We start from the raw sequence: 242274 nt of genomic DNA on the forward strand, positions 1-242274 counted from the left end.
AAGAAGTGACTGCGACGATCGGATCACCGTACAGTATGTTTCAGTGCTGCACATGTAGCCACTGACCAAGTTTTAGTACAGTAAAATATATAGAAATATCCTGGTCGGCTTATTTGCTATCTGGGCATACTGAATCAATGGACGAGATTTACAGACCCAGTGGTTGAACCGACACTCAATAGATTGGAGGCGACTGTACAATTTTATCGATCGCCGTCGAGGACTTTTAAGTTGCTAATTCAACACTTGGAAACAAAATTGCCTGAAAATTGAACGCTATAGCTGAACAGTAAAACTTTCGGTGGGGTTAATGCATTTTAACTTGGTTTGTATTTCTAACATGCTGGCGGCAAATACCCAATGCATGTGCATAATTAAAATGAATTATTGATCGTTGCATGATATCACGTTTTCTAGCACAAAAAACTTAACAAGTAAAGCCAAGCATAAAAAACATTACGGTTATACAGCATTGTAGATCGCTACCTAATGCAATCCAAATCACCGCAATACGCATAAGTTATCCCAGAATTATTTTGTTACGTCACAATGAAAAGTTTTGCAAAATTTAAGGCGTGAACATCGCCAACAAAGTCTCGCCGCAAACACACCAAGACAATTTAGATCTGACTTGAAACCTAACATGAGTTACAACTAGTTTCCACAACTGCCGATGTTCGTTACGAGAAACGTCTTCTGTTGAATCAACACAACCTCCCGACTATCTGTCGAACGTTTAAATTCGAGACTTTTTACAATTTCACGCAACAATGCCCAAACAAATTGGATTTGTTTAAGAGTTTCTCAGTTTCACGCTTGGGAAATTTTCTTGGACCACGTTGACCCGTAAACTTTAGCATCGGAAAAGTTTTTTTCGATAATGAACCAAACTCATTACTAGCTGTAATTTATTTTCTTTGCCCTGAATTTACTATAATAGTCACAACATACAGTTCCTTGTATATACCATACGCAATTCTTAACTTATTAAAAAAATTAAATTATCACCATCTAAACCTAAATTTCCTAATTAGAAACCACAGTTACCATGGCAGCAAAACATTTGCGAAAAAAATATAAAACACCCTAAACCGGAACTTGCAAGATTATGATAACAGCTGCACAACTAAACGTCACTGATAATTCGCGCCAATATTTTCCTTTTGTTAATTACAGTGCACGACGATTTTTGAGCTATTCTGTGAGGCGACTTCACCAGAACTATTGAGTTTGAAGTAACCTTACAGTTTCACAACAGAAATGTCCTTCTAAAAACAGACGTGTCAGTAGTTCTGTAAGTTTTGATATATAGCCAGAGGGTTAAAAACTGGACAAAACTACTTTCCCGGACTTGAAGCGGAGAGCTCCCTCTTGCGGTTAACCGCAGAATTAAAGACAATGGGAAGAGTGCGCACTTGTGCACATTCTTGAGATTTCCTCTTTGCGAATGCATTCGGCAACATGGGCCGACGATTGGCATCGGTTAAGCGCCTGACTCATATAACCTGTAGATATCTCGGGTAAAACAACATATTCATATGAGCAGCTGTTCAACAGCAACGACGTGTTAAATCCTGGGCTTATTTTATTGGTTAAGTAATTTTTATTTTATTTGTGACAAACATCCGACTAAAAGCTTTCAACCAGACAACAAATTGATAGATTGGTTGACAAAGAGACAAGAAATTATACAACACAAAATGTCAACGACCGGGAATGTGAAGTTATTTAGGTGCTGATCTGGCAAAATGAACAAAAACTAAGGCCAGTCTCAGGCAACATTACAGTAACACAGCATCGGTAATCGCGACTTTAGGCAATCCAAGTTAATGCGATTCGTAGATGTTTTACCAGAATTCTATTTTACGTCACAATGAAAGATTTCGCAAAATCGCGTTTATTACCATATCCTGCCTCTAACAGGATTCTGTGTATTGCCACGCAACAATGCTCAATAAAATGAGATTTTTAATGTATATTTGTACAATTTCCCGCTCGGGGACATTTCTTTAGCGATGTTTTTTTATTTAATTACAGTGTATGACATATTCGGAAACTTTAAGTAGGCACGTTAATTTCGCGGAAACCAGAAACCATTCATATTAACCTAAACCAACTACAAACTTTCCACCAAATGGACGACGGGCCGAATTCCATTAAACACACGCCCACCTAACTTCTGCACCAGGAACTTGCAGCTGCATTTTTGCAGCATCTTGCTGCATTTCGCATGACTCGGCATTGTTTGCGTGACTCAGGGGCTTATGCAGTAAAGCAGAACTGGTAAGGTAAGCGGTTGCTTAAAAATTCCACATATTGAAAAACAAGTCAAGTTATGTCATTTTCTGCCAAACACGTTAAGTTGTTACGGTTTTGACGGTTTGTTTTTCTGCTAAGTCGTGTTAAACGTAACAAAAACAAATGATCGTAACAAAAACAAATGATCGTAAACCTTTTTTATTTTTGACACGCCGGGTATCCAGCGGGCGAGACTGGGGGCGTGTTTTAAAGGTTGTGTTTTTTCAATGCCAAACTGTTAACTGCAGAATAAAGTGGAACCGTGCTGGCCACTTTCCGTGAATTTAAGATTTTCTTAAATAAAGCAATAGTCGATCGACTCAATTTTAAGTTCCATTTCAACAAAGGGCTTCTGGATTTCGAACAGGAAGAAATTGCGCATGGTTTTGAAACGTTTTGCTCGATTTAGTTTTAATTGTCAAAAAGTGTTTGGTTGTATTTCGTAAGGATTGTAAACTTGGAACCTTTTCAAGAAAAGTCTGTGCAACTGCATTATGACCAACCATAGCAAGGTACATTTTAATCATTTCAAACACGTTTGGTCATGTTGATGGTTCTTAATAAGCTTACGTAAATGGACGCAATATTTACACACCGAATTTCGGACGCTTTGCATGTATTAAATGGTCAGAGAGTTCCTGGAAACCATCGAATAGCGTTCACGTGTGTCGCGATACTATTGCCTTGGGGGCAAGCGTTTGGCACAATCTTTTCCCAAGTGAACATTTTAGGTTTCTGAAACACCCCGTCAATTTGAGGCTTTAAATATAACACGAAAAAGTATGTTTGCGGCAGCAGGTGTAACAGTGAGAGGGCGTTTTCAAACAACGAGTTCATTGGAAACCTTTCGAAAGCGTACAATCATTGAATTGTGACGTAACATAAGGCAGCTTGTTCAGATTGATGCATTGAAGAAGCAAAATCATGTTTGAGAACGTGAAGTAGAACAGCGAAGTGACTGCGGTCACGTACAATTGCGTGCTTTCGCGTTTCTGGAATTCGACATAATTGCTACGTTTCATTTAATCGCCTGCGGTCAGTACGGAGATGTGCTGGGTCATGATAGCACTACATATGCTAAATGCTCCTTTGTTTGGTTGAACGCATATGGTCGAACTAAATTGTTGGGTTTTGATTGAGTTCAAGCCATAAATTGTGTAGTTGATTTGTTGGCATGAATTTTGCTGAATGGTGAGATGGCGTTGTTGTATAGTCTTTACTTTGTAGTATATACCTCACTATTTCTAGAACAGAATGATAGAGGTGTGTCAGGTTCTAGTAAACAATTGTCATGACTCTGCGGTGTAATTTCCTGTTCCTATGAGGTCAGTGCGTTCGTGTAACTTTCAACAGCAGTTACATTGCTTGCGGTTCCTATCAGCACCAAAGGTAATATATTTCAATAGCTTGCGGTTTGTTTGCAAGGATCGTGATGTAAAATAAAGTGTTTTTTTGTTGAAACTTGTGTTCTCGTAATTAAACTTGTCACGGTTGTTGGCAAGCATTTTTTCCGCCTTTTTATCTAGAAAATATTTACTTTACTTTTACTCCCATGCATGAATAACCTCACGTAGACACCGGGCCACTCCCCTCCTTATGATCAAGTCAAACTTGTAACAAACATGTTTACCGAAATCAGCATTGCGAATCATGGCGTAATTAGAACCACAACGTCATCTGGTCATTTCTCCGTTCCCCTGCAAGGCAGTCAACCGTTTAAGGCTAAACGCCTGTTTTTCGGGCAGCGTGGCTGACGTTCAGTTGAAACGCAGGTCTTTTGGCGGGACCTCATCAGAGAAAGGCACTTTTTCTGTGGGGAGAGATCCGGTCGCTTCGTAATGAAAGTCATAAATCTTTGGATATGTAGTTGCATCGTCAGCGGGCAGTTTTTAATTTGTCAGCGAGGTGTTGTTCCACTTATATTGGCTAAAATGAGGTTGGCTACATCAGATTTCATTGATTTGAAACAGGTGTGATTGTTTATAAAAGGGTTAATTGAAATCAGAAGGAATTGAGTTTTTTATTTTCTCTACCTTAATCTCTGATGTGAAATTTGTTCTAAAAGTCTTGTAAGTCGTTGTCAGTTTGGGTTTTTTCAAGTAAAACCATACTTCACAGGATCGTGTTTCTCAAAATTGAGAAAATTATTTTGTCAACGAAAGATCTGAAGTTTAACAGACGAAAATTTGAGATAGCGGAATTATTCGGTCAAAACTTGACCGGACAACATAAAAACAGTCGAGTTTTAACAAATAGCAAAAATTGGCCAAATTTTATTTTCGCAACAAGATATTAGTTCAGTTCGGATACTTGCTTCAGTGGTTTTCCTTTTAAGGGAAACGGCCTGGCGTTTGCACGTGGGGGGAACCAACAGACAGGAAACGTTAACAATCGCCCTTTGTCTAAACTCACGAAAAAACACCGTCGAAAAGGAAACTACCTGAAGGATTTTCGGAAGGATAAACCTTTTTTATTTTTCATTTTCAGGCAAATTTAAATATTTAAGCAAAAGATTTGTCAAAAAAATTACACCAAAATACGCAATGCGTTTCTCTTTTTTTCTGGTTCTCCTAATCCTAAACTGTACGGGAAAAAACGATGCTCTCTCGCTTCTCGAACGCATAGCGCATGGCGACTCCACCGCCACGGAAAGTTACGAGATATCGACCACCGACACCCAGTCAAGCGCGACTACTGCTGTTCTCTCAAGCGTGACCACTCTGGCGTTGAGCAACACCAGAGCGTCGACCATCGATCCGAGCGGCACGGAGACAAAGAAAACAGTAATAGTTGGCGGAGTGGCAATTGGATTGTTGCTTCTGATGGCGAGCGTGGCACATTTTTTCCGAAAGTTTTGCTGTGACTGCTGCTGTCCACCGCAGGTAGAAAATGAGAAGGAAGCGGCTGGCGAAGAGGAAACTGACAAAACGTGAGTTTTGTGAAATTTGTGTTGTTTTACGTTGGAAAGATGAATTCAAACCGGCGAATATTTCCCCATTAAAGCACAGACATGCGATTTGTTTGAGAAAAAACAAATTAGATACCTTCTTATTGGTTTAAAACTACGTTATTCAGATTTTCAACGAGGCATGTTTCCATTCCAATAATGTAAGCAATCTTAAAGAAACCGAAAACAGAATAAATAAGATTGAAATGTTGCCGAGGCCAGTTTGTATTTCATACCGGCGAGTGTTATTAAACCCACCAGTTTGTGTCAGATGTGTGTTAATACGCGATAAGTGCTTTGAAATCAACACAAGCAAAAACGTCAGTCAATTGGCATAAGTTTGTTGCTTTAGGACCAACTACAGAACCAATAGAGGCTTGAAACACGGCTGACATTTTTGGTACTTTCGCCGACATTCACTGTGGGCGGCGATAGCGTGACGGAAAGAGGTTGTTACCGTGAAAGGTTAAACAAGCGAGCGTTGGTTTTATGTGCGTTAAAGTGTCTTTAAGGGGAATTGTATACCCTCCTGTCTGGTTCGTAATTTCGCACTTGGCTTTTCCAGAATAGAAAGTGTTAGCTGCTATATTTGTGTACTGATGTAGTTAAAATGAAAGCTGTGTCCGAACTGTAAACTGCCTTGCCTGTATGCGAAAACGCATTTAAATGTTGCTTGTCGTCCTCGATTTGTGGCATTGGGGTCACACGCACCAAACGCCATCTGCGTAAATCCTTCTGTGAGAGCTTAAATCAATAAACCTGCATACTGCGGTCGGTAAAAGGAAACTATATGAAATCTAGTAATGGAGAATTACTTCTCGCAAAATATGTAGCTGTAATATAACGCAGCAATTTGGAGTTGTTGCCAATTTTGTTTTCCCGGTGTGCATGGCAACAATTGTCGTTAACTGAGCAACACCTGTCATTATTGGACTAACGCAAGGTCGCTCTTGAGCCCTATTGTATGGGCGTTTTCGAACGGGCATCGTCGTTACAGGTAAATACTCGCAATATTAAACGCCTTTCTACTAAGCCAGCAGTGTGATGCTTGGGTGATTAAATGTGACCAGGAATTGTCGTGCAGCTGCTTTGTAAAGCCAGTTCCCAGCATTGGCTTTATCAAGGGTCGTTTTCTGTCCTATCTTATCAATGCGTCTTTCAAATGTTGGTTATTATGACGTAGCACAATACCGCGTATGACGACATACGTAGCGATAACCGGTAACCGCTTCAGACGCGACAAGCGTGCTTGACTTTTCGATGAGTGAGCGTCGGAACTGCCTAACATGGTTTATTTTATTATCAAAGTGCCGAACAAGTCGCTGAATTAGTGGTACACCAACGTGAACACGACATATTAGGAAATAGCTTTACGTGCTGGAATTCAACAGATCAAGACTATTAAAACTTGGGACACGTCCTTTTAGCAAATACACAATTACCAAATATACTTGCGCACATTGTAAAGATAGGTACGCTTTCCATCGTCAGTAAATAAAATTGGTGATAAATAAAGCATATCCCCACATTTTTTGTGTATGTTTTCAGGCCTTTATGAAACAAACACATAAACCGGCAATTACAACTAACATCTTTTGAAGGAAATTTACGGAATAGAAAGTGAAACCTGGTAATTTCCTGTTTTGAGAAGCATTTTACTTGGTTCCTTATTTGTTGATCCACTGCGCTTGTGTTACCGTGCGAGGAGAAAACTGAAAACTCCCAACATTCCCCTCGATATAGTTTGGCATGAAGTTGGAAACCACAGAGTAGGTGTTTTTGCTCAACCTGACAACGTCAGACTCGGCGTGAGTGAAGTTGGCTGTTGCAAAACCGGTCAAGCGAATCGAGCTCGTTATATGCCTTACACGCTTCGTTGGGTTCCGCGAAATGCGATTCTTACGTTTCAAGCGGACGAGCCTCTATAATTCATTGAACAACCGCTTTCTGCACCAAAAATGGTGAAATGATTTTAGGAAGGCACACCTTACCGGTATGAAGCGGTTTGGGGTACATTAGGACAATGTATGAAAGGCGGATCTATAGCTTGATGAGGTTGGGCCGGGATTAAGTGGGTGGGACAAAGGACCGGGTTAGTTTGTGACACAAATAACCTCGATGATAGTTCGGTACTGCGTTGATTTTTTTTCCGGTCATGAACATTGTAGTAGAACAACCCGAAACGTCAAACAGGTGCGTTCAACAACATGCAAGGCATTGTAACCAATTTATCAGACTCTCAACTGTTTGTGGAACAAATGATCACAAGTACTCTGACGTTGGGTCTTCTGTTTCTTGAGTAGATTTAGAACAGCTCCGTTTTAAAACGTTTAACGTTTAACCAGAGACACCCAGGCAGACCCAGTCATTTCTTTCCAGTCAAATTATCCCAAAATAGCGGGAAAATAACCGTGGGTCACGCATGAACGATCAACTTAAGACCGCGAACCCTTCTTTGACGTCACAATCACGGTCTGGGGTCAGTCACCTGATTCAGGTGACCTTTGGTCTGGCTTTTAATTGACGTGTGTCGGATGGGAGGTGGAACGCCTCAAACTTTTTACCTTGGATTGATGTTAATCACTGCTTGTTCATATCTTATTTTCATTACACCACACTGATGTACACGACACCGCACAGCAAAACCCGTTTTTGGTTAAATGTTGCAAAATTGTTTCGTATACTCTAGGTGGAAATTAAGAGTTCTACAAGTGAATAAATTATTTTTTTTATAACTATTTGTGACACACAGCCGTTGAATTCGTTTATGTTCGTCAAGTACTTGACCACATTAACTCTGTTCTGTTTTCATTTCAGTCCCGAAGCATCGGATGAGATCTACGTCCATTACGATTTGTGGGAAAAAGAACCGGAAGTGAAAACGATTTCCGGAACCATAGCCCGTCTGACGGCGCAAGATGCAACACGTCATATCCGTCCAAAAGATCCAAGAACTGTGACGTCATACAGGCGTTCGTTCCGCCAGTTCGTTAAAGAAAGAGGAGGATCGACATCTAGCGACGGTGGCCTGCCTCGTTACTATGACATCACAAAGAACATGTCGGTCACGCGCGATTTGCCACCGTCTTACGGAGATTTGCCGAGTAGCTCTGGTCACGTGAACGAAACGTTCAGTGAAAACGAGTAAGTGTGGCGTCATACTTGCGTTTGTTACATCACACACCTCGAGCGTGCCTGGTTACTGATTTTTAACGTTTTTCTTGCGAAGTTTCTGGTGCGTTTTAATTGCGCTGGGCGTCCAGTGTGTTTGGAGGGAAAAAATGAGCAAGCTTACTTTGACAAGCGCCGCTCTTACACAAACTAATCGCAAGCACATTGCACCTGGCTCTAATTAACTTACCTATTATTACACCATAACCTTTCAAGTATTAACGAAAATGTTTTTGTATCAACGGAATTAGCGAATGGCAAAGAAACAATTGTTTTTAAGTGAATGCACACAGATGGCCACTGTTTCGACTTACTGGGTCTCTTCAGTGTAGCTTTGGCAACTTACGATCTTTCCCGCTATAGTCAAGCAAGACTTCCACTTTGTGGTTACTATGCAATCGCTATTAACCGTTAATTGGGTACAGATTCTGCAGGCTATTCAGCTGGCATAATCGTCGTACGTCGCCAAAGCTGTATTGATGAGAACTAGCACAGGTTAGAAAAAACCTTACCACATAAATGATTGGCTCTGTTGCGAAAACAAATATATCTCTACATTTTGTGTGTACTGCATTTAAAATTGCAACAAGCGTTAATTTTTGCCACAGCGCTGTGTTAAAAAACAGATTCACATTTTGCTAATATATGTTATGTGTATATTTATTGTTGCCTTTTTCACTGCCAACTTTTATTCAATTGCAGTTGTATCGTGTATTATTGTGCGTATACGATAAGTGGTATACAGATTTACCGCTCATTCCAGGCGTAACGTTGTTACTGACGCAGTTATATACCGTGGTATGCTTATTTGAGTAAACGGTTGAGACGACCTATTATTTAGCGTACAGACAGACAAATGGGTTTTATTCGTCCTATTAGTACTTCTGTCTGTCGCTTTAAATTCGTGATTACTGATTGTTTCGACGATTTTGTGCGACTGCGTTGTACGATTTCAATCACACTGTGACATCATGACAAATACACAAAATCGTCTTGTGGATGCAAATAGTTTTTTTAAAGGCGGCTTGAAACGGGTTGCTCTGCGATTGAAAAAGAACGCAAAACACAAACAGCGAAAATTACGTGAATTCATTCCAAATCAATTCAAGCTATGTACAAACTTTCTTTGAAATTGAATTAAATTAGTAGTTAAAAAATTCTAAATGCACTAACACAAAACAATGTAAGTAAACTTAATTTTCGATTTTTCATCAGGTTTGCTTTAAATTTGAAGAAATCGGGTTAAAATTTTTGATACACCGTGTGAGCTGCCAAAGACTCGCTCCCTATCCTATAAATAGACTTTGGAGGAGCGGTTGGGGCGCATACCGCGTTCTTCTGCCCCAGCGGGGTAAACACCAGTGTGACCAACAACAAGTAATGACGTCACGATACGGTTGCGCAACTGTTACGCAATTTGAGACAGGTGAGAGCTGAGTGGAATTTTGGCTAAACGCAAACATGCTGGAAAGAATCGCATTCTTTTGTTCTATTTCTTGCATTTACTTTGTTAAGAAGGTCGGCAGATCGGCCACATATTGCTTTTTTTCGTTTGGGCTTAACAGAATATGGCGAATCAAAAGTTGTCAGTTTGTAACCACTCTTTATGATACAGAGCAGAAGTTTCCAAATAGGTCGTCCCAGTCACATTGGCGCTTTGTTTGAATAATATTCGGCCATTTAGAGCCTAAAAAATATATTTTTAAAGGAGCTTTAAATATGGTATCCATTCATCATTTAATATTACGAAATTATCCTTTCAGCTTTTGCAGTTATCAAAAACGACGCATACCGCTCAAAGATTTCGTGTGGAAAATGCTTTGAGAAATTCTGAACTCAAATATTGCATCGTCATTGCGAATTGCGGTTTATGAATGGAATCCACCCAGAAAACCACAGGATTTTCTTAGCCCCACTCTTGCGAAACAAAATGTACTCGAACACGAAAGGTTCATCTTTCCACCTCGTGTGGTTTTGAACGGTGGTTCAAGTGTTATCTGACTGTGATCCCGATTTTTCAATTCTTATCTTACATTAGCAAAAGCATTCTGATGTCCTCTGAATCGCTTTATTCAGAATTTTTATTGAATTTTTATTTGAATATTTTTGATCAATTTTTTTGGTCCAGAGACAGACACAACTTACATTTTCCGAGTAAACATCCCGCTCAGGATATCTTGGCTTTTCAAGTAGTCATTAGATGGTTATGGCGTCAAGATAAAATCAAAACTCTGACTAATTTTCGTTTTGGAGAAACACCCTAACCTAATCACGTGTTGCCATGCCAACAGCGGCGTCGTTTTTCACCCACTGTTGTTATGTCTCAAAAGTTTATTATTTAGTATGATGTTTCAAGTCTACCAACCACAATTTCGAAGAGACATAATCACTCCGGCCCAGCACGTGCCATTTGTAGACGTTCTCATTTGATTTTTTTACAATAGTGTAAAATGCATGTTTTCATTACCTTTTGGTTGCATCGTTTAAACGTTCATCATTCTTTATTTATTGTGATTATTTCACATTTTATTTCACAAAGTGTAGTGTAAACACTGTTCGTCAACTCCATACCTTCGTGGCCCGATCGGCAAACTTTTTTATTTCACCATCACCCCTGATTTGCAAAATGTCACAATTTTGTCCCGAAAAGATAGTTTAAAGTTGAAATTCTGGTTTGTTAAAAGCTGTGCCGCAGTAAACAAAGTAACATTAAACTTAAATATAATTTTTTAGCTATTATTGCCAAGAATATTTTGACCACCAACTACAGTATAGAACACACTTTTCAACTGTATAGTGTAAAACTCCTGGTAATTTTTTTTAATTTTGGCCCATAGATCGGAAAAGAGGTCGCCGCCTGGCACAAAAGAATGTCGAGAATATTTTGGTCCCCCCCCCACAAAAAGCGCACAGTTCAAATTTTGGTTTGGTTTTTCCACAACAAACAAAGTAACGCTATAATATAAAATTTATGGCTAATCTTGCCAAGAGTAGCCTGCAATCCCTTCTACGTGCCATGTGCGAGACGATAACATCACCGAGCAAGATGTGCCGGTGATATGGCGCCCAAATATATACACAAGATGTAGATTAGACAGATGTGGGCACTCTGTTACATTTTACAGCATGGGACAAATATGTAGACTGGCCTTTGCACGAACTGGCGTGCCGATGAACCACATAGAGATCGTGTTACCTCGTATTTGGCTGTAAAACAAGGTGCAAGCTTGGATTTATTGAAGCTGAAACGCTATGACACCGGAATGCAAGCTAGCGTAAACTGTACAGAATGCATGAAACAATGAATATTGCACAAGTGCGATTTGCTAACTCAAAATGACTTAAAATATATGGGAGTAACAGTTGCTATACGTAATACACCAGCGTGTAATACTGTTCAGGGACATTTAATCTCATCACTTCCATCATCGCAATCTCTCAAGCCATCGCACCGTTTTGATTTGCTAATGCAACCACGCGGAAAAATACACGAGAGATCTTTGTAGCAGGAGCACTCGAACTTATCGGCCGGACATGTGCAGTTGCGCTCATCGGACCAGTCGCCACAATTGTTTATCCCGTCGCATTTTTGGAGTTTCCACATACAGCCACTTAATGACGTACAGTTTTGAGTTTGGTAGCAAGGGCACGGGAACTTGTAGGTTGGGCAGGTGCAATTCAGTTCATCACTCCAATCTCCGCAATGGTTGAATCCATCGCATCGATTTCTTAAACTAATGCAACCATTGCCAGTAGGACAGTCATTGCTTTTTCTACATGGACATTCGAACGTGTTAGCTGGGCATGTACAATTTAGCTCATCGCTCCAGTCTCCACAATCGTTACGCCCGTCGCATTGCTTTGATTTCCAGATGCAACCGTTCTTTATTGTGCAGCTCTGCGTTTTGTAACAAGCACACGCGAACTTACCGGCAGGGCATGTACAATTTGCTTCATCACTCCAATCGCCGCAATCATTGTGTCCATCACATTGCCACGACTTGCCGATGCAACCGTATCTTGTCTTACAGTTCTGAGTTCTGTAACACGGACACTCAAAGTTGTCAGCGGGGCATGTGCAGTCAACCTCATCACTCCAGTCATCGCAATCGTTGAGTCCGTCGCATTGCCACGCCTTGGTAATGCATCCACATCTTTCCTTGCACGTATTGGTTTTGAAACACGGACATTCAAACTGATATTCTGGGCAAGAAAGAGGCCTTCTCGGAGGGTTATTTCCTCCAACCCTGTTACAAGACACCAGCCCCATAAGCACGAGAGTCAGAAATAATTTCAGCATTTTTTACGTATGTTTCGGCTGCAAACAAAACAATTACTGTAACTAACGCTATCTCTAGCAATTCGTCTCCATTAATTTGCAAATGGCTGCGATGACGTCTGTCAATCTTATTCAGTTTGCGGTTCAACTTCAACGTAAGTTGCATTTTTGTCATTCTCAGGTTGTCAACCAAACCTTACCATGACATTACGTGACAATTGATTCCTTTGTCTGTCGGAAAAAAAGCAGGCAGCTTCGCCAAAGGAAGTTGCTGATGCAAGCGCTGCACTCAGACTGTTCTGCGTCAGCCAATCAGGAAATAGTTAAGCGGCAATTTAGCGCATTTGAGAACGTAGCACAATATCTTGCAGCATTGGTCAAGTTTAAGAATTCTCGAGAGTTAACATTTAGGTTGTCGGATAATTTCACTGAACCACAAGAAATCTGCTTGTTTTTCTAAACCATGCCCTCGCCGAATTAAGTTCTTGTAAAACTGCGGTCGGCCTTCGTTCCAGATAGTTCGCTGCACAACGCTGAGAATGGCGATTTGATTATTTGCAGGATTTACATGACAAATGGTAAACGTACAAAATGTTGAGAAATAAGAAACGACAAAAAAAATTTACTGCGTGGAAGATGGGATTTCAATACAAAACGTTTCAGTTAACCTTGAACTTGCGCCAGATCGCATTTCTACTTCTTGTAAGTCCTTGTTACTGTGGTTCGGTTGGATTAAAACTTTATGTTAAGATTGATGACGAAAGCAGGTGGCTTTGCGCCACCAAGCGGAAGACGTAATTTCGCAATAAAATTTAAATGCAGAAATATAATCGTATACAAGCAAACCGCCTCAAATAACGAACTCACTAAAACATATTTTGGTTTGGCGTAAATCTCGGAAAAGCATCGTCAGTGCTCGGCATACATGAAATAACACCAATAGTGATAAACATTAAAAATGTCCTACGACCAAGACGACATGTATCACAAGTGTGAAGCGACGTTATGTTCCAACACCGATCATGACATCATAGCGTGACAGCCAATCAAAACGCGCCGTTACCACGCGTTCACAAACTGCTGCGCAAGTTCGTAATCTAACAACTGCGACTTGGCTTTGGCACCGTTTCGGCTCTTGCCCGCTCTCATGTGGACGCGGCGCTTCAGGGTTTGCAGATCTACGTTGTAACCAACTGAAGAGAGGTCGTTCGACCTTTTATACTTGTCTGGAGATGTGGTTGGACTCTCTTCCGCTGTTAGTGTGTCGATCACACTGTGAGGACGCGCGCTCTGCCACTTGGGTGGGCGCGTGGGCGAGGTTCCACCGTTGCTTCCATAGTCACTCGTGCTGCTGGTGGAGCTGTAATAGTACAGAGAGGATAAAAAGTAATGTCGACGAGATAAATTTAGATGCAAACATGATCGGCGACTGGCAATGATTTTGTCAAATAAACAACACTCAAAAACATCAAAATTTTTTTTCCGATTGACATAAATTCTCTGGCGAAGGCAGTGTGCGTCCGTACTTACCCAGGGCCTGATTTCTTGTGATCATCTGTTCTTTTAAAGTTAAGTTCGGCTATCGGAGGTTCGGGAAGTTCTTCTAACGTTTCGTCAAAATCGCTGATCACCGTATCATCGTACAGCTGACGGCTCCGTGAAAGTACGCTTTGCGAGTGGGTCAACTTTCTTGGGTTTTTTTCGAGTTTACTCAGCTGCTTCTTAATCTCCCGTTTCGCTTTTGCCGTCCTCTGTCGCCGGTTGAAGCGATCGAAGAAGCTCAGATCGGTGCTGACAACATCGGAATTCTTCGGTTTTCCGAAGGTGAGGTCGGGTGTCGACATCGTCATTTTCTTCATGAAACTCATACTTCGCGATGGGCGGCGAACGTCGGATGAGCGGGACATCGTTGGTGGTTCGTAGCTGAGGAGGGGGGGTGAGATGTAAGGTCGGGTTGAAGCGGATGTGACGTTTGCAGCTGAAATGCACGGACATTTTGTTAATGTTGCGGTCACCAACTTTCAGGTTTTCAAGGATATCGTGTTTTAAGGATATCGTGGGAATTCAACCGCATAAAAACTGAGAACCAATAGAAATCATTCGCTTGGCGACGCAAAACGGAAGCGCTCACGTTTCACAGGAGCAAGCGGGACTGTCCCGAACTCGAGATGACCGTTGAGATGTTTAGCGGTTGGAGCAACTCCGTGACGCTGAAAGAAGTCGTCAGTATCCTCGTCCACCACCAGAAGATCCACGCTGCTCGATCCACGTATTTTCGCAATGATGAATGCATGACATTCCTAGAGCAAATGTCAAAAATGACTACAGGAATCAGCCTGAGCAGGTCTTAGATAAAACAGGACGAATAACATTGGGAATATAATACGCGTGACATTCCTTCACGAAAAAAATCCACTTTTACATTCGAATTAAATGGATTGATCACTATGTTGGGGAACTTACTTTTAGTTACTTCAATGTATAAAATGTAAGAGCAAGAGACAATTAAGCAAAAGATAACGCAGTCGTGTATCCTGGTGTCACGCGACAAGGTAGGATTACTAATTGTGGTGATTTCAGCTAACGTATATCGATCATTAGGTTCAGGTTCATTACTGCATGGCATCCAAGCAAAGGTTGAACAAAGCCACTTCTTCCGGCATTTCACCGGGAGATTAATCTTTGTCTGACGTTGCAGCGTTTTTTGTAATTAAATTAGAAAAAGCTACGGAACAAAAATAATATCAAGCCAAATAACGGAAATACTCTTTTTTGAATTCAAACTTTTGATGTAACCAATCGTTATACTGGAAGAGATATTTGGTAAAGTATACTAACCCGCTCAATATTAACGTCGTTTATTTCAATTAATCTGTGTCCGGTTCTCAATCCAGCAGCGTGAGCCACCCCACCTTTATCAACCGAACCGACGAAGTGACCTAATGAAAACAATACAAAATAATTGTTTAACTCAAGGCCAGACAAACTTTACAATTGCAAGTCGCGAGGTGGCGCTCGCAAGCCTGTTGCACTTGGTCAGTGTGTCGAGTTCACGTATCGCAACTTACCAACTGTACCGCGTAGTTGTTGTCTGTACCTTCCCGGTTCCGTACGCTTCGATTTTCCAACTGTTTGGAGAATGAAGTCGAAACCCTGAGGAAAGACATCGTGATTAACTGATGAAGGACAACCAGACTTTAATCAAGTTCTGTGCAAAACTTGCATTGGCCCTTACGCATTGTATAATATTGCAATGAAATAAATCGGTAATTCCCAAAAGATTTAAACAAAACACAAGCTTTAGTTTTGAAGCCGGATTTAGTTTTTTTGGGGGGAATTTGATGCATATAAATTTAGAATTTGGGGCTTTTACTTGTACAACATCGCAATAACTTAATTCTTTTTACCACTAAAATTCCGAAAGGAACATTTAAACACAAGATTTTTTTAACACAAGAATTTTTTTAACACCAGAAGAGAGAAATTTATTTCCGCGTTGGAAATTGTACACAAGCCAGTTTTTTGAAAAAGCGTATTTCTACCCCTGGGACTTCTGCTGTTTACAAATATGTTTTACGCGCGCACTTTTGTGTTCCGCGTAACTCACGTCGTTTTTCTTGTGTACGGTGATCAACTTCGGTCGCAGGGATTCGTCACAATTCTCAAGAGGTCGAACCGTCATTCCGTTGCCAGGCTTCCGGAAGTAGTCACTTGCCGCGTTGCTATGGACGACCATGAGCTTTACGCTTTGCAAACCTTTGAAACGAAACAGCCATGATAAAAATAATAAGGGACACAAACTAAATAATAATATGAAGAGAGCTGTAGACAGGACCACTGTTTTGGGCAATTAGGTTTCATCAGTGCAGCCTTGTGTCTTACAGCGATCCTGCCGGCAAACATATTTCTTTATGAAATTATGATTATTTGAACAAAATATCACTTATCGCGGATTTCCAAAAGCTTTGCTCACTTTTCGCATCGGAATAACTCATTGCAATACCTAATGTTTATCCATAAAACCACAGGCATTGTTAATAATTAGTTGTTGTACCTTGCAACCTTTCCACCACTTCCTTGTGTGATTCACGTTCCACATTTAAACCGTTCACCTTTGAATATAAAACAAGAGTTTATGAACGAATGAAACGAAAATAATTCTCCACTCACCAATCGCTAGAATTATTTGTAAATTTTAAATAAATAACCAAGATTAAGCAAAAGGCATATGTTTTTAACACGCTTTTATGGAACTTAAAGCTGCCTTTTGCTTAATCTTGGTTATTTGTTCAACCTAAATTCACGATTTTTGTCCAGCTTTAAGGTCCATTACAACGTGTCACATACAAATATATCGAAGAAAATTAATGAACTGAAATAAGTTAAAACCACTAGGACAAAAATCAGCACAGTCACGGCTTGCGTGGAACTGCGAGCCCACGAACGACGCCAGCAACAAAATTCTTGGAGTGTTTAGAACAAGTACCACACCCACGATATTTGGGTAATTACAGGCGTGGGGCGATAATAATGGCGCGTCGCGATAACGCCAGGCATTTCCGAACGTCGCTTTTGTGACGTAACCATGTATAGTTTGAGGAAGAACGAATGGTTCCTTGAATACGAATATCGGTTTGTTTTTTTCCTAATTACGTTGTTGGAATGCTCGTGATTCTGTGCGTGGCTGTGAAATCTACGTACGCTGTATTTCCATTTAAGGTTATAGAATAACGGTTCTAATTAGGTTATAAAAAGTCAGGAAAATAGTGGCCTTGGATTGAATTTGGATTATTGGTAAATTTGGCCTCCTGTACGCTCGCTAGATTCCTGCGGCACAAATACGGAAATGTCAATTCCAAGGGTGTTTTCACAATCCGTTTTGTATGGATTTTTGACAAACATAAAACGATTCTAATCAAATTTGGGGACACAAAACGTTGATTCAATTTAATGAATAGGAATTCACGCCTAACCTATTTTGCAATTATGCAATCACACGCAGTGCAGTTGCGTAAGGTCGAGTAAAATACCAGCAGGATCATGAACCACTCTACGTAACTGCGATGCTCTGGAATGTTGAAAGACTTCGAAGAAATTAATCCAAAAACGTATTTGCACGTTACGATGTTTTTAAGCGTTATTGGCGTGGAATATTTCGTAAGAGATTTAAAATACATGCTTTTTTTTCTTTTCGCAATAGCAGTTACAGTGGAATGTGACAGCAACCCAACCGATTTTTTTTGTAGATGCAAGACCGTTTTTTTTCTGAAGTCTCTGTTACAACAAAATCCACATCTAGTCTATAAACGTTCTAATGAAATATCTACAGCGGCGGTTTAAACCGGAGTAACCCTTAAATCACGTTGACCCGAGGTTGTTAGCACGCTCATGTAACGTTTGACCGTAAATAACCTCAAAGTCATTTCAATGACCCTTGACCCGGTTAGGAGACGCGTGCGTGGTGTTTTATGGGTGCAATTTAACACGGAGGGTTTTAAAAGGATTAGAGTTATAATGTTTTGCAAATGGAAGTTGTTGGATCATAAAATCATACTCCTGTCTATGCCTAAAGGTCGTGATATTTAGGTATTGGGCCACGTTTGATTGACAAGCAATCGCATTTAAAGCAATTAAACCCGAAAAATGCTGGGAGTAAACAGAGTTTAAAACTATTTGCACATCACATTGAAATGTCTAAACTCATCACAAGGTTTGCATGAATGTCAGTCGAAATACGAGTGGTTAAAAACTGTTCCCAAGAATTTGGACAAACGGGTTTTGCAGCTAGATTTTCCTGAATCTAGTTGGTGACCAAACACGGATTTTTTGTTAAATTCAACTCAACATTGCAGTAGGTGTCCACATTTTCCATTCGACAAACTTTTATTATCATTTATACAAAACATAAAAACGTGATGTTGTTTCGTTCTTCGAGGCTTAGAATGCTACCTCTTTGTCGAACCAATCCAAAACGCATTACCGTAGTTGAAGAGGTTAATGCGCAGTAAAGAAAAACCACACGAACCTCTATAATCTTGTCCCCGGGCTCCAGGTTAGCTTTGCTTGCTGGAGAGCCTTTCAACACATGCAGTACGTACGTGTCTGTGGTGTCTGTCTCGCAACAAAGAATGAACCCGAATCCATTCTCTCCTGCACACAATTCAACACCAAATAATGATCCGGATTATCCCAAGTATTTTGTTGAGATTACAGATCATTTCTACCAACAATTTGATCCTAATGAGGCAGAGATCCGAATTCCAAACTGGGTAAACTGCTTACCTTTCTGGATGTGACAAACCCGTCGTTTTCCCTCCATATTTCAGTGTGCGTAAGGACACGGAAACTATACAGTTTTTTTAAATGACAGTATTTTGAATAAATTCTCCCTAAAACATAAAAAATAAACTTTGATTAAAATGACATTTTAAATCTCATGTGTCCCAGCTGCACATCTATTGCAAAAATTGTTTGGACTTTGTTTTGAAAACAAAACATACCAGAAAGTAATATTGCATGATGGTCTTAGTATAATTTTGACAAATAGCTGTTTTTTATTGCAAAGCGCTGATAATGCACAGCTTAGTTTTGTAGATATAAGCTGATCCATAAACTATCTATGTTCTTCAAATTCTGAAAACAAGTTCACTAAATTTGTGTTTAATACAAACGACCTGTAATACTTGCACACAACATGTGAGTAATTTACAGCCTTTTTTGTTCAAATTCAATTAAATCCGACATTGTGGCTTCCTCAGAACCACGCACAAAAAAGCATCCAGCATCAGTACAACAAAAACCGCAAGTAAAATTTCCTCGAAACGTGATCATTTCCAGCTGGTGATGGATCGAGAAACGCCGTGACCGAATCTTTCGATCTCGTGCGACAAGTTGACTCCGCGGACGAAGTTTCATTCCAAGTTACCCAAAGTTTTACATGACTGGGCAGAACACAACAGGTTCTTTTTCCATACTGAAGGTTTATGGAATAAGTGGAACTTTTTCCGAACGTACACAGTGTTTTGTGTTATGAGATCCATAGCTGGTTGTTGTTACATTGCAACTGAACCCAATTGAAAACCAAGGCGACGAAAGAAATACACTTTACGAATTTAGGCGAAAAATTTGCGCCAATAAGTTTTTTGACAAACAGCAAGTGTGGCAAAAATATATGCGTGCATTTATCTCAATTAATGCAAATTTTCCATTCACAAAAACAGCGAGAGTTCCTGCATGGGATATTATTTTAACACCTTTGAATAAAAGTTCTGTCAGTCCGGACATAAAGAACACTTGGAAGTTTCGACATGACTCCTTACGCTAATGGTAACCCAGGTGCGTTTTCACAGAACGCGACATCACGGGGTGACGTACGTTCCGCTTGATTACATTTCTCTCTTCGCTTCGTTGCGCACCGCCTCCGCGCGTTTTTAAGAAAGATGTCACGACTATCTCCATTTAATCATCGCATATGGCGGAAACATTGACTTTCTTTTTGTATCTAATGATATGAAATGTTTGACACAAACACTCTAAAATCGCTTGCCAATGAGCAAATAATGAAGAGTTGCTATCCCACGCCAATGGCTCCCTGCTACATTTTATGATTCGTAAAAAGGCACCGATTCCACGAAAAGTACATATCTGCTAAATATAGGCTTTCAGGCAGCTCATCGTTGTAAATCTGTTAACTGGAAACACATATGTCGAAGTTACATATTCAAAACATTTGAAGACCTCCGGCTTTCTCCATATAAGTCAGCATGTTATGAGATACATGTAAGTATTAAACCTCTGCTTTACGAACCTAACCATGTTAAACTAACTAACTAACCGACACTTAAACCATGTTTACAACAACCTACTGGGTGCAGTGTAATTTCACTTCTGTCGACCAAAGCTCTAGTACAGCGGTGCACAACCTGCGGCCGCGGACGCTATTTTTTGCGGCCGTGCACATTTATATCAAAATATATGCATTGGCGGCCGTCGTTGCTTCTGAAACTTGTTTTTCTAAAAGAGTTAGGCTTTTAATTAGGACCATTTCCATTTCCGCGTTATACACATTCGTTCGATGTAGCGAGTAGTAACTGGTGCAGCCACCGAACTCGAGACAAAGCGCAACAATACGGATGGTGACGTCATAAAACATTGATTGCATATCGGTGAATTGTCATGAACGCATGTACAGTTGTCGAAAAGCTAAACAGCGGAATCGCTCAGTCATGTCGCTGAAACGCAAAAGGTTGTTAAAAAAAGAGAAAAGGGCGTTTAATCCCAAATGGGAAGTGGATTATTTTATGATGGAGACGTGAACCTAGCGTGCAAGAACAAGGCAGTCATTGAATAATTCGACATTTCATTACATTGTATACAATATATTATAATATACGTAATTTGGCAAATGTAAATAATAAATAGTGTACATTTTTCAGGTATGGAATCATTTCCATTCCTTTCTAATATTGCTCACGTCAACTTGTCGTAATTATCAGGAGTATATCGTTGAAAAAACAGTATATTCAGTGGCGGCCGTTAGCACACAGTGGTGTGTGTGTTGCGGCCGGCAATAGAAAAAAGGTTGTGCACCCCTGCTCTAGTATATGCTTACCAAGCAAATGCCTGAACGCCTGGGTGGTTCCAAAGCAGCCAGAACCACGGACAGTTACGCCGCACGCTTCGCTGTGCACGAAGGTCTCGGTCGAAAACAGAATATAAACGCAGCCTAACAAAAATCGCCTGTGGCCATAGCAGATTATTATTGCCGTTCAGAAATAGACAGAAATGCGGACGTTACATGTTTTTGTGGTGAGCGCAAGGCCTGGAAATAAATTATGTAGTCCGCGCGTTTTAAGACCAAACTCGAGAATGTTGGCGTCGTGTTGACACCACAAGCGCTCGCATTGGACGAATAAGTCGCTGACCTCACAAGATGATTCATCTGCTCACACAATTTGATGAAATTCGATGTAAAAATTGTCGTAATTTTCGTTATGATAGGTGGAAAGGCATTGTTTTTCTTGATAACCTATTATCTGTACGAGACAGTAATAGGGTAATTTACTTCGTACTAAAGAGAGTTTGATGCAAAAGAGTTGTGATCTACTATTGGTTAATACAGGCTTGAAGTTCAAAATAGCTGGCCCCGTGAACTTATTACTAATATTGTTATACGAACATATGCTGAAAAAACATACTGTTGGGCACACTAGGTATAACCAATCCATTTTAACACCAAAGTCCAAAGTCTTCGTTCCCAACAACTTCATAAGCCGTGATAGTTAACACGGTGAATCAAATGAAACTTTAGAGCTTATGGCAAGTGTTCGTTTGAAACCTGCCGCAGTTTCCCCTAGAGAGTACAAAAACTCTCCGAGCCCACTTGACAGAACTGTCGGCTCAAGTACTCCAAAGGAACCCAAGAATTAATTTAATCTTTAACTGTATATATCCTATTTCTATCCTTTCGAATGTAGGATTTGGTTTCGTTCCAAAACAGCAATTTCTTGTGGTTCGTTACAAGTTGCCAGCACGCGTCCAATAAATACAACCTATAGAATTCTAAGCAACGAGTTAAATCAGGCGGTGGCCAGTCTGTGGCACATCTGCACGGATACGTACTATATACCCCAAAAATAATAAAAGAAAAGTACTGCTTGCGAACGGATTGAAGCAACTCATTTCCAGAAAAAAATGGAATGTTAGGTCACTTAAAGCTAGAAGCATTTGCTGGGTTTGATTTTAATCCAAAACTAACATACCTCAACAAGAAAAAAAAACGTCGTAGTCCATCAGGGCACGGTACAGTTTTAAGCAACTAAAACACATAATGCAATAACAACTGTCACATGTACGCTGCCTGAAAGAACTAAAACGATTCTTTCGTCATGAGAAAACGACCACAATTCAGCTTCTGAACGAAAGCTTAAACTCCCAGAAATTTCCATGTAAATGACATTAAAACTGCCTATGGCACTGAACACAAATCCGAATATGGAAATGTACTGTGGGTAAAGCATTTTCCAGTTCCCACTGTTTACGTTGGAGCAATTATTTGTCGATTTTACCAAAACCACTTCTCCTAACCGCAGATTTACGTCACAATTTCCGTGAAAATGGCCTCGCGCGCTTATCTCATCTTATCGTCTTGTTTTCATGCAAGAATTCGGCACCAACAGTTCCGTTATGTCGAAGGCGCGATTTCGTCTGCATAGAACAAAAAACAATTCGCACGACCACCAGAAGCACAACAAGCTTTCTTATCTGCGCAGAGCTTGCGTTTCCAGAAAGTTACAATCGCCTCTGGCATTACCCACTGCGTTTAAAGCCACGTCTAAGCAAACATAAACAAACAGCTACAGACAGGGTTACATGTGTCTGATTATTTTACACAATTTCACTGTTTTCGACACGAGCAATGATACACAACTGCTTATTGCTGACAAACTTGTGTCACCAAACGAAATTACGAAACTGTATGTTTGGCTTCCAGCAGAATAGCCACAAAAACGTCATTTTTGAAAAAAAGGAATGTTGCTGTGGACCCTAACGGCCGCATTAACCCCAGTCGACAAACCCGAACTATATAAATTATGGCCGTTTAGTCAGCAAAGTCATCTGAAAGTCACACCAGCTGCACTGATGAGACCTTTTAGGTCGAAACAGTGGCCATCAGTCTGCAGCTTATACACAAAAAAATAAATTATTTTTATAGAATGACGAGACAAATAAATAAAGTTTGCGACGACGATATATAAATGACGATCGGTGTCGAAATCAACAAATTCCAACTACGAAAATGGAAAATGTACAAGCCGCGTCAAAAATACAACTTTCAGACTAAAACGTGACTGAGACACACAATAATTGGTGTCTTCCAATACCCACTGAACAGCCGACAATACAATCCTTATCTCTGTAACAAGGAGTTCATAGGATTTAACACTCTTACTTCTATTTTCTTATGAATTTCCAGCGAGATACACCTCACCTCACCACAGCACACAACCAAAACTTGACAAAGTACGTCACACTTGATTGCAGACCGTTGACGGTGCATTGTGACGAAACAACAGGTACTGTATTTGAATCACTCAGTTCTCTGGTTCTTGGTCCTATTTCTGCCACTGGCAATTTGGGCATTTTATGATAAAGTGGTCACTTCCAGCGCTGAGAGGAAGATTGCTCTATTTGACTCGCCCACTGACAATTTGCGGAAGAACGGAGCCGCTCACATACAAATGCCTAATTTGCTGAAGCAAAACACCCGATCCGTTGTCAATTTGTGCTCGCAGAAAACCGCCTTTATGTGCCTTAAATAGCTGGTATGCAGTGCTGAAATGGTGCAATTTGATGCTAAGCAACGGATGTCAAAAGTTACTTTTTCAAACTAAGGGCGGTTTGCGGCAAATTAATGTGCACCTCTGCGCAATTTTTACTACATATAACACGATTCTTGTAAAACAACAGCTGGTTTTACATATAGCATATCGTAGATGAAACAGATTTATGCTAATAAGTACAGTATAAAAAAGACTTTCATGCATTATTTAGAACCCTGCAGGAAAAATTTCTAGCGTGATTACAACAAGATTGTTTTTAAAAGTGGAAGTGATCTGGTAACGGTATAGTTTATGCACACTCAGACAAAACTGCTCTATTCCTTGGATTTCACTAACGTATCTAGCAATGAAACCGCACAAAACCTTGGCTGTTACGACACCACGTGTTATAACACAAATTTTTCTTTGTTTTCAGATGACTTCCCTCGTCACAATACACCGTCATCTCTACATACCTTCAAACCCAAAATTTCGATTCAACTTGTCCCAGTTTTAAGCGTAGCCTGACATCATTGTAATAGGCGGCTGCGCTTGCTTTGCCCACCACGACCAAATATAATTCAGTTTATATAATGACGTCATAATCGCTGTCTGCAATGCCCTGAGGGTCGCACAGGCCCAGTGGATATTTTTCATTATTTCCTGTTTGTGTAGCTCAGGTTTCAACGGAAGTAGTTTCACAGCCAATGTTTTGTATGAATAGCAACAACAACATAGTTGGCTGTGACATGTACCGTAGTTCAAATAGTGACCAGTTTTATCAGAGTTCTAATGTTGTGAAATTAAGACAGTTTGTCCAATGCGCTCAAAAACTTCCCTAAATATCCTTGCAAAGTGCTTCTAAACCAAAATTCAACAGCGCATTTAATCTTCACTGTGTAAAAATAAAATTAATTGTAACAAAACACTTTTGTAAATCAAAGCTGAGCCAAAAGGCAACATGACTTCGTTGTAAAACGTAAACCATATAGTTCGTAATATATCGAATACATAAACCTCTCTCTGAACCAATGCCCTGGAAAGGAACAACCAAAAACGAATTGTTTCCACGAAAGATTAGACTGATACACGGTAAAAGATTGTTTAAAACTTGACTTTTGAGCAGCCTTGAAACCATCAGCCAGCCACCGGGATTACATCAAAGATTAGGGGAGTCAGTAAACCAAGCTAAGCGCCAGACGGTCCGCGGTCTATGACGTCACACGCAGGCGGTCCCCCTAACCGCCGCCTCCCACTATTAATATTGCACCGAACAAATCGGACAGAACAGCTTCGATAGCGACGGCGATAATTAAATCCGCCTACCAATATCAATTCTGAAATGCGTTCGTCGTGACCTGGTATGGTGGCGTGTGCGCACAAACATCAAATCAAACGAAAGATGTTGCGTCACAAATACAATTTGTTATGAAAGCAAAAAGGAAATCTCGGATTTGAGTGTGATTTTAAAAGATGCGATCTGAATTGATTCCAAATTGCTTTTAACTGAAGGTTGCGTAACATGACCATCTGCGAACACTATGCACTCTGGATATTCAAAGTTCTCATGCGAATTTTGCGTAAAACTGAGGAAAACTATCACACATTTTCAACTGTTTTTGCAACCAACGACAAGCTTGTGGTAGAGGCACCGAAATCACAGAAATAATCGTTTCTATTTGGGTGAAAGACTCCGATTCAGCTTCTGTTGAGATTTTCCATCGTTTTGTTACGGTTTATTGATTTTCCAGTTCATTAAACCCAAAGTTATTACTTTCAGTAGAAACTGTCTGGAACGCTTTCGGAAATTGATTCGCGCTGGTTAAAAGTTTAAATTGAATGCTTACTATCTGACAATTTATCGTGGCGACTTACGCCTTTCCAACTGTTCTGCTCATATCCATTACCAATGAAAATATGAAAAAAACAAAATTAGAACACACTAATGTTCTAATTTGAATTTTCACAATACTTGAATTTAAAAAATATCTCGAATTTTTTAACGTGTCCGCATTTTTACCAAAATTATCAAACATTTACAGCATCGTATCTGATTCTTCAACACCAATGTTCGGCACATTCAAGAGCGCGCGTTTCTAACGCGAAATACAAATAAACAAATGAAAACTGTAACGCGGTTACGTGATGGTTTACCCCGAGGGCCACAACCACGCAGAAATGCCTGTCCGTTTCTCTCCGCATTTGAACACCCGAATGCGATGAATATCAACGTGCGCCGCCCAGCAATTTAACGACTTTATTGCTGTCATTTTGACAGCTGTAAATCACTTCCACGTTGCAAAGCAGACTTCCAAAATGTTAGATGCATGTCATTTTAGCTCTACCTGTTCAGGTATGATTATTATACCTACTTGTTACTCAAACCACCCAACACCGGGGAGACGCTCCGTTTAGGAGTGTATTTTCCATTTGTCATTTTTTTTCACTATTTTTGTCAAAACTATACCTAAGTTATTGTACTCATGTGAGACATGAGGAAGAATAAAGAAAGTAAACCATAAATGTGTTAGGTATTATGTCGATTTACACACTAGGTATATATACAATGCCAAAATTTCAAAATAAAATATGGATAAATTGATATAATGACAACATCGAGTTTTTAGGGACAAAAAGTCAATGATTTGGTGGGATAAAAGCTGCAGTATAAAAACAGCTGATTGATTCCTTACTAGTGCCGTCTAGCGGAAAGTTTTACAATGAAAATTTTATATATACAACAAAACCGAATCACTATCAATTAGAGTTTGACTGTTTTTATAATTATTAAAATACATACCGGTACTAAGTTTTGTACATCCTTTACTAACCGTAAAAACTATTCACTTATTTAAACGGAAAATTTGACTGGTTTGTGTGTTTTTTCAAAAAATATTTGGGAAGCAGATAATTCTGTTGACCATGAAAATCAAGTTTATTGCATCTACGAATTTGTAAACATGTTGCAGCTTATTTTGCGACAATTTAATCTATTTCGCCCTTTGCTTAGCTTGGATTTACGGAAACCATCAATAAATAAATGCTCCGATCATCCGAATATTTTTATAGTTTTGTCGGAAGAAAAGTTCGGCGGACTATCGTAAATGTTTCCGCTTTTTTGGGTTTGTCAAGTCAGCGGAGATGATGCGGGTTGTGCCATTTTAATTGTGCATTACCCAACAAGTTTTTGAAGTAAAGCTGTTGTTATGTGCTTTTTAACTCTTTTAGTTTTTGGCAAGCAAAACTTGCAAGTTTGTGCAAACTATTGTTTTTGTATCAATTGCATAAAAGTGAGGCAATACTGTAAACGGAAGCAGGAAACGTTATTGCCGAAATTTTGTATTTGCAATACTTTGCGTTGGTAGGAACTTCATAAAGTGCTCTCCTTTTAAATTTAATTTATATAACTGTATATATATATTTTTAAAGGTATATATATTTAGAGAGAGTTGCATTATCGCAATCAACAAGAAAGCAATTTCAGTGATATATTTCTTGAACCAAAACAATCATGACCGACAAGCCTCCTCCAGAAGTTGTGCGTGGTCAAGTTTTTGATGTCGGGCCGCGTTATACTGGACTGAGTTACATTGGAGAGGGAGCCTATGGAATGGTTGTGTAAGTTCTGTTCAAATATTCATGTGTATGTTTTTTTTTTTTTATCAAAAGAAAAGTACACAGAACTTTGAAAACAAAATCGGAGGTTATGCTGTGGTTTTTCATTGATTTGTATTATTGCAAATGTTATAGGGGTGTTAATCATACTAAACTTTTATCCAGCATTAAATACATTTGTTCTGTGAAAGCCCAAAATTGAAGCTAAAATAAACTAAATTAAATGTAGGTTTAGGCTAATTGAAAAGTCTGTAGACAAAATGAACAGATGCATCATGTTAACGTAAAGCGATGACTGGTTTGCACAGTACACTAACCAGAAAATCATCTACACATGTTTCAAACTATCTATACATATATATATGTAGTTTAGGCATGCTTATTTAAATCATGTTCATAATTTTTGCTCGAAATAGGTCAGCTACAGACACACGTGCTGACCACAAGGTGGCCATCAAAAAGATTAGCCCCTTCGAACACCAGACTTACTGCCAAAGAACTCTCCGTGAAATAAAGATTTTGATCAACTTTAACCATGAGAATATTATTTCAATAAAAGATATTCTGCGAGCTCCCAGTATGGATGCTATGAAAGATGTGTATCCTTTTGATATTTAAGTTTTGTTGTATCTTACAAAAACTTGTAGTTTTCTCAGTTAATTGTGCACATTAATTTAACTGCCGAATAGGATTTTTTTTATCTCAATGTGACAAAGGTAAAGTTTTACTTGGAGGTATGCTTACTAGCTTAGCAAATAAATGTTCCAATGCAACTGTGGTATATGCATATCAAGGTTGTTTCAATTTTATCCTATAGGTAATTTTCACTTAAAGGTTATAAATGTTGGAATTTTGTATCTTACTAATAGGAATCTTAGCATTACTGGCACACATACTCCTGTTGCAATTCCTTAATGCTTGCCTCACATAGATACATCGTCCAAGATTTGATGGAGACTGATTTATACAAGCTACTGAGGACACAACATCTGAGCAATGATCACATTTGTTACTTTCTATACCAGATATTGAGAGGCCTCAAGTACATTCATTCTGCCCATGTCATTCATAGAGATCTCAAGCCAAGCAACTTGCTTTTGAATACAACTTGTGATCTGAAGGTAGGACTGTTTTTTAGAATGCAAAATGGATTGTTCTATCAAGCAAACCAATAGTGAAATACAGTGCAAAGATATTTTAGGGGTGTAGGACATCATACATAAATTTCTCGGCCATCTTAGCATTTCATTTCAAATTGAATACTACTTGTGAATGTGAATATTAAGTTCAAAGTGTTGAGGATCCCTGCTGTAGAGTCATTGTGCTATATAAAGTAGCATTATGGTTTGTGTTCCAAGCAGGGTCATTGTAAACTGTTTTTACAATAAAACATGTACATACAAATCCTGCTAATCACTTACTGGTTAACTGTCATAATATGTTTTGAGAATAAAAAGACTGGCCCATACTGTTATTAACATTGTCATGTTTAAGACGTTTCGGCAATAACTTATGCCATCATCAGTTTGAATGATGCTGTTGGTGTAGCTCCATCATTATAAGGAGCTGACCTGACCGACTCCACAGATCCATGATTTGTGTCCATAATATGTTTTATTATGTAGTAATCGTAAATTCCAAACCGTAGCATGTTGTGTGTTAAGAAAATAGAATATAAACGGAATCGCACAATCCAATGTTTCTTTTGAAATATAGGTGTATATATTGAGTTAAAAGCTAGATGATAACTTTAAAGATATTTGCAGTGTAAGCTTATTTTAGTGTTTCATACCCAACACAGGGTTTCTTGTACTGTGTGATGTGGTATTAAGTTGTTTCAAGTGTGCCATTTGACAAAGTTTGACAATCCCAGTCCTAACAACAATGCTCTGACAATGATGTGAAAGTTGTTAACTTTGAGACTACAACCAGAACCATACATCTTTGTAGCTGTAGATAAGCGCCGTAATAATGTTATTTCAGCTGAAAAGTTTAAATTAGGACCTCATACTGATTCCGGATAGTCATGTAAAAAAAACTCAGAAAATTGGGTATGTGATTAATCTTATATGTCTGTATATGTTTTTTGCAATTACGTTCAGTCTGCAATTCATCTCCTAAAAATCAATATTCATTTTGGTCGATTCACGTTTACTGTGAAAATCTGTACATATACATGCAAAGTATATGTGTTTGTCTCATGTTGACAGTAAATGGCAATGGAATTTTGTATGTACATAATACATGAAGTAAAATGTGGCAATGGAATGCATTATTTTGTCATGTTTTGTGGATCTAATTTGCAAACCTTGAACGAAAGAAGCATTTTTGTGATGCTTGTCAACAAATACCTGCTTAGTGATTGACTCCAACTAAAATGCAGAGAAATTAGAGTGCAGTTGTTTAGTAATTGCCCAAATGTATGGCCTTTATGGTCTACAATTATGTTGTCTTTGACAGTCAAGTGATAGGGTCAGGTAAGTGCATGTGTTGGTTTATGCATACATGAGTAATGGCTGCAATCTGTCTGTGAGCCCACATACATGGTGATTTACAGCTATGGATGGAACTACGGAAATTGCTTTTTATAGACTTAACTGTGTGGGCAAAATACAACACTTTTTTAGTCTGTGAGTCACCCATGTGTCAATACAAATGTTGTTTGTTTTTGGTTTTCTGCAAGTGCTGGTTTTGGTCAATCATTTTTCAACCAATTAGTTGCACAGATAAATTCAACTGCAATTAAATTGTTTTGCTAAAATTGTAACCTAATGTTTGTTGTTGCTTTTGTTGCCAACTGAGTGACCAACAGATTTTTTGTTGCATATATTATACCCCTTTTTCATTTGTAGAATAAGAAATTTAGAAAGCACATACATTAGAGTACTTTTACATGTGTATTGTCGATATTGGCAGCTGAGAATATATTCTCACATATTTTAAAACAATCACTTCCCTTTAACCAATAGATCGCAACATGCAGTACGAACAGAATACATTTATAGTAGGGGAAGATGTCAGGGTTCTTACTTGTTTATATTGCCAGTGATAGACTTCCTCAATAAGTGTCACCATGTCGCTTACACTACACAAAAGCGCAGGCTCATGTCACTTATAATCGCATGTCAGAACACGTTTAAACAGGGTTTATGTTTGTGGTCGAGTCGGCTATGATTGTTGATCGATGGTTTTTGTCGGACTCACTTTCTTAACACTTTCATTATATCCCCAGAATATATAAAAGTGTTTTGATTTCAAGTGTATATTTATTGAAGGAAATTTTGCCTTGAAACCGATTCCATGTCATGTGTTATCTGTTACTTCTGCCCTCAGTGTAGCTTGACCAATAAATTCCACACCTGAAATCAATAATCCACTTTTCTTGGTTTTCCAAACGTGCTTTCTTATGCTGTATTATTTGCTTGGGAATGATACTACTAAATATCTTTTTACAAAGGAACCTTAGGTTGGCTATTGGCGTGTTTTCCACTTCATTGTCTCTCCACATTTATTTTACCACTAATAAGTCCTAATTTTTGAACAGAAACAAAATGCAGCATAGATGTTATGCATTTTTCTTATAGATGGATTTAACAAAATTGGATGTAAATGTTGGACAAACTATTGAAAATGTTTAGAACTTAGCATATATTATATATATATTAATAAAGTGTGCAAATTTGTAACTTTATTTTGTCAACTCGAGCATAAAAATATAATTATGATGTTTATGTTTGTAGATATGCGACTTTGGGCTTGCCCGAGTTGCAGACCCTGAACATGACCACACTGGATTCTTGACTGAGTATGTCGCCACCCGGTGGTACAGGGCTCCGGAGATTATGCTTAACTCAAAGGGTTACACAGAGTCCATTGACATTTGGTCTGTTGGATGTATCTTGGCAGAGATGATTAGCAACAGGCCAATCTTTCCTGGAAAGCACTACCTTGATCAACTGAATCTCATTTTGGGTATTTTTAATTGTTAACGAACACTGTTGTTTAAACATTGTCTTTATGATGTTGTTTTTTTTAACTTTTATTTCTACAAAAATATTATGTGCACTTTGCATTTATACCTTTTTGCTGCAGTAAATGTACTAATTGGTTATTGCAATGTTTTTACTTTGGTAACTTAATGTGCTGGAAAAACCTTAACCTATATATTCAGTTTGGTACCCTTTGAAATCTGCATTTAATTTTGGAAAATTTTTGTCCCAGTTTCAATATAATACAGACCATACAATGTTCTACTGCTAGAATGTTCTTACACAATTACAAAAAGCCTCGAGCAAATGAACGACTACTAAAATACTATCGTGTCACACAGGAACACTGGGATCACCATCAGACGCAGATCTTCGTTGCATCATCAATGAAAAGGCTCGGGCCTACCTGGTTTCCCTCCCCACCAAGCCAAGACTCGCTTGGACTCGTCTCTACCCGAAAGCCGACAGCAAAGGTAAAAAATCAACATAGTAAAACTATTGTTTACAATTAACCTCAGTGCATACTGTATCAACTACATCACCTTAAACAATATTTTTGCCACAAATGTAGAACAACAATTATTCTTGTTGTTGCAATTTACTGTATATATGTAGTCCATTGGATAAAAAACTGAAAGACCATTGTAATTTCACAATGAAAGCATTGCGTTTCTGTGACTATGCAAGTACAGAAGCTAAGCCAACATATAATTAAGCGGGTATAAACATCCAAAAAATAAAATATGCCTTTAGTTAAATTCATCTACAAAATGCCACCCAACATTGTAAAATTGACTTACAGCTCTGGACTTGCTGGACAAAATGCTGACGTTCAACCCTTCAAAACGAATTAAAGTAGAGGATGCGCTTGCCCACCCTTACCTGGAACAGTATTATGACCCAGCTGATGAACCTGTAGCCGAGAAACCCTTTTCTCTTGAAGAAGAGTTCGATGACTTACCCAAGGAGAAGCTTAAGGAGCTAATCTTCCAGGTGAGATATTTTTAAATTCTTTTGTGTTTGCAAGGTTTTGTTTCATAAATAGAGGTGCAGCCAATCTAATTTGAATTACAGTCCAACTAGATTAGAAAACATGGAGAATTTGGTAAAAATTTGATAGATTCTCTGTGGGAAAACTATGTTTATTTAGGTGATTAAAGCAATTGAACACAATCATGATTTGTGAAATGCTGTTTCCAACTACGTTGTATGTTTTTATTTGTTTAAGTTAAAACGGTCTTTCAGATAGTGGGAAAAAAATAACAGGCTACTTAGTGGGGTTTAATTGGTGAAAAATATAAAAACAGTTAAAACTTATTTTAATTTTTATAGTTTTATTTTTCTTTGGGTTAAAATATCAGAATTGTGATTTAAGTTTTTCAATTCGATGGCAGCATGATTAGGGCCCACTATTTATTTTTCATCTCACTTGGCCGTTATCATCTTACACTGAGTGACACAATCTGTTACAGGCATCAATGTCCAAATAAGTTGCCTGATTAGCACCGATCCCGTTGTTCCTCATTTTGACTCTGCAGCCATCCACTACATGTACATAGCAAGCTACTATGCTGCGAATCACGCAGCTCGACCCCAAGTGAATAAAAAGCACATCAAGTTTCATGTGGTGTATTTTGCGTTTTCTATTTCGCCCTAAAAGAGTACAGCAGTGTGTTTTGTTATTTTTTGTCTGGAGGGACTGCAATGGAAAAAGCATGTTAGGATTTTTGTGCCATTTTTGTTTGGACTTTAGATTTTTTGATTTTGAATTAGCGTAAAATCCCTCACTTTTCGATGCAAGATTATGATTGTCTTCACAAAGATTGAGAGTCCCTTGCCTTTATGTTCACTGAATGCACAAACGTTTAGAAATTGTTGCATTTTTCTGAAGGATTTTGTTTGTCACAGAAGGGTTTGCACAAAACCTAATCCCCTTCTTTGATGGACAACCAATCAGAATACAGAATTGTTATTTTATACGCTTATGTTCAAAATTAAAAAAAAAAATTGTTGATATTGTATATTTGGAATAACAAAAAAAATTTATCGAAATACCTTGGGTGTAAGGTTTGGAATTTAGTTTCTGCCTCAACCCTGTGTTCTTGGTACATACACTTATAAGTTACTATAGACATGTTTGTGTATTTGTGGTTTGAAAGGCACTTGGACATGTGTTCATCAGAATTTAAGTTTTCGGCAAAGAGAAGTGCTTTGTTTTGGCCGGCGTCAAAAACTTCTGTATTTGCCACATGTCCTTGCTCTCCTGTACATTTTTACATAGTGCTTTCGTCAATGCTTCGTTTGTTCTTTGGATAAGCAGCTTGTTTGAGGCTGTTTCAAATTATAATATCTTTAATTTTTGCCTTTTTTGCTTTTGTCGAGCAGTGTACCATAGTTTCCCACAAAAATCATTCTTTCAGCTTCCAGACCATGCTTTGTATAATTAATTTTTTAAAAACCAAATATATATGCGTGTGTATTGTCCAATTGATTAACCCCACTTAACCAACTTTGACCTACTTCCAATTTGTGTCTGTCATAAACCTTGCTCCAAACTGTAAATAATTAAGTGGACGAGCATTGTTGTGTTGCTATTATTTGTATTTCTAATAATTCAAACTTGACCAAGCTTTCAACATGGAAACATTGCTCTAATTTGTTTCTTTTCGCACAATTTTGCGTGTAATAAAATCTAGCAGGACTGCACCCAGTATGGAGTGTTTTAAAAAAACAACAAAATACAGTAAGAGGTAATAAATACAGGCTACAACTTCATCGCCATGTTCACTTGCATCTCAAAAACTTGATGTCAACAACAGTTTTAAGACAAGTGGTTTTTGAACTTTTCGAAACTGCAAATTTCTTCTCCATTTTGTAGCTCGGACAACATCATATTTAAATCACATACAAGCAATAGAGCCAACAATATTTATTTACGGTGAGCTGCAGACAGGGCAACTGTTTCTACCTAACAGGGAGCAACAAAGTGGAAGTCTTGCTTGGCTATTTAGCTGAAAAGATTGTTGAAAGTTACACCATGGCTGCACTAATAAGACCTATTGGGTGGAAACAGTGGCCCCGTCTGCTGTTCACCAAATAGTAATATTTAAAAGTTAACACTAAATGAATTATCATGTTCCAAGCACAATTCTCAACTAAAACTTTCCAAATTTGCAAAATCTTTAAGTAAAGATATTTATTGGAGGTTTGTACCCCGGTTAAACAACCTCAGTGCCAGTAAAAAAATTACTAAATTTAGCACCAATTGAAATAGCCATCAAAATTACTACTATTACAACTTGGTATCATGGCAAGAGCACATAAATTATCTTATTCTATAAACTTTTGTTCTTTACAATTTACACAGTAATAACTCGATGTTAAACAGAAATAAATACAACTGCTTGTTAGAATACAATCTATCACAAGTATAAGCTTTATAGGGAATGCAGGAGAAATATCACACAATAGGAATCGCTTATAAGAGGTCATAAAAATAGTCAAGACCTTGTCCTATTTCCCAAATGGCAATTCCAGTTCCCAGCTCTTGGGCCAATTCGACACGCATCTGAATCGACTGAAACATAAAATAAACGGTTGCCAATCCCCACTACCAAAACTAAAAAAACACAAAGAAAAATCTAAACTGGTTCATTAGTTTTGCCCGTGCAGGTGAAATCGATTTTTCAATGTTTATAATAAACCAACTGAATTAAATATTGAAAAAATACTGTTTTAAATGTAAGATTATCTATTGACAACTTGGAAAATAAAGCCCAGCCTTAGTGACATCAATTTGATGAAAGTTTTCAATACTTCTTGGAGAAAGCCGTGGATTGATGTCAGATTTAGAATAATATTATTTTAATTCTTTATGTGTTTACAATAATCAGTACATACAAACATGTTTATCATGTATACTGTTGACAATATGATTACGAACCTAATGCACACCTTAAGATCTTGCATAATGTTGAAACGGAGTCCTAACTAGTCTTACTTTAAGTGTTGGAAACATTATGAAAGTAGATGCTTCAGTCCCAACATTTTGTTGTACGACGTGCTCCTGACTTGAAGGTTCCCAGTGAAAGTCAGAACTATATCTCTGCAACACTTTTATATACCTTAAATGCAAAGAAGTAGACATTGTAAACATCAATTATCATAATATTCTGGAATAATGGAATTCTTATTAGTTCAAATGAGCATATTATTTTAGAAAAAATTAAATGAATTCTTTCCACTAATAATGTTTTCTTCAATGAAACACTTACTGTTCTCCTATAACAGGTGCACCACCTTGTGCCGAAAACAGGTAGCCATAGAAATTGAGTCCTAGCAGGATCTTTTTCCGATTCTCCTGCTCAGGATCAAGGTTTTCTACACAAGCTTTCATCCACGATAAGGGAGCGTTGGGTCCAAGTTTTCCAGAACCCACAGAGAAATCATATGTCATCAAACTGAACGCATCAACAAGTGGTGCCAACTGAGTGAAGTCGTCTCTTGTAAATGAAGTCGATTTACCCCTAAATAAAAACAAGACAAAATAGTCAGATCATGCCTGTTTTGTCACCTAATGATGGTTTAGGAGATTATCTCCATTAATAAAATACAAAATAAGGCCAATGGAAAGAACATGTTTCTATAAGTTCTATAAGTTTTGTTTAGCCATATACAAACCATATCGCATACTTTAAATCTATCTGACTCTAAGTAAATACAGTATTATGTTCATAAATATTAGATTTAGATTTTAAATTCAGTAGCAGCAAAAACAGTGTATATTGCAATCTTTGTGTCACTTACTCAACACTGATTGGAGGAGGAATGACAAATACCAGAGTCAGATCTTTGTCTCGGAAGATTTCACTCACATGCGTCATAACATGGATCACCTCCCTAAAAAAACACATTTTACTCCCTTAAAGTGATAAAAAAAGAGATTTTTGACATAATTTTGTGCTTATAAACCTTACCCAAACTATATTTAATGACACTATCATGTACATATAACCTAAGATTGCATCAATCACTGACTTGCTTTTTTTCGGTGGCATTTGGCTCCATAGTTCAAAAACTGCACCATCCATGTTATATTCAAACAGAGATTTTGTAATGGTATCTACCATGTCTTCAATTTCATCTTCGCTTGCAAAGAGAGATTTAAAATCATTGCCTGTCCATCCATCAAAAAGTATTCTGGGCACTGGCAAAAGCATATGGAACTGAGCATGTAGTTAATACTTCAATAAAAATACAATTTCAACCAATGATTCAGACATCGCCAATCATTTTAAACAACTCTATGACAGAGCTATTCTACTTAAACCAGCAAACTGTAACAAGTAGTATTTCCATTTTTATATCAAACCACCTTATATTTTTTGATTTAAAAATACATGCAATGAGACAAAACACACGATGCCACAAACAAACAATGTTTGTTCATGTTTTGAACATTGTCAAAGTGATTGGAACATTGTAAAGGAATGTAGCCAACTTACATATTTGTGTGTCTGAATTTGTGTTTCTCACGTCTTTCACCCAACCTGCAACATTAGAATTTTCATTAAGGAAAACATTCCATGGAATTCCAAACTAAAAATGCTAGTACAGGTTCTGGTTCAAATTCCTAATACTTAATTTTTGTATTCTATCTTAAATAAAAGAATTTTCAGTAATTTTATCCAACAAATGGCGATTGATTGTCAGTGAGGGATCAATGCTTTGTATAACTATTTATTTATCAACCAAACTTTCGTAACTCATACACAAAGTACCTTTATCAATGTCATGGGTTCCCGTCACATGGAATTTACCCCTCGGTTTGCGTTTAATTTGAAGCCATACAGGACTGATCATTGAAAACTTGCCAAACGTTTTTGCCACATCATAACCATGCGAGTTCCACTACAGAAGATTTTAAGATAAATTTTGTGATTGTTTTCTTATCAACTATTTTGATTATCTTTATTCTTATTGAAACTTACCCAACATAGTGTTAATATAAAAATTATTATTGCATACGACAGCTAAATTTGCCACATAAACAATAAGTGGACAGATAAGGAAGAAACCCAATAAAATGTAATTACAGGTGTCACATATCCAAGGACTTCGCCGGTTCTGAACCTCCTTATATTTTTTTCCTTCTCACAATATCTAGCATAGTTTTCCACAATGTCATCAGCATTCACATTTTCAACAACAAGCCCTCGATCAAGAACATTTGTTTTTGAAAACTTTACCTAAAACATGTTGATTTGTTAAACCCATGCAGTTGTATGCACCGCATGGTGCATATATGACGGAACTGCACCTTTTCAGTGAAAATTAACAAGAGCTAATACAGATGTTGAACGGTGAATGGCTTTCAAATTACTTATTTTCTGTAATTTACTTGTCAATTATAACATGGTTGTTTAAAAAAACTTGCAGATTGTGGTTGTTTTAATTATTAGCGACCGACATGCAGTTACAAGTATAACAACAAAATATTACTCTATCTTGTTGCTTCCCCACATGTTTTTTCTATACCTTTGATGCTTTTTCCTGTTTTGATTTCTTTTTGTTATTCTTGGACAAGGTTGAAGATGCATAGTACGCACAGGCCAATATCAAACCAACCACGATAACTTTATACAATGCACCCATATTTTTCTGCAACATGAAAGAGAGTTTTTATTTCCAAAATGTTGCCGCTGTACACTATATATTACATGGCAGTTTGGTGGACCAACAAAAAAAAATTAATGTACAAAAATCAAGTCTGTGGGATATGATATCACTTTGTCCATTGTTGCAGTATTGGACTGAGCATTTTGGGTAAACAAGCAATCACATACAAAACAAATAGTCAAAAAATAATACATAACCATACTTGTTTCATAATTACTATATACGATACAAACACAAGTTTGTGTCAATATATTTCAGAATGCTATTTTACGGAGTTCATTATATATTAAAAATAAATGAATGCCTCCAATTGTTTTTGATACCAAGAGCGTGGAACTGAGTTAATCTACGATTCATGAGGTTTATTCTTCATTGTCTTCATCTTCAATTTTCGGTGCCAGGAAGTATTTGATGTGGCCCATGTCTTCTACTTTGTATTCGACCACCAGCGGCACGTCATTGGACATGGACAAGCACACAGAGCCGGAGAGTGATGTTGCTTTTGTGAACATGTTCAGGTACTTAATAGCAAATGTAAGTTGCACAGGTTCCGTCATCTCGATGGTGACTTGTTCATCTTCTTTCTCAGCACCAAGGTTTTGCGATAATTTCACATTTCCACTTCCCATGTCGCCCTTGGCAGAGAACTGAACCCCATCCTTGGTGCAAGTGATTACAACACATTCACCGATTTGACTGAGATCTCTGCAAATTCGTGCGAACTCGTGGGATGGCATCTTTATCGTGCAGCTGTATTCTTGATCAGGAATACCCAGTTGTTCACAGTCCAAGTCCATTAACTTCATTTCATAGTTGGAGATCTTTTCTCCTTTCGGTGATTCAAACATTAACTCAAGACGATCACTTGTATCTTCAGCTTTCAATGTAATCACGTCATCATTTCCAGCGCATTTCAGGATTTTTGACATACTACCCATGTTAATGCCCATGGCAAGATTTCTGTCACAACGGTATTTTTCGAATCCATCCGCCCTCAAGGTTAGTTGGACAAGGGATACATGAGACCCATCCATTGCTTGGAGACTGATACCACAGGAAGTGCAGTCCCATGATGCTTCTTGGACGATATCTTTTAATGCCTCTTGCACCTTCTTAAGCAAACTTCCTTGTACAAGCCTGGCTTCGAACATTTTGCTTTGGCAGTAGTGTGTTTAAAACTAACTAATGTCAAGTGCCAATTTATGGAGTTGCTGTAATATACGCGTATACCAACATGAAGTAATGAAGAAAATAACAAAGTTTCATACATGTAGTGTTTTTCTGCATTGCAATTCTCAAAAACATCAAGTGCACCATTACATGTATCACTAAATTAGGTCACAACAAATCCTTATTTTGTAAATGTTAATGGCGCAGGTATTAGCCTATATCAGAAGCACTGAAGGATGGTCATATCAGATATCACCATATCAGCTTGACACAAGTCACCAATTTGCAGTGAAACGCATTGCAAAACCACGCTTAACACATCACAAAATCCATGACATTGAACCATATCTTTAAGCACCATCTTGTGGTCTAAGACCTTGATAATGAAGTTATACAAAGAGCAAAGCAACACGCGCTCACCGCACCAACTTCTTTTTGGTCTTTGTGGAGTGTTTCGCGGGTGTCTTTGGCGGGAAAATTTCTTCTCATGGCGCAATTTGACGTCACAGTTGTTCGTTTTGATTCTTGGTCTATGTTCACCCAAGCATGTCATTTACATGTTTTTTTATTTATTTATTCTATGTGGTAATGCGCTGTGGTCAAATATACATTAAGGATGTGCCGGACCGAATCCAAAAATTAACCCTGAATCGTACGTACTCAAATTTAAACAATGGTGCGGAAGTGTGGACTATCTGATTACGTTGGTATACAGAAATAGATTGTGATACCCGCTGTTACCTGCGAGTTCTCGTGTCTCCGCCGATAACTTTTGGTGCGTTTCTGATTTTTAGATTGGTGATCTCTGTACTAGACAGGGATGCTACCGATGTGAACCAAAATTTAGGACGAATAAAATTACGTTGATCTAATGTTGCTCAAATTACGTCAAAAAAAACTTCTTACGTTACATAAACCACCTTTTCCTGACAAGTCGAAATGAAAAATGAACCTTCCGGTGAGGTTTGAATTCGCGAGCCTGGGCTAACCAACCCCAGCACTCTTCCAACTAAGCTATATAGGTGCTCGGCGGTTTCACGAGTATTAATGTGGCCGGATGCGCAAGCGTACAACTTGCCAACCTTCACATATACGTAGGGGATCTCTGCCACTATAATTAGACAACGCTGTAATGTATCATACAATGGCATGATTGGCAGGATCGCCCCACTGTGCAGGTCCTTGCTTGGCGATCACAGCTATCGTATTGAGATTATTGGGTATACAGGCTTTGCAGCTTAGCTGGATCAGCCACTTATTTTTCCTGACAAATCAAAAATCAAGCTCTCGTTGAGTTTTGAACTCACGACCCTGGGCTAACCAGGACCAACGCTCTGCCGTCCCAGCTACAGGAAGTTATGCGGTTTCACGGGGTAAATTGTGGCCGGATACACTGGTTACAAGCGAAAAATAACCACAACGGTTGTCGATGCAAGCGCCTATAAAAGGGGATTTCCCAATGGTGTGGGTGCTAGCGACTGACCAGAGACTATAGCACTTAGTAGTCTCTGGACTGACCTTATCGTGGCCACCCAGTCGTGCTGGCTAAAGCAAAACCTAACTTTAACACAAAACACAAACTTCATCCGTGATCTTTATTGCACTGGTGCAAATCGTACGTATTCGAATCTTGTGTACAACAAGTTATCAACGAGTTGATGATTTCAAACTCCTTGTTAAAGCGCCACCCAACAATTAATAAGTGCAAGGTAAAATTTCAGGCAATGTTTGAATGGAGAAGCTCTTGGCTTTGAAATATTAGATAGCAACGTTTTCGCTTTAAAAACACAAATCAATTGCTACTTTTATAATAGTCCACATGACTTGTTGTCGAAAAAGGATGATTTTAAAAAATAATTAATTTTATCTGCTGTCCTACCATGGTCCCACTGGCGTTTTGCACCTGAACAGTGGACCTTAAATCCACATGTACAAAATGCTGCACTTCATGATGACCCCATAGAGGTAAAATTACAATCAACTGACACCGTTTTCAGTTAAACCGTATCAAGTCATTGAGACTGTGGATATTGTTGTTGACTTGTTGCTGCTGAACCTGATGTCTGGAATTGGAACTGTGGTTTCCGACCATATGTCTGTTTACCATGTTGGAAGAAGTAATTGCTGTGTTTCCTTGCGAGTGTTGGGTCATAGGGGCCGAGCCATTGTTGCCGGACATGTCTTGACGGAATGACCCCCCGGAACCGCCACGCATCTGGCGAGGGTAAAAAAATCTGGTTAACTGGAAAATTTACTAAATCTGAATGCGTCAATAAATCTTCATATCTGATTTTTTGCATTTGTTATTTGTTTATGTGAGTTTGTGTGCAAAAAGAATATATTTGATTTTTTACTCACAAACTCCTTTTTCCAACAAGTTACAACCAAAAAGGTGAAGATAGAATAATGTACACAACAAAATCCTAAATTTTCATTATTTTTAAACACTATAGACCAGTTTTACAAATTATAACATTGAGTGATATTAAGCTATAGTAATGTTTTGATGGAAAAAAAGGTTACAAATTTCACACCAAAAGTTGATATGTAGCAGTTAGGTATGCTGCAGCACATACACATAAAAACACTGCCATGCTTCAGGTTCTGGGTACATTTTCATGCAAACAACATAAATGTTTGGCCAGACATGGAAATCTTAGGGCAGTGTTTCCCAACCTTTTTTCTGGGTGCGTACCACTTGGAGGTAAAACTATTTTAACACGTACCACCTAGTGAGTAGTATAAGGTTACCTAGAGGATGAAGTAACAAACATTTTGAGATCACATCTATTTTTTTAAATTCGAACTATATTCGCTAATTACGAAAAGGTGCTCTCGTACCACCTGGAATGCCGCCGTGTACCACTAGTTGTACGCGTACCACCAGTTGGGAAACACTGCCTTAGGGGGAAAAGGTGTCCCACATAGTAAAGGGCCACATGTCGAAAACATATATGTATAACTATATGTCCTCATTAATGGTAGTAGTTTAAAGGATAAAATGAAGTTAAAAATTTTAATGTAATTTACAATTCCACAAAAAGACTAATTTGCAAGTGACCTGTCTGTTACCACACTTGGTCACATATCTGTGTGTGTTTGTAATGTTTGATGGAAAAACATCTGTGGAAAATATTATTAACATAGCCAAATATGCTTGAAGCAACAAATCCAACAGGGGTTGAGTGAAAAAAACACCCAAAATACCAAAATGCCACAATAGCATCTTAAATGTCAGTTAACACAAATGCTTGACATCTGAGGAATGAACATCGCTGTAAAAATGCGACTAGCATGAATTGAGAAGTCATGCCCCAACAAGTGCAACAATGTCACCGTAAGCTTTGTAAAAAAAAAACACAAACGAATAAGTAAACATTCAATCATAGGCGTAAAATCTCCAGGGATCAATTTAACTGATGTCTTGTGAAAATTTCCAGTTTTTATGATTTATCTTCAAAGTCACAATAAAAAAAGAGTATTTTTTTATGCTCAGTAAACATATTAACATAAAAATTTTGTGGAAAGATTATGGAAGAAGGTTAATAGATCAGCAGTTTATCAATTAAAATATCATCTTTAAAAGAGCAACAGGTAGAATACGAGTTACAACACCTGGCAATGATCATTACTGAAAACAATCTTGATTTCTAAAGTGTTTCGATTTTACGCCCAGAAACTCTTTGAACAAAACCAAACATAATTTGACACAGAGTGATGCAGTGCAACCTACCTTATTCTTCTTACCACAATTTACATTGAAGCCAAAACATCACTGCAAATATCATGTTAAGAACATGTTATTTATCCACACGACCCATACAAGGTACTTACAACAGAGCAGCCAGTAGAAATACAGATTTGACAATTAAACCTTTTCAAACCTGTTGTTGTTGTGATTGCTGTTGGGATTGGTGAATGTTCATTGGCTGGCCTTCTTTGCCCGAGCTGTACTTAAGTCTCTTTGGAGGTGGTTGTCCTGAATGGCTTTCACCCATCATCATACCTTTGTTGTCGCGACCCTGACCATGCTGTTTGTAAAAAATGGGGTTTACAATCTGTTGGACTCCAGGCTCATAATTCAGATGAAATGAGAAATTTGTATTGTTTGCAATACTGGCACACAAAAAACTAGTTTCAGGCTTACGTTGGCACAAATCAAGGGGCTTACAAAATTGAGTATTTATGGCCACCAACAACAGAATATAACTTGTAAGTACTCAAGTGTCAAGGTCACCTTCATTGGTTTTATCTTTTCCTTCTCCTCAGTATCGTCGTCATTTAAAAATTCCCTCTTTGGGTAAGGAATTGTTCCACCACCAAAAACACTTAAACATCACAACATATTGAATATCTGTGGTTCATGTATGCACTATCGCATCTCAAACGTGATCCACTTTTTCATACAAATAATTGCCAAGGATGTGTTATGAATCAAAACAGGAATAGGATCGCAGTTATTATTTTTTTTTCTTTATTAGGTTAAAATTTGTAGGGAGTTAACTCATTGGCAAATGCAGCATAAGTTGTTTTGTACACCACTCCAATTAAGCAAACTGCAGCAAATTTTACAGTTAATTCAGTGAAATTAACTTTTATGTCTCCGGTCTGTCAGCTTGTACTAAAACACTATTGTGGCCTGGGATGTTCATAAATTTCGGACACTCTGTTCCAACACTTACATTGTGTTAAACTCTCCTATGACAGGGAATAATGAGTTTAGCACCACACGGCCGACTTACTCTTTTTCACATTTCGGGTCTTCTGTGAAGTATGGGTCGCTCTTCGCTTGTTCCGAGGTGATACGCTTCAGTGGGTCCATGATTAAAAGCTTTGCCAGCTAATTTTCAAGTGCAAAATAAAAGTCATTTTAAATGCAAAAAAATCTTTTTGTAACTCCTCACCAATGCATATGATTTTTGGTCTTGTTTAATTTTGTGCTTGTCGAGATATTTAACAAGGGAACACCCCGCATAGTTTTGCTTCCGAAAATCTTTCTGAAATGTTGGAAATTCTGGCATTTTCCTGATATCCTCCCAGTCTTTTTCCATTGGAAAACCCATCACCTGAAATATTCTAGAAAATAACAAGTTGTTGTAAATTCTTGTGGCTTACTATTTAGGAGCAATAAAATGTTTTTAGCAAAGCAATAAATACAAGAACTGAAGATGCTTTAATAAAAAGCGAAACATGTTTTATAAAATCAGAAGCCTGGACACAAAGTTGTTCTAGTAACATTTAAAATTACTATTTAGGAAATAGAAAAAGCTTTTTACAAAAACAAACTAACAACAAATCAACAGTTTATAACTCAAAATACTTATAATTTTTATAGCATTATCAGAAGAATAAAAGACAATGCTTAAAACCTGTCAAGTTGATCGTGATGGTATGGATTAGAAGCTTTTACATCTTCTTGACGACAGTGGAAAATTGGCTCCGATGTTAGAAGCTCGGCGAAAATACAACCAATTGCCCAAATGTCTGTAAATAAATTGAGTAAATTAAACAAGAAAAAAAAACATTACCATCACAGCGATGTATCGAATACATACAAACACATCAAAAAAATGTAGAATGTGGTAATTATTATGAGTAACAAAGCCTTAGACAATGAAACTGGGGGTGGTTTACAATCGTGCATATATTAATGACTTCATTCTAGAGCTATTAAATTAGTCAAAAAAATAGTTGCTCTGAACAGCATTCAGACTTACCAATAGCTTTGGTATAATGTCGAGCTCCCAGTAATAATTCAGGTGCCCTGTACCAGAAGGTAACAACCACAGGATCGAGATCGGCAAGCGGTTTAAGAGGGGAATTGAACAAACGAGCGAATCCCATGTCAGCAATTTTTACCTGAATAATATTGATAGTTGACCGAAAGGTACCACAAAGTGGAGACTAGTGTGTCTGCTAGTGTGAAAGCTAGCACAGTGCCACTCAACAGCTGCACTGATGAGACCTTACAGGTCGAAACAGTGTGTGTACACACCCTGTCTGCAGCTTTGCAATATTGATAGTCTCTCACAACTAGTATCTAGACGACCAACCATCATAAGTGAGAGTGTTACAATCAACTTTGTAAATAACACAAATAACAAGCTTTGCAATTAAACTTTTCAAACTACAGTTCATTAATTAATTTTTTTAAAGTTCCAAGTTGTTTGCAATCACCTTTAGATATATTCATATACCTCAAGAAATAAAGTAATAATCACAAAAATATTTTATTTGCCTCTTGAAAATATGTCAAACAAATTTAATGGACATGGTCTTTATTTTACAACCAAAATTAAGAAACAAACAAGTGAAGGAAATTACAAAATGTACTGTGGACTCACCCTTCCTCGTTCAGGTCCTTCCCCCATTACGAGAATATTAGCAGGCTTCAGATCGCGATGTAGAACCCAATTGGAATGTAAGTAATGAATTCCATCAAGGATTTGGTAAAGAAGTGACTTGACAGTAACTGCTGGAATATTGCTGTGTTGTTTCTTGTTTGCTTTTGATGCTCGGTGAAATTTGATGATATGCTAAAAAAACCAAATACTTGTACAATGCTGATATGAATTTTTTTTTTATTTTGGTGGTGATCTTCAATTTGTCCTAAAGTGCCTAGGCCATATGTTCACACAGTAATCCATATTAACATTTGTTAGATGCAAGCATTACAGAAAACTAGTTTCAAAACACTGAAAAAATAATTTAAAAATCCCAATTTAATTTAAAATTTTGAACTTCAATCAATCTTTTGCATCATTCTACAAAATTTGCAACAGAACAAAACCAAAAACCACCAGTAAATGATCAAAATTGTTGCATAAGCTGTTTTTATACCTACCCACAGGTCATGTTCAGCAAAGTCTAACAGAAGGGAAACTTTTCTGTCAGAATGTGAAAGAAAAACCCCCTGCAGTGCAATCACGTTTGGATGTTCCAGTTCTCTTAGAAGCTGCAAATATTGAAAACATAAAATATGATCTATAGGCAAAGTTGACACATGTGTATCAATTTCATCAACTATTAAATGTAGAGGACACAATTGTTGATATGCTAATTGTTGTAAAATTGTTTAAACTTACATTCAAACACCATTCAGATTTATTGAATAGGTTTGTTTTGATACATTTATGTAGTAAACTGACCATAAACAATTGGCAAATTAAACTTTAAAAACTTTTTACTTTCTGTATTGTGTTCTAGGTTTCTTTCATTTTATGATGGCTTACGGCAATTTCTCGACATGCGGACATTGAAATTCCCGTTCCTTCAATTTGTTTTAAGGCGTATTCTTTCTTTTCATTGGGGTCCTTGCTGATTGCTTTATACACATGACCATATGTTCCCCGGCCAACCTTGCAGCCTTCATATTCATACAAATCCTCAACCTTTCTTCTCTTTGAGTTTAAATATTGTTTAAACTCAAAATCCATGTTTTTGGATCAGTTAAATTTTGTAAAACTATTGCATTAACATCTGCTGAGAATAAGCAAACCAAAAATGGTTTATGATGTAAATGAACAATATATACAACATGTATTGATGTATATATATATATTGCATAGCAGTCGACAAAGCAGTAAAAGTTTTTAATCACCAAGGTGCCCATAGATTAATCGATCAAAAGACAGTTTCATAATTGGAAATTAAAGGTTAAGGAGGATTTTTTGAAAAATTAACAGTTGTGTAAACACAACAAAAAGGGGGCAATGATGTTTTAATGAAACTGAAGCACTACACATTTATTTCAAATACAATAAAAGCTAATTAAGTGCAAGATCTTGATGTTAATAGATTTTTACACAAAATAACCAAACATGCATTGATGTAATTTTACCCCATAGCATCTTTACCGATAAAACTCGAAACAAAATAACGTTTTGAACCAAGGCTTTCTATTGTCATGCCAGATTGGAAAGTTTGTTTTTTGCGCGGAGGATTTCGTTTCGGCGATCGTTAATTGCGCGGACGATCGCAACGTTTTTTGTATGTTAATGCATTAGCTAATTAATATTGCGCGGATTATCGGCGAATTTTCGCAAAAGTGCGCGGAGGATATATCCTCCGCGCACGACATTTTTTCCAGTCTGGTTGTCATGAAGTATGTATACTACAATCTATAACACAATACTATAGTATATCCATTGTATATATTCTACAAACAAAAACAAATTTTTAACATATGTGTTGTATGTATGTGTGTTTTCGCTACGGCTAGCAGGCAATTTATTCAAAGAAATAAACTACAATAAGCTGCAAAAACTAGATTTGCGTGTTTGGAGATCCATGACCCATGTTGATTTTCAACGATTTGATGAAGCGTAACGCGCTCATGGGATGTACAGTTCGTCCAAGCGTGACATTCAATGATGCGTTGCAAAAAGACATCAGGATCAGCGAAAACATAAAGGAACATTTACTTGTGTTGATTGAGACATATCTTAATTTATATTTGGGTGAAAAGCAAAAATGCGGTTCCTCTTCCAAGCAGGTAAAGAAATGTTATTATGTTCATTGCTTCACTTGCTATAGCTACTAATTTACCATGAAAATTCGACATTGGTTATGTCGTCAATGTCAGGCCTAATTTCTCATTGGAAAATTGAATTACACTTCATAATGTGGATTATGTGGATTTGGCCACATTCGCAATTTAGATATGGGTACAGTTTGTTGCTAATGCATGATTTTGGACAGAAAATCTTGAAGTTGTTTAGCCCAAAGAAGATATTTATGAAGTATTTTTTTTCTTGTAAAATTTAGCAAGCAAATACCGATGTGGATTGCTAAACTCTTCATTAAAACAAGCAAAAATGCAGCGTAACTGCAAGGTATCTCTGGCTTTCTTTGAAAAGCATTGGGTATTAGTTATGGACTGAAAGTGATGGCATTTAAAATCATAATGCAAGTTTAAAGAAATGCAAAGGGAAAAAGTTTCATTTGATTTGTTTCTCTTTCAGGAAGAAGCCTGCTTTACAGACGAACATCAAGTCTAACACCAAAAAGGAATGTGGCATTGGATAAAGACAATTATTCAGTAAAACATCCAGAACTTTATGTCATAATCCCTGCTCTCCTGTTATGTGCATATAATGTATATCTGGTAAGTCAAAATTTTGATTGAGTTTGCTAGAAAAAAGCTTTTTCAAAAAAATAAACATGTGTTGTAATTATGATCAGTTCAAAAACAATGGCAAATATTTTGACCCTTGTGATTAAAGAATGAAAGAAAATGAATCAATTTAAAAACTAATGGCCCCTGGCAGGCTGTTGATCGCAACCATATTGATATGATAAATTGTTATCAATAAACATCCACCATCTGAGCTGTCCACAGATCGCTTTGTGGAATTTAACATATAATCATATTTTGACTCTTTTCCCCAAAACATAGCTCTAGTAAGTAAAAAGTTTTTGATGCAAATATGGGATGTATTACATATCTGGAAATACATGTTGGGCTGTGTGTAAAATAATATAACTTAATCAAAACATGTTTGTAATTGGCATATGCCGGGGTTGTCAGTAATTTTCCACGGTCATGTATAAACCATGGAGGCCAATTCATATTTTCAAATTTAAAGTCAGAAATTTTTCAGGCTGACGTTGTCAAAAGAAACGATGAAGAATTTGAAATCAACTCTATGTCCCTTGCAGAAAGACCAAGAGAACCAGATTTGAAATACTTGCGGTCACATGACATGAAAATGCGTCGATAACTTTTCTTATTATGCTCATGAACTTTGCATTGGAATACATTTAAAAGTTGTGTATTTTTATGTGTGGGGAAGAGTCATGTGAGGTACCTGTTGCTTCCAGCCCTCAACCAATCCAGGTATATTTGTGTGGACAAGTGTTAGCTGACCAGTTGAGATACTAAAGTTCTTTTAATTGGTATAAAAATATAGCAACTGTTGCCATGTATTGAATTCCAACTAACAGTAATATCCACTGATTAGAACCTTCTCGTCCACATTAGTACAGAGAACTTGTCTAGGGCGGGAAGTCAATGGAAAATACTAATTTCAGCATGTAGCCACAAAGCACTGAATTTATTGACAACAACAAATATATTCCTTCAATATGTGTATGGATTCTGAAAGCAGAACATTGGTAATATACAACAAGAAAAATTCGAGCTTATTTGAAAGAAGCACCAATTTCTATACTTGGTAACTGGGAAAATTAGAAAAATGAGGTATGAAACAATTTGGTTGCTCACCAATACAATTGTCATAAAATCAGTCTTTTCCTAAAAGCACAATTCGCGTATTAACTGTGGTGACTCGCAGCAACTTGAATAGATTTGCCAGGTGTGCAGGGAAATGCCAAAAACTGCCACAAGATCACTGACATAATTTTGCCCGGTATCGTGCGTGCACAGATGTAGCAACTTGAAACTAAAATGTCCCCAGAAGTAAAGAAATATTGCACAAATGAAAAGTAAACTACAATTATAAATTTTATCAAGCTGAGCATGAGATCTGTGCAAAACACGCATAGCACAAAATACGCTCCACCATGGGCACGCTATACGATCTAGAACCAATAATAACCACTTATTTGTCGTTAATGTTACCGGTACCATAATATTGTGTTACGATGATGGGCAATTGTCTTGTTGTGAGTTACTTTTGGTCGTTGGTGGAAAAAGGGATTTTGTTTAGGCGAAACATGAAAACATTTGAAGGATTAGAATGCAGTGCGTCCAGCGCCTAAAATAATCAATCAGAGAAAGGATTTTCGGAGAGGCACTGGGAAAGTTGACTTCGTACGCAGAAAATTTCGACACAAATAGATTTCTCGTGAAACAAAAATTCGTATAACAAAATTGTTGGGCACATATCTATTTGTTTGCAACACGCGTTTTGGAAGTTAACAAGACGGAAATGTGGAACACGTCCAGCACGCAACAACATATAAGCTCTTCTAGATATAATCTCGATGCGCAACCAAATTTTCCAAAATAAAACCATCTGGTACAAAAATAATGACTGTTTTGGCTTTAGTTTAACCGAATCCCGGCACGACAACATAGCAGTTAACATTTCTTTCTACGGGTAATTGTTACTTTTGCTCATATTGCGAACACTAAACGTTATTCGGGGTAATTAGTCTGAATTCGCCTACGGCAATTCGATTCGAAACCAGGTAGCCGGAACCGAATCCTCTAGTGACAGGGCTTTGGTTGGTAAGCCTGCATTTCGAACCACCGATCCGGAACGACTTGAAAATATCGGTCCATTGCCTCGCAGAATCGACTCCGGTAGAGTTCTGGGTGTACAACGGTGGGCATGGAACGGGCTCCGTGTCTGGCTGGAACGATTGATTTCCAATGCATCTCAAGCTTCTTGTCCCAAGTAAAAGTTCGCATGTAGTCTGCCGAGTATATAGACTTTATACATGGATGATTTTTTTTCCATTTATTCAAATGTATTTGAGTGATGATGACATAAGTTTTTGTCGAAACGTCTTATTTTAACATGACAGTGTTAATAACAATATTGGGCAGTCTATTTATACTCAGAATTATGAGAAAACTCGTGAGTTGTGCTCCTATATTTGAATTTCTTTTCAAGACAAACCTACTTTACGTGAAAAGATTGTCAGTGACGACAAAAAGAATAAATAACAAAATAACCAACAAAAAAGCCCCGAGTAACATCATGTCCTACGTACAACAAACCGGCAGGCAAATCGTATTTTAATTGTGTTTTGTTGGTTGAACAGCATTTCATTGTGTAATTCTTCGCTTGTGGAGATTTTTCAGGTGGGTACATATACGCCCTCATAATGCAAACACCAAAGCGCGATTCCAAGCAAAGGTAAATTTGAGTTAAACATTGTGTTTGGTTAAATTACTACTGATGCTGCCAGGCATATCTCTTACTATTATACGACTGTTCTGGTAATAACTTTATTATATCAACGTTTCGGCCACCATGCAGCAGCCTTTATCGGGATGTAAAAAATGTGAATAATACAACGTTGACAATGTTGTTGATAGTTGTTCATTTCTTATTTTTCGCCTCTAGCGTTTTTTCTTAGTTTGTGCGCCTCAACATTGTCCACGTTTATGTTGCTATGACTACAACCGGTACTGGTTAGTTTGAGGTGGTAAAAGCTTACCGATGATCCCCACGACAATTTCCTTCCTCTCATCGTCAATCCCGACCAGTAGGGAATAATCGATAATTTCGTGGCTGGATAGAAAATGGGCGTCATCTGTTATCGCTTTCTTGATCAGCAACTGTTAACAAAATATCATTCATTAACAACTCTGTGGCTCAGTAAAGAATGTTATTAGCTCTGTGAATAAAGAGATAAGGTTTTTCCTTGGTATATATTATTCACCTATGCTTGTAGGCATGATCTGTATCACTAAAACACAAACAACGCGATGCAAAACCAACATGATGTCTGCAAGCATAGTTGTAATATATATCAAGAAAAACCTTGTGAAAAAAACGACTCAGGATTCTAGTGAAGAATTGTTTAAAATATCTGCTACTAATTCTTTGTTGGTCGTAAAGCTTTCAAGAGATACTGGTAATGCAACTTCCGCCTTCACCTATGCCAAATACAAGGCATTTATATACTATACGATAAGTTACTAAATGGGTTCAATTATTTAGGAGCAGAACACTGATTTTCATGAGAAAAAAGTATGGACGCTTCAATAAATTTCATCTAACAAGAATCACCTTCGTGTGTTCGTGAATGTAGAGGGGGTGATCTCTCATAATGGTGAGAAGATTTTCATCCAGGAGGACTTGGTTGTTCCTGGATGCGGGAGTTGATCCCAGGAGGCCGATTGATGTTGGTTGGGCGGGAGAAGAAGGATTAGGAGAGGTGGAGAAGGAAGGAACGGATTCGGAATCGGTTTTCACATGACGGTTCCGAACAGATCCTTTCAGATCAAAAACCTGACAGAAAGTTTTCAAAGAAATGAATAAAAAACATTTAAAGATCAATGAATAAGGATAAAAATTAAAAAAATAACTTCATTGCTTGAAATTGGAGACGCCGACAATGCTTATTTTAACGAAATACATTAGCCTTGTATAGGAAAGATGGCCGATTATAGCCTGCGGAAATAAAGGCATTCATGCTACATGTACAAGAAAGCAGAATATATTATGGTGTTGCAAACACATATAAACAGGTGTTCTAATCCCACCCTAATGTTAACCAAACGTAGTGTCGTGTTGAAAAGGTCTGGCCACGACCAAAGTTAGTTTCCGGCCAAGTAAACTGTACTACATACATTAACGAGCAAATGAAAGTGAAATATTGTAAGAATACATTGAGGCAAAATCAATCCACGTTACATTGCACAGAGGGCTACACATGGGCAGCCACATGTTTTATTCACTGCATTGGATTTTATTACTTTTACATCAGTACAAAATAATATCTTACATTTTACAAACTATTTCGTTCCAGCCTGTCAGTGATTTCTTTTACAACAAAGAAAACTACGAAACCAAGATCATTTTCCGTCAACAATTAACATCAGACAAATATGCATACGATAAGCAATGTGGAGCCAATAATATAAATTGTGTATAAGCTGCAGACAGATGGCAACTGTTTCGACCTATAAGGTCTCATCAGTGCAGCTGGTGTGACTATCAGACGACTTTGCTGACCAAACGGCCAAGCAAAGACTTCCACTTTGTGGTGACTATACAATCACCGTCATCCGTTGGGCACCAAACTAGGTGCAACGGAGACAACAATGATGAGACCTTTTAGGTCGAAACACTGGCCATCTGTCTGCAGCTTATACACAAATATGCATACGATGCGCATTTCTTTGCGATCACATAACACAAACATAAGCATGGGGAAACACTTACTTGACTGATGTTGCGTTTGTAGAAGAGATTTTCCATCACCAAAATGTCTTGTTTAAATGATTGGTTGGTCGTTGTGTTGTTGAACGAAACGCGATAAACACCCAGGATTTTGGACAGTGCCGTGGGCGACTGAAGAAATCAACAACGTTCAGTCAGTTTTTAGTAAATTGCAAACGTTTGTTTAAATGCTCTTCACACTTAAGGCTTTCATTGCTCAGAATAAAGCTCTTGTTAAACATACACGTAAGTTTAAGTGCCCTGAAAGCATTGGGTATTGTATATGTTAATGTTTTTCCCCTAAATGAACTTGTCGTCTTTATGGAGTAAACAAATAAAAGAGTCCCATGCGGTTCCAAAACCGTGGTTGCCGAACTCACACACTATAAGAGGCTCTGCTTTGATTGCAATAAAATATGCCATGCAAATGCACCACCAATAATTTCTGGTTGTTTCCTAACCAATACCTGTTGCTTATTTCCCTTCATGTCATACTTAGATATGTTGAAGTACTGGCGTTTAAGTCAAAAAACAGTACTTTATAATAATTTAATGGTACTTTAACCGTGTAACTCAGGTCAAAATGATCTTCTACCTTAGACTTCAGGGCGTGGGTGATATACTCGAAAAAACTCGGTGCGAGTTCTAGAAACGAGTGGAGATCGAATCTGGACATCTGCTTTAAAACGAGTCGGTCATCGAGTGTTTTGTGGAAAGCTGACCCCGACTTCCCCCCTCTCGCAGCCCAACGGACGCAACGCGATAACGACGAGATGAAATCTTCTTCTGTGCAATCAAGAATCTACAAATAAGTGGTTGCATCGGATTGAAAGATATCTCAGAAAAAATGTTGGGTTTGATATGCGTACGAAAGCTGATGAACCATAAATAAATACCACTTTTGTAAGTTGACACAACAATATGAACAGAATAGCCAATACAGTGCTGGAAAACTTCATGTAAACGTTTCGATTGTCGAAATCGTAACGTTTACATGAAGTTTTCCAGCACTGTATTGGCTATTCTGTTCATATTAAAGATTTACAAAACCGTTAGTTATGTACTTAACACAACAAGTTATGTGCAGTGTGCCATGACACAGTGTATGTGCAGTGGGATACACGACAAAAAGTCGCTCAAAAGCATTTAAATCCTACAAAATATGACAGTTATATGTATACACTTATTGTCAAGGCAAATAACAGGCTTTGAAACGACTGTTTAGGTAGAATTACAAGAGCGCTTAAACTACCGCCTACTTACTGTGGTTGTGGTTTTAAGGTTTCCAACTGAAAACAAACAAACCGACGAATCTTCAAACGCCAGTTGAGTTTTTACAATAAACAGTTGTTACAAATAATTACAGGGCATTCAAAAGTTGCAGCTGCACCAAACACATCTAGAGAAAATTGTCCTGCGTTTAGCAGACAAAACCTTGACAAAATATACTTGCGCGATTTGTTGTATCAAGTAAACACAAATTACATTACTAATAACCCTGAAAATCGACCTCTGAAAAACTCTGGACGTTTTGCAAATTTGCCTTGAGTTAAACAAAGCAACAATTTTTTCTGGATAAAAACACCTCTTTCAACGATTGTTTATGTACAATCGTTGTTTATGTACAGTTTTCGGACACAGTTTAGCGAAGTAGCGAGCGAAAAATGCTGTAAGTTAAATAAATATTTGAGTTCCTGTACATGGGCAACATGGCTGGCAATACACTATAAAACTTCCAAATTTGATGCCGATCATTTGACTAACGGTTGCAGTATTTTATTGATCTCGGCATTATTTAAAATACTTCTTTCAAAAAAGTATAAAAATAGTGCGCAATTTACCTGAGCTCGCAAAGCTTTAAATCCAACGGCAAAATAAACCTTGCAGTAAAATTTTGTATTCGAATCTTCAAACTCAACTTCGGTGTGAGGTCCGGTGCTGTGTGACGTCACAGGGGACGCCGAGACCCCGAGTTTGTCTGAAATATTCCAATAATAAAATGATTGCCTATTACTTGACAATAACAATAAACCTACAACTGCTAAGAACTCACAGTTGGTGGTATTTGGCGAAGAAAAGAGTTCACGTTATTCTTTGCCGAACAAAATGTACCAACGGCTGCACGTCAGGTTTATTTATTTTATCTTGTAATTTTCCTTTTTCGCTTCTTATCACAAAGCAGGGATAAGGCGTGAAAGGCAACCAAACAAATTTCACAACAGAGCTTTTTCTGTTTATGGTTTTTGACCGAAAAAAAATGTTGAAAACCTTCCAAATTTACTGAAGCCAAAAAGGATGTTAGTTGTAAAGGCTGAATTATTGCAACATTTTAAACTTCCATGGCGACAAAGTGTTGTTTATTTAACATGTCTTGCTATAAACTCCTAGTACTACACTTCCCATAACACAGTGGTTCTCAAACTGTGGTACGCGTACCACTAGTGGTATGCGATAGCTTTTCAAGTGGTACGCGATTTAGTCTACTCTATACAATTTACCGCACTTTGCAGAAGCCAAAACCGCTGCAAATACATGATGTCGGTTTTCTTTATTGTGCATTTGTGACGCAATAGTTTCAACGTGAAATTGTTGCACTGTTGAAGTAATTCTGACATCGTGTGTACAACAATTTCATGTTGATACTATTGCGTCACTAATGCACAATAAAGAAAACCAAGCAACTGGTGATATTGGCTAAATTGTTATTCATTGGTGTTATGTCATAACAGTTATGATATAGTAATAGGGTGGTACCATAGACAACTTATGGTAGTACGCAGTGTATTAAAAAACAAATGAGCGGTACGTGATTGGAAAAAGTTTGAGAAACACTGCCCTAACATATGAAAACAGAGAGACAAGTTTCCCCGACCATTATAATACTTTACCTTCACTTTTCCAACCAGAAATTCCTTTAAATTCCACGTGCGGATCAATAATCATATCAGCATCCTCGCCATTACCATCAATTGTCCTCTCTGCGCCTCCAGTGGCCGAAACTTTGTCTTCTGTTTGGTCGCTAGGCGGCGGAATCTTGTTGTCAACTGGTCCCATTGTTTCAGTGAAGTCGGTTGTGACGTAACACCTGTATTCTGGGGTTCGCAGTGTGTATGCGATGATAGAGCTGGGCTCTGCGTCTCGAACCTAGTTATGAATTCAATAATGAGTGTTTTATCCGCATGGTTATTACTGTCTTCTTTATATATATATATATGTTTGTGTGTGTTGGTTTGGTTTAGTTTATACGTCGCTGTCAGATTTAAGACTGTATAATAAATATATATATATGAATTGCAGCTCACTTTAAAAACAATATTGGCTATATTGCTTATGTACGGAAATATTTGAAGTAAACTTGACGGAATCTGTTACATGGAAATTATGTACAAATAAGACGTATAGACAGTCAACATGTTTATAAGATAAAAACACAATCAGGTTATTATGTAAATCATTAGTGTTTTTTTTTTAAATTACATTTGGCGGGCCCACTAATAGAATCGCCACCCACAGATGGGAAAGTCCCGCCCTGTTATGTATACATAACACTACGCAGACATAAGATTTACTAATTTAATAGTCTGACCTTCTGACACAATAAAAACATGTGTCATTGTGTCAGAAGGTCGGACTATTAAATTACCATATGCCTGGCAGCAACAGAAACATTATATAAGATTTACTGCTCGATAAAATGACATGAAAGAATTTTTTATGTGAAAGCTGCAGATCTTCTAATTTTAAGTTTATTCTATGGGTCGTCATTGACTTACGACGACTTGTGAGGCGATGCAGTTTTGAAGGAGGTAATGTTCGGAAGCGGGAAATGGCGGGGAAACTTGGGAATGGCTGCTGCTGTTCAGGAGGTGACTGACGAAGTACATGCTCACTAAAATACAAGAAATAAACAGTAAGTTATTACTGAGTAAAACTGTGAAAACCTATTAGATAGACAGCTGTGAAAATGTTAGAAGAAAAATATATTTCGCTTAAAAAAAGCATCATCAGTTTCGAATTCACATAGAATCAACTTCAAATACGGTTATCGGTTGACAACCTGCCAGGGTGACTTGGTTCACTGATCCAGTATAGTTTGTATCATTTTTTTATTTACTGAAGTTATGTAAGAAAAACAAGTCTTTTGTTTCCCATAAGATTCTGATATTTATTGAAAGAGTTCTATCCGTTATTTAGGTTGAACATATTCAGCGTAAATTAAAAAACCTAACATTTGGCCACAAGTTCCCAGGACTACAGAAATATTTACGGTGCCAACATAACTACCTAATTATGTAAAAGATATTTCCGTGATACACTGCGGAATCAATGCGGAGTTACATTAGTTACTCTTCTGCAAATATCACGGTTTGCTTTGAGTAATGAAAGTTCTTGGGCAAGTGTAGCTGACCTGTAGAAGCAGTTCTAGATATTCTCTTCACGCTTGAATGCTTTACATCAGGTTTGTCTGCGCTGACCTTCTTGTTCGAAAGAGCTGGAATTAAAAGGAAAACACTAAAATCAGTTAAAAAATGTTGTGGAATTTTTCAGACAAAAACAAAAAAAACGTTTTTATCGAGTTTTAAAAATATTTTCCAAGCAACTGATCTTCTGGCACATTTTAAAAAAACGTACATTTTTGGCGCTTCGCCTGCTATACGTACGAGTCTAATATATCTGGCAGCAACAAAATATTTGTGGTTTCAAAATTGTTTTTTTAAGCCAAAGTATTTGGATTAGGACATTAAAAATTGAACATTTTAGCAGCGGGTTTCTGATAATTTGAGGATAAGGAAACAATATGGCGTAGCCAATATTGCATCCCAAACCTAAAAATCAATCACAAACAACTTACATTTGGCTGGAACAGATTCCGCGGAAGTCAAAGGCTGCGTAAAATTCCGACTATTAAATTCCATAGTTACAATGAATTTGTCCAACTATCAATTATTATCATTACTTCGTACAAAAAATTGTACAGAAAAAAAATACTTGGACGGCGTACGGTTATTGCGTCTTAGTGTGCGACTTAAATTCTACACAAAACGCTCTTGGAATACATACGTTGGAATTTTCGCCATTTTCAGGTTTCACCGAAGAATCCTCCGTTTCTACGTCATCGTTGCCTGCAGTAGGAAGTGACGTATCTACAAGAGAAACTAGAAGTTCGTGTCCGTCCAAAAACTCGATGCAGTAATTGTTAATTGAACGTATGTTGGACAATAAATTTCGCTTCGGCAAATATCATTCTACATTACACCACGCTGCGTTAGACAGTTCGAAATGTTAAGGAAGTTATTTGAAACAAAAATAATAACAGTAAAATATTGCAATTTATTTTAAACAAATATAAAAAATAACTAAAGATTTGAAAACATAAAAAAATACTGAAGTTTGAATATTTGATCAGTCAACTTACCTTCAGCCTCGTCTTCATTGACAGTTTTCAACGAGTTCGCTTTCCTCAGACCCCATTCTTTGTTCTTCTGACCCCCAACTTTTCTGTTACTAACGATAGGGTTGATGGTGTAGAGGTTTACTGCCCTGCTGCCACGTCGTGTCGCTCTATCCTATAAATTACATGAAAATATTCAGTTGACTCGAGGCAAATTCGAAAATTCCAATCCACAGATTTTGATTATTTAGTAATTAGTCTCTTGACCGCTCTTTTGGGGAATATTGGCATTTATTGAGACAGACTGTGAAGCCAATAATATGAATGTGTAAGCTGCATGCAAATGGCCACTGTTTCGACCTAAAAGGTCTCTTCAGTGCAGCTTTCCGCCCGCAAGGTTTCACCTGGTTTGGTGCCCAACGTATGACGCTGATTGTATAGTCACCACAAGGTGGAGGTCTTTGCTTGGCCGTTTGGTCAGCAAAGTCGTCTGATAGTCACACCAGCTGCACTGAAGAGACCTTATAGGTCGAAACAGTGGCTATCTGTTTGCAGCTCACACAATTCATATTATTGGCTTCACTTTGCTTATCAAATTCTTTGACTGTTATTTAACGTTAGACAGCATCCTATCGTTAACATTATTTTGCAAGACATCGTACTGTTGCATAACCTTATGGTGGTAACGTATTTTGATACCCACCATATCGGCTACAGCGCCAATCGTAGCATTCCAGTCATGAACAACTCGACATATTCGACAAGTGAGTTCGAGAAGTCCTCTCAACAATTCAACCCGATCACGTTCGTAGATTTCAACCTCGGTATGATCAGCTTCCTGAAATTCAAAAATAAACTGTGTGTTGGGAATAGTGTCCATAAGTTTCATTCATCGATATGTTCCAGAAATGATGGTTTGTTTGGTAAATATTTAAACAATTACATCTTTTTCGTGGCGTACAATCCCAGTCATTTAAACTTACATTGTTAGGTTCAGTTTCCATGGCAACAGTTTCCACCGCATCTTCCCTCGTCTGTTGCTGTTGCTCGAATTGGCTGCAATTTAAAAAAATGCGATTTTTCTGTGAATAAATCTGCAACAAACTATAGCAGATTGAGGCATAAACGGAAAAAGTAAAAAAAAAACAGCGTAAAATGTAAAATGAGGAACAAGAAAAAAGTAAAAAAAAGTATAGTGGGAAGTGTAAAATGAGGAATAACGGAAAAAGGAAAAATTAGGAGCAACGGGAAAAGTAAAATGAGGAACAACGGAAAAGTCAATTGAAGAATAGCGGGAAAAGTTAGGAAAATTACAAAAGTTTAAAAAAGTTTCGGATCTTACTCCAATCTAATCGACTGCAGTTTCAAATGTAGTTTGTCGACACAATCCCTCATATGATAACGTTCTTCCTGGTACCGCTCCAATAACTCGTCGAAATATTTCTCTCTGATCTGATTGAGTGACGTCACGTCGGCGCTGGCCTCTGATTGGTCGGATAAGGGTTGGTCGAGCGGATTGCTGGTGCGTGACGTTACGATCAGGTCATGGATGGAATCCATTGCTTCGTAGCCGACCTGGGATGTTTTTCATGTTACACTTTCAACCGTAACAGAGGTACTTTCCCTGACAGAGGAACTTTCCCCAAACAGAGGGACTTCTCCTTAGAAAACTTCACAGAGGGACTTTCCCTAATTGACTGAACAATATTATTGTGACGGTTTCTCAGTGCGGATTTTTTGTCCGGAATATTTGGAAGGGAGTTGACTGCTAACTTCAACAACGCAATTACAACCAATGCAATCGGAATTTTCTATTTTACTGTGCAAACCAATATGTCTGAAACGGGACTTCTCAATCGATTTTGGGGTCGCCAAAATTGGGAGGTTAGACTTATCTACGACTATACAATATTTCACGATGTTATAGTTCTTTACCACGGGTCCGCAGAAAATAATTTTTTTTAAATGGGATCGCAGAACAAAAAGTTCTCAGCTGTAAAGAGTGGCACACCCCTTATTTTTACACTCTCGTTTCTTTTTAAGATTTTCAGATTAGTTTATGAAGTGAGCTCCATTTTTAGTTTCTGTGAACTGAAAACATACCACTTAATATCGTCTGTAGCACTTTTTTGGGCAGTCTAACGACTTAAAATCTAAACTTCATGTAGCAAATCGATTTTGTGGGACCCGATGAAGAAAGAATCAGCTCGTGCTAATTCAGTTTTTCAGTGGTCAGTCTGTTAAAAAACTTGCACCAGTAACTACAGAAGTTCTAGATTTGTGACAGACACGGAGTATTGCAAAAAATACACATTATCTGTGAGTTACCTTTGAGAGAACTTTCATCTCATCTACAATCCTCTGAAACTCTGACCTCTCTTCATCCAGATCCAGATCCTGATTCTCCTTCTCCTTCTCCTCTCCTTCAATACTCTTCCTCCAATCCGTGTTCTTATCGAATTGGATCGATGGTGAGGGAAGGGCGATCTCGAATACGTTGATCTCGAAACACTTGAATGCAGCCACGATGTCCCTGTGGTGGAGACGTAAAAGGTTAATTTTGTGAGCGGTGGACAGGGTCACTGTTTCAGTGCAGCCTGGTATGACTAAGGATTTTTTGTTTTCCACGTTTTACGTGTTTAAGTTGAAGACAGGATAAAGATTTGTTACGAGATTGTGTTCTTTAAGATTTTTTTTATTTTGTTCGCTTCTTGACGGATTTTTGAAACGCAAACACTACTAATACTGTATACATGAAAAATGGCATTATATTGTTACAACCCGCCAAAAAAAAATTATTTTTTATAAACATTTAAGCGATCTGAACACAAAGTTAATCAACCAATTCAAATATATGTGGAATAATAAGTGTTTAGCACGTTTGCGTGCTTACGAGAATATTTTCCATCGAAACCCTTCTCCTAAAAAAGGGTACAATTTTTTTTTTCAGTTCCTGTAGATTCAAACTTGCTTTGAAGAAGTAACATCTTTGTACATTAGGACAAACACAACGATCAGATCACACTGTTTATTTTTCGCTGTTTACCTCAGAATGAAAAACTGGAATGATTTGAACGGAGGAACGACCGACGGTTCGGTGTCGTCGTCTACATGTTGATATTGTGAAGGGGAATTGAAACTCTGGAGTCGCAATTCCAGAAACTTCGCGAACGACATCGACCACGCGTCACGTGACAGAGGTTTTAAATCTGCAAAATATTTTGAGAAAACCTGGTTGTGATTTCTATCGATAAAGGATTTGCCGAAAAATCAACGCGTATTAAAACAATCGAAGCTGAATCACCAACAGAACATTGAAATTACAGTATTTACTTGGTTACACAGAAGGGGACAATAATGTTCGAATTAATATACATTGTGACGAAGTGGGATCAAGTTCGCGAAAGCTCGTGCTACAATAAAGTTATTTACCAGTCAGTCTCCTACAAAAGCAGTGCACCAGTAAGCATTATAGGCATAGACCAGAGACGGACACGGCTAATTGAAGAAATTGAATCATACATTTTATAAAGTTGATAAATTTGTTTGGGCGTTTTTATTTTTATTTTCCTTTAGCCGCAGAAATCAAATTGGACTGTTTAGTGGGATATATTTAAGCGCAACATGAATGGTCATGTTTGTGTTGATGCTTTTATGCATTGGTCAGCAACCTATTTTAGTGTAGTGTGACAGTTAACGAAATATACCAAATGTTCATAACTCAGCGGGCCAACATTTTTCCGGGTATTTTTTTTCAGCAACCACTGCTGCTTCGCGGTCTCAAATCGTGTGAATCACCAGGTATTTGCAAATTTTAGGAGTAAATTTAGCCTTCCAAGACGAACATTTATCGATTAACATATCTACCAGAAGTTTGTACAAAATTGCAATACGAACCCCTATGTTACAAGAACAACAAAAACCACGGATAGTTTCAAGCAAACATGATCGTTGGTTTTCGTGGTTAGATAAATAACGAAACGTACACTTTTACGCACCTGTTGTGACATGAGTAACTGGATCCCAGCTCCAGGATAAAATATCGGGCACGGTGATCGGCTTGGCGAGTTCCTTAAGCACGATATTCAAACATGTCGTACCGTGGACGAAGCTGTGTACAAAGGAGATGCATGGGTCATTTTGAGTAACATGTCAAAGGTTTTGTCACGGGTAAGGAGCTATTTACTCGGCTCTCATGCGTTTACTCTAATAGGGAATATGTCATACAGTTACAAACCAAACAAATAAGTTTGGCTGATGGGATATAAACTATTACTGACAACACAGTAGGTTACACTTTTACTTGATTGTCATAATAGAATAAAGCCATGTATAGACATATGAGCTATAACAATTGGTGAGCTGCAGGCGGTATAATACTGTTTCAACCTATTAGGTCCCATCAAGCAGTTTGTTTAGCCATACTGTGTTTCACAGTGTTTCGGCTTCGGTCGTTTGTAAATGGTTTGGTACCCAACGGATCGACGTTGACTGCATAGTACCACAAAGTGGAAAAGTGCTGGGCTAATTAGTCGGCAAAATCATGCTCGTCACAAGATGGAATTATGACTCGATGGAATTGGAAATACCCAGTACATATCATAATCCCAAGATTGATCACACAGACAAATGTCTTTTCCCGAACCATATGTTTATCACATTAACGCAGAAGTGGTGGTGGAGTTCCTCTACGCATGTGAAGGTCGCCTGACAAGTTGTGCGCTTACGCATCAGTGTACCTTGGCCACAATATATCCCGTGAAGCCACTGAGCTCCTGTAGCTCAGTTGGTAGAGCGTTGGGCCTGGTTAGCCCAGGGTCGTGAGTTCAAACCTCACCGGGAGCTTGATTCTTCAGATCTCGCTCTGACTTGTCGGGAAAAGTGGCTGATACAGCTAGGCTGTAATGCCTTGGCGAAGTCTGTGAATCTTTATCACATTATTATATCATTCACCTTCTCACGTGTTCAACCATCGGTCTCTTGCAGGTGGGGCTCGGACAATGGTAGCTGGGTCTGAAGCAATATCGCTCAAGGAACCCTCCCAACGTTATATCGTTGCCACGATAAAAATCAATATCGACAGCCCAAGGTATGACGCAAGAATTCGGGGCGTTTGGGGATCTTGTGCTGTAGCTGAAACGTAAATAATATCGGACGGTGAAAAAACCACCTTTTTTTTATTCAAACAAGTTCATACCGTGGAATGTACGCAAAATTTGATTCTTGTGAAACTTTCAGGCATGGTTTAATTTAACAAAGCAATATAAAAAATAGATTGATTTCGTAGTGTGTTACTCCGCGACAAACCTGCTGAATAGGACGAAGATATGTTGATGGTTTCTGGGGTCGAGACAATCGAGAGGTTGAATCGGAGAAGAGTCGAAATTTTCCTCCACAAGAATCTCCTCTTCCTCCACTTTGGATCCAACATCTTTATCTTTATCCTCCACCCGTTCCATCGTCACTGCCTCCAAAGCTGATCCGCAAGCTCTAAAAGATGTAGAAATTATTTCTAGTTTTCAGCGTTGCTCTGAGGACAGTTTTTCCTCCAATAACTTATGACAGTTTGTGATTGTTACGTCACATTCCATGATAATCCTATAAATTTTTTTCATACAAACTATTGGTAGCTTATGTTTGACAACAAGCCTGCGGAATTAAGGATGCTTAAAGCGTCAGAATTACTCCGGTAAAACAGGATTTTTTTGGTAGTTGACACATAAATGAAATGTTACATAACAGTATTAACCGCCAATATTCTCAACCTGTAGTCAGCTATCAAATCTCTCATTTCCTTCGAGTTAGCCGGCATGGTCAGTGGAGTGGAAATAAACACGTGATCAACTGCTTTCCACGTCATCGTGTTAATTCCAAACTGATTTCTATGTTTCGAATCTCCTGCGTGATGTTTCACGTTCTCTCCGACTGGACTGGACGACCTTGGCGAATGTTTGAAGGCAGATGTCCGGGGACGTTCCGGTCCGCTGGTCAGCACGTCACGCATGATTAGTTTCTCCCAGGCGGAGAGACGCGTGTCATCCCTGGATATGTTGCCTGGGAATATCAAAGGGATGATTCTAATGAGATTAATGGCTTTAGAACGACGTGTTGTGGAAGTTGCTTGAGCGATTGACAATATCTTTTTGGGCAAATTTCATGATTATTTTGTTTGTGACAAAAATACAATGACCATTCTGTCGCTCTTTTGAGTATTTACGGATTTCCGGCCAATTGACAATTTTTCTCGCATATTCCTCGTAAATTTCGCTTGGGTATGATTCAAACCAAATAATGAGGTGGTTCCCAACCACACGCACACCCTAAGGGGTTCCGCGAGTTTTTTTCTTAAAACTCACTCTGGTATTTTTTTACCATACAATTATGGAGGATATGTGGTGACAAAAAAAAATAAATTCCAAAGTTTAAAACAACGCAGCTGACGACATTTTTTGACTTTAAAGGCTGAAATATCTGTTACTGCTTTGCAAAAAAACGCAAAAAAATGCAACGCCAATTCATATTTTAAAGAATATCCGATTAGCATTTTTTTGCATATACAGCTTGTTTTCTCCGAACAAAGTTACTGGAATACAAAATGTAGTTTTTAAAAGAAACTTCAGAATTTGTCTCCCGCATTGTAAACTTTCAAAGTATTCGCAACATTCATTTCCACTTACTTCGAGTTAAAATCTGGCTGCTTTGTTTTGTCAGATATTTGGTGGCAGAAGAGGTACCGGAATCTGATTTGTCTTTGAAAGTTGAATTTCGAGGTTGTGGTCCCACGTTTTCCTGGTTTCGATAGAAAGGTTGGGAGAATTTATTAAACGTTTTAACAAGGATCGTCGTTATTAGATGCAAAGTTTAATTATTCCTGAAAAAGTCTATTAACATTATGATTCCCTTGTGACTCTCGTTTTATTGAAAGGATATAAATGGACTTAAATATCTAAATTACATCATAGTAGACCTATAGGGATATATAGAGATTCCATAGAGAGATCATTTTTTGTTTGATCCACAGCAGTTAAAATCAAAACGAGCAAATTTAAAGTAAGACTGGTTCCTTAATTGTGACAGAATCTAGCTCTCCATTAAGCAATACATCAATACCAGCGACATCATTTTCTTGAGATAGGAATTTAATTGTTTGAAACAAAATGATTCAGATTGAAGTCAGCTATACTTGTTGCAATAAACATTTAACTATCGCGTTCACGTACAAATTTTCCGCTATAATGTATTTACATGAATAAAATTAACCCTGGGGTCCAAATTCTTTCAAATTCCCACCTTGTCCATGAGGTGTTCGTCACTTTCCATAGCAGACAACATCTCTTCGTAGGCGTTCGAGAACTCGGATTCGATTGATTTCTGATGTTGAGGAGTCCGCCACATGTTCTGGGAAGTTGCAAAACTCTCAGATGTCCCAGATCTGAAATTTAATCGAGGTGATTTTCTTTCTTAAAGTTTGGGCGGATTTTAATATACACCCTTTTTGCAAATAGAATACAGCAAAATGGATCACATTGCGAATCACTCTGTCAGATACATCAATTAAAAAATACTACAGTACCTGGACATGAACAGTTTAAAATGCATGCTGTACATTACATTTTTTGTCAGGTAATATACAATGTTTAGCAAAGACAAACTTGTTAAGTTAAAGCTCATCAACAGTTTTGTTTAGTGTAAGCAACGAATTGTCCGAGGCGTTTATTCGAATCAAAGCGGTTTAGATTAGTAATTCTTTACCAGGGTTGTGAAATTTGTATAGTTAAACAATACATGGTATTGCATCTATATCAGAACAAGTGCGAATACTGGTTGGCGATGTTAAAGAAGTACCGACAAGGAAAAGATTAAGAATGGTTTAGATGGAGTGTCTGTAATATGTTGAAAGTTATTCCAAACCACTGACCGACTCCTGAATGACGAGCTGTCAACGTCCAAGTCGTCCAGACGGTCCGTGCTCTCAGTACGTTTCCGATTCTGCAAAAGATATTTGATATTTCACTGGCGGTTTTGCTATAGGAACATAAAAATTCCGACCAAGTGTTTTTTGTGTCTTTGTCATTTTACAGAACGGAACTAACATTGACTTTTTTGGACAAAATTGACAGTTATTTGTTTTTTTAACAAAAATACAATGACCACATCGACGCTGGTCGTCTGTCACTCTTTTCGAGTATTTACGAATTCCGGTCAATTGATATTTTTATCGTATGTCCCACGTACATTTCGCTTAGGGATGATTGGAGGTGGTTCCCAACCTTTTTGTGGTTGCGTACCACTTGGAGGTACAATAATTTCGTCGCGTACCACCTAGTTGCGTGTTATGAAGTAACCTAGGGGATGAACTATCGAACATTTTTAGACGATTTTTAAATTCGAACTAACTCCGCAAATTACAAAAAGATGCTCACGTACCACCTGGAATGCCGTCGCGAACTACTAGTGGTATACGTACCACCGGTTGGGAAAAACTGCTGTAAGAGTTGCCGCGAGCTTTAATCTTTACATTTACTCTGGTATTTTTTAACCATACGATTTACTGCTAACGTAATTTCGCCATTGTGTATCGCAATATATTTATAAATTCTGCAGGGGTGTCGCAAGCCAATAGAAAGGTTAGGAAGCACTGACATCAGTTATAAAACGGCAACCAACAAACCCGAGTGCTCCACATTTTTCCAGCGTGGTCAGGATGCTTGCAAAACATGTCGGACCAAAACAACGTGGGTGGTAGGTAGTTTCGCAATGGTGAATTTTCCCCTCCGCAAGTGAGAAGAAAGGGTTGGTTGGGTTGAATGAACGGAGAGATGCTGAAATATAAGAACAAACAAATTGGGATACAAGGGTATTTAGATAAGAAAAACACGATTTGATATATCCTAATTATTTAATCTACGTTACAATTATCGTGTTCGTCACATTGTTACATAGGGAATGTATTTTCTAATACAATAAATATTTTTGAATATATACAGATTCAATGAACGTATTCAGTGCGCGTTCTCATTTTGTACATAATGCGTTCAATACATTTACTCTGTATAAGACCATAGTCAATATATACACGGTGGAAGTGGGTTGCACACACTTGTGATCATGCAACTTGTAATATATATATAACACGGCAAATTGTTTGGGTCGCAAAGGTTCAATGTTACACAAAGTACAACTTTGTAGTCATACTATTTCATAAAGCACGTCCCTCCTGAGAGTTATTCGTTCGTTTCATTACGATTAACTGGTGCAACAAAATATCTGCGTATTACACGCAAACAATGTGACACATGTCTTTGCATGCGTGTCAATTTTACGTTTGAAGCTCGATTTTTTTAGTAAACATTAGATTTTACTGTTTAAAATAAATTGATTTCTGGCCGTGGCCCAATCATGTTTCAGTTTCACATTCACATTTTCTTCTATACGCGCAAGAATGGCGGGAAATTTTAACCTGTTACAACTTATCGCGAGCGAAAAAGACCCAGCATGAATAATAAACCGCAGTGGGTTTGTTTACCTGAGCAACACACTCTGCATGGACTCGTTGAACAAACTCGATTTCGCCGACAAAGCGCTCGCTACACTCGGACGATAATCCGACACAGCGCCACCTTGAGGCCTGCCAGTGACATGCAAGTAACTGTGTGTGAGTCGGGGGTGAGTGAGTGTGGCGTCTGTTCCACTGTCGCAATCCGAATGCTCAGGAGTTAAAGTTCGGACGTCTGACGCGATTGATGATATGGAATTGGATGCGGTGTTCAGTAACGGAGGGGTGGGCTGGTCTTCCATTGGACATTCTGCACGCAACAACATTATTAGGGCTGTATTTTTGCTGCCAGGCGTATTGTAATTTTAAAGAACTGTTCTTCTGGCATAAAGTTACGAGATTTTCATCACAACCGACGTTTCGTCAACCATCCAGTGAGACTTCTTCAGAGTTGTGTGGCAACAAGAAATCATGTACATTCTTACAAAAAATCTCGTGACCTCATGCTAGAAGAGCAGTTCCTTAAAACATTATTAGGTCTTGACTGGAAGGTTAAGTAACACAAATATCACTCTGACACTGATAGTCCGCCACTTTTTTTAAACAGTTTCGAAAAACAGCATAATCAGTTTCTATTCCTATCCAGTTTAATTTTAAATGTCATCATTGATACTCACAAGGTCATATTAAACTCATAAAGCGTGATAAAAGTCACACAACTCACCTGTGAACTCTCCGTCCACCGACATGGATTTGAAGAACACATTATCAGGTGGAATTTCGCCACTGATGAGATTTTTCAATCTTCTATCTTTCTTGCTTGGAACGGGAAAGGACTTTGCCATGTCCTGTTGATCCATGAGGTAAGATATCTGTAAAATTAAACAAGTTCCTTAGGAGCGAAAAACTTGAGAGTTATTTACACGGAATAGGAAAGCCAAAGTTAATATTATATTCATTGTAAGCAAATATTTCGAACATTGCTGTGCTCATCATCAGTGCTGTGAACTAACTGACTGAGTTGCGACCAAGCGCCCACAAAAGCGGATATCAGGCGAATGCAGAGATAAGCAAGTGTATGGGAGGCCCGCTAGGCAAAAAATAGGTGCTCAGCTTAAAAGAATCAAAGTGATTATACAAAATACCTAAATGTTCCATAGTAAATTTATAAATGAAACACTCCTTCCTCTACATCGAAAGCGCTCAACGAGTCATGCAAAACCCCAGAAATAATTAAGAAAAGTTGCAGACGATCAGTCTTTTATAATAAACTGACAAACTATTGGCGTAAAGTTTGTTTCAAAATTATCCTCGCCGAAATATAACAAACTTGACCCTCCTGTAAAAAAATTGCTCGTGTGGCGAAATACCTCGAGTTTCGCGTGGTACATGATCTTGATCAGGAATTGGAAAACTTCTTTGACCTGAGAAAGGCGCTTACGACACTGGGTGTCGCCCTCGCGCGCGTCTACGTAAGAGGGGGATTCCCGTAGGATGACGGTGCAGCCTTTGCTGGAGTTGCAACCTTCCACGTATACGAGAGATTTGAACGCGTCGGTTGTTCTTGAATTTCTGCGAAACAATTTGTTTCAAAGAGGCAAACGCACACAAGGCAAACCTATTTAAAAAAGTTTGCCCCGTTCTCAGGGTTAAAAGTAAAAAAAAATCTATACCCACCCCTTTGTCTTGGACAGAATCCCGTCACCACACGAGAAGTTCCGCTGTCCGTTATAGTGACGAGTTACTCTGAATCTGCTGCAGCTTCCAAGGGCCACCGTCTGCAGTTGGTCGATGGATCTTGCCACGTCAGCCCCTGTGCATCTCGACAACATTTCCATCACCGACTAAACACATTATTACCGTGAGTTATACAAGTCAATTGTCATGCCATTGCATGAAACTTTACTGCAATGTTTGAAAATAGTGGTAGGGAACCCCTACGTATATGTGAAGGTCGCCTGGCAAGTTGTGCGCTTGCGCATCAGTGTACCTTGACCACAATATACCGCGTGAAACCACTGATCTCCTATAGTGCGTTGGGCTTGGTTAGCCCAGGGTCGTAAGTTTGCAGCATAAAAGACAATACATAACCCAAAAGTTTAAAAACCTCCCTAAAATACCATGTACGCAGCGACCAAATAACACAATCAAAATCATCTATTTATTTCAGCATTTGATAAATTTATTTTTCTACTGATAGAAATTCCGTGAAACCGAAAAGGCTCGAAATCTCATTACCTGTTTGACGTTGATAACGAGGGAAATCCCCGCTTGTGAGAGCAGGTGACGTGCTTTGTGGGAAACCGAACATTGCGAAATTACGACGGAAGGACTTCGGCCGGCGATGCGAAGCGCGAGGTTCTTGAAAAACTCGTTTTCCTGCTGGACGATCTGAGAAAAGTGAAGAGCGAGCGTTCAGGGGCATTGTGACGTAACAAATTATAGAAAACAACAGAAAAAATATTTGGGCAATAAATTTTGAAAGTGTAATTAATTGAAATTAAATGCTAATTTGCGGAGACACAACGAGCATTATACAGAATATATCACACATACTTTGACATAATCAAACCCTTTTATTTACTATCCATTTTTGCGTGCAACAAAAAGATGACAACTAATAATAAGAAATCGTTTAACTCTATAACCTAGTCAGCAAAAAACAGTTTTCAAACAGTACTGCCTGATTTAATCAAATCTTTATTTCAACAAATTATCACCGGTTCGAGAGTTGACAACTTGTAATGTTTCCTCTGGTATTCCAGTGGGGTGGCGATCAACATTATCACAGGTTTGTCGATGAGCGTCCGCATTCCATTGTGAACAACGTTCTTAGTGAAGACAACTCCGTTTATTAGACGCGATTCGCCCGGGGAGCCATCCAATAACTATAAAATAACGGAGCTTGTAAAGTCCACTACGTCAGAAAAAGGTCCGACGCGATTTTAAAAGAAGACCCATTATTTATTTTTAATACTTCGTTGCTATAAAAAGGATTAATAGAGTTTAAGTTGATTTTGGGAAATATGGGATGATATTTTTTTCCCTCCAGATTTTACAAAAATGGTTTCAATTCCTAAAGCTTACTACTTCGGGCCGAATTAAATGTGATTTGAAGTTAATATTTTTATAAAAAAAAACATGTTTTAGTGATAATACCACCACGAATAGTACGGCACAAACGGTACAACACAACAAATCAACCTTGTCTGTACCTTCTTAACATGGACGTAATGACAAATATCCATCTTGACATCTGTGTCCGGGATCACGGAATCACAAACTCTTCTTGCAAGAGGAACAACGATGTCCGCCCAGGATCGATCCAATCCCTCCGAATCGAGAAGTTGCTGGAGGAAGAGCATCGAATGCCGGAAGTAGATCTTCTGCAACCTGATCAGGTACAAAAACTGAATTAATTCCGGATAAACCTCGCGGGATGTTTTGACACAAGACAACGTTGCGAAATGCACGTCCTCATTGTCAGCTTTGATTTTACTTTTCGTTCGAGGTCCCGTGATACAGTTTAAGAGGGAAACGTGTGCCGGTGCGAGACATTTTTACATAAGATTTGTAGGAACATAACTCACGGCATTTCACATTAAGAATGATTGTAATTACAATCGAAACGTCTGAAAATGAATTTCTAAACAATTACATTGGGCTTTACTGTTTATTTTGAAGATTTGTATTGAGAACTAAGCTTTTTCTGCAGAAATCTCTTAGAAACAAGAACATCGTTATATATATGTGCAAAAAGAGCCATAATATTCATTGAGAGCTGCAGACAGGGTGCACACTGCACTATCGGATACCAAGCAGTCGTTTTGACCATAGTGCACTCCACGATGGTTCGTCTCCGTTGTTTGGTATACCCAGTTGGGCAACCAACGGATCGACGTTGACCGAAAATTTGGAAATTTGTGTGCCTGCTAGTGTAAAATCAAGCGCAGTGCAAAAGTCAACAACTGCCCTCATGAGACGTCACAGGTTAAAACACTTAATCTGATAACTATATAGACTGCAAACAACATGAAACTATGCACAAGATTTCAAAAACTTGCGGTGATTCCAACATCAAAACACCAAAGTTCTGCATACCTTAGGAATGCTTGCTTGGCGCGACTTGGAACGTTGGAGTTGTGCAAGTTACTTTCTCTCCAAACCACGTGTTGTTCCATCCACGAGATGTTCTGGTACATTCCATTCCACGCCAAGTAACCTAAGGTTAAATAAAAATACACAGCACCTTGATCATAATTTTTCTGGGGAAATTTACGAATGCATTTTTTTATTTTTTTTGCCACGCCGGGATTCGAACCCAGGATGTCCTGGCCACGAATCCCGACCGTTTTCTTCTTGGCACAAATGAGTCGGGCGCTTGGTCGAAGTGTTGATTGCAAATAATAAGTCTCTTGCCCTCAGGTAAAGAAAACGTTTAGCGCCGTCGTTTTAATACAAGATATTGCATTTGTAAGATCATTAAAGTGTACATACAAACTAGTAGCGACAGATTTCTCAAAACAATTAGGCAGCCTGGTGCAGCATGATTCTGCCGATATGTGAAACAAAACAAGACAGCAGCTGATTTTCCGCAATAGTCTATGTTTAAATAAATTGCTAGTTGCTTAGTCAACTGTTAAAAACATACGGTTTCGTGTGTTATTCTCACTTACTTCTGAGGAAGTCGGCGTTAATTTCTGTGAGGCTGTCATCCACAAAGACGGGATGCATGAGGGAACTTGTGTGGTGGGGACTGTAGCCATCAACGCCAACTCTATCTCTGGGGAAAATACAGAAAAACGTTATACGAAAAAACCTCGACAGTTATGTTCCTAAAACATGACAAGAAATGAATTAAAACCAGCCTGTGCATAAGACAGAAACTGAGGATGTAAATAGGTGAAATTAATATTTCTAACCAACAATATGATTTTTGTGAGCTGCAAACAGATGACCACTGTTTCCACCAAATTTTTATGTTAAAAAATAAAGATTATATCGTCCGAAATATTAAAACAATGCGCTAAATATATTTATCGCAAAACTAAGAAGAGTAGGTTCATGCCGAACGACTTGGGAATTCACAATTAGACTGCAGATAATTCTCAGCCTCAACGGCACGTTTAACGCAAGCTTAAACACAAATATATTACCGACCTTGGGCGTTTATACTTGATCGTATTCTGGTCGATTTCAACGTAACTAGACACAGAGCGAATTGAACGTGAGGACGAACTGGAATCTTCGTCGGAGAGATGAATGTCGGTTTGGGATTGGAGAGGTTTGTACAAAGGAGAAACTGCAATGTGTAAAATTGTTATTGTGAGGCCAGCATATGCGTGAAGTTGTTATTTGCCCCCGAAACGTATGTGTGGTTTTTGGGCTTACATATATTTTTTATCTGGTGTCTTGAAATATAAATATTATGTTGCTGTTGCTGGCATTTTATATTTTAAAAATCTGTACTGAGGTAGCCTAGCTAACTAACAGGCGAAACGTCGGTAAATAAAAGTTACGTTTAATTAAGTCAGAGGGGCAGATTTTTTAAATTAAAGTATAAAATATATATTTCATCTTGTTTACATTACAAAAGTCAGTCTTTCACAAAAGAGTGCCAATCAGAGAAAGAATTTAACACATATAGACTGATACGGCACGTTTAATAGTCTCGATCAAGTGCTTTTGACCTTGAGGACAGTTGCCACTGTTTGGTGCTGTGAGAAGTTGTGGTGTTTTGTTTAAAATACATTTACCTAACTTTACACCATCATTTTTACTGGTAATGGCAGGAAATTTCAACCAAAACAGAATTTTGGTCAGGTTTTTAAATTCCACTAACTTAAAAGTTTTACAAACCATTTGTCCAGAAAGAAGAATCCTGGTCATCGCTAAAACTTCCATCGTCGTCGTTTTCGTTTGAAATCTCGCGCACCCAGGTAGGTTCACTGTCCACAGCAAAGTCAAGTTCCAAAGCCGCCAATGGAAGTCTGCTCGTTTTCTTCACATGTACCAAGTCGTCGCTACCCGTAACCGTCGTGAAATGGACACTGTTCTCGGCGAATGTGGTCGCTGTTTGCCCGCGTTGGTAAAGACAGTAGGCGTCGTGGAAAATCTGTGAAGCAAGTACTGTAAGTCAGGGGTCCACAACCACACAGACATTTGTCACGGGAACGCACAGAAGAAATAAGTTATCCGCGATAACTTGAGGATGCCGCACGCTTCAAGCTTGCAGCACTTCACCAAGGCACTAATAACTGTCAACATTGTCTTTAAAAGGCGCCCAATGATAACAGCGACGGTTCAAAAATACCGAAAATTTTACTGGTATTTCGGGCATTTGTCAGTAGTTTTTTATCGGAATAAAAAACTCCGTACAGAAATGTAACGTACGTGCACTTTTTTGTATAAATATATTCATGTCATATTTATCTACTATACACCTTAAAGGTCGCTCCGGTAATACAATATACCTGTATTGAACATTAGTACAAAAAGGGCGGGTGTCCCCTGATGTAGTGTAAGGTATTATGTGAATATGATTCTTTATAACTCAGTACAGTAATTTGGTCACCGTAAAAGATGGCTTGCAATTCATTTTATTGTGTTTGGAAATGCTGCCTTTAAATATACTAAGTGGAGTTTTGCTGACGACGACATCTTCGTGAGTTTAAAAACAAAAAGTAAGTGAATGACCTAACTGCTTTTTTAATTTATTTGTTTCTCTGACAGTTTAGAACAGACAAACTTTATTCGGAATTTGTAAAGATACGGGGCTAAAATAAAACCATTCTGTAGAACATTTGTCACTTTTTTTCTCAATCTTTTTAATTGATTTTTTATCCAAATTTAAAAAAAAATCATATACAACCTGTAAGATGTTACATTCATACTCAATCACAAGGTTAACATTGCTGATTCTCACAACAACCCCGTGTGTTACGTCATAAACCGTGTATGACGTCACAACAGCACTTACCCTGTCATCCACAACACTTTTTATCCAGTTTGAGTCGAGGAAAGCTTGGCCGACACTGCAAGCTTGTTCCCTGGTGGACGATTCCTGGTTGTTTATGAGCCAGTCCACCATTTCACTTCCAGTAATCGACATTGTGAATTTCCTCAGACTAACAAACATTTATTATTCGACACAGCTCTATTATACTGTTGCACTCATGACAAATAGGCGAACACGTAATGTCTTTGGTTCGTAATCAGCAAATATTTTAGACAAATCTAACATTTTGATAAATTTTAATATCCTAAAAACATTTAAAAAGCTAACAGGTTTTATCAGAGGCACCAAGCAAAGGGATTGGAATTTCATGTACCAAGTGGAACATCATGATGCTTCCAGGCATGTTTTATTGCTGCAATAGGGCTGTTCTGGCAATAACTTTATTATATCAGCGTTTCGGCCACCATGCAGCAGATTTATCGGGGTGCAATAAATGTGAATAATACAACGTGGACAATGTTGAGGTGGAAAAACTGAGAAAAAACGCTAGAGACGAAAAATAAGAAATGAAAAACTATCAATAACATTGTCAACGTTGTATTATTCACATTTTTACATCCTGATAAAGGCTGCTGCATGGTGGCCGAAACGTTTAAATAATAATGTTATTGCCTGGAAGCATCAGTAGTAATTTGTACCTTTTGGTTAAACTGCAAAATTATTGCCAGAAGAACCATATTGCAGCATTAAATATATACAAGAAACATTATTCTTACCGGTAGCGATGGTCTCTGAATTCAAGCCCATCACGGTCGTCGTCAATTTTCGCCCAAATTTCATGAAACCTCTCCGGGCTTAACCCCCCACTATTGTTTTCGAACATGTTGTCGTAATTACGAACGACGCCTGGTGTAGCATCGAAGATTTCGTAAGCGGATGCCTGTAATGGACACATAATATTACAGTTAGTTTTACCGGACCCGGTAGTCTGATTTGAAGTGTATCGTATGTATCAGTGGTTTTTAACCTTTTTTGCCTCATTTAACTCTTTCAGTTTATAATTGAACTATTGCATTTTTCCCCGTATTGCGTGATCAAATGCCAATAAGTATACGACACACAGTGATTACAGGATATAACATTTTTCTTGCAACTACTTACCCCCACCTACAACCTATAATTTCCCACAAGTGTGAATTTCCCATCAGTTAAGAACAACTGTCTATATTTAGGGGGCAAACCTTATACAATGATTTTAACTGCATAGTGATAGAAAAAAACTGGTGTAAGATACTGATGACCAAATAATACTTTGAAACCCAACATGAAAATGTTGTCTATGCCTGTGTTTAACTTCATGTCGAAGCCAGGTATCAAAAAACATGTTTACATTGTAAAGAGTTTCTAATTTTTTATTGTAAAAATTGTAAAAGTTTCTATTGTAAAAACTAATTAAACTCCACCCATTGAACATTGCTGCAAGAACTATTTACATAGACCAATTTATGGCGTCATAACAAAGCATGCGTTGGCAGAAGGTGAGGTGAAGGTTGTATGTTTTGTGGTGGAATCGAGGACATAGTTTCCATCACTTCCTGTGTTTGTGAATTGTAAACCCGCACAACACTTTAAACTGACTTGTCTTCACAAACTCTTTCACTCGGAGCAATTCATGAAAAATTAAATTTTTGGACCTAAGCTACCTTATGGCATGTGACAATAGAAAACGGGGCATAGTTAGAACTAATGTTAAAATAAAGTTGTACTTCAAACATTTGGTGCATGTACGTGACCCACAACCCATCAAAGGTAATATATGCTACAAAAGCAGTTACTTTTCAATTTCATACAATTTAAGTTCATTAAAGATTTCGAATCTGAATTTTCTGAAACATTACACACTACATGGTAACATTATATTGCATAAAATCACCTTCATGGAAATATCATGAGTGCTTGGTGATGTGATGTTCATATGAGTTGGCATATCATCAACTGGTGATCCGTGAATGGATATCAGTGACCTGGACCTCCCAGATCTGACATGCTTCAGGCTACTAAACATGAAGTACAGGTAAATTTACATACAAACCAAGCAAGTGATAATTTCCAAGCATTTGCCCTTTTCACAACAGGTTTTACAAATCTTTTTGTTGAAACCTGGATTGAAAAATCCCAGAATGAGCCAAAAAAAGAAAATCTAGAATAAACTTCTGTTTCACAAAGGAATTGAAAAGAAATCAAACGTGCTTGTTAAGTACCAGAACACTAATCAATTATTAAGAAGTTGATTTGACAACAAGTTTAGATAAATGTAGCATTTCCATTGGTAGCAATGTTCAACTGCGTGCGATTTGGGTGGTGGATGATCGATAACCTATTAACTCAGTTAATGAACAGATTTCATTGAAATAGTTTGGATGTACACATGCACAGATTCCTGTAAAACAAATCCAACCCAACAAAAACATTCAGAAAACACAACATCAGGAAGGGAAGCTTCGATTTCAAGCATTTCCTGAAGTCATGGTTTGTCCATATGCCACACTGTGCAGCCATGTATATATATAACAATGGAGCACATAGTGACCTTATACAGTAAATCTGCGTTGCACCACAAGCTTTGTTATTGTGATAATTTTAAGGGAAAGTCTGCTGATCACCATGTGACGTGACCATGGTTGCAATTGCATTTAAGGTAATAATACAGAATATGTAAGAACTTTTACTAGGTTGCCTAAGTGATAGCTCAACATTCAAGCAAATTGAAATGCTCCATGATACTCGCTGATAGAATTTAAATTCTTCAAATAAAGCTGCTCATTGTGACATTGATGAAGTAACTTTATGCTCAGCTTTTAACAGCAACAATTTTTGGTGGATATTCGTCATTGGAGGTAAATCATGGCATATAAATCTCTCTGAATCACTGCTACTTCGTACTCACAACAGCACTCATTTGTTCACCAACTAATAAACCATTTTTAACAAGGCCCAAAAACCCATTAAACAACATAAAATTCATTTGCACAGTACCGTGCAATTAAGCGCACATAATAGACTTGTAAGAAATGTCAACTGAGGGAATGCGTTTCAAAGGTATAGAACATGTTCCCAACGCAGGGCAGGCATGGAAAATTTGGCATGCTATTGGTTGGACAAAAACATAGGTTTCCGCTATGGTTAGCTTTTTTTATTCAGGCACAATATAATGACTGAAATACTAATCATATTTTGCACAGTAAAATCTCAATAAACACCGGGAATTACTTATAATAACAATCATAAGGCATGGCATGTAACCGGATAGCATAAACCATGGCTTCACAAATTGGGGATCACGACAAAGCAGGGTTGCCTGTTAAATTTTATGGATCACCAAGATTCAATTTTACACACAGCAATAGTTAGTTGTACATTTTCATTGACAATAACCTGCTTCAACAGTTGCAGAAAATGTTTACATCAGTCAAAGGGGGTTGTGGGCAAACGAATTTGGGAAGCTTTGGTATAATTATTATGGCATGTATCCCCTTGGTCTAGCATTAAAAAAATGCTGCCTGGTAAGGTGAAATAGCAGTAATGCACTTTATCGTCACAACAAACCATGCTTACCCCATGTTGGTCTGGTCATTAAGAAGGCTGCCACTTTTTCCAATTGTGTCTGGCATCTGGTATACCTGAAATACCATCCACAGTACAATGATAGGTCGTAGGGTTACAAACTTTTCTGTTGGCTAATTTACATTTTTGCATTGAGCAAACTTAATTATTGCAACCTTTGGATAGCCGAAGTTAAGTGTGATGCTTGGCTGCATCAAGTGCTAAATGTGCCCATAGTTTATGAAAATACAGAAAGCCAATTTTGTATAGTTATATGTGTCTTCTACTCAATTAAAACAAATACAGAAAATCAACACTTTTTACGAATATTGTATCAGCAATCCCATAATAAACATAGCTTATTTAATCATAAAGCTGATCACTGTTACGTAATCATGTGATAAGTAGATTCTGTTGGGCAGGAACAAACAAACTTACATCTGACATTCCATCATTCTCTGTCATGGACAAGGAATGTGAGTTTACTTTAGTTGATGTTGGATCATGCGTCATTAACAGTTTATAGCAGTAAGTACAAGATCTGAGCATGCCTGTGACAAAACAAATATGCAAGATTAGAAAATTACTGAATTTCTTATTTTAAAATTTTGATGCTAAAATTAGGTGAATTTAAATGTGCTATAAACGAAAATCTAATAATTACCATGGAAACCCATGACCTCTCCTGGTATAAGCAAATAACAACACCGTTTGCAGAAAATGTGTCCACATATACGACAGTGATGTCTTCGCCGAAAGGTGGTAAATCGATCTCCGCATTCATAGCACTCATGGCAATGCTCATCAGGCATCCAAAACTGTCTGAGATTTCCTTCACTGGAAGTTGCGGCTGACGAGAAACTTGATCTCGCTTGTTGCTGCATTATAAGTCTTAACATTTTAACATGTATGTAGGTTATATAATGCGGTCTAGTGACACTGAACTGTACCTTTCTAGTTCGGCAATGTTGGAAAAACTAATTAAAAAAAATTTTAAATGGAAAAGGTGATAAACCCTATAAAAGGTCTCCAAAGAAACAATTATATATAAAGTGTAGAGAGAAAAGCATTAAATAAATTGAGAAAACATCAGGTCAAGAAAAGAACATAAACATTAAAAACATTTCATGAGTTTGCAAACAATGCTAAAGCTATGCACAAGTTTTGATTGAATGGAAACAAAAAAGTGAATCAGCTGGTAGACACAAACCATTATGGGGGCATTATTTCCGCTGATCATCCGCGGAATGTCGCGGAACATGGTTGAAAAGTTTTTTAATCTCATTTCCACCTCACTTCCGTGAAGGTGTTCGCGTGTCTGCAAAATTTCCCAGAACTTTTAAAACCGAATAAAAATCACTTGCCTACTGTAACTATGAAAATTGTACAAACAATTTGTTTCAAATTGTGTGTGTGTAAACAAGACAATAACACAAGCCCAACTTCCCTGCCAAATATAAGGGAAGTTTGCAGGAAAGCAAAACATAAATGGTGTGACAGGGATACAGATAATTAACATGTTTGGCCTAATATTTAAAGTAACAGTATGTCAATAGGTCAACCTGTATTATTATTAAGTGCCAACAGCGATAATCCCTTGTTCAAATGTACACACCAGGCCCAATTAACCATATATCAAACTACAGCAGTACACATGTAGATATATACACTGTAAATTGCTCTGCTATAAATATATAAACTGCATCCTAACTTGAAACAAACCTTGTACACTGGAGTAATTTCCAATGAGCCTGGACGACTTTTCTTAGAATTCGTTTTCTTTGGGGATCTAAAATTTTCTGCACTTTGCTGTGGAGTCTCATGATTCGATTCTGCACAGTTTATATACATTATGTTGTGTTTCGTAAAAGATTGTTGCAATAGGAACATTCATACAAGAACCAAGTACTTGTAACAGCACTTATGTGTTCCAAACTGGCAGCATAAATGTAACATTTACAACAGTAAAAATTATTAAACATATTGCAAGACCTTGTATAGAGACTAATCCAATTTTGTTAAAGACCTTAGGAATGTACAATAAAACGAATGCCTACAAGCCCCGCTCATTCAGTTTTACATTTAGTTTTAAAATGCTTAGACAATCAACTACCAATGGCCACAAATGGCAGCTACAGGAAATGTTGCATAGTTCAAAATATTGTTATGACAACAATATTTCAGTACTTGACAGAACATAAATGTGAGAAACTCTTGACATATCCCATTTTACAAAGACACAACTTATAATTCATTACTGATGCTGCCAGGCAAGTTATAAATACAAGAAGGTTCTGCTTTAAATATTTTCTTCTGGAAAAAATATTGACAAAACTTGCATTCGTAGAAACAACATTATAGGGATTTCAGTAATATATATTATGCTTTTTATAATAACATACATTCTAGAACAAGGGTGAACAACTGAATCAGTTGTGCATGCCATATTTGCTGTATACTATTTATCATGCGGCAAACATTTGTATGACATTTTAGGGGTAATTGCCAAAAAAGCATTTCGCTTTTAAATTATTTGACATGTTTTTTTCTCACAAAATATTTTCTGACATTCTAAGCAAAAATCAGACCGCTTGCCATTTTCAAACAAATGCCAAATTTGGCATAGATTACATGTGTTGTGCATGCCTGTTAACACATACTCAATTTTATTTTGAGTGAAAAATTACAACCAAAATGACCAACAGATACAAGTAAAATTACATGAGATCAATAAAACCGTTTATGTAATCAAAAAAATTCCCTAATACTGTGACCTTGTTGTTACCTTTTCTTCGAGGAGTCGTTTTCTGTTCAGAAATTGTTGGTCTTTGGTTTTGAAAACTTTGTGATTTCTTAGCTTGTAAATCAGATTCCGCATTTACTTCTTTTGGTTCTACAAAACAAATGTCTAAGTTTTATCAGTTTCTTTAAAACATGATATGTTTTTGGACAGGGTGTAGACTAACTAAAGCTTCTATTGCATTAGTTTAATATTTCTGTGTAGCCAATTGTTTTGTTCACCAATCTCACCTTTTTTGAAACTAAATATACCAAGGACCGATTGAAGAATGGTCGATCTGGTTAACGAACTTTCTTCTTTCAATGGTTCGAAGAAAGTAAGTGAGTCTTTTTCCACATTTAACATGTTTGAATTCATGCATTACTCAGCTAAGTAAATAGCATGAATATGCAACTTATTAACAAAATACACACATTGCACAGTTATAAAAAAATAATTGTTTAAAGCAGATTTCTTAAAATTAACAAAAACTAAAGTTCACCCAAAAATATCACACACTTCTTGAGTTTCAAATAAGAAAGCGTTGATAAATAAATGACTATCTTTCAAAAAAGGCAGGTAAACAATGTACGCTTGCTCTCGCAAAAACACATATTAGCTTCAACCAGTAAGCAATACCGCACAACAAACTTCTTCGGCAAAAAGTTGAAGACTTTTATTTTCGGGGACTTCCCTGATGACCACAAACAGCTAGTGCGACACCCAGTGTCTGATGAAAGTAGTGTATTATTATTATTATTATTATTATAGCTTGCAATATAGGCGAAATAATCGCAATAAAAAGATGTTAAAAACAAAACAATCACTACTTTCAAATAGCGTAAAACTAGCAATTGGCAGTTACCAGTGGAAGTCGCTGTATTCGTTATCATTTGACGATAGACGGTGCTGATAATAAAGCAATTTTTTTGTCTTGAAGTAAAACCATGCTTTTGAAATGCAAAATTATTGCCTCTTGTCATGTAGTTTGCATGTGAACAGGAAACAACTTAATTGACAATCACAACGCTGCGATAATCATTACCAAACAAATTGATACAATCTGAAGAAATGTTTAGATGTTTGTCAAATACACACAATTTTCAGAATCCTGGTAGATCCTACATTTGGTGAATACTTTTTCAACGTGAATAACCTCAACAATAATTGAACACGTCATTAGGTATTCTCATTGCGAGAATTTAACAAAAATATTCCACGTATGCAAATGGTTGATGACATAAGAAAACTCGGCCATAAACAAGTTCACTATTGACTTTACCAGTTGATTAAAGTTATCTTAATTATGGGGTATTTACAACTATTTGCTGTGGCAAATATGACATTAATTGTCATTAAATTATCAGAAGGGATCGGATTGTATCATGTTTTACTATACTCCTGTCAATCGTGCACTGAAATGTTGCGCTTATTCAGCCGTTCATTAGATTTTGAACCGCTTGTGAAAGGTTTCACTATACAATTCACTTGTTAAACTCAAAATATGTTTTTCTGTAATGTTGACAAAGTTCCAGCGGGGGGTGGCGTATGACGTTAATGCGTGCCATGTAGTGGTTTTATATTTTATATTATCTAGTCCTGTGTAACACCGTATTTCAGTAGTATTATTTCACAGACGAAAAACGACAAACGCTTGCATTTTAAATGCAAAAGCTATAAGGTGACATTACAGCAAAAAGAATGTCAGTAAAAATGACATTTCTTAGTGTGAACGATGTGTTATGGTTGCAGTGTTTAGTGTGTTTTCTCTCATCCTACAATAAATCCTAAAGGCAGTAACTCGTAAACCTGGGACCCTATTTTGCTTTGACATCTTTCATTTTATTGTGAACAGAGAATTTTAACCACAGCTTGAAAAACACGTTACATATCGTTAGCACATAACAAACACTATATCTTTCGAACTTTTCGAAAGCACAAAACGACATCGGCAAATGAAGGTATTTTCTACCTCTATCACCGAACAGAAAAAATCAGTACAATCGTTAACGTAATGTGCCATAGACCATGACACTATACCAATGCGAGTAACCATGGGTAAATGCGACATGGATTAAGTCTGCAACTAGTGTTCGTATATTGCTTACACATAATAAATTAATTATAACTGGTCAAATTAAAACCAATGACTTTTTTTTTTTTGGCTTAATGTTTTGGCTGGTTGGACATTTTATTAGAACCATAGAATGCATGTTGGCAAAAATGTGTAACGCAACAAAATCATTGTAAACACTGATAGGTAAAAAGACGAGCGAATGCACAGACAAACCTTTAGGCAACTCCTTTATCAATGGCTTGGCCGATTGTAAAGTTGTGCAAAATATCTGTTTTCTAAGCAAGTATGTTTAACACTTATCCTTGCCGTTGGGATTGCCGTTTGAAGTAAAGTATCAGGATGGTTACGTTATTGACCCTAATATCCACGCTGTTTTAACGCGGGTATCTTGATCCAACGACCAGAGGAGCCTCTGCTCTTTCTACAATTCAAGCACTGGCCTTGATACTCACAGCGCTTTTGGCACGACTCGACCTGTTCCTGATCGACATTTTTTCACGGAAATTTTGTTCCGCGGTTCGTCGGTCTGGAGGACGAGCAAGACGCGACCAAAAGTCGATGTCGATTCGTTTTGGAAGAAGTTTCTCCTTGGGTGGTGTTTTGCTGGGCAAGCGGGTTTCTCCGTCACCCTTGCGCGCCAGGACCTCGTGGGCCATGCAGTTAGCCTGTCGTGATGTGGTAATATTCATTGATTTGGCGTTTGGTTTAGCCAGATATACAAATCGTTTAGATTAGCCAGATGCTTTATTTGAATAAAACGATATTGCACTAACAAGGTGATTAAAAAGCATAACGTGCGTTAATTCTAAAGTTGTGTTATATTTTTTTATGTAGTAATTTCGTAAATATAACTTAAATGATCTTCCAATTCAGGTAACCAGGTTTTGTAAAGAAAATCTTATGCCTTTAAACGTTTTCTCACCCAACAATAAAACGAGCTCGCGCCCTTGTTTATCTTTTGGATTTTTTCGTAGCTGACATCTTTCAGTACAAACAGAACTCGACGAGCTGTTGTCACAGAAACCGAAGAAGGGTCGCATAGCGCCACCCTACGGGTGACTGACAGACGTCCAAGCTTTCCCATGAGTGCGTGCAGAGCTGGCCAATCCTGAGACAATTACGTGATATATTTGAATCTGTTAGAATTGCTTTCTTGAAACAGGTCTGTTTGTGGCTATCCATGTACAAGTAAGAATGCGGTGCTGGTATGAAAACGAACACGCCTATCAGTGGGTTCATAGTCGATGAAGTTAAAAACAGTTAAAATGTGTTGAAGAAAAATGAAGTACAATTCTTCGACTCGATTTATTGTTGATTCTTGACTGCTTGAAAAGGCAACAAAAATTATGACAATTTACGAAACTGAACATATTGCCAATAGATCATGGCCGCAGTATGAGCGAATTTTGTCGTAGAATGCCTTGTCTGTATGTTAAGGTTCGTGTTTAATAAGAATGAACTTTAAATTCATTTTGAAGAATTGGTTCGAATTTTTGAAAAAATACTATCAGAATACTCTACAAATGTCTTCAACCACAACTCACATTAATTTTTCGTTCGTTCTCGCCGAGAATCATGAACGTGGCCAATACTGCCGCTTTAACGACATCTGGTGGTGACTGAAAGCTGTGTATTTCCGACACTACCTGTCGCGACATGTTGAGGATGGCTGCACGGTACTTGGATAGATCAGCCAGTTGTTTGACGAGCTCCCGAGCCCTCTTAACATCTCCCCAAAACAACTCCCTGTTAATGTCCGGAAGGTGATCTTCGGATTCGTTTTCGATCTAAATTATTTGCAACAAATTATATTTTGAACAAACTCTGCCAGGCTGAATTGCTGATAATTTTAAGGCGTTTTTACATTTTTATTGATTTCAGTGGCAGCAGACAGATGGCCACTGTTTCGACCTGCAAGGTCTTATCAGTGCAGCCTGGTGTGACTCTTCTAGACGACTTTGCCGACCATACGGTTGCGTTTGTGTTTACTTTAAAGGGAATTGACGATGCAAGGCAAAATACATCTTCATTAGTTATATACGAAAATGATACTAGAGAGGGCTATACGTGTACTATATGAAAGGACTATATGTGTACTATATTATTGCTGAAGGGGTGGTGGTAGCCAGGTCATCGTCTGTAGTAATGGTTAAGATCCACAACCACGAAACAAGAAGTTATCCACATTTTATCACGTATTTAAACTTGGGCTTGAAAAAAGTGAGATCAACGGGTTGAAAAAGCAGCACATTTTCATCACGTTTTTTTAATCTTTTAAAACGCTACAAATATATTGATCCCAACCTGATAAAGTAGATGTTCGAGTGTTTCAATATCCCGTTGTTTTAGGGCGTTTTTTAGACTCTCTGCATACTGAGATGCCGTTCTCTTCCTCAGCAAATCTTTTGCCGTGTTTAGAAGCAGTTTCTCCTCGTTGGTTAATTCGCCGTCGCCGAAATACCGTTCGAACTCACACAGAGCTTGCCACAAATCAGCCCTTTTAAATAAGTAATGGTAAAAAATATTTGTGCAAATTTAGCACGACCTCAAATTATCCAATAGTTAGCATAGTTATAGTTGCCTTTTTTTCTATAGCACACATTCTATTCCGGCAATAGATTACGAAGCTTGCTCAAAAGTGACAAAATTCCGTGTTAGTTATTTCACGGTAACCCCTTGGTGCAATGTAGAAGGTGTATAACTATCAATCGTGGTATTGTCAAACATTATTATGAGTATTATGTTGCTGTTGCTGACAGGCATATAATCTGTTACCCCGAGGAAGCCCAGCTGGAGAGCAGGGGAAAGGCTGGCCAATAAAAGTTACCTGTAATTAAGTCAGAAGGACAGATAATAAAAATAAAATGAACTACTTTTATCTGGTTAAAGTAGAAACCTTTGAAACCTTGTCTTAAAAACAATGAAAAAAAACACGTCCATACCTATCACCACTGTCTATCGACTCTTTAAGCTTTCCCATCAGACCTTCTTTCAGTTTGTCCCATAGCTCGTTGCTCTCCCGCACCAGTCTTTCTTTTGCCTCCATCATCTCCACTTTCTGCAGGTTCTTCTCCGCTTTTCGCAACAACGCGATATTTTTCGAATCCTGAGCGCCCCAGGCCTGTTTCTTCCTAGGCGCACTCTTCTTGGCTAAAAGATCAGTGGCACTGTGAGGTCGAGGATTATTGGTTTGCTGCCTTTTTTTCGCCCTCACTTCTCCATTTGGAGTTTCAAACCGCACAGTTTTGACGATTTTGTGATCTGAACCGTTAACCGCGCCAACGTTCTGCGATTTTAAGCTGTTTTGCATGGGCCTTGGTGTCCCCCAAGCTGCAACAGGTTTAAGAACGCGTTGGCTGTCAGGAGTATTGTTTTCTGTACGGGCTGTTTTTGGCCTCAAAGGCTGCCGGGGCTTAGTTGGAGGTCGTTCTGTTCTCGCAGTTTGAGAACGTCGAGATCCCTCCATTTGTCGTCTTTCTTTCCTCCCACTTTTCCGGGGATGATTAGATGTCCTGCCATCCGTAACCATTCCTTTTCTCGCCTTGTCTGGACTTCCGGAACGCTTTTTCGCCTCGTCAAGCAAGGATTTGTCTGTGTCGGGCAAGCAGACCATTCGAAACGCGTTTACAGCCTCGCGTAACGGCTGGGAGTTCGTTTCTTCGGTTAAAAGTGCTTTCTTAAGTTGGTGTCGAGCCGCAGCAATCTGCTTTAACTTTAAATCTTCATCTTCGTTCTTTCTTCTCTCCTGGAGAAGAGCAAATGCCTCTCGCGCATCCGCAACAGCCCGGAGGAGTTCATCATGATTGGAGGAATCAAGGTACTCCAGAACCTCCGCGGAGGACTCGGCTAGCGCAATCGAAGCTGCGAGTTCCTCGAAAGACCCGAGAGCAACTGCGGACACAAGTTTCTTCCTTATTTCCTTTGCAGTCGCGCGCTTTTGATCCACCTCTCTGAGAACTTGCTCCGCATCCTCAACCAACGGAGCTGACAATTCCTCTTCTCCTGAACTAAGGTGTAGGATCTTATTTATTATTTTGTGCGCCGTATCGATATCCCGAAATTCGGCGATGTTGGTGATTTCGGCCAGGAGGCATTCCGCCAAACTACTTGCACCGGATCTCTGTCGTTCCGACAAATTCATTGAAAGTTTCGATTCCGGCGACGGGAAAGTCCCTGTTGAATTTTTCCCTTGCTCGAAGCTTATAACGTTGGCCGCCATTTCGACATTGCGATGTCGCAACTTTGCCTCCTCTTCACACTTTTCTGTATGAGAGACAACAAACTCGCGCGCCCTATGGAGGAGAGAATCCGAAGCCAAAACCTGACACGAGTTAGAGCGCGCGATCGCTTCTCGGATAGCCTTTGCATTCTTGCTATCAAGTGCAAGCGCGAGGTCTTGCTTTGCGTTTTCGCGTCGAAAGTTCTGGAACTTTAAATCCCCAAGCTTTTGTTTCGCCTGAAGAACCACAGCGTGCACTGGCGACACGTACAACTTTTCCGACAAGGATAACCCGGCTTCAATGGCAAGTTCCCTATTCTCGGTGACCGCTTTGCGCAAATCATCAATGCAAGTTCTTTTCTTCTCTCGAATATTTTGTATGTGCGCTTGAGCTTCCTCTACTGCAGGATCATATCTCGGTAAACTGGTGACGTTCAGGGCCTTCGCTATCTCCGTCTCATTATCCGAAAGCATGGCACGGTGCAAAGCGTACCGAGCCGAATTTTCGATGCTATTCGATTCCAGACGGGATATTCGAATCTCTGCTAGTTTTACCCCAGCGACGCGTTTTAAATTTGTAAACAACTTCTCGGGAAAAATCGATGTCAGACATTTTAAAACCCGGTCGAGATTGTTGAATTTTTGGCTCGCGATTTCGGCCTTTGTGCTTCCATCGGTGGAACGGTTGTTACCAAGATTCGGGAAATTTTCCGCATTCGTGTTTGTGGATGAGACAAGGGCGCTCAAGGCGGCTTCCAAGTTCGCCGCCACCTTTTCCAAGTCGTTTTGCGATTGTTGCGAGGTTTGAATTCCAAGAAACAGACCCAGGGTCTTCTCCACACCCGCCAGAGCCGCGTGACGATTCAAAACCTCCAACATAGCGACGGCTTCCCGCAACACGGCGAATCCCCCTTCTTGATTCTCGCTGTGGACGGGGTTGTTTTGGGGTTTTCCCGTTCCGATGATTTCGGAGCGGCGTGCCGCTGTCAACGCCTTTAGTTTTTCACGGTTCTGATTTGCCGAGTTTTCGAGACTTTGCACAGACGCGCGCGCCACGCCCAGAACCTTTGAAATCTTTTCTGCGGAATCCGTCAAGAAAGCTTGTGTTTCGTTTAGCATCGTCGGTCGCTCGAGTGGAACTTCACAGTCTTCGCGAAAGCAACCAAAACTTTCGCGCGAATTGTTCACACCGACATTGTGACAGTCTTTATGTCGTTCCGCGAGTTCCAGTAGTTGCCTTGCAACCTCGCGCATGCGTACTTCGACGGCCCCGACTGCACTTGCGCATACACGATACGGTCTGATGACGTTTTGGGTCAAACGGGCCGCGGTTCTGTTCTGATCTTGAACCAAAGTTTGAATAGCTGCAATTTTCGAGGCCATTTCGTCCGACGACTTCATCCGTTTCTTGTGCGTGTTGGGACCATCCATTGTGTGTGCGGTCTCGTTCAGGGCGTTGACATTCTGTCCAAGATCCTCGTAGTGTTTGGCGCCCAGCGCCCGAATGACGTCATTGACGAGAGTGACGCTACGCTCCAGCGAGCGGACCACGTGATCTTCTATTGCAGAAACATGAGTTTGAGGAATTCCAGCGTCCTGCGATTGGAGGGTGTGAATGCATTTGCTTTTTAATGAAAGCAAAAATAAGTTTAAACTGCGGGTGATCAACATTCAAATCATTCGCAGTTTAAACTTGACTAAAAATGAAATTATGGTGGAGGTGAGTGTGGTTACTATAAACTTTTCTGTTTGTGGAAACCTGCAAAGATGTTTAAACTGATAAGTAATTACCCCTAAAACGTCAAGCTAAGCTAAAAGTTTTTTAACAATTTTTTTCTTGTTTGTTTGCCACTAAAAGGTCTAACATATAGTAGCTCATGGAACCTTTTATATTTTGTTTTTGCACCCACTCTGCAAATCGCTGGTTTGTGTTAAAATATCAATATGTATTCGAGAATGGTGTTACATGCATACTCCAAAAAACACGTTGTTACTACATTTGCCAAGTGTATTACTGTACACCATTTGTTAACGCTGCTCGTTATTCAATTAAACCCATGTAGAAGACAAAATGTAACCGTTACCCAGCAGACATTGAATAGGTCAATATTTACTGATTAAACCGTTTACGATATAAAGGTGGTTACAGACCACCTCAAAGTTAACATCAGCTACCTTTGCTTTTAGCAGAAGTTGATTTGACCATTCAACGTTTCGTTGGCGAACACTTTCTTCTAGGTTTGTCACCAATTTGCTCTGTTTAATTTCCAATAGCTCTTCCAAAACGCTGAAAACCAAAATCTAAACGTTTATATATTATCTTAATTGAAAGTCTGCAGTAGACTGCATATTATTTCTAGTATGTACACATATTCTTAAGCTTTCAGTGATATCATTTTCTTCACGCATTCAATAATACGCATTTCACGTTGGTAATATCATTACATCACCCACAAACCAAACACCTAGAACAACCACTGTCCATACAACGTGCTTCGGAAGGAACAACGCCCTGTTAATATTTGACAAATCGTAGTGGTTGTGAAACTGATTTCAAGTGCTGTTGACATGTTCAAGTGCAACAGCCTGCTGCTGCTACTGTTACCATATCCATGACCATTGACCAATAAGGTTTCAAAGTTTGTAGGGCAGTTAAAGTTTGGGCTAAACGAGCGACTTTAATCCTTATTCATACAAATCAATTCGAAAATGTTTGTTTAAAATGTGTAACTAATTTATTACTGAAACGATGTAATGAGACAACAAAAGTCAAATATAAAGCATTAATTTACTTTAAAAGAGAATATTAAAAATAAACCTCCTTCATGCTCAGCAGAAAATAAACATCGAAATCATATGTTTTATGCTTCGTGCTGTGCTACGTTAGGGTTCTTACTGTAACTACAACATAACACTGGTGGTTTACTCCAGAAATGAAATATGAAAACGCATTTTTAGGAGGATTTTTGGTTGTTGCAAAGCTAAGGATACTGAAGTGGACTTATTTTGCCACAACCTTTTAGCGTGGATATACAGCGGAGCTTTCCGATCCAGTTTTAATCTTTCCCATCTTTGCAGAGATTCGCGCAGTAATTTTACTTTGCCTCGGCTTATCGCCTTCTCCAACGTCTGCGAAAACAAATGCGACATTCAGACGTGACAAAAGTTAAATAAAATTGAAAAAAGTTGTTACAAACACAAGTGCCCATATTTCTACGTATGTTCGTCGCAAATTAATTGATACTTGATGAATGTTGATTTTACGAAGGCCTATTGTTGCGTTTTTTTCGTATGAATTCTAGCAAAACAATACGCGGACATAGTGCTATATACTGCCGATTATCTTGCCTTTTTTACTTAAGTTCGCCGCGCCATAAACGCCCGTGTAACGCTTTTATAAATATGGCTAAACCGATTTTTTGGAAGAACTTGCCACGTGACCCGGAAAAATTTACGAAACTTAGTAAGTTGAAAACAAATAAAATCCAACCAATGTTATGTATATAATTTTTAAGTGCTAAAAAATACATTGTTTGACGTCATTATAGTCTCTTATATATGTGGACCAGAAAATCACAAAATTGGCACTCACAAATCCGCGACAGTTGACTTTTGTTAGTTCAGATCACCCAACCGTTATATTACAAAATTCATCGCGCTTTAGCAGCGTAATGTATGACATAACCTCTGTAGGAAGGTTCGGGTTTTCGGCGAAAAGCTTTTGCTCGTCGATCAGGCGTTTAAGCAAAGTTCGCGCGGTTTCTACATCTTGTGACAAAACGACTGCTTCCTTTGTTTGTTGAATCATCTCCTCGCTGCCCTTGATCGCTGCTTCAAGGTCAGCTATGTTGCTTTGCGAAACACAGCGATCTAGCAGTTCTTTTTGCTGCAACGAAATATATGTGTATTATTATGTCGGGTCACAATCAACACAATGGAATATAGGCTACATTAAACCACACTAAAAACACTCCACTGATATTTTAGCCCAATAAAATTGAAGGCCAATGACAAAATAACTGAGATTATTTACATGGTGAAATCATAACAAAATATAGTGGTTGCAACGGCATCCTTGGTACCATTTCTGGCGAAAACAAGCCTACTATTGTGAAAACCAATATAAAAATTGGCAACATGTCTAAAAAAACAAGTGTTTTTTCGGAAGAAGGTGCTTACGTTGGCAATTCGTAACGCGACGGCTGCTGCCTCCAACAAGTTTTCAGAGTTCTGTAGGCCTAATTGTTTGTAGACAGTTACAGCTGACTGGAGAGCATCCACGTCTTGACCTCGGAGAAGAGACTGCAATGTCGACTGTGCTATTTTCCATTTGTGTAAACTATACGAACGAAAAGTATATCAGGTTGAATTTATTCACTCACGTTTTTTCATCCACCGACACACTCTATCTATAAAACAAGTGATATATCAAACCAGTATTGCTGTCACGCATCGTAGTAGCCTATGTAAAAAATATGTATCATTACCGAGGCTACAAGATTCAAAATTATCTTTTATATTATTGCATTTTTATTACATCATAATAAGCCAATCTTAAGTGATAATAGTAAGAAGAGTGCCATGAGTGTTTTGAATGGCTTTGTCATCAATCGCCATGAATGATTTAGGACTTATATTGCGTTACTTGCAAGTATTCTGCAAAATTATTAGTAATACGTTTTGAGCCAGGAACTTATTTCAACGCTCACCGTGCTTGTTCACGCAGAAGAACAGGAGAATGAAAGAGCAAGCCGCTTGAAGTTGCTTCGTTAACAGCTCGTTCCAATCTGTGCACATCTCTGCTTTCCGCACCTTTTGCAAGCACGGCTTCGAATGCCTTCACAACCTGATCAATTTTCATCTTATTTAAAGCATTTAATACCGTGGTTTAAGTTCTGTTGTTGTATTGTTGACATTGCAAATACGGAAATACTATATTTGCAAAAGTACTGGCAGCAAATAAACTGCAACCAATTAGTATGAATCTACAAGCCTGGCAACGGAAGAACATCATGACCAAAACAAACTGCAAGTACGCGCTTCCATTTTGCTAATAACTTGTTTCTCGCACAACCAGATAAGTTGTGCGGTTGAAAGTGCTCGACTATTATGTACGTCTCGCCTCTTTATGCGTAGAGGACAACTGATTATCAACAATGGGGAATCGGTTTACAATTGATTAAATTAGCCCAATGTGGTTATTGCCTTACCTTGGATTTTGAGGTGCCAGTAGCCACGTTTGTGACATCATGTGGATTGACCTTATATTGACTCTTCACTTTGGCTCCCCCAAAGCACCAAATTAGAAAAGAAGACATTGCAAAAACCTTATCTCTTTTTTTTATTGCAAGTGATCCAGCTTACACATCATACACCATCATAAACTGATTGTAAACGAATTGGCTTCAGTACAGCCTTAACCGTGATGAGACAGTTTCTTCTGAATAGTTATTTCTTGTAATTATGTGAATTGAAGCCTCTAAATGTATCAGGTTTCACAGATCTATTGTGCGTCTCCTTTCTTCCTCCCTCTCACAGTATTTCAACATAACAAACCTTTGTATATTTTCACAAAGCTTGATGACATTATTTAATCAAATAAAATGCCAAATATAGCAGAAGTAACACTAAATTAATATATCGATACATAACATTTTATTTATTACATACACATTTGCGCAATGGTTTCCAGAAACAAGATTGTTGCTTGCATGAATAAGAATATTGCGAAATGCGGGGACAATTGAAACAATTCCCATTTCATCTTTGAAGAAACAACCAAATTGAATAAAGATACAATCAGAAAACTATTTGGGAATTGCACACAACAACATGTAAAAAATGCATATAGTTCCGAAAATGTATGAAGCAATTGTTTTCAAAATATTTGTTAAGCTAGTGTTAAAAATAAACTTGAACAAATGAAGAAAAAGGGTTGTCAGTGTTTGCCTCATTTTACTGCAATGGAACATAATTTTTAGTTGATATTGAAGTGAAAAGCAGTCAAGATCTGATAAGCATACAATATAAAAAAGAATAAATCACAAGGAATAGAAAACACTGAATGCAACTGTTAAATCCTTTTAGTTTGCACGACAAGTGTAGCAAACCATTCCAATCCTATCAAGTAGAACATCAAACACTTCAGCATCAGTGGAACCATGCACTTCTTTCAGCATAGTGGTGATCTCCTCCGTGGTCATGGGTTCTTTTGTCAGCATATATAGAAAACCTCCTCCACCTGCTCCGCACAGTGCCTGTCCATAGACATAGGGGGCAAACTTCTCCATCATCCGTGTACACAACTCTGGCTCGCAACCCGAAGCCATCACCTTTTTCTGTTTCCAATATGCAGTAATGCATTCACCAATGGCTTTTAGGTCACCGTTTTGGAATGCCAATGCACAATCCTCAGCTGTTTTACGTAGGTTAAAGCAGTTTTCCATTATATCAGACCTCTTGGTATACCAGTTTCTAAGCACCGTTTGTAGCAGGTTTCTGGCAAGTCTGGTCTTACCAGTATACACCAACTTAAGGTGCTTGACAAACCTCTCGTGAAACTCATCAGATGTGTTGAGATTTTCAGTTGTGATATTTAGAGGCAGACACGCAGAAGACCTGCCAATTTTCACACCCCCCAACATACCTCCAACTTGATCTTGCCATCCGCCACCGGTTGTAAGCATTTGCTCCACAACCAACACAGAATGCAATAGTGAGTTTACGTCCACAGCCAGGCCTGATGCTCTGTACAAAGCAGCCAATGCAGCACCTGCCAAAATACTGCTGGTTCCCAAACCAGAACCTCTGGGGAGTTGGGACCAGGTTTCAAGTTGAAAACCTCCCCCAAATTTTGATAAAAGATGTTTGTGCAATGGCACAGCAGACTCGGGATCAACTATTCCTGATACAACGCAACAAGCTTTAAGCAATGCCGCTGGAGCCTGTGGTTGATAATAGTTCAACAAATGTTCGGTTGTGGAACATTCAACAGTTTGTGTTTCACTTTGGTTTTCACCTAAAAGAGTTAGAACAATTTTGGCAGCTTTTATTTTTCTGACCCTAGCACCGATTGGTCTTTTGCCATTTAGCAAAATAGCAACGTTTATCACAGATCCTCCATGTTCGTAACAAATTGGTGGTGTGTCTGTCCAACCCCCAGCAAGATCAATCCGAGCTGGGCATTCAGCACAAAACCATGTATTTAAAGGAAGTGGTGCACATTTTGTGGTTTTAATAAACTTTGAAGCACTCCTAACAGCATGCCTTATTAATATTTGTTCTGCGCCTTCATAATGCCTTGAAGCACGGATCAGCGTATCTGGATGGCTAAGCCAGTTTTCTCGGATTGCTGCCAGGCCAATAACACCTTGCTCGATACTAAAGTTTTCCAGCAAGTCTAGAGGAACTTTCCATTCCCTGTTAGCGGAAGGTCCACTTCTCAGGATGCCTTTACTGCCAGCCATCACACCTAATACATCAGCAATACATGCAAAGCACCTGGCAGATATGTCAGGTCTTCCTTGTTCGTGATCACCACTTTTTACTGCTTTAATTGCCACATGGTCCAAATAATTTAGTATTACTTTGTGCTGATTGGTGGCGACAAATATGTCAAGAAACGGTAGAAGGCTAATGCTAATATTGTTTAGCAGAATATTTCCAATCAAATGGCAGGACACTTGGTGAAACATTGACTGTTGGTAATCCAGTTCTAAAGCCATATCAACATGCTCAAGCATTTCGCAAAGCGAACATTTCCAACAATCCAACCAATCCTGGAACAGTTCATTGCTGTAATTTTCTTCAAGTAGCTGAACTGTTAGTGTTACATCAACAGAATGTTTCGGGTGAAAAATTGGAAAAAGCCTGGCCATGAACAAGGTATTCTTGCGACTGGCAAAGGATCTGTTGGGGATTAAATTCCTGTAGCTCATTGGCAGCTGAGGGCATTGGGCTGTTGATGCTGAAATTACATATGATCGTGGAACTATCACTTCTTTACTTTCATACAGATTTTCAGGAAGACTTTCAACTTTCCCACTTGCCCCACTGATAACTTGCATAAGAGCATCATCTGTACGTAGTGCAGCAAACAAACGATTGGGATTTATTTGGCTAAAGGTTGCACACATTCCTATAATCATACTATTAGATGGAACTGTTCTATCACCAAGGTCTAGGCAAGATTTTTTATCCAGTCCATAAATGTAGCAATTCTTACCAATTTTAATGTTTGCAGTAACATGACTGTGCACAATATAGGAATTGTCACCAACAGTGGCACCATTTTCAATAACAGAATTTATCAGTATTGTGCCTTCTCCAACTTTTGCATCTTTAGACACGTGGCTGTGTACTCTTAAGTGTACTTTGCAGTTTGAGAAGCTGGAAATGTTAATCAAGTTTTTGCGAAACTCCAATGGAGAGTCCACCATATCCATGTAGCAATGCTGCCCCTCTAGCAGAACACCTTTCAGTGAAATTTGACGCAAAGATTTCCATAGTACAGCCCTTGCATTTTGCATGAGGTAATTGCTTTTGCCTTGTAATTTTTGTTGGCCAAAGCGACCCGAGCGCTTGCCTCTTACAAACTCATCCTCAGTAACATTAATTGCCATTGGCAAAAGAATGTCAAAAAACAATGACAATCCCAATGGGTCCATGCCACTATCAATTCCCAGGTAAGTGCAAGCATCCAATGGAGGGGTAACATGTGTTGCAAGAAGTTTTTCTGTTGCAAAAGCAGAAAAAAAGAGAACACCTGTAACAATTGACACAGTGTCATTTTCCATGGCATGTTTTGAAAGCTCATCTTTGCTGCCTTGGAAAATTAGGTCTGTGACAATCTGGTTTTCGTTGATGCAATAAACACCGTGTTTTGTTGCATAGTCAATGCTAGCTGGCACAGATATGCACAAAACACCATCACCAACATTCAGTTTATCCCAATCAATGAATACATCATTATCAAGCTGCAGAAGCATGTCACTGCTGCACACCCACAAGCCAGGCGGTGAATTTTTTGCAAGTTTTGTTGACATTAAGTTAAAAAGTGAATCAAAATTGGTTACAAGGCTCTTCGCCCCATCATCATTTCGCACCAGTGGTAAACATGCAAATCCCCGACCACATGGATCGTAAGGAAAGTAACGCCCAAAGTGCATTATCAATACTTTTGCCCGGGACAAAACATCTGCTGTCACCACTGTGTGACCATGTTTGGCCGATAAATGCTCTGTTAGTATTAGCAAGGCATTTAAAGTAGCACCACCACTTCCTACCCCATCTTGAGGGTCTTCGATGCATATAGTATCCAATTCTTGCGGTAAAAATCCAAGTTGTTTCTTCAGAGTAAGCTGGTTTTGAATTGCATCAGCATGTTGTTTACTTTTGCATGTGATAAGTAAAGATGTCAAGTTACATGGTTGGTTACATCCCATGTTGCACAACAACACAAACTGTTTGGTTACGGTGTCTCCTGATAAATAAACAAAAACATTAACTCATATCAAACAATCAATACAACGACTAAACTTGCGAGATTTTCTGCGACAAAGCCAAAGCATGACACAACGCAACAACATGGCATACTAGAAATAAACAGCGAATTACGCAGATAGCATTTACAGCTGCCCAGTCAAACAAGCAAAAACTAAAAATGCCGAATGCAGCAACTTTCTTTGAAAGGCTTGTTATGTTCCGCTCCATTGCACACAGAACACGTGTAGCCTTTGGTGCAAACAAATTTCAATACTTTTCAGATAAGAATTGGGAAATACTTCGTTGCAATCAATTTACACACAATTAATACAATTTTTGCAATACTTTGATTAACCCTACAGACCCCGAAATGCTAGGTGGACCAATCAGTCTTATAGTCACACCAGCTGCACTGATGAGACCTTTTAGGTCGAAACAGTGACCATCTGTCTGCAGCTTATGCACGGACCAATCATCTACCGCCTGCACTGATGCGACCAACTAGTTGTTGGGATAAGTTCAAATGTTTCGTTGGGTTTTGCTTTGTCCGCAAGTTGAGAAAACAAACGCATATTTGCCAGCTATTAGAGCAACTTTAACTTGTGTTTCTAGCATTTTCCCCTGATTCATCAAAATTTCATACATGTCTGGTGTATTTTCCACAAATAGTGTTTATACGTTGCAATCCAATCACATGCACTTACACACTTGGAGCTATTAAAAACTGTATTGTTTTGTAAAAAAATACGCAAAATCGTATGTTAAATTGAACACATTTTTCAGGCAGGCCACAGTCTGTTGACCACATTTCTAAAACTTTTTGCACTGTGTTATGACAAGCATAATGAGTAAACTTATGTCTTCTTCACTGAACACATGGATCAGAGTAATTGTGTTCATTTATAATATCTTCATGATCTTCTGTTGGTAAAAAAAAATCGTGCGTCTTTTCAAATAGTTCTTCTCGAGTTAGATCTTTATTCAAATCTTGAAATACTTGAAACTGTTTGATGAACCTGTGAAGAAAATGTTTAAAAACAAAATGAAACGGGAACTTAGAAATCTCTTTCAGTTTCAAGACAACATTCATATTCATGAGGCAACATTTTGATATTCATTAACCAAAAGGAAAACAATGCACAATATTTTAGTCATTCATACATGTTTATGTTAATTTTACCATTGACCGACCTGTGGCTGAAACTTGCACTTGTAAAGTTGTCGTCAAATAATGACACTATGCGGTATTGTATATATCCTGGTGTCTCGTCAATCTTGTTTTTGCGAAACACGCTGCAAAACATGTTGTGATATTCTGACTTAGTTGCATTAGCTTCTTCAACCAGAATTTATTTGTATATTTAAAAATTTTCCCTTCATGTCAACTTTATACATGTAACCTTTTAAACACAGTCATCCAGTTCAGCAATTTTCAAATCATAATGACTTTGATGGCCAACGCTATTGTGTAAGTCAGGTTTATACATTAAATTGTGAAATATGAACTCAAAAATCACTTGGGTTGGCATGCAATACATTAATACCCTGAATTACACAACTGACAGATCAAAGGGTCAAGAACTAAGGCTTAATTATATAGCAAAAACTTTATATAAACAATGAGAATTCCATTATTATTAACATAAAATAGAGATAAATAATTCTATTTTATTTCACATTTGTAGAAGGAACTTGAACTTTATTAACAATAAAGAAGCAAAATAAAAATGGCATGGGAAGCGATCAAACCATACAGGTTATTGAGTCAGGCACCCATGTAAATGCTTTGAAATATATCAAATCAATCATTTATAAATGTTGTGTGGTTTGAAAAGTTCTAAAAACTACAAAATTGACTCACGCTCTGACCCAATCTTCTTTGTAGTATATTTTTCGTACGTCATCTTCGAATTTGGAAAGGCCATACTGATTGCTTTCTGGTTCAGGAACATACCTTGGTTCTTTGACTGGTGGAAAGGCTTCATATACATCATACCACAGCGGGCGCTTTTCATGCTTCACCATACCAGATAATATAAGGCTCTTTGTTCTGAAAAAAGCGGACTTAAACACTTAGGAAGTGCATGGTTTGTTTTGACGAATTTAAATTAAAGTATAATTCCATTTTAGAAAGCAATAATTGCATCTAATTGCCTGTGTATGTTGGTGCAGTTTTAAAACAATTTCAACCAAAATTGGAAAGATAATAACAGAAAAGAATAATCAACGCCAATCTTTATTGGTCACTTTTTGTTTGTTATTGGCCAGAAAGCTTAGTAAATAATACGTTCAAAAATAAACGTAAATTGGTTCAAAATTCGCAACAAGATACCTTCTGTAAATGTTCTGAAATCGATGCAACCGAATTCCAACACCTTGCGACATTTCTACGACGATTCTGTTACATCACAAACAGTTATTAACAATTAAAATTCGTTACGAACTACTCAAAGGTACTGTCAAGTTCACGACAAAAAGTTGCAAATTCGCGTTTTTCTTTTTTGCTTTACTCAAAGTCCATTGAAATCTGGCTTTACTATTTACTTACAGTGCAGCGTGGTAAATGACAAATTAACATGGAAGCTAGAGGTACGAGATACGAAAAATCGACGAAAAGTGAAAGCATATTATCATACAACTTAATAATTAGGATTTGTTTGAAAACTTTTTCGTAACCCTTTTTTATCACAAATCAAATCAAATCAAATCAAATCAATGTGATTAGTAAATCAAATCTGGATCAAAAAAACCAAAGGCCCCTGGCAGGCTGTCGATCGCACACCGTATCTATTTGAATAAGTTTTGGTAAATGGAGAAACTGATGATGCCGTTTTAGGCGAAATATATTTTTCTCTAAATAAATCGATCTGAGCTGTCTGAAGATCGCTGTGTTTGGATTTTAATACATCAAATCAAATCATGTTTATTTTGCGAGAAAAGCAACTACGCGACGAACAATATACAAGGAAATGAAATGGCATGGGCACCGATAAAACCATAAAGGTTATCGAGTCAGGCACCCATGTAAAGATGATTTCCTCACGGAGAATCACCGTCTGCCGTAGGATCGCAGCCAGTCGCACTGGGAGGTGATGGGTTGCGACAAGCTGCATGTGACGAAAAGGTGGCCACCCGCCCGTGCTGGCCAAAGCAAAACCCATCGAAACGCAAACGCCAACTCGGTTCTCAGAACGTTTCCTTTGATCCACATCGACAGACCTTAACGTCCCGAGGACAGTCCAAACGTGGTGGTTTTGGTTGGAGATGGTCGGGATCGTATGGAGGTTGCGCTTGTTGAATCATCGTAGGTCTTGCTGATGATGATGTTGGTGTGCAGCGCTCCTAGGTCTGAAACAACAACGGATCCTACGGCAGTAAATTGTTCATTTAGGCGTAGAGTGTACAGTGGAATATACATAAAAACACAAATAAAAACACCATAAAAAAAAAGACAGAAGAAACGCAATAAACGACAAGAGGACTACAAGAAAAAAGTGAAAAACGGACTGCTAACAGGGTGGATGAAAAAGGAAGTTAATACTGAGATGTGAAATATTGGCGGATTTTTTTTTTTAAATGATGGACGGGAGAGCGATCTAATGGAAGGGTTTATTTCCTCCCATATCTGTGGGCCCCTATGTTTTAGCATACGTAAGCCGAAGGTGGTGTTAACTCTTGGGTGAAATAAGTTCTTTTGCGATGCATTTCTTGTGAAATGATCGTGCACTGTGCCTACTAACGAAAATAAGGAGTTGTAGGAGGCCGGTAGATTGCCGGTATGGAAATCGTGCATTACTTTGGCCAGTTCGAGTTGGTAAATGTCTCTAATTTTTGTGAGATCTAATTTCTTGTATAATGGCGTGACATGGCTTTGAAAGGAACTAAAGGTTATGGAGCGGAGTATGTTATTATGAATGGTGTTGATTTTTTTCAGTGAGAGTGCCGATCCTCCACCCCAAGCACCGATAGCGTACTGAATATGGGAATATACAAATGAATAGTAAACGTTTCTCAACGTTTTAACGTCAAGATAATTTCGCAACTGAAAAAAAGTGCCGCATGCTTGTGACAATTTCTTTTCTAAATAGTGAATGTGAGTTGTCCAGGTTAGTTTGTCATCAATGTATACACCGAGGTACTTAATATTACCTGATCGCAAAAGTTTTTCATGACCAATGGTGACGGTGAAATTGCCAGTGCTTGAGGTGGAAGGGGAAAACAATAGGAACTTTGTTTTCCGTATGTTGAGAGAAAGTCGATTGTGCCGTAACCAGTTGTCAACATTTGCGAGTTGTTCGTTAACACGGGATTGTAAGTCAATAAGTGAAGGGGAGGTCATTGAAAGAACCGTGTCGTCAGCAAACAATTTGGTTGTAAAAGAGGATACTTGCGGAAGGTCATTGATGTACAATAAAAAAAGTAAAGGAGCTAATGGCGAACCCTGTGGGCAACCGCATGTTATGGGTTTAATATCCGACACAGAATTTCCTGTTCTAGTGCATTGACTTCTACCTACAAGGTAACTGTGGATTAAGTGCAGGGTATTTCCCCTAATTCCATACCGGCGCTCTAACTTTTCCAACAACTTCTCGTGATTTACGGTGTCGAATGCCTTAGACAGGTCTAGAAAAATGGCGCATGTAAACTGTTTATTGTCAAAAGATTCTAACAGCTTCTCGTAAATGTCGTAAATGGCGAGTGACGTGGAATGTTTGCTTCTAAATCCGTATTGATGCTGTGAAATTAACTTACTTTTTTCAAGGTAGTTATATAGGCGGCTGTGAATAATTTTTTCAAAAATTTTTGCAAAAGGGGACAATAATGATATTGGCCTGTAATTAGTGCACTCACTCACAGAACCATTTTTGTGTATGGGAATTACTTCTGCCGACTTAAGAACTACAGGATATATTGTCCATTACGAATACACCAGTTATACACCTCCGACAGAAAGGGTGAAATTATGTATTTAACTAGCTTAATGAACCTAATGGGGATATCATGAGATGGTACCGATTTTGTTGCATCTAAAAGGGATATATACATTTCTATCTCGTCTGGTGTTGTTTCATAGAAGAAAAAGGATGAAGACACATTGCCACTTAAAGCAACAGCTGGGATCCAGAACATACCGCAAAGATTTTTTTACTGTAATGCTAATCGAGTCAATCACTGCGATCACAACAATGTTCCTCGCGGAAACACTGTGCCCAATATGCCAATTAACCTGAATAGCGCATTAAGACTATACCAGACTTTATTCAAAATATTTGTGCTTCTCCACTACAGCGTCTATAGTGCATGACTAGGGCGTATCATGTACACAGTATATGACAAGACAGGTTAAAAAGAGCCAGACTACAGCAATCTTTGTCACAAATAAATTAATAAAGGTAATTTGTGTTTTTAAAACTCAGAATAAAGCTGAAATCTATCAAACAGCAAGCAACAAACATGAGATACTTCAAACCATCAGGCTTATTTCTCTGCTTGGTGACTGTGCTCTTGGAGACGATGGTATTCGTATTTTTGGCTGATTTGGGTTATTTGAATAACTACAAATCGCATAAACAACAAACGGAGATAACCAAGGCACCAGCAAAGGATACCAACCTCGCAGCAAGTGTTACTGTACCTAAGGTAACAACAATTGCCGAAATGAGATTAAACCAGGCAAGGATTATCATAAATAAATTTGTTTTGCAATGTTTTTTATTCCCATACGGCAGCGAAACAAATGGTTATATTATACAATTTCGAAAAACATCATTGTCTGGAAAAATGCTGGATATCAAAGACAGCAGCGTATTTTAACAGTGATGGTACATGTAATCAAACGGCATTTAACAGCAACTGTGTATGAATTGAACATTCAAGTCTACTGCAGCCTTAAGATTTAGGTACTCTGGATTTTAAAAGGTTATGCGTTTGAGTGACGGTGCGACGCAATAACGCTCATACCAGTCCAGCAGGACTATTAAAAATACAAAAGGGTGCCCACGAACAACCATTGTTTGCTTTGAAACCAGGTGTTTTCTATCATAAAGGCTTGGTTGCAAACTCTAATTTCGTGATCTTAGATGAAAAGACTCTCTCAAGAGGCTTGAAATGTCCACAGTCACAATCGACTTATTGAACCCAATATAAAGATTAAACAGCAACTTTAATACAATTACTATAAAAAGTGTTAACTAGTGTGTTTGAGGATTTCAAAATCGTCCAATAATTATGATATCGGCTTGAGATAAATTTTGATTTGGTATCGCACAGTGTTTTGTAACGCCACCCACGAAGCAGAAAGGTTTAGAACCGCACAGCTGGTAGCCTATAGCCTATTTCTACCGTTTTTAATATAAATTTTACCAGCGATACGCTGGTATTTTTATGACTGTATACAGACTAACCTTTCTATTTATAAAATTACGAATACTTGCTCTCAAATAGATTTCTGCTCGGGATTACTAATTTCAGGCCGTTATTTTGAACTACTTCTATGTTTTGTGAATAAGCGTTAGTTCACTGACCTAAAAATCGTGATTATTGCGGTTCGTTTTACACTTTCAGGTCGAACAGTCGGAAGCCTACTTTGAGAAACACTTCCGATTGTCGCCGGGTGAAGAATTGCGGAAAAGATCTGATGAATTACGTAACTTGACTCCTGCTCAATACTACGAAAAACTCAACCACAGTTTGGTTGAGGCGCAAAAGCGGAAGGTACATTATTAGCTTTGATTAAAAGTTTGCGAAACGTAAGTTATACGTTTCATGCTTGCATGCTCCAAATAGTTACTGCAGTGGTTTCGCCAGGCGTTCGCGACCCCGGGGGTTTACGTAGTATAGTTTAAGTGAAAATTCAGCCACCGTCTGGTATTTGGATCATATATAGTTTGTCCTAAAAGGAACAAGTAGTGTTGTTTGGAAAAGTCTCATCTGAACCCCCTCGAAAGGTTGCTGAGGAAACTTGGGGGTTCATGGGGCCGGAGCAAGCCAAAGTTTGACAACATGGAAGCCTTTAAAAACGTTTTGTTTTTGCACAATTTCAGATCATCATAATAGAGATCACGAAAATTGGTTTCAAAAACTCCGAACCGTCGACTCTTAATTTTCAATGTGGAGGATGTGAGGTGCAACGCAGTTTGGAAAAGGTAGAAAACTATTCTGACGTTTGTTGCGCCTCCTGTTTTTATTTCTTGGGTTTTGTTGTTTTATTTCAAGTTGCAACTTCCTGCTTCACAAAATATTTGTTCAAAAACTCTGTTAAATTTCCGTAATCCAAAATACAGTGATAAACGATCAGCTTTAGGGCGATCTTTTATTATTAAAAAAAACAACAGGAATATTAAATACGTCCAATCGGCATCGCCACAGTATCTGTTTTATTCAAAAAAGAAATGTGATTAAATTTGGATGTGTTTGTGAGTGAAACATGTAAGGCCAGTTGATTGCGTTTTTATGGCTGTAGATTCTCAAACCAAAATTAATTAGTTATTTTCGTTACTGTTGTGTATTCTATGTTTTGCGCAACACTCATAACAAAGGCTGCGCAGTAGCTCTGCGCGTGCCAGTGTTGCCAGTTGGGCGCTTTTTACGCACAATTGGGCGTATTGTCTTGGGTGTTTGCGTTTTTTTGTTGCACCGTGCGCTTTGGGCGTGTTTTGGAAATATTTAAAATTTGGTAATAAGCTCATTAATTCTGTGACAAAACGTTGTTTCAGCCGTATTTAAAATACTACAAACTGATGACACAACGAAATATGACGTCATAATCATATTGCAAAGACGACTGTGATCAAAGCGTCCTGCTCACGGTCTTAGTTTACGGTTTAAGTGTTCAACCATAGGCATAAAATGACCATTGGTGCACGTAACTGATATGTGTAAACTTCATTAACATTGGCGCAGTTCAGCATGTTGTTTTTGCAGAAATTGGCGCTTTAGGGCGTATTAAAACAAAAAAATTGGCGCTTTTGGTAAAAAAAATCTGGCAACAGTGGCGCGTACAGACCGCGTGGTTAGGTCGGCTTGTTCTTGCGTTGCCAGTTTTTTGTCATGTGCTTTAACAATAGCATTCTATTTGAATAAGGATTCTATTTGAATAAGGATTCTATTTGAATAAGGCGTGGGTAGTGTTTACGTCTGAAAACTGTGTGACATTTTGAAAGTTTTTCCAGCATCTGATTGATGCAACTTGTGAATGTGATTTCGCAACGGGCAGATTGTGCCTGCTGATAGATCGGTCGCAAAACAGTTTGGTGAGTGTACTAGGATGTCTGCAAACCGTATGTACAATCGTGTTTCTTTTTTGTTCACAGAAACCGTTCCTGTTCGGGCGCGTTGGTGTTGTGCCGGTCATTTCCGTTGTATTGAATACAAGTGTTTGTTGTGTTCTGCGGGTTTGGCCACTACTTAAGAGAATTTGGGACGCGTTTTTAACACATTTGGGCTAAAGGCCAAAACTGCTGTGTAGCATGCAACGCCGCCGATCCGTTAAAAACCCACGTTACAATGGCATTTTCTGCTAACAGTTCCATAACTTACTCAAATTTCGACTGAATTTCGAACTCCCGTTCACATGCGACGCATGTTGTTGTAGAGTCAAAGGCTGGAATAAGATCACTAGAATATTAATTTATGTTTATATATGACAGCTCTAAAACGGTGGCGAAATTCGCGACTGAGATTTCGAAAATGAGTTATCTTGTCCCGTTTCACTTTTACAGCAAATCCAACGCGAGTTTAAAGCAGAGAATAGGGTTTGTTAAAGGTATATTTTCTCTTATCCATTATTTGTCGAATAGTAGAGGACACATTCTGAGAATGTGAAACAAAGGGCTGTAAACGGAAAAATTTTTTTTAGCTGCATATTATCTAAAAAATCGGAAATGTTAACTTTTTGTTCCTTCAAGGTAAACGACGCAAGAACAAAAGCATTGATATATCATTTCCTCATGACAAAAGATGAATTCATTCCAAAAATTAGGTAAAATTATTTCATTGATAATTTCCTTCCTGGATATATTGATGCTTCTCGCAAAGTAATCGTAGCAAAACAAGCAAGAAAGCAGTCGTAGTATTGTGTTGATCGCGTATTTCGGTGAAAAGATCTATTTTTTTGTGGGATTAAGTTCGTTGGTAATATGGGGACCACTTTTCTATATTATCAGGAATTTGTTCTTCATACAATGGTATACTGCTAATAAACGGTTTCCAATTGTTTGACTGCAGACGTCCGGATCAATATTACGTCTGGAAATCCCGCGAAAGTTCAACACACATTCAGTTCTATCACCTAAACCTCACAAAGTTCAACAACTTCTTTAACATGACGATGACGATGAGGTAATGCTATTCAAAATTAAAAGCATATACACAAAGAGAAAATTTACATAAATTCTCTTGGAAAACTTTCTAAGGTCGTGGACTGTTTGGGAGCAAGTATGTGTTGTTGCTGATTGACAATATAGGTTTTAAAGCCCCCAAAAAACGGGTGTTACATCAAACAAAACATTTCTGAAAAAGTTAATGAATACTTAATATTAACCTCTACTATCATGCAAAATTTGAATCCAAACTTTTTAACGTTTTGTAGTTACAGGCACAAGTTCATCAGGTGGGGTTTACTACCTGCAGATATATATATCTTAAAATAAGCTTCGTTAATGATCAACAGGCGGTACGGGGACATATTCGATATACCCAGAAATAGCGCCAGACTCTATCAAAAACTTGAAAATTTGCCCATGGAAGATGAAAAACTTGACGAAATGATCAGCAAAAAAACTCGACTCGCTTTATGGCTCGTCTCAAACTGTGGGTCGGGGTTGAAGGGGGCGAGATTGAGAATGGCTTACGCTAAAAAGCTCATCGCCTTCGGACTGGATTTGGAACTGGGTGGGAAGTGCTTCCAAAACAGTCAAGAGAAAACAAGCATACAATGGAACAGGTGCGTTTAAACCGGCCGTTTACCATAACTTGTTGCTGTCAATAAATGCTGTAAGGATTTGGGTTATTTAGCATTCCAAAAATTGGGTAAAATGATATTGATGTTAATTTCCTTTCAGGAAATATTGATGCTTCTGACTAAGCAATCGTAGCAAAAAAACAAGAAAGCAATCGCTTTGACAACGTAGATTGTCTAAACAATGTTAAAAATGTCTGTTGATGAATGCCCGTAAAAACGTGAAAAAAGAGAAAACTCTGGAACGCAGTTCAAATCAGTACAATATGGCCTGCCACGGGTTGATATTAATTAGTGTCGCTGCATAATGACAACTGTTCATACAGAAATTTAATGTAGTTTTATTGCATGATTTTTGTGTCTTTCGGTTTCAACTGTTAAACGAATTGTGAATACGTCAGTTTGTAATTTGTCGTAAAAACACTGTTTAATCACTTTATACTTGCATTGACCTTTGCCAAATTTTTAATAACTTTTGGAAAAGTTCGTCCGTCCCTGGTATAAACTGTGCCTAACTGTGCTGAGCAATTGATGGACATTTTGACTTGTTAAGCGGTAAATTTGTAAAATTCAGGAGTTTATGAAATATGTTTATAAATACGGAAAGACGCCAACGTCAATATCACAGTTAAATTTCCAAACAGTTAAAGATAACAACTGTATCGCAGATTTAAATTCTACCTCGCTTTTGAGAATTCGTGGAATTGCAGTGATTACATCACAGAAAAATTTTGGCAAAATTCCCTTGAATACGGACCGGTTCCCGTTGTATTGGGAGCTGCAAAGAGCGACTACATCGAAACGGCGCCTCCAAACTCATTCATCTACGCCCAAGACTTCGAATCTCCCGAAAAACTCGCAGAATATCTTCTCCACCTCGACAAGAACAACACAGCCTACAAGGAGTATCACATGTGGAGAAAGCTTAAGGTTACAGACATGCCTTATTACCGCAGGGCGGACGGAATGTGCCAGTTATGCCGAGTCCTGAACGGAATAAATATCGACAATCTTTTTAACCCCAAATTCGAGACACGTTTCAAACACATACCTATGTTTGGACTTCCTTCTGTGCCGCGAATTATTCCCTCGCTTGAGGACTATTTGTACAAGGACGAGAACGAAGGTTGTATTGATTTACCACCGAAAACGAAACTGAAAACGAGGAAAGGATCGAAAAAAGAAGGCAGCAGGTCGCGCTAGGATGGAGTACAACACGTGGGCATCAAATCAGTTGGCACAAATTGATTTTTAACACAAATCAAATACTGTTTTTGGAAATGCGATATCAACTGTGTAGCAACTGTAACAAAAATTACAGCTCGCGCAGAAAAATTCTGCCAAAGAAACGCAACATATTTTTTGGCAAATTGCTAGTTGTGCCGCTTTTCAATGTATTACTTTACTCAATACAAGTTAAAAATTAAGTATTTTTTTCGCGTGCGGGTCAAATGACACATGTACAGGTAGTGCCAGGCTTATATATATGAGTGTACTGCTGGAGCTAACGATCACAGTCTGCCGTTTTCATGGCCCAGTGACGACAAACCACCACCGAACCAGCTTCTAGAAAGTGTATGTACCCTAAAATTTGTTACGAGAATGTAACAATTTAAAAAGTTTTTGAAACATTTTTACAAGATTTGATCTGAAACAGGTTCAATTTTAGAAACGAAATTCGTTTTGCCGAAACGAATTTGGAAACGTTTTTTTCCGTTCACAGCGTGGGAACCTATATTGAAACAGACGTCGATTTTAGCGTGCTGGGGTCATTCTCAAATCTTTCGTTCCACGCGGATCTGCGGGTGGAGATAATTTTATTTACGACACGTTTTTTTGTGTATGTGCAGAATTCACAGCATTGGCTCCACTTTGTTTATTGTGGCACGGGGCCTGACGGCACTATTGGATTAGCATTTGCTTGGTCATAGTGTTTTCCACCTTATGATATCTCCGTAACGTTGCACCTAGCTTAGTGCTCAACCGATGACGGTGATTGTATATGTAACCACAAAGTAGAAGTCTACCTGACTGTTTGGCGTGCAAGATCGCACCAAGATGCACTGAAGGGTCCTAACTTGTCGAAATAGTGGCCATCTGTCTACAGAAAACAGAATTCAATGATGTTTTTATTGCATAGCTGAGTAATTCGCCAGCAAGTTGTGCAGGTAAGTGCCAGCAAGTGTATGTACCCTAAAATTTGTTACGACAATGTAACATTTGTCCAAAAATTTGCTCAGAAATAGATTTAAATTTTAGAAACGAAATACGTTCTGCCGAAACGAATTTGGAAACGTTTTTGTTTCGTTCACAGCCAAAATTACCTATCTTACCGTACCCATATACGACAATCTGTGCGATCGCGATGAACCTATATTGAAACAGACATTCGTCGATTTCAGCATCCTGAAATCACTTTCAAATCTCTCGTTTCGTAGATCGTCCCCAAAAAAACACGGGTGGGGAAAAAAATTTATGATTCTTTTTTTGTGCATGTGCAGAATTTATATAAAGGGTCCATATTATTTAAATATATATATATATGATATTTTGTGGCACACGAGCCTGACAGCACAATTGGTTTAGTTATTGCAAAGGTATTGTGTTTCCACCTTGCTTTCTCCGTAAGGTTGCACCTAGTTTGGTGCCCAACGGATGACGGTGATTGTATAGTCACCACAAAGTAGAAGTCTTTGCTTGGCCGTTGGGCCGTCTAACAGGTGGAAACAGAGGCCGTTTGTCTACAGAAAACAGAATTCAATGATATTTTTATCGCATAGCTGTGCAATTCACCAGGAAGTTGTGCAGGTAACAAAAATTTCGGGGGCATTTTTCTAATCAACCGATTCACAACGAGAAAAATGGAAGAATATTTTTCAGTGGCAAGTTTTATGCAAAGAGAACAACAGGTAATCCATCTCCCTATAACTCGCTTAAGCTTGAGGAAACAAAAAAAAATGCACACACAGTTACGACAAGCAAAATCGGTGGAAAATTTGTCAACAGTGCATTCGCAAGTTTTTTCACTATTTATGAGTAAATATTTTTATTTATCTTTTTCCATATTTTTTTTTCACTATAGCTTAGCCCGACGACCGAACATTGCAACTGTTCATTCATCGACCTCAATAACCTCTCTATGGTGCCACCTTGTACGTCATACCGTTGAAGGGTCACCCGGGTTCATTTCGGAGGAAAGTCATTGCAACCTTCATTCTCGTCCTTGTACAAATAGTCCTCAAGCGAGGGAATAATTCGCGGCACAGAAGGAAGTCCAAACATAGGTATGTGTTTGAAACGTGTCTCGAATTTAGTGTTAAAAAGATTGTCGATATTTATTCCGTTCAGGACTCGGCATAACTGGCACATTCCGTCCGCCCTGCGGTAATAAGGCATGTCTGTAACCTTAAGCTTTCTCCACATGTGATACTCCTTGTAGGCTGTGTTGTTCTTGTCGAGGTGGAGAAGATATTCTGCGAGTTTTTCGGGGGATTCGAAGTCTTGGGCGTAGATGAATGAGTTTGGAGGCGCCGTTTCGATGTAGTCGCTCTTTGCAGCTCCCAATACAACGGGAACCGGTCCGTATTCAAACGAATTTCGCCAAAACTTTTCTGTGATGTAATCACTGCAATTCCACGAATTCTCAAAAGCGAGGTAGAATTTAAATCTGCGATACAGTTGGTAATGGTTAAAGGAGAATCATCTACGCAAAGCTGCAGACAGGGTGTGTACACGCACTGTTTCGACCTGTAAGGTCTCATCAGTGCAGCTGTTGAGTAGCACTGTGCTAGCTTTCACACTAGCAGGCACACTAGTCTCCACTTTGTGGTACCTTTCGGTCAACGTCGATCTGCAGGGTACCCTATACTAGGTACCGAACAACAGAGACGACGAACCACTGTGGAGCGCACTATGGCCAAACGGAACTGCTTGGTAACCGATAGTGCAAAAGGCAAAAAACACCAATGTAATATATGTGCAAAAAAAGCCATAATATTGCAGAATCATCTATTTATGCAGTTTTCAGAATTTTGCGATCTATTTCCATCGTTATCTGTGGAAGTTTTTCAATATAAATAACTCAGTGTCAAAGTTCATTAGTGGTCATGGATGCAGGATGCAGGATACAGGAGGGTGACTAAGCAGTTTCTGCTTCTGACATCCCTGGATAAAAGTGAATCTAAATAATCGCACATTATTATCTCGTTTCACTTTTGAAGTAGCAGAAACATCATCAAATGAAACTTAGAGCCCGAAAAACACGCCATGTTTATTCACCTTTTGTAGTCCATGTCTTTGTCTGTGCGTTTGTTTTGAAAGCATTTTCCTCCCAATTCCAAATCCAGCCCGAAGGCGATGAGCTTTTTAGCGTATGCCATTCTCAATTTCGCCCCCTTCAACCCTGTGTATGATCCACAGTTTGAGACGATCCATAAACCGAGTCGATCTTTCTTGCTGATCATTTCGTCAATTTGTTCATCTTTCATGGGCAAATTAGGAAGTATTTGGTGTAGCGCGGCGCCAGTGCCGTATGGATCGAATATATCCCCATACCTCCTGTACAACAGATAAGATTGAAAAAATTCAAAGCCCACATCGAAATCTGGTTTCCGTAAATATTCCTTAAAATTTTTTATCAACATATTACGTTCAAGTTTAAGGTTTTTTTCGTGAAACCGCTTGAATATAACGAAATACAGCAGGTTATTTCTGATTCTTAGAAGAAAAAAAATCTATTCGTGCAAGTATATTTTGTAGGCCGTGTAAGCTTGTAGTTGTCGCTGTAATGTTTTGCTGATATTTTCATTGTTTCCCATTAAAATATTTATAATACAAACTTTGCATTATCAAAATACAAATGCAAACCTATATTAAAAAAGGGGAAAAAATGGAAAATCTTTCATCAGCAAATACCTTGGCGTCATCGTCATATTGAAGAAATTGTTAAATCTTGTAAGGTTTATTTTGTAGAACTGGACGTGCGTGGAACTTTCGCGGGTTTGCCAGACGTAATATTGATCAGGACGTCTGTAACCAAGTAATTTATTTGTAATTTGCACAAAAAATACAAACAACGGTGTATAAATATACCGTAAATGTTAGTTTCCCATTTCGGACATAACAATTATTATTTTACCCGCTAGATGACGTTACTGATCAACGTTCTAATTTAGAAAATTTTAAACCAATTAAATATGTTGGCAAAGCGAAATACGAATTGAAATGCTAAACGCAGAATTGCAGGTAATCATATCAAGTAGGAGTGCCGGATAATACGAAGGGTTATTTTTTTACCTTGTTGATGGCAAAAACTTGTCGTTGGTCATTTGAAAGTGATACACCAGTGCTTTGGTTCTTGAGTCGTTCGACTGTAAAATAACAAGCATAGGCGTCGATTTTTTAACGTTTTGTAAAATATTAAGGGTGACATTTCCAGGTTGGACAAACACGCAAAAAAATTTCGTCAGTCGTATCACCCTAAACATCGGTAAAGGACGCAAATTCCGTTTCGTGTCACTTTGTTGCGTAACAATCCACGAGACACTTGAGTTTGTCCTGGTTGTGACGGTGACAGTAAAGGTCGTTTGTGGATCGCAATCCCGTTTTAGACAGCAAAGTGTAATTTTTGGAATGTGGGTGCAACTAATCAGATTCGCAGGGGCGACTCTGTATTTTACGCCGGCAATTGTTTGCGAAACAGCATTGGGTTTGGACAGAAATTTATTTTTTATGGGAAACAGGACACAAACGTTTGAAAGGTCCTGGAGTTAACGACGTCTTTTTGGTTACCGTAGTTACAAATATTGCATTCTAGAACACAATAGCTGCTGTACACGATTGCTCTGTGCTGTGTAATTTAGCTTGTTGCTGCATTTGGAGGCAGGGTTAATTATATTGATCACACATTTGTCAAAAACTTTGCCCTCTGGAGTACATTTGACGTGTGCAATACGGTTGGCTTAAAGGAGTTTGTAACGTAGCCATGAAATGACGTGGTTCAATCACGTGGAGATGAAGAATTCTTGTACAGTGACTATTACGTTTGCTTACCTTGTCCAAGGTGTGTTCGATTTGACACAGACCACACTGGAAGTCGAGGAAAGAAGGTTTTCTTCTGCCGTAGGTCGGCTTCCATACTTCTATAATGATGAGCTGAACAATGTTTATCATTAAAGATTGTGCACTCCAAACAACACAACAGGAGCGAATTTATACTTTACTTTTATAAAACTGTATAAACTTTTATTTTGGATGTGCATCGTATATGAAAACTAAAACCATCAACGGCCATGGCATTGATTAAGTATCGCTATCGTTGTCTTCAAGCAACAGGATACATAAAAATGATTTTCCTTTTGTCTGATGTGTCATAACAGGCAACCGTTGGACCGAACGCAGCCTTTGTGAGAATTATGGCACAAAACCATCAACAAATGAAAGATCAGAAAGACAAAGAGCGCTAAAAACAACAACAAATCCTCGCCCGCTCTGCGGGAACGGATTTAATGATCGAGTTGTGCGTGCGGAACACAGTGCATGGGCGACTCACAAAGGGTGATATGAACAGAAACACTTACTGGTATTTTTTTGTTTTTTTGAGCGACAACCAATTATCCGAAAATGAAAATAAACAGTGTGACGCAGCCGAAGACGTTGGTTATGTCGCGCGGGAAAGGGGATGTGGCGGATCTCCAAGAATATTGACGGATCGGTGGCGAAAGAGCGATGTCAAATAATGACAAGAAAAACCATGGCACCACTTTAACAATTTAAAATGATCTGCAGATATGGCCACTGTTTCTACCTACTGGATCTCATCAGTGTAGCCTTGATGACGTATTACGACTTTGTCAGCTAAACAGCAAAGAATCATTACAGTCACCGAGCTGCACTGATGAGACATATGGATCAAAAAATTCCCCTGTCTGCAGATCACTAAAACAGTATTGGCTTTAATGCTTGTACATTTTAAATATGCCAAGAAAATGCTTCAGCAAAAAACGCAACATGCGAATATAGTTTGCCATTTTGATACAGCAGGGTATCGGGGTTGGACAAAAGTATTTGCCGCTTATTTCACGTGTTTCTTTTTGGATTCCACGTGTGGATTCGTAACTGAATTGTTCGGTTTAGTTGTTCATAGAATATTCGTGTCTCTGTTGCACAGACTTAACTTGACCACCTTATGATCTGCACCCGAAAAAAAACGGATTTTAGTAGGATCGTAGTGATACAACAAGAGACTCGGTAAATATGTATATTGACTTATGGTCCCTATACTATACCGATAAAGTCTATGAATCATTTACTACCAAGCAATACACCAAGAACTATTCGTTCCACACTGTGTGCCCAACAAACAAGGTCTCCATAGCCAATTAAAAAAACGTCACTAAATTGTAAGTTTTCCTTGTGGTAGCACCATTTATTCTTCATATTGAAGCAACTTTTTCGCCTCATGTACAATTTAAATGTTGCAATCAAGCTACTTTGCTAGCATGTTTTGAAACAACACCTCTGAAAAGGGTCACACAAATACAACTATAAATAATAACAAACTTTTACATTGAGATGGACATGAAATCAGGCGGTTCTTCATGACAGTTATTTGCCACCATTAGTTAACTTATGTCTTGCCCCAGGAAAATTGAAAGATACATTTTAACCTCCAGCTTATTTACCATCACCCAATAGCGTCTATACCAGACTCCTGTCTTAGGAATATTGTATATCAATAAAGCAACATACTTTTCTCTTTTGTGCCTCAACCAAACTATGGTTAAGTTTTTCGTAGTACTGAGCAGGTGTCAAGTTACGTAATTCATCAGATCTTTTTCGCAATCCTTCACCCGGCGATAATTTGAATTGTTTCTCAAAGTAGGCTTCCGACTGTTCGACCTGTGAGTGTAAAAACAAACAGTCAATGATCAAATATTTTTTGTTGCAAAGCATGTAAGAAATTTAAGACTGATGCCGAAGGTGGCGTTAAAGACACATATAACGCAGCAGCCTATACGCAACCTGTAAGGGCGCAACCTATACCTATATGGTTTATTGGCAGGAAACGACTTCTTTTCAAGTTGATACATCGTTAGACCATAAACGTCACTACTGTGGTTTTGTATTTTGTATGAAAATAATTTGAAATAGAAAACCAAAGCCAATGTGCAACTCATACCGAAACAAACATTCCAAACACCGCTGTGTTCATCACCACTAGATAAGACAGTCTTATGATAATGAAACAGTGGTGGTTAAAACATCTTCTTCGGTATGAGTAGCATACTAGCTTTAGCTTTACGTTTCAAACTAGTTAACTCCAAGGTTTTTGGACCTAAGTATGATAATTATGTTTATATTATAAAAAAAAACACATTCATTGTGTGTTGTAAGTTTATCCAATATGTTACTTTAATGTGAAACGTTTGTAAAGACAATGTTTAATGCAATGGTTCCCAACCTGTGACTCATTTAACCCCCACAAAATTATGACTTGGCACCCGAAAACTGTTGACCTTTATCAGGGATATTTACAGTGTTACACGTTTTTTAGCGACGAATTGCTTATGCAGTTCACTGCAACTGCTAAAATGTCACGTAGTTTATTACGGAAATAAACCGACCAACGACACAGTATTTGGGAACCTCTGTTTTATTGGCTTGCCTCTTTATCTGCTGTTACGTCAGTTGTTGCCTGGTCAGGATGCTGTGTTGTGCTGCTAACTCGAAATGAAGTGATCCCCGGTAACGTTGTATATGAATCCTCATTTTTACGTTGAAAAACGTGTTTTGGAAAATAAGGTCCGGTCCAGAATACTACAGCAAGTCCCACGACGAGGTTTAGAAGCAGGAAAATGCACAGAAAAGGCGTCTTACTGCCTCTGCTTCCATCCATCGCATCGCCAGATTCATTCAAGTTTTTCCACGTTTTACATCACTTTAAAACATTCATGGAATGTATAAGCAAGAAAGCCAAATATGTTTTTATAGTGAGCTGTAATGTCGGCTATTTAGATGACAAATTTACATCATAGCAGCTAATTTGTAAAATGTTTTGTATAGTTCAGTACAATATATACCAATACAAATTTTCGCAACATTTGCGCACAGTATCCTAACTATATTTCAGCCAAGTCTGATCAATAAGCACATTATAGTCTAATAGAACTTTGGCTCGTTTTGAATAGATGGACAAAATACTTGGAAACCTTTTCTACTCTGTGTATATAATGAAGCAACAAGCCTCGGATTTACGGCAGTAGATTTTGTTGTAAAAAAACGCGTTAGTTATCATAAGCATCGACATTTTCTCAAAAATACACACAAAACACCACTGCAACTGGAAGTCTTTTCTTTATGCTATCTCCTCAAGCTCACACTGTGAACTACAGTGTAGTAACGAACCTACAGTAGGTGATAGCGGAGATAAGGAAATAACACGCTCACACGTGATCGTAAAAACCTGAAACACAAACGAGTGTGCCAGAAGCAATAAAATACACACAAAACACCACTGCAACTAGAAGTCTTTTCTTTACGCTATCACCTCAAGCTCACACTGTAAACTACTGTGTGGTAGCAAACCTAGTAGAGGAGCGGCGGAGATAACAAAAAAAACGCACGCCCTTTTTTACTCTGATATCATTTTTCTTCATTTACGAACAATCTGGCCGTACTTGCTAACACACCTGGTGCTGTGGAAGCGTCATAATATTGCAACATAGCGTTAACTGAAGAAAGGATCTAAACCGTAAACTGCAGACGAAGGCTAGGCGATCACTGTCTTTTCAGCGTGTTCAGTTTTAAAATATCGCAACACGTAGTTTTTACATCTGCCACAACAACACGAGAGGTAAACACGGTTCGATGAACAACAGAAGGGATGCGCTACCTAACTGCACAGGACAAAATTTGGAGCACTAGAAGGTAGCAGACCACTTGAATATTTTTTATTGCCACTTACGCCATGTCTAACGACAGCATTCACCCACGTTTGTTCAGACTATACTGGGTGTTTCCACCACGATAAGATCTGCTGTGAGACAATAAATGTTGTTGGCAACTGTTTACTACGTTGACAAAACATGTCAAATTCAAACCACAGTAGCCAAGAGCTACCTTTTCTGTTCCGTTATGGTAAGCTTTTACTCGAATAGCAATAAAACTTCACGCTTGACTGACCTGAAATTTTTTTCCCTCAATATGAAAAGCACAGGCTTGAACTGACTTCGGCTTTATGAAATAAATGGTTGAATAAGTTTATAAAAGTGTGCACTTTGTAAATAACCTGGATGTTGCATCTCCACGTTCATTATGTGTAATTGACAGTGACGAAACAATGACTACTATGTGAAACAGTTTCTTTCGAATGCTATTGTTGCTTGGTATTGATTAGTTTACTTTCTGCAGCGTGCTGGAAGGGTAAAATAAGTTGTGTTAGTAAAATTGTTCATTTACCCCTTTCAGGAAATAATGTTGGCTTAACTGTAATGTTCTGTAAATGTTGCTGCAAATTGAGCTGTTAATTAGGAAACCTGGCCTGTTGAAAAACAGTTGAAAACCGTCGTCAGTTGTAATAGTACACCCGGGAAAAGAAAACCGCATGTTTCAACGAAGTTTAGGCTACCGTTTGTGAGACTTGGCCCTCACAGGCCGGGCGTTCAGAGTCTACACTGGATGTGATTTAAAATTTTGCATCATGATCTTTTCGAAAACCTCTCCTGTGGGACACCAAGTGTCGAAATGACGGTTTTTCAATTTGTGAATTCTGCATTTTAGTTGCTTAGCAAAACTTTTTTTAGTCAATCTTTCAGACAGCTCTTTTAAAGATGTTTTAATTTTTAGCAGAAAAATATATTTCGCCCTGAAAAGGGCATTATCATTTTCTTTCTATATCAGTTCTCAGTAAACAAACAACGTAAAATAACTAAGTACAAGCGAAGGTCTGCCACATAAGGAAAAGTACCTTAACAAAAATTAAAAAATGCAAATAAAAAACCTGGATATGTAAGAAAAGACCTGGTAACTGACTGCCAATAAAATTCCAACAGAAAATGTATCGCACAAAGCCTGACAAAACTCTCGAGCAAGTCCAATATCTGAATGTACACGTCACACAATACGCGACGCCAAAAAATGCGTAGAGAGGAAAAACACCACAAAGAAGGGAACACGAGGTTCGAACTTTTGAGCCTATAAGCGCACAATCATTGTATGTTGGTATTGCCGCACAACCGTGATGACATAAAACATTCAGATATTGGACTTGCTCGAGAGTTTTGTCAGGCTTTGTGCGATACATTTTCTGTTGGAATTTTATTGGCAGTCAGTTACCAGGTCTTTTCTTACATATCCAGGTTTTTATTTGCATTTTTTAATTTTTATAAAGGTACTTTCCCTTATGTGGCAGACCTTCGCTTGTACTTATTTTACGTTGTTTGTACACTTTGCAGAAACTGATAATGCCCTTTTCCGGGCGAAATATATTTTTCTGCTAAAAATAAAAACATCTTTGAAAGAGCTGCCTGAAAGATTGACTAAAAAAGTTTTGCTCAGCAACTACAGATACGGTTATCGATCGACTGCCTACCAGGGTGGCTTGGTTCACCTATCCGTATTTATTTCATCAGCATTATGTATTTTAGTTGATTATATTTTCCATTAATAAGTGATTCTGAACAGTAGTTGTCTAATAGTTAGCTTATTGGGGAAAGGCTTAAGAACAAAACTAATACTGTGTAACAGATTGGTTCCTGGTTTTACCCTTTTTCCCAGTATTTGCTACACTGTAGTTTTAAACCCTTTATATCTAGTGCATTGTTTATATCAAGTGCATCGTAGGGTGCTTTGACCAATGTGCCAATTTGTCTGCCAAATGTCACATATCTCTTTCTACAACAATGCGATTCGAACCCAGAATATCTTGGCCACGAATCTCGATCAGGTTTTCTACTTGGTGTATGGGTCGGGTGGTTGACTGATGGTGCCAATCACCCGCCCAACCAACACCCGATGTCTTTTTTGAGTATTCTAATTTAGTTTAAATTCATTTCCTATGTTGGTTCGTAATGCTGTTTTCCGATGTCACAACACACGACTGTCCCTTACTCGTTATCATCTGACATCTAGTGGATACCATTGTCGATTATTACAACCGGTAGAGTGCGCGCATGTTTCATATTTTTCCCAGGGTTATGTACAGGCGTTTGGCAGCATTGGTTAAGCGCCCGACCCATATATACGAAGAAGAAAACCTAATCGGAATTCCTGTTAGGACATCCTGGGTTCGAATCCCGGTGCGGTCAAATAAAAGGTAATAACCAATAGGATACAGTGGTCTGGCTTTTGGAAACATCGGCACTTTTATCTGTAAATTTTAAATTGGTTTACAACAAGCTAATCTGTTCGAGTCGCAATATGACGTAAACCGATACCAAGGATCACTGTTGAAACCACAACTTATCATAATACACAGCCTGGCGGGCGGGAAAAACACTTGAATAAAAATTGTAATTAATTTCCCGACCCAAATATATTTGTCAATTTTGTCGCATTTATTGAAAACAGTGTTGTTTGAGGGATATAAAAAAAACGCTTTTAGTCCGTATGTATTTTGAATAACGGAAATTATGGACACAATTTAATGGCATTTAGCTTATGTCAAATAACGATCACAAGCGTTTTTAAACGGCAGCTTCGCTGCAAATAACCCGCAGAATCATCAATCAATTCCCCAGTAAAATAACGTTTACAAGGCATCACACCGCCAAAGGCTCTGCAAATTAAAAACTCGTTCATTTCATCTCGCGTCCTTGAAGATCAACATCAAAGGCGAAATTTCAATTCAAAACATCTCAGATGCAAACCACAGACATTTGGTGCTTGTCACATTAAGGTTTGCTTTGTATGTCGAACAACCACCAGAAAAATCACATATGGTACAATAGTCGAAGCAAGGTTGATTGTCAAATTACTGTTTAAAACGTACTGTCAGAAAGTTGTGTGTAAAAGCAACACCAATTAATCATTAAGCTCTTGTCAGTCAGCCAAGTTATACAGGGACTTGGTAACGGAATTTATGAAAGCCACTACCAAGCAAACATGTAACGGTTTCCAACCCCTGTAGAAACCGAACAAGGGCAGGACAAAGCTCAGCAGAGGTTACGTTCAAACTTGTCGCGTTACAGAATGTAATTTACGGCCAATCCCGGGCGTGCTCGATGAGATCCCATGGTTTGAATCACGTGGCTTGGGCGTGGTTCCGTGTTTGATGCGTTTGTGTCTCTAGTGGTTGTAGCGCTTAATGAAGCCAAGATTAACGCTTTTTTCCATTTTTAATGGTAAAAGTGATTTGAACATGACACGTTGGCCACATAAGTTTCCACAATGTAAGCCACATGTTCAACGGCGTTTCTTTAATGATAAAGACTAGAGGAATTTTGCAGCAGCGATAAAATGGGGAAGATGCTGGACATGTTCTATATTTTTGTTTCGTTATATACGAACATCTTTTTGTCTTAAAATCGGCAGAAGGGCGTTCTTGCCACGCCACCTTGCAAGGGAAAATTTGTATTTATCGATATGTTTGCTAAATGAGTTGATTTTGAGAGGGAAGATTTATTCGGATCCATAGAAACGCAATTCCCCCAACCCTCCTCCGCCCAATTATCTGAAAGCTTCATAACACAACAAATTCTCGGTCATGAGGTCGCAAGGAACCGGCACAGTTGTGAAATACCAATGACATCATAAGCTTCGAGGTCGTTGACATGCAATTACGTCACGCTTTTTAAAAACTCATACCCTTTAGTAAAGAATGGGGTTTTGCAGACAAAAAACGCAATTATTGGTAATAAATACCGTGTTGCTTGTGCATGGATGATTAGTCTATGAATGTTATTTTCCATTGTATTTCACAGAATACTTTTAAGCGAGGATAAATTATATTTTTTAATGCTACTGTTTGGATTGCAAGTTTCGGTGATGACTTAAACTTGGCAATCGGAAGTTCAAGTAACTTCGTACGTGACCATGACAAGAATATTTCGACCGTTGGTTAAAAATGGCGCGAAGATTATCAGAGAGCGGCGTTGTTTCAGTTAGGAATGCAAACAGCGAACGTCAAACATTTGCTCTTTACACAAGATTAGGATTTCCAGTCTGGAAAGTCCTTCAGTGACTTGCGACATCTTGCAAAATATTTCACTTTTTGCTCGTCATTAGTGTTGTTTCACAACTTGATGTTCATGTTCAAACCTCTAATAAAAAATCTTTAAAGAATAAAAATGATAAGTGACAACCACTGGCACAAATAGTTGCAACGTGCTCATGGGGTTTGCCTGCTATCGGTTGTATATTGCTGGTTGTCTATTTTATCATGGCTACTAATGTCAGTTTTTCATGTTGTGTCTAAAAAAGGCATTTTTATTGCATTTCGATTTTCAGCACAAGTTTGCTGGAAAAGAGTATTATCCATTAAAAGAAATTTTCACAAGCCTCGTTCAGTACTTTCGTTGTTACGCCTGTGTGCCCATCATAACTGATTAACGTTGTGTTTGCGGAAAGCTGCTGATTTATCAAGACAGAAATGGCGCACACATTTGATACACGGTAAGTAAACAAGGTGTGCGTGAGCCGGCCTGATAAATTAATCTAGGTAACTCGGCGTGTAGGTCGGACGTCTCATTAACGAAGGCAGATATATGCCTTGGTAAACAGCGGTTCCTCGATAAAAACGTGCCGGCTCAAACGAAAGTAAGGCGTTTGCTAGTTCGAGTTGTAGAATTTGCTGCTGGCGAAAGTGAAGTTTGAGCCCTACCGTTGTTTTGAAGGAATGGGTATTATACTTTTCGTAAGAAGTAAGTTACATTTATTAAAGTTGATAATTCATTCAAATGATAAGTTATGAAATGTTTTCTGAACAAAATGCTGAATAAAAATAAATTGTTTCCGCTGTTTGCATTTTAATTGCATTGTAATATGCGACGCGCGACAACGACAGGCGTCAAACCTACTTTTCCCGCAAAAAATGCGGTCATTAATTTTTCGATCTTTGTAATCTGCGAAACATGTTAGTTTTACAAACATTGTGAGTGCTTTTATTTCAAGTCTGTATCCAAAACCGTTTTATATCGGTACCACCGCTGTAGAATGTTCTCAGTTCCTAGCCAAAAAGTATGAAGTTCTGTATTTTAGGCCTTAAATGTTTTATTTTCATTTAAACTGTATTATTTTGCAGGTTTTTGAGCAAGAGGAAGCAATTTACAGTGATACCATGTGGGCAATATCACGATGTGCTGTTGCAGTTTCAACAGCCTGACATGATTTGCACATTGAGTGTCACATTATCATCTAATCATTATCTGGTCATCCCAGCACAGCAGCATAGAATGTAACCACATGAGGCTATATGCCACATTAAATGTATTTTTCATAAAATATAATATATACACCATATTACAAATATAATATAGTGGTATGCTAAAGTAACCAGTGGTAAAATATGTTGCTAATTGCTCCTATACATTTGGTTGAATTTAAATATGGCAAAAAACTTATTATTGCAGTCAAACCTTCCAAAATTGATTTGTAATTAAATGTAACTCATGAACATTGTGCAATGTTCAAATGTGTAATGATAATAGGTTACTTTAACCAGAATGTATTTGATATTTCTGTGACATTCAAGGACAGTCAAGTGTCACAACCCTAAACATTTTTTTATAAGGTGAAATTAGGGACACTGTGCTTGTTTATGATAATGTAATGCAGATACATTATATTCTCCTTGTGTGGTCCTGAAACCGTGTGTTTGCATAGCAAACTGTTGTATGTGGTGTTTAAGTGGGCAAGGGAACATGCTCCAACATGAAATACCTTTCAGTGGAGGAAGGCACATTGGTTACCAAGTAACTTTTACATCGGCCACGATATGCTTGTCAAGTAATTCTGGGGAATAAATTCTTATACTGTTGCAGCTGACGATTTCAAACCTATGTATATGTATACCACAATTACAGAAACGTTAATTTCCAAGCTAAAATCTTTCAGTCTCGGTATATAAAACAAATATATTTCGCTTTTAAGAAAAAGCATCCTTAGGACCTAGAATGTCAGATTTTAGCCTGGAAATCAGTCTCGATATTCTTGTATTTTTTTTGTATCACATGCTCCAGTGAATATAACAGTAAATTTTAAGGCTTAGTTTTTATCAGAACTTGTAGACAAACCTATTAAATATTTTACTGGATGCATTTTACTGCACGGTTTTTGTCATTACATTTACCGCGGCGCTAAGGTTTTTGCGGTAACCAGGGCAAGACATAATGGTTGTGCTCGTGGCTATGTTTGAATCCTCTTTATTTCCACCGATTCCAAAATCATTCACGCGAAATATTAAAGCTTGAAACAAAGGGCCCGCCATGTATTTGGTAAAACTGAAGGCCTGGCAAAAAAGATTTACAACGACAAATATGCCAACCGGCTCGCCTTTGTTTGTCGATATGAATGCTGTAAATGGTTAACAACGTGCTTGAAGAGTTGTCTGGCTGCCTCAAGCTCTCTGCGTCTCCCGGATAGAACACGCTTGTGGCTTTCTGTCACGTAACCGCCAAACTTTTACTGGCGACTTTCTTCATGAAAGTTTCGAATATTTTAAATAAGCTTGTGTCTAAACGGTTTTGTATTGTCGGAATAAGGTTGAATTTTTAAAGATAAACGAAGTTACACCTGCTGTATTTTCCAACTAGTAAACTGTCGTTTTCTGCACCCCAATATTCACTCTAGTTGGCTAATAATAAGATTTTTGTATCAAGCAATAACCAATGTTCAAGATGTCCAATATTTGGTTGTAAACCTGTAAATTTCCTGTCTACTTTACAATTATATAAAGCTACCAGTGATTTTGATGTCTGGGTGTCGGATGAACCACGACGTTCTCCAACAACTGCAGACGAACTTTTTGACCGATCAGAACGAAGTCGATGGAGCCAGCTTTAAGTGGGTTCGAATCACTGGGTGGTCAATATGTTCAAATTTTCTCCATTTCAATGCGCCGTGCCAGTGTCATGTTTATGACTTTCTGTAAGTACTGCTGCACCATGTGTTGACTTCCGCCTTTATCACGTTGGGCTTTGCTCTGAAAAGTCCTTCGTACTTGTGCGTTTTGCGTCGACGTCTAATTGCACATTTATGTTAGAAATCCAATATTTTGTGAATAAAGTCGTGTTTGATTTTTATCTATTTGCCAGCGTTGAATCTGGACCTTATTTATGCTTCTACAATGCACCAAGTTACCTTTACCAGTGTCTACAATCAGATGAAATTTCATCTAAAGGATAAACTTACTCCCCAAAAACAAAAACTTTACAAAAAAACATATTTATTCGTGTTTGACATGACGTCAGTCAGACAACTACCCACTGAAACAATTTACAACACGTAGAAAACGTTACACGTTGAAAAAGCTACAGAGCACCGAAGAATGTAAAAAAGCGCGTCCAACAAAAAAAGCAAAGCACATTTTGACGAATAAAAACGGACGTTATTACGTCACAACCGTGATAAATGGTAAAAGAACGCAGTAACTCACAAGTGTGTCAAAGGTAGGTATAGTGACGTCATAGAGCAAAAACGCCGATGAAGAAACACGAAAAGGTGTGAACTGAAATAGTTTCCACCAACGACGCGCTTTGCGACGACGATAGGCAAATTGTGACGTCATAAACAACACCCCGACATAAAACAAAAGACCAAAAAGGCCTTAGATTTGGTACAGCGGTGAACAGTGCATGTTTTGAAAGGCTTGAACACTCTTTAACATGTATCAAAAATAGAGAAAAAGGTTACTAAAATGTTGAATTTTATGTTCGCATCATCAAGTACTCCACAAAAAATACAGCAGGAAATAATTTGAGTCGATCATAATGATTAAAAGAATTCGCAATTGAGCTGGATTCATTTTCAACCTTGTTGGTTATAATTTCGAGCTTGACGGTGAAGCAAACAAATGTTTTGAAGCCGTGCAAATGACAAGCAGATGAAATAAAGCAATTTCCATGCAAACACATAAAAAGTGCTTTACCAAGCATAAATACACGGTAAGCAAAAACCGGTAATTTCTTTGGTCAGCAACAACTTTAAATGAAGGTTCTGTATAGTACGTGGCGAGAGGGTAACCAACTAACAAAGTCACATTGAACCTCGTAGAAAAAATAGTAAAACATGGTTGGATGCAAAAAGTTGCTCTGATTACGACTTTCGATTCATAAATGGCGAAAAAACGCTCTAAAAAGTATAAAAATTACAGGATCGAGCGACAGCTTGAAGAACTGCATATGTTTGCAACGTAACCAGCAGTGAATAAAATTGGTTGAGAAACTTGGTCCGCTTCTTTCAAGCCTTGAATTCCGTTGGTTTTCCTCGGGCTTCATTACATATCTACTGGCTATCTAACTGCACTCTTGCGCCTCGGGTGGCCGGCTTTACCATTTTATGATTTTTTAGGCTTCTATTGGCTCGGTTGAAGTGGCGTTCAGAATTCTGTTTCGTCGCTTCGGCTGAAATGTTTAGAAGTGTTTGATAAAAAAGAAGTATTCAACACAGCTTAGGCAAATAGTCTGCAACGATGGACGCTTGTTTTATGGCTTTCTGTTACATTCTTCAGTAGCATTTTGCACAACTCAGCGGTTGCCTTCGTGTTGATGACGTAGCAACGATTTAGCTCTAAAATCGTTGCAAGCCCAGTCATGATTTTTACAATTAATGAGAAATATACATAGAAGAATGTGCCACGAACGCATTGATTCTGACATGCGTTACCACAAGATGGCAACTGATTTTACGATTTTTCACACTTTAAAGTCGCTTCTGTCCCAAAGCGGGACTCGAACCCACGACCTTGTGATTATCAACAACATCGTCAACTTACTTCGACAAACTTTCCTCGCTTTGATTCGAGCGGAATTTGACGCGGGATGCGCTCATCTGACCCGTTCGCGAACTCCCGTTACCTGGCAACAAAGAATGCACGCGTTGTTACGCAACAATGTAGAACGCCGGTTGTAATAAAGAGGATTGTGACGTGTGAAAGGTAAACAGGGATCAGGGTTTTTGAAATGAAGACAAAGTGCATCAGAAAGACACAACATGTGTCGAGTCAGAAGTCCAATGTCTCGTTAATAAATAACAAATATCTCGCCGTATTATAACTAGCTTGAACAAATATCAAGGTTATGTTGGTTGTGTTTGTCCTTGATACATTGCTTCCACCTCTACATCGTGTGATATCAAGCAAACTTTGCAAAATGCATTGAAAATGTCCTGGATTATGATTGTGTACAAAGTGCACGTTAAATTCGGATCAAACTCAGTTTACCAGTTGGAGAACTGATAAGTTTAATCGGCAATCGGAATAAATTGCACATTTCATGAAGTGTTGGTGATAAAAAAGGACTAAAAAAATACCAGGAGTTTCATAAACTCTACACAAAATACCCCAACCATCGTTTTTTTGTGAACTATTTCACAACAGAAATATCATCAACCCAAAATAAAAACAAGTTTCAATCAACAAACAACTTATACCTGTTGACGTGTGATTTGATACGTGGTTACTGTTGGGCCTCGTGTTCCTGATGTTCTGTAACGTGTTCATGTCGACCTCGTCGTCACAACTACTGGACGCGAGCGACATGGAACTGTTCGAAGCCGTGTCGTCGTTGTCATAGCTACCGTCTGACGCATCGGAGTCGCTGTTGTCGAGCGAATCAAAGGTGGGCGTTCGCTAGAATGGAGATTTTTGAGTGAGATAAATTTCAAAGCTACAATATCACGTGATATCGCAAGGGGTGTTAGCGTGCCCCCCCTTTTTTCTTTTTGTGCCTTCGAATGTTACGTGGTATTGGGTTTGAATCGCAGTGTAAACCCTGATGAAGTGTTTCTGTATATGACAGATGAAACTTGGGACATATAAACTACGTTAATTTTCCCCAGAAATCAGTTCTATTATAAATTACAATATTATTAGCTGCAATATCCAACAACAAAAGCTGTATCCATCACCACTGTAAGGCATTGGTTGGAAGACAATTATTTTACATTTTCATGTACACAGTAATAAAGAAAGCTTCTTAACGGCCGTTGATCCGAGATACGCGATGCTGGGAATCGTTTGGCCCACAAGTAAAAAACAAACACAACGTTTCTAAATCCCCACCTTGCGCGGTGTCACGTGATTCATCGTAAGTGATTCTGACGTGGAATTATCGAACCGTGGCAATCCGCCACGCACTGATGAATCCGGCGTGCGACCAATCGACTGCGAATAAACAATCAAGTGTTAAGATTCTCTAATACGAAACCAGAGGTAGATAAAATGTATAGTGAAAACATAATAGTTTATTTTTGACAGCTGTAGTTTTTGAAACATTTACTTGGTTTATAAATAAATGCTGTATGTGGAAAACTTTTGCCATTGTAGAACATGGGTTTGTCACGTAAGATGTAAAAAGGCTAATCTTAAAAAATCCCCAAAAAACTCCCCAGTTAATTTTATATGTAGGTGTAACTTGCCAGTTAGCTTAATATGAAAATTGTATTGTTTTAATTATGGTGAGGTATGCAAGACTTACTCTGTTCAACAGCTGTTGTCTGGTACTGTTCATATCTCTCGATTTAAAAGATCTCTGTTTGTATTTTCGATAAGCTCGTTTCATTTCTTGGTTCAACAGACAATGAAACACGAACACCAACACGCTCTGTGACGTAATAATTATACATATTGTAGAGAATTTAATATACATTCAAAACTTTATTGAAACAAATGTTCACATTTTACAGAATTTAAACAAAAATTTATTCAAATAATAAAAGCAACAAATTATTAAAAAAAATGTTTTTACCAACCTGTATTAGACAGAGAGCGCAGAACACGTAGCAATACAGGGACTGATTGTAGTTGACTGCGAACATGGCGAAAGCCCATGTTGAGGCTATGAGCGGAGCCAATATGAACGAACATCTCATATCATGCAGAATCTCCTCTCTCTTCATGGATGCACTCTTCGATGAGAGGTAAGCCTGCCCGGAGAGGAAGAAGAGGGCGAAAAATCCTCCGCAGCAGAGGATGGCTGGCCCTGGAACAATTACGGAAGATTTAGTGGATGAAGAATACGAAAAGCCAAAGTTCACAGCACCGATGACAGCAGTGTTTGAAAGGTGTTTATGGTGATTGGCATATTAGCTTTGGCTTTTCTATTTCGTTTACACTGTTTATTTAAATATTGTGTATAAGCTGCAGACAGATGGCCACTGTTTCGACCTAAAAGGTCTCGTCAGTGCAGCTGGAGTCTGCAGCTTATACACTATTCATATCATTGGCTCCACATTGCTTATCGTTTATTTAACAAATTTGCACAAATGTACCTTTAGACACGTATATCGGAACACAGCATTAAAATTGCGGTTCAAAATATCTGAAATGTTGAATCGGTTTATGACATAAGCAGACGGGATAGAAAATCGGGCAAGCGATTGCAGAGACATAACAGTAAACAGGGCTGAGATTGCTCATAATGATGAGCATATTAACCCTGACTTTGCTATAGCGTGGAAATTGCACCCAGAAATAAGAAATTATTACGATATCACGGTTGAAAACGAAACATTACATCAAAAATATTTCCGTAAACACGAAATATTTTCGCGTACCTGCGATGCTCCAAATGAGAAAGTCATCGAACGAGATCCAACAAAACAGTGAATTTCCGTAACCTTTTGCCTCCAAGCCAACAGATAGAGCGGTTATAATAGCTGGTACAACCCACCCAAGAAGATAGTAAACCCTACAAATAACATTTTCCGCATTAAACTCTTGTTTTGTTATATCCGATTGCTTGCTTTCAATAACTTAACTGAATGGTTTAGAAACGAGATCTTGTAATATTTGCACTACGTAATTTTGAGGTTAATTTTTCACGAGCATTTCAATCGAAGAGTACTTTACTGCACACACTTTTACATATATGATTTGGTAATTAAGAAAATTGCCAGTATTTCAACGCATTCCTGTTAAAACCAATTCGTTTCGGTTCGTTTGTGATATCAATCTCACATTCTGATGATGACGTAACAGACTACACACTGACTGAGTTATTTAATTTTTTGTATGTTGTACCTCATTTTCCCACTATTCACATCTCGTTTCTCGGTAAGAACTCGGTAAAGATGGACCCCGTCCACAAATATCCAGGAGAACGTAGACATGAGGAGAAAGTGGAGAAGGACTGCTATCGTCATACACAAGTAGATGTTCGAGGTTTGCTGCAAAAATTGCGAAAGGTTAAGGGCTGAGTTCACAAGGTACGATGAAGAACCACCAATAAACCAACTAAATCGTAATTTCGAAACTCTATATTTTAATTGTTTTTACTTTCTTAGCGACGCAAGAAATGTTTTTAGAGCAGAAAAATTACGGTCTAGGGCTAGGCAAACGCTTACGCTAGGTTATGGTTAAATAACTTGAGTATTTGTACAGTTTCGTTATACCAAACATGACCTATTTATCGATGGCCTACCTTTTAATGTCAACGCCACTATTTTTCGAAGCTTAAATTGGATATTTGCATCAACAAAAACCCATCAGTTTGTAGTTTAGTTACAAATTCAAAATATAGTTTAGTACAAACAATTTAAACATTTTTTTTTTGCTTTCGGTAGGCAAAAAAACAAGTTTAGTTAGCCTTCCGTGACTGGCTATTGTAAATATGGGAAAAAATGCCCTGGCAGATTGATAATTAATATGTCGAAAGTGTCGTAAAGTTTGAGAACCACCGTGATAGACCGAAAAACTCCGTTTAAACGCAAAAACTTACCTGTATTCCAATCAGGAACAACAGACTGGTGAGAAATAAGGCGATAGCCAGGTTTCTGTTGATCAGAGCCCGTATTGATTTTACATCCCTCAAAAACATGGATGCCGCTATCGACGCGAAGAGGAACGCTAGTGACGCTGATATCGTTATCACCATGGTAACCTTGACTGGGAGGAGGGAGAGGACACTGCAAGAAATATTTGTGTTAAAAACTCAAACACATCGACATCTCTGTATATAGCATGCTATGGTGTTCACCTTACTTAACAGTTTTTAGAGTGACATATTTGTTTCTACTGAAGGCAATACACGGCAATTGTTTTACTTTCACGCCTAATTAACGCAAGTTACACCCGTATCAACAATTTTATTCGCTACTCTATTTTTTGTCTTTTACAAAAGAGTGCCAATCAGAGAAAGAATTATTTTTTAGGTAACATTTACAAATTTAAAATTTCGATAATTTATTTTGGAGCCAAGAGTTAAAATTTATTTCGTCAAATGGAAGAAACCATTAAACAATGAGATTTTTTCCTCAAGAATCTTTTACAAAACATACGCAAGTAAAACAGTTATCTGATACCTGGTTATTTCTTCGTCAGTGATGACAGCGAATGACGTAAGATGGTCGCACGAACACGTGGTGTGGGTGGCATTGTAATAAATTCTAGAACACCCACGTTGTGACCAACCGCCCGCTGCCGAACCTGTGCCTCTGTGACGTAATAAACGTGGGGTTTACACACAAGAAAATAAACAAATTTCGCAGACAGATGATATTTAAGCTAGCGTATTGAAACGAACATAAAAACACGCATGTTTGAATTGGAGGTTATTTGCCAGTTTAGAAGCGGAAACACGTTTACCAAAAAACTAATTCCAAATTTGTGTCGCAATAAAACTTTACGCTCAAAATACGTACTGACCAGACAAAGCAACATCACTTACAAAATAGGTGCCTGGGCACTTTGTGTATGTTTTACAAGAGGAATTGAATGTAACAGAAAGCAGGTCAGGTACCTTGCTGTGTAGTTCCAATACACGCATTGTGGTTCGACCGCTTTAGGATTGAGAAGTTTAAACGTAATATCCACCGGTTCGTCGAGTTTATGAACAAGTGCGGGGCCGTCCCTTCCCTTTGTTTCGTCACTATCTGCTCCATTGTTAGCGAACACTTGAACAGTCACCAGATAGCTGTTTATCATTGGCCTGAAATGACAACGTCATCAATACTTAACGTCGCCAACGTGAAAACACATTTAAAAATTTAAGAAAATTTGATGAAATCAAACAAATAGTTGTGTAAATGGTCTGCTACTAGGTGTCCCTGTTCACCCAGTTGAAATATTGTCTGAGTGATGAAAAAAAGTCAATGAACGTTTAAAATTGCGATCAAAACCAGTGGTTTACAAACATTTTTTGGCTTAAGGTACGTCAGCGAATTTTTCAACGATGTTGCGGCATCCAATGGCTGCAAACCAATCAGCGACCGCCACGAATGCTACAATCACCCTTTCCATCTGATTCTAGCCGGAGGGTTTTTAATCGTAAGAAACATTTGTGTCGTCGATATGAAATTATATTACCGACAAACGCATGGTGAAAAATTACCAGAGGGGAATACAAAGAATAACCCAGATCACCCTAAAGGTTATAAACAACACCTGGTTGGTTACCATTTGATTAACACATGTAGATAAACCTGATAAGAATTCGTGACCTGAAGAACGTGAGTTCGAAACCCGGTGTCAACAAATTACATGTTTTTATGCAGTGGACTTAATTACATGAAACGGTGGGAACAAGACTTAAAGGTTGGTTCGACGTGTTACAGAATATAGGACGACTTACTGTTTAGGGATTCGGAACGTTCTGTCGGCCTCAAATTTCTTCGGTAACAAATCTTCAATGTTCTTGAATGTAATAATTCCAACCACGGGTTTCTCAACTGCAACAAGTTGTAATTGAAGTTATTTGTCACCATAAACGTATTTTTGGGTGCATATAGGTTTGTAATATCAATGCAACAAAAAACTAAGAATTAAAAATGCATTAAAAAAACATACAGTTCTCTAGCTTCAATGCAAATTGAAATACAGAGTAAAGGTTGTGTAAATTTATCCAAATGTTGTTTTAAGAAACTCTCTTTTCACCTCCAACTCCTTGATTTGAGTAAGCACTTTGTTTCGAGGGTCGGAAAAGATACTTGGGAAGTTTAACCATAACCAGTTGCTGGTTTCCACTTCCGTCTGCTTCTTCGTACACGTAATCTACAAAAAACAAGCAACCAAGTTAACAAATATAATGTTTCTTTTGCTGCAGGGCATATTATATTTTAATAGTCTGTTCTTCTGGCACGTTAAAAAAACTTTATTGACCGCTGCAAGGCTTCCTTATTGATCCAACAAGGCTTCCCCAGGGTAATGAGACAGGTACATCACACAACCAACACCAGAAAATGTACAAACCCCGAAAATATGGGAAAAGGTGGGGTCGCTTTTAAACCCATACTGACAAAGTAACATACCATTGCCGCTAGATGGCAGCTTCTTGACCATGGCGTTGACATTGGTTGAATCAGTGACGTAAGAATCGTAGTGGATTTTGTTAACGTTCTCTAGAAATGTGCTCGTGTATTTCTCCCATGATTGAATGAGAAACGGCGCCGAAAGGTTTTGTTCAGTTAATCCCGAGTGACTTCGGTTGGTTTCGATCGGCCAAAAGCCGTGCGTGTTGTTGTTCAACAATCTCGAAGTCGCTTGAACGAGATTTGCTGAAAACGGAGAAAGATACGCGTTGACAAATCAAATAAAATATGTTGAAAGTGAAACACAAAGCTGTGGAATTGATGATTAACACATTGTGCAAACGATTCGTACAAGTCTGCAATAATCTTCGCTGCATTTTTTAAGATTATGAGTTTTTGAGAAATTGCAAAACTAATTAATTACGGCATAATTGTTAACGAAGGAAAAACACATCCAGTACAAACAACAGCCCAATAAAATCTTTCCCGTCAATTTTTCAGTCTCTTTATTCAATTTGAAATTGCAACGTAACGTTTGTGTTGAGGAACCGAGCGAAAGTAAAAAAAAACGTAATTTCCCCTAATTTTATAAAAACCTTAAAGTCAATTTTTTTTGTGAAACACTGTTTTCTCACCTGTGAAAGAAGAATCAGCCGAACTCGCCAATTTGTAATCTGATTGTTGACTTTCGAAATCCAGAAGTTCTCTTATTACTTGGTAGGTGTTCATCACGTCCTTCTCATAAACCACAGGGTTTTCCTCCATTGCTTTGCTAACTTCCTCACTCAACTGGATCGACCTGGACAGCGAGTAAAATAAATTAATGTAACAAGGTCCAGGGTTGCTATACCGTGCTTACTTTTAGGATTTGTGATTATTTTTTTCAAATTGTGTCTCAGAAAGTACAAGCGTGCTTTGGGCTAAGTATTTTTTTTTTATCATTTACGGCTTATTAGTGATGTTGTGTTATTTATTCCGGGCTAACACAAATTTAAAAATTAGAAAGGTGATCATCCTGCCGCCGTCAGCGTGCTTTTAATTAAGTCCTGATGGTAACCCTGTCTATAGTTGCTCAATGTGATAATTAGTCAAAGATATAATATGTTTGCTCTTCTGACAAACAGTTAGTGTGGTCGACGTTTCGGTCGTTATTAAACCGATTTGTAGATACTGCGCTACTGGTAATCACATTTCTTTTAAGTTGAATCAGCATAATAACTGGCATTGGCAACAAATTAGCACACAATATATTTGACTAAAATCGCCCGAAACGTTAGAGATTAAAAATAAGCCTGAAGTTATATACGGAAGCAGGAAAGTCACTATCAACTTTCTCAGCACTTTTATTCGATCTGTTTAATGTAGGCGACCTATTAAGTCAAACTAAACACTTTTCAACGCGGAAGTAAACACCAGCACTTCACCCATGAAAACCGATATAGCTATTTGCAAACTTCGTACCGTTCACCCGATGTGAAAATGAACACACTTTGTCCAACACGGACGTTTTCAAAAACCGACCTTTCCTTGTTGAGTTGCGTCCGATTTGATTTCATCTGGTCCAGGACGACGGCGAATTTGTGGAAATCGTTTCCGGTACAATTCGATAAATCCGGTTTCAGCCAACTCTTTTTTTCGTCGCACAATCGACTCGCGGTTCCAACGGCGCCATCCGGACACAACATCGTTTGTCGCCGGTTTTTCCACGTACGTGGCCACACGATGTCGCTGTCGAGCGACAGAGGGCATTCGTTGTGAAGGACTTTGCAGGCCCCGTTGATGATCTTTGTGTAAACAAACGAGGTAAGTTGTATTGTAATTTTATTTTTTCCAAAGCAGTGTCGAATAACTTAGTTAAAGCATATGGCATAAAAACAATACCTACTACAGTGACGTAACACTTGGAAATGTGGCATACTCAGTTATTTCAAACAATCCCCTTGGTTATTTTTCAAGTCATATTAATATGTGGTAAAGTTGTCATTTTAATACATTTTGCAACATGTACAATAGAACTTGGTTATAAGTGCAATTCACAACCTGTTCCAGTTTAAAATGAAAATAAATAAATATTTTAACACGAAAATAACAACAACGGATTTCATGTGATGTTAAAATTATAACGACAATTTATATTTACCTCTGCAAACTCATATGCACACTTGCTGCACTGTCTGCCTGTGATACCAGAGTTGCACTGACACTGCCCAGTGTTTGTGTTGCATTGCAAACTCTTTGAACCGGGTGGATAACATTTACAAGGTAGACACACATCCCTGTCGGCAGCATAATAGTGATGTTTCTGCAAAAAAGAGACGTCATTTGAGATAATTAAAAATATTTATGTCACAGACCAAGCCGGACAACATGAAAATTTTGTTTTTCAAATGGCAACAAAAAGGATTCCAGATTAAATACACAAAAATCAAATGCAAAACCATATTTATATACTTATTTTAAGCCAATTTAGCTGGAATTAAATTCAAAACACAACAATTGTTATTGGCATTATTACATGACAAAGTAAATATGAATGAATGTATTAACATTATTAGAGAATAAATATTATACCCACAAAAAACCAACTCATCTTTACATTTCAAGAGTTTTAGTAGGTAACCCACCTTGCATTTGCATTCCCCAGTATCCGTGTCACAATTCACATCATAGTTTTTGGCAGTGGAGCAATTGCATGGAGCGCACAACTTGCTTCCAAACCAGCCTGAAGGACATGACTCCGTATACTCCCTTTCACAACTACTACCAGTGAAACCTTTGGGACACTGGCACAAGTAGTTGTGTGGCATGCTGGTTGGGTCTAGGGTGGCAGATACTGATGAGAACGTTAACTTGCACGTGCCACCATTTTTGCAGACGTTTAGGTCACAGATTGATGTACATTGGTCACCAACATAACCTGGAATAACAATATTTATGTAATATTAGCAGCAATATTTTGTTTACTTTAACTTAAAACAAGAATTAAAAGTTGATAAAAGAGAGACAATTAAACAAAATGTTTTAACCATGGCAGTGGGGCAGCAACTACTTAATGTCTACTGGAAAGTTATTCCAGTTCTCTATTGCATGAAATTGGACTTGCACAGCTCCACAAAATACAGTTTTGTTATGAATGGGAAACTCAAATTAAAACTTGTGATTTAGGTTTGGTTTTTGGCAGTACTTACACAACGAGTTGATAACACATTTGACCAAAATTTATATTCACATATTCATGACACAACCATAAGCACAGTTTTTTTTGTTTCGTCAAAAATGTAAAGTGCTTTACCTTGGTCACATTCACACTTTGGTCGAACCCATTCACCCATACAACGACTGTTTCTCGGACAATGTTGAGCTGCACAGGATTCTGGGTCCCTGCAGTTATGGGTCAATTGAGCCCCACCTCGAGAGGTGAACTTGTTAGTTTGGATGAAATGTGGTGAAGTCGACCCCAACTGAATGTTCTGCAAAAAAGGGAAAATTGATTGCATTACAAACCTTTTCACAGTACAAAAACTTAGTTGCACAAAGTCATGGATTTTTATAATCAATTTAAAATCCATTAAACTTAAATCCACACAAGAATAAACAACAAAGTTTTTCTTGTTTTGCAAATGTTCAAAAAGAATCCTTTTCCTAAAGCAGATTAAAAAGTATTTATACCTGGAAGCAACCGTTAAAAGGTTGTTGGACTCTGTTTTGTACAAACTTTCCACCAACGTGCACGGCAGTCACTTGTAAGGTTGTCAGGTACTTTTTGTCAAACTCTGTCCTCCCCTGGTACAAAAAGTTACAAACGATTCGTCAAAAAACTTTTGCTTATTTCAAAAATTGTTTTTCACAGAAAAAACTTGCACAAAATTTTCTTCAAAATACGTTTTTGAAAAAAAAGCCTTGACTGCACGTCTGCACATGTACAATATTATAATGGTAATGGCAAGCATTTTGACCAACGGGCCAAAAATTATCAAACACTTTACAATTAGGTCAATGGTCCATCCTAATATAAAGTCAAAGAGTGTTTTTAAACTAACCTATCACCAATGTTTAATGTTTACCACTAAAATTACAATTAACTGCAGTATAAATACTAAACAGTGTTCTTTACACAACACTATAGTACCAACAACTGGCGACTGAAAGACCCAATGGGCCACATTAAGTCTGACATTTAAAACAGCACAGAGAAACTTTAACTAATTGTTTACCTGCTCGAGTGAAGTATCAAGATAGACCGACACGACAACGCTATTACTTGAAAGTTTCCAATCCACAGTTACTTTGTGCCATTGTCCGTCGTTAACTTTGGTCTTCATTAGTGGAATTTGTTTGCTAGGACGAGTGCCAGATTTTATCGTGTAGAAAACATGTCCGCTTACAAGCTGTACAAAAAAATTGGTTTTCATAAACAAACTGAACACATCACAATCGACAACAATCAAACAGGAAACAAAATTTTAATCAGAATCGTGGACTGAGGCAAAGAAGAACTACAACAAAATTTGACTTACAATATTGCACTCACTCACTCATTAATGCTGATTGCATGTTAAAAAAACTTTTGTCATATGTGGGGTTTATGTTATGCCTGACAACCAGAGGGATAATATTGCATTATTCTAATGTCGGGTGATATCAACTATATTTATTCATGATAACTTGTAATTTGAAATAGTCACAAAATTTTTTTGTCATTTACAACTAATTTTTTCAGTCAGTTTTGTCTTTGGTCAAGCAACTTTACACAGTGAATGTTCTGCAGAAGAATTTTACACGATCAAATCACCTTAACATCCATCTGTATCGGGGAGTTGTCACCAACGCCAACATGCATGATGATGGCGTCCGATTGGAAGGTTCGAAAGGATATGTCCTGTTTCCACGGCAACCGGAAAGTGGGAATTTTTCGAACATCGTTGTAGGTAAGACAACCCCGGCCGGTAAGCTGACCCACAAACCTTTTCATGTGTTCACACCTGAGTTGGAACGAACATTGTTTAGTTGGTCAAGCTAGGGGTGCACAAGTGAAATGGTGATGCCCACTATTTTGCATTCAACTGTCAGATATAAATAAAGTTTAACATAAAAAAATATATTGAAAATTTTCGAGAAAAATAATCTTCGTTTTATTTTGAACTAAAGATTATTTAAACAGATTCAAATAGTTGAGAAGCAGAAGCAGCAAAAGTTGACGCAAACCCATTAAAAAAACTCAATATTTACTCGCACACCTTAACAAATGGACAGTAAATCTGTTTTTATGAAACCACTTGTACAAACATCAGGTGACATATATTCACCTTCTGCCAGTTCTGTCGTCGTTGCACAAACATCGAAAACTGTTCCACAAAGAGTCGCAGGTCCCAGAGTTACATTTTCCTGCAGTGCATTCTGAGTTCATTGGAGAACAGCCCGGTGTCGAACCATTGTTTGCGACATAATTTCCAAGGTCGATCAGTTTTCCATCGATGTTTAAATCGCGTAAACAACCTTCAAACGATTTTGACTTGACTTGATATTTTTCTGGGAGGTCGGGGACTCCCCCAAGCAGCAGTGGTGAGGTCAAATCCAATGAGCTGAACACAAGAAAATTTACTGGAATTTGTTCATTTGATAACTTACAATGGCTAAAAATTAACAATAAATGCATAAATTACAATTAATTGGAGGAACATGGAAAGGTGATGTTTTGATATACCAAACTGTAATCAGTGGATAGTTGGTTTGGATTTATAACTTGGTTTAAATACAAGTGCAACATATTTTGGAAAACAGAAAAATATATCACAAAGTGGACCCAAATTGTAACAGAAGCAATAAATCAAAGTAAAAATGTAAATCAAAGAAACAAGAAAACAAAATCTGGAAAATAGTAAAAATAAAAAGGAAACAAAAAGTGGGTCAGTTGGGTTGTCATTAAAATGAGCAGGAAACAGTTCGAGGTTTTATGAGGGCGTTTATTTACATGTGAGTAAACGGTGACCAACCCAATGTTGGTTTCTAATGCCATAAACCCACATAAAAAATTTGCCAAACATCAGTTGGGAGAAAGTCACAAATGTTTTGCCAGAAAATACCACAAACTTGATAATATTTTTGTGAAAGCAAAGATGTGCAAAATTTATTTGATTCTTAATTGGTTTATTAATGATAAAAATGTTGAACTCTTTGTTTTGGCAATTGGATATTGACAGCTTGGCACATATTATTGTGTGAAAATATGACACAGGTTTAGTTGATCAATTTTCATTAAATATGTTTGAAACCAAACTAAAGCTTTCAATGATAATTTAAAAATGTTTAAAAATGCTTATGTTGTTTTCAACAGAAAAATCCCGCGTAGTAATTTACTATAATTGCTGGAGGCAATGTAGAACAAAGTGTTTCATGTTTTTAAAGAGGATTATTTTGCAGGTGAATGCTCCAATTTGAAATTAGGGATAATTACAATGTGCACAAGCCACAAATGAGACAACTTCTAAACTCTGATTCACCAAAAACTTAACCACATTCAAGAAAAATTAATCATTGGTTGTGACTGTAAAATGTTTTACTATAGTAGTTGAGTCACACACCATCCTAATATCAACATAATAAAGGGGCTTGCGTTTTTGGACCTGTACCTACAAAAAAAACATTTGTACAGCGAAAGTGGTAACACATTTGAACTCTTTAAATGGTTGAAATCTGGTCATTAGGTAAACTATAATGCTTAAATATTGTAAGTACAACTTAACCAAAAACAGTAAACAACTTAGCAACAACACAGATTTTAAGGTGACAAGTGGTTTACAATGTGTGTTGTGTGGTTGGTGGGAAAATGTGTGGAACAAAGCCATTCATGAGATTATGAAGAATAGCCGGTTTGACTTAAATTACACGGCATAGAAATCTTTTGAGTTGCCAGACTTTGGGTCGTGTTTTAGAGTAAGATCAGCTCGGAGTGTCAAAGAACAAAAACTTAAACTAAGGGTAATTTAAAGCTAATACAAAACTAAAATAAAAAATAATATAGAAACCCAAGGTTGATGAAATAAGTGACAAAAGAATTTGTTGCAAACTTTTACCTGTCCGATATTGTATATATCTGAAAACAGTATCATCAATAATAAAACTGTCACATTTGACAGAGGTTAAACATAAAATCTTTATTTCACATATAATTACAGTCGTAACAAATGACTGACAAAGCAACATCTTCCTGATATTTTACTATTTTTTTGAAAATGACATTTTTACAATATTTAAAATACATGATAATCAATTTAGTAGTGTTTATATATTCTTACTTCTTGGCTGAAGTCTGCTTCACTTGTTTGGAGCAGCTGTAACTTCCAAATGTAGAATTCCAATTGGCTGCTACCATATAGTCACATGACTTCGGATCAACTGTTACCACGGCGATTTTGGTCGATGACGGTCCAGACCTACTCACTACTCCATAGGGAAGAGGGCCTGGTTTTGGCTGAAATGAAAATAAATTTAATTATTTTATAATGTAGGCACAACATATTGCCGTATTGCTGAAAAATCACACCAATTTAAATTATTTTAGACAATATTGTTGTTTAAAGCAGAGATGTATATCATGCTTGATTTTTGTATCATGCAAGCTTGGCAGTGAAGCCAGTGAACTCAGTATTGTTGGTGATACATTTGGCCAAGATTTAAAAACATGCCAAGCAAACCCTTTTGACAGCACCATAAACTTAGTGAAATATAAAAACAAAAAACATGCATTTTGTGGCCACATCAATTACAAATCGACGAGCACTTGTCAAAAAACATGTGACTTTATGGCACTTTGCAAAACAGCAGAGTCCAATTTTCTGAAACTAGTCCAGGAACCACATTTTTAGCCTACCTCATTAAAGTACTGTACATGCACAGTATGCCAGTGTCCGTCATTCAGACCACCCTCGACATATGGGTCCACCACTGTCCACAATTGGCCAGTGGAAAAGTTTAACTGAGCTTGACCTTCAACCAATTCCAAAGTCATGAAGTCGTGTTCATGGTTCAGACGCCCATTGTAAAATAAAAGTCCATCCGGGGACATTGTGGAAAAACTACAACATGAAGATATGTTATTAAAAGACGTCCATCAAAGACAAATTACTTTTTATACAAATACCTAGTTAAAACTTTGTTGCTAACTTACTACATTTTTTGCTAAAAAAGTAAATTATGTGAAATGAAACAAATTTGAAACATAAACGGTATTTTAACGAGCTTGCAAATGGATGATACTATACAAAATGCAAACCTGTACGAAGATGAGCGAAAAAACCACAAACCTTATGGAGAGAGTGAAATGCCACTGGTTGACGATACCAGGCAGTGTGAGAAAATTTCCTTTCCGAAACTGGCGAGAGCGCAAAGCACATAAAGATGTCGCCTCTTCGCGTGGGTTGCTTATTCCAAGAATTCCGTCACAGAAACAACTAAAACTCTCTGCTCCTGTGTCAGTGCATTTACCCCCATTCCTACAGATGGCCGAATGTTCCGTGCACTGCCCCTTGTTGAGGTTTACCTCACATCTGTCCCCTGGAAATTAAATCATGGGATAATGGTTATATGTTTTGTGCATGACACCTCTGGCTTTAATCATTATTTTGTTAACACACAAAAAAATTTTGACACTAAGGTTGCTTTTATAGTGAAATGTCATTAGGTTTACAGGCTTCGCAGCACAGACATTGCAGGCTAGCTGGATCAGCCACTTTTTCCTGACAAGTTGTTGTGAGACATAGTGAAATGTATTTGATTTTGAAGCGGAGAGATTTTACTATAGAAATACCCAATGCGTTTTTTGATTACTGTTTTTTATCAATACATATCAATATCATGGTAATGGTGCGTACATATATAAATAATACCAAACATTTGGAAAATTACTTTTATAAATTTTTTTGACACCATTTGCTAAGACTGAACAATAAAACTGAATCGGAAAACACTTTAAATGGAACATTGGCTGGAATTTCGTTAACCCCTTAACAGCTGCTCATAAATTATTCAGAGTTTAGGCCTCAAAACATTTTGATTATTATGCTGCCCATTTCCACGTTAAAGCTAAATGGCTTAACAACGCTGTGTAAAACTTGTATAAATAATGCTAGGGTACTTTAGGTTTTAAATTATAATATTTTTAATGTAAAATAAAATATTAAAATGTATGTGTATCTTTAATATGGTGTAAATCACTGAGTTCTTTGAAATAAAAAAAATCACTATTATAGTGAAAACACGTCTTCAGGCTTGTAATTATCCAGTTAGCAAACATTTATTCAATAAGCCACCGAGTGTGGCATTTGTCAACACATTAGTTAAACATCAAACAGTGTTACTAGTAGCTGAAAGCGCAGCTCACTTACCAGCAAAACCTTGCTTGCAGTTACAAGTGTAGCCTGACTCCTTAGAAACGCACTCTCCACTGTTCAGACAAGGGCTCGAGTAGCACAAGTCCACTTCGTCTGTGCACGTTTCGTCGTTGGTGAAACCGATTGGGCACTCGCATCTACAACCATATTCATAGTAGGGTAAATAAATATTTTCAAAATTGCTTTAAACTGAAACCACAATCCTAATTCTTGTGTTACTAAATGCAATCAGAAGGTGATTTTGTTACATGCCACAGACGCAGGAGGCAGACAAGGAGCCAAAGCAGGTAAAATTTGCACAGTGCAATAAAGGATGAAATCCCTGGCTTACCTTAAACAATTCAACACAACAAAAAAAGAATATATCAAACTTTGCAATAAGATTAAAATACAAAATATGGTGTTAAAATACAAAATATGGTGTTTAATTTAGAGACATGACCTCATATGAAACATTTCCAATTTATTCTCACTTACTTTAGTCTGTAAACTGGATAGATTGGACGAAATATCATAACTGAAGAAGAAATGAACGGGGCCGAGCTGTCGAAAGTGAGAACAGAAGTGCATCGCTTGTAGTTTTGGCAGGGTTCCCGCAGACAGATGTTGTCGTCAAATGGGAGAACATTTTTGCTTGTTAGTTTCGTCAGGGTCAAACGGTTCAGGTAAACCTTTAAACAGAAACCGCTGATGCCACAAACTTGGGGCTACTCAAATTACACACGCTGGGGTTGTAAGAATGCACAATGCCAACAAAAAATTGCCAAGAGAAATGTGTCCTTTTCTGAACTATTTGTAAGTTTAAAATTGATTGAAATTGTTCATGACTTGAAGTTGCCCCAGGAAGGAGTAACATCTTTTAACACAATAAAATGTTATACGAAATATTAAAGTTAATGAATCGTGAACCTGATCTTGAAGATACTTTGAAGAAAAGAAGGTTTCATCATTTTCACGAACAGAAAAGCTAACGTTTAAAACTTGCCGGGTGACATCTGTATCATTTTGAACATTGAAGATATAAATTTTCTGCAAATAATTTACAACATAAAAATGATATGAATGCAATGCCTTTTGTATATTTTTTACTTAGTTGAATATATGCAGAAAAAACTTAATGTCATTTGCATTAAACCATTTGACAGAACGCCAACAAGCACTATTATCACAAATAGTGTTCAGGCAGCCTAGCCTACGCATCACCCTATACAATTCATTTTATAAACCAGGTGATATTTACCGATGGTAAAATGTTCAGTATTTTGGCAAGTCCATTGGTGAAATTATACATGACAGGTGACAGAAAAGTATAGGCATTCATGTTCAGAATCCTAACAGTTATACTGTGTTGAAGCATCTCATCTGTTATCCCCGTCACTCGTAAGGTACAGTTTGCTATGGTGGAATGCAGGCCGTCTGCAAGACAATGGAAGGCCTTGTTGAAGGACATATCATAAAATCAATCAAGTTGTTCAAACAAATACGAAAGTTTCCCTTGTGAGGGAAATTAAAAATTTGTCACATGAAAGATTTACTTGTCACATAATTATTCATGGCTCTGATAACTAAAAAATTTATTAGTTTAAGAATTTCGACATTGTTTCGAAACTGTGGGACTACTTTACAAGAAGTGTTATTGTATTGTGTTGGGTGTGACACAATTTTTCGAAATGATTCTTTCAAAAAATACATCCAAATTTTGCAACCACAGTTCTATTTAATAAAACATTTAAAGAATTTGGTAAAATCTGGCATGACAGCAAATTTAAATCTACACAGCCCCAGAAAAACAACAACCCATTTAACAGCTACTATAGGGCAATATGCATCATTCAAAAACTCGAAAATTAAAAAAAAATAATCTTTGGGAATTGTGGCAAAAACGTGAGATAGAATCTTAGATGAGAATGAAGATAACATCAATCCCAAAGCCCAATTTTGTACCGTCGCAAAACCAAAACCATTTTCCCTGCAGGCAAGTAGATATAATGTGTCTATTTCACCGGAGCTTCAATACGATAATGAGCTTGCGTCGGGGGAAAATATAAAGTTTGTAACCTGACACTTGAACAATCATAGGGATGGAATATTGACGGTTGCTGTCTAATGTTGAGTTGAGTCGTAACTCTCCACTGCTTTCGTTCACCAGAAGTAAATTGCCATCATTTCCAGCGAGAAATCTAAAATAAAGCATCTTTTCAAACCTGAAGTTTAAAATTATGACTCTATTATGTTGGAATTATTTTAACGTCAATAAAAAGTAACAGTGGCATATTTTACAAGCAACCAGATAATAATAAAATTTACACTTTACAACAAGGCACAAAAATAAATATAATGCAATCTATAATTTCTTATCATAAATTTCACAAACTTCTATATTATAATGTTTGTTCAAAATTAGGTATATATATAATTGACTGTCAGTAATTTAGGTTGCCCTGAATACTAAGGAAGCAGTGTTTGTTTCTTCTATAAACAAAACACCCTTTGAAATTGTGCTTTGAAATGAAAAAAGGGAATCAAACTGTGATCTTTAAACTAGCATGACTAATTGGGTGGCTTCTATCACCAGTGAACAAAGTCAATTGAATGCCCCAAGCTCTTAGCACATATTAGACACACTCTAGTTGGCAATTGTGATGTAAGGCATGGGATTACAGTGGGGAAAGTGGTTGTTAAGAGCTGGTAACTTGCTAGCCACTTGTAAAGCACTCGAACTGAAGAAAATGGTGAAATATATTGGTGTATGTTGGGCCTGTTCAACTTATGACCTTTTTATGCTCTGATAACATATAACCAGTTCTTATCACCCAATCTCAAATAAACAACACTTGAAAATTGACTGGCGAGAAAATGGGCTACAAATGCCATTGTTGTGACTTTACTGTGTTGAAATAACACACTTGTAATTTTACATTCAAATAGCTGAATAAATGTCCAAAGCCATTAAACATCAAATATTTCTTCAGGAAAATTTTTTCAAGAATTTGCTATTTACAAAGAAAAAAAATACTGTTGAACATAAATATCCCAAAAAAATTTATATACCAGAAAATCATACAGATGTGACCCGTGTTATATATTAATACACTACATACAAATATATGTCCAATAGTATATCCCCAAAACTTGAACGAAATTAAAACAATTCCAATAAAAAAGTAACTCACTTGTATGTTAGCTTGTCTGACACATCAGGATCATAAGCAGGAATCTTTCCAATAACACCAAGTGGAAAAGAGTCGCTCAGACCAGTATGGTAATTGTTGAATATGATTTCAAAGTCATTCAACACTGGATCATTGTCATTGCAATCTTGCACCAAAATGATGACGGTAGTCTGTGGAGAAATTGAACATTGTCAAAAAAAAGGTGATTTACAGTTAAATAAATGGTGGTTGTAACAAACTTGTCTGATTTTTTCTGTAATCAACTTTAAAGAAGAAAAGATATATATACATATATGCTGTAGGACATTTGAAACATTCCAATCATTTTCTTATTAATGTGGCCTATTTGGCAAACTTTAAAGCCTACCAATGTAATTTATCAAACGAAAACATGGACATATACAAAACTTCAACGTATATATTTAGTTTCTAAGCAATAAAAACACTTTTCCTAAAGGTTCTAAATGTGGCAGTGGCAAAACTTTGACAAAGGCTATCTATTGTCGTGCATCAGGGCATTGGATAAAGAGCCAAATGTTTACATAACAAACTCCTGTCCTTTCTGACATGCTGGTCAATCATTAACGCAAGGCAAGTGGTGTCACACTTTTTGTGGATGTCGGATTGGAAAGAATTTTGCACACAAATTTATGCCCAAGAGCGAGGCATTCTGCACACAGAGGGTGGTGTTTAAATTCACTCCAGGGCTTTTACAATCTCTTATCATTCTTACATGAGTCAAATACAACTCTGTGGGACGTTTGATGCCATGCTGTTAATACAGAAATGCAGCTTGGGACCAAAAAGGTTGGGATGCAAATGATTGGGTCATTCAAACACATTTGGTTTAAAGTGCACCCCTGTGGCTTTTCAGTGGTGCTTAATATTTCCATAATTTCACACAAATGCAACTTCTTACAAAAAAATGTATGGTGTTTAGCATAAAATGAATGGTAAACTAAAGTGATTGTGTTAGAATAGTAATTTCCACAGGCTTCAAAATCTGACACATAGCGAAAAATATGTTTTTGTACAATATTACTGGTATCCAGCATAAGCCTGGAAGATATTACATCGGGAGTTGTAAAGATCTTTTGTTGGCAGCAAAGATAGAAGCGTGCTTTAACAATATTGCCCAGCTTAAGTACATGTGCAAATAAGATATGTGGCAACAAAGCATTTACATTTCCTTGGGTCGCTTTGAAGTCAGAAGATGTGTAAGCCATCCAGATAACAACAGACAACATAATTATGTTTGCCGACTTAAATATTGCTTTTACTTGTAAGCTACAAAGCGAAAAACAGTGAGATAGCCTAAAAAAACACTGACAAGGGAAATTTATGTTGGAACATTTAAGAGGTGTGATTTGTTTTTATAACTTTTCCGTACAGATAGGAATAGTTAAGCCCTCCAAAAAACATGGTTAAGTCACCACAAAACAAAAATGCATTTTTCTGCACCACTTCCATATGAGTTATGAGTAATTTTTTTTCATAAGTGCACGAAATGACTAAACCTCCACAAGAAGCATATAAATATATACGGCATAGAGCATATGTCATACAAACAATGTATATATATATATATATATATACTTCTGTATATAAAAAATGTACATACCTGACTAACTAATCCGTTAGACATGGCTATCACCACAATGGAATAATTTGTTTTCGTCTCATAGTCCAGTTGGTGCATTGTACTGAGTGCACCGGTGTCCATATTAATATCCCACTGTCTCTGAATGACCGGATCATGGTCCAAACGGTATTGAATGCGGGAATGTGGATCTGGCAAATCTGGGTCCACAGCCTGCACGCGAGCAACAATGTCCTCCGGTCGCACATCTTCAGGTACTTTGAAGTACATAACATCTTCAGGGAACCTTGGAGGATTGTCGTCCACGTCTTGTACATTGACTGTGACAGTTACTGAGGAGCTTCTCGATGGATCACCACCATCAACTGCATATGCCACTAGTGTGTATTGACTGATGGACTCGCGATCCAATCTGTAAGATATGGCAATATAGTTACTACAAAGTGGGAATACACAATCATGCATTTCACTTAATTTCAAGTTAAAAAAATAAATGTGTAAAATATTATAAAGTATTTAGAAACATGTGGAGTTTTCTTAACTTTAATTTTAAAATCATTTTGGCAAACTTCGTAAAAATTAAACAATATTTGTGAAAATGTCTTTTCAATGTGTATACATAAGTACTTTTTTAATGGCAAGAAATATAACTACATTTTGGTGATTATTTTTTCTTACAGCTGAGCAGTGCTGATGGTTCCACTTGTTCTGTCAATGGTGAAATGCCCATCACCGTCATCACCTTTCTCAAAAGTGTAGTGGATAAGTTTGTTTTCACCTGAATCACGATCTGTTGCATGCACAGTCACAACACTCTGGTAGATTTGACTTGCCTCGGACACAGAGCCTGATAAATTTAATAACATGGTGAATTTTAATAAAATGATAAATTGATTTGCAAAAATAATCTGCTAAAAAACAGCAGGTTATTTTAGACTTGCCAGTGTAAGATCTTTTGTCAAACACTGGATAGTTGTCATTTGCATCCAGGAGGTTTATGACAACAGCAGCGAAATCTTCCTTCTGTGGCAGGCCATTGTCATGTGCTTTGATAGTTAACACTATTTTGCTCTGGACTTCGAAGTCCAGGTAGGCTTTGGTACGAATTTGTCCAGTCACTCCATCTATGACAAACTTGCTGCAAACACAAATAAAACAACAGTTTAATGCAATGGCACAAATAGATTATTTAAAAATACACATCATAAATAATGACAAACCTACTAATTTAAGCTAAGGTTAAGTACATAACAATTGCATAGCCACATTTGACAATATGATATTTATAAATGCAATACCAACCTGACAGCTCCAGTAAAACAGTATGTTATCCTTGCATTGTCACCAACATCATCATCACTTGCATGGACTTGAATTACTGGTTCCCCAGGACTGACTACTTCACTAAGTGAAACATCATAAGTGCTTCGATCAAACTGTGGACGATGTGAATTTGTATCGCTCACATTTATGTAAATAAAGGTTGAGTTGCTCAGTTCACCATCGGAGGCCCTTACAGTCAATTTGTAGCGGTTCTTGCGATTATAGTCAAGTTTCCGTAACAGTCTGACATACCCAATGTTATTGCGGGTGTTAACACTGAAAGTTCTGTCTGGGTCACCGTTAATTAAGTGATAAGATATACCATTTGAGGCCTGTCTATCTGGGTCTTCAGCAGTGATTTCAAGAATCTGTGTACCAAGTTTAGTGTTTTCCGGAAGACGGACTTCATACCTAGCCACTGTGAAATATGGGGCATTGTCATTGATGTCACGCAGGTTTACAATAACAGAGGTTTGATCAGATTTTCTGGGACTACCATTATCAGTTGCTCGTACTGCAAACCGATATTGCCTTTTTCGCTCAAAATCAAGTTTCCGGGCCACAACTATTCTTCCAGAATCTGCTTCAATTCGGAATGGTAACACAGATCCTGATACAATGGAGTAAGAAACCTTTGAGTTGTAATCATTATCTGAAGCAAAGACACTCACAATTTCCTGTCCAATGCCAATGTTTTCAGACACAGTTACAGGATAGGTTTTGCTCAGAAACTGAGGGGGATTATCGTTAATATCAACAATTCTGATCCTGACTATACCAGAAGTGTTCAGTAGTGGTGGGGATCCTCCGTCTGATGCACGAACTCGAAGCTCAAACCCTTCGTACGATTCCTCAAAATCAAGTTTTGCAACAACTGTTATCCTGCCAGTGTTGCTGTTAATCGCAAATTTACGCCTACTATTCCCACCAAACATCTCATATGTGACAGCACCATTGGCGCCCTCATCCTTGTCTGTTGCACTTACAGTAACAACTAATGAATTAACATCAATATCTTCTCTTATGTTTTCCCTATACACAGACTCAGAGAACTGTGGGTAATTATCATTTTCGTCCAGCACAGTGACAATCACTGTCAATGAGCTTGATTTGGATGGCTGTCCATGATCTGCAGCTGTAACCACGAGTCTGTAGCTTGGTATTCGCTCACGGTCAATTGGTCCATTAACCAAAAGATTGCCACTGCTGGTGATTGCAAATGACCTTGTTGGTGGGTAGCTTCTAGCAATTCTGTAGGTGACTCTGCCATTTTCTTTAGCGTCTGTGTCTGTAGCTCGAAGGTTTGCCAAATGTGTTCCATTTCCACTGTTTTCTCTTACATCAACATTGAAGTTATTTTGCTTGTCAAATATTGGTGAGTTGTCATTTTTATCAAGAACATTGATATTCAAAACACAGCGAGCAAAGTCATCTCCTCTGTTGGCAGTTACAGTAAACTCATGCTGTGTCATATCTTCCCGATCAAGAATTTGTTTAGTTGTGATAGCCCCCGTATTAGGGTTGATCCCAAACATTGTCAGACTTCTTTGATGGGCTCTTGCTTGCAAATTATAGGTGATTCCAGAGGTAACTGGTCCATTGCTGTCATAAACCTGCATGGTCTTAACAGGGAAGTTTATGGGTTTGTTCTCATATATCTCAGCAACAAAATATCCTGACCGGAAAAATATTCCAGTTCTCCTTGTATTCCTTGTACTTCTTTTCCTTCTCAACAGGTTTTTTATTGATGGGGCCGTGTGGGCGACTGATTTTATTGCCATAGTTTGGGTGGGAAGCTTCACAACATTCAAATCACATTCTTCAATGTTTTGAATTAATTCAACCAAATATTCGTGCTGATTTTTCAACATGTTTTTGTCGGTTTTGCACAGACATAAAGAAGTTGGTTGAAAAAGACTTGGACAGCGGCTGTCCGGGCCAAACTCTTGCAAAATTTCCTCAAAAAGTTTATCTGGAGTGTTGAAGTGCAGAAACATTTGATGGGAAATGGCATTGTCTTGTGTAGCGTGTGTAAAAGAAAATGTTAAAGGATATGTGATAATAACAGCAGGGCGCAGTACTACTGTCAGAAGTAAATTATAGTTCTTTTGGTTGACAGTTGTTCTTGGCATATAAAAAACAACGCCACTGGTTTTGTCTATTTCAAATGGAAAATTCCAGTTTTGGGGCAGTGTTGTGTCACCCAATAGTTCATATGAAGCTCCCTCTTCTCTGATACTTGCATTAAAAACTGTTGTTCCATAGGGCACAGTGTCTTTTAGTTGAATATGATACGACAAGGAAAATGTCCAACAAAGTAAAAACACTAAAACTGATTGCAAAATACCTGTCATCTTTGGACTGTGCCTAATAACATCTAAAAAAACATTATACAGAGTGTTAAGCGGTAACATCCTAAAAATATATTAACCCTTGATAAAACTGACGTTTTTTACTATATTTTGAGTACAACCCATAACAGCCGTGTTGAAAACAGGCAAAATTTAACACAACCTTTCAAAAACAAAATCACTTTTCCGACTCCCACGCAACACAAAACTGACTCCGGTTTCGCTTCATTGGTTGCCTATTATTACTGAACAAGCGAAAGTGTTAGATGGTAACCGGTACAATTTTTAACATAAAAATCATCAACCAAAAGTAGGATTAACTGCCTGATATAAATTTTGGTAATGTCCACGTATTTAGTCGCCAAAAGTATTAAAAAAATGTTTTATGGTGAATTTAGATTTGCATAAACTACAAAACAGGCGTACATTTTTTCAATTGATGTAATATTAGGACGATTTTTTTCCAAACTTAATTCCATATTTGTTAAACAGTGTAAAAGAATGGATAAAACGTTGGAAAGTCACAGTGGGTTGCTATCGTTTTCAAAGCAAGTTTACTGCCAATAATTACGTTTGTTTTTGTATATTTACCAGACAAGAGGCGATAACATAGGTTTATCTTCCTAACGCCCCCATGCGGAAGTTAAATCAACTTCATCTTCCGCCAGACGTCTATCAAATTTACGAAAGATCAGAATTTATGACGTTTTCGGTAAATGCAAATTTAAGACATCTGGACGACGGATTTTGGTGTTTCATTTGGGAGAAGCGTCAATATTTTCCGGAAACTATTCCAAAGTGGAAGCTATAGCTTAGTCTTTGCCTGGCTGATTGTTCGGCAAAGCCGTCTAAGAGTCACACCAAGCTGCACTGATGATACATTGTAGGTCGAAACAGTGGCCATCTTTCTGCAGCTCACAGAAATATTTAAATGATCCGGAATTTTGAATAATGCATTTTGTTGTACCCTATATTTATTCGAGTAAATTTACACAAATTAAATACAGCGCAATACAGCCTATATGACATCGCAATAGAAACATTTGCCAAATGTGCTTTCTTACTTTTCTGTCGTCACTAAAGTGCAACACGTAGACTATTGTGCTGTTGACATCACTGCGAAATTATGACAAGAATATATTTTATTTTGGTCAGTCACGTAGATCATATTGATGTGCATGGGCGGGAATCCCGGGGTTACGCATGGGACCCAAAATTTAGTGCCGGGTGCATTATATGATTTTCCTCTCTCCCTTCAAAAAAAGATATAATTTTCAATGTTTGGTGCTTACTCCCTCAAAAATTAAAAGTCAGTTTCGTCGGATAGATGAATTATTTGAAGGAAATGTGTCCATTGTTTTTCGTTTGCCTCCATGCAATGGTTCATATTATTGTGACAGAGATAGCCGAAACTTTATTGTAACAGAAAAGTAAGTATGTCCCGCATTTATTTTCCTGTCTTGCCCTTTTCGTGCTTGGAACCCCGATTTGTTTCTCAAATTATACGATAATATCTCTTGTACCCCCAATAATTCACGGATCTACGCCAGTGTTATTGCGACAAACTACCATCCTACGTTATTGAGAAAAGCGTCTGTACGACAAAACGCAAGTGAAAATGTGTTTTAAATTAACTCCATAATAAATATTTTTGTGTAAGGGTTTGCACATGCGATTATAAATGCGGTATCCTTAGAGCAGCGATTTCCAAAAGTGGGCGTTCCTTAACAAAATACAAGGTGTTCAAAACGGGTTACCATCTGTAAGTACTGGGCATGAAAAGGCAACGATGTACAATCAACATGGCAAAACTCATAGCAGGATTTTTATCAATGATTTGTTCACAAGCGAAAAAATGTCATTTCGTCAACTGGAATCAGCCTGTTTGCTGGGTGGTAGCGACGATCATGTCCTGTCTTGATGGGTATCCAAATGAAATCACAAAGAGTGATGGGCGATTAGCGTTAGTGCGATCTTTCATTTTAAATTTCACCGAAATATTAATTTCGCCTTATTTTGATTTGTCCACATGCAGTTTTTCCTCCACAGGGCCCACAAGAGAGTAATACACCCGATGTGAGACGCATCGGTACAACGAGTCCAGAGGGCCCAATGAATATCCTTGCTACCTTTGAAGCCAAAAGATTTCCACCGCGTAGGCATCGTCCTCCTAATACAATCTCATGTGATTTCCAGAAAAAGAATGGAAGCAGCATATTTTTTTCCTCTTAGAGGTCCCTGTTGGGCTTTTTTTCAGTTTGAGTGGATCGTGCGATTCGTTTCAATCGACAGCTCTTGGTATTTAGTTTTAGGGCGTTCCTATGTCATTCATAAGCATTGACCGGGAAGGGGACGCACGTACTTAACCTTTGAATTGTCTGTGAAGCATTAACGAATGTTAGGGAATCAGAAGGCCTTAAAACATTTGTTTTTCGCACCGTATAAATATTCACCCAACCCCCCCCCCCCCTAAAAAATTCAAAAGTTAAAAACAACATGAAGCAAATGTTTTCTCTTATATAACTTGTTAAAAAATCAGATACCAAGTCTCTGTTGCCCATTAAGTATGTTGAGAGACTCCTATACATATTTTAGGAGTTCTATCAGCATGATATATTTTGAAGGCGTTTTGCAATTTCCAAAGAAACGCTCCACTTCTGGCACTTTTATGTGGAAAGAAAATTTACAATCCCAATGGTTTTGTCATTGTTCATATTTGTTACCTTTCTTTAATTACAATTTGTCAGATTTTCTTACGTTTACCAATTTGTTATCAATGCTCTGTCGGTATAGCACGCAAAAATATGCGATACAAAACGTATTGTGGATTCAACTGGGTTCGGCATTCTTTCTATGGATTCAACTGGGTTCGGCAACAAAATTAGTTTGAAATAATAATATTTGGGGAAGGATCCTCTGGCCTTTTTTACAGTAGGCGGCATTCAATATCAACACGGCACTAAACGCCTGAGCCTTTTCTGTCACGTTTGACTGAAAATTTCAAACATCAACGCCCTGCATGTCGTAACGCCGTTTAAACATGTATTGTTAAGCGTGCTAAAAGTTGACGCCCTTTGCCGGGTCATCTGCAGTGCAAATATAACCGCCCTAGCCGCGGATGAAAAGAGGTGGAATCAAGCGTTTTATAACTTCGTAAACTCTGGGTATAGGGCACATTATAACTTGTGGTGTGAGACAATGCAGATCGCGTTTCCACGGTAAGATATCCTGGATATTAAAAACCTAACTGAAAAAAAATTAAAATAAAATCGAAGCGAAACTGTCAAATAAAGTAGAAACGGAGGCCATGCGTGTAGGTCTATACCGCGGAGATATTTGCTTGACGATCTAAACTATCATATATCGATTATATCAACAAAGCAAAAAACTTGTTTTGTTTTGAAAACAGGAATTTGTTACGTCATAAAATGAAGGTTTATTTGTTTGTTACGTTGTTGGTTTGTCTCCGTCTGGCTACGGCCAATGTCTTCTTTCCAGGTGAGAAGTTATTTGGGAAAAAAATTTGTTTTGTTTAAAACTTTTAGGAAATTGCATTTTAGCAAAAATATTATGCTGGAAATACAGGTTGAGTCGAATTAATTTCGCTGTTGTGATTTCTCCGTTCAAACAAACCATATTTTAACCAATGAGGACAAAATGTTCCAAAAATGATGTCAATAACCGAGGCATGCAGGTCTTTATAGCCATTAATAATAATTCCGCTTTCAAGAAAATATCTCACTGGTGCTAAAAATCTTGTCAGTTATTGAGATCTTGTCATTACCAACGAGAAATATGTGTTTTTATTGCAGAAAATGGTCAAATTTAAATTAATACAAATGCACCGTTATGCAAATTTACCACAGACTTTTACATCCAAACAAAACTTTTCTCCACTTTCAGCTGCGTACAAGAGTCTTGGTTGCTGGGGAGACAAAAGTAATCGCGCGATTCCCACACAGGAAGACAAGAAAAGAAAATTATTAGATGGAAATCCACGCAGCAGAGACGACGCCATACAGAAGTGCGCCAGACTGGCGAACGTGGCTGGATACGAAGTTTTTGCCTTGCAGGTGCGCTTGTGTTTCCAAAAAAACAAATTATCTTTGCTCTCTCAGTGGGATTCGAACCGGCGACCCATGCTATTATACCTTGGGTTAAATTTTCTTTGAGACCGGGTCAACACTAGCGCTTTGCACCGGCGAATTCTTTATTTGACCACAACGCGATTTAAACCCAGGATATCCTGGCCACGAATCTCGATGAGGTTTTCTTCTTGATATACATGGGTCGGGCGCTTGGCCGATACTGCAAACTTTGATCGACTGTCTGTCGTGGGCGTAGATTCGAGCGCCTGCTCAAAATGAACTAAACAAAGTCTCCGCCGGCGCAAAGCGCGTGTGTGGACCATACCTCACTTCATGGTCCAGTACTTTTGGTCACCTTTTTATTGCACTCGCAGCTGTGCGGTAAATAGTACAACTTTTCGGTAATGCGTTATTATTCCATTCCAACACCATGAAAAAAATACGACACAGGTACAACGCTATAATAATAACCGCCACCAAACTCTTTTGGATTTGTGGTGAAAAACGTATCTTCTAAAGAGAGCAATTACTTTTGTCGTTGGTATAGTATGGAGGCCAGTGCTTTACTTCATTCAATGCGAGACAAACGTATAGAAGATATGGAGCTGTTAAACCTTCAAGATGCGGAAATAATGGCAAAGGGGGAACCTGGGCCAATCAAGTGTATGAACTGCAGTCGGTTGGAAGAGGTATTTAGAATGTCGCTAACTTACAAACCTTTCTCTTCCTCGACGCTTGACACCTCGCGATTCGAATTCTTGGCTTAAAATTTAAACGTTCTTCTTGATTACAGTGTTGACAACGCGCCTAGGCTGCTGGAAAGACACCCGCGACCGAGCGATACCCACACTGGAGAGTTTGGATGACGTGTTGGATGGCAACTACAGAAACAGAAAAGACGCCTTGAAAAAATGCGTTGCCGCCGCATTCGCACGAGGGTATAATATTTCTATTGTTTGCGCATCAGAACGCAAATGTTTCATGAATTTAACCTAAGAAAATTAAATCACTCTTGATGAATTATTCAATATCTTCTTGTAGTATGGGCAAATGCCGTTTCGGAACGAAATATATTGCTATAAAACGACGGTACACTACACGTACATGCAAATTACAAATTTAAACAAATGCTGACCTATGTTGCTCGTATGTTTTTATCCAGTTACAAGGTGATCGCACTTCAGAACGGAGGCTGGTGCGCAGGATCAAGAAATGCTGGAGGAACTTACAAAAAATACGGATATTTTAAGAATGGATGTGGCCAGGATGGTGAAGGCGGACCGTGGGCCAACCAAGTGTACAAGCTCACATACTTTAGCGCCAAGTAAGTGACATTCTTTACAGCGTCTCTAGAAATGTGTTGATGATGCTGCCAGGCATATTTATTGACACGCTGTGTGTTACATCGTGATAAAGGTTATTGCAAAGCAACCGAAAAGTTGACACTTACGAATATTTTTGCCAGCAGAGCCGTCTTTTAGTTATACTGATTAGAAATGAGTGCATTTTGATATTATGCTGTTGTTTGCAAAGATCGCTTGTATGGTTTCTCTACATAACATGGTTTCACCCAGGGGCCAAAAATGCCTAACAAATTACATCTAAATCACCGACTCGTAGGCCGATTTGTCTTCCCAAAATGCCTTTTATAAACCAAATCATTTGTATTTTGCGCAAAAAAAACAACTACACGAATAAATAATAAAGACAAAAAATAAAGTTGCTTGCACACCGATAAAACCACGAGTCAGGCGCCCAGGTAAAGATAATTTACTCGCGGAGAATCACCGTCTGTCGCAGGACTGCAGTCAGTCGTATTGGGATTTGATGGTTGCGACGTTAGGTGACCATCCGGCCAAGAGCAACAGTCTAACTTAACATATTATTAATAGAGAAATATCGATTACAATTCCTACACAATGCCGTTTAATTTTTGCAGATATTACGATCGGTAAGCATGACGTCATCGAACTTCACCCTTATAATAGATCATCATTACCCAATTTGCACAAGCGCTTGTTTTTCGCGTATATCCTTTCTAACGGCTCTGCTATGTTTCTTCACTAACCAATTATTGTTTATATCCTGTAACCGAAGCAAATAAAACAATACAAGAAAAATGAAATTGTTGCTTTAAAGTACAAGCAATGGAAACAACGTCGTTTTAAGTGAGATGCAGACCAGGGCTTTGACCAATTAGGTCTCTTCAATGCAGCTTGGTAACTTGTGATAGTCTTGCCAGCTAAATAGCCGAATACGACTTCCACATCTGTTGTGCACTGAACTAAAATAACTATAACAAACAATTGAAACAATTGTTTTAAAAAATTATTAAAAAAAACAATAAATTGTCCTGTTTTGTTCACAGCACAGTATATCACGTGACACACCGGTTGCGGAACGAAGCTTATTATTAAAGTTATAAAACTCTGGTACAATGTAATTAATCACAGGGTAATTATTGGGAGTTATAAAAGTTTACTGAGCAGATTAATTAACTCAAATTTTTTCGCACCTAAGTATAAAAGCTTATATTCCAATACAACTTGACCGAATAAATTATACACGTCACCTCGCCTAATGACGTAATAAACCGTATTGCATGTAGGCGTCAATCAAAAATATAACAATTATCATGACACATAAACCTAACCACTACAGTTTGTTGAAAATGATAAATGTCAACGTATTTTTGATCGTGTATGCTCACAGATAATGATAAAGGTGAAACCTGGGCCAACCAAGTGTACGAACTGCATTAGTCGGTTGGAAGAGGTATTTAGGATTCTGTCATACGAAACATTTTTTCTTCGCCGCTGCTTGACACGTTGAGCTTCGGTTTTCATTTTGAGGCGTCATTGAAAATGTTAAACGTCAACGTCTATCATCATATGCTAATATCTGACACCCAGACAATTGCAAACGTGAACTCCCTTATCCGCGTGCGATGGAAAAGCTTTTTACGGATCACCTGCAAAGAAAATGTGGGCGTTTGTTGTTGAAGAACTAGTATATAAGTTTGGAACCGGTTAAGTTTTACTCTAGTTTGTGCTGTACAGCGTATTTATTAATGCCCATGCACAGTTTGCGGCAAAATAAGGGTTTAGTGGTGTGCTATAACTGTGTGACCGGAAAATAATTAAAAAGAAGAATATAGCATTTAAAATCAAGTGCCAAGTGCAGACAACTTTTCCCTGGTCAAAAACACAGAATGTTCTTTTCAACGACAGTACACACACGGAAATAAAGTGTGTCTTCTGATATGTTGGTCGACAAATATCACTGACATGGCTTTATCACTTACGACATGCTCTTGTTGGTGAAAGTGCTACATCTTTTAGTTATCAACGTCTTATGTCTGATATTGAAGCAACATCGAAGGCAAGATGATTTTGTCAATCATTGACTGCTTGATCGACAGCCTATATGTTCCGCATCTCCGATGGGTCGTTATCTAATCTTGAATGAGGTGTTTATTGGCAGTGAAATTTCTATTGGAAAAAAATATATCGTATCAATCTAGCTTTGTCTTCCATCTAAACACAACATATGGTCCTACACCACACACAAGAGATTAAAACAGGATGTAGTAAATTTTTATGTTTTGAGAATGTCCATTACGACAAAGCCATGTCTGAACGCTTCATTGACTCACGCAATGGACCATATTACGCCAAGCTGTTGGCCTATACGCTACGCTACACGCGAATAGTGTTTACTAATATAGCAGGCCCGACCAGCCCACGCGCATTCTAAACTAGATCTCACTTTATATCACATTAAAAATGTACGGAAGCGAAAAAGAATGTTTAAGCTTTGTAATCTGTTACTATGAGATTCAACTCAAAAAGCTGCGTGTTACATTGAAGGTTTATTGTTTAAATCGAAAATGAAATTGTTTCTTGTACAGATTTTGATCAGAAAGTTTATCAGGCATTGTGCAGCACAGAAAATTGATCATACGTCATTAAAAACATGACAGACACGGAAATTAATTCGAACGACCAGGACCCACTTGTGCAAGGTACAACTTGCTGCATGTTTCTAATCATAGTGAAAGTTCAAATTACTGCAGATTTTGGTCAATACCACCAATGGGTGTGTAGATTACTTGGGAGGTGTGATATAAAAGTTGTAATTGCCATTGTAAGATTAAAGTTTTACCTAATACACCATGGCGAATAGCTCCGTTCACAACTAGAAACTATTGCGCCACGCAAAGGCATTGTGGTACCCGATTTTCTTTGTTCGAACAATAGCTCGGGTTATTTAATCACAATGGTCTGTTATCGTAAGTGATTTTGCTTTGTGATGTGTTTTTGAGATCATTTGGACATTTTAGATCGCGTGTATCCATCTGTTCGTGGATCTTCTGTAGAAGTTGCCAAGAAAGGAATTTGTGTGAAGCTCTTTGTACCGGTAGTAATAACTCTTGGACTATGCTTGTGTTTTGGAGTTGGAATGGTGATTGGAAAATTTGCACTTCCTGAAACTGGTAACGAGTACAAAAAGCTGTCATAGTATTTTGAATAATCTGTATCGAAATTTGACGTGGTATATCAAAGTTTTATAATACAAGAGCCGAAATCCTCTCCATGGCGCCCTCTATATTGTCTCTAGCCCAGCTATAGCCTTTCAGCTCACGCTTTTCTGAGCTATTGTTATGTCGCGAATTTTAAAAAGAAATTTTATCATTAGGTAAACAAACTTTTAACTCTAACATTCATATGTGTTTTCAAACGTTGTTCATTCCCTCCAAACACACTACCTAAGTTGAATCGGTGAGCACACCGTAAACCTTTGTTAATAATAAACATATTTAAGTTAAAATGTTCCGTATGTTTTGCCCCTGACTTTCTTAGACAAGTGCAGATATTTATAAACCAACTTCTACTGCAAATACCGATTTATTCGTTAAAAGCAATTTGAAAAAATCCCTTTCTTTGTTCCAGGATTCCCAAAGCAATGCGAAAAGTTAAGTATACCCTCACATATCAATCAGTCCATCTCCTACTGTGAAGATAGAAACGGAGGCAACGTGACGTTAGCCCCCAAGTCTGTGGTTCTTGGACTCACTGTTGCCACCAAGTGTTATATTTCTTGTATAAATGGCTTCCACTTGAGAGGGCCGAACGTGGTGCAATGTTTGGGAAACGGATCGTGGTCGGATCAGCTGGAAACTTGTGACAGAAATGGTAAATTTATTCTTGAGGAATAAAAATGTTTCTGTAAAGGTACTGTTTACTGCACTTCCCCATTTACTAAAGCACGTGAAATTTGTGTTGCTTTTATAAGCTGCAGATTCAGCGTCCAGTCTTAATGCACATTGAAAGTCCTTTATCATATGTCTGTACAGGTTTTTGCGATGATTTACTTACTTAAGGTGTATTGTGATTTACTTTTCTTATTCATAAACGATTTTAGTACAATTCTTAATATTCCGGTCGAAAAGTCGAAAATTATTTTTGCTGAAACAGTTTTTATCAGTTTCAGCATCATGTCCGCATATGGAAGTGTTACAATTTGGGACGGTATCGTGTTCTGACTCCAACCATGTCGGGTCTCTGTGTACATTTACTTGTGACAAAGGTCGTCGGCTTGTGGTGTGTATTTATATTGTTATCTGTGAAGTTAAAAAAGTACTTTTTGAGTTCAAATATACATCATTACGAAGGCATATCACCATACGTCTATTAATGACCACGTGTTTTCAAACACGGCCATTATTACAACTTCGACTTTAGTAGTTGTCCAGTTTTTCGTTATTATTATAACATTTATTCAAACACCATTTTTTTAAATACGTGAGTTCATATTTTTTTGAACTCCGGTCATTGACAGGGTTCCGATCACACGACGTGTCTCTCTAACATGGCTTGGAGTAATCCACCTCCCACATGTGTGTCCGGCACATCACCTTGTCCCAAATGTACATGCGGTCCCACTTGTCAGTTCACAAACCAATGGACGAAAGTTTTGCCTCAAGTTCCAACCAAACCGTGGGCCAAGGGCGTAGTAAGTCACTTTTTAACTTAACAGAAATAAAACATAAAACAGTGTGGGGATTTCCTTATCTCCGTCCGACATCTCTGGAAGTGGCTTCGATGCCAGTGAATCTTGTTTGCCTGAATGACACGTTTTTTCTGCCTGAAGTGTTTATCTTAAAAATGATTGCTTATAAAATTTATGTATTAAAACTTACATTTCCTGACTTGTTTCCTTCATTAATTATTCTCAACCTCATTGGGATTCGATTCCGGTTACTAACATGAAAAAAATCGCCACGTGGAAAAGTGGTAAAATTTCTTAATTTAATATTGTTTCACCCGATCATAAGGTTCTTAGACTTCGCAGCCAAGCTGGATTAGCTACTTTTCCCGGGGGCGATCCTGCCTTGCTATGCGTAAGCATGGTATCTGCTTTGTGTCACCTGAAGGAGAAAATAAACTAATAGTGTCGTTTTCGTTTTCACGTAGAAAAAATAAACACGTTGACCAAATCACTGCTCAATCCTCTAAAAACAACAAGTCTTGATACAATTTCAGGTTGTGTACGCTGGTAACGAAATCTTTTGCCAAATCGTTCACCACGGAGGAATCAACATAAAATGGGACTGTACTTGCACTGACGTCACAATGCAGAGCGCGAAAAGATGCAACAAGTATAAACACGCTGGTGACGCATGCAGTCATGCACTTGCAAATCTTATAAACTCCCTTGCGAATCAAGGGGATTACCCTAAACCGTGCGATCCATCGGCAATGCAACCCTATCTCTCCTGCTGACAAATATATTGTTATGAATATAATTTCACTGCTACAAACGCACTGGTATCTTTAATTGAGATAAACAAATATTAAAACGCACGCATGTACGCAGTAATAAATACTCAGCAGGTGTTAACGTGTTGTTCTTGATATGATACTTTTTATGCGTTTTGATATTCTGTTTACTTAAGTTAAAATAATTTGACATATTTACATCCAAACTGCATTGTTCTGTTGCTTTGGTATTTTTTCAAATAAAAAAGAAAGAAATTGGAAATTGTGTAGACGACATAACCATGTTTACAATAAATACCTGGGGTTAAGTATAATTCCGTTCCCAAAGGAAGTAGTTTGCATTGGAAACCATTTAAGAGCGAAATAAATCAAAGATATTATCCTAATCGTAAATTTGCACTTGTTAGGTTTGTTTAATTAGTGTAGGAAATTAGTGTTTATTGAAGTAGAGTCTAAGACAATGGTCAGGATTCTTTAAATCTTTAAAAAAATTGTCGACGATCGTGTTGGCCACATATTAGTCAGATACACATCAAAAAATCCAACTGAAAAGATTACAAACCCGTACATTATAATGTTTATTCCTACTTCTTGAATCTTTGTCAAGGATATAATCAGTAACGATATGCGGTTTTGTTTTGTAGTACAATATTCATACAACATAAGCACATAAGTGCAAAAAAAGCCATAATATTGCAAAGCTGCAGACAGGGTGTGTACACGCACGTTGACCGAAAGGTACCACAAAGTGGAGACTAGTGTGCCTGCTAGTGTGAAAGCTAGCACAGTGCCACACAACAGCAGCACTGATGAGACCTTACAGGTCGAAACAGTGCGTGTACACACCCTGTCTGCAGCTTTGCAATAAGCACATAAGCTTCAGCCTTTTTGTAAACACTAATGTGCAAAAAACGTTCTTCTCTCTTGGCAAACACCCAGAATGTTTTGTGCTGAATAACTTTATTATGAAACGAAAATAACGTACAAGCCCTCATCTTCGATAACATTTTCTTGTGGGTAAAACCCCAATACCTACAATTGGAGCAACATGGTAGGTGCTGTTGATTTTATCAATCATTAACTTTGTTCATCGACAGCTGACCAAGCATAACCGCCGCGATATCTTCTGCAAATTCGATATGGCATAATCTTATCATGAGTACTTTAAACCCCCCGCCTGATTTGGTAACTTTCCATCGTCGTTGGAAACAGTTTCACTTTAGATGAAGTGTTTATTTGCTGTATAGGCAGTGAATGTAATGGAATTTCATTGGACAGAAAAGATAATCATATCGATTTAGGGTTGTCTTTTGCCCAGACAATAAATTGGTGTTAAAATATATTAGAGTATATTTGTTCTATAAACCGGATTTCTTTGAAAAGCTGGGGTGAAGGTATCAATGTATTTATACCGCGACTCATCACTAGCAACAATATACGGTGGATTTCAAAATGCAAAACAATGTTTTGTGAAATTAGGTTATTGTACGACGAACCGGATGAGTTTCACAAGTTAAGAAGTATTTTCACCAGGTTTTGACAGAATGTGATATATTTACAGATTTTTCTGAATGCAAATTAGCCGTCACGTTTTGTCTGTTTCTGGAAACTTCACTGATTTACGCAGTAGATTCCATTACACCTAGCAAAACGTTAGGTAAGTTTATAGCCAGATATACCATATATGATTTAAACCAAAAGAACACGGTTTTCATTGACGATGCAATGGATTAAAATTGTTATTTGTTTCAGTTACGTTGTTGTCCGATTTTGCCATATAGTCGCCAATTGTAACTAACTATCCACATGTAATGAGAATCTGCTCATTTTGTTTAAATACCATGCAAATGCACCGCAGAGTGTGGTAACTCCATGTGCAGTGCTGGAGTGGCTGGCTGGCACGGCATGACTGTACATGTATGCATTATTATCTCATACCATCACCAAAAAGTTGTGTCCCAAGTTAGCTTTATTTAAATTACTTTTTGTGTAGATATACCCGCTCACTAAACCTGCACGCACCAAGTAGTTCCAACAGATATTTACAGCAAAGAAAACTACTCAATAATTGGTATCGAAAACATGGAACGAAACGAACAGACTCCACTTTTGCAGGAAGGAATTGAAGGTAAGGATTCTATTATTTGTTGGATCAAAGTTTAAATCACTGTCTATACCAAACATTTGTGCTTGTATTATTATTATTAGTATATTTAATAACTTTTTTTCCTTAGGGTCAATTTGGTCAGGTTACGTTTTTTCGCTCGTTTTTTTTGTTACGCTTGAAATTTGCTCAGTTTTTTACTCGCATTTATGTTAAGTAGGTGTCATGTTGAGTCAGTCTTATTCTTGCTGACAATATAACTCAATGAAAAAAGCACCCACGTAGAAACGCTTGGAAAAATACAGACAAAATCCATTTGGAGATAATGTCATGAAATTTCAATGTTATTGCTTAAAATTAACATGTAAAGCCACATATAACTGCGTACACCAGCATAAGATGTCATTGCGCCATCCAAAAACGCGTGGTTCCTCATTAATTTTGTGAACAATTAGTTCCTGATTTTCACTGTTTGAACAATTGGTTCCTTATTTGCTTTGTTTGAACAATTAGTACCTTATTGGCTTTGTTTGAACAAAAACTCGAGTTATTTGATAACAATGGCCTATTGGTGATTTTGCTTTGTGATGTTTACTTGAGAATTTTTGGGCATTTTAGATCGCGCGTGTATCCATCTGTTCGTGGGTCTTCTGTAGAAGTTGCCAAGAAAGGAATTTGTGTGAAGTTCTTGCTACCGGTAGTAATAACTCTTGGACTATGCTTGTGTTTTGGAGTTGGAATGGTGATTGGAAAATTTGCACTTCCTGAAACTGGTAACAAGTACTTAATCTGCAATGCAATTTGCCTCAACTTGTCAAGACTGTGCTAATATCAGAGCCTATATATAAAGGTCATATGTACTTTCTACTCCAGTATCGTTTGCTATGTGGCCAATTTTGCAAAGAAACTTATACTAGTTATTTCGCTTAACATGGTACAGACAGCTAGAAGATTTAATTAATTAGGTCACGTAATCACTTTAAAAGGCACTTTGAAACGTACTTTGCACTTGAGAGTATAATAAACGAACGATATGTACTCAATACAATTTCTGTTTCTGTTCCAGAATTCCCAAAGCAATGCGAAAAGTTAAGTATACCCTCACAAATCAATCAGTCCATCTCCTACTGTGAAGATAAAAACAGAGGCAACGTGACGTTAGCCCCCAAGTCTGTGGTTCTCGGACTCACTGTTGCTACCAAGTGTTATATTTCTTGTGTAAATGGTTTCCACTTGAGGGGACCAAAGATATCGGAGTGTTTGGGAAACGGATCTTGGTCGGAACAGCTGGAAACTTGCTACAGAAATGGTAAAATTTGTTCTAGAATAGTTGTATTGCGTTATATTATATTGCGTACATTTGTTTTAGGCTACTGGTTTAGCCAATTAACAACTTTCATGTTTTTTTTTTGAAATAAGTGTCACCACTTGATTTTCATTTTTTGTGACCTTTTCCCAGTTATGATTTTCGCGGTCTGCTTTCGATGCAGCTGACAACAATATGCCAGCATTGCGTTTGGCTTAACAGATCATAATAATAATTTCAGGTCTGTGTCCGCGTCTGGAGGTATTACAACATGGGACGGTATCGTGTTCTGACGTCAATCATGTCGGGTCTCTGTGTACATTTACTTGCGACAAAGGCCGTCGGCTTGCGGTGTGTATGTGGATCCACAATCTACATGTTGCTGTTGTTGTTTGTATTAATTCATCTTTTTCATAAATATAACAAATACAGTGATTGCACTTCTGTGAGCTGCAGACAGACGGCCACTGTTTTCGACCTATAAGGTCCCATTAATACAGCTGAGAGAGTGATTACACAGTGATTACGTATTAGCTTTTGAGGGATACTGTTTCCTTTCGAGGCGGTTTCAAAACCATCAAAATTGCGTTGCTGGGAGTAGATATTTATTTTGTACAGGGTTCCGATCACACGACGTGTCTCTCTAACATGGCTTGGAGTAATCCACCTCCCACATGTGTGTCCGGTACATCACCCTGTCCCAAATGTACATGCGGTCCCACTTGTCAGTTCACAAACCAATGGACGATGGTTTCAGCTGAAGTACCAACCAAACCATGGGCCAAGGGCGTAGTAAGTATTTTCTGCCGGTTATATATATGGTGTATGTAGAACCTAAATGTCACTGCTTACCCTATGCGCATACTAGTTTGAAATTTGTTAAATTTGATAAATCCCAGTTTTTTGTACATCACTTAATAGGTTGACCTCCCACGTTTGCATGCGTAGGTTCTGAATTTACATTTACTGACCTTTCTGTTTCCTTTATTCTCCGCGGGGATTTAAATCAAAATTTGCCCATCACCAAAATCCATGTAAACAATGGCAACTCGTTTAGTTTTTACAACCTTATTGAAACCGCCAAGTATTGAACAGGAGAATGCTTGGGAAAGGCAGTGATATTGGGAAACAAAACATCGATTCCCCCCAAAAACAAAATCTTTTTACGATGTAGTTTACTAACCGCTTCCCCCGAAAGTAAAATAACCCCTTTAACACAACACTTTTTTGTGCGACTCCAGGTTGTGTACGCTGGTAACGAAATCTTTTGCAAAAGCGTTCACCACGGAGGAATCGATGTAAAGTGGGACTGTTCCTGCACTGACGTCACAACAAAGAGCGGAAAAAGATGCCACAAATATAAACACGCTGGTGACGCATGCAGACATGCACTTGCAAGTCTTATAAACTCCCTTGCGAGTCAAGGGGATTACCCTGAACCGTGCGATCCGTCAGCAATGCAACCCTATCTATCCTGTCCTAATTAAAATGTAATTTCAGCACAAGAAACTGTGTCTTTTAGTGGCATTTTTAAATTTGTTAAATACAATTAGAACAAATGGTACAACATATATATAGATAGAAATTCCAATTCCACACTTGTAAAATTATATGTTGGTGAGGTAATTTCACATGTTTTCGTGTATTTTATTGTTGCACATTTTCAAATTCCAGTATCTTCAATTGTGTTTTGTTTATTTTCTACACAAAATGGTAATTTTCTCGTGTTTTAAGCTCCTTAGAGGAAAGTTACAGCATTATGCTGGCCCAGATAAACTCGCATACTTAACTGAATCAAATCACTCTTATTTTTTCAATGTTACGGTTCCAATGATAAAGTTTTTAATTTATGAGTAATATTTTCCGCAATAAACTTCGTATGCCGTATAATGTCCATACTTAACACTGCCCCGACTTTGATTACAAAGTACACAGACTGAAACGTTGTTTACGGAGATAAGACTTCAAACTACTTTCGTTATGAAGAATTCCTATCCAACGATTCACAAAAGAAATGAAATGGCACGGGCACCAATAAAACCATAAAGTGTTCTTGGTTTTGCAAAAGCATGAGCAAACAGCACGTACAAATTAAGACTGCACTCAAGATAAGCACATCCATTCGAGAATTCCAAATTCAATAAAAACCATCACGAGACGCAGCATTTAATTATTGTGGGCAACGTGAACAAAAGAAATTTATGGTAATTTGCACCGTTACTGAAAGCAGAAAACGTGTTAATGTAGAATGCAAACTTCAACGAAGAAATTACGACAGTTTGAAAGTCATATTTTAGGGAGCGTTGCACTTGGATAGCTTGTAAGGTGTGGCAAAGAAAAAAAATTATCATTAAATACAAGGTTGGCTCCTGCAAAATCGCGACGTGTAAGAATTTATTCGGGTTTACGCAAAATTGTTGCAGTTTATCCACATGACAGATATGGTTGCATTGCAGAGAGGTCGCACGGGGCGGGATATTTATTCTCCTTTTCAAGGTCAGTGATCAGGTTGGCAAGGGCGTGTCCGCATGCGTCTTCCTCTTTTTTAAAACCATGACATTTCTTCCCAGTCTGTGTTGAAACATCGGTGCAAGTGCAGTCCCAGCGAATGTTGAAGCCTCGGTGGTGATTTATGTGACAGTGAATCTCGAACCCCGCGTAGATAACCTTCATGGAAAACAGAAATTACAAGTGGGATAACACAGTAGGATTTTATGAGCAAAGAGATGACGTTAATAATGATTGAGAGCCGCAGACGATTATCGTTTAAATGCAACTTTACTTTTTACATTTTGTTCTTACTAAAAATCCCACTGTGAGAGCTGCAGACCGGGTATACACACTATTTCGACCTGTAAGGTCTCATCAGTGCATCTGTTGACTGTGGCACTGTTCTTGTTTTTAAACTAAAGCTAGCGCATTGTCTCAGTTATTGTGTACTAATGAGACCTAACAGGTCTCACTGTCTGCAGTTCTCAGAGCGGGATTTTTTGTACGAACAAAAGTTAAAACTACAGAGAAATTGGTAGCCGATGTAAAAACCTAAGGTGCAGCTGAACAACAAGCATCCAGGCAAAACAATAGGACTTCGTGGTTTGAACGACAAAGAACACATTTATAAAAACTCGCGGTGCTATAATTGTAATATCATAGTTAGAAACTGTGCATAAACTTATACATCATTTGCTTCGGAAAAACATTGGAATTTTGATAAGTGACGAAACCTTGTCTGAAACACACGGTATTTTATTTGAGTATCAGAAAGTGTCACTGTTTCAATCAATGGGAGCTAGTTGGTCAAAACAGTGGCCTTGTCTGCAGCTAACTTACGTCGTAATGTATTTATCTGCATATATGTTGCTGAATTGCTATCTTATCTGGTTTATTTTTCAGATTTTTTAAAGTGCTTGATAATGTCATCAAATGAACACACGTACCACGCTCTGTCCCCACGGTTTGGTTGGAACTTCGGCAAAAACTTTGGTCCATTGGTTTGTAAACCGGCATCCTGGGCCACAAGAACATCTAGGACAGGACAAAGGCGCACATAATGGGATAGGATTGCTCCACGATAAATTAGAAAGGCACGTCGTCCGCTTTTCACCCTAGATTTGCGTTGGGTGTTGTTTAAACGTATATCAGCCATACAGTAATTTTAGCGGAAATCAATGGTCATATGATTTCTATTTTCCGAACTCAGGTATAACCAGTTTCTATAGAAATATAAGTAACGTAAAACCAAGCGTCAAAAATTAGGAACATCTTCTACCCCCATTGCATTGGTTCAACCACAAATTTTTACAGACTGCATTATGGACATCGACAAAAAAGTGCAAGAAAAAAAAAGATTACCGACTCCTATGCTTTCAAGCCTATTGTTTCAAACGAAATGTGTTTACTCTGTATGAAATATTGTCACGTGATTTTGTATAATTTATAATTTCTGACAAACCTTTGTAGATAGTTTTTAACCATACAACATTCTAAGTAAACTTATGACAGCACTTACCGCCAGTTGGAGTCCTTGGTCGCATTCAAAGTTGCAGACGGATCCGACCATGTCTCCCTTATTGCATGACGTCGTGCCTTTTTGTAACACCTCAAGGTACGGACAGGATGGAGGAACTGCATTTATATACAAATAGTTATATAGTTGGCAATTAGGAGCTTAATCCACTGTCATACACTTCATAGAAGATAGTTTATGGAGGATAGAGTAATATGAGGTATATAAGCCCAAACAACAATAACAATGATAGGGTGTTTTACCATTTGCATGACATTTTAGAACTTTGTGCGACCAGGAACCGCTTTTCAGACAATCCATTACCACCTGACCCTCCATCTCATAACCGTCATTGCAATTCATGTAACACGTAGTGTAGATGGACAAGCCTATTACTTCGACTGACGGCTCCAACGATATGTTGCCGTTCAATGGGTCTTCACAGTACGACGTTGATTGGTTGATATGCGAAGGTGCTCTCAGCTTATCACAATGATTCTGAATTTCTGAGAAGTTAGTTGGGAGAATTTTACAAAACAAGCTGTGATGGAAATGTGACTCTTATACCTCTCCAAGCAAATTTATGCGTCATTATAATTAGGTTAATTATTGACGTTGCTTTGTTACATACAACAAGCTTGGTATTTTTTGCAAAAAAAACATACAATATACTACTTATTTCTAAGCGAAAAGATAGAAATGTTACAACGCGCACACACGGAGGAGAAGAAAGTGCGAGTAAGTGGAGATATGACCCTAAGTTGAACCATTTTACCTTCGTGGACGACTGGGGGAAGTGTGAACATTCCGATGGCGATTCCACCGACAAGGCTGACACAAAACAAAGTGACCAAGAACAAAGGAAGAAAACATTTCTTCACAAATCCCGTTTCCTTGTTTCGTTGTGGACAAATTTGGAAAACAAGCATGGGATCTGCAAAGAAACGAAGGAAAAAACATATAATTAAACGCAATCTATTAATGCATTTCGTTTTCTGCTTTTGTTTACCGCATAAGATCCAAATAAATAACGCATTGTCTAAATTCCTTCAAGTTAGACTAAACGCACGAGATGTATTTCTCGTTTTTACATCATTGCACTGGAAGTCAACAAGGCATAAATTTACTGTAAGGGCTTTACAAAAAAATTACCTCTGCGATTGTCAATAACGATTGGTGTTTGGTCGTTTAGAAAGTTTTCGTCTGCATGTGCCATACTCTCGCTACCTTATTTTACCTAAAAGTATCAAAATTTATCAAAGCTCGAATGTTGTAACAATAACAATAAACCTCTTCTGCAGTTCAAATATTAATCAGGCACAGATTTTCTGTCACTGCGTGGTAAATCTTGTGCAGAAATGCAAGCCAACCAAACGAGCACTTTCCTTTCAACAATTGAACCTTAACCAGGTGCTTGTTCAAACATTATCAAGTGCACTGGAGTGCCTTTATTGCCAGCCATACAGTGTGTCGTATCAGCCGAAATTAAGTAGTGGCGGAGAGGATTTCGCCTCAAATAAATAACCTGGGTGCTTTAGAAATAAGTACGTGTTTATATAGAAAACGATGTCTATAGCACAATAAGACAATGCTATTGCTCGTTTAATACGTTAAATTTCTTTCCTTTACGTGACACTCGCCAAGAGCTGCTGAATACAAGTAGTTCCTTCCCCAACTTGTCCCAAAGAGAAACTAAGTTTTATCTGATGTTTCGGAAATATACGAGCTACACTTGCTTTCTTCGGAGAGTATAGTTGTTTGTTTACTGAGTGACGCGCTGTCTTTTGTTGACCACAATGTTGACTCAGCGATTGTGGTCATGCCTTATCTTTGCGAGGTTATCACCGAGAACAACCCGAAGAGAAATGCATCCGAAATAGAATGAAATGCACACGAAATAGAATGAAATGCATACGAAATAGAATGAAATGCATACAAAATAGAATGAAATGCATACGAAATAGAATGAAATGCATACGAAATAGAATGAAATGCATACAAAATAGAATGAAATGCACACGAAATAGAATGAAATGCATACGAAATAGAATGAAATGCATACAAAATAGAATGAAATGCATACGAAATAGAATGAAATGCATACGAAATAGAATGAAATGCATACAAAATAGAATGAAATGCACACGAAATAGAATGAAATGCATACAAAATAGAATGAAATGCACACGAAATAGAATGTACTCTTGCTGCAACTTCGGTACTATGTATTCAAAGTCCTGGAAATCCGAATCATGCAAAAAACGACGATCTTGGCCTTAATGTTAAAAACTGTATCTGCTGGATTTCAACAACAGAGTGTCAGAATATGGATACCTACCCGTCTCGCGCGACAACTAACAAAGCTTACAATTGTAAACGTTTTCATTATCGCAGCAATATTTCATGCAATGCCATGATTGGCAGAATCGCCCCACTGCGCGGATCCTTGCTTGGCGATCACAGCTGACGTATCGCGATCATTAGGTTTGCAGGCTTGGCAGCCCAGGCATTGCAGCCTAGCTGAATCAGCCACTGTATCCTGACGAGTCGGAGGAAGATTTGAAAAATCAAGCTCCCGGTGAGGTTTGAACTCACGACCCTGCGCTAACCAAGCACCACGCTCTACCAATTGAGCTGCAGGAGCTCAGTCGTTTAACGGAGTATGTTGTGGCAAATAAGCAAAATTTTTTTTGCGAACAATGCTACGAAAAAAAACTTGCAGGAGACTTTGCACTCCAATATAATGAAATTACATTTGTTTTCAATCTTTCAAATTAAAGAAACTACGGCATGCAGTGATAATTCACACATTGTTTGGCTTCAGATTCGCGAATGCAGATTAACGTGTTTTTTGTGATTCTGAAGTGGAAATGATTGTGTGTTTTGTGCATACTGTAATGCCGCAATATTCCTGGAATTGCGCACATCGATCAGCTAAACTTTTTCGTTAACGAATTGATTGAAATCAATTAATTTGATCCTTGTGTGTCGACATTTCGTATTGACGAGGTTATCAAAAATACAACCTCCCTTGAAGCGTTTTGTAGACGATTTTAAGAATAAAATATGACTGAAAAGAAAAATGTATTGCAGGCAGCAAAAAAAAGACCGGACACTGTCCACGATCACGTGACGCCGTACCTTTTACAAAACCTCAAGACACGAACAGAAAAAGAAACTGTTGAAAATGAAATGGCCGTTCAGAGCTCAGTTTATTCATAATGTTCAAATTGGTATATAGCTTTATAGTCATATGATGAGCAAATTGGAGCCAATCATATGAATTGTGCAAGCTGCAGACAGATGGCCAATGTTTCGACCAGTTTTATAGTCATTACCACAAAATATTATCGACGAAATTGTAGTTCAAAGGGTAAACAAATTGAACAGCGTTTACCATGCTGTGTTGATGGAATTTGATGTATGCAGGGAAATATCACTTGGGATAGGAACTAGAAACCGTTGATCACAATTCGTATAGCTGATAAGCCACATCCTGGAAATAATTTGTTACAAACTGCAATTTTGATGGTTGTGATTTTTCGCGCATTTATCGGTGCCTGGTTCATGTTTCATGTTCAATGATAAGTTGTTATTTACCACGCCCACAACATTATAGTTCCGACATTTCCTGAAAACAAAGCACTTTGCTATGAGTTATTATGTGAACGAAAACTCTAAATGGTGGTCCATGATTAAATTGCGATCATTGTTCACAACTTGTGTGATTTAAAAAATTACCTCTGCGATTATCAATAACGATTGGTGTTTGGTCGTTTAGAAAGTTTTCGTCTGCATGTGCCATACTCTCGCTACCTTATTTTACCTAAAAGTATCAAAATTTATCAAAGCTTGAATGTTGTAACAATAACAATAAACCTCTTCTGCAGTTTAAATATTAATCAGGCACAGATTTTCTGTCACTGCTTGGTAAATCTTGTGCAGAAATGCAAGCCAACCAAACGAGCACTTTCCTCTCAACAATTGAACCTTAACCAGGTGCTTGTTCAAACATTATCAAGTGCACTGGAGGGCCTTTATTACCAGCCATACAGCTTGTCGTATCAGCCGAAATTAAGTAGTGGCGGAGAGGATTTCGCGTCAAATAAAGAACCTGGGTGCTTTAGAAATAAGTACGTGTTTATATAGAAAACGATGTCTATAGCACACTAAGACAATGCTATTGCTCGTTTAATACGTTAAATTTCTTTCCTTTACGTGACATTCGCCAAGAGCTGCTGAATTCAAGTAGTTCCTTCTCCAATCTCGTCCCAAAGAGAAACTAAGTTTTATCTGATGTTTCGGAAATATACGAGCTACACTTGCTTTCTTCGGAGAGTGTAGTTGTTTGTTTACTGAGTGACGCGCTGTCTTTTATTGACCACAATGTTGACAATGTTGACTCACCGAGAACAACCCGAAGAGAAATGCATCCGAAATAGAATGAAATGCATACGAAATAGAATGAAATGCATGCGAAATAGAATGAAATGCATACGAAATAGAATGAAATGCACACGAAATAGAATGAAATGCATACAAAATAGAATGAAATGCATACGAAACAGAATGTACTCTTGCTGCAACTTCGGTACTATGTATTTAAAGTCCTGGAAATCCGAATCATGCAAAAAAAAAGACGATCTTGGCCTTAATGTTAAAAACTGTATCTGCTGGATTTCAACAACAGAGTGTCAGAATATGGATACCTTCCCGTCTCGCGCAACAACTAACAAAGCTTACAATTGTAAACGTTTTCATTATCGCAGCAATATTTCATGCAATGCCATGATTGGCAGAATCGCCCCACTGCGCAGGTCTTTGCTTGGCGATCACAGCTAACGTATCGCGATCATTAGGTTTGCAGGCTTGGCAACCCAGGCATTGCAGCCTAGCTGAATCAGCCACTGTATCCTGACGAGTCGGAGGAAGATTTGAAAAATCAGGCTCCCGGTGAGGCTTGAACTCACGACCTTGCGCTAACCAAGCACTACGCTCTACCAACTGAGCTACAGGAGCTCAGACGTTTAACGGGGTATGTTGTGGCAAATAAGCAAAAATGTTTTTGCGAACAATGCTACGAAAAAAAACTTGCAGGAGACTTTGCACTCCAATATAATGAAATCACGTTTGTTTTCAATCTTTCAAATTAAAGAAACTACGGCATGCAGTGATAATTCACACATTGTTTGGCTTGAGATTCGCGAATGCAGATTAACGTGTTTTTGTGATTCTGAAGTGGAAATGATTGTGTGTTTTGTGCATACTGTAATGCCGCAATATTCCTGGAATTGCGCACACCGATCAGCTAAACTTTTTCGTTAACGAACCGGTTGAAATCAATTAATTTGATCCTTGTGTGTCGACATTTCGTTTTGACAAGGTTATCAAAAATACAACCTCCCTTGAAGCGTTTTGTAGACGATTTTAAGAATAAAATATGACTGAAAAGAAAAATGTATTGCAGCAAAAAAAAGACCACACACTGTCCACGATCACGTGACGCCGTACCTTTTACAAAACCTCAAGACACAAACAGAAAAAGAAACTGTTGAAAATGAAATGGCCGTTCAGAGCTCAGTTTATTCACAATGTTCAAATTGGTATATAGCTTTATAGTCATATGATGAGCAAATTGGAGCCAATCATATGAATTGTGCAAGCTGCAGACAGATGGCCAATGTTTCGACCAGTTTTATAGTCATTACCACAAAATACTATCGACGAAATTGTAGTTCAAAGGGTAAACAAATTGAACAGCGTTTACCATGCTGTGTTGATGGAATTTGATGTATGAAGGGAAATATCACTTGGAATAGGAAATAGAAACCGTTGATCACAATCCATATAGCTGATAAGCCACATCCTGGAAATAATTTGTTACAAACTGCAATTTTGATGGATGTGATTTTTCGCGCATTTATCGGTGCCTGGTTCATGTTTCATGTTCAATGATAAGTTGTTATTTACCACGCCCACAACATTATAGTTCCGACATTTGCTGAAAACAAAGCACTTTGCTATAAGTTATTACGTGAACGAAAACTATAAATGGTGGTCCATGATTAAATTGCGATCATTGTTCACAACTTGTGTGAGCAAACGAACCGCTTTAACTGCTCGCAGTAAGTTGGTGTCAAGTAAATATGAGATGTTTCTAAATTTAACATAATTTTTGAAGTAAGAATAAATTTCTTCCAAACCAAGCAATTGACTGCTGTGGTATTAGTGGGGAATTTTTACTTGGAACAAAATTAAAATTGTTTGTTAAATTAGACAAACTATGTTTTCAAGTTTTCATAGTGATTTATGTTGCAAGCAGAAAGCTTTTCAATCGATTTATTTTCTAACTAATCCAGGACAGACTTTTTACTTGATCATAATCTTTTTTACAAAAGTCCTATTCACGATGTTGAAGCCTGCCATCTTGGTATTAGTTTGTTGCATTCTTTCGTTCCATGTTGATGCTCGTGTATGGCAAGAACCAATAGCAGAATTTTGCAGACAAAATTCCAAGTATGTCGAGTCTTGTACTTTCTTCAAAGGTGGGACCATAGTCGCTAAAGCACCATCAGATACAGCTTCGTGTTCATCAAACGTAAGATGGGCGTAACTTTAAAACATTGTGGGTTGATGTCAATTTACGTCTTTGAAACTTTCAGGAACTCAAAAATTTTTTGGGCAAGGAGACGGATAATTTAACCTGCGGAAGTCAAGGGCTCGAGAAAATCAAAATCAACGGAAACGTTATCACATACAATGCAGGACGACAACTGTTTGCCGTGGCAACCGAAGGCAATTTAGGTATTCAGTTCCTTTTAATTAAATCAACCGACCAATTTTATTTTATCTGACCCGGATTAATATTTTCTGCCTTATTCCATACGTACTTACTTGTCATGTGAATCTGGTATTTTTTTACGCGAAGACTGGTTGCGTTAGCATCCGCAGGTTTTTGCGTAGGGATCAACCTTGCATATCGGTATCGTTGAAAACTTGGTACAGATACTGATCAACACTTTGTATTTCCGTAAAGGTTTTATGATCAAGGGAAAGTACGATGAAAACCAAGCAATGAAGGTTGCGGAAATAGCTAAAGAAGGAATGCGTTACATCCTATATCTAAACAGATCTTAAAATTCCTGTAAGTTTTCTGTCAAGCTAAAATTCCAGTACCATTAAGCGAATATTGTTTTCAAGGTATCAGATGTGGATTCGTACAGTAACAAACGTGTATCCCATTTGTTGCAACCACTCGTACAATAAAACACAATTGGCCACTCGTTGGTTCCTGGTGCTTTGTTTGGGCATTGAGTCTTGGGGCAAATGTATGTTATTAAACTTGTGCGGGATATAATAATAAAACTAACATTAAATACTACACGAGATTTGTTTGCGTAAGTAATACTAACAATGTGTAAAAGTAGGCGAAATATTTTTAGGCGATTATGACGGCAAATGACTCAGGTTTTCTTCTAACATGTCGAAAAAATCATATACCAAGTCTTTTCGACCCATACGACGGTGATTCTGATACTTTACGATAGAGTTTCTTCTATCAAATCAATGTAATAATTGTTTTGAATCGAAAGTAATTGTTTTTATCAATTTATGCGGCGGCTTCTTAATTCGCGGGGCTTCGTCACTGGCTGATAGCCTAACTCACATGTTGGGGCGATTTACAAAACAAGTTACAACCCTGCGGACATAATTACCTCCATATATGTTTCAATATTAAACGTCCGACTACATTTTCGAGGTGACGTCAAAACAGATAACCTCAGTGGTGTAAGCAGCCATGTGGTTTAACGCCAGTTCGCTCCCTTTACTGCTTATTATGCGGATTTTATTTAAGTCTTTGGCAAAAAAACAAGCAATAGACCCGAGTATTCTCCTTAGTCGTCAAAGGGAAATTTGTGATGTAGTTTAGTTTTACCGCTTCACCCACGCACCAGAACACCAAATATACGCAATGTTTATCAGTAATCTTTGACGATATAATGACTGCAGATGGTGAAACATGGCTAAATACTTCAGCTAACAACCTCCAGTTGATGTTGAAAGACAAATTGAAGTTAAACAATTTGATTCCCATCGTTAAGTTAGTAATCACCACGTCCAACTTTGGCATACAAAAATGTGTGATGTACTTTAATTTTATCGCTTCATCAACCCGAATAGTCAAACAAATGCACACATTATTTGTAGTCGTAAGGATGTGGCCAGGGATCGTGAAGGAAGGTTTGCTTTAAAACTGGTGAGTTTTATGACAGGTCGTCGTTTTTATGGCGTTTGGCTAAAGCTGAAGTTGGTATCATTTCCATTGAGCTTTGCTAACGTGTTTATCGAGTACACGTAGTTCTGATGAATAACTGCGTCGTTGTTGTTGTTGTTTTGGAAATAATGAACTAGCTATAAGTTAGAAAGGACTACCGACAATGGAAAGTAAAAAGTAAATCCAAAAAAATCATTTAATACTGGAGGTTGGGTGAGCAGTGAAGGTTTAAATTGCTTTCATTCCTGCTTAGTTTAAACTGACTGAGAATACTGTATAAAACAAAAATCCGTAAACTGAATAAACTAAATTCGGGCCTGGATCTAATATGTTTCAGAAACACTAGTAAAGGAATCGTTATAAAAGTTGTGTGCCTTATTGATATAACCCTATTGTTATCTGTTCAATTTTCTCACAGTTTGTGCGTAATTTGTTCTGAAAACGGATCTTGGTGCGAGTTGATTTGTGAATCCAAAAAATTCGAAATTTTCAAGAAAAAATGGACGAGGCAAATGGATTTTCGCAACACGTCAACGAAGTTCAACCACTTCTTCGCGAAAACAGTGAAGGTCATTCTTAAAAATTTTGTAACAAAACAAATTAAAAAAATTTGGACTTAGTTGGTGAACTCACAGACCCACCAACTATTTTCTTTTCGCGCCTTTTCTTTAAATTAAAGCAATTCTGTGAACACAAATTGATAGCTGTGTGTGTTAGTTGCACAAAAATTTCTAGTACTGACTCGCTTCAATTTACGTATAAACGCATGAAAGTTGCATACAGTCAATTTACGTATAAACGCATGAAAGTTGCATATAGATATATAATCACAGTTTCAACCCATTGGGTCTCATCATTACAGCTTATATTTGGACAAAATTTAAAACTTAAGGATTATGATTTCTGTGTTCCCATGCTTTGTTTCAGAGTTTGTGTCTGTGAAGCGTCCCCATCGAAATGTAGGAAGAGAGTTTTGGATAAAGTGCTTGCCTCCCACGATACTTGCAATATTGCTTAGTGTGTGTGTTACTGCCGGAATCCTGATCGGAAAGTTTGGATTTTCCTCTGCTACTGAGAAAGGTAAACATGTACAGGAAGTCAATGCACTCCACCTGGCAATTATGTTGTAAATGTTACAATTGGTGTCTGTAAACCTTGTCGGTTTACGACGTCGTTACAGCTATAATGTACGGTAATAAGAAACAATTAAAACTGTCAAGGGCAGGCAAACAAGGTGAAGGAAAAGTAATTCCGAAATGAAGACATAAATTATTAAACATAATCCCACATACACCTACGATACATTGTAAAGTCATGGACACCACTTTCACTTCACTTGCCAAATGTCTATTTCACCATTATAAACGCACAAATACAATCTCTATTTTAATTTTTATGCCAGAACGTCAGTTGTATTAAAAAATTACATTTTTTCTGGCCACAAAAACAACAATAATTCCCCTAGTTTACAGAACACCTTCCTCGACACCAAACGGCCATGCAACCAAACCCTATGAGAAAAACTGGGTTATATTTCTGTTATTCACAAGACGTAACCGAGTTCCACAATTTCCGACGCTCGATCTGAGTTGCAACCTTGTGGTCTCGGCCATGCAATCGTTACAAAAAAAATCCCTATTTGTAGATGTTTGTCCGGAGTTGAAGGATTTGAAAAGCGGCACAGTTTCATGTACGGGGGGGAATTCGATTGGTTCCGTGTGTGAATTTGAATGCCATCCTAATCTTACACTCATGGTGCGTATTTTTACAAAAAGATACAAACAAAATTAAAAAGTTATGCTGTGACAAAGCATTGAGTTAATTACATAATTATTTACTACAATAATGTTTATGGGATGTTAGGGAACATAGTCTACATGAAAATTTGCCGCTTCTTAATACCAAGTTGGTATTCTCTTATTACGGATACGGGCTGGCATGTTTTCGACAATTCTCCCGCCTTTACCTTTTCCATTGGTAGTTTTTCCTCAAAAAATTCAGTGAAACAATTAAAGTTGTTTAACTTGTTTTGAACAAATGTATTATCCTACGGTATTGTACATAGAAGTACTTGAGGTTGGTTTTTGTAACGTTTATTTCACTTATTATTGCTTGCATATTATATTATTTTACCAGAAAACTCCTAATCTTTTAGGGCTTTAATCGAACAAAGTGCTTTGGCAATTCTACATGGAGCAACCCTACACCTGTGTGCGTTTCCGAACCAACACCACCATGTCCGAACTGCACATGTGGACCGAAGTGTGAGTTTACAAACAAGTGGACGAATTCCTTCTCTCATGTTCCAACCCAACCGTGGGGAAAAAGCTTTGTAAGTAAAATTATCACTAAATACTGCTCTTTTGGCAAACTTTATTTTTATCGTCGTTTCTTAACGTTTCGGCTGTTATGCAGCAGCCTTCATCAGGAGGTATGAAATGTAAATAAGTGGATAATGTTGTGGCACAGAAACAAAGAAAAAACGCTACAATGGAAAAGAAGATACTTCGATAAAAATAAAGTTTGCCAGAAGAGCAGTTTTTAGCAATAAAATATGCCTGAAAGCGTCAGTACGCTTTATTTGCAATTAAAATTTATTTTTTATGAATATCGGGGTCAACCTGAATGATCTCTTGCAGAAATGACTTATATATCAGGGTGAAACACAACACATATATTTGACAATGCAAGTAACCGCATTTATTTCTTCCGCAAATGTTGACAAAAAACTGTTGAACATCAGCACAGTAATTGACAATGAAGGATTGTTGTTCCAAAAATAGTCACAATAAAATATTATTTTCTCTTGTGGAATTTTGTCATATCAAAAAAACGTTACTTGTATTTTTACTCAAAATTCTGCAAATGTTATCCTGCCACTTTTATTTTAGTTGAAATACGCAGGCAACGAAATTTTATGCATACTGGATCACCACGGCGGAATTGACTTGAATTGGGACTGCACCTGTACCGATCTGTCAACACAAACCTTCAAAAGATGCAACAATTACAGAAAAGAGGTCTTCGGATGCGGTCATGCACTCGCAAATCTTATAAATTATCTGTCACTTACGGGAGTCTATCCTAAGCCATGCGACCCTTCGGCGATGCAACCGTATCTCACCTGCATATAATAATTCACAACGAAAATTGAGACAACAAAAATATCACGTGACCAATAGACTGTACTATATTTCGTCTCGCTTTTGCGAAACTTGCTTTAAACTGTAACGTCATCTCCCATTTACCATTGTAAATATATGCACAAGCTGTTTACCCAAGGGGTCGTAATTTCATCGAAATGGTGTTTCTTATTTCTTTTCTAGTGATAACAAATGTGGTTCCTGTTTGACCAATAATTGCCACCACCTTTCGGTTCCGCAATAAAAGGCAGATCATCAACGATAGTAAAGGAAACGCCGAAGTAGACATAAGTCAACCGAATTACTCGAACGTGATTGAAAAATTGGGATGTTTTGCTGTTTGCATTAAATCCATGTAGAACTTTCCTGCAGTACGGATTGTGCGAATAGCCTGAACACTGGTGAGCAAGCAAACATTTCACAGGTGATTGCCAGACAGGTCAGGTGCTCTGTAAATCCCAGCACTAATTGCCTGTGTACTGTTGCAAGTATGTGTGCAGTTCCTTTGACCATAATTGACATCTCTCCCTTAACCTAAAACACAGGGTTTTTCCAAGTCTTCACCCAAATTGGAAAAGTTTCCTGTTATCTTTGTCGCCCGAGAAAACTTTACATGTAGGAAGACTGATTGTGCACATATTTACCCTGCTTGAAAGTGGGAAAAAACGCCGATTGCGTGCAAGCTTTGTTTGCTCGCGTTTAAGATACAACCCGTTACGCGAGTGGACAAACATCTGCTCATACGTCAAGCTGTTTAAAAATATCACCTCTGATAATGAAGGTGTGGTTCCTGTTTGGCGAAACCTACTTGTTTTAATTAAACTGCTACAAAATATTTGCCAACGCTTTTCGGTTCCTCGGGGTTTCCGTACAAGATTTCATGAGCAATAAAAGACCGCTCATCAACTGAAGCAACGCAACGTCAGCAACAAAACCGACAGCGGTTGAAACGCATTTGCAACGTCTTTGGTTTTAGCTGGACATTGGCAACGTTTAAAAACTGTTACTTTTTTTAAGTTTAAATCGTTCACATAACAAACTTCTGTGCAAGACGTTGATCAAAAGTGCAAAATGGAAGGATCCGAAGTTGAATTTTCAAGCAATCGAAGCTCGAACGGAGGCAAGTTGTTATTGTTTTTTTTCATAAATGCCAAAAGTACAAAATAGTACACGAATCGAAAGTGGTTTGTCCCGAATTAAAGAAGAAAACTAAAAATGGTCAAACCTCCGCCATTACCCCCCCAAAAATATTCAACCTATTCAGGGAATATTTGCTGCATGTTCTTAATTTATTTCCAAAATCAAAACTTCAATAGCGATTTTTGTTTCAAGGTTTTACTCCGCGTTTATGTTCAATAAGAGCTGTAGGCTGATATTACAACAACTGATTGTTTTCCGTAAGTTTGTTTAATTTATGTTATTTGCAGATTCAATTTGTGAAATTAAAACTTTTCCTAAACGAAACGTGAAGCCAGGAATCTGGAAGAAGTTCGCCTTTTTCACATTCTTGTTCATCCTGCTATGCTCATCTTTCGGCCTTGGAATTGTTATCGGAAAATTTGTACTTCTACCTCCAGTCGAAGAAGGTGCTTGCAAACCTCGCTTGTCAATCACACGGTTGGGATATTGTATAACAGTTATTTCCCTGAAGCCCTGCTTCAAACCAGTAGGATAAATATGCCTATATTAAAATGGTAATAGCTATAAAAAGTAAGCCACATTTTCACACAACCTTCGCGTTACTACCACGCATACTCTGATTTAACCACACTCAAAAGCCGTCAAATCAACCACTAGAGGTGTAAGAGTCATGACGATAAATTGTAAGAGATGCAGAACCCCACCATAAAGATCTGACTCACAGCTTATGCCGGGTGCAATTCACTTTCACATTCGCTTTGTGTAAAAATTATCGTAAACTATGTCTTTGTTTAAACCATTATTACTGATTATATTTCCAACAGTTGTTCGCAGAATGCACAAATTCAGATGCCGCCAGTGCCATGTTACTCACACTAATTCGAGTACTCGATAAAGTATAACGAAGTAGATTGGAATATTCAACAAAATATGCAAATCATTATATTTTAGCATCTCCACAACTATGTGATAAACTGGGGGCTCCTTTGCACATCAACCAATCAACGTCGTACTGCGAAGACCCGATGACCGGTAACATCTCGCTGGCTCTCGCGGTTATAAGAGATTTGCCCATCAGCTCGAAGTGTTACTTGGAGTGTGAGGAAGGTTACGATCTGCACGGTCCAGCGGAAATTGAATGTATGCAAAATGGTTCGTGGACACACGGATATCTACCCTGTCGTTCGAATGGTAAATATATATGTGTGCGATGTATTTCTTTACCTTCGTTTTTTTATACAAGCACTTTATCCGCAGATAATAGGACATTAACTTTTTGAAATGATGTTTTACTCACACTTGGTTACTGATGTAACAACGGCAAAAACAGATATTCACAAATAGACAAGAGCCATAATAATATTAAAAGCTGCAGACAGCAGTTCACATTGCACAATGTTCGAGCCCAAACCATCGCTTATTAATTGGCAATACATTTTCCTCCAGGTTCAACAGTTTGTCCAGCACTCGAACTGGAAAAAGGCACAAAATCGTGTAGCAATGAAAACTTGGTCGGTTCCATGTGTAAATTTCGGTGCGATGAGCACCTCCGGCTTGTGGTTTGTATATAAATACATAGGGTTTTATTTCAATCTCAAAACGCTGCAAATCTGCAAGGGAAAAACACTATTCATAGTGTCGATGCATATTTGTGCTGCAAAATCTGTTTAATTGGGTGCTTTTCCTGTTTTTTTCCAAATGTACAAGTGGGCGAAATTAATATTACTAAATTAGTTCGCGCAGAACGAGCCTTCCCAGTCGGCTGTTTTACACATCAGTTCTTTTTTAAACGTTTCTGCTAATGAGAACTAAACTGATGAAGTATATTTTAAATCACTCACAATTCAGGGATCTGGACAGACAGCTTGTCTTCCCAGCTTGTCATGGAGCAACCCAGTACCACTTTGTGTGCCCACCTCTTGTCCTGAATGCACGACTGGCCCTACATGTCAGTACACAACCAAGTTTACGTACTTAGTTGAACAAGTTCCTACCCACCCGCAAAGTAATAAGATAGTAAGTACAGGTGTGTTTTTGGCGTATGAGCTTCGAGGTCATTGTCAGCCGGTCTGTTTTTCATCGAAAAATTGCTTTTCGATGATGTAGCATAAAAAAACTGCAGATTATGATGGTCACTATCATTAATTACTACATTTTTAGACATGATTTGTTTGTTTATGGATGTGATCGCCCAAATACGCAGTAAATCCTGAATAACTACAAAAACACAAATTTGTTGCAAAAAAGCACATTTAGCTGAAAGCTAGACTGGCCAATTGAAAGCCCATTTATATTTTATGTGACCAGCTGTTGTTAATCTTATGGCAACCTTGGTTAAAATAACAGGTGAAAACTATTATTTCGACGGTTTAATAAACAAATATAAAAAAACACGTGTGACTATTGTAGACATATATTTGTTACGTTTTAGAGTTAGAAATTACTATTTTTCATCATTACATTGGCATGGTTACAAACAAACTGATGCAGAAAAATTGCCATTCGCCACTTTCTACTCTGCAAATGTATGACTTTGGTTAATTCATGACATCTCTGGTCTTGAAGATCAACTACGCAGGATACGACATCAGGTGTAAAGTCAACCATCACGGGAGCTCCTTGCTTCGTTGGGATTGCGATTGTTTCGATGTGATAACGAACCGCGACAGGAAGTGCCACGATTTTGAGCGGGAGCAGGAAGCTTGTTCTCACGCCCTTGCCAACCTCATTAAGACCATGTCGTCCGAAGGCTACTACCCAGAACCATGCGACCCTGAAACTTGGTCTAACTATCTCCCATGTAAATAGAACGTGATTTTGTGGTTTTTGGTCACAGCCACAAACGGCACTGACGATTCGCGCACTCAATATAACAATGAAGCATTTTGTATCAAAAGTAGGCCTAAAAAGTGAATATTTTGTTTGTATTTTGTGCACTCCTGTGAAGTAGTTTGTATCGTTACTGTTGCTTGCTGTAGATGTAAAAGGGTTTTGCAACTAATTTTGTTGTTGTAACTGTCGTATCCAGTGGTGGGATTCAAATTTTTTGTCAGGCGGTTCTATCACAAAAGTCATTTTTTTCAGCCATTTCTGTTACAAAAATCCATTGACAATAACCAGTAATGCTAACCGGTTCGCTGATCTCATAAAATTTCGTGAGACGGTTCTACAGAACCGGTGCGAACCGGCTGAATCCCACCACTGGTCGTATACCCTGTATATTCCATTCGCTTTTGTTGTATTTGGAGTGAAATGGCCTTGTGTTATTTTAATTCTTTTATTTCTTTAATGTTTCGCTAATTATTTTCAAGCGGCTACAGTGGAAGTTTGCATCCACAAGCATAAAATAAACCAATATTTAAAATCGGAACCAAGCATTTGTCACTATTTGGACACCCTTCTAAAAAAGGTTTGACAGCTGCCAGACGAGACGGAAGTCATTATAGTTTTAAAGCGCATATAGTGTTCTCAATACGATGTGTTAATTTATGAACCACTGTATGTATTGTTCAAAACTTGCAAATGATTTTCCGACGGGACTAAAACAGATTCAATTTAGATGTGACGTAATGGTAGTAAACGTATAAAAAAACATGTCTGCAAAAGCTTGTGTTTGTGCAGGACAGTCTTATGCCTTGCATTGTTTAGGGATGTTTTAGAACGAAGATTCAGAGATAAATATATTTGTGCTTATCCATACACATAAATCTGCCCATCGCCCACACTAAGGAGGTGCAGGCACCAAATAAAATAATTGTTGCTGTCGGTCACTTTGGTTCATGCAACCCAACCCAATTCTATACCGTTTACTTATTACTCTAAAAAGCCACAATATACGATCGTATGGTGACCTCAACAAATCTCCAATAATATTCAGTGGGAAAAAACTGCAGGACGCGATAGTTTTTTGTTTCCACAGACGAAAACCGGAATATAACCAATATCCCTAGAGTTTCAATTTATAAATTCAAGCTAACTATTAACCAGTTTGATACCAAATATACACCCCTGTCTCGAAAGTGACTGATTTTGCATTGATAATGTAGATTTTAACATTTTCTTGCGAACAAACATAAACTTTTGCTTTAAAGAGCACCACGAACTTGCCATTATAACAGCAACGTTTTCCCAAGGTAAAAATCCACTTGTCGCAGGAATCGTGATACGAAATAGTGAAAGAATATAATTTATTTCGAGTGCGGAACTGGTTCTTGGTCAGCTATCATAAAGAATTTAACCAGCATAAACAGAATAATAGTTCAAACACTTGTCATTGAAATTCTGTTCGTTGAGGGTGTAGTTGCCTGCTTCTTGGAGATCGGTGACGCAACGACATAATTCTTGCTGATGACACGATGTTCTCCACCAAATTTAAACAGCACTTGATTGTGAAAAGAATAACCGCGACGCAAATTACCACCCACACGAATATGTCCATTCTTCTGTAAACGAGCTTTCAAATGGAAAGGAAAAGAAATTCGAACACCGCCACAGTGGTGTTGGTGCTAAAAAATGTTTCCAGTTTGACAAAAACTAAGAACAGAAAATATTGAATGTAAATAGTAAGAAAAAAATACCACATTTGCTTGACAATTTAACTAATACTTTATCCATAACTTACGCTAAACTTTTACTGTTTACATATGCTACAACTTGCCTTAATTTTTGAGCTGACCCAAGCTGCTTTATGACAAAATAACAAAATATGGCAATGCATAACCTATCTTATTAAAAACAGTAGTGAAAAGCCTGTTGATTCACGTTAATATGGCATATTTCTGTCTCGTAAATGAAGCTCAATTCGAACACTAATCTCAACATCACTTTCTGTCAACTAAAAGACTGGCCGACGAAATCCCGTACGTGTTCAGAAAAATTAATTTAAATAAATTAGCGTAGAAGATGTCAATGACCTCATGTTCTAGTTGTTCGTTCTCCCAATATTTGACTTTAAATAGGAAAATAATTGCACGTTTATATTGAGATCGCCGTCTTCTTATTTTGGCCACCGATGATTACAAGCTATTAGTTACACCTCATTTGCATGGAAGTTTTTGTCGTGTTTCATTGATAAAATCATTCAGAAGAAAGAACAGTCTGCATTAGTCTAAATTTTCGGACATTGGGATAAAATGCAATGAATTTAGAAAAAATAACGAAGTTTAAGTGCTCAAAAAAATCCCCTTTTTAAGACAAAAATTCCCCTCGAAGATAAACATCGGAAGACAACATCCCATGAGAGATAAGTAAATTACTGAGTAGTATAGTATACGCATATATATGTATGTACTATTGTAAAACTAACATTCAAAATAAATATGTATTTATCTTAAACCACTAAATTTAAAATAAACATCTTTATCGAGCCCGTAAAGTAAATTTGCAAGTAATAAATATTTTTTTGAAGCTTTTCTCTCTCGTTATTTTCATACCTCGTATCCACTTTCACGCAAAGCCCATGCTTGCACAATTTTGATTGACAGAGCACAATTTTGTTTGCAAAACTGTCGGGTTTATTAAATTATTATCAAAAAATGCCTTACCAGCCAAGCTTTGATCGTCGACTACCCGGACGAATTAAAAAGGTTTGTCTTATCTTGTTTCAAAATACTCTAGTTTAATATATTCACGTCCACCCTCTTCAACATTGATAAATAGACAAATTAACCAATAGCCTATTTAATTTCTTCGAAATCTGGAAATATGTGCATGTTATTTTGTAAATTAACTTGTCCTGTAATTCTGAGATATTTCGGTTAAGTTTGTGTTATTTATGTTTTCATCTTTTAATTAAAAACACTAACTTAAAACCTACCTTAATGCACAAATATACCAACTTTCTGCTTTGTGATACGTTAGTACTTGGAATCATCTCCTGGGGCAGACAGCAGAATCATGGCAGATGACCTTCAGAAGACCTTCAAGTATGTAATATGTACATTCATCATGTAGATTAAATAAACTAGTGTTACTAATGTTATTATACGTTCTTGTTGTGATAGATTTTGATTGGTTGATTGTGTGTCTGTATTGAATATCAAAACTTGTTGAAAATAAAATTTATATTCCCACAGAACTGATTATGGAAGAAGAAAACGAACTGTTTTCAGACTGCTGGTTGCCCAGGGTAATGTTTACGTTATAGATGATAACAACATAGTGTTAATCTGAATAAAAAAGCCAAAGCTAGTATGCTGTTGATCATAATGTAGTAGATGACATAAGGTAGTAGACGGACTCTAACTGGGTTCATTATCATAAACCTTATGTAATATGATTAACAGCATACTAGCTTTGGCTTTTTTATTTAGATTAAAAGAATTGGCACCCAAACATAGTGTTAGGTTTTCTCTTTTACATATAAATAAACAAATATCAGATTGGAAAGTTTGCGCTGAGGGTGTTTTTGGCGAACATTAATTGCTCTGGGAATGCAAGGAATATTAAAGTGTTGCCGCTAATTTTTTTGTGAGGATTTAAAAAAAGGAGTTAAATGTTGTGCAAGGATTAAAACGTTGTGCAATCTTAACATGGGCACCTGAATTGATAACCTGCATGGTTTTATTGATTCCCATGCAATTTTATTTTGCATATTTATTAATCATACATTTTTTGTGCAAAATAAAATTTAATTGACAAAACTTTTTTCCCATCCAGTGCACAAAGATATCCTGAATTCTAAAGAGTTTGCTCATGCAGTGTTGAATGAAAATGTAAAAAAGAAAAAGAAGAAATTGAAGCAAAACAGCTCAAGTGCATCATGTTCGGATGAAGACGTTCGCTTAGTTGAATACAAAGTATAGTTTTATTCTTACAAATGTTATTATTTATTTCACAAATAAACCACAGTGAAAACACAAAACCATTTTAAAAGTAGAAAACTTTAAAAAAATCAGCATTCTTTCATGCATTCACTGGTTGTGCGTCCAAACCTGACCATGAGCTTGATTTTTCATGTTTTGCTCCGTCTTGTCAGGAAAAAGTGGCTGATCCAGCTTGGTGCAAGGCTGGGCTGAGAAGCCTGTAAACTTATTGGTCAGCAGTCTGGTCACAAAACTCAAATATTTTGGTGTTTGCAGAACACAAATATGATGAACAAGTCAATGGCTTCTATCTATACTAAGGAGGAAAAGCTTAACGAGAAGCTTACACCATCCAAACAGCCATTGTCATTCGATGAAACAACAGCATCAGGTGCCAATATTAAACAAACATATGTTAACTTTTTTTAAACCATGTAGTACAAATTTTAAATTTTGTTAGGCCTGGATTCCTGGACCTAATTTATATTACTCTTAGTTTTTGAATCTTAGTCTCTGCTGATAACAAATAACTTGTTTATTCCATGTAATTTGCTTGTAAATATGAAGTGTGTGAATTATCATTTTGTAGGCATTTGATATTTGTTCTGATTTTGCAGGCTGGTTCATTGACAAAGGACCGCTGAAAGCCACACCTTCAACTGATGCAACTGATGGACTTGATCAAGTTTCACAAGTTGACATTAAAGACTCAACTAATGAAGCAGATTCAAATTCCTGCAATGCTAATAATTTAAATACAAATGGAACACACACTCTTCAAGAAACTGGCGCAAATGTGGACAATGATTTAAATAATCAACAAAATATTAATGAAAATGAGACAGTAAATAAAAAAACGGAAGCTGTTAAAAGGAAAAAGGTAAAAAAGGATTTAAAATCAGGTAAAAAAGTGAAGAAGAGAAGAACAGATGAAGCAAATGAAGAGGACTTCATTCCTCTTATGGCAAAAAAGCAATTTGAATTAAAAAAATCTGATGTCACTTTTGCAGACTTTGCTGGAAATGAGGGTAATTATGCATGAAGGTCATAAAGGATTTTGTTTTATTGGAATGACTCTTTTTCACATAAAAACAACATTTATCATAATTCAAATTTGTTGGACAAGTTTAGTCTTATATGAAAAGTTTATAAAAAACATCTTGAAAACTGTTTTACCTACTGTATGATAACTATGTGTTTGTTTTCTAACAGCTTCATTGCAAGAACTTGCCAGACTTCTTTTACACATGAGCCACCCAGAGATCTACAGCACATTGGGTGTTTCCCCTCCACGGGGTGTTTTGCTTCATGGACCTCCTGGCTGTGGCAAGACTCTCCTCGGTAATGCCGTCGCCGGGCAACTGAACCTTCCTATGTTGCGATTGGCTGGCCCTGAACTGATTGGGGGCGTGTCTGGTGAAAGTGAGAGGCGTGTCCGAGAGGTATTTGACACAGCCACTGACAATGCACCCTGTGTGCTGTTCTTGGGTGAGGCATAAAGTTTTTCTGCTTGATGTATTCATTAGGGATGAAGTTTAAGTTTTCAGTGTGTTAAGTGACTGAAAAACATGTTTTTATTATTTAAACCAGTGGTTTTCTTGTTGACAACCCTTGTGATAATACACTTTAAATTGATAACCAACCAGTTTTCATACCACCTTCTTTTTATTCCTGCTAACAATATTTCAAATATCAATGATAGAAGTATGAAATATTTATATAACCAACCCTTATGATTCAACACCCATCCACATCCAGTGAGCATATCAGGTTAAGAACCTAGCTGCTTCAAAGCACATTTTGCGGAAATGTGTAAATTACATTTACCCCAAACAAGTTACCGCTATAACTGTTGTTTGCCAGAAGTCCCTGCCCAAGACTAGCCATTAGTCGATAGAACCCATTATATTTTCATCAGAAAACTGACTAGGGGGAAACGCTACTGTAAACTTACAATACCACATTCATTTATTTAACTTTTTTACGCAATTGTTTTGTGTCCAGATGAAATCGATGCAGTGGCACAGAGGAGGGAAAATTCATCCAAGGATATGGAACGTCGAATTGTGGCCCAAATATTGACGTGCATGGACGATTTGAACAGAGGAACCCAACAAGTTATGGTTGTCGGGGCAACCAATAGGCCTGAAATGCTTGACACTGCTTTGAGAAGGGCTGGAAGGTGGAAATTTAACTCATTATTTGTCAAATGAATAATAGAAAATTTTGTTTATATTTATTTTAAAAAGTTCTTTACACAAACTTGCAATTATATTCAAACTTGTGCTGTTATTTTAGACGGAGCAGAGGTCTTAATGCAACACAAAACATTTATTTGAACTAATCTGTAATTGTTTCAACAGAAAATATACAAGTTAGTTTCACACAACGCAACCTACTCTTATTTTTTGTAGATTTGATCGTGAAATTTGCCTTGGAATTCCAGACGAAAAAGCAAGAACACAAATCTTGCAAGTTTTGTGTAAAAATCTCAAATTGGCTGATGATGTCAGTTTTCAACTAATTGCAAGACTTACTCCAGGGTAACTCATGTAAATATTTTGTTGCAAAAAAAGTGTGTATTAAATTTTCTGTTGTAAACCATTTGTATTGATGTCGATAATTTATTTGCACTAACATTAATCTAAATCCATGCTTTGAAATATTTGTAACAGACAGTTGTAATATTATTCGACAGTTACGTGGGGGCCGATTTATTATCTCTGTGTCGTGAGGCAGCAATGCATGCAGTCAACCGTATCCTCAACGTCACAGATAAAGGTGACGTCACAGGTCAGTTTTTTTACCTAGATTTCAAAAATGGTCAAGAATTTTTTTCATTCTCTAATTTGGAAACAAATCCAATTATTTTTGTCTCAAGATGATTACCGGCTTTTAGTTCATTGTTAATAATTGTAGCGTCACAAACCAACAACAAGGAGAACATTCTGGAATTACTTCGCACCGAGCTAACATTCGACGGTGACCTCCTTCAGTCTCTTCACATCCAGTGCCAAGATTTCCAGCTTGCAGTTGGCGACGTTCAACCTTCTGCCAAAAGAGAAGGCTTCGCAACTGTTCCTGACGTCACGTTTGATGACGTGGGTGCTCTTGAGTCTATTCGGGAAGAGCTTTCCATCGCTATACTGGTGAGTACTGGTCGTCAAGGCAACCAACGGCGCGTATAGCGTTTCAAAACCAGTGTACGTGATGCGGCGAGCGTAGCCCTGTGTGACGTCACAAGCAACTAACACCTAATTCGAATTCATGATTGTTTAAACTTGGGCGGCGGCAGGCAACAGGGTTATTTGTTTTGGCCTGGAATTGCGTATTGGATTCGTGGATTGGTTTTGAAGCATTCTGGAACGTTTTCAATATGCTTTCTTGTGGCTTAGTTCAAATATTTGCAAGATAATTAAATATAACGTATATTTAGCTTTCCTGTATTCTAATTTTTGCTTGATGTTGTGTGTATTTAATCTACGCGCTTGGTAGATAAAAACATGTGTTGAAGCCCGAGTAAACATCAAACAATGGAAATAACTTTTCATATATCCAGGGTCCAGTCAGAAATCCCGCGGCGTTTGCGGCTTTGGGACTTTCCCGGGCTTCTGGTGTGCTTCTTGCGGGTCCTCCGGGATGTGGCAAAACTATGTTGGCCAAAGCCGTCGCCAACCAATCTGGGATTAACTTCGTGTCAGTGAAAGGTCCCGAACTGCTCAACATGTATGTGGGTAGGTGGAGATAGGGTTTACCCTCATAAAAATTGTCATGTTTCTAAATATTGTGCATTGAATAATATAGAGGTATTGTTTTTATTCAAAGGCTTGTTTTATACTAAAAAAATCAATTGGAAAGTGTTAATTTCGAGTGACGTAGAACTTGCGTCATCGTGATGTCATAGATCCATTGCTAATCATAATCTAAAACCTGCGACCCGCGAACACGTAATATGAGTAGGATTAATTTATGTGGTATAAGTGACGTCATGATTTGTACAAGGTGAGAGTGAGCGGGCGGTGAGGCAGTGTTTCGAACGAGCTCGGAACTCCTCACCTTGTGTGATTTTCTTCGATGAATTGGATTCTCTCTGTCCAAGACGGACCTCCGCTGAGGTGTGTTCAAAAATACCGTGTTATCCACTTTTTTTGTTAGGACTGTATAATGTCGGTACAACAGCACAGTAAATTTATTTGCTGGCGTTTAAAATTATGTTGTAGTTTTACGAGGTAGGACATTTCCGCAACATTTTCCGTTTCTCCGCGAAATACCGAACTACGGAAAAGCTGCATTACAATAACTCCCTATTGTGGTACAAGAATATAGTTTTTGTCAAAATCAACTATGTAAAACTTAGTTACATTCTTATGAAGCTGGTATTTTTGTCAAAACTTAACAACAACAAGTAACGTTGCACAAGCGAACATTTGTACAATTGGTTCCAAAAAAAATTGTGCATCTTTCCATATTTCCGGGAACGCTTATTCTTATGTTCATAAGAACGCTTCATAAACACAACGTTTTGTTCCAGAGTGGAGCAAGCGCACGTGTCGTCAACCAGATGTTGACCGAGTTGGACGGTTTGGAATCGCGGAAGCAAGTTTTTGTGATTGCTGCCACAAACAGACCAGATATCATCGACCCAGCTGTGCTGAGGTATGTTGTCTACTTATGGTCTGGCTATGAATTGGTAACAAGGCTTATTGCATTATGCTTCCTTGACTAACTTTGCAAATCCAAGGTTGCCATACCGTGCTTATTTTGGGTGATTAGTTTTTTTTTTAATTTTCGCCTCCGAGCTTGCTTATTTCTTGAAAAATACTGATTATTGGTTATATGGCACGAAGCTTAAAAATCGGCCACTTTCCAAATAAAAGGTCAACCATCGTGAAGAAAAAGTAGCAATATTCTCAAAATCGGACGGAGTTTTGACACAAATCCAACATTGCGGAAAAATATACAGCGTTTTTCACTGGGGGAAGTAGTTGCCGTTCATGGCCATGTTTTAGAACAAAATTGCAAACCCGATTTAATTATTTCTGTCTGAAACATTTTTTGTGGAGTATATGGTTTGATATATTTCCAATGAAACCGTACAATATATCTAAATATATAAATATCGTTACAAGAATAATTTGGGATGACTTGACGTACAATAAAACTCATATTTCAGACCAGGAAGACTGGACAAGACCTTGTATGTCGGGATTCCCACCAAAACCGATTTGGTGAAAATCCTGCGCACAATTACGAAGGTAATGAACACATTTGTGGGCATTTTATATTCTTTAAATACTCGTTTTTTTTTAGAACGGAACGCGACCCCAATTTACTGATGACGTCGACCTGGAGGCAGTGGCGCGTGACGAACGGTGTAGTGGTTTTACAGGTGGGAACTACTCATGCCATGACTTTCAATATATATGCTTTTATTTTATTTATAATTTGTGTGACAACATTTCAAAACAGTGATTCCGTTTGGTTAATGCCACCTTGTGGAAGGTGAAAGTAGCACACATAGGCACCTAGTCCGGGTGGGGCGGCGCCCCCCAGGTTCTTAAAAAAAGAAAACGATTGGCTATTACGCGCGTCTGTCCGCACCATGTAACTCGTCGCATTCGTAACGTTCGAAGACAAAAAGACCTAAAAACAATGTGTTTCTTACACGACGCACACAAAATATGTTGACCTACTTTCGCTTGCGTAACTGACATCGGTTGTTGCAACGTCACTCTCGCAGTATGATATGCCAACAGGTACTTACTGGTTGTGTCGTAGACCGATCTCGTGTGTTCATCGTTAACGCCGCCCTTTTGGCTAATACGCCTCATGCATTGAAATTCAAACACAGTTTTTCGATACTCGATGACGTCATAGTAACAAATTATGACGTATTAGTATAGCCGCCCTGCCTGGAAAAATGAAAACTAGGCGCCTATGGTAGCACATGTATTGTATGTAAAGTCACAAAATAAAATCATTCAGGTTATAAAATCGCAACAAAACGTTCGTGACGTCAATAGAATAGTACGGTTTTTGGCCTTCCGAAATAAAGATTGTTTTTACCAGTTTAGCCTCGTTTTAGGGGCCTTAATAATTAAAATAGCATACCAGACTATTACTGCTAATAGGTTGAACTTATGAGAATCGAATGCAGTAGGCCGGTTTTTATATTGTTTTGTTATGTAAACAACCACTGACGTCATGTTTGTTGTTTACTTATTTCAGGAGCTGATATATCTGCCTTAGTTCGTGAATCTTCGTTAAACGCCCTGAGATCTTCAATATGTCACGGTTGGGACGAAATAATGCCAGAGGAAGACGCAACTTCACAAAACCTTAAAGTTTCGATGGAAAATATTAACGTGGCATTGAATAAAATACAACCATCAATATCAGTTGAGGTATTTGTGTACATGCTCTTTTTAACAGTTTATAATTTATTTAATAAATACCCAACAAATTTATTATGTCTCATAACAAGGCACAGTATATACTTGTTTTGCAAGTGATATTACTCCAGCAAATCTGTAAATTAGGTTGTTTTTTTACGACAAGTGCGCAGAAATGTTGTTTCATCAATGCAATGCACATGATTGTATTTCCAAAACCTGATAGTAGTTCTTTTGTGGCTGGTAAAAATCTAAGATATTCTCTATGTAAATGACTTATCACTTGGAAACTTTAACAGCATACCATTTATGTTCCTCATAGGACAGACGAAGATACGAATCTTTGTGTCCTAAGTTGCATATCAGATGATGAACGATGTATTGTTCGTTTTCGTTATTCGACCAATACAACTGTTCCTGTTCAATTGCGAAGTTTTAAATTTAATTTATGTTTTTGTGTAACTGGGTGAAAATGGGTCGGAGATATAGGCAGGCTTTTGCGTTGACAAATTCAAGTTTTGTTCAATAAAAATGAAGGACTTTGCCGACGAGATCCAACAGGTTTGATTAGTAAACGGCTTTTGAGCTGTTTGTTGTCAGTACTGTGATTCAGGTGACACAGTCCCATGTGATTAAGATTGTTTAATGCGTAAAACCAAAGTGGATTTGCCAATAATGGAAACTGACGAACGTAGGGCGGATTGTTTACAGTACTGGTGTTTGCTCACCACAGTGCCCGGCATTATACCTAATGGTTGGGTCACGTTTTAAAAGTGCAGTTCAAAATGGTTTCACATTGCGCTGCCAGTCTGGCTTTGGTCTTGGTGCCATTATAAAAGGCATTTGAAAAATTAAAAAATGACGTTGCAATAGGCGTTGAAAACGGCCTTGTCTTCGGTCGCATCGCAATGTTAAATTAACACCATCACAATCAGATCAGTATAATGCTTCACATATTTATTTCAAGCCAAACACAATGCGTTTTGGGGGAAGGATTATGAGCTCATCCGTGCTTCGAAACACATTAGAAGGTCACGTGCTGATAGTCACGTGTGTTTCGTTGACGTGAGTACACAATCGCGTGACGTGATTTTCTCCTAACCATTGAATGACTTTGCGAGCCGGACTATCTGTAATTGTCAGGCAACACAGCGATTGTAATTGATATGCCGCACATGACAACACGTTTAAACTGTTGATTTTTTACTGAAATCCAGATGTGTTTATTTGTAAATGAATTTTGAAAACATTTAGAATAAAAACAGACCAAAAGCTAATTGTTTAACTTCTGACTAAACCCAATCCATAAAGCATAAATGTGATGATTTATATCAGTTTATTAGATTGTCATATCACCAGAGACACATTAATGGTGTTAGATGTATGAGAAAATGTTCAAGCACGAAATAAGAATCTCTAAAATTTGTTGTCAACTAATTTCACAAACAGCTTGTTTCAATTTTCAAATAATTATTGTTCAGTTTACAATTTGCTTGCAAAGACTCCATCTGTCATGCAGTTAACAAGACGGTCAAATGCATAATTCAATAGGGCATAATGAAGTATGTAACAATTGCAATTAAAGGTCAAAAAGCAAGAAAATAATGAAGTAAAGTTTTTTCTATAAATTTAAAAGTCACGATCGCTTCATAACCTGGGATTCCAAAAACTCCGCAATCAAACAATAAAAAAGTAATGTCATATAATAATGTACGAGCACGTACAATTACCCAGGCTCAAGCCCGCCATTTATAAAATAAACACAAATTCATCTATGAACACAGTAAATATATATAGAAGTTTAGTGCATGTTCAAAAAAGCACGGAATTGTCATCAGATGCCATCAATGTATGTAATTAATACACTATTTGAATTACACAAGAATGCACTTTTGTATAGTTATCAATAAATCCACACTTAGCTTCTGGTGATTGTACGACCATTTCCTATATGTCCATTTGTTTTGTGTTCAACTCCATTTGCTACAAATCCATTTTTTGTAATCCCATTTGCAGCATGTCCATTGGAGATGTGTCCATTTTTTAGTTCACCATTGCTTGATGGTTGTTTTCCACCTTTTAGATCAATTTCTCTTCTAATTCGTGCAAAAGGGCCAATCGCGGGATCAAACACAAAATCCCACAGCACCTTGCACCATGATGTGTAAAACGGAAGTTCGTCGTAAAAATCAGGGGCAATTTTCTTCATCTGAAGAAATATGAAAAACAAATTTTAAACAGGGAACAGTTTCCCTGACAAGGTTCCATACCTTGATGGGCATCTGTCAAAAATATTCATATTTTATCTAATTCAGTCACAAAAAAAAGCAAAATAGATTTCCATGTTTTCAACATTTTTAAAAATAAACTTTAACGATGCAGTTAAATCTATATATACTCAACCAAATTCTCAATTACAACGTAAGTATGGACTATTCTTTGATAGTTTTGCACATAGCATTTTTTATGCATTTATATATCATATGTACATTTCTTGTCTGCTTACCAGAGGTAACTTGGAGCTTGGAATAGCAGGAAAGTCGTGGTGCTCAACATGGTATCCAACATTAAATGTTACAAGGTTTAAGCTGCCATAGTAGGAGTATGTTTCGAAACCTTGTGTATACATGTAATGCTCAGAAATAAAGTGCCCCGATATGGGGTGAAGCCCAAGAGACAGTAAAGTACCCGAAAGCAGGTACACCAAAGGTCTTACGCCCCACATGTGTAAAATCCAACCATCGAACATCAGTTGAATAATAAGGTTATGAATTTCCAATGTAGTAATTGGTTTGGGGTTGACAGCCAATGGACGAAGGACATAAAAAAGTGGGTTTAGAAACAACCAAATGATCTTCATGAAGCTGTTGCCGAAAAATCTACCCTCCCACTCTGTTGGGAGGTCTACGTCTAAATTGTCACCTCCTAAATATCTGTGATGGTCTATGTGGTATTTTTTGAAGCCAATCGACATTGGCACACCAAGGGGTAGATTGGCAAACATTCCAAAGTATCTGTTCCACTTGGCATGATGATATCCATATGCTGTGTTATGTGATATGTCGTGGATAGCAAGAGTCAAGGAATGGTTGATGGATCCACCGAAGACGTAGGCCCAGAAGATAATCGCCCACCAGCTCATGTCTTTAGACAAGTAGCACATAACAACTTGCATGGCCACCATGGCGGCCACAACATATGTAAAATGGTTGTCCGTTGTGAAAAGCTGCTTGATCTGAGGATATTTTTCTGTAAACATTTAATATGGATGTCAAGCAAAGGAAAATAAAAGATATTCATTGCAACCCAAACATATTATTGTATACAAAATCAAATTTATTATTATTTTTAAGGCAATTATGTTATTTGCATCATTGCATGGAATATGTTGCATAATATTTCTGTGCAGATTTTAGATAAAAAACGTACTTAGCATTGCTTTCCTTCGGTCTCCATGAGGTTGGTCAGTGTAAGTCCACTGAAAATCTTCTCTTGAAACCTTTGCCCCCATTTCAAAAATTACACAAAACTTCACCCTCACCCTGTGATAAATTAGAAAGAACATCCAAAAACAAATTTAAAACAAATGCCTTGTTTGTACATGCAAGCGAACCTGACCAAAAAAACTAATGCAAGTGCCACCAAACAATACACCGGCGGCTTCCAGTGACGAACTTTGACTTAAAAATTTGTAAAACCTATTACGCAATTTTTATTTTTTTCCCCACCCGTTACCAAGCGAACTAATCAAGCGGAACACAGGCCACTCCTTTTAACATTTCTATTTGATCGACATATTTTTAAAGCATATGTTTGGAAGTAAATAGTGGTAATTTTTGCAACGTTATGGCAAATGAAAAAGAAAGAGAAAGTAAAGCAATGGAAAAAATTGCTCACGATGCGCCATTATTTATCACGTAACTGCTGTGACTTATTTTTTTATTTAAAACCAGAATAAAAACCATGTGGATTGCTACGGTCTTGTTGTAAAACAATCCTGTTTTAGTCGAAAAAACTGCGAAGGAGACCATGGAACTTTATTGTTTTGTTAACTGGTAGTAAAGTTATTGCACACTGTAGCAACACGCATGTTTCCCTACTTAATTCATTTGGAACACATACGGACCGAAGACTGCAGACGGTGTTAAGCTTTCCTGCAGGAGCTCCCACAGGCTTTCTGGCATCCTGCTGGACAACACATTTTTTCTGACACTTTGTTATAAAACGCTCATTTCGTAATCCTTCAACCACTTCAGTCTAGTCCAGTCTCTCTCAGTCGCTCGTATTCTCTCGGCCCTGTCGTTATTCTTGCCATCGCGCTATAAACGTTCGCACTTTCTTTTAATAGTTAAATTCGCTGCAATTCAGTCACGTGTTAAACGCGCTTGAAACTAGTTAAACTTAAGCCACCTGGTAATTGCAATCGTGTGTTTCCATTAATAAAGAAGTCTGTTCACGGAGCTTTTAATTCAGTAGTCTATATCAGCAAGAACACGCAAACAAACTATTTTAGCTTTAGCAAAGCAGCGACTGGGAATCCTAATTGTACGCTGCAACACTCATGTGCAGTCGCTTCACATGCTACCATGATGCTACTGCTGGCTTTCTTTGTCACGTCTTTCTATTTTAGGTTCGATTCGAATCGCTACATGCAGGTCCCATGAAAGAGGGTACAATCACACGGATCTAGCAGAAAGGAATCTCAAAATGTGCTTGATGAACACCAATTGATGTTTTCTTTAAAACTGAGGGTCGCTTTCTAACAAGATGTAAATTATAAAGGTGTTCTCACGGTTTTTCCTCTCAAAAAAAGCCCAGGCTACATGGGGTGAGCTAGAATTTTCCGATAGTAAATTTTGTACAAAAATTGCTGTTTAGACAACTTTTAATTTCTGAAAAACCATTCAGTTAACGAACTCCACGGGACATAACGGGCAGCTTTGTAAATTCCGAACCCGAACACAGCAAGTAGACACGCGAGAGAGATTTTCAATTCCTTTTCAAGTCGTCTCATCACTGGATTCTCCTTACGCATTAACTCCAACATCTCGCCTCTCTGGTTCTTATGCGGAAACGGAATATCGGGTATTGGAATGTCCAGAAAGTTACACAACGGTCCCCAACCATCTTTCACTTGGTAAACAAGAAGCTGATTCTTTGGGACAACCTGAGCATGGTTTTGCGATTAATTCTCAACAAAAAGATAACATTTTTGCGAATTAAAAAAGAAAAAAAATATTCTCGCAAGATTTTGTCTCATATTTTTAATATTTCATCTCAAAAGTTTAGAAATGTATTTAAGAGGAAAATGAAATAAAAAAACGATTGTCTATTAAATTTTAAAGTACAAAAAAGAACAAATCAATCTTTTTTTTGGAAAAAGCATATTATCCATTACTGCGCAAATAGCATTGCTGCAAAATATATTTTGTTAGCAATAACAGCACGTACATGTTGAACTTCCCGGTTGTGTCTTCTGTACATTTTAATGATCGATTCATCGTTTTGTATCGAAACTGACCCAAATAGCACACCCATTCCCGACCTCCTAAGAACATCAGTTCGACCGATCCCTGTATTTGAAAATGAATGGATCTTTAAGGTGACATACAGGCAGTAGTGTTGGATTCTTGCATTGATGTCGTGACGATTTGTTCATCATCCACACAAACACAAGCCTCATTTTCCAAAAAGGTTTATGAATATGAAAGTCAAAGCTTTTATACTGCTATTTTTGCTACCAGGCATATACTAATTAAGCAAAATCGTTCTTCTGACACTTAAGTTTCTGAAGTTATTTATTCGAAACCGACGTTTCCTCTGCCATCCGGCGAGACTTTCTCAGGGTTATGTCCACATATTGCATCAAGCGCATAAACACTTTCAGTCTGTTGGTGAGCATGAATGTGAGAAACGTTTCAAACACTAACTGCGTTTCTAACCCGTGCTAGTATTGTCATCACGTCCAGGATCAACAACAGACTTGCGCTTTTAACTTCCGCTTCAAAATTTTATCATTTATTTTTGCGGACTTTCGGTAGAGTCACCAGTTTTTGATTTTCATTTGTGAAATTTAGGCAATTCTGTCATGAACGTTGAATTGTTGTCGAAATGCAAAACAATTAATTTTTTTTCGAGAAAAATTAAAAGCAAGCCCTACTATTTGGTTTGATCAATTTTTCTAAAATTTTGCTATTTACTTTACCTATTTTTTCAAGGTAGTTGCTTAATTTTCTTCCACTGTATGTGAAGGCTCTCAACATCCGAAAGCCGATGTCCTTGCCCAGGTTATCCACTTGTTTTCGAAGACTGCGACACCAAACCTCTTCGTCCCGATATGTTAAAATAACCTGCGAAAAGTGGTCTTCTGAGTGGCGTTTACATTTACCTCCAGTAAGTAATCACAAGTATAAGGCTTAAAAATTCTGCAGCAATGTGGATCCAAACTTGCAAGTCACGACTTGCGGTAAAATAGCAAGCTGTTTTCATGCACATGATTGGTATCTCTATGATAAGATATGAACTCAGAAGCTAGTTGAACCGATGTCAAAACGAATCAATAGCGACGATGCGAAGCATGTAACACTACACGATAACATAAAGCAAATTGCGTATCGCTTATGTAAGATATGAGATTATCAAGGACGGTGGAAAGCTATGGAATACCGTACATGTTGTGAAAGAAAGCAAATCTTGGCGTATGGTACTTTTGAAAATGCAAACAAATAACACAATTTTAACATACCTTTGTATCCGGGAAGGCGTCAAAAATTTCCTCCCAGTAAAAACAACACGGATTGTCAACAACAGCATCAACATTCTCATACATTCGTCTCATATCTTCCACTTTAAATCCTTCATCAAGTTGTCTCTTCCAGTCATCACCAAAATACCAGAAATTTTCCATCCAGTCGTAAACCTCATACCCAAGCAGGTTGAGGGCTGCAGTCATTGATTTTGTGCCAGTTTTTGGAAGACCCGCAACTATGATCTTCATTTTTAAAGCTCCTGCAGCGTAAATTTGTGCTCTGCAATTATATCCCCTGCAATGTATTCACTTCCTCACCACAGTGACCGAGCTTTACCACACCGCAAATTATAGTTAAACATTAACGTTTAGAATGTTGACCGCAAAAACCGCGCCGTAAGAACCTGCATTGACGAAACCTTGTCACGGCCAAAATTAACCGATCTTTATCATAAAAATGATGTTCGTTCATTTCCAATGACTTGATTTTCAATTTCTGTAGTTTTATCAACATGTATTATAATAATTTACAATCTAACATCACTACATGCCGATCAGCATCCAAATGCAATGACGTTTTTGTCCTCTGATTGTCATTAGCAGGATCGCAACATAAAAAGACGCATACACGAGCTATAATTTAAACTTTCATCAGGCATCATTCACTGATTCGCAAAAAAATAATCAAAATTCTTGTGACCACTCTCTACAGCTAAAGTGGCTGTCTTGGGAACAATTCCAGTGACCTTATGATCGAAATAAGAGCTGGGTTCGCCAATAAACGGCCTGCGCAGTGGGGCGATGCTGATGCCTTGTCATGCAGGTAACACTTCTGTACTCTCTACCGCAAACAACTGTCACGAAATCCCAAGGAAATCAAAACTGTTGCCAATCATGGATCATCAACTTAAATTCAACGAATCCTTGGTCTCTTGATTTTGATTTAAGAAACCATATTGTTTGGGATATCACCCCTGGCACCCTAACACTTAGTGGCTTCGTTAGCATTCAATCGTTTTCCACCAGGGATATGGATTAAACTAATCACATAAGTTGTAAGAGGGCGAAACAAATGCGAAAAAACTGAGTTGGTTTTCATAATATCCTTAACCTTTATAGCATGATCAGCAATGGTAAGTCAAATATACACTTTTGTATACATTTTAATCTTCGTATTTTGATAATTGAAGCAAAAGAATTGTACACATTGTAGAAGTGTTTCATGCTATCGTATGATAAGACAGGATTGCCTCAAAGAATTCCACACAATGCATTATCAACAAAAAACTTGACCATGACTGCATCTCAATTACTCATGATTAATTGTGTTGCTGATAAACTTTACGTTCGATAATAACCGTTAATTTCTGAAAAACCATTCAGTTAACGAACTCCACGGGACATAACGGGCAGCTTTGTAAATTCCGAACCCGAACACAGCAAGTAGACACGCGAGAGAGATTTTGAATTCTTTTTCAAGTCGTCTCATCACTGGATTCTCCTTACGCATTAACTCCAACACCTCGCCTCTCTGGTTCTTATGCGGAAACGGGATATCTGGTATTGGAATGTCCAGGAAGTTGCACAACGGCCCCCAACCGTCTTTCAATTGGTAAACAAGAAGCTGATTTTTCGGGACAACCTGAGCACGGTTTTGCGATTAATTCTCAACAAAAGATGCAATTTTTGGCGAATTAAAACGAAAAAAACGATTCTTGCATAATTTTGTCGTATGTTTTTAATATTTTATCTCAAAAGTTTAGAAATGTATGTAAGAGGAAAATCAAATAGAAAACGATTATCTTAATTTTAAAGTACAAAAAAGAACAAATCAATCCTTTATGCGGAATAAGCATATTAGCCATCAGTGCGCAAATTGCATTCCTGCAAAATATATTTTGTTAGCAATAACAGCACGTACATGTTGAACTTCCCGGTTGTGTCTTCTGTACATTTTAATGATCGATTCATCGTTTTGTACCGACATTGACCCAAATAGCACTCCCATAGCCGACCTTCTAAGAACATCAGTCCGACCGAGTCCTGTATTTGAAAGTGAATGGATCTTTAAGGCGACATGCAGGCAGTGGTATTTAATTCTTGCATTGTTGCATCAATGACATGTCATGAAAATTTTTTCATCATCCACAAAAACAGAAACCCCATACACCAAAAAGGTTTATGAATATAGTTGTAAATTTCTAAATTTGAAAGTCAAACTTTTAGTCTACTGGAGCATGGACAGGGCAAATATTTCTAACACTAACTGTGATCATAATCAGTGCTGGTACTGGTATTGTGTCATTGATTTTTCGCGGCTTTTCGACAGAGTCATTAGTATATGATTTTTGTGAAACTAAGGCATATCTGTCATAAACGTTGAATTGTTGTCGAAATGCAATAAAATTTTTTTTTTTTCAATCCTTGTTAAATTAAAAACAAGCACTACTTCGAATTTTGTTTCATCAATTTTCCTGAAATTGTGCTGTTTACTTTACCTATTTTTACAGCGTATTTATGTAATTTTCTTCCACTGTATGTGAAGGCTCTCAACATCCGAAAGCCGATGTCCTTGCGCAGGTTATCGACTTGTTTTCGAAGACTGCGACACCAAACCTCTTCGTCCCGATATGTTAAAATAACCTGCCAATGTAGTAGTGGTTATCCGAGTAACCTTTACATTCCCCTAGTTGGCAATCAGAAGTGTAACGCTCAAAAAAATTGCACCAAACTTATAAGTCACGACTTGCGGTAAAAAAGCAACATGTTTTCATGTACATTATCGGTATCTCCAGGATAAGATATGAACTCGGGAGCCAATTAAACCGACGTCAAAACAGTTCAATAACGAAGGTACGAAGCAACTAACAATATACGGCAACATAGGAGCACAATGTGTATTGCTTATGTAAGTTATGAGATTATCAAGGACTGTGCAAAGTCATGGAATACCGTACATGTTGTGACACAAAGCGAATCTTGGCCTGTAACTGTATACATAAAACTTTTGTAAACGCAAACAAATACACATTTTTAACGCACCTTGGCATCCGGGAAGGCATCAAAAATTTCCTCCCAATAAAAACAACACGGATTGTCAGCAACAGCATCAACATTCTCATACATTCGTCTCATATCTTCTACTTTAAATCCTTCATCAAGCTGCCTTATCCAGTCATCACCAAAGTACCAGAAATTTTCCATCCAGTCGTAAACCTCATACCCAAGCAGGTTGAGGGCTGCAGTCATTGATTTTGTGCCAGTTTTTGGAAGACCCGCAACTATGATCTTCATTTTCAAAGTTCCCACAGCGTAAATTTGTGATCTGCAATTATATCCCCTGCAATATATTCACTTCCTTACCACAGTGATCGAGCTTTACCAGACCACAAACTAACTATCAGTTAAACATTAACGGTTAGAATGTTGACCGCAAAACCCGCGCCAATGTTTACCTTACCAAACCTTGTCACAGCCAGAATTAGTCGATCATCATCATAAAAAGGATTTTCGTTCATTTCCAGTGATTTGATTTTTAATTTCTGTAGTTTTACCAACATGTATTATAATAATTTGCAATCTAACATCACCACATAAGGTGTTTTTTCTCTGGTTGTCTTTAGCAGGATCTCAACATAAAACGACTCGTACATGAACTATAATTTAAACTTTCATCAAGCATCATTTACTGATTCGCAATAAATAATTAAAATTCTTGTGACCACTCTCTACAGCTAAGCGGGCTGCCTTGGCTGCGATCCCAGTCATCCTTATGATCGAAACACGAGAGATGAGATCGCCGAGTATAAACGGCCTGCGCAGTGGGGCGATGCTGCATGCCTTGTCATGCAGGTAACACTTCTGCACTCTCTACCGCAAACAACTGTCACGACATCGCAAGGAAATCAAAACTGTTGTTAATCATGGATCAGCGACTTAAATTCTACGAAACCTTGGTCTCTTGATTTTGATTCAAGCAACCATATTGTTTGGGATATCACCCCTGATATCACCCCAAAAAAAAAAAAAAAAAAAAAAACTCCGAAAATCAGATCGATAACAACATGGTGTCGTAATGTTGCTTATTAGCACGAAAAGTGTTAATACCATGGTAGGTAAGAACTATTATTTTTAGTTTGGTGATGTGCGACACAATCAGAATATCGCAACAATTTGCGTCAAGAAACTTAGGGCCTTCCGCAAACATATGAAGCGATTGTCGTGAGGAACAGACAAAAATTCACTCGTCACAATATAATACAGAAAAAGAAAAATTTATTACGATGATTAAACCACCATGCTCTGCTGTCTACTCTGAGCAGTTAAAGACTTACTTACCATAGTATTCTTCATCCTTAAAATGGCCTTGCCAAAAATCTTTCAAAACCATATTTGGTTCGCCGCTAAACAATACATAAATAAAATATTTTACGTCACGGTTCAGCAGTGTGTTGTCACATTTGTACTTACCATGGTGGTAATGCTGTGACGAGCCCAATTTAAGAGCAACAGCACAGTGATTAGGTTTTGCATGATTTGACCAATGAAACCATTTATTTGCAGTAAGTAACTTTAAAAGGTATTCGCTCAGCTCATGTTGAACTTAAACTGGCGCTATTGTATATCTCAATGCATGCTAACATTATCGACACGCGTTTCCAAGATACAGGGTTTGGGTAATTTATTACAGTAAAAATTAGTTACATCCTCAAAAAAAAGCAGAATGAATTTGATTGATTTTGGGGGGGCATAAAAATTCATTGCGGAACTTTTAGGGCCGGCTCTTAAAAATATGCTAAAAACGTTAAAAATGAAAACCAGTGTTTGGAGCATTTCTTTTTTTAGATTAATTGACGTTCAGACAATTATTTTTCCTTTATTCTCGGAATTGGTTTCTAAAGACGAAGTAAAGTAATCTGATTATGTAATTCCATTTCTATTTTCGGTAATTAAAGTGGGTTTAATATATCATAGAAAATACTCAGTCAAAACTCCATCCACGGATAATACGAAATTTCGAACCGCTGAGGCATTTTAATATTTCAAAAATAATCAAAATTCTTGTGACCACTCTCTTCAGCTAAGGTGGCTGCTTTGGCAACGATGCCACCTTATGATCGACCTATGAGAGATGAGATCGCCGAGTATAAACGGCCTGCGCAGTGGGGCGATGCTGCCTTGTCATGCAGGTAACACTTCTGCACTCTCTACCGCGAACAACTGTCACGTATTCGCAAGGAAATCAAAACTGTTGTCATGGATCATGGATGATCACTTATTAATGTTTTTGAATACAAAATTCTTCAAATCCCTGGTCTCAAGCATTCATCTTGTGTGGGATATCACCCCTGGCACCACAACACTTTTTAAAGTATTTTGCTAATTGACGCAAAAGAATTGTACACATTGTAGAAGTGTTTGATGATATCGTATGACAACGCAGGATTGCCTCAAAGAATTCCACACAATTTATTATCAACAAAAAAACTTGACCATGACTGCATCTCAATTACTCATGATTAATTGTGTTACTTATAAACTTTTCGTTCGGTAATAACCGTTAATTTCTGAAAGAAAGCCATTTTGTAAAATATCTCCAAGGGACATAACGGGCAGCTTTGTAAATTCCGAACCCGAACACAGCAAGTAGACACGCGAGAGAGATTTTCAATTCTTTTTCAAGTCGTCTCATCACTGGATTCTCCTTACGCATTAACTCAAACATCTCGCCTCTCTGGTTCTTATGCGGAAACGGAGTATCTGGTATTGGAATATCCAGAAAATTGCACAGAGGCCCCCAACCGTCTTTCACTTGGTAAACAAGAAGTTGATTCTTCGGGACAACCTAAACATGTTGAAATTAATTATTTGACAACAGAAAACGTTTTAAAATGTACTACTTGTTTCCACAGTTTCGAGTTGATACTATGATCATTTCTTTGAAACAAAGCATCCACCCTGAATAATTTGCTTTTGATTTGAATGTGTTTTAATTTCTATGTACATTTCTCGCAAGGAAAATTCCTTAGCTAAGCGCGAGTCAGAAACTAGCTCATGCCTGTTAAAACATGTTCGAGCACAATGTCAGTTAATGGTGGTTTGATCCTGCTCTGACTTTGTTAACCTACCGCATCTACCAATCAATCTCTACGATTCTAAATGATACAAAGTTTACTATTCTGCAATAATACATGTGTAACTTGAAAATCAATCCATATAAATGTGTACCAACATAATACAAAGATGATTGATTGTCTTTTCTAAATTTCATCATAATATTGTTTGAAGAACAAAATTGTTTGCACACAAAATGTCATGTTTGTTGTGACAAGGGTCTTGCTTGTTTTTAAGCAATAATGTGCTTGAATTTGATTCATGTACAAACAATTCTGTACCAATATTAACGCTTACATGTTGTACTTCCCGATTGTGCCTTCTGTACATCTTAATGATAGCTTCGTCGTGTTGTAATTTCAGTGAACTAAACAAACCCATACCATGACTACTAGACACGTCGTGACGACCGATTCCTGTAATATAAATAATTGGATTGGAGAGGAAACATAAAAAATAACGTGATTATGTGAATGCTTAGACGCCGTAACAACATTTGTATGATAAATTTCCTTCAAGACTTTTAATGTGAAGCAAATAACGTTAGCTTACGGGAATGATATCCATCCCTCAGCTTATTTTGGAATACGCCAGTTCGAATCAGGTCGACTGAATCCTAAAGTAAGCAACAAATTCGAATATTGACCGCAAATTCTACATTCAATATTTTACTGAAATTTAAACAAGCAGTGCTTGGAATCGTTCATTGTCATTAGGGTTTTTATGCATGAAAGTAAAGATTATGCGCGGCAAACACTGACGAATTTGTCACACGAAAAAAACATTAGAATAAAATGTCGCGCTATGGCACAAATGTAAACGAAACGTGCGATTTTTACGACCAGTATGAAAAGTTATGACGCCATGAAATGTTTGCGAATTCATTTCGGATTCGGTCGAATGTTGGCCGCAATGATTTGAAATCTGCAGAATTCGAATATTTAAACCCTATGTTGGTGTACAGCTTAACTGACAATAAAACGTTGACAAAAAACAGTAAACAACAACTTTATTGGGGTTTTAAGAAGGTAAAATACATTATTTTATATTTTAAGGTATATGTTTGCTGCGCGGACCTTAAACATAAACTTTTGCCCAAATAAAGTATTTCGGCTGGGTTTGGGACTTTGTTCAGTGACATCACAAAACTCATGAATCTTAAGTGGTTCCACGTATTTTTAAGTTACCCCGAAAGTTTGCAATTTACCTATTTTTCGAAGAAAGGAGCCTAACTTTCTGCCACTGTAAGTGATATACATTAGTAGCCGCAAACCGAGGTCGTTGTTCACATTCGCCACTTGTTTTCGAAGACTGCGACACCAGACTTCCTCGTCCCGATGTGTTAGAATAACCTGTCAGGAGAAAAGAGGTCGTTTGAGTGGTGAACATGATAGTGCACTATCGACACCAAGCAGTTGTTTGGCCATAGTGCACTCCACAGTGGTTGGTCTCTGTTGTTTGGTACTGAATATAGGGTACCGTACGTATCGCAGTTGACTGAAAGGTACCACAAACGAAAGTGTGTACAACCTGTCTGCAGATCTGCATCTTTTTGCACATATACCAAACATTATATTCTGCTAAAGTGAGAAATTCATTTCCAAATATTATCGGCAAACCGAATAATAACCAAAGCCTTCCGAAAGTGCCTTTACACTTTGACCTAGCTTTACAGAGGGGTTGCGTTTTTTATGAAATAACAAATTTGTATTTATAACAGTATAAATTGCTTTGAAATTTTAAGGAACTAAACGTAATATAAGAATAAAGAGACAGGCCCTCAGTGCTGAAAACATTGTCATGTTTTATTTATTTAGGTCGGAAGTGCGCAAACACGTGCTCGACAACCCGACTCATCGAGTAAAGTTCAACTACCCCCAAATCCTTGAGTCAGCCACAGACTGGTATCGTCTCCAGCTAATGGAATCACCGTACATACAACACCAACAGCCACAACTAATGTGGGTAGACTCTGCCTCACTATTTCTGTTTAATGTTTATGGGAGGCGAGCAAAACTATATAGCTTTCTTTTTCACTGCAACTACATCAAACATATTTAGAGGTAAAGCTAATCTTGGACCTCCTTTGTATACATCATTATGTTTTGAAAATGCAAACAAATAATACAATTTTGACATACCTTTGTATCCGGGAAGGCGTCAAAAATTTCCTCCCAGTAAAAACAACACGGATTGTCAACAACAGCATCAACATTCTCATACATTCGTCTCATATCTTCCACTTTAAATCCTTCATCAAGTTGCCTCATCCAGTCATCACCAAAGTACCAGAAATTTTCCATCCAGTCGTAAACCTCATACCCAAGCAGGTTGAGGGCTGCAGTCATTGATTTTGTGCCAGTTTTTGGAAGACCCGCAACTATGATCTTCATTTTAAAAGTTCCGGCAGCGTAAATTCGTGCTCTGCAATTATATCCTCTGCAATATATTCACCACTTCACCACAGTGACCGAGCTTTACCAGACCACAAACTGACTCTTCGTTAAACATTAGCGGTAGGAATGTTGACCGCAAAACCGCGCCATGTTTATGCGACAAATATTGCTTGAGGCCAAAATTAGCCGATCTTTATCATAAAAAGGATTTTCGTTCAGTGTCTGTAATTTCATTTTCAATTCCTGTAGTTTGACCAAAACGTATCATAATAATTTACAATCTCCCATCACCACATGCCGATCACCATCCAAATGCAGTGAGTATTTGTACACTGGTTGTCTTTAGCAGGATCGCAACATAAAAAGACGCATACACGAACCATAATTTAAAATTCTTTCAAGCATCACTCAATAAGCCGTCGAAAATAATCAAAATTTTTGTGACCTCTCACTACAGCTAAGGTATTGCAGCAAAGCGGGCTGCCATGCCTCGTGTTTGCACACAGATAAAACATTACATTCTGCTAAAATGAGAAATTCATTTCCAAACATTATCGGCAAACCGAAATATAACCAAAAGCTTCCGAAAATGACTTTTCACTTTCACCTAGCTTTACGATTTCTAGATATAACGAATTTGTATATGTAACAATACACTTTGCTTTGAAATTTTAAAGAACTAAACATAATATAAGAATAAAGAGACTGGCCCATGGTGCTGAAAACATTGACATGTTTTATTTATTTAAGTCGGAAGTGCGCAAACACGTGCTCGACAACCCGACTCATCGTGTAAAGTTCGACTACCCGCAAATTCTTGCGTGTATAACCTTTATACAGCATGAGCAATGGAAAGTCAGATATACACTTTTGTATGCATTTTAATCCTCGTATTTTGATAATTAACGCAAAAGAATTACACATTTTTTGCAGAAGTGTTACATGCTATCGCCATTCCAGAAGTGTTACATGCTATCGCCTGACAAGAGAGGATTGCCTCAAAGAATTGTGCACATTGCATTATCAACAAAAAAATTTGACCATGACTGCATCTTACTTGTTCATTATTGACTGTGTTGCTTATATCTATTTCGTTGGGTAATAACCGTTAATTTCTATAGGAAAACCATTTTGTCAAATAACTCCAAGGGACATAACGCGCAGCTTTGTAAATTCCGAACCCAAACACAGCAAGTAGACACGCGAGAGAGATTTTGAATTCTTTTTCAAGTCGTTGCATCACTGGATTCTCTTTTCGCATCAACTCCAACATCTCCCCTCTCTGGTTTTTGTGCGGAAACGGAATATCGGGTATTGGAATGTCCAGAAAGTTGCACAGCGGCCGCCAACCGTCTTTCACTTGGTAAACAAGAAGCTGATTCTTCGGGACGACCTAAACATATTGAAATTAATTATTTGACAACAAAAAACGTACTTCTTGTTTTCCATAGTTTCGAGTTGATAGTCTGATTATTTCTTTTAAACAACGTATTCACCCTGAGGAATTTGCCTTTGTTTTGAATGTGTTTTAATTTCTTTGTACTTTTCTTCGCAGAGAAAATTCCTTAGCTAAGCGCTAGTCAGTAACTAGCTCATGTCTATTAAAACAATTTCGAGCACTTGTCAGTTAATGGTGGTTTGATCCCGATTTTGTTAGTCTACCACATCTACCAATCGATCTCTACGTTTCTAAATGATACAAAGTTTACTATTGTGCAATAATACATGTGTAACCTGATCATAAATCCACACAAATGTGTATCCAACATATTACAAAGATGATTGATTGTCTTTTCTAAGTTTCATCATAATATTGTTTGAAGAACAAAAGTGTTTGCATACAAAATATCATGTTTGTTGTAACAGGGGCCTGCTTGTTTTTAAGCAATAATGTGCTTGAATTTGATTCATGTACAAACAATTCTGTACCAATATTAATTCTTACATGTTGTACTTCCCGGTTGTGCCTTCTGTACATCTTAATGATAGCTTCATCGTGTTGTAATTTCAGTGAACTAAACAAACCCATACCAGCATGACTACTAGAAACATCGTGACGACCGATTCCTGAGTTATAAATAATTGGATTGGAGAGGCAACATAAAAAATAACGTGAAAATGTGAATGCTTAGACGCCGTAACAACATTTGTATGATAAATTTCCTTTAAGACTTTTAATGTGAAGCAAATAAAGTTAGCTTACGGGAATGATATCCATCCCTCAGCTTATTTTGGAATACGCCAGTTCGAATCTGGTCGACTGAATCCTGATGTAAACACCAAATTCGAATATTGACCGCGAATTCTACATTCAATATTTTACTGTAATTTAAACAACGGTGCTTGGAATCGTTCATTGTCATTAGGATTTATGCACGAAAATGAAGATTATGCGCAGCAAACACTGACGAATTTGTCACACGAAAAAAACATTAGAACAAAATGTCGCGCTATGGCACAAATGTAAACGAAACGTGCGATTTTTACGACCAGTATGAAAAGTTATGACGCCATGAAATGTTTGCGAATTCATTTCGGATTCGGTCGAATGTTGGCCGCAATGATTTGAAATCTGCAGAATTCAAATATTTAAACCCTATGTTGGTGTACAGCTTAACTGACAATAAAACGTTGACAAAAAACAGTAAACAACAACTTTATTGGGGTTTTAAAAAGGTAAAATACATTATTTTACATTTTAAGGTATATGTTTGTTAAACATCAACTTTTGCCCAAATAAAGTATTTCGGCTGGGTTTGGGACTTTGTTCAGTGACATCACAAAACTCATGAATCTTAAGTGGTTCCACGTATTTTTAAGTTACCCCGAAAGTTTGAAATTTACTTTACCTATTTTTCGAAGAAAGGAGCCTAACTTTCTGCCACTGTAAGTGATATACATTAGTAGCCGCAAACCGGGGTCGTTGTTCACATTCGCCACTTGTTTACGAAGACTGCGACACCAGACTTCCTCGTCTCGATGTGTTAAAATAACCTGTCAGGAGAAAAGAGGTCGTTTGAGTGGTGAACATGATAGTGCACTATCGACACCAAGCAGTTGTTTGGCCATAGTGCACTCCACAGTGGTTGGTCTCTGTTGTTTGGTACTCAATATAGGGTACCGTACGTATCGCAGTTGACTGAAAGGTACCACAAACGAAAGTGTGTACAACCTGTCTGCAGATCTGCATCTTTTTGCACATATACCAAACATTATATTCTGCTAAAGTGAGAAATTCATTTCCAAACATTATCGGCAAACCGAATAATAACCAAAGCCTTCCGAAAGTGCCTTTACACTTTGACCTAGCTTTACAGAGGGGTTGCGTTTTTTATGAAATAACAAATTTGTATTTATAACAGTATAAATTGCTTTGAAATTTTAAGGAACTAAACGTAATATAAGAATAAAGAGACAGGCCCTCAGTGCTGAAAACATTGTCATGTTTTATTTATTTAGGTCGGAAGTGCGCAAACACGTGCTCGACAACCCGACTCATCGAGTAAAGTTCAACTACCCGCAAATCCTTGAGTCAGCCACAGACTGGTATCGTCTCCAAGCTAATCTTGGATCTCCTTTGTATACATCATTATGTTGTACTTTTGAAAATGCAAACAAATAATACAATTTTAACATACCTTTGTATCCGGGAAGGCGTCAAAAATTTCCTCCCAGTAAAAACAACACGGATTGTCAACAACAGCATCAACATTCTCATACATTCGTCTCATATCTTCCACTTTAAATCCTTCATCAAGTTGCCTCATCCAGTCATCACCAAAATACCAGAAATTTTCCATCCAGTCGTAAACCTCATACCCAAGCAGGTTGAGGGCTGCAGTCATTGATTTTGTGCCAGTTTTTGGAAGACCCGCAACTATGATCTTCATTTTTAAAGTTCCTGCAGCGAAAATTTGTGCTCTGCAATTATATCCTCTGCAATATATTCACCTCTTCACCACAGTGACCGAGCTTTGCCAGACCCCAAACTGACTAGTAGTTAAACATTGGCGGTAGGAATGTTGACCGCAAAACCGCGCCATGTTTATGCGACAAATATTGCTTGAGGCCAAAATTAGCCGATCTTTATCATAAAAAGGATTTTCGTTCAGTGTCTGTAATTTCATTTTCAATTCCTGTAGTTTGACCAAAACGTATCATAATAATTTACAATCTCCCATCACCACATGCCGATCACCATCCAAATGCAGTTTGTACACTGGTTGTCTTTAGCAGGATCGCAACATAAAAAGACGCATACACGAACCATAATTTAAAATTCTTTCAAGCATCACTCAATAAGCCGTCGAAAATAATCAAAATTTTTGTGACCTCTCACTACAGCTAAGGTATTGCAGCAAAGCGGGCTGCCATGGCTCGTGTTTGCACATAGATAAAACATTACATTCTGCTAAAATGAGAAATTCATTTCCAAACATTATCGGCAAACCGAAATATAACCAAAAGCTTCCGAAAATGACTTTTCACTTTCACCTAGCTTTACGATTTCTAGATATAACGAATTTGTATATGTAACAATACACTTTGCTTTGAAATTTTAAAGAACTAAACATAATATAAGAATAAAGAGACTGGCCCTTAGTGCTGAAAACACATGACGTGTTTTATTTATTTAAGTCGGAAGTGTGCAAACACGTGCTCGACAACCCGACTCATCGTGTAAAGTTCGGCTGCCGCAAATTCTTGCGTGTATAACCTTTATACAGCATGAGCAATGGAAAGTCAGATATACACTTTTGTATACATTTTAATCCTCGTATTTTGATAATTAACGCAAAAGAATTACACATTTTTTGCAGAAGTGTTACATGCTATCGCCATTCCAGAAGTGTTACATGCTATCGCCTGACAAGAGAGGATTGCCTCAAAGAATTGTGCACATTGCATAATCAACAAAAAAATTTGACCATGACTGCATCTTACTTGTTCATTATTGACTGTGTTGCTTATATCTATTTCGTTGGGTAATAACCGTTAATTTCTATAGGAAAACCATTTTGTCAAATAACTCCAAGGGACATAACGCGCAGCTTTGTAAATTCCAAACCCAAACACAGCAAGTAGACACGAGAGAGAGATTTTGAATTCTTTTTCAAGTCGTTGCATCACTGGATTCTCTTTTCGCATCAACTCCAACATCTCCCCTCTCTGGTTTTTGTGCGGAAACGGAATATCGGGTATTGGAATGTCCAGAAAGTTGCACAACGGCCCCCAACCGTCTTTCACTTGGTAAACAAGAAGCTGATTCTTCGGGACGACCTAAACATATTGAAATTAATTATTTGACAACAAAAAACGCACTTCTTGTTTTCCATAGTTTCGAGTTGATAGTCTGAATATTTCTTTTAAACAACGTATTCACCCTGAGGAATTTGCCTTTGTTTTGAATGCGTGTTAATTTCTTTGTACTTTTCTTCGCAGAGAAAATTCTTTAGCTAAGCGCTAGTCAGAAACTAGCTCATGTCTATTAAAACAATTTCGAGCACTTGTCAGTTAATGGTGGTTTGATCCTGATTTTGTTAGTCTACCACATCTACCAATCGATCACTACGTTTCTAAATGATACAAAGTTTACTATTGTGCAATAATACATGTGTAACCTGATCATAAATCCACATAAATGTGTATCCAACATATTACAAAGATGATTGATTGTCTTTTCTAAATTCCTTCATAATATTGTTTGAAGAACAAAAGTGTTTGCACACAAAATGTCATGTTTGTTGTGACAAGGGCCTTGCTTGTTTTTAAGCAATAATGTGCTTGAATTTGATTCATGTACAAACAATTCTGTACCAATATTAATTCTTACATGTTGTACTTCCCGGTTGTGCCTTCTGTACATCTTAATGATAGCTTCGTCGTGTTGTAACTTCAGTGAACTAAACAAACCTATACCATCATGGCTACCAGAAACATCGTGGCGACCGATTCCTGTAATATAAATGATTGGATAAGAGAGGCAACATAAAAAGTAACGTGATTATGTGAATGCTATGACGCAGTAACAACATTTGTATGAAAAATTTCCTTTAAGATTTTTAATGTGAAGCAAATTACGCGAATGATATCAAACCCTCAGCTTATTTTGGAATACGGCAGTTTGAATCTGGTCGACTGAATCCTAATGTAAACAACAAACTCGAATATTGACCGCAAATTCTACATTCAATATTTTACTGAAATTTAAACAACGGTGCTTGGAACCGTTCATTGTCATTAGAGTTTATGCACGAAATTGAAGATTATGCGCGGCAACTGATTAGAATAACATGTCGCGCTATGGCACAAATGTAAACGGAACGTGCGATTTTTACGGCCAATATGAAAAGTTATGACGGCATGAAGTGTTTCCGAATTCATTACGGATTTGGTCGAATTTTGGCCGCAGTGATTTGAAATCTGCAGAATTCGAATATTTAAACCCTATGTTGGTATACAGCTTAACTGACAATAAAACGTTGACAAAAAACAGTAAACAACAACTTCATTGGGGTTTTTAAGAAGGTAAAATACATTATTTTATATTTTTAGGTATGTGTTTGCTGCGCGGACCAACTTTTTCCAAATAAAGTATTTCGGCTGGGTTTGGGACTCTGTTCAGTGACATCATCACAAAACTCATGAATCTTAAGTGGTTCCACGTATTTTTAAGTTACCCCGAAAGTTTGAAATTTACTTTACCTATTTTTCGAAGAAAGGAGCCTAACTTTCTGCCACTGTAAGTGATATACATTAGCAGCCGCAAACCGAGGTCGTTGTTCACATTCGCCACTTGTTTTCGAAGACTGCGACACCAGACTTCCTGGTCCCGATGTGTTAGAATAACCTGCCAAGATAAAAGAGGTCGTCTGATTGGCGTTCATGATAGTGCACTATCGATACCAAGCAGTTGTTTGGCTATAAGTGCGCTCCACAGTGGTTTGTTCGGTACTCAGTACCGTACGTTTAGACGTTGACTTACCACAATATGTGTGCTTGCTTAGTATAGAAGCTAGCGCAGTGCCACAGTCAATAGTGTGTACACCCTGTTCGCGGATATGCTCTTTTTGCACATATACCAAACAACATATTCTGTTAAAGTGAGAAATTCCTTTCCAAACATTATCGGCAAAGCGAAATATAACCAAAGGCTTCCGAAAATGCCTTTAGTTTTTGACCTAGCTTTATAGAGGGCGTTACGATTTCGAGAAATAACAAATTTGAAAATATAACAGGATATAATGCTTTAAAACTTTAAAGAACTGAACGCAATATAAGAATAAAGAGACGGAGAGACGGGCCTGAAGCGGGTGCTTCGTAACGTATATTTTTCTGAATGCGCGTCGTTGCCAGAAAACGCTCAATTGTGCAGAAAAAAGCAATACTAAAATCAAAATGTATCACGCTTCAGTGAATTCAAGGGTGGCATCCGCCACAGGCCCATGTATACTATAGTGCTGAAAACGTTGCCATATTTATTCAAGTCGTAAGTGCGCAAACACGTGCTCGACAACCCGAATCACATTTCAGCTACCCGCAAATCGTTGAGTCGGCCACAGACTGGAATCGCTGTACATACAACAGCAACAACCTCAACTAATGTGGATAGCCTCTGTCCCACTATTTCTGTTTAATGTTAATGGGAGGCAAGCTAAGCTATATGGTTTTCTTTTTGCACTGCAACTACATCAAACATATTTAGAGGTGAAGCTAATCTTGGACCTCCTTTGTGTACATTATTATGTTGTACCTTTGAAAATGCAAACAAATAACACAATTTTAACATACCTTTGCATCCGGGAAGGCGTCAAAAATTTCCTCCCAATAAAAACAACACGGATTGTCAACAACAGCATCAACATTCTCATACATTCGTCTGATATCTTTCACTTTAAATCCTTCATCAAGTTGCCTCTTCCAGTCATCACCAAAATACCAGAAATTTTCCATCCAGTCGTAAACCTCATACCCAAGCAGGTTAAGGGCTGAAGTCATTGATTTTGTGCCAGTTTTTGGAAGACCCGCAACTATGATCTTCATTTTTAAAGCTCCTGCAGCGAAAATTTGTGCTCTGCAATTATATCCTCTGCAATATATTTACTTCTTTACCACAGTGGCCGAGCTTTGCCAGACCCCAAACTGACTAGTAGTTAAACATTGGCGGTAGGAATGTTGACTGTAAAACCGTGACATGTTTATCGACAAATATTTCTTGAGACCAAATCAGCCGATCTTTCGTTCATTTCCAGTGATTTGATTTTCAATTTTTGTAGTTTGACTAAAATGTTTCATAATAATTTTCAATCTAACATCACTACATGCCGATCAGCACATTTGTGTTGCTGAAAAAGTTCAATTTTGCGGTTGGCTGGTCAAGTGTAAAAAGGTTGTTTGTTATCCCCGCAGACAACTAACAGCCTTCGCCATGGAAAAGAAATGTTGTCATTTAACAATGCAGGTCCGAAACGATATATTGCACATTAAAAGAACGAAGTTTTTGACATGGCCGGTGTTTCCTCTGCAATTTACTATAGGTTGGCGCGTTTTAACCTTTTCGATGACGGTCCACACTTTTTACGGCACGAAAGTTTTGATCGCTCAAAGTAGGAAAACGAAATAAACGGTTTAGAATTTGATTTTGAAAAAACCCACTATTTACATGACGAATACTAACAGACGGGGAAATAACAACAGAAAGGTTAGAATATTTTGGTTTGCAAAAGAACATTACCAAAGATATTAGCTAAACCCGTTTTACAAAGGAAATTTCACCAGACGAATGTCATGGCAATGTCATCAATATTGTTGAAGTAGCTTAAAACTGATGACAGGATATTATGAAAACGGTTTTAAACTGTTCTTAAGGTTTTTGTGGCCTTCAGGTTGAATGAAGGAACGCTACATGGAGTATAGATAAGCGAGACACAAAAAAGAAAGACTATTATCACAGGTCAATTGTCATCTGCGCCCATCTGCACAATATATTTTCATATCCACACCAGTGTGAATGGCCCCACGGATTTATAAGCACTGTACTTTTATTTTTAAACGTAACAAGAGAATATTGTGCCGAAATAGAAGGGGATTGTTTTGACGGTTGGTCATTCAAACAAGCAAGAAACATGTGTAAAAAACATGCTTTAATTTATGGGACCAGGGTTAGCAGAAGGCGTACTTATTTCTGAGACTTAATTTCTTTCTTCCCAAGCATTGTCTTGGAGCAGTGCTTTTCAACCCTTTTACAGACAGTCCGCACTCTTTTGTGGCACGAACCTATCATCCACACAATGCGGCCAAACGCATTTTATGGTTTCGTTTTTTAGTTTTCTTCGGAGTGCCCAACATTACAAGCTCGAACTCAAAAAGTTCTGTGAAACCCAAACAAGACCAGGAAAAGATTTATTCAACTATAAGCCCGAACTTGACCCTAGCAGCCAAGGCATGACATAGGCCTAAAACTCTTAACCGCTCGGTACAAAAATGCACCATCTTGTGTGAAATAAGTTGAATATTTTTTGTGATTATGATTTTGTGCAGTCTGCGACATAAAGGCGTCGATTGGGCTTTACGTAAGTTAGGTCTCCTAGTTTGGTTACAGAAAAATTATATGCGTTGATTAGACACTAAACTGTATTACATTATAATATCCAAACACTGTGAATAACGATTCCAAACTTTCGAAACCGGTAAGCACTCAACAAAATTTTGTGACAATGCGCACAAAATTGTCGACATGCTTTGTTTTTTGCTGCATTTCCATGGCCATTTTTGCGTTTAGTATAGCCTACTAAGCAGCAACCGTTTGGCTTTATTTATGTTGCAAGTGTCCAGGTCTATAGGGGTGATGAGAATCAGGTCTACGAATGGCGTTTTTGCTGGTGGTCTGCGTATTAACATTTTACGAAAAATAATGACTCTGCTGGGAGACAAAAATGTTATTAGCCATTTGCAAAAATGCAATAAAACTGATTGTAGTATACATGCAATGCAGCAGGCAGCTGATAAAATTAGGAAGGGCACAGTTTTGACATGTTTGACTAATTCTTTTTTAAGTAAATCTTTTGTGCATCTGCTCTCAGACGCTTCAGCAGACAACTGTTATTGATGCTTTCAGGTCACTCTGCAGTCCTTTGGACTGTTTACAAGTTTTACCTAGCATTTTTTCCACAAGTTTCTTTGTGAGATAAAACACGCACACACAATTTTTCTATATTAGTCATGACTTCATCAATCATTTCAACCTCCTGTTTGCACACAGATTTGAATGTTTCAATTAAAAAATTTTTTTTTTTTCATTTGTTAACCTGGGCCATTCAAGAACAATCTCTTCACTATAGATTTTGACAAATGAATGTTGTATTTAATTAACGTTTCCGATACGTTTATTGTAAATGTAGTTGCCTCTGCGTGATCGCCGTCAAGTTCATCCAGAAGAAGATCGTTTGTGACTTCGACGGTCATTACATCATGCCAAATGGACTGGGTAATTGCGAACTCCATTTTCATCAATAAAAATATTTTCATCAATAAAAATATTTGATATCGCATACAAGTGTGCCAGTTTTTGGAAGACCCGCAACTATGATCTTCATTTTTAAAGTTCCTACAGCGTAAATTTGTGCTCTGCAATTATATCCCCTGCAGTATATTCACCTCGTCACCACATAAGCCGAACATTGACCAGACTATACGCACTGACTAGCGGTTAAACATTAACGGTGAGAATGTCCGTAACACCGTACCATGTTTACCTGACTAATATGTCTGAGCCAAAAGCAGCCAACCTTTCGTTCAGTTCATGTGATTTCAATTTCTGTATTTAAACCGATTTTGGTAGACATGTAATGTAGCACGCAACTGATTTTAATTTAGAAAGGGCACAGTTTTGTCATGTTTGACTAATTCTTTTTGATGTAAATCTTATTCGGAAGTTGTCGATATCAATTGCCATGCAGCTACTGGCACGAAAGTTTAAACCAAGTTGTATTTGAAGGAAGGGTTATTAAAATCCTATTTCGCAAGAACCACAATTTGTTTCACTCGTTAGCATTTATACATTTTGAAAATATGTTTTTGCAGAAACTTGAAGATGATAAGCTTTATCACGGTTCACAGGAACATTATATGTACATGGACTTAAGAGCTATGACAGAATTTCTAAGTAAAAAAATAGATATAGAACATACGTTTTTGTTTACTGCTAGTATTCCTTGAAGCTGCCGAATTCGCATTATGAGATTTCTTGCTTTAAATCATTAAGAACAGTTAAGATGGAATCTGTAATTTGTGCAGATGTTTTGAGCTTCGTTTAAATTGTATTTAATGTTCCACGGGACTCTTTATTTGGAGTTGTTTAGGTCCAATACACAACAAGACAGCTTTTTGTATTTACCACAATATTCATACGCCTGCCCGCTCACGAAGCGGACATGGAAACCTGGGCGGATTTGCGCCTATTCGTTCACATGGCTATGAAAACATAGTATTTGAGTATCTGAACGTTGCAGAGAATAATGTCAAATCAGTTTGAACAACATAACAAGGTCCGCACGTATCAGTAGACTGAAAAATATTTGGTACAGTTTTAGCAGTTGCAAAGGTATATGTGATGGCATTTTCGTTTTTTACGCGTACCAAAATAATTGTGGAATGCGCAAATGAAATGCTGGAATGGGCTCATACTGTAAAAACTTTGGGCACCCCTAGTGTATGTAATACTACTAGTCCGGTTTTCGGGCATTTTATTTCGTCCATTTGGTTTAGATCAGTGTTTTCCAACCCATGTCTAAAACCTCAAAATTTGGTCGAAATTTGAAAGCTTTTTGCGGTCGCTTGTTGCAAAGAAGTTTAAATCATTAATTATTGTTTTTTATGGTGATTTGTTTGGTTGCTGCGACAAATTCACCACGTGACTTTGATGCTCTGGTCGCGAGAGTTTGTAAAACAGGATTTTTGAAAACTTTGGTTGCTTTGAAAGTAGCTTGGGAAAAACAGATTTAGATCTAGCTGTTTTCTGCAGGATTTGTATTTATGTAGTAGGTAAACCTATTCCACAAATTATATAAAATCATGAAAGTGATTGTGGCTGGACTCCCAAAAACTGGAACCAAAACAATGACAGCCGCCTTAACCTTGTTAGGTTACAACGTGTACGACTGGATGGAAAACTTTTATTACCTTGGCGATGATTGGTAAAGACAAATTCAGAATGGATTTAAAATGGAAGATATGCGACGAATGTATGAGAATGTTGACGCTGTAGCCGACGATCCGTGCAATTATTACTGGGAGGAAATATTTGACGCTTTTCCTGATGCAAAGGTTCGTAAATCTAAGCAAGGAATATCGGATAAAACAACTTTAAATGTTGTGTTACCACTGCTAACCACATACAAAGTATGCAGGCTAATAGTTCCCATTGTCTGGATTGTGTCTTTAGGTTATTCTTACAACACGCGATGATGATTCTTGGTATCAAAGCTATTTTAATCAAATCGATCAACTTAACAAGGATATTCGATCTTGGCTTGTAAAAACTTTCACCATCACCGGATTTAAAATGCACCTTTATGGGTCCAAAACCAGTAAGTTTTTGTATCTATTTGGACTTGTTCGATGCCCTGAAATGAGGGAAATTAATTACACAAGTTTGTCGTCATGGAAACTTCGCATTGATCGCATGTGCAACGAATTTACAATTGCCAAGCAAACTTATTGCTCTGCATCCCATCACAAAGGCAACTGTTGAGTTGTACAATATGTTCCATGCATTTGTGTGTTAAGCAAATCCTGTTTTCAGGTGAACTGTTAAATGCTAGTCCATGATATAGCGTAAAGTGTTTCCTCTCCTCTGGGCTGCCCGCGTTGCAGTCGAGCGTTTGGTTGTTCTAATTCAGATGTTATTCTAATTCGGATGTTATCGGAGGCTTATAGATATAAACATTTTTTTATCGGAACGACTGAAAATATTATAATACCAAATACAAGGAAACCGGGTCTATTGACCGGAACATATTTGCCTTAAAACAGACAATAAACTCTAAAGTGAGGTTTACTAAGGAACTCGCCTAACCTACAAGCGCCACCTTCTACGCCCATCGTTGCACATACTAATCTGCCTTTTATTTTTATGAAGCATCAGGCCTCGGTTTGATGTCAGCTGATATATTAATTAGAATAATAGAGTCCGCTTACTTCCCAAAAACCTCCAGTTTCTTATTCAAATAGAAATCTGCCCTGCAGATAAAACAATGCCTACTTACTTAACATTGCGCTTTCTCCAGTTCGTCATCTCTGCAACGTGTCGTGGCCTCGATACTATTTTACATTACGCAACGAGGAATCATTGAAACGTCATAAACGTCGACACGAGAGACAAGTGTTAGGGGTAAGACCCGAGTATCGAAATGTATGGAGTTGATTGTAGAGAACCTGTACATTTCGGTATTGTTCCAGATTGTCCCGAAAAAACAGTTGTTAGTTTACGAAGTGAAGGAAGGTTGGAAACCTCTGTGTGATTTCCTGGGCGTTCCAGTTCCCAATATGCCATTTCCTCACAAGAACAAAGGTGGTACACTTCTCAATGAATTACGAAAAGAGAATCATGTGATGCAACTGATAGAAAAGGAACTCGTCGTTTCACTCGCTTGTTTGTTTATGATATTTGGGGTCGTTCTTTACATTGTTCTTGTACATGTGTTGTGAATTACTTTCACAGTCATGCCCAAAATCCCTACCTATACATGTACAACCGTATGTGAATAATAGTGCTGTGCAGTGGTTGAATTTAAGTATTTTAGCAACCGGTTCTCTCACTAGCAGCATTTCACAGTAACTGCGGGAATACAGTGCTCAAAGTGAAACATTGGCCTACATATACGGTTGCCAACCACCGGTTCGCTTAATCAGTGGTTCCCAAAGTGGGCGCTGGCGCAATCGTACGCGGGCGCTAGGTAATTTATAACCGATTGGTGGGAGCTTGGTGACAGGGCAAATATTCTCTTATAGCGTAAGTCAGTGTTTCCCAACCAGTGGTACGTGTACCACTAGTAGTACGCGACCGCATTCCAGGTGGTACGTGAGCACCTTTCCGTAATTTGCGGGTATAGTTCGAATTAAAAAAATCGTAACTGATTTCAAAATTTTCGATAGTTCATCCCCTAGGTTACTTTGTAACACTCAATAAGGTGGTACACGACGAAATTGTTTTACCTCCAAGTGGTACGCAACCACAAAAATTTTGGGAATCCCTGGCCCATATAAGGACTGAAAGGCAGAAGGGAAACAGCAGCAGCAACATCGAGTAACAAGCCGGAGACGTGTAGCGTGACAGCGGCAGCACAGAGTGACGTCATTATTTGCAGAGTGTCAAGCTGCAGTGCAGACCTGGATGTTGAACAGGTATAGGGGTGGCATACTAATTACAATGTTTGGCCACTTATCTAATACTGTAGATACGTGTTCTATATTCAGAAAACTCCTAAAAGATAGGACACCATCTCAGAATAAACAATCTTTTATTAGGATGGCAAAACTTGACAGTCATCAAAACAGCAAATCCAAGAGTTGAGTTATGAATTTAAAACGTTCGGTATCGAAATAATCAGAATGGCTCAAGTTGAATTGTTAGAGTGGTTTGATCTGAATGAATGTTTGACAATGCATTACATCGCTTTGTTTTCGTATAATAAACTTCTTCTTAAAATGCCCCCAGGCTAAATCATGATGTCCCAGCGCACTATTTTTGCGCCCAGACAAGGCGGAAAAACTGACACGTTGTTATCGGTGTCGCAAGCGAGTTAATTGTTTTAGAGCGATGGTAGTGATAGTTTTAAATGGCCGTTCAGAGTTACGTGAATGCGTGCGTAAACGCACCAGGGTATAAAATTTGTACAAACATAACAACGGCAAGTAACACGTCATACATTATAAAAATACATATTAAAAAATACACTTGTGTTCACTTATACACTACAAAACAAACGACCAAAAATTTGTTCAACAAAAATGGGTATTTTCTGCTAGTAGTATATTTCATGCAGTTAACTTCAGTCAACATAATTACCTCCATACTGATTTCATTGCCATGTTTGAACATTGTCACGATTAAAGCAGATATGAAACATACGCCGCTGGTAAAATTTACACCTCATAATTCTGACAAACCCATGCGGTCTGTTTGCGCAAAGTCACTGCGCAGGTGTATTGTTACTAAACAAAGATGACAATTGCGTCACACATCAGTACATTTGCTGCTGACAGTCTTATTTACAATGTTAGATTTGAAGTGGATATGACAACTTTTCAGATATTGTTGATTGAAATTGATCAAAGTTTCAAGTTTAATGAATCCCGACTTTTTTAGTTCGCGGCACGCATTTGCTGGCCATTATAGTACTATGACATTTGATATCCTATAGATGGGATCTTACAATGAACAACTTCTTGCCCACCGATAGAGTTAACGGCGGACCACTTGTGGTTGTGAAATTCTGGCGGATATAATGTGTTTTGAGAGACAAAATTATTGACATGACGATATTTTAAAAGCCAATATGGGAATATTGTGCCGAAATGGAAGGCGCGTGATTTATTGGTTGGTTGGTGAAACAATTAGAAACCCTGTGTTATAAATCATGCCCTTGTTACCCTCAACATAGTCGCTGCTTTCAGAGACTGCCTAAATCTCGAGCCTGTATTTGTACCTGTATATTTACTTTAACAAAAAGGTCGTATCTTTAAAATGAAGTTCGCATGTGCGTAGCCTACACCAGTGGTTCTCAAACTTGTACACACTGTGTGTCCCTTACAGCAATCTATATCGTCATCCCTGTATACAAAAAGACGAAAGAACTGGTGGCACTAGGCCTTCACCAATAGTGTGTGGCTATGCCGTTTTTGCAATTAGCTTAGATATATTGTGGGAAGCAATTAGGTCATATTCCTGTCGCTTATCAGTCTGTTTTTGAAAGTCACTGTAAATTTTATTCGGATGCATTCTGTTGAGTTGGTCTTGGAGTCAACACGGTTTCATTGCCTTATTAGAAAAGATAGATTTTCCAACTTGCTAACTATATGACTTGCCATATGTACAGGTTCCAGTTCATAATAAGTGTCTGTGCCTGAACTGAACCAGCTTTCAAATAAACTGAACTCAATCTAATTAACTATTTTTTGCAATGACACAGAGGATTCCAGTAAGTTATTATTAGAGCACATTCGTTCTTATTGCGTCACAATTAAACCAGGTTATTTATTCATATAGCCTTTACATTAGCAGAGCAACAAAACAAGTTTCGCGATGACTCTAACTTGCGCCATCGCCCCTGTCGCCCCCGCCAAGATTTTCGCCCCCAATCGTCTCTTTTTCGCCCCCAAGGGGGTGATATCGCTAACTTTGGGAACCATTGGCCTAGGCCGTTAAAAAGTTTGGAAACCTGTTTGTTGTGAGTTTTTGTCAACTGGTGGTGATTTCACGATTCGCACGGAACATTTCTATCCGGTAATCGACTGCTCATTGTATTTATACGGTGTTGCGATGAAGTGTATTCATAAATTCTTCGATTATGGTAAACTTATTTCCAGTGCGTTATTATTGTTATAGATTGTCCCAAATCCCCTCAAATAGTTTTCTTAGCACGGAGTCTTGGAACTACATTCCAAATGGAAACGAAGGTCATTTTAATTTACACGAGCCACAACATCACGTGCTCATAAAAAATGGCGGGAATACTTCGATTTCATTGGTCTTGCAAGCTTGTGCTAATTCTGTTTCATGCGGTTCTGTGATTATATACTGCGACAATGCCTTCTTCGCGATTATCGATCAAACTGGCAGTATAACTTTCCGGAGACGGACCATAGGGTTTCTTAACCCTTTGTGATAAATACTGCCATGGACACTCACAGCTAAACCGTCAAAGAAAATTTTATTGTGTTTTACTCTCCTAGCAGAAAGTAGTTCATGAAGATAGGCAGTTTACATCCTCGTTGCATCCTTCGTTCCTGTTTGCGTCTTAGAGCTGTGTGTTATATTAGGTTAAGAAACACAAGATACTTGATCCTCTAAGCCAGCGGTGCACAACAATGGGAAGTGGATTATTTTATGATGGAGACGTGAACCTAGCGTGCAAGAACAAGGCAGCCATTGCATAATTCGACATTTCATTACATTGTAATATACGTAATTTGGCAAATGTAAATAATAAATAGTGCACATTTTTCAGGTAAGGATTCATTTCCATTCCTTTCAAATAATGCTCACGTCAACTTGTCGTAATTATCAGGAGTATATCGTTGAAAAAACAGTATATTTAGTGGCGGCCGTTAGCACACAGTGATGTGTGTGTTGCGGCCGGCAATAGTAAAAAGGTTGTGCACCCCTGCTCTAAGCACATGCTTACTTTCAACACTGCTTCAAAAGTTTTATAATTAAGCCCAGTCGTTTGTTTCGTCCGAGAGTTAAAATGGAATGCGGACACAGCAGTTAGTAGAGCTGGCTGCAGACTAAACTGTAGGGACTATATGTGGACACAGACCTGAGGCCTGAACCAGTGTAAGCACAAAGATGGCGAGTAATTGTTTGTATGTTTTCCTTGGGCAAACACATACATTAACGCCAAGAAAATGCCTTGTAATTGAAATGTTGGTAACGTGCGACACCCAAGATTCCTAAAAGCTTCCTTTCATCGAAAACATATTTCAAATCAATTTTATTTTATGCAAAAATAACTTAAACGCGTACATGAACAATAAAGGGTATATATCGACTTGCAAAGTTTTTTGCCTCTGAATGTAAATCAGAAAACGTAACACGAGAACATTGAAAGGAAGTGGACTACGTGAAAGTATAAGATTGGTCAGTCAAGCGTGCGAAATTTTCTTCACGGAAAAGGCCATCACCGCAAGGCAAGACTGCTGCTGAACAGAGCCATTGAAATGAACCAGAGGGAATATTCACTTATTATTTTTAAACCTCAAAACCAGGAAAGAGAATGTACTTGTATAACTTATGAATAAGGTAGGGTTACTTATTGATAATTATTACTTTACAACGTTACTAATTGATACTTTACAATTCTTGGGGTTCTTTACTATAACATTGCTTATAAAGCTACTGATTCGTTTAGGTTGTACGAATTCTCAGGTACATAATTTGAAGATTGTTGGCGCTAATTGTGATCAAGCGGTATTACTGTTCAAAAAGTATGAAAACGTACGTCTTTAAAACGAGGAATTAGCAATTAACAATGTTCTATTGAGTTAACAGTTAAACTTTTTTTTCAAAGTTGCTTAGTCATGGTGCTGCTTTTTCGAATTACGTCACAGCAGACAAACACTGTGTTGCCTGAAGCACTGAATAAATTCCAGCTTGCGTTACGATTGCGCAGTCACTTTTAATCATTTTTTTTTCACGCAGCAAAGATTTTTTTTCGGCTTGTTACAGGTTAAGCTAAGTATACAATCTTTCTTTCATCATGAAAGTAATTGTGGCCGGATTTCCAAAAACTGGAACCAAAACGATGACCACTGCCTTAACCCTGTTAGGTTACAACGTGTACGACTGGTTGGAAAACTTTTATTACCTTGGCGATGATTGGAAAAGACAAATTCAGAATGGATTCAAGATGGAAGATATGCGACGAATGTATGAGAATGTTGACGCTGTAGCCGACAATCCGTGCTGTTATTACTGGGAGGAAATATTTGACGCTTTTCCTGATGCAAAGGTTTATTGTACATTGTAAAGACGTAGTTCAATAGTTGCCACCATTGGATAAAGTTTACAAACGACAACTAACGTGCTCGGACAACCACATTTAAATGCCAACTGGGTTATTTCGTTTAAACAAGAAATAAAACACCTCGAACATAAAAAAAACTGAGTATAATAACAAATAATTCTCATTGAATACGCTTTAAATAAAAAATAATTAAATAAAAAACCTTGTTTCTGTAGAAAGTATGTGATATTTTGTATTTTTGTCCAAAGGTTATTCTAACAACCCGTGATGACGATTCTTGGTATCGGAGCTTCGTGAAACAAATCGATCAAATCAACAACGATATTCCGTTTCGGCTTGTTAAAACTTTCACCATCACCGGCATTAAAATGCAATTTTACATGGCTATAATCAGTGAGTATTTCCATCCATTTGAAGTTGTAAAACCTTGAAATGAATTAGGTCGTTTTAATAATATCCGGTGCATAAATTTTGGACATCTTTAAAGAAAAATCTTTGCGCTGCTTTGAAATAGAGTGCATCGCCATGGCGACACAAGTGTATGTAAAAATCCGCAAAAAAAGGTGATGCGATATTTAAAACATTTTTAAAAATTTAACCCATTTTTAGTTCGTTCCTTTGGCAACGTCTCGTGGCCCCGTATGCGTATCAAATTACACAACCAGGAATCATTGAAACGCCGCAAACATCGACACGAGCGACAAGTTAAACAGGTAAAAAACACATGAATTTATGATACAAAAACAAATGTCATTAATTTATCCGGTACTTCGCATAATTCCTTTGGACAGTTGATTGCACATATGTTGTTATTTATCAATATTTTGAAGGTTGTCCCCAAAAACCAGTTGTTGGTTTATGAAGTGAAGGAAGGTTGGAAACCTCTGTGTGATTTCCTGGGCGTTCCAGTTCCCGATATTCCATTTCCTCACAAGAACAAAGGAGCCACTGTGCTTCAGGAAATGAGAAAAGAGAATCCTGTGATGCAACGGATACAAAACGAACTGATGATTTCTCTCGCTTGTTTGTTTATGATGTTTGTGGTCGTTCTATACAGCTCTGTTCTAAATTTATTCTTATTCTTATAATAATGCGTTGCCTTAAATTGTGTTCTACGTACTACTCAACAGTAAGAAGACATGATTAGATGCGATGGATTTAAGTTCTTTTGTAGAACTCAGTTGCATCCTTCGTTCTGTTTGCGTCTTTGAGTTTTGTGTTGAATCAGGTAAAGAAACATGCGTGCATACCTTCATCTACTACAGTATACGTACTTACTTTCACCACTGCTTCAAAAGCTTTATTATTGAGCGTTTGTTTCGACCGTGAGTTAAAATGAAATGCGCACACAGCAGTAAGGAAAGCAAACTCTGAGAAACAGTGGAAATCGTGGAGACTATGGACAGAGGCCTGAAGCTTTAAAGAGTGCTAGCACAGAGTTCAGCAAGGTTTGTTTGTAGTAACCTTGGGCAAACATCAAAGCCCAGGAAATGTGTTGTAATTGGAATGTGTTTAACATGCGACACCTGAGACTCTAACAAACAGTTGCCGCCTTCTATTCTGAAATCTGTGTTGAAAGCGGGCTCTTTATTAAAAACACATCTTTTTTTTTAATTCGAAAAGAATTTAAACGCGTACATGAACAATAAACGGTTATATATCGACTTGCAAAGTTTTTTTGCCTTTTTTTTCACAAAACGTAACACGAGAACACTGTAAGGAAGTGGACGGCGTGAATGTTTAAGATTGGTCAGTCAAGCGTGCGAAACTTTCTTCACCGAAAAGGCCATCACCGCAAGGCAAGACTGCTGCTAAACAGAGCGACTGAATTGGAATACAGATGGAATATTTATTGCTTTATTAAACCTCAAAAGCGGACAGGAGAAGATATTTGTATAACTCATGCATCACAGTTAAAACGTTTGTTACTTGATGAATACTTTACAATCCTTGGGGTTCTTTACTAACATTGCTTATAAAGCTACTGATTCGTTTAGGTTGTATGTATTATCAGGTACATAATTTGAAGATTGTTGGCGCTGATTGTGATCAAGCGGTATTACAGCATGAAAATTTGAAAACGTACGTCTTTAAAACGATGAAATTGCAGTTTAAAATGATGTATTGAGTTAACGGGTAAACTTTTTTTCAAAGCTGTATTTGCTTAGTCATGGTGCTGTTTTTCGAATTAGGTCGCAGTGGACAAACACTTTGTTGCCTGAAGCACTGCATCAAGTCCAGCCGCCGTTAAGATTTCGCAGTCACTTTCACTTATTTGTTTCACGCAGCGGAGTTTTATGTTTCGACTTGTTACAATTTAGGCTAAGTAAACAATCCATCTTTCATCATGAAAGTAATTGTGGCTGGAATGGGCAAAACTGGAACTAAAACAATGACAGCAGCCTTAACCTTGTTAGGTTACAACGTGTACGACTGGTTGGAAAACTTTTATTACCTTGGCGATGATTGGAAAAGACAAATTCAGAATGGATTTAAAATGGAAGATATGCGACGAATGTATGAGAATGTTGACGCTGTAGCAGACGATCCATGCGACTTTTACTGGGAGGAAATATTTGACGCTTTCCCCGATGCAAAGGTTTGTTCATCTATAATAGGGGTTGTACACCACAGAGCACGCGGCGTGCCAAATGTAGTACGCCATTGTGAAAAGTGTCAAGCGCGCTGATTTTCACCGACAAAGCCCGAAAACCTTTATTACCAAATGTGTGCCACGAATATCAATAGGCTCATGGATATCATATTTTGTTTTAAACTGAAAGATTTTCACCGCCTAAAAGCTTGGTCTCACCTAGAAATTGATGTGATCCCTCAAAATGGCCCTCGTATCGGCACAGTTTATGACCTCTCAAGGGTCCTGCTGAGGTTACGTTATTTCAGTGCTTTGGATGGAGTTTGTGCAACCGTACAACGGTTCATCGAAGTGGAAAACCTAATCAGAATTCGTGTGCACCAGCAAATACTATGGTCATAGGCCAGAAGATGACGTAGCGCATGGAAGAAATTTTGTAAGTTAGTAAAGTGTGACTTGAGTAAGGAATGGTTGCAGAGCACTGCGCTGTAACATGGTTGATAATTCAGTTAAAGAAATAGTGCGTCAACGACAAAGAACAATGTGTTTTCTTTCCGGCAGTTTATAACAATTTGTTGTAACTGTTGCGTCTCCTACAGGGTTTGGTATTTGTTGTGCCTCTGCAACGTGATCTGACCAGCGGTGTCAACGTGTCCCTTTTTTCTTTCTGTGTCCCTGCTTGCTTTGGTGTAGTACTTTGCAATTGCGGTATCAATACCTAATGAAGTCTCGTCGCAAGACAGACGAAACGCCGAATACATACAGCACGTATATTTTATGCCAGAAGAGCAGTACATTTCAAAGAAATAGTGTTTATGTTGATGTTTAAACCAGTAGAGAACGATTGTTTTTGACCTAGAGAATACGTTCCAGACGTTGTTGAGATTTTGAGTCTTACTTCACCTACATTGTTGTGTGTTTGTGTTTTCAGGTCATACTAACAACCCGTGATGACGATTCTTGGTATCGGAGCTACGTGAAACAAGTCGATATAATCAACAACGATATTCCACTTCGGCTTGCTCAAACCTTCACCATCACTGGCATTAGAATGTACCTTTACGTCTCAACCATTCGTACGTATTTATTAATTGGTTGTGTTCGTTTCAAAACTGATGTTTTGCAATAAAAAAAAGGGCCTCAGATTGAACATTTGGGAAACCCCGAACTTACGAATTTTTTATTTACAGATTTGGGAGTGCCCATATGGCCCCTTCCCTGGCCACGCTACTGTTTGAAAGTTAAACTATTAGGAATTGTTCGTTTATTGCGCTCAAAATTAGCATAATAAAATCTCTTCTAACGGGAGAATCAACATTTGTAAAAAAAATTCCACTTTAAAAAACCCCGCGCCCCTAGAGTATACATACAAACTTGTCATGGAAAGTGGAGCAATCAATAAATCGTACAAGAATCACAATTACGTTTTGTTTTACAGTTCGCCATTTGGTCAACGTGTCGTGGCCTCGTTTGCATTTGAAATTGCTCCACGAGGAAGCATTGAAACGCCTTAAACGTCGACACGAACGACGGGTAAAGTGGGTAAGTACATTGATTTGCCAAATTTTAAGATTACACAACATAAGATTTCTTTCCCCACGAAACAATTATGATTTCACGCTTGAGGTCACTTGACGACGGACTGTATTATTTTGCTTATATTTAGTTGGCATTCAATAAGCCACAGGTCGTAGTCTACATTGAATCGATTTTGGTGAGAGTTGTTAACTCACAGTCCATGGTTTGTTTATCTCACAGGCATGTTTATCGAAATTGTGAATCGAAAAACTTCGAAAGCGAGGCGATCTCGTGCATATTTTAGAGTACAGAATGTGCTTTGTTTGTACATTTCCAAATATTCGATTATTGTTGCAGATTGTCCCGAAAAACCAGTTGTTAGTTTACGAAGTGAAGGAGGGTTGGAAACCTCTGTGTGATTTCCTGGGCGTTGCAGTTCCCGATATTCCATTTCCCCACAAGAACAAAGGAGCCACTGTGCTTCACGATCTGAGAAAAGAGAATCCTGTGATGCAACGGATACAAAACGAACTGATGATTTCTCTCGCTTGTTTGTTTATGATGTTTGTGGTCGTTCTATACTGCAGTGTTTTATATGTGTTATAAATAGTTTTTCGATTGCACCCAGAAAACCTTTGCAAAGGATTTTGTTGCTGTACTGTTACTAATCAATATATAATTGTTACATTTATAATTGTACTCTAGACAGGTAACACCTGCCTCAAACCAATAGGGTAGAAACGCCTTCATTTAGAACAGTAAAAGAACAATAAGTAAGCCAAATAATCATTTAAGCCCATAGAAAATACTTAAGAAAAACAATTTAGGCGTCCTCGTGATATGCTATGCGCCCCAAGCAGACAACATGGTCGATATTTTTTGTTTGCTTTATATAGGTTATAACTTTAATAATTTGTATTCCAAAACAAGCTAGCTGCACATCCGCCTTATGCTGTCCCCATTTTTCATAAAAAAAGGACGTCCGTAAAATATTGTTTACTCCATTGCGGGAAGTTATCTGTTATCTGGACATAACCTGTTGCCTCTATTCGTACGAGATCGTGTAAAACTTGCATGAAAACGGAGGTGGATAGTTAACGAAAACCCGACAAGCAGGGCTAAGAAAATAATAAAACCGAAATTCCACAATTTCGTCAATTTTATGAAGCACTATAAATGCATTTTAGCACAATTAAATGCGACGAGCACGTCTGTTTTGAGTCCAGTAATTAATAATATAAGCATTAAATGGTCACTCTGGACGATTATTTGTCCAACCTTGAAGGTGGAACTCTTCGTAAATCGCGGCACCTCACATGACATTGTTGGATCAGGCGGCTCACTCAGGATTGAAGTGGAACATGTTGTTTATTTTAATGATATCAAATGACACGACACCAGCATGGTTGTTTGATAATGTGCAGTCATGTTTGAAAAGTATATTTTAAAAAAGGTCATCGTTCAAACTTTTTGAGCCAAGAACACAAAATTTTGTGCTTTTGGTTAATTTTTAGACGAAAAAGACTCGAAAAGAAGTTACAAAGTTTGCGAACTTTGACCTTTCCGGGAGGTTGGAACATTTGCGCTCACTCAAACTTAACATTGTCAACTTTGTCCTATTCGTTAAACCGCCTGTGAAACGACTGTGCGGATTTACAAACTATTTATTTGTTTATTGACGTTCAGAAGGTCATCGAATTTAACCCATGTAAATTGGTGAAAGTTTTTTTGTTATTGTTGTTGATGCTTCACGAGAGACAGGACGACCGCTAAAGGGATGTTTACACAGAAGCGGGAAGTTGTCATATATTTTAACCCAGAAGTCCGGATAACGAAGGAAGTCTTCCGCTCTTACCAATAACTAACAGAGTTCATACCAGATAACATTTCCGTGTAATAAGTGAGCCACTGACAAGCAGAAAGAAATCGGTTCGAATAACACAAGCAAAGCGACAAAGGTTTTAACACAATTGAATTATATAACACACAAAACTGAATCAAGCGGTAAATTGTGATGGAATTTGAAACGTCGGCAATGAAATAGGAAAACGTTAAATTTGGCAAAATTCTTTGTGTAGATACTAGAAGAGGTTGATTGTACCGTAGTTTGAAAAATGTAGTCAAAAATGTCAAAATAACCAATTCACAAAAGGGTATATATAGGCATACAAGCGCCTTCAAATAAAAGTCTAACAAGGCTACATTTAGGCGAATTGATAATTTCCACTTCCATCTTTCTTTACCGCTTTTCCATAAAATTCAATGTAACTTAAATTCATCTCATTAAGAACCCAAGGTGTTTGTGTGTTATTGATACCCTGGATTTGATAGAGCACGCCATGCAAAGCATTTTTGACGCTAGTTGTTGCTTGGCCAAGTTGAAACTTTTCTCTCGGATTAGCGTTAGGTCCATACCATGTAACGAACACAAGATCGTGGGTACTGCCAGCAGAAACCTTGCCCCAGCACACAAACACGGCAAGTCTGCGACGGAAAAAAGGTTACTGCTGCAGAAAATGGCTGCTCAATTGCCGTCCAAACAGTCGTATCAGATTTACAAATGAAACATGATAGAAATTGGTACAAACTTATTTAAAGTAAAAATCCCTACATCACAACTCAATTTTCAAACCTGCATTTGGTGTCCGTGAATTCCGCCACCAAGTCCTTGAATGCATCTGCGCTGCTGTTCTCCAGTTTTTTGTCAACTACTACAGTCGTTCCGCTGATTTGCATTGTAAAGCCTCTATAAGTATCATTACTTTTTATGTCATTGAACAGAGCTAAGATCGCAGGGTCGAAAGTGAAGGCTGAAGCCATGATGATCGATGAATCGGTATCGGTATATCCCGTTTAGACTGTGAGAAATGGTACAAATTTATTGATGCCGGGCGCTATTTAAAGACATGCAAATTGCTGCCTTTTTTCTTGACTATGGGACGGCGCATGACCTATGCTGCCAATACCCCGCCTATGTCTTTCACGGTTTTAATAAAAAAATGCAGGCATTTCCTGACTTTGTCGAGCAACCATACGTTACTCTAATGCACTTTCGCTTTTCGGAAGTTGCGTTGGGTTGTGTTGACATTTCCTTAATCCATTTATATTTTGCGGCTTGTTTGCACAAGAGTATGTTTTTGAAAGTACACAAAATAAACATTAAAAAGGGAACCGTGGCCAGTTTAAGGTGGAAAAGCTTAACATCCACCAGCATTACACTTTTATGCAGGTTTAGAAAAACAAACACTAAATTGACATTTTGCGGCTTGTGCTGCGCTAATATGTTTTCTGTGCTGCCATTACACATGGGGTTAACTAACACCACAAGGTAGCGAACGAAATGGAACAAAATGCCTGAAAGCAGTATATCCTTGGCTTTGCGTGGAGATATTTGTGGCACCCGATGGTCTCCTCGTCCAGCGCATCTAGTGAGGTATCTTCGTGTCTAGTGGGCCACGCTACATGACTACATGCCGTCGGAAACTAGTTATTTGTTGTACTGCTGTTGCCTCCAGGCATATTACAATTTAAAATAGACTGATCTTCCGGCATAAAACTAAAGTACTTTATTCTTTCGACGTTTCGCCTGCCACACATCCATAAGACTTCATTAGGGTTTGGTACCGCATTTCAAACGTAAACCACACAACAACATTCAAAAGCGCAAAAAAAGAAAGAGAAAGGGGCCACGTTAACACCGTTTATCAAATCACATGAAGAAGGCAAAATAATCACACTGCGAGCCGAGCAACAATTACAATATTTGGAATATTGCCGAAAATATACACACTGTTCTTTGTCATTGACACATCCGCTGTGAATATAGAATGTATATAAATATATTTTGTTCCAGGCGTAAATTGAGACCTTATAGGTCAAAACAGTGGCCAATTGCATGCAGCTTACACAAATAAATTGGTCTCTGTCGAGGCAAGTATTTTGCGATGCCTCAAAGCACTGTTTCGGACTGAGCGCTCAGAGCTTCGCGACTAGACAGGAAGCGTCTGCATTTTTTTGCAAAGCAGCAATTTACGTGCCTTCAAATGTCATCGTGTTGAAACTTTCCACTTCTAACACAAGTTATTTACGCGAAAAAACTTTCCACTTCTAGCACAGCTCAGTTACGCGAAAAAACTTTCCACTTCTAGCACAACCAAGTTACGCGAAAAAACTTTCCACTTGAAACACCACCGAGTTACACGACAAAGGTCACGTTTTTCAATAAATAAGTCAATATCAATATATGTCTATGGTAGGAATTCTTCCGGACCAAGCGATCCCGCTTCTTTGTACACGGAAATTAAGTTGGTGAGCACCTATCGAGGTTTTGAAGTGTTTGCAGGTTTTCAGTTTTCTACAATTTTTTTTTAAACTGAGAGTTAATAGTAATGGTAACCCTTAAGCTGTAATAAAAAGATGTGACGTAACTATTTGTACATCATTATTTCACGTGCGTTTTAATGCTTTCTCTTATGTCCTAAAACGCTTGAGTTGATCATGCAACAGAGGCGAAAAATAGCAGTGGTTTTTGGGGAGAATTTTAACGTATAGGTATGGCAATTTGTTAAAGTCTTTGCCCCTTGCTAAGGCTGGTTAAATGTAATGTTCTTTTGTGTTGATTACGCTTCAACATTTGTCGCGTATGTTTCCAGTTGACTGGTCAAGCGTGCAAAACATTTGTCCAGGAAAAAAGTTGTGTCGTGTCAGAACTGTTGGTTTGATTACGTGGGCATCGGGTGTCTCGATCACGATTGTGTGCCTGACAAACCCTGAAAGTCTGTGTGAGAAAACAAATATTGGCTTATATATGAGACAATGTACAAGTAGTTTGTCATGAATCTGATGAAATGTGTTCGATGTTGATAATCTGGAATGTTTGCTTTTCTATCACGATTAAACAAGTTTTGCCTGTCCCCAAAAACTAAATGGTCTCGGGATAACAATGAACTCAATCGTATTTGGACTGCAGAATGTCACATTCATAAACTTACCTTTGAGGGAAATCATATTACGTGTTTTACAGCAGTAAAAACATGTTTCAAGAGGCCTGATAAGCTTATGGCGACCTCGTTAAATGTGAAGCAGTAAGTGTGCACCAAAGCGTGCAGTGTGATTTTTTCGTGTGACCTTGGTTCGTTGTGGGTGCTGATTGTGAGCGTTTTTGGGGCATTGGGACCACTTTGAGCTGATATAGGGATGTATTGCCATTACGAAAGTTACACAGCCATCGTTAGGTCAACATCATCTGCAGTCTATAGTTCAGATCACAATTTATTAATATTTGTGGGACAAGGTGTTTTGGTTTTTAGCTGGTACACGCACCTATACCTCTTATATTGAATGCATTGACCAGAAATGTTACGTTCACTTGCCCGATAAATCAAAACAAGATTGTTTACAGCTTGCTCCCAAAATGGTTTCATCTTACAAAACGCTGCTTTCCGGTATTCTGGAATAATTTTGATCACAAAAAATACTATATCACACTCCATGGTACAAGCATATGCATAAATGAGTCATATGTCTTGCTGTGTAAGGAAAGTTTTAGTTGAGCGAAGATTTTACACATATTCTGAAGCAATTGTTAGTGCACCTGTGCATTATTGTTAAAGGTTTTCCCGAAAAAACAGTTGTTGGTTTACGAAGTGAAGGAAGGTTGGAAAACTCTGTGTGATTTCCTGGGCGTTGCAGTTCCCGATATTCCATTTCCTCACAAGAACAAAGGAGCCACTGTGCTTCACGATTTAAGAAAAGAGAATCCTGTCATGCAACGGATACAAAACGAACTGATGATTTCTCTCGCTTGTTTGTTTATGATGTTTGTGGTCGTTCTAAACGCCTCTTTTCTGTATTTGTTGTAACTTGTTTTTCTAACGCCTATCGGACGCTTTTATCTAATTTTCAGTCAGCAATATTTGCTGGCATACATTTAATGTGGGAAAATTGTAGGAAAAACTTTCTGGAATACGTCTTATATGACAAATAATACAACATGTATGATACTAATTATGATATTTGACATGCGTGATGGCTCGAACGTTTAAAAATTATCCTTCATATTTCAACATGGGAAATAAATATAATCCCACTGAACGAATCAAGGTTTGAATCAAATTTTACTTAAAATATCCAAGTATCATTGAGCAAGTTTTTTCCATCCGATGTAAAATGCATGCACGCAAGTGTCATTCATACGGAGAAAAGTTGTACTTTTGCCGCACGATCATAAAGCCAGCCAAGCAAAATTAATTATTTTTGTTTTTACTCTTCCGACACATTCGTTGTTCATCAGGCATTTTGGAAAGAAAAAAATCAAAACAGGATACACTGTGTTGGAAGAATTGCAGTCAAAACCGGATACACTGTGTTTGTGTTCAAAAACGTTGTGTGCATTTTTTCCAGTACAACAGGAACGAACCGAACAGTAGTCACTACAATTTGTAAAGATTTGATTTGAAGTATTTAAATTGTGGCCATCCAACCTATAGAGGTATTTGTTGTACAAAACTCCATATTAAGCTATATTTTTTTGTACGAGGATTTAGTTTTCTTGTTATTTTATTCAACGCACCTTGCAATTCAATCATTTCCTATAGACCGCATATCAGTATTTCTATTAAAACATTTCGCCCGCGGGAAATGCCCGTCTTGTACTTCTCTTTCGCAGAGAAACTCAGTGATGTCACAAGGCAAACGGTTATGCATTGGGGTCAAATTTATGGTTGAATGAGCAGGGAGTCACGTGCTGTTGCCAGAGCGATGTTCATGTTTGGTGTCATTTGAAGCTGGGTGCTGTGAAAAAATTAGTTGAAAAAGCATCAAAAAGTTGGGGGATGTAGCTCAAAATTGAATCGCGGAAGTATACCTTAATTTGTGATTTTATGTGCCCGCCTTTTGTCAACGCATTCATGTCAAATTTAGTTGCAGGATAGTTGCTTAAAGCGCCCGTTATTTGTTATTGTTGTTGATGCTTCACGAGAGACCAGACGACCGCTAAAGGGATGTTTACACAGAAGCGGGAAGTTGTCATATATTTTAACCAAGAAGTCCGGATAACGAAGGAAGTCTTCCGCTCTTACCAATAACTAACAGAGTTCATATCAGGTAACATTTCCGTGTAACAAGTGGGCCACTGACCAGCAGAAAGAAATCGGTTCGAATAACACAAGCAAAACGACAAAGGTTTTAACACAATTGAATTACATGACGCACAAAAACGTAATTGCCGTCCAAACAGTCGTATCAGATTTTCAAATGAAACATGATAGAAATTGTGTATAAGCTGCAGACAGATGGCCACTGTTTCGACCTAAAATGATAGAAATTGGTACAAACTTATTTAAGGTAAAAATCCCTACATCACAACTCAATTTTCATTTTATCGAATAACAAACAACTAAATACACATCTCAGCAAACCTGCACCAGGTGTCCGTAAATTCCGCCACCAAGTCCTTGAATGGGTCTGCGCTGCTGTTCTCCAGTTTTTTGTCAACTACCACAGTCGTTCCTCTCAGGCGTATTGTAAAGCCTTTATAAGTATCATTACTTTTTATGTCTTGGAACAGAGCTAAGACCGCAGGGTCTATAGTGAAGGCTGAAGCCATGATGATGTATGAGTTGGTATATAGCCTTTAGACTGTGAAGAATGGTACGAATTAATTGATATCGGACGGTATTTAAAGGCAGTTTTTCTTGGCTATGGCATGGCGCATGACATATGCTGCCAAATCCCCGCCTATGCCTTTTACGGCTTTAATAAAAAAAATGCAGGCGGTTCCTGACTAGTGTGGAGCAACCATGCGTTACTCTGATGCACTTTTGCTTTACGGAAATTGCGTTGCGTTGTGTTGACATTTCCTTAATCCATTTATATTTTGCGGCTTGTTTGCAGATGGTAATGTCTTAAAAATTATACAAAATGAACATCTAAAAGAGGACAATGTGAAGCTTAAGACGAAAAAGCTTTACAGCCACCATTATACCCTTTCATGTATATTTAGAAAAAGAAATACTAAATTGACATTTTGCGACATTAGCAGCGCTCATGTGTTTTTTGTTCTGCCATTACCCGTAGGGTTAACTAACATCACAGTGTAGCAAACGAAATGACACAAAATGTCTGAAAGCAGTATGGCTCGAATTACTGTTTCGGACTGAGCGTTCATAACTTCGCGACTAGACGTGACGCGTCTGCATTTTTTGCAAAGCAGCAATTTACATGCCTTCAAATGTCGCCCGCATTATCGTACGCTTAATGACGGGTCGAAACTTTCCACTTCTAACACAAGTCAGTTACACGATATAACATTCCACTTCTAACACGACCAAGTTACAAGACAAAACTTTCCACTTCAAACACAACCGAGTTACACGACAAAGGTTTCAGGAATTGATGGACGAACTTTTTAAAACCAACTGCAGGTTTTCTTCAGTTTTATTGAGAAACAATCTTTCCTTCTTGTTAAATAAACCCCGTTTAATGCCCGGGTAAGTTGGCCAATGCCACAACTGCAAATCCAAATGTTGCTTTTCCGCACAGTTGAAGATTCTTGTATATCTGGGGCATTAGTTTTCAGTGACTTCTGCAAACCTGTTGTCATCTATCGCGACGATAAAGGTTAGATAAAGGGACAGACAGAAACGTGGGGTCTCAAAAGGACTAGAAGTAAATGCAGGAGTGCATCCAGAGAAAAAGTGGTCTTGGGCTCGCATTTTGGAGGATATAGCGCATGATATCGTGTCTTACTATGTAGACATCCGTTCGTAAAACTATTTTGTTGCTATAAAAATAACGATCACGACAGTAATTTCCACTGAACTGAGCTACAAGATTTTTTGTTGTCTACGTTTGTTTGAGTCATTTTTACACGGCCAACACGCCTTGAAATAAGTTTATATTGACCGCATTGGCTGAAGAGCTTTTGGCGCCTTTGTTTTGTACTTTGTATGACATAATTTTGTGCAAAATTGAGGAGTAAGGCTAGAACGTCCAAGCAAGAACGTGGTTTACCTTATGGGAACAGGTTAACGCAGGAAACAAATGAAATTCTCTTCATTTTAGGTTTCGTATTATCCTTGGTGCACTTAAGTCCTAAAACGCCTGAGTTGATCATGAAACAGGCGAAAACAACTGTAATCTTTTAGGTGAATTTCAACGTCAATGTACATCACAAGACAATACTTTTTGAAAGTATGTGTATGAAAACTTGTAAACGTCTTTGCTTTCTCATTACGCTTTGTCTCGTATATTTCCGGTTGGCTGGTCATGCGTGCAAAAAAATCGTCCAGAAAAAAGTTGTGTCGCGTCAGCACCGTGGGGGTGATTTCGTCGTCATTGGGAGTCTCAATCACGATTGTTTGCCTGATAAAGCATTACAACCTGTGTGAGAGAATATATGAGACAATGTACAAGTTCTTTGTCATGAATCTGATGAAATGTGTTCGATGTTGATAATTTGGAATGTTTGCTTCGATTCTATCACGATTAAACAAGTTTTGCCTGTCACCAAAAACTAAATGGTCTCGGGATAACTATGGACTCAATCGTATTTGGACTGCAGAATGTCACACTCATAAACTTACCTTTGAG

The 242274-nt window shown here is 37.9% G+C and overlaps 28 protein-coding genes, 1 non-coding gene and 1 pseudogene across 31 annotated transcripts; 12 read left to right on the plus strand and 18 right to left on the minus strand.

Annotated features, from left to right (window-relative positions):
• The first annotated feature begins 4756 nt into the window (after positions 1-4756).
• On the plus strand, positions 4757-9414 carry LOC145894067 (uncharacterized). Its single transcript, XM_082982507.1, has 2 exons — positions 4757-5227; positions 8063-9414. The coding sequence occupies exons 1-2, from the start codon at positions 4842-4844 to the stop codon at positions 8391-8393; spliced, it is 717 nt and encodes a 238-aa protein (XP_082838633.1). The 5' UTR covers positions 4757-4841; the 3' UTR covers positions 8394-9414.
• Positions 9415-11631: 2217 nt separating this feature from the next.
• LOC145895055 (uncharacterized) lies at positions 11632-12730 on the minus strand. The gene has a single exon (XM_082983802.1). It carries the CDS (start codon positions 12714-12716, stop codon positions 11814-11816), a length of 903 nt encoding a protein of 300 aa, XP_082839928.1. The 5' UTR covers positions 12717-12730; the 3' UTR covers positions 11632-11813.
• A 511-nt stretch (positions 12731-13241) lies between these two features.
• On the minus strand, positions 13242-19086 carry LOC145894903 (Na(+)/H(+) exchange regulatory cofactor NHE-RF1-like). The gene is made up of 9 exons (XM_082983572.1): positions 18978-19086; positions 18721-18845; positions 16750-16807; positions 16303-16451; positions 15764-15848; positions 15534-15634; positions 14827-14995; positions 14226-14673; positions 13242-14055 (listed from the first exon to the last, which is right to left on the minus strand). Exons 1-9 carry the CDS (start codon positions 19012-19014, stop codon positions 13755-13757), a joined length of 1473 nt encoding a protein of 490 aa, XP_082839698.1. The 5' UTR covers positions 19015-19086; the 3' UTR covers positions 13242-13754.
• Positions 19087-27448: 8362 nt separating this feature from the next.
• On the plus strand, positions 27449-34326 carry LOC145893817 (mitogen-activated protein kinase 1-like). The gene is made up of 7 exons (XM_082982176.1): positions 27449-27634; positions 28048-28230; positions 28563-28752; positions 31372-31603; positions 31962-32093; positions 32423-32613; positions 33093-34326. The coding sequence occupies exons 1-7, from the start codon at positions 27528-27530 to the stop codon at positions 33108-33110; spliced, it is 1053 nt and encodes a 350-aa protein (XP_082838302.1). The 5' UTR covers positions 27449-27527; the 3' UTR covers positions 33111-34326.
• A 153-nt stretch (positions 34327-34479) lies between these two features.
• Positions 34480-40002, minus strand: LOC145893816 (chitinase domain-containing protein 1-like). Its single transcript, XM_082982175.1, has 10 exons — positions 39889-40002; positions 38158-38280; positions 37716-37868; positions 37401-37530; positions 37125-37169; positions 36658-36826; positions 36427-36519; positions 35895-36146; positions 35621-35744; positions 34480-35197 (listed from the first exon to the last, which is right to left on the minus strand). Exons 1-10 carry the CDS (start codon positions 39955-39957, stop codon positions 35099-35101), a joined length of 1257 nt encoding a protein of 418 aa, XP_082838301.1. The 5' UTR covers positions 39958-40002; the 3' UTR covers positions 34480-35098.
• Positions 38292-39961, minus strand: LOC145893818 (DNA sliding clamp PCNA-like). The gene has a single exon (XM_082982177.1). The coding sequence runs from the start codon at positions 39447-39449 to the stop codon at positions 38661-38663; it is 789 nt and encodes a 262-aa protein (XP_082838303.1). The 5' UTR covers positions 39450-39961; the 3' UTR covers positions 38292-38660.
• A 1047-nt stretch (positions 40003-41049) lies between the features above and the next one.
• LOC145896077 (cyclin-dependent kinase 19-like) lies at positions 41050-46946 on the minus strand. Of its 2 annotated transcripts, XM_082984905.1 has the most exons (11): positions 46701-46946; positions 46313-46423; positions 45813-46004; positions 45186-45327; positions 44838-44952; positions 44373-44544; positions 44211-44308; positions 43706-43796; positions 43353-43499; positions 43202-43243; positions 41546-41683 (listed from the first exon to the last, which is right to left on the minus strand). In XM_082984905.1, the coding sequence occupies exons 1-10, from the start codon at positions 46902-46904 to the stop codon at positions 43241-43243; spliced, it is 1275 nt and encodes a 424-aa protein (XP_082841031.1). In that variant the 5' UTR covers positions 46905-46946; the 3' UTR covers positions 41546-41683; positions 43202-43240. The 2 variants fall into 2 exon arrangements, with proteins under 2 accessions (XP_082841029.1, XP_082841031.1); XM_082984903.1 differs by lacking the exon at positions 43202-43243 and having other exon boundaries at positions 41050-41683.
• Positions 46947-47825: 879 nt separating this feature from the next.
• Positions 47826-49231, plus strand: LOC145895307 (uncharacterized). Its single transcript, XM_082984097.1, has 3 exons — positions 47826-47962; positions 48432-48574; positions 49071-49231. The coding sequence occupies exons 1-3, from the start codon at positions 47941-47943 to the stop codon at positions 49188-49190; spliced, it is 285 nt and encodes a 94-aa protein (XP_082840223.1). The 5' UTR covers positions 47826-47940; the 3' UTR covers positions 49191-49231.
• Positions 49232-49553: 322 nt separating this feature from the next.
• On the minus strand, positions 49554-81967 carry LOC145896167 (1-phosphatidylinositol 3-phosphate 5-kinase-like). 2 transcript variants are annotated; one of them, XM_082985043.1, is made up of 46 exons: positions 81810-81967; positions 81565-81672; positions 80502-80611; positions 79990-80097; positions 79444-79657; positions 79218-79330; positions 78792-78856; positions 77110-77230; positions 75953-76116; positions 75198-75345; positions 74078-74333; positions 73379-73520; positions 72895-73001; positions 72320-72440; positions 71434-71611; positions 70939-71106; positions 70457-70609; positions 69896-70062; positions 69589-69790; positions 68943-69090; positions 68249-68528; positions 67394-67544; positions 66641-66711; positions 66013-66154; positions 65400-65511; positions 64488-64776; positions 64030-64212; positions 63676-63855; positions 62721-62833; positions 61769-61931; positions 61051-61255; positions 60065-60297; positions 59706-59778; positions 59426-59560; positions 58747-58897; positions 58392-58474; positions 58183-58216; positions 57739-57822; positions 57104-57219; positions 56219-56474; positions 55172-55308; positions 53926-54132; positions 53334-53462; positions 52176-52397; positions 51601-51721; positions 49554-50850 (listed from the first exon to the last, which is right to left on the minus strand). In XM_082985043.1, the coding sequence occupies exons 1-46, from the start codon at positions 81934-81936 to the stop codon at positions 50642-50644; spliced, it is 6999 nt and encodes a 2332-aa protein (XP_082841169.1). In that variant the 5' UTR covers positions 81937-81967; the 3' UTR covers positions 49554-50641. The 2 variants fall into 2 exon arrangements, with proteins under 2 accessions (XP_082841169.1, XP_082841168.1); XM_082985042.1 differs by having other exon boundaries at positions 77110-77233.
• Positions 63494-63567, plus strand: Trnat-ggu (transfer RNA threonine (anticodon GGU)). The gene has a single exon. It is a non-coding gene; the product is annotated as a tRNA-Thr (tRNA).
• Positions 81968-83565: 1598 nt separating the features above from the next.
• On the minus strand, positions 83566-93266 carry LOC145894268 (uncharacterized). Its single transcript, XM_082982800.1, has 11 exons — positions 93065-93266; positions 92564-92700; positions 92034-92193; positions 91540-91740; positions 90871-90983; positions 90030-90141; positions 86578-89450; positions 85940-86132; positions 85180-85422; positions 84558-84743; positions 83566-84300 (listed from the first exon to the last, which is right to left on the minus strand). The coding sequence occupies exons 1-11, from the start codon at positions 93170-93172 to the stop codon at positions 84064-84066; spliced, it is 4563 nt and encodes a 1520-aa protein (XP_082838926.1). The 5' UTR covers positions 93173-93266; the 3' UTR covers positions 83566-84063.
• A 265-nt stretch (positions 93267-93531) lies between these two features.
• On the minus strand, positions 93532-97328 carry LOC145894323 (L-fucose kinase-like). Its single transcript, XM_082982871.1, has one exon. The coding sequence runs from the start codon at positions 97295-97297 to the stop codon at positions 93938-93940; it is 3360 nt and encodes a 1119-aa protein (XP_082838997.1). The 5' UTR covers positions 97298-97328; the 3' UTR covers positions 93532-93937.
• A 662-nt stretch (positions 97329-97990) lies between these two features.
• LOC145895104 (small ribosomal subunit protein mS23-like) lies at positions 97991-99854 on the minus strand. Its single transcript, XM_082983859.1, has 4 exons — positions 99670-99854; positions 99199-99387; positions 98529-98630; positions 97991-98353 (listed from the first exon to the last, which is right to left on the minus strand). The coding sequence occupies exons 1-4, from the start codon at positions 99720-99722 to the stop codon at positions 98203-98205; spliced, it is 495 nt and encodes a 164-aa protein (XP_082839985.1). The 5' UTR covers positions 99723-99854; the 3' UTR covers positions 97991-98202.
• Positions 99855-102791: 2937 nt separating this feature from the next.
• Positions 102792-108498, plus strand: LOC145895862 (4-galactosyl-N-acetylglucosaminide 3-alpha-L-fucosyltransferase 9-like). Its single transcript, XM_082984643.1, has 7 exons — positions 102792-102977; positions 103902-104051; positions 104381-104482; positions 106244-106317; positions 106563-106676; positions 107008-107280; positions 107964-108498. Exons 1-7 carry the CDS (start codon positions 102792-102794, stop codon positions 108496-108498), a joined length of 1434 nt encoding a protein of 477 aa, XP_082840769.1.
• Positions 108499-110092: 1594 nt separating this feature from the next.
• LOC145895002 (4-galactosyl-N-acetylglucosaminide 3-alpha-L-fucosyltransferase FUT6-like) lies at positions 110093-116230 on the minus strand. Its single transcript, XM_082983738.1, has 7 exons — positions 115961-116230; positions 115045-115194; positions 113347-113448; positions 112591-112664; positions 112210-112323; positions 111574-111852; positions 110093-110962 (listed from the first exon to the last, which is right to left on the minus strand). The coding sequence occupies exons 1-7, from the start codon at positions 116189-116191 to the stop codon at positions 110479-110481; spliced, it is 1434 nt and encodes a 477-aa protein (XP_082839864.1). The 5' UTR covers positions 116192-116230; the 3' UTR covers positions 110093-110478.
• An 8456-nt stretch (positions 116231-124686) lies between these two features.
• On the minus strand, positions 124687-150551 carry LOC145896055 (cadherin EGF LAG seven-pass G-type receptor 1-like). Its single transcript, XM_082984859.1, has 36 exons — positions 148158-150551; positions 147797-147993; positions 147534-147702; positions 146877-147267; positions 145256-145425; positions 144141-144262; positions 143323-143498; positions 142992-143111; positions 142560-142753; positions 142077-142219; positions 140997-141246; positions 140564-140768; positions 139989-140164; positions 138000-138275; positions 137486-137675; positions 136908-137081; positions 136363-136476; positions 135986-136163; positions 135318-135610; positions 134834-134995; positions 134215-134477; positions 133329-133492; positions 132694-132939; positions 132320-132436; positions 132018-132114; positions 131187-131375; positions 130750-130881; positions 130167-130353; positions 129470-129615; positions 129004-129137; positions 128200-128429; positions 127926-128051; positions 127511-127612; positions 126880-127078; positions 126224-126305; positions 124687-125852 (listed from the first exon to the last, which is right to left on the minus strand). The coding sequence occupies exons 1-36, from the start codon at positions 150530-150532 to the stop codon at positions 125828-125830; spliced, it is 8514 nt and encodes a 2837-aa protein (XP_082840985.1). The 5' UTR covers positions 150533-150551; the 3' UTR covers positions 124687-125827.
• Positions 150552-153911: 3360 nt separating this feature from the next.
• Positions 153912-156733, plus strand: LOC145895097 (uncharacterized). Its single transcript, XM_082983850.1, has 6 exons — positions 153912-154027; positions 154433-154602; positions 155165-155306; positions 155411-155555; positions 155780-155941; positions 156557-156733. The coding sequence occupies exons 1-6, from the start codon at positions 153958-153960 to the stop codon at positions 156570-156572; spliced, it is 705 nt and encodes a 234-aa protein (XP_082839976.1). The 5' UTR covers positions 153912-153957; the 3' UTR covers positions 156573-156733.
• Positions 156734-158406: 1673 nt separating this feature from the next.
• LOC145895210 (uncharacterized) lies at positions 158407-161621 on the plus strand. Its single transcript, XM_082983980.1, has 6 exons — positions 158407-158641; positions 158960-159112; positions 159570-159812; positions 160105-160220; positions 160459-160632; positions 161163-161621. Exons 1-6 carry the CDS (start codon positions 158593-158595, stop codon positions 161400-161402), a joined length of 975 nt encoding a protein of 324 aa, XP_082840106.1. The 5' UTR covers positions 158407-158592; the 3' UTR covers positions 161403-161621.
• A 13557-nt stretch (positions 161622-175178) lies between these two features.
• LOC145895372 (uncharacterized) lies at positions 175179-176095 on the plus strand. The gene is made up of 4 exons (XM_082984174.1): positions 175179-175413; positions 175478-175619; positions 175852-175959; positions 176016-176095. The coding sequence occupies exons 1-3, from the start codon at positions 175225-175227 to the stop codon at positions 175950-175952; spliced, it is 432 nt and encodes a 143-aa protein (XP_082840300.1). The 5' UTR covers positions 175179-175224; the 3' UTR covers positions 175953-175959; positions 176016-176095.
• A 10737-nt stretch (positions 176096-186832) lies between these two features.
• On the plus strand, positions 186833-195025 carry LOC145894095 (nuclear valosin-containing protein-like). Its single transcript, XM_082982550.1, has 18 exons — positions 186833-186958; positions 187233-187297; positions 187448-187500; positions 188031-188170; positions 188453-188567; positions 188794-189204; positions 189389-189664; positions 190181-190358; positions 190591-190719; positions 190875-190969; positions 191096-191325; positions 191736-191910; positions 192179-192291; positions 192708-192832; positions 193350-193431; positions 193487-193565; positions 194405-194580; positions 194891-195025. The coding sequence occupies exons 1-18, from the start codon at positions 186908-186910 to the stop codon at positions 194936-194938; spliced, it is 2541 nt and encodes an 846-aa protein (XP_082838676.1). The 5' UTR covers positions 186833-186907; the 3' UTR covers positions 194939-195025.
• Positions 195026-195887: 862 nt separating this feature from the next.
• LOC145894223 (sphingolipid delta(4)-desaturase DES1-like) lies at positions 195888-198200 on the minus strand. Its single transcript, XM_082982734.1, has 3 exons — positions 197998-198200; positions 197075-197817; positions 195888-196777 (listed from the first exon to the last, which is right to left on the minus strand). Exons 1-3 carry the CDS (start codon positions 198131-198133, stop codon positions 196487-196489), a joined length of 1170 nt encoding a protein of 389 aa, XP_082838860.1. The 5' UTR covers positions 198134-198200; the 3' UTR covers positions 195888-196486.
• A 1253-nt stretch (positions 198201-199453) lies between these two features.
• On the minus strand, positions 199454-201565 carry LOC145895863 (uncharacterized). Its single transcript, XM_082984644.1, has 4 exons — positions 201314-201565; positions 200774-200918; positions 200020-200141; positions 199454-199735 (listed from the first exon to the last, which is right to left on the minus strand). Exons 1-4 carry the CDS (start codon positions 201563-201565, stop codon positions 199454-199456), a joined length of 801 nt encoding a protein of 266 aa, XP_082840770.1.
• Positions 201566-202676: 1111 nt separating this feature from the next.
• Positions 202677-204610, minus strand: LOC145895864 (uncharacterized). Its single transcript, XM_082984645.1, has 4 exons — positions 204359-204610; positions 203815-203959; positions 203238-203359; positions 202677-202958 (listed from the first exon to the last, which is right to left on the minus strand). The coding sequence occupies exons 1-4, from the start codon at positions 204608-204610 to the stop codon at positions 202677-202679; spliced, it is 801 nt and encodes a 266-aa protein (XP_082840771.1).
• Positions 204611-206812: 2202 nt separating this feature from the next.
• LOC145894908 (uncharacterized) lies at positions 206813-209823 on the minus strand. Its single transcript, XM_082983578.1, has 4 exons — positions 209572-209823; positions 208638-208782; positions 207728-207846; positions 206813-207161 (listed from the first exon to the last, which is right to left on the minus strand). Exons 1-4 carry the CDS (start codon positions 209821-209823, stop codon positions 206877-206879), a joined length of 801 nt encoding a protein of 266 aa, XP_082839704.1. The 3' UTR covers positions 206813-206876.
• A 1111-nt stretch (positions 209824-210934) lies between these two features.
• On the minus strand, positions 210935-213716 carry LOC145895865 (uncharacterized). Its single transcript, XM_082984646.1, has 5 exons — positions 213465-213716; positions 212676-212820; positions 212422-212443; positions 211772-211865; positions 210935-211219 (listed from the first exon to the last, which is right to left on the minus strand). The coding sequence occupies exons 1-5, from the start codon at positions 213714-213716 to the stop codon at positions 210935-210937; spliced, it is 798 nt and encodes a 265-aa protein (XP_082840772.1).
• A 916-nt stretch (positions 213717-214632) lies between these two features.
• On the minus strand, positions 214633-217947 carry LOC145894205 (uncharacterized). The gene is made up of 4 exons (XM_082982705.1): positions 217618-217947; positions 216532-216676; positions 215660-215781; positions 214633-215106 (listed from the first exon to the last, which is right to left on the minus strand). Exons 1-4 carry the CDS (start codon positions 217867-217869, stop codon positions 214822-214824), a joined length of 804 nt encoding a protein of 267 aa, XP_082838831.1. The 5' UTR covers positions 217870-217947; the 3' UTR covers positions 214633-214821.
• Positions 217948-221898: 3951 nt separating this feature from the next.
• On the plus strand, positions 221899-223533 carry LOC145894209 (uncharacterized; annotated as a pseudogene).
• Positions 223534-227955: 4422 nt separating this feature from the next.
• LOC145894206 (uncharacterized) lies at positions 227956-230083 on the plus strand. Its single transcript, XM_082982707.1, has 5 exons — positions 227956-228043; positions 228275-228557; positions 228821-228965; positions 229182-229285; positions 229403-230083. Exons 2-5 carry the CDS (start codon positions 228306-228308, stop codon positions 229658-229660), a joined length of 759 nt encoding a protein of 252 aa, XP_082838833.1. The 5' UTR covers positions 227956-228043; positions 228275-228305; the 3' UTR covers positions 229661-230083.
• An 828-nt stretch (positions 230084-230911) lies between these two features.
• On the plus strand, positions 230912-233289 carry LOC145895866 (uncharacterized). Its single transcript, XM_082984647.1, has 4 exons — positions 230912-231171; positions 232097-232241; positions 232604-232707; positions 233041-233289. The coding sequence occupies exons 1-4, from the start codon at positions 230920-230922 to the stop codon at positions 233287-233289; spliced, it is 750 nt and encodes a 249-aa protein (XP_082840773.1). The 5' UTR covers positions 230912-230919.
• A 1270-nt stretch (positions 233290-234559) lies between these two features.
• Positions 234560-235540, minus strand: LOC145894211 (uncharacterized). The gene is made up of 2 exons (XM_082982712.1): positions 235316-235540; positions 234560-235167 (listed from the first exon to the last, which is right to left on the minus strand). The coding sequence occupies exons 1-2, from the start codon at positions 235501-235503 to the stop codon at positions 234888-234890; spliced, it is 468 nt and encodes a 155-aa protein (XP_082838838.1). The 5' UTR covers positions 235504-235540; the 3' UTR covers positions 234560-234887.
• Between the last annotated feature and the right edge of the window lie 6734 nt (positions 235541-242274).

This window comes from Ascidia mentula, chromosome 3, assembly GCF_947561715.1.
Source record: "Ascidia mentula chromosome 3, kaAscMent1.1, whole genome shotgun sequence".
Lineage (NCBI taxonomy): Eukaryota > Metazoa > Chordata > Ascidiacea > Phlebobranchia > Ascidiidae > Ascidia > Ascidia mentula.

What these genes read in the sequence shown, in the direction of transcription:
- LOC145894067 (XM_082982507.1), top strand. Translation starts at nt 4,842, where the DNA reads ATGCGTTTCTCTTTTTTTCTGGTTCTCCTAATCCTAAACTGTACGGGA. An exon ending in GAAGAGGAAACTGACAAAAC is followed by an intron (nt 5,228 to 8,062) that starts GTGAGTTTTGTG and finishes TTTTCATTTCAG; the next exon opens with TCCCGAAGCATCGGATGAGA.
- LOC145895055 (XM_082983802.1), bottom strand. Translation starts at nt 12,716, where the DNA reads ATGCTGAAATTATTTCTGACTCTCGTGCTTATGGGGCTGGTGTCTTGT.
- LOC145894903 (XM_082983572.1), bottom strand. Translation starts at nt 19,014, where the DNA reads ATGGAGGGAAAACGACGGGTTTGTCACATCCAGAAAG. An exon ending in CCGTACACAAGAAAAACGAC is followed by an intron (nt 15,849 to 16,302) that starts GTGAGTTACGCG and finishes GTCTTTCCTCAG; the next exon opens with GGTTTCGACTTCATTCTCCA. An exon ending in ACGACGTTAATATTGAGCGG is followed by an intron (nt 14,996 to 15,533) that starts GTTAGTATACTT and finishes CATTTGCTCTAG; the next exon opens with GAATGTCATGCATTCATCAT.
- LOC145893817 (XM_082982176.1), top strand. Translation starts at nt 27,528, where the DNA reads ATGACCGACAAGCCTCCTCCAGAAGTTGTGCGTGGTCAAGTTTTTGAT. An exon ending in GGAGCCTATGGAATGGTTGT is followed by an intron (nt 27,635 to 28,047) that starts GTAAGTTCTGTT and finishes TGCTCGAAATAG; the next exon opens with GTCAGCTACAGACACACGTG. An exon ending in ATACAACTTGTGATCTGAAG is followed by an intron (nt 28,753 to 31,371) that starts GTAGGACTGTTT and finishes TTATGTTTGTAG; the next exon opens with ATATGCGACTTTGGGCTTGC.
- LOC145893818 (XM_082982177.1), bottom strand. Translation starts at nt 39,449, where the DNA reads ATGTTCGAAGCCAGGCTTGTACAAGGAAGTTTGCTTAAGAAGGTGCAA.
- LOC145893816 (XM_082982175.1), bottom strand. Translation starts at nt 39,957, where the DNA reads ATGAGAAGAAATTTTCCCGCCAAAGACACCCGCGAAACACTCCACAAA. An exon ending in TCCTTGGATATGTGACACCT is followed by an intron (nt 37,531 to 37,715) that starts GTAATTACATTT and finishes AATCTTCTGTAG; the next exon opens with TGGAACTCGCATGGTTATGA. An exon ending in TAATGTTTCCAACACTTAAA is followed by an intron (nt 35,198 to 35,620) that starts GTAAGACTAGTT and finishes TTTATGTTTCAG; the next exon opens with TCGATTCAGATGCGTGTCGA.
- LOC145896077 (XM_082984903.1), bottom strand. Translation starts at nt 46,904, where the DNA reads ATGGATTTTGAGTTTAAACAATATTTAAACTCAAAGAGAAGAAAGGTT. An exon ending in ACATTATACCAAAGCTATTG is followed by an intron (nt 44,953 to 45,185) that starts GTAAGTCTGAAT and finishes ATTTATTTACAG; the next exon opens with ACATTTGGGCAATTGGTTGT. An exon ending in CATCACGATCAACTTGACAG is followed by an intron (nt 44,545 to 44,837) that starts GTTTTAAGCATT and finishes GTTATTTTCTAG; the next exon opens with AATATTTCAGGTGATGGGTT.
- LOC145895307 (XM_082984097.1), top strand. Translation starts at nt 47,941, where the DNA reads ATGCGGTTCCTCTTCCAAGCAG. An exon ending in GCGGTTCCTCTTCCAAGCAG is followed by an intron (nt 47,963 to 48,431) that starts GTAAAGAAATGT and finishes TTTCTCTTTCAG; the next exon opens with GAAGAAGCCTGCTTTACAGA. An exon ending in GTGCATATAATGTATATCTG is followed by an intron (nt 48,575 to 49,070) that starts GTAAGTCAAAAT and finishes GAAATTTTTCAG; the next exon opens with GCTGACGTTGTCAAAAGAAA.
- LOC145896167 (XM_082985042.1), bottom strand. Translation starts at nt 81,936, where the DNA reads ATGAATTCAAACATGTTAAATGTGGAAAAAGACTCACTTACTTTCTTC. An exon ending in TTCAGAGACCATCGCTACCG is followed by an intron (nt 75,346 to 75,952) that starts GTAAGAATAATG and finishes AATGTTTGTTAG; the next exon opens with TCTGAGGAAATTCACAATGT. An exon ending in AAAATGGCGAAAATTCCAAC is followed by an intron (nt 58,217 to 58,391) that starts GTATGTATTCCA and finishes AATTTTACGCAG; the next exon opens with CCTTTGACTTCCGCGGAATC.
- LOC145894268 (XM_082982800.1), bottom strand. Translation starts at nt 93,172, where the DNA reads ATGTCTTCTTTTCTAATTTGGTGCTTTGGGGGAGCCAAAGTGAAGAGT. An exon ending in TCGCGTTACGAATTGCCAAC is followed by an intron (nt 91,741 to 92,033) that starts GTAAGCACCTTC and finishes ATTTCGTTGCAG; the next exon opens with CAAAAAGAACTGCTAGATCG. An exon ending in TCGATAGACAGTGGTGATAG is followed by an intron (nt 86,133 to 86,577) that starts GTATGGACGTGT and finishes CTTATTTAAAAG; the next exon opens with GGCTGATTTGTGGCAAGCTC.
- LOC145894323 (XM_082982871.1), bottom strand. Translation starts at nt 97,297, where the DNA reads ATGGGATGTAACCAACCATGTAACTTGACATCTTTACTTATCACATGC.
- LOC145895104 (XM_082983859.1), bottom strand. Translation starts at nt 99,722, where the DNA reads ATGTCGCAAGGTGTTGGAATTCGGTTGCATCGATTTCAGAACATTTAC. An exon ending in TTTCAGAACATTTACAGAAG is followed by an intron (nt 99,388 to 99,669) that starts GTATCTTGTTGC and finishes CGCTTTTTTCAG; the next exon opens with AACAAAGAGCCTTATATTAT. An exon ending in AGTGCAAGTTTCAGCCACAG is followed by an intron (nt 98,354 to 98,528) that starts GTCGGTCAATGG and finishes TTTTCTTCACAG; the next exon opens with GTTCATCAAACAGTTTCAAG.
- LOC145895862 (XM_082984643.1), top strand. Translation starts at nt 102,792, where the DNA reads ATGAGATACTTCAAACCATCAGGCTTATTTCTCTGCTTGGTGACTGTG. An exon ending in CAAGTGTTACTGTACCTAAG is followed by an intron (nt 102,978 to 103,901) that starts GTAACAACAATT and finishes TTACACTTTCAG; the next exon opens with GTCGAACAGTCGGAAGCCTA. An exon ending in ACAAGCATACAATGGAACAG is followed by an intron (nt 107,281 to 107,963) that starts GTGCGTTTAAAC and finishes ACTGTATCGCAG; the next exon opens with ATTTAAATTCTACCTCGCTT.
- LOC145895002 (XM_082983738.1), bottom strand. Translation starts at nt 116,191, where the DNA reads ATGGATGGAAGCAGAGGCAGTAAGACGCCTTTTCTGTGCATTTTCCTG. An exon ending in AAGTTTTTGCCATCAACAAG is followed by an intron (nt 112,324 to 112,590) that starts GTAAAAAAATAA and finishes ACTTGGTTACAG; the next exon opens with ACGTCCTGATCAATATTACG. An exon ending in AATATGACGATGACGCCAAG is followed by an intron (nt 111,853 to 112,209) that starts GTATTTGCTGAT and finishes TCTGTTGTACAG; the next exon opens with GAGGTATGGGGATATATTCG.
- LOC145896055 (XM_082984859.1), bottom strand. Translation starts at nt 150,532, where the DNA reads ATGACAGGTATTTTGCAATCAGTTTTAGTGTTTTTACTTTGTTGGACA. An exon ending in AAGCAGACTTCAGCCAAGAA is followed by an intron (nt 138,276 to 139,988) that starts GTAAGAATATAT and finishes TCTTGTGTTCAG; the next exon opens with CTCATTGGATTTGACCTCAC. An exon ending in CTGGGGAATGCAAATGCAAG is followed by an intron (nt 134,996 to 135,317) that starts GTGGGTTACCTA and finishes TCTTTTTTGCAG; the next exon opens with AAACATCACTATTATGCTGC.
- LOC145895097 (XM_082983850.1), top strand. Translation starts at nt 153,958, where the DNA reads ATGAAGGTTTATTTGTTTGTTACGTTGTTGGTTTGTCTCCGTCTGGCT. An exon ending in GGCCAATGTCTTCTTTCCAG is followed by an intron (nt 154,028 to 154,432) that starts GTGAGAAGTTAT and finishes CTCCACTTTCAG; the next exon opens with CTGCGTACAAGAGTCTTGGT. An exon ending in ACGAAGTTTTTGCCTTGCAG is followed by an intron (nt 154,603 to 155,164) that starts GTGCGCTTGTGT and finishes TCGTTGGTATAG; the next exon opens with TATGGAGGCCAGTGCTTTAC.
- LOC145895210 (XM_082983980.1), top strand. Translation starts at nt 158,593, where the DNA reads ATGACAGACACGGAAATTAATTCGAACGACCAGGACCCACTTGTGCAA. An exon ending in ATTTGCACTTCCTGAAACTG is followed by an intron (nt 159,113 to 159,569) that starts GTAACGAGTACA and finishes TCTTTGTTCCAG; the next exon opens with GATTCCCAAAGCAATGCGAA. An exon ending in ACAAAGGTCGTCGGCTTGTG is followed by an intron (nt 160,221 to 160,458) that starts GTGTGTATTTAT and finishes GGTCATTGACAG; the next exon opens with GGTTCCGATCACACGACGTG.
- LOC145895372 (XM_082984174.1), top strand. Translation starts at nt 175,225, where the DNA reads ATGTTGAAGCCTGCCATCTTGGTATTAGTTTGTTGCATTCTTTCGTTC. An exon ending in CAGCTTCGTGTTCATCAAAC is followed by an intron (nt 175,414 to 175,477) that starts GTAAGATGGGCG and finishes TGAAACTTTCAG; the next exon opens with GAACTCAAAAATTTTTTGGG. An exon ending in GGCAACCGAAGGCAATTTAG is followed by an intron (nt 175,620 to 175,851) that starts GTATTCAGTTCC and finishes ATTTCCGTAAAG; the next exon opens with GTTTTATGATCAAGGGAAAG.
- LOC145894095 (XM_082982550.1), top strand. Translation starts at nt 186,908, where the DNA reads ATGCCTTACCAGCCAAGCTTTGATCGTCGACTACCCGGACGAATTAAA. An exon ending in TACCCGGACGAATTAAAAAG is followed by an intron (nt 186,959 to 187,232) that starts GTTTGTCTTATC and finishes GTGATACGTTAG; the next exon opens with TACTTGGAATCATCTCCTGG. An exon ending in ACCCTGTGTGCTGTTCTTGG is followed by an intron (nt 189,665 to 190,180) that starts GTGAGGCATAAA and finishes TTTTGTGTCCAG; the next exon opens with ATGAAATCGATGCAGTGGCA.
- LOC145894223 (XM_082982734.1), bottom strand. Translation starts at nt 198,133, where the DNA reads ATGTTCTTTCTAATTTATCACAGGGTGAGGGTGAAGTTTTGTGTAATT. An exon ending in CCGAAGGAAAGCAATGCTAA is followed by an intron (nt 197,818 to 197,997) that starts GTACGTTTTTTA and finishes AAATGTTTACAG; the next exon opens with AAAAATATCCTCAGATCAAG. An exon ending in CAAGCTCCAAGTTACCTCTG is followed by an intron (nt 196,778 to 197,074) that starts GTAAGCAGACAA and finishes ATATTTCTTCAG; the next exon opens with ATGAAGAAAATTGCCCCTGA.
- LOC145895863 (XM_082984644.1), bottom strand. Translation starts at nt 201,565, where the DNA reads ATGAAGATCATAGTTGCGGGTCTTCCAAAAACTGGCACAAAATCAATG. An exon ending in ACGCCTTCCCGGATACAAAG is followed by an intron (nt 200,919 to 201,313) that starts GTATGTTAAAAT and finishes CACTTTTCGCAG; the next exon opens with GTTATTTTAACATATCGGGA. An exon ending in CAACTACCTTGAAAAAATAG is followed by an intron (nt 200,142 to 200,773) that starts GTAAAGTAAATA and finishes TTTCAAATACAG; the next exon opens with GGATCGGTCGAACTGATGTT.
- LOC145895864 (XM_082984645.1), bottom strand. Translation starts at nt 204,610, where the DNA reads ATGAAGATCATAGTTGCGGGTCTTCCAAAAACTGGCACAAAATCAATG. An exon ending in TAAATACGCTGTAAAAATAG is followed by an intron (nt 203,360 to 203,814) that starts GTAAAGTAAACA and finishes TTTCAAATACAG; the next exon opens with GACTCGGTCGGACTGATGTT. An exon ending in ACAACCGGGAAGTTCAACAT is followed by an intron (nt 202,959 to 203,237) that starts GTACGTGCTGTT and finishes AACCGTGCTCAG; the next exon opens with GTTGTCCCGAAAAATCAGCT.
- LOC145894908 (XM_082983578.1), bottom strand. Translation starts at nt 209,823, where the DNA reads ATGAAGATCATAGTTGCGGGTCTTCCAAAAACTGGCACAAAATCAATG. An exon ending in ACGCCTTCCCGGATACAAAG is followed by an intron (nt 208,783 to 209,571) that starts GTATGTCAAAAT and finishes TTCTCCTGACAG; the next exon opens with GTTATTCTAACACATCGGGA. An exon ending in CTCCTTTCTTCGAAAAATAG is followed by an intron (nt 207,847 to 208,637) that starts GTAAATTGCAAA and finishes TTTATATTACAG; the next exon opens with GAATCGGTCGTCACGACGTG.
- LOC145895865 (XM_082984646.1), bottom strand. Translation starts at nt 213,716, where the DNA reads ATGAAGATCATAGTTGCGGGTCTTCCAAAAACTGGCACAAAATCAATG. An exon ending in ACGCCTTCCCGGATACAAAG is followed by an intron (nt 212,821 to 213,464) that starts GTATGTTAAAAT and finishes TTCTCCTGACAG; the next exon opens with GTTATTTTAACACATCGAGA. An exon ending in AAGCTGTACACCAACATAGG is followed by an intron (nt 211,866 to 212,421) that starts GTTTAAATATTT and finishes TGTTTCTAGTAG; the next exon opens with TCATGCTGGTATGGGTTTGT.
- LOC145894205 (XM_082982705.1), bottom strand. Translation starts at nt 217,869, where the DNA reads ATGAAGATCATAGTTGCGGGTCTTCCAAAAACTGGCACAAAATCAATG. An exon ending in ACGCCTTCCCGGATGCAAAG is followed by an intron (nt 216,677 to 217,617) that starts GTATGTTAAAAT and finishes TTATCTTGGCAG; the next exon opens with GTTATTCTAACACATCGGGA. An exon ending in ACAACCGGGAAGTACAACAT is followed by an intron (nt 215,107 to 215,659) that starts GTAAGAATTAAT and finishes CAATATGTTTAG; the next exon opens with GTCGTCCCGAAGAATCAGCT.
- LOC145894206 (XM_082982707.1), top strand. Translation starts at nt 228,306, where the DNA reads ATGAAAGTAATTGTGGCCGGATTTCCAAAAACTGGAACCAAAACGATG. An exon ending in ATTTTACATGGCTATAATCA is followed by an intron (nt 228,966 to 229,181) that starts GTGAGTATTTCC and finishes ACCCATTTTTAG; the next exon opens with TTCGTTCCTTTGGCAACGTC. An exon ending in ACGAGCGACAAGTTAAACAG is followed by an intron (nt 229,286 to 229,402) that starts GTAAAAAACACA and finishes AATATTTTGAAG; the next exon opens with GTTGTCCCCAAAAACCAGTT.
- LOC145895866 (XM_082984647.1), top strand. Translation starts at nt 230,920, where the DNA reads ATGAAAGTAATTGTGGCTGGAATGGGCAAAACTGGAACTAAAACAATG. An exon ending in ACGCTTTCCCCGATGCAAAG is followed by an intron (nt 231,172 to 232,096) that starts GTTTGTTCATCT and finishes TTGTGTTTTCAG; the next exon opens with GTCATACTAACAACCCGTGA. An exon ending in ACGAACGACGGGTAAAGTGG is followed by an intron (nt 232,708 to 233,040) that starts GTAAGTACATTG and finishes TTATTGTTGCAG; the next exon opens with ATTGTCCCGAAAAACCAGTT.
- LOC145894211 (XM_082982712.1), bottom strand. Translation starts at nt 235,503, where the DNA reads ATGGCTTCAGCCTTCACTTTCGACCCTGCGATCTTAGCTCTGTTCAAT. An exon ending in TTCACGGACACCAAATGCAG is followed by an intron (nt 235,168 to 235,315) that starts GTTTGAAAATTG and finishes TTTCCGTCGCAG; the next exon opens with ACTTGCCGTGTTTGTGTGCT.